Here is a 231,154-nt window from a genome sequence, read left to right on the forward strand (position 1 = left end):
GTATCTTGAATTGTCTTCACGCTTGCTCCAGCATCAGGAACAGAAGCGATGGAGGCTCACACACACTGCTAAGAAACAAGCACTGATTTCGTGGTGCTATATATATTCAGTATACGGGGGACAGAGCCATTGACATAATTATATTTCACTGTGTATTATATGCAAGATTCAAAATGTGATATTGTGACCTCTATCTTTTATGAAACACAATTTAGTTTTTTACCAGTCACAAGACATTTGAAGCGCTGTTGTTAGAGTTCATATGGAAAATGAAATGGAAAGCTGGTTTGATGTGAAGGCCACGGTGCCATAGTGTTGATAAATACTATAAGGAAGTTAAACACTTCTCAATGCATCATTTTTGTTATTGAGCATATCAGTAAACAGAGACCAAATAGTTTTAACAGTAAAACACGCAACTTGAAGAAACTGTGAAAGTTTGACTTTCTATTTCATTTATTGTTAGGAAATGGGAGAAGAAGATTGTTACAATTCCTAATTTGTTCAACTCAACAAAGGGACTAAATGTAAATGTATATCTTGACAAGAGAGCAATTCAACTGCAGTATTTTCATACCAACACCTGTCCTTGGTAGGAATGAAAAGCTAAAAAAAAAACTAGGGAATGTCCACTGTGGCAAAAAAGTTTTTGATTAGTCTTTTTATATATATTTGAGCCACTTTATTATCAGATGTGTGATTTTTAAATGTAACTTTTTTATTTTTATATTGTGTATAATCTTACTAAATGCTTTTTAATGCAATTTACAGTAGGCCGTAGCTACTAAATGAAGGCTAGCCCATAACATGTAACAAACAGTATTAAGCTCAATTTTTAAGATGTCATGCAATACACATGTAATGGTTTGTTACTGAACACTGAAAAACCTTTTTTTAATCATTTTATAAACAATGTTGCTATAAAAGAAAATCTGCCAATCAAATCAAACATCGTCCTCCTTGTTTGTTGTTGTTTCTCCGTGATTGTTTCCTTCTCGACCAACGCGAGACGTAACAATGAACTGAATCAAATATGTTCAGGTCAGCTCACAGTGATTGAAACAAAAGGTGCTGTCATTGTGTTGTAACATGTGGCAGGAAACTACTCGGCCCACCAGTCGCCCCCATTGAACACTCAATTCTATTTTTTTTTTTATAGTTTTACTGAGGTTGATGTATGATGTGTCAATAGAGCCTTTGAGCCAAAACTCAGCAAAACCTTTGAGTCGAGATCCCAGCGACCAACATGTGCTTTCAATCTGGACCCTCCCAGCACCCCACGGGCTTTCTCTTCACTTTCCCTCAACTGTTGCCATGCCGCAACAATTTCCCCCTAAATTAATCGAAGTCCTGTTGTTTGTGGTCATTTCTATGTTCAATGTTTTGTTTTGTTTTCCACGGTGTGTTTGCTGAGTGCCCGATCACTCGTGATGTCAATTTGTAGCGAATGGTGCAATAATCCTGCACGTGTCAGTCCTATTAAACTATTAGAAGTTAATGGACACTCATGTCATATGATTACACTCATTTGTTTCAACTCGTTGCTGAGTTATTAAAATGGTCCAGTTTACAAACGCACTGATATGTAATGGTAATGATAATTAATACATTCTTATTAATTGTGTAAATTCATAGCAAATCCACCATCTATTCTGAAAATAATTTCAAGAGTTATGAAGAAGATGATGTTGTTAATTCTGTCAACTTAAACCTTTCTCTGATAAAACCTGATAATTATCTAAATAAAAGGAACAAATACAGTACGTTAAATGTGGAAAAACGTTCCACACTGTTTCATTACTGATTGATGTTAGTGAGATTATTAAGTACAAGGTAATTAGTTTTATTAATCAGACTTGAAGTGCTGTTATGTTTATTGTTCCTCTCATTGCAGATCATATTTAGTGGGACTAAAAAGTGTCAGACATTGACATTGACTCTTGTATTATTGTGCAAATGGAGCATTTACAGAAAGTGTTTCTGTCTATTATTTGGACCAAATACAAATTCAGATTTACATTGATTGCATATTAATAAATCAAAACGGGTGCATGTCTTCTACTTTAAACCCCGAGACAATGTGAATTATATTTCTTTTGAGGCAGCTTCTGACACATTCTTCATATAACGTGAGATGTATATCGCTCTGTAAACTCTTTATAGACCAAGAGACGCTATTTGCACTGTGATACTCAAGCCATTTTTAAATAAAGTACCATGAAATAAAGTCATTTGTCTGTATTTTATATCTGACAAACTGTGTTTATTTGTTTAGTGAGAAAGACACCCTGGATGTGCGGTCGGCTTGTCAGGTTGTCATGGCGGTGCTGTTAGCGAACACATATCTGCTAACGCATCCTGCAGACATGGAGCAACATGAGCATCCATGTGGCGTTAGGTTTCTGCCAACCTTCGTGCCGTATTCATTTTTCTTTTAGCTTTAAGTGATCTTCCAACTCCGGAGGTAGATGACGTTAGACTTTCTTTACCGGTAACCGGTTTATTTTGGCTCTCAATCCAGTGCATTTTATTTAACCAGCCAAATATCACATTCGGATGAGAACTCCTTGAAAGGGGGAAAAAACGTCAGACACCTAAGAAAGAGCAACTGGAGGAATCACTGTCCCATGGCGGATGTAATATAAGTACCATGTGTACAGAGTAACCACTGTAATACAATTACAGTACAGACAATCCAAATGACAAACAAATATACATAGAATGTGAACATATATAAAGACAATTAATTCAGGGTGTCAAGCATCTTCCCGGTGTTGCCAAACCGCAGCTTGAGCCACACGACCTCCTCTCTGCATTATCTCTCTGAATGTAAGCTGTTTTGGGCTGTTGGTCAGGGCCACACAGTCTGTGTGCCACCGAGTCTCCCACAGGTTATGTTTATACGATATAAATATACAACAACAACAAAGGGAACAACTTTGTTTAAATGACTTGTTCTTTTTCGTCTCAAAATAACAGCCAAACATTTAGCTGGCAAGTCATTTCACAAGACAGGGAGTCATTTGGTTTAATGAGAATACCTCAAATGCAGCTCTGAAGTGGAAAATACCGAGGACTGTCATGAGGAGTTACATTCTCCTTTTGACGGTAATAAAAAGTGCCTGTGCCCCACCTCAGACAGGTGAGCTAAGTTGTACTACAGACCATGAAACCTCTCTTTCCACGGAGAGAAATAAATCACAGCAGACAGACTTCCTGCTGTGGGTTCAAAGACATAATCCAGCTCAAAAAGAGAGGCTTCACAAGGCCACAACCTCACACAAAGAGCCCTGTATTGCAAAGGAACAACCATTTTAAGGCATGATAAATAATTTCACGAGACTATCACTCCCAGGACATTTTCCACCTTCGAACTAAAACTACTGAGCTAATCTTTTCCCAGTAAAGGAACATAGAGGAAAGGCACATGCGATGGCCATTAACAACCCTGTGTGATATTCTAACACCTGAGATTTCAGAAGTATTCATTTGTGCTGGTTCATTACTCGCCCACAGCACCAGGGAGCCATGTCGCGTTATAAAGCTGTCAGCTCTAATAACGTGGAACTATGTGGAGCGGATTCATTTCATGGTACAGCTCTTACCTCTGACCTGCGTGTGGATATATACAAGGAACACGAGACATGCTTTTGGACGTGGACCAAGCAGTTTCGAGGGCAAGAGTTGCATGTTTGGCCCTTTTGGGCACATTCAGGAATGATTATGGGATTTATGTACCGTGCTTACTAAGCTGAGACCCGACTGTGATGGAGTTGGCCGACATATGTACAAAATATTTATCAGTGTGTATTTTTACTGACACGTTGCTCTGATCCAGGGCAGCAGAGCAATGTAGAGGTTTTTACAACGAGAGCGAGGCCTCAGGTCAATGTGTGAAATATTCTGAATAAAACTAGATAAAATATAACAAGGCAGTTGCGACCAATAAAACATGTCCAGTGGGATAATTAAGAGTCCGAATCAGATGTACGCCGTCCAATGGAGAACAATAAAAGCACAGCTTCGTGAAGATACGTATCAACATATGAAGCAACAGAGAAAATGTTAACACAAGTGGTCCAGGACCTCACACAGAGTCCAAGGAGAAAGCCAAGGACATATGATGAAGTGTGTGTAAGTGCACTGCCAGTACACAATTATCATACAACACAGTATAATAGGTCATAGTGTGTGCGTTCAGTCCGCTTATAAAGGACAAAAGGTGACGCATCACTTTCAGTCATTTATCTTTCATTAAAATCCAATCGATGGCGTTGAATGTATGTTCTTTAAGGTTCATCATTGTATTGAAGTTATCAGAACCGGTGTCATGAAGATGACTTTTACATGTGAAACCAACACTGAACCAAGCAGCACTGCCATACAGTGTCGTGCTGCTTGCATTGTCCAGAGCATGCTAAAGGCCCAAGCGTAGCTCCTAAAAATTGCATTCCCATCCAACTAAACTGCATTCTCAATTACGTTTCAGGGGAAACCTATTTCCTCCAAGGTGTCGCAGCTTTAGATACATGGCTGTGAATTGAAAAAAAAAAATCGTGGTTTGGCTGAAAATGAGTCAAAATGTTATCCAGAAGAAAATGTGTTTCCATCCAAACATAAGTAATGATGCAGTTTTGTTGTCTGGGAACGTACATTTTAAGAGGCCAAGAGGCGAAGCCAAGTGCACTCTATTGGTTCCTTATTGTCCCTTTTGTCTATTCCTGCAACAACGTTTGGAACTGAGTGACTTCAAACTTATCATTTTATTGTTTGCAATTGTCGCTCCAGACTAACGTTGCACCTGCACTGAGCGCAACGTTCAACGAAACACCCAAAATACAAGACAAGGGAGTGAAATAGTGACGAAATAAAAACAACGCTGCTTCGCTCAGCACACAGCAGCCTTCAAGTCAAATCAGCTGAGACAGAGACCATAAGCAGGTTGGACAACAAATTGACCGGCTGATTTGGTGACTTGGAGGTTGCGGGTAATCCGGTGTGATTTGAGGCTCTCAACCATACATCTTTGAACAACTTAATACCAGCCGGCTGAATGGAAGTTAATAGGAACCACGTTGACCGAACATGTTGCAAAACCACACACAGGGGAGTGTGTGTGTGTGTGTGTGTGTGTGTGTGTGTGTGCGTGCGTGCGTGCGTGCGTGCGTGCGTGCGTGCGTGCGTGTGTGCGTGCGTGTGTGTGTGCGTGCGTGCGTGCGTGCATGCGTGCATGTATCTGTGTGTCCATCGTTACTTGAGCTATCTGAGTGAGAACAAATTGATTTTTAGACCTTCAGAATGAGGATATTTATAGAAAGAAGAGACGTATCTTCAGAGATCTGTAGGTTCAGGTTAAATTTATGTTTTTTTTCTTAGGTTATGGGTTGGATTCAGGCATTTAATTGTAAAAGTTCATTTCAGAGCGAGGGGCTTAATGTCAATGATTGTCCTCACAAAGATAGGAGTACAAGGTTGTGTGTGTGTGTGTGTGTGTGTGTGTGTGTGTGTGTGTGTGTGTGTGTGTGTGTGTGTACGCGCGCGCGCGTGTGTGTGTGTGTGTGTGTGTGTGTGTGTGTGTGTGTGTGAGAGTGTGTGTGTTCGAAATCTGTCATTTCTTTGGTTTCTTGAAAAAAGTTACAGAATGAAAAGAAAGTCAAGGGAAGGAGATGCTAACATGATGTTTCCTGCTCATGATATGTGAACATGGACCTGAGGCTGAAAGATCAAGTTAACACACACACACACACACACACACACACACACACACACACACACACACACACACACACACACACACACACACACTGAAGAAAAACCCAAAGCCTATAGGAATATGGGTTAACTATTTGGCATAAGTGCTGACATTGTGCTTTAAAAGCAAGCACAAATGTACCTTCACAACTACAGGAAGTTGTGACAGTCAAAATGTGAGGATACAAATTCCTGGGTGATTTGCAAATTAAAAGTGCCACCCAACAAGTTCACATGGATAAACTAAAAACAGCAAAAAGAAAAGGCCTATTTCGGTGAGTAAAACATGTAATTATCAACTTTTATGAGCCTCTGGTTGACAGTATAAACAGGCCTGTGGCAATGCTTTGTTACTCTCATTGTACTTTTGCTAAACCTCCCAATCAGGATCTGCCCCACCGCAGCTTAGCAACAGGAGGAGAGAAAGAGATGTTTTCTCAACAACATAAATATATATTAGAGATTTTTTTTTTTTTTTTACAATACCTCCAAGTAGCTAGTTATACATGATTAAAAGTTTGAATGACATAAGATTTGTTTTAATCAAAAACAATATTTTCTTTTATTTGAGTAAACCAAAAGTAGCATGAATATGACCTAACACTGATTACAATAACGTAAGCGACCAAAATGTTCCAATGAACGGTCATGAACTGAAACCACACGCTTAAAGTTGCAAGATGAAAACACAGACAACTCAAGAACTGGACAACGCTCAAAGCATACCCTGCTTCAAAATCTATTTTACTTGTAATTGATTCAGAACTGCAGTAAGAGCAATACTAAGGATAAGGATATATTTATTGTCACTGTAAAAAAAAAACATACAACGAAATTACGTTGGCAACAGAAAGTTAGGACAGCAGTAACATGTAAAAACATGTATGACATGTAAACTAATTTAAAATGGCATTTTTAAAATAAAAAATAAAAATAGATAAGACATAAAACACAGGCATCAATGTTTTTAAAGTGCAAAAGTGACTGTCCGGTGTGAGCCGGGTGGGCTGGTGGGGCTGATGGAGGAAACCGCTCTTGCAATACTGAGCATTCAGTGCAGTTTCATGTCTTTCTGAAGCCTTTCCCAAACTAAAAGCACAACAGCAAAAGTAGAAGTAATGAATTAAACAAAGTTTATCTTCTTCAACGTAAACTGCCATCATTAACACATGCCCGGCTAACACCTTACTTACACTTGTAACAATTACTCCCAAAGCCGAGGAGCTCACCACTAGATTGTTTTATGGAGTAACAGGTTATGTTAGCACTGACACATCCAGTGTGTGAGAGACAGATGGTGTGGATGCTCCGGGTGTTCACACATTTCAGTGCTGGCTGTAAATACACATTGAAGTATATGAAGCACGAAGGACTGCATACCTGATTAACCTCACGCAGGAGTTGACCGCTCTGTGATTCCTTCAGCAACATGTGTTTTGGTCCCTCATATCTCTGACTGTGTGTTGACCCCTCAACATGATTGCAAGCCCTGGTTATAAATGCAAGCCCCCCCCCAAACCCCCCCCCCACCCCACCCCCACCCACCCCACACACACACACACACACACACACACAGACATTCAGCTCCAGGCCTAAACATGCACACCAACAATCTGCTTCAACAAACACAGGCTCAAAAAGACCGTCGAGGTTCGAGCTGCCTGCAGCGATCACTCTTTTTCAATAAAAGAGGAGGGAGCCGTTGTCGAGGGGAATAAGGATTAAAGAGTTTGTATTTCCAACCGTCACAGAAACCACATATCCCACAAGACACTTCTTCTCTATCAAACCGACGGCTGCTAGCGTCGACGGCTCGGGCGGGGGAGGGGTGGAATGTGGTCAGATCCATCATGGCCGAGCGTTCAATGTGTCCCGAGCCTTACAGTGGAGAAAGGGGTCATGGGTAACGCTATTGGAAACAGGTTGATGGCTGTTTCCATACAAATGTATTCCTGATGTTCGACCGAGAGACGAGGCGCTGCAAGAAAAGAGCGAGAGAAAGGGAGATGAATCTCATCATTTGTCAGGGATGAATCCCAATTGTTCCACAGCAGAGAAAAGGACGCAATAGATCTTTGTTTATTCACATTTTCTTGAAGAAAAAAAAAGGCGGAGGGGATGTCATCATTCACGGCACATTTTGGAAGACGTCACGTACAAAAGACTTGCAATGATCCCCATTTAATGAGTCATTCCACTGTGAAGCAGGACCGAGCGGACTGTGTGCTTGTTGCCTGGTTATCAGACTCCTCTGCTGGCATTTAACAGACGAGCATCATTAACTCGGTGGAGAGCAGACTTCAGCTATTTCCTTTTGTAAGGCCGGCTCTTCCTTCTGGACCACCCTGTAAAAGGTGGCGCACAATTTCTCGATGTATTTTTTTGCATCATGAATACTTTTGATTTTGACTCATAATTAAGTTTTTCTGTATTGCAGTTTTATTGTGTTTTTTTAACCAATACTTATCATCAATAAAGAGATTACTTGCATTCTTTTACAATCTCATTTCTTTTGGATTTGTGAAACAACTTTTCATTGTGATTAGAATACTAATTTTTTTCAATGTTGCTTCAATAATTGCCTTTAATTAAATTGTTTGTCATTTCATTTTGTAAAAGATTGACCTTATTTCAACATCAGAAGACTTTGTCTGCATTTGAAACATATGTTTTCACATTACATTATAACATTTTCACCTTTTCTAGGGATCAATGCCTGAGTATGAGACTGAAGTTTCAATTTTAGATTAAACCTGTTATGACATGCCATTTTTTACAACGTAACTCCATGCAAGAGCAATTAAGAGCCGGCCCTTTGAAATCCACATCTCTCTGAAGTCTGACGAGCCTCGGAGAGCCGAGTTCAGGCACATTTCTCTGAAGCACATCGTAATTCGCTCCCCGAGTCTGCGACCACATCCATTACGGCCGCTGCTTTCTCTCAACTTCCTCATTGTTTACCATTATTCTCAGTGTATTATTGTTTGTACTGGTCTACTGTGTCGTCTGTTGAATCTTTTTCACACATCTGTAACACTTTCTGGTCACGGAGGAGACGGTGTAAATTTTCTCCACGGGGCTCGAGGAAGCCCTTCATCACAGAACCAACATAACAATGTCCATGCTGCCATAGCATTTAACCTATTCAGGAGCATGGAGGAATAAAAAGTGCTTTCCTTAGTCAAACAAGTAAAACATATTGCTTACTTAAAGAAAATGTATACTGTATGAACCTAAATACACTATGTAATGCATTCAGAATTATCTGAATTGCTGTAAAGCCGGCATGTTGAACAAGGTAACGACAAGTTCCTCTGAAGCGAGCAGTTTCTACGGCTTTGGTCCAAAGTAGAACACAAACAACCTCCCAACATGTTTTTTTTCTCAGTGTGGTTATTGGAGCGAGACATCAGATTATATTGGACTGGACTGGCTGACTCTCGAGAGGTTACGTTTTTCTCATACCCTGCATGGAGTCCAGATTGTGAACTTTACTTTACATTTAAAAAGGGCAAAGTCAAATCGTCATATGTGTTTCATAAGTTTCTGTGTCATGTGGCCTCATTTTGTAGGTGTGATGTAAAATACAGTGCGTGAACAAATGAGCAGGACACAAACACCAAAGGCAGTGAGCACATGTAACTAAACTCCCATTGGAGATGGAAATGCAGGCAACTGCCATCGCGGTACAACAGTTATTTAATCATGTGGAGTCAAAGCTCAACACATGTGATTCAGCATCAAGCACAGTATTTTAGGCTTAGTTTTATATCCAGACTCTGACATTCGTGTCTGTTGCAGACACTATACAGATATGCTCATCATGGTTCAGACAAGAGGAAGGGTCACAGAGTGTATCTGCCAAGAATGTCGACGTATCTTGACCGCTTTTTCCAACGTGAAGCATAATTATCAAACGTAAATGCACAACCAGTGTGTCTCCTCTGGCGTTAATGTTCTGATGTACAATCCAAGCAGAGTAGCGGTGGCATCAAGTTCAGAGATGCAGGATGTTGCCTGTTCAAATCCCCCAAACTAACCTAACTCTGACACGTCTTCATTCCCTCATCAGCGGTTTGCTACACCCCCATACACTTACAGCAGAGCTCGTCAGAGGCCTTCAGGTGTGAAAATGATGGTGAAAGCATCACAAGAACATTTGCCTCGATGGATAAGTTGAAGTAGGTCTTCACAAAATAACAATCAATTGTTTTACTATTACAAAACACTGGGGGAAAAGCATGCACTCCATGGATGTAGGGTACATTTTACAGATTGTATCTGGGTTTACTCAACAGAGCAGTCTTTGTCAATAGTTGGAGACAATAAGTCCATATTTGGGGGAGGTGAATTGAAATCACAGCATCCACCTCAATCAAGTCAATTCATATCCCTCCAAAAATGTTAACGCTAATTCAGTTTTCTTTCTAAATCTATAGGTTTTTCTAAACTCACTGTGGCAGACACTGAAGTGCATTTGTACTGAGATGCGTTCACTGACAGCGAGAATGCTCGAGGCTTCAACAAGGCAGTCCACACACCAATGGGTGACGACGTCCACTTCTTATACAACGTCTATGATGTCATGGGCCTGTTATCTTTACTTTGCTCCTAAAGAGGATGTTCATACACAGCCATACAATGGTCTCTCGGGCTACAGGGTCCATCCATCGAGGGCTAAAACTGTCTAAATATTCTTCGGCAACAATGATGTCTTTTGGCTTTGCAGCAACAATGCAGATCCACCTCCTTACATGGCATTCAATAAAAGCTATAGCTATAAATAAGAACAGAGCTTTTCCCCGGCCATCAATCATGAGAAAATGCGTAACGACTGATGGTTTGACATCTTTATATTTCAGACAAACTGACAAAATGTGAAATACATTGACGTCGGGCACCATTGGTCAAACTTGATTCATAACATGGACATCCTTCATTTTATTTGTTGCCACAAGGACACATTTAAAAATACGCACATACATAGACTCTGACATTTATGTAAGCAAGCATAAACTCCCAAATACACAAACGCCTCGTTTTACATTGTAATTCTGGGGTGCAGAGATCTATCAATTTGCAGCTAGTAGACAAATAACTCAAAGTGCTCGCTATGGGTGGGAAAGTACAATAAAACGCTGCAGTGGAAAACTGCTGATCCGTGACTACCTCCTGTGGCGAGACAGGTCACATGACTTGACAGCCAGAGAGCGAGGCCACGTCGGTCAAAGGTTGTGGAACTACCTTGGGTGGCATAGTTTAGCTTTCCCCTGCAAAATCCTCCCTCGGGGAGCCATGGGGAGCCTTTTAATAGATGTGAACCGTCCTGGACAAACGCATGCTGATCTCAGTGCCCCGCTACGACTTCACATTTACACACTATTCCCCTGCCACACATCAGGGCACACTGGGAAAGAGCTAGATAGCGATGCTAATGATAAATGTATATATTTAGAGAGGATGGCGGCCCAGAAGGGTTTTTGTCGGCACGCGCAGTCATGGGAGACTTTCAGGGCATGTCCATGCAAATGTGAATAACATTTTTCAAACGAGGACGACTCTGCCCTCGTCTTTTGCCTCCTCTTTTGATTCTTTGGTAGTTAGTTCAGGTAAGGTTAAGATGACTATTGCTGTGGACATCATTTTTATTTACTGTTTACACGACCATCATCATGCCTCCATCGTAACTGAATGGAAACCACACTTTAAAATGTAGGTATTGGTAATTTGACTGCTGGAGGCAATCTGCTGAGAAACACTTCAATTGATAAACTAAGAAGAAATCCTTGCCATTTCTTATTTTAAACCTGTTTTCTGACCTTACACAGGCTTGGTTATGGGTTAATCATGGTTTCGGAAAAAAAAAGGCAACTTGGTTAGGTTATGGAAAGGTTCAAATATTTTTTCTAACATTGTTGTTTGGGGTAAAATAATAATAAAATGTAGGTCTCCTGACTGTTAGAGGACATTCATCTTCACGGTTACAACAACAACCACTTGGTTACTGCTCAGGAACAATTGTAGCCATCGTTGAAAGAAACCCATGCAAACTGTCGGTCGGTAACAAGAAACAAATAACTATCAATCCATCCAACAAAAATACAGTCACCCAACTTCCTCCTATACTCAAAATGGACAAGTAACATAATTCCTTTGTCTTTTTAACGCAAACACATGTTGTTTTGGGCTTTTGCTTTGGAGAATAGTCCTGAGTTATGTTGATTTAAATGGAGGACCCATCTCCCTGCCTCTAGCTGTCAAATTCTTCCAGTTCCTCAGAAGAAAAAATCTGCTGAAGGATAACGATAGTCTGGATTATTCCAACATCCACAAAATCCACTGCTCACACAAGGCTGCAAATGGAAATCTGCATGTACACAATTCATATCTTGGTATGCAAAGTGCGTCTGTATGGTTTACCTTGTCACGTATGTGTGTGTGTGTGTGTGTGTGTGTGTGTGTGTGTGTGTGTGTGTGTGTGTGTGTGTGTGTGTATATATATATATATATATATATATATATATATATATATATATATATATATATATATAAACTGACTCACCTCAGATGTATTTTTAAAATGCTTTAAACAACAGAGACTATCAACAAAGTACTTTTCAGAGAACACAGGACATGAACCACAATCAGACAATCTCTCTCTTATTGAGGAGACTGCAGGCGGGGTACTGTTGGTCTAAAGGGGATTTCAGAAGGCCACAGGAGGCCACTAAACCAGAATAAAGGATTCTGGTGCTTTCCCCAACCATTCAGCCCTTGCTCAGTCTCCACTAGATGGTCCGATAGTCACTTGTAAACAGCTGGTGGATCCATAATTCTCAGCCTGGCTGCCATCAGGGCCAGACATAGACAGCAATAGTCATAGCCCACTGCCGCCACACATAAAGCACTTTGATTAATGCAAAGGAGGACCAGATTAGGTTGGGAACAGCAAATGAAGATGTAAATCTGAATTGAATTTAGGGTCACAGCTGCCATCGTCACGTAAACAGTGTGTCCTTTGTTGGAGTTGTGGCGTTTTGAAGTCCAGAGATGCATCAGAGCCACGAGCACAGACAGAGATCTGGGAGTGTGTGAGTCAAATCATTTCTTACTCGATGTTGTCCTCAGCTGATTTTAATCATACATTTTTGCTTCCGTGAAATTATTCGAGATATATTACACTGCACATACTTTTCAGACGTCACTTTGGGATCTGGGAAGTATTCGAGACCGTTTGTACGGGGCAAAGGTAGAGTGGGTGTGCTGAGAGGATTTACAGGACGTCCCAGTTATCTACATTTCTGGATTATAATGGATTATAAGGTATTCATCAGCAGTTAAAATGAAATATTTTTAATTAACAGTCAATTTAACATCAATGTGTAAATGTATCTCATGTCAGACATGACACTTTATGGACTCACTGTAGAAAAAAAGAGCTTGGTTGAGATGACCGTCAGTCAGCTAAAAGAAGAACTTGACGCTTTCCAAAGACCTCAACTAAATGAACTATTAATAAATTAACAAAATAACTGGTTGCTTAAAGCGTTTGACTCTTATCTTGTAAATTACATTCAAAGATAGTTTTTACAGAGATTTTAAGTAAAGGTGGTACCTTATGTTAAATATAGAGGGTGAATTAATAAAATGTGTGCAAATGAATTGTTCGGCATCGCTGAGCAGCCACTGTACGTGGTTGTTTTGGCCCACAAGTCTTCCCAGGCCAATTACGTCCTCTTCAGGCAGTCAGTGAGTACAGAGAGGGGGGTGATGTGTCTGTGGATGCATGTATGTATGCATGTCTGTGTTAAGCATAAAATGACAGGGCATTTAGCCATTTGGTGGGTGTGTGTGTCTCTGTCGACAGCTCTGTCAACACAGCATGACCGTTCACACCGAATTTTATCTGTTGACTGAGGAGGGGGCCTTCACCTCGGAGCAGAAAACCCGGCGTTAAAAAGTCATTAGTCTTGATTAGCTATCTTTGGAATTATTCATTTTAAAATGAACAGAACCAAATGCTGCCATCTGGCCTGGCAACTGCTGCCGCGCACGTCAAGAGAGCCTAAAACACACAGCAAACATGCGGGCGGCCGGTATTCAAACTGCAGTATGAATGGAGGCAAAAGGCCTCTGGCTGGTTCGCAGCGCTGCAGTTTAACCGTCAAAGATTTGGGAATTGTTTTGGAATTCTAATCAGTGACAAATCAAAAGACAGGTACCAACAAAGTAAGATGTAGATTGAAACTAAAATTCACAATAAACACACAAGAAAAGACAAGTTGGTGTACTATTTGCTCAATCTTTACCCACAGCAGTCATGCCATGTCGCTCCGCCAAAGTAAGTATGCACCAGCCTTTCAAATAAATAGTTTGAGAAGCCAATTCAAACCTACAAGACAAGTTAACTGAGCGTATTATTACTAAATACAAACTGGTACATTTGTAAACATATTCCTTTGCTTTCTTTTTGTTATTACATGTTCATGCAGTATCAAGTACACTGAGAGTATAAAGAGAGTTCTGGGATAATTGCTGAATAAACGTTGGCTGTGACATGATGTGATGACTTTTCTCAGGCCGACTCTATGAGTGCAGAGCTGTTTCTGGACAGTTTGTTGCCCAAAGCGAGACATCCACTGGCGCCCCTTAAAGGGCTGATGTTTTTATTACCATATTTTAAGCCAATAATAATGACTTCAGAATTTAAAATTCAACTTCAATCAGCTTCTTGTTTGACTCATGCCATCTTTATCACATAGTCTTTACATGCACACTAGTCGCTGTTATGTCTTCTTCTTTTATCATCACTAAATCACATCATTTATAAGAATACAGATACACCCCTTTAAAGTGGGACTATGTAACTTTAGAAAAAATGAACATTCTTCCTCTTTCAAAAAAAAAAAAATTGAATTCATGAGAAATACAACTTTTGAGTATTCAGCAGTTTTGCCGTTCTTGTATGTTCTATGCTCTGACCTCACGGTTCTGTGCTCCCATGGCTCTATGCTCTGACCTAAAGGTTTTTTGTTTGGACCTTAGGGTTCTCTGATTCCAGGGTTCTATGCTCTGACCTTAAGGTTCTATGCTCTAAACCTCAGCTAGTTCCACAATGAAGACGGGCCCTAGGACCAGCCCGTCAGCAGGCAGCAAAAGTGAAGAAATATGGATATGAAAAAAGATCTGGGCTGCCTGTGATGCCACTTTTTTCACATGCTTGGAACGTACTCGTCTACACAAGGACGCCTGATGGAGGAGCCACTCAGAAAAATCCAGGACAGGAGCTGGAACGAGATGGAAAAAACAGTTTGAGCTCCACCCCAACTGCTGACTACAAATAACAGATAAATATGGCAGCGCGCAAACTCAATATTCACTTTGTGACACCCTTAAAAAGGAGAAAATGAGCCTGTGCTTTTTTAAAAAAAGAAATGCTTACAGCACCTGGCTTTTCCAGGTGGTCTCTAATCCAAGTACTGACCAGGCCCGACCCTGCTTAGCTTGTGAGAGCAGACGAGACATGACGTGTTCAGGGTGGTATGGCCGTAGGCAAAGACTGAGCTCACCAAACAGGGTTTTATGGACTGGAGTGATCATTAGTTTCAGCGATCAGGTGTAAAAAAAAAAAGCTTCGGTATCTCGTTCAAGTACCGATCAGACCCGACGTCGTTTTTCTTCACTTGATAAAATACCCTCTCAATGTTCCCTTATTAAAGACTATGTTGTGCAGCTCTTATTGGAGCATTAGCACTGAATTCCAGCTGTAAGCTCAAGGTTCTATGTTCTCTGATGTCAGGGTTCTATGCTCTGATCTGAGGGTTCTATGTTCTGACCTCAAGGTTCTATGTTCTATGTTCTCAACCTCAGGGTTCTATGATTCCAGGGTTCTATGCTCTGACCTTCAGGTTCTATGCTCTGACCTCAGGGTTCTATGTTGCTGCACAGAGCGCCAGAGCTCCTTTGGTCACCACGAACACATCAATCAAGTCTGAAGTGGACGAGATGAACAGGTCACGAGACGTGCGAAGAACATGTTATGTCTGTACATATCTGCACATACAGACAGAGATTCATTGCTTTATAGTTTTATATTGTGCCTGCATTTCAAATGGCACTCAAAAGCGTACCGGGAAGCAACAGAATGTGCAAATTCACTTTAAGTCGGATGAAATCCAAAAGCTCAAAGGATCTCAATTTCAAATCAAAATGTGTACCAATAACCCTTTTGATTTACAGTGTAATGTACAATATAACAACACGTGGGAATTCCACGAACAATCTGGGGAAGTTACATTGTGCACGGAAAACAAGTCTGAACTACCACGAGCGCCACCTTAACTTTCCTCTCCCTGATCTGAAAACAGCCGGGTTCACAAACGCAGCCTTTCTACACATCCGCCTTTGTTCCCATGCGTCCCTCTGGAGTGCTGCACCCTGCTGCTAATGCAAAACCACTTTATTCACACAAAGGCTCAAATCCACCGACAGCAGCTACATCATGTTCAAGTCCCTGTCAGCCCTTTCTGGATACTGGAGGAGAGATCTCAAGACTAAAGAGGGTCAAGCTGTTACAAATTAAATCCGAGCGCAATTTCCAAATACTTTTACGGGGAAGTGGTTCTGTTGAGAGTGTGAACACACGCACCGCAGAAATGTATATTTGTCTTCATGCGTAATGGTGCACCATGCAAGTGATTCATCACGGTGCAATCCTGTCAGTTGTATTTGTGATTCCTCCTGATTGAGCTGACTGATGTAAGGTCACCTGAGGCTCAGAGTTGAAGGGTTTAAGACCTCAATAAAAAAAAAAAAGTCCTGTTCACTGTCAGCTTCAAGAGGGACAGCAAAGGGGCTGCATGGCCTCTACCTGCCGACTCTTGGTCCCATCGGCCTCAGCTCTACTCTGTCTAGTGCTAACTAAATATATGGAGCATGCTAAAACACTAAACTAAGATGTATACATGGTCAACAGTATATCTGGGAAACATCCGGATGTTAATAATTCCATTGTGAGCATGTTGCATTAGCATTTAGCTCAAAGCACCGCTATTCAGCCTCGTAGAGCTGCTCGCATGGCGTGACACTGTTATAATAATGTCCATAAGTGTGCTTGAAATCACAAACTAATGTCGGTATATACTGCATACGGCCTACTAAAATAACATGTAGAGTATGTCATTATTAGAACTGTTCACACATAAACTATTTGCTAACATATATCCCTCGCCATGTCAGTCTAAAAGGTGATGATACGTCAGCTTTGTGTTCACAGCTTGTTTCCGCTGCGCGTCGAGAGGCCAAATTACATTAAATAAATATTTGTATTGGCCCAAAATAATAAACGCAATACATGTTTTAAACCAGGATATTGCTCCACCAATTAACTAGCTTTTCTCAGTGCAGCAAAATCAGTGTGTTTTACTAATTCTCTAAGTAGGTGGAATCCGTTATTAAATGTAATAATAATCATATCTATGTTTCTGATTAGAGTGATACAATATTTATACCTCCCACTGGCCCTTTGCACACTATAGTGTATGACGACGGTTGCTTATATTTCACGATGGAGGATCATCAGAATCTGTTTATGTTTGATGAGGAATGATACTCACGGTAATGTCCACTGAAACCAGAGGCCCTCCAAAAAGATGACATATTGGCGCTCGTGTGTGCTTTCGGATCAACAGCAGATCGCGAATGTCATAGTAAAAACAAGGCACTTAATCATCACTACAATCTATCACTTACACCTTGCCCCTGTTTGGACAAACTCGTACACCAACGGTGAAATAACAAGCTTTTTTTTTACGTAAGGCTCATGGAGTGTTTCCTTTCCTCATCAGGACCAGATGGCATCAGCCATTAGTTAAGAACTTGATCTCGGCTGCAAAATGCTGGATTTCACAGTCAAAGCCAATGCCTTATGCGCCACAGCTACCTGAAGTCGATGGCAACGCAACCCAGATGCTTTTTAACCCATGAATAATAGGGATCTATTAAAAATAGAAAAGATATTTGTGCCCTGCAGTGTTTAGTTTTTCTGTCTTAGTGAGCACCTTTTGGGATGATTCTCACAATCTGAACTGTTTATTTAGACACGCTGAATATACACATGAAAGGACAAGTGCCATTAGGTGAGGTGAAATGAGCCTAATGTGTGTTGAAGGTGTTAAAGAAAATATGAAACATGCTTAGAGGATAAAAAAAAAAAAAAGTCTTTCAGATAACATATGAAGCCAGCGGGACTTGTCTTGGTCTAAGTAGCTCCGAGTCCAGGCGTCTGCTGCCAGCTGAGCAAATAACACCACAGGAGCAAAGCAGAGGGTCACAGGACAGAAAGTGAAGATGTGGAGGAAGATAAAAGACATGTATACCCATTGTTTGCATTAGGAGAGATGTGAAAGATAGATTCATGGAAGACGACGTGGCTAGGACTCCTGCAGTGCAGTGATCTTTTACGGAAACTCTCATTCAAACCACTGAGCATTTCCACACTGTGGGACTAATAAGGGATTCATTGAATCATTATTAAATGATGAGTGAAATGAGTGAGGCACTCATGTTGAGTGTCCACATACTTTTGGCCATCATGTACTTGTGTATTAAGAAAAAAAGCAGCCTGGTATAGACTTAGTTGATGAATATCAATATTCTAAATTCAACGTTGTTGCTTTGTTTAAAAACGTCATCATTCAGCGAGACAGGTTGCGTTTACAATCTTTAAGCTCTTGCAGTCTCTCGTGGCAACATGTGCAATGTTCAACAGTTGCTCCGCAATTATTAGAAGTACTCTCGATCGATACAACAAATCCAAGTGTTCCAGCGACACCTCCCGCTCCATGGCCACCCAGCGTGTCTGCTGTCATCGTGATATAGAGCAGAGATGGATTTTGCAAAAAATTGGCCGTGAACAAAGTTTTCGGGATGATTTCTTTACTCGCGATCCCTCGTACCAGCACACTGAATTTATTTTAAGAGGATGAGGAGAGCACCAAATGCATATGCCAGAACAAACATCGTGGTAATTTGACATAAATTACCCCAATTTACGCCCTCTGTGAGGTGAGAAGAGCGTATAAACATGCCGCTCTGAATCCTGCAGAGCTGCCAGGACTCAGTGGAATCTGTATTTATTTTAGAGCTGGAATTTTTTATCATCATTTATACATACATACATATATATATATATATATATATATATATATATATATATATATATATATATATATATATATATATATATATATATATATATGCATACATACACACACATATATAATGATAAAACCAGAAAATCTTCCTGAGCAACATCTGTTCAGGCAGTGCATGTGTAACTTTTACTTCATTTACATAGTTAGTTTTTGAATTTTGTGCAGTCATCTACTGTTTTAGTTAACCCCAAAACAAGGCCAAAGCAAATGTCACGTTTACATAGCAGCACAATTGAGTTCAGCATAGAAGAGTAAAGTAGAATACAGTCGCCCGCTTCTCATCGCTTGTGCCAGACAGGGAGTCTGTTTACCTGCAGTGTTTACAGAAAACCTGGAATCCCCCTCTTGAACAATAAAAGGTGGACGTGCATGTGTGTGTGTGTGTGTGTGTGTGTGTGTGTGTGTGTGTGTGTGTGTGTGTGTGTGTGTGTGTGTGTGTTCTCAGCAGCATCTCTGATTTGTTTAGGTGTGACAGCTCTGTTTGGAGCCTGGCCTGCTGCTCTCCCTCGGCTCCCCTCCCTCTGCCGGGCCGCAGGTTTGGGTTAGAGCGAGCGGGAGGCAGCAGCCCTGACCTCCGGCACTCGATGCGGAAACAATGGCGACATGCCTCAGGGTGACAGCAGGAGACAGGAACAGGCACAAACACAGGAACTGTCCATTCTGCCACTGAGGCAGACCTGCAAAGGCCTGAGAATCTGGAGGAGGAACTCTCCCGCTCTCTCTCCCTTTCTCGTTATGCCCTAATATGACAAAAAAGTGAGACACTTGATTGTATGCTGTTATTAGCCAGAGGTCCCCAAGGGGGAGGCTCCGAGCGCCACAGAGTCGTAGAGAACGAGACGGGGATATTTTAGGACACAATGATGGTCTCTTTCAACTTAAAGGCACCTTGAACAAGAACTCTGAGGATCTTCAATGCAGCATGATGTTCATTCAGTAAAATATGTTAGTAAAGCAGATCATAAAGCAGGTTTTGTTTTACGGCGTGTCGACCTTAATTGATAGGTCGCTACATCCGCGTTGTTCAGTCTGGGAGTTGTCTTGGTTCTCATCTCACAACTCTAACCCTTTCACAGTGTGGTCACCTAAAAGAAATCTTATTCAGCGTCCAGCTGGACTTGTCTCCATCATCTTATGTCCCTTCTGGTTGCAAAAAAAAACAAGATGGCGATGGGCAAAATGTCAACCTCGAGGCTTCAAAACTGTAGTTCATTGCATGTCCACTTGTTATACACGTTCTATGATTAGGAACAGTTTAAGCACAGTGGTGCAGGTATTCAGCATCACCGGAGGCTGATGGGAATGCCGTTAGTTTGGCCCCAAACCAGAGCAGTCTAAATATTAAGGACGATGAACTTAGAAATACAGTAAAAACAATTACAAGGCTTTTTTTCAAGAGCTTTATGAAACAAAGAAAACATCAAACCAGACAGAAGGTGCTCATACAGTGTGCATGCCTGCCTTTGTGGAAGTGGGTGTACATAGAAATGACAGCCAATACTCTGGCAGTTCATAGCAGAAATAATGGATGGCAGGCTGCCGTTTATAGTTAAAGAAGGGTTTAGTCTGTGGGCCTGGAGTTTGGACCCAAACACCGAGATTGTATCCTTGAGAATATATCAGGTATTGTAAATCAACTCCATGGTTTTCTCTTGACCGGCACAGGGGAAAACATTCAACCCCAGAAAGTGAACAAGAGCAAAACCACTGATTCACTGTTTATTTGGATGTGACGTAATATTGATTATTAATGTAATGTCTAATAAGAAAATTGTAAACACTCAAATTATTATTAAATTATATTATACAGTATATAATATAATACTATTTGATATCTGTCTTTTTAAGTCCAGATAAAACCGGATTTGATTTGAAGATGATAAATGGAAAAGTTGTATGTTTGGTTAATTACCTGATCACATGATCACATGAACACACACACCTACTTTAAATGAGCTATAGCCGGACTTGGCCTAATTCATCTCCTGTGCAGCTTCATGAAGAGGGATTAAATACATACATTAATCATTGCTGATGTCACCTTGATGTTCTTTATCCCCAGGGCCACAGTTATTTGGGGGGGATGATGTTGAAAAATGAATGTGTGCTGAGCTCATTTGTCCACAGCGTACTCTCTGTACAATGGGAACAGTAATAAAATGTGTCAGTGGTTTAGGTGCTTTCATAAGAAAACAATGATTTATTAATTAGTACATGAAGCATTTGATTATTCCATTTGGTCCTGACTGCAATCAGCTGCGCTGTCTGGTTCAAAGTGTGGCTTGAAAAATTCTTTTGAGGGATTATTTTGTGCAGATTTGTATTCCTCTGAGGTCGTCATGTCACCAACAGTAAGCAGTGAGCAATCATTGCTGCATTGAAACATGACCCCGTCACAAATAACTTGGCAAAACCAAATGAGGGCTTCACATGTTTTGCAGTGAAGGTTCTGCTCGACAACATATCATGGCGACTGCCTATAATCATGGCAATGCCTATAAAAAGGATTCACCCCCCCCCCCCCTCTTGGATGTTTCATCCTTTGTTTCACTCACATGTATTTAAACCACATGTAGTTATATGTAACTATACAGGTACCGTGTCTTTGATTTAGGTTATTTGTTGCTGTTTATTCAAATACAAACAAAAAACACTAACTTTAATCGTTCAAAACAAATAGAATTTAAACATAAGTCATATTTACAATAAGGAGCTGGCAGCATGTTCAATGTGACTTGAGGTTGACTTACAAACAAACATGCAGTAACTTATTATAATTTGATTTTTTTGTGGGTGCAGTAGACATGGTTTATGTGAGATACACACATAAACAAAATAACAACCAATCACAGATACTTGTGTTTCCTTGCACTGCAGATTTAAACCCTCCCAACATATTCTGTATTTCATTGCCTGTCCTACAGTATAGCTCTCACTAAATACATACGGCAACTCATAAACTGTACTTTACACAATGGAGCTGCTGATAATGGTACGATTGAGCTATAAACCTGCCAAACGTTGATGTACACCAAAACACTGACTTCCTGACTTGGTCATTGTGCTGCACTCAAGAAGCCTCGAGGGGCAGCGCTGTACAATAACTGACCAGATTACATCACTCAGCACTCAGAGGGCACATACCACCTCACCTCACTCGCTCACCCTCCTGCTACCTCCCTCCCTCATCCAGTGATGTGGCATTGTTCAGTATTGATGAGACTGACCTTGAGGAAATCCCTTGCAGCTTTAAACTGGAGACTGTCAGTCTGGCGAGTAATGCCAAGGTAAACACAGTTAATCAGCCAATAAGAGACCTATCTGCTGTTCTCACCAACCGGCAATCAGGAATAAAACGCGGATTGGGAATGGCACTGGGAACATGGGGCTATAATGTTGGGAGCAGAGCAGTCTGCCTCCCTCCATCCTGTATTAGGCTGTCAAGACCGGGGTCTCGTTGCGTTCCTCTTTTCAGCAGGAACCCCCCACTGAGGGAGCCAAACGCTTTCAAAGAATTCAAATGTGCAGCATGGCCCAAAAAGGCTTCCCTCTATAGGTCGGGTGTGAGAACCGGACCTAAACGCTGGCTTCAATGTGTTTTTTTTAGGGAGGGAAATAATGCAACAAAGATTCATTCCAATTGGGGGTAGTGCAGACCAAATGGGTTAAATGCTGTACATGTTAAGCCAATAACTTTACTGTGTGGGTGTAAATACAACAGGTCGACTTTAGAGCCCTCAATTAACCTTTTATGGAGAAATGGAGCATAGGCCCATCCAGTGTTACTTGGGAATGCTAATTCCGGGAAGCCTGTCTTCTGCTATGTACACATTTTCTCTTTTCCTTAATCAAATTTTAAATGTCCCCTCAGTGCTGTCTAAATACCCAAACACAGAAAAATAACATGTTGTCGTGGATTCCCTGGTGAAAGAATGCTGTGCTGTTAAAACCCAAAAGAAAAAAAAAGAGATTTTGGGTTCAGTTAAAGGATGGAATATTTGGGCTCCAGGAATCAAACTAGAAGACATTTCACCCGAGAACACAATGGATGTTGTGGTGCGGATTAGCCATTGTCTATTGTCAGATTCTCCCTGCCTCACCCTGTGTTACCCCACAACACGTCCCCCTCCTCTATTACTGGAATAAACATAGGGTGAACCAGCGAATCCCTAACTCTCTTTGTTTTTCCAAACATCCCAGCAGTGAGATCTCTGTCTGGTCTTGGCCTGCGTTGTTAGGGCGGTGAGACTCGACACTCTGTCAAAATAATTGATGAAAAAGAAGATGGCGTGAAGCGTGTCCATGAACGTGGCTTCCCAAAGTGGAGGCGCTTGCACAGCACATCTTCCAGAACTCTTTTTTCCTTTCCTTTAAAAGAGAAAAATCCTTTCTTTCTCCTTTATCGTTAGCTCTGCAGACAATAACAATAAAGTAACAAAGTAACAACTACCAACTTGCGAAATAATTTGATGAGCTCAATTGTCCGATATTTCTTTGTGGAGAATCAGAAATGAGCAGCAGAGTAGTACAGTTATAAATATATTAATATACTGTACTACTGTATGTTTTTAGTTCTGGTATGTTTACTGTATAGTCTTCACATGTTGGCACTTTTATATATACACATATCAAAGTAATTCAGGAGGATTCTTGAATCTTCCCTGCAAATTAAAGTTTTCCATCGTCCAATATGTGCAGATTGAATTGGTGCATTTGTGAGTTCAACTGTAAGACAGCTGCACTTATCCAACAAGCGTCCTCTAAAAAAAAAACTGCATGTATTTTGTGTTTGCGGGGATCAGTTGGATTTCCTGTCTTTTCCTGGATTTTGTGGCTTTCAACCAAATGGAACTGTTTTCACTTACTGAAACAGGATTTCCCATCACTAATATATAAGGGCTCTCATCAGACTTAAGGTTTGCTCCATCTCCATGTGTTTTAGATTTCCTTGGAGTCATCGTGGATAACAGATAGAAAGCGGATCAGTGATTGGCGGGGGGTGAAACAAAAGCTATATGCTACAGAAGCACACCGTTTTATCATCATTGGAGGGTGCAACTGATAAACGGCTCTACATTCATAATTCTTTTGACAAATGCTTAATATAAATATACACTAATAAACAAAACTAAATGGTTGTCCCATGCTTTCACAGGTGTGTATGAAAAGCGCACAAAGAACATTAAGTGCGTGCCAGCAGTAAAAAATTATTGCTTTGTACGAGTCAACCTGCAGAGCCGTCTCTGGCATCACCCCATAGTTCAGTGATGTCTAATTGAAACATACAGTAAAAGTATGACTGTTCACTTCCCCTGCCTCATTACCTTGTCTCATAGGTTCTCTCCATCCTGCCCTCCCATCCACCTGCACATTCTAACGACGTGATCGCAGCGCTCACATACCAGACTGTGATCACATCGCATGCCTGCCCCATGTGTCCACTTTCCTCTCTTTGTTAGCCCGCAGCCTCGCACACACATGGAGGCCCGGGCGGTTTCCTGTAGGCCAACGCAGGGAGGTGTGTTTCTAATTATAACCCTGATGGAGGGTTAAGCACACTCTCTGCAGGCCACCACAGTCACCAGGATTTATGGTACCGTGGTCCAGGCACCCACCCCTGAAACTCACCAGAGACGCAAAGCTGTTCACTTTCCAGGGCTATAAATCAGAACAGTACTGTCGGTAGCTGCCAGGCTATTGCAAACTAATAGAGCTGTATCCTGCAGGAGGTGAGAAAATAAATCTGCTCCTTGCACTCTTGTTAGATAAATGGGGCACTCTAATGCCTTTAATTCCGGTTGGCTTTTTAATATTACACTCAGCAGGTGCAGAGGCAATGGTACTCAGTAGCTTTATCATAAATGATGCGTGCTGATCAGTTGTTAATTCCTGCAGTGAGCAGTTAAGGTCATTTCTTAAAAATGTGCTAAAAAAAAGGTGGAAATTAAGTGCAGATGCCTTTTTGACAAAAATGTTAAGAAATCAATACTTATTATCAAAAGATGTGAGAAAATGAGCCTTATACATTGCCTGGCCCCCCCAAAAAAAGTCGCCACCTGGATTTAACTACTACTGCAAAATGTACAAGCCTGTGGGGGCAGTGCTATGATCTGGGGTTGCTGCAGTTGCTCAGGTCTAGGTTCAGCAACGACCAGGTTCAGCAATAACCAGATTATTCCATCAATGGATTGTTTCTTCCCTGATGGCACGACCATATTCCAAGATGACAATGGCAGGATTCATTGGGCTCAAATTGTGAAAGAGTGGGGTGTGCTGGAGAAGGCTTTGCGCAGCGGTCAGACTCTACCATCATTAATACAAGATCTTGGGGAGAAATTAATGCAAAACTGGATGGAAATAAATCTTGTGACATTGCAGAAGCTTATTGAAACAATGCCACAGCGAATGTGTGCCGTAGTCAAAGCAAAAGGCGGTCCAACCAAATATTAGTGTGTGTGTGTGACCTTTTTTTTGGTGGCGACTTTTTTTTTGGCCAGGCAGTGTATTTTCGCAATGGCAGGTCAAGAATACAAGGACTGAAGTCAAAGTTAGTCCTTGTTTTATTATTTTTTTATTTGTCAATTCTTCCATTTGTGCAAACATACAGAAGATTTGAAACTGTGTTTCTCTTCTGTCTGACATAAAGTGAATGTAATAAAAAAGTAGAACAACATTTGAACAACATGAATTAGGAAACTATAAATCTATAATAGACTAAGTCTGTGTAGTACAGAAGTATAGTTTTGTATTATTGGTCAAGGTCAAATGCTAGTAAAAGGTCACAAAAACAAAAACACAATTCCCAAATAATGGGGGAAAAAAAACATGTCGATCTAAAATCTGAGCCACAGCGTTAAAGCAATCCAACTTTTGATTATCAAAACCCTTCAAGGCTGAGGAAATCCTTCACAGACAGGAAGGTTTCCCTTTTGTGTAATAAAATATTGTGCCAAAAACAATCTGGAATGTGGTAAACAATATTCAGGAACAAACTGCCTGCATGGAAGGTGTGTGATACCAGGATCCAGCATGGCTGGACAATTGATCATTGCAGTCTTGTAAACCCCAGGGAGTAATAGCCTTAGTTAAGCACTAGGGAGTGATACAAACATGATGGTATCCAGGTTGCACTGTGATAAATCCCTCTTTGTGAAAACACAAGCAGTCAGGCATACGTAAGAGTACACATCACTTCTAAAAACAACGCATGTGCCTTCCTATATATTGTTAATGACAAATGAGTCAGAGAAAAGCAGCCAAAATCTTCATAAACACAGGAAATTGTATTGAATATAAAAGCAGAATCACTCCAGCAGGGATGCAGTCGAGGTCAATGCAATATTGTTGATCACAGGAAGCTCGTCTCGGTTATTAACAATGACAAAAACAAACAGAGGTGGGTCTGTAGTTGGATGTTTTGGAGCAGGACAGCAACAAGTAAGTGGGGTTTTCCTTCTGTGGAGCAGGGCTCTCCAGGGTCCTTCAGGACATGAAAGAAGCCTTCTGGGCTGCCAGAATCCCTTTCAATGCACGGAGGTTTTGTTGAAGAAAAATCTCCAATCCAGGACCTTTGTTCTTTTGTTCATGTTCTCAAGTAATCTTTTGGGAGCCCATAGGTGGACTGAGGGTGTTTTTAATGTAGGGTGTGACAGCAAACACGCAACAACATCCAATTCAACCCATATCTGTTGGACATTCAGTAGTAGATGTCTCGATTAAAAGAACACAGTCATGCAAACAGCCAAAAATCCACCATTCAGAATATGACATGTAAAGTGTAAACCACACTGTTCCTTTGCATTTTATGTGTTGCATGTTTATGTTTTTGCATCCATGCCATCATGCAGAAGAGGGACGGAAAAACTAAGAATGCAGCGTTATCATTTAAAGTAGAGGAGAAATAGAGCAGGCAGTGGCTGGATAGTAGTCACTAGTAAATTTAATAAAATGAGCCAAAAGGCCACTGCTGCCTCTACATTGCTGACCTGGTTCTCTGACACTCTACTCAGCTGCTAAACACAATTTAATGAGCATAGAGTGCTGCAGGAATGACCCGGAAATTAGTTGGGTGTTTTCCCCACCGTGTTTATAAATTGTTTTTTGGTGAAGATACCTGGAAAAAATATGTGGTTAACACAAACCAAAAATATTTTAAGATCTTGTTCTTCGATATATTAAATACCTCTCTAAATTTAGACTCTTTTACGTGTCTTTTTTTACGTGTGTTTTACGTGAGACTACAGAAGTTTTGTTTATACTCAACGTTAGCTTCTTCAATGCTTCAACATGCACAAACGTGGTGTTTATTTGTGAAGATGGTCTTACCGAACAACATGTGTTAAGTATCATATATTATATATTTGTGCGTGCTGCATAGCTTTTCTGCACTAATCCAAACTCCAATTAAATATTCCCATTGGCTCTGTGTTGAGGGAACCAGAGCGATGCTAACTTCTGGAGTTGGCCTGCAACAATACATCATCCCTGCAGCTCGTTTTTATACATTTTTTAGGTACATTATATGGAGTCTAGTGACCCCTGGCGTTCTAAACTACAAAATACAGGGAAGCAAGTGGTGGGGAAATAAAGCTAAATGCAAACCATTAAATAGAGGAACCCCTCAAACTATATATATATATATATATATATATATATATATATATATATATATATATATATATATATATATATATATATATATATAAATATATATATATATAAATATATATTAGAATGTTGGATTGCTGTTTTTTGCCAGCATACCATCTGATGTTATTACAAATGTAGCATAAAGCTTGAAACTGCAAGGGAGCATGATAAAAGATACAAGTGGAATCACTTCATGCAAGTTTTTGATTTTCTTTTCTGTAAAAAGAAAGTTATCAATCTATATCACCTGCATTAGTCCACATTTAAAAAGGTGCAACGTAAGATAATCCAATAAAATCAAAAATACATTTAAACTGCTTCTGTATAAACTCTGCATATTGTATGAAGCCACAACACACTTTTCACACACATGTACTGTGAGTCACATACAGTACAATCCTGTTTAATTGTCTGTTTTCTACCAATATTTCAATGACATTTGGTGGAAAGTCAGGCCGTGAATAAGGGCACAAGAAATGTTTGATGGGATAGCACCACCATGCGGACATTTATATGACACATATTTTGGGTTTATAACTCCTGAAACATGAGGTCAAAAATCAAAGGGTTTTTTTTGGGTACCACTCTGTCTGTCTGTCTGTCTGTCTGTCTGTCTGTCTGTCTGTCTGTCTGTGTGTGTGTGTGTGTGTGTGTGTGTGTGTAATTTTATAAAAAATTCTGAATTAGAATATTATATACTGTATAATATAATTTTGTGTATGACATGACAAATAATGTATAGAAGTATAGATACATCATTTTAAATCTTCTGTGATGGTATTACTAAATACCCCATTCTACATGTAGAGTAGATCAGTCACTGTTCATGGTGTTTTTAAATAGTTGGGTTTTTTTTGTGTTTCTGTATCATTGTTTAAAGATGCAACACAAATAGATCTGTTTGTAAAACATTAGGACAAGCACATTTTTACCAAGACTTTGTTTTTATTAAATGTATTTCTCCTTCGCACATTAAAACCCTGATTACAGACCAAAGTACTCATACGATATTACTGCCAACACTGGTCAAAAATCAAATATTTCCAACAACAAGCTTCATTAAATAATTAATTACTCATTAGAACATATTTCAGTCAAAGTTCATACCAGGCAGGGACAGTCTCCGACTGTACACTTTTATTTTTCACTGAGAACAGATCCTTCTCATGATTACAAGTCATACTATATTTTGTACATAATAAGGATAATTCGTTTTGGACTATTACCTTCCCAATCTGTACAATTTGAACAAATTATCATTTTAAAGTTCCAAACACCTTCTCAAAAGCCTGCTGGTCCACCACACGTCCAAAATGAGTGGAGAAATACAGCGTCTGTGGACTGCTGTATCTCTTAAGTTTCATTATTGTCTCTTTCACGGAGTCGCCTGTATCCCCGATGGTCATAACATCTGACACAGGCAGGTAGATATCACAGCGCCGGCCCCAGAAGTTGAGGTGGGACACTTTGAGGGTGTTCTGGGACGGGTCCAGGTACATAAACCCCACAACCTTCCTGAAGAAGTGACTGGCAGTGTACATCATGACACCAGCAAACAGCGCAATACCCGTTGTGTAGCTGACGAGAGAGAAGGGGACGACTCCCTGGAAGTAGAAGATGCACACTAGGGGCCAGATGACCACAGTGATTGCAGTTTGGAGCAGTTTCATCCTGGACACAGCTCTGAGGAGCTTAATGTGCGGCATAGTGTAAATCATAGTGTACTTATGTGTGGAAAAGTCAGAGTACCTGCCCACGGCTGTAATTTTAAATGTAAGGGGTCCCAGGGAGTTCTGCTGGATGGGTGCGTGACCTGGGGCACGAGGCTGCACACCGCAAGTTATCCGACCTGGAAGGAGACATGATCCTCTGGGACAGGACAGGACGTTAGACGTAAACCTGCGCAGCAGCACGGAACTGATCTGTAGAAACATACAGTGGCATTAGACGCCAAATCAATTAGCACATTAATTGATTAGAGAAAGTATCTGCAAACATTTTGATAAATTGATTAATTTAATTTTGCTAAATGCAATAAATCACTGGTTTCAGCCTGACAAATATGAACATTTTATGTTCTACTGAATGACCTATGACAGTAAACTGAACACCTTTGTTGATCGAATAAAACAGCAGGAAAATATTCAGTGAAAATAAGAGTTAGTTACACGCTCTTCACTTAGTTATACTATAATAATAATAATAAAATACACGGACACACACAAATAACTCATTAACTCAAAGTGGAGCTGTCACAACACAATGTAAACATTAGTAACAGGGCTATTTGATTGCATTACATTACACAGGTGTTTCGTTACTTAATTAGCATAATGACGTTGCTGCGTCACGGTGGTTCACTTCCGGGTTCAGTCCTCAAGGAGAAACGCAGTAAGTTGAATGAAAGTATGAACAAACACGCGCATTAACTGACCGTGTTGTTCTAATTAGCTTCATGACTAGAAGTGAGGTAGACGAAACTAAATAAACAGTGAACAGATACAATCTCCTGACTGAGCTGTCATACATTAACTAAAGCACTGGTTAGCTCATGCGGCTAATAATTCAACTTTCATATTAGTTTCCTGATCTCTTGCGAAACAGTGAAAGCAATATTGGACTCTGAGAGAAAGGGGCTCACCATGACCGACGAGATGCTTAATGCAAGAAGGTAATCGTAGAAACGCGATTCTTCTTTTTAGAAATTAGAGACAAACCAAACGGAAAGTGTTGGTTATCATGACGGGAACCCTGTGACCCGGATGTACTCGACAGACGCCTTTGTGTCTCGGTTGCCCCCTCATGGATAAGTCGTAAATTTAAGTTATATGCATTTCATTCACAAACCTGTGAATGTCGCTTTAAAGGGAATTCAGCTTGCGGAAGATACGCGTAACTTGGGCTGTCATATCCGCCGTCACGTGAAAACTGTTCCTGTTTCTGGCGCGTCGTTACCGATGGACCCGCTGCAGGTTTTGTCCCGGTTCTAACGTCACTTTCTGTCCTCTGACACGCTTCAAGTCTGAAATACACAACGAGAGGACACAGCGATGCTGCAGCTCGGAGATGAGGTCGCCCTGTACTCGGTCGTCTTCGTGCTCGTCCTGCTGGGGACCCGAAGCCCGGTGTGGACCACCGTCCTCACCGCCTCGCTCTACCTCTTCCTGGCCATGTTCCGGTTCCCTCAGGTACCAGGCAGCCGGGCCCGGCAGGTGCTGCACCCGGCCAAGGGCGTGGTGGGCTCCGGCAATGTGTCGGTGGTCGCGCACCGGTGCGGTGGGCACGACGCACCGGAGAACACAATTGTTGCCATCCGGGAGGTAAGAGGAGGTTTGGGGGCTTTTTCCCCCGTGTGTGTGTGTGTGTGTGTGTGTGTGTGTGTGTGTGTGTGTGTGTGTGTGTGTGTGTGTGTGTGTGTGTGTGTGTGTGTGCGCGCGTTGTGCGTGTGTGCGCGCGTTGTGCAAGACAAGCTACCATCAGCGGTCAGAGCTGGTTGCTCTCCAACAGACAGGTTCTCATAGACAAAGAGTTAAAAATGATGTGTGGTGTGTGTGTGTCTCTGTCTAGTTTGAGACAATAGCTCCATAGATGAACAAATGGCAGGGAGTAACAGTGTAAAAATATCAGTAGGCTATCAGGGATTTGTCTTTCCATCAGGATATCATGTCCCTTCTAATCACTGGTAACCAACATTGTTAACATTATTTTTGTAACATTTAGCACTACAACGGCAAGAATGACCCACACTGACATCATTTGTATGCCATTAGTGTGAAGTATGCGACTGTGACAGATGTATATACTGTACCTGCAATACTTGGCTTACATCCCTTTTTGTATTCCTCTGTTCTTCTCTAGTCCAGTAAGAATGGGGCCACAGGCGTGGAGTTGGACCTGGAGTTCTCAGCAGACAGTGTCCCAATACTGATGCATGACGAGACTGTGGACCGGACCACCAACGGGTCAGGATCACTCAGCCAGATGAGGCTGTCCGAGTTGGGTAAACTGGACGCAGCTGCTAAACATCGACTCCGGTAAGACAGACAGAAAAAATATAGCTTAGAATTCACACAACACACATGCAGACAGATGGGCAGAAATTGAACCTTTTTATTTCATTTTTTGCAGCTAATGCTTTAGATTTAAAATCTTAACATGACTGTTTTTTGTAGGCGGCAGGTGTTGTTTGTATTAATAGATTGTATGCAATCTATTAATTCTTGTGTATACAGCCTGTGGTGGTGTGAGAAATGCAAGCTAGGTTGTACAATATGTTGGGGGATATAAGAGATCAAATGAAGGCACAATATGTATTATTGTGCATCTTTTCGCGTCTAGCTGGAGGTTTGGTGTTAAATACTGTGGGCGTCATTATATTTTAGTGCTTTGTTAATGTTTGTTTGCAACCTCCTGATGTAACCTTCAGCAGCATGTCAGAGTATTATTCACTGATTCGCTTGTTTGACATGTTCTTTCTGCAGAAGAATAGACTGGAACCGAATATATTGTTGATGTACAGCTGCCGGGGATGTTAAATTGATCATTTTACAGTCAAAACGGTGTGAATGGTTACTGGATTGCTCCAAGACAGTTTAACAATTTAACAACCATCTATTGTCATTACAGAAACAAGAAAGGCAAGTTGCTATTAATACAGTGGCACGCTGTCAGTGATACATGTGAGACAAATGCCTGCAGGCTTCTAAAAACACATAATTTATAATCTCAAAATAAGCTTCATGAATGTTGGCAGTCGGCTGCTGTACTGTAGACAACTTACCTAATGCTGCTAAGTTACATAAATACAATTTATTTGACTTGATTCCTTTGTGTCTTCACAATGTTGAGGTGTGTCACTACATGATAGATATGACAGCAAATAAGTAATTCATTAACTTCAGACATGTGAGAACAAGAGGGAGGCTTCTTTTCTTTCAGAATATGACACTGTATAACCCCAGGATATAATTTACACAAGACAAATACTATATTATTTTTACAGTTATCATTCAATGAGCATGAAGCATTAAGTCAATACATTTTTTTTGATTTGGTCTGATTCTTATTGCAATCACATAGGAGCCCTTGTAGTTGTTACATTATCTACGAACTGTTTATAAAGATGGACGACATCTGCATTCAGGACATCAGCCAAAGTAACAGAAACACATTTTCCCAGAGACGGTTTCTGTCGTTTTTAGGTCATTATTATCACGCTGATGTAAGTTCAAGCATTCATCTTTCGAATAAGTTTGGTTTTAATTACTTATTTAATGCTATACAAAGGGTTGAGATGTTATGATGTCCAACTGTTCCAACCTCAGCTGCTCTGAGGGAAGTAGCATTATGTCAGCAGGCCCAGGAATTAAATGAAAGAGAAAACTTAAACTTTCCATAACCTTCACAAGTCTGTGTAATAGACGATCTAAATTTGATCATGAATGTAGTTATAAAGATATTATGGGTAGTTGGTTCTTTCTGGGCAAATAGCTACGGTGGTGCTAAGCAGCTGGCTCACGCTTACAAGCTGTATCCATGCTCAGCTTGTGATTGGCACGCGCATGCGTGTGGGCGGGACCTCAAGACCACAGCTCCGGCCCCCGCCCCGCCAGAGGCTCATTAACAGATGCATTTTATCATAAGCAAGGTCCATGCAAGTTAAATGTATCTCTGATAAAAGTTAAGTGTAATGCTTCCTATATAAACAATACATTTGTTTAAAAAGCCCTGACACATTTGTGTCCTTGGTCACTAGGGAAAAGTTTGCTGGAGAGAAGATCCCAACTCTGGAGGAGGCGGTGGAGGAATGCATCAAACTGCAGCTCACCATCTACTTTGATGTCAAAGGTCATCCAGATGAGGTGCAGCCAACAAAACAAACAAACAAGAGTTCATTGTGTGCTCTCTGACTTACTCTGTGATTTAATTGATATTTACCTAGTCAGCATTTTATAGTGAAAAGAACCTAATGTTCTAAAGCTAGTCGTTATTCTGCTCTAGTACACAATGTTCTTAACAAACTGATCTCAAGTGAATATTGAATCAATGTGCTTCCATTACGCGGCACGATTTAGATCATGAAGGAATGCAGAGCTGCCTTTGTTGTTGTTTCAGGCAGTGAAGTACTTGATTTGAGGTCGACACTCATCGACACACACAGCTTTACACACACACACACACACACACACACACACACACACACACACACACACACACACAATGATCTGAAGGCTAAACAGTTCACTGTCCTACAATAACCGGGTGCTTCTCTTCCCCTCCCAGGCAGCTGCAGCCCTTAAAGAATTGTATAAAAAGCATCCAGTCCTCTACAACACCAGCATGGTCTGCTCCTTTGAGCCAAAAGTCATCTACAGGGTAAGAGGGGTCTTTAAACATTTTCAGTAAAATACTGAACCTGAAATGAACAACGTCATATTTGTAGTGTTTGACTGTCAAACAGTTGTGGAACAAAAAGAGGACGGTTAATAAATTAGACCGTAAACATTTTGATAACATTGGGTAAGCAGCCTGCACACATTGCTGCAAACATCACCAAATAAAATGGTTTGTTCTAATTACATCTCTCCCATGTTGCTTACATGAAGACTATTTTATATATATATTATTATATTATATTATATTATAGCAAGGCTCAAGCACTTTGACCATCATCTAAATGCCCAGATTGAGTATGAAGCCGACCAATGTGGAAAAAATCTACTTGCACCTCAGGTGCAGGTACAGTTGTTTGCCATATTTCCAAAGATATAACTGACTGAACAATATAGAAATATTTTGTCAATGGAAAATAGAAGCTGGGATTACCCGACCCACAGAAATATAACTGACATCAAATGGCAAGCGTGCTAAATGAATGTGACAATACTAATGTATTTTCTGCTAATTGAAAAACAGAGTAAAAAGCAGAATAGGCTGGCTTTTTTAAGATACTGGTACTGATTCAATAAACTAAACTATTTGCATATTCCTGTCATTAGTTGCATTGCTGTTATATTTATCTCTTTGCTAGCGTTCACCGTTACCTCATCCCTCTTGCTCTCTTCCACTCCGACCCAGATGAGGCAGAGCGACCCAGAAGTGATCACAGCACTGACCCACCGGCCGTGGAGCCTGAGTCGGTTTGGAGATGGTGCCCCGCGGTTCTCATCGCTATGGAAACACCATTGGATGACGCTAATGGACATCGTGTTGGACTGGGCGCACCATCACGTGCTGTGGAAGCTCTGTGGCGTCTCAGCCTTCCTGATGCAGAAAAACTTTGTCTCCCCGTAAGTTTCCCCAGCTGAGGCCAATCCTCTCATAGTCGAGAAGACTGACACTGAACTAGTACGTGATGTATACATACATCTATAATGCGTGTCTGTGATCTCTCTGCAGGGACTATATTCAGTACTGGGCCCAGAGGGGGGTGGAAGTGGTGGCCTGGACAGTCAACACACAAGTGGAGAAGGATTACTACCAGGAGGTTCTGCAAGTCAGCTACATCACAGACAGCCTTGTGGAAGACTGTGAACCCCATTATTGAAAAGAAACATGAACCCAGAGCATGATGTGACAACAACGTAATAATTGAAAATAGATCAAGTACATATGAAAGGACATTTCACGGTGGACTTGTCAACCATAATGTGGCATCAGGTGAGAGAACATATGCCACGCTCGTTCCCATCATGCAGGCTGTCTTTATTGTGAGTGTGTGTTTGTCTGACCAGACTGAGGGCCGTACTCTCAAGAGACATGACGTACATTTATAGACCTCTTGGCAATAAGTATCGATAACGAACCTTAATCGAACTTTCTTTCTTCACCAACTCAGGACTTTGCATTCCTGTCTGTCTTTCAAGACCTGAAGTATAGCGTCATACACCGTCTGTGCTTTTTACTCTATAACGGACATTAATCTGGTGGAAACTACCTAGAAATGATTTTATCACTTATAAAACAAACACATAAATCAGATAAAAAATAATAATGTAATATCTTTGACAGATATGCATGAAATGCAGAATATAACTGGATTGGCATAAGAATTAGCTTCTTTTTTTAAAAATGTTTAATCTAATTTGTTCTTCTTCTTTGGGTTTTAAAAAAAAGTTTCTAGTTTTTCTTTTCAGTAGACACACAAAGTACAGTCCACAGCAGGTTTTTATTGTACATTCATCATACAATACAGGGTATTGTTATACATTTGATGGTGATGACGATGTGACCTTTGTCAGAGATGCATGATTTGGTTTCATGGTAGCTGACCCAGACTTCTGGACTCTTCTGTATCTGTTGACAGTGAATCAAGGACCGTTTTCTTCTGTCAAATCCATCTCATCTTTACACAAGCTTATATTCTCCTGTTTAGCTTCGTAATGAGGTGGTAGAATTGTTCTCAAGTACTATTTAGTAACAGTGATGTGTGTAGAAATACAGTAGGACAGTGCAGAGGAACAGTAAGGGCTGAGCGGTGAAATGAGAAGATTTTACTCTCAGGCGACAGCTGGCGGTGAATATAACAAACTGAGCTTTAATGTATAAAGCAGCAGCAGCCCACATACAATGCAAAGGTGTCGTACACAAATCATGACAGATTGTCAGTACATTGTATGGAACAGGAAATATGCCTTTTTTTTCAACATACGTGTTACTGCAGGAGAAGCACAGATGTAACTAACACGGTCAATGTCTAGGTGTGTAAGTCAGGGCCTGAAGGGAATGCAGTCATTATTAATGTTAACCACAACGGTGTTTGACAAGGTAGATTTGCCATTTGAAGTGCTCTGAAATAAATGGATCAAAAAAGATAGACTACTTTAGTATTTGACCCAGCTATTAACATTATCTGCATTTCCACTTTGATATATTCTTAATTTATTCTAAACAAAATATTCATCATATGATTGAATATGTTTCTGTGGCGAAGTAGAAGCTGAAGTAGAGTGAAAAAATGTTTAACATGCTGAGGACACCAAATGGCTCTCTAGAAATCAGTTGTTTCAGCCATGAATGCTTTAAAATCTTTCTAAAAGCTCTAGAAAAGAGCAGCAGGAGTGTAACCGCTGCTGCATGTCAGCTAGATAAGAAGTGACCGTAGTTTGGCCTCTGCTGTTGGTGCTAAGCCTGTGTAGTGTGGACTGTTGATGATTAGCCTCTTCGTCTGGAGTCTCCGGTGATTGACCCAGATAGTAGAGATGAATGAGTGGGAGATGGAGTGTTGAATATCAACCTGGATAATCCTGTCTGAGCCGCTTTTTATCTCGGCTGATCGTCGGTGACAAAAGGCAGACAGTGGCCTCAGTGTGGAGTCGCTCAGACGATCTCTCCACCTGAACGACGGAGGTTACCTGTGATGACTATTAGGTCTTATGATGAATGATGACTATATAAGATCTACAGCAAAGCTGCAAGGTAATGCAGCAATAATGCATATGCATGCATATATATATATATATATATATATATATATATATATATATATATATATATATATATATATATATATATATATATATATATATATATATATATATATATATATATATATATATATATATATATATATATATATATGCGCTGCATATAAGTGCTACAGCGGATGTCCTAAAACTGGAGTTTGTTACACCAAGCATATCAGTCCTTAGAAATTAGTTAAATATTACAATTTTGTCAGGCTCTCTTTGTTATTAATACATAACTTAAATCTGCAAACTGCAGCAAAGGGACATCTTTACTACAGTTAATCTATCATGTCTATAGGTGAAAGGTAATCCTCCGTCTCGAGGGGCGTGCAGTGACGTCACTGAGGGGGGTTGCCCCACTCCGGAGCAGTCCGATCCAAAACAGACTAAACAGAAACAACGAGCGCGGAAATGAAGAGAGTCTAACTTCAAAGTAAAACACACAAATTAGGAACTTGTTATCCACTATAACGTCCAAGTGAACTATTGTTTTACATGGCTAAATAATAACTCCAGCTTTTTATAAATTGGTACTTTTGATGCAATTTTACTGTAGACAATAGTCACACTGCACATTTACCCAAAACACAAACACAATATAAAAAATACTATACTTGTTAGTTGTATCTAACCAAACAGATGGCATTAGTTTTATTTGTCTAGGTTTTGTAACACACTGTAATATTGTGAAGATAAATGGAATTGTGTACTGATGCTAAAATTAATGGAATTTGTAAAAAATAAAAATAAACTTCACAAACCATGTCCGTTCACTCAGGGTAACCTCATATTTTTTCAACTACTATCTATACAAATAAAACATACATTTTATAGTGAACAGTAAGCAATAACATGTATCACTGAAAGCCTCTCCCTGTCTTACTCCCTGTCCATGTGAAAGACAACCCCATCTTCCCCAGTTAATGTGCACTGATGCGTTTACAGGATGTCAAATAGCACATTAGTTAATCCCATGTTGTTGTTGCGTTGTATCACAACCTTTGTGAGTATTTGTAGCACGTCTATCAATACTCAATATTAAAAGTCCTCTAAAGACTGTACAAATTTAATGAACTATTCATGTTTTAAGTGGTGCGTGATCTGATGCAGCGTTTGTTGTCAAACGCACCCTTTCATCAAACTGAACCGCGATTGGGATTTTATTTTGAAAAACCCAGCCCGGAAGTCACGTTTTTTATTCTGGCCGGCTTGACGCCGGCGGAGTATTTGAGCTTTTCGTCCTCATGAAAATATCCAAAGTGTGCGTTGTCCTTGTGTTCCGTCGGAGAGCCGAGGTGTCGCCGTCAGTCCCGAGCAGAGGGCCCCGCGTGCAGAGTCCCGGTCCTCGCGCGTCAGGAGCCACAAGGTCCCGCCTCTGACGGACTGATCCCCGGCGCGTGGAGCCGCGTTCTCCTTGGATGACCTCCACGCAACCTCTCGTCGGAGCTGCGGACGTGAATCAATTACAACTCAACACCTGCTGGTTCGCAGGTGCAACGCTATCGATACACAACAGCGGGCAACACGTCAAAGCGGGTCTCTTGCCGGCTTCAGGCCGACCGTGGAGCAGCTGACCCGGGGCCGGGGGGGGGGGAGGGGGTCACCTTTGGAGCTGGGTGTGGATCAATGCACCTACCTGATAATTCACAAGTGAGACCGGTCTTTAAACCCTACAGAATATCTTGGCGTTCACATGATGTACACAATCACCAGAGGCCCCAGCAAACTTGTTACACAACGGAGGACAGGTTAGTGAATAAATCTGATGCAATGTCTCATCATCGCTTCTTTTCTCTCTTTTTCTTACTTATTAAAAGGGACGATTTGAGGCAATTGCAATGGTGTTTTCATGCAGTGTATTTAAATGTAAACTGTGCATGAGGGGGGAAAATCAATAAACTCTGGATTTCCTCTTAGGTCCCACTCAACAAATCGAGAGCAAATTCAGCGACTTGAAGCTCCAGCCGACGTCTTGGCTCTTATCCAAGTAAGTATTGGTTGCTACTTCTGTCCTGGAACAGTGGGTTTTAAAACACGTTGTTGTCGCGAGTTCATTTATGCCGGCTGTCTGAGCCACTCGGGGCGCAAAATACGCAACACGTGCTCCGTCGGTGCGATTATGTAACACATCGGCGACTCTGCAGCAGTGACCGGGACGCACACGGTCTGTGCCTTGGACCCCCCCCCCCCCCAGCTGCCCTCCTGTTGCTTTTACGCAAGGCTCTGGTCTTGCGCTTCCTTCAGGTGCTGCTCGGTCATGCCAGCATCACTCGAAGGCACGCTCACTTGCTATAACCAGTGCAACCTTACGCTACAAATGGGGAGGACACAAACACACATGTAACGCAACTCAAACTGCATCCTCGAGTTGAATCAGTGTCTCTTCGTAAAAGTGCGTCGTTAAGAACATTATGCCTTTCATGAATGTGGGCTGTTTTGCAGCGCGGTATTAGAATGCCTCTAGTTTTTCTGAGGTGTACCTAATAAACTGGTAGCTGAGTGTTTCAGCACTTCAGGTGAATTTGACAGCAGTAAAAGTGTCAACAGCGTTTTTTAATACTTCCAAGTACGACACTTTAGGTTGTGGAATCATTACGAGTAAGAGCTTGTTTTAATTCTTCATCTGTATTAATATTTAATATGTAGCTTAACAGGGGAAAACTATTCTGGAAGAAGCAAAAGCAACTAGTATTTTTGTTTTAGCAGCTAAACTCAATCTACCAGAATGCATTGCAACTCTAAGCTGTTGCATGTTGGAGTATAGATAAAGAAAGATTTGATCATTTTAACGTATATGAAACATCTTGTATGACTCGTAATGTCTGCAAATCAATTTCTCTGAACTCTTTCCTACTGAAGACTCAGCATCATCTTTGTTCCCCCATCACTGTGAGATGGGCCTCTTGTGTTTTGTTTTGGTGCATGCTGATCCGATCCCCGAGCGTTCTTTGATGATCTCCGTCCGATCTCCGCAGTTCTCCGCCCCCAAAGATCGTGTTCAATCGTCTGAACGGGAAGCGCTACCACGGTGCAGCCACACAGAAGACCGCGAGCCCAGCCGAGGGAGCCACTCCTGCACATGAAGAGAACGTCAGATTTGTGTATGAAGGTGAGATTGTGTCTGGAGGTCGACTGTTGTGAGGGCAGAAAGTGGGACACTGGGGTTGGCAGATAAACTGTTACTCCTTAACCTCAACTTCCTGACTGAGCGGTGTAAATGACTGACTTGTAGAGCTGAATCTGCATGAACCAGTTATCTGTGTTACACTTGGAGCGCAGCCACTGGCCTGCTCTGTGGGGACTTCACCTCGAGGAAAAACCTCCTGCAGATAGAGAACGTTATGGGTCTCACTTTAATTACTATAGAACCAGCATATTGTGAGAAGTGCCGGTGCACAAGATAAAGTCACATTAAGCCAAAAATGTATAAGTTGATGTCTATCAGTTAGCACCGACCCAATTCAAGTGCTGCATCTATACTTTTGGGCTGCACGTAAGAATATATTGCGTTACTGAAAGCTTGTGCAAGGTGAGCTGAAGAGCCAAGATCAATTAAACAAAACCAAAACCTTGAGGCTTATCAGGTGGAATGCCAGAAAGCCTTCACCTTTTAGCAAAAAAAACATGGACCAGTTCAGTCTTTTTTACAACTATTGATGTGGACAGAGCTCTGCAGATGTTTAGTCTCAAAGTCAATCAACCGCTGCTTTGACGCAGCGGCTGCTTTACTAATTTTTTTTGCGCTTCAGGGCCGGGTTGAGAAATGTAGACGGAAAAGAGAGAAATGTTAAAGTTGACCTGAACATCAATGTCTGAGCACGAGACCACTCACTGCACCAAAAAAACTAAATTGAAAGCCTTCAAGCAGCGTCGACAAACACAACAGTGGCATGGACAAAAAGCTCAATGCCACATTTCATTTGACAAGCATTCATTGAAGTTAATTTAGCGTATGTGTGTTTGCTTGCAGCATGGCAGGAGGTGGAGCAGAAGCTGGAGGAAGGAGAGTCAGCTGACAGCCAGGGGCCCGTTCAGTACTCTGAGAAGACCCCCAGTGCTGCGATGAAGAGTAAGCACCTGCATCTCCTCCACCCTGGTTAGCGCACTATTCCCACATGCTAAGTCTTCAAAGAACATGAATCTGATCTCTCTACCAAGATTTATGGCGTCAACAGAACTTTGAACCAATAATCCTGCCATGTTTTTATTGTTTGCATTGTTTTTAGAAAACAGAGGAATGCGTTTTGGCTGTTATCCTTCGTCAGAGGTTATCTATTTCAAGTCTGCTTCAAATTTGAACTCTTTGTCTATGAGAACCTGTCTGTTCCACATCAACCACCTCTGACTTGACACACACACACTCGCCTATATTAATTATTTTCTGACATTACCGAGAGGATTCATTAGTTAGGAATTTGAATCTGCTTTTTCAACGCATGTTTTAATGACTAGCATTCGTAACTTTGGGGTTAGCGCGAACACTCGGTGTAAATCTTGAGATGAGTTTCTGCATTACCTTCTCACTTCTCTACAAAACCCTGAACAAGGTGGCAGCCGGCTGGAGGGAGGTTGCCTGAAAGTTCCTTACTTAACTTTTGGCTAAATTGTTAGTCATTTCCAGTTAAAAATTACACTCTAAAACGTGTGTTTCCAGTTTAAAAAGGTACAAACGTAAGAAGCCAGCTAGCGCTGCTCGGGCACGTTTGTTTACATGATGTAATGGGACAGCTGCCAGCTGGACACGTTGTCTCGCTCATCATTATAGTTATGGCACACAATACTATGCTAGATAATTATTCTTCAAACAGACCAGGTGTATACATAAACATACAATCTTTTTGGACAAGATGAGATACAGTTGTAATAAGTTACTCAATAACTAAATACAGTATTGGTCGCACAGATCATTTCTTGTTTATTTCCCCTCTACGTTGGTGTTCATGTGACACAATCAATCATAAACTATGAATTATGCTTTAAATCGTTGTCCTTTCTGTTGTCTTTGTTTCTTTGTAGACTTTGTGCCCATAGACCTGGAAGAGTGGTGGGCTCAGCGCTTCCTTGCCAACATTGCCAACCTGTCCTGACTGCGGCGGGACGCATCACGTTGATGCTCCATTGCGAGGGCGAAGAGGAGGCGATTAAGTCTCTCCAGGAGCTGTGGTGCAAAGGGGGGCCTCCATAATTTAAAATCCGATGTGTTGCCCTTCGCTTCACGCTGCTGTAGAGAAAACTGAGTGCACAACAAAAAACCAACCGCAGCGACCCGACTGAACTCTGACGGCCCCGACTTGAAGTTGAGCTGCTGTGAAGTCGTCTCTCCACATGCAGGACGTATCAGATAGAAGTCGAGAAGCCTCAAGTGTGCTCCGCTGTTTTTTGGATATAAATAAATCTATTAGAGATCAAAAGAAGTCAAATGTTTTTCAAAGATCTCTTGTGATGCAATTTGTAATTAATTAAGCCATATTTTCCTGAGCTTTTCCTTGAAACCTAACTTGATAGAAACATTTAATATTGTGATGGTATCTAGCCGGATTTTTTTTTTTTTTTTGTACCATCACATACATAAGAGGATGCTTAAAATCCATTTCATACAAATGCAAGTGACTATTCTTCTTACAAGTTTGAAATTTCCAGAGTGGGTCCATCGTTCAAAACTCCATCCTTAAATTGCATAACCTGTCCTGAAGAAACATATTTTAAGTTTTAAACATAGTAAAACCTGACGTGAACTCTTAAGGAATCAGCCTCGTGTCATCTGTCTCGGAACAACTACTTCCTGCCTCAAGTTATTTTCAGAGAACTCCTCAAACCTGCCACCTCTCACGGTTTCTACTTAAATGCTTCTTGCCGTTCTAAACATTTAAATCAGGGTCTTTTCCTGCCCGCTGCCTTCGCCCCCCTGCCCGTCCTCTTGACCCGCCGGCGGATGGGCGCGGAGCCCGGCTTGGCCGTGGTGAAGGTGATGCACTGGGAGTCCAGGTAGTCCACCAGCTTGGCAGCACCCAGGCGGATCCCGGCCGCTTTCAGTCGCTCCTGCAGCTGGGACAACACGAGAGGCTGGTACTGGAGGATCTGGCTGTACAGTTTGGAGTCGGACAGGATGAAGGAGCGCACCGCCCGGAGGAGATCCTGGAGGCGGTTTGCTGTCTGGGAAGCAGAGATGCCGCCATCGCTGTCAGAGTCGGTGGAGAGGCACAGCTCTGGGTTGGACCTGCTGAGAGAGAAACAATAGAATACATACCCATACTGTAGTTATGGAAGTTTTTTATTTACCATATTTATGTGACAATACACCGTCATATTAACCTAACAAAAAAATATGAGAGAACCCTTGTCTTTTCCAGTTAATCTTATAAATGTACGCTCCAAAAAAAAAGATTGGAAAGATGAGAAACCTTTACCTCCTCACAAGAGGAGAACAGTTTTAACTTTATTCGAAATACAACAGAGGCTGCAAACTAAAATGTGTCCAAAATAAAGATTAAGCCCCCAAAAAAATCTGTAAAGCAACAAAACGCCTAAAGTGTGCCGTCGCTTAACACCCGAGATGATGCGAACAATTGAATCGACATCAGACCTTTCAGATTCTTCACTGGCAGCAGTTGAAGAGGTGTTGGAGCCCTGCGAGGCCGACAGCGGCTCCTCCTCCTCCTCTCTGTCGGGCTTGAGAGGGGAGATGTCAGCGGGCGTTCTGGGCTCTTTAAACTTCACTCTCTGAGTGCAAGAGACCGGTCTGTTGCCAGGAACGTCTGAACCGGCGGTCGGGCGCTTCGTCTGAACTGCGCTGCTCGCCGAGGGGGCCGCTTCCTCCTCCTCCTCCTCGGAGCTGACCAGCTGGTGGGTGTACTGGTGAATCTCCTTCAATTTGAGGATCATCTGGCGCTTCGGTAAAGGCCGAACACCAAACCTGCGCGGCAGAAAGTAAGAAAGAACAGGCAGATGGACAGGGGAGAGCAGAGTCAGGCTGAGTGGACGGGGACACTGTGGGAGGTAATCGGATCGGCGTGGAGCCTTTGTTGACCCGTTCTTCATCGTCAGCGTTGGGCTGAGAGTAGACCTGACCTGTTGAGCTTGTTCTTGAGCTCCGGTGTGTCCATGTCGGAGTAGTGGGGCAGGGGGGTGATGGGCACCAAGGTGCGACGCCGTGCACTATGGGATGATGCTGAGGAGACAGACAGGAAGAGCTTGGTGAAGAGTCTGGTTTCTGCACCAGAACATAACATAAGTTAACTGAACACGTCAAATATAAATGTTATTGAGGTAAATACTGACCACATAACATTCTTGTAAAAAAAACAAACTAAAATGAACTACCCTGCCTCATCTTTTATGTGGTGTGTACACACTCCCCCTCAGCCAGCCCTCCATACTCTAGTTAGGAAATATTTACAGAAGCTGAGTAAGCAAAGGATAAACATACAGGAATTATTCCATTGTGTGTCAACAAAATGGAGCAGCGTGGCATACTCATAACACCAGTTCCTGGGTCTGCAATATATTCTGGGGCTGACACCAAAACCAAAAATCTGCTAATGTAATGATGTTGGACAGCTAAAAAGATTTGTTATCCAACGCTGTCATGATGCCAAATACATAATGAGATGTACCACCATGTTTCTATTTGTTTTGCCAAAAACACTCCACAAAGAATGTTAGCTCCTAAAGCTGAATTAAATACACTTGGTGCTTTGTTTAAGGCAGTTTGTTTCTACATCTTGAGAACACAATAACAACACCACGAGTTGCTCTGGAGAGCGGACAATCCGATTGCTTTTAAACTTTCAGCATAAATGTGCATATAAATAGAGGACATGTGACTCCATTTCAACAGCCACGGTTTTAAAGCTTTATATGGAAGGCAGGTCAACATTAATATGTCTGCATGAATTGGGCTAAAAATAAATAAATAAAATACAACTCTTGTGAAGGTGGAGGTTTCATAAAACTTCAGACGTGCATTCAAGTGGATTACAGAAATGAAAAGTGTTGCAGTGAGAGTGAGACGACTTACCTGGCGTTTTGAGCTGAGCGGAAGGGTTCACCCTGTGAGAGAGAGGAGGAGGCTCCTCATCCTCTTCCTCCCAGCTGTCCCATATTTTGGAGTCCAGGAGGCTGTTGATCTCTGGAGTCGTCTGGTTGGTGGGGTCAGGTGGTGAAGGGGTAAAGGCGAGGCCCATATGAGCTGCTACACTGGTGGATGGTGGTGAGCTGTGGGCTTTGGCTGGAGGGGAGGCAGTCACACGGCTGTTCAGTAAATGGACACTGTGACTGCCTGGGGAAGACCGGTGGTCGGTAGAGGACGACGACCTGGCTGCAGCTCGTCGTCCCGGGCCCCGCTCGCCTTGCTGGCTGGATGCTCCGCTGTCCTCCAGCCTCAGACTGAAGCAGCCCGGGTCCGCCTCTAAATCTACTGCGTCGAAACCCCACGAGTCGCTGAAAGCCATCGGGGGCTCGTCCATGGCCGCGAAGCTCTGTTGGAAACTGGATTCAGCAACATCTGCCTCCCCATTTCCTGCTTCCTCCTGCTCTTCTTCCTCACCCGTGTCTTTATTTCCACCCACCCTCTCTCCTTCCCCTTTGTCATGTCTTAATCCTCTCCCCTTGAGCTCGGACTCGGTGTTGTCGTGACTGCTGGACTCAACAGAGCGACGACTTTGACGAGAGGACTCACCTTGAAGACCTCTGTCGGAGGAAGATGAGGGATGTGAGGGGCCAGACAGGGGAGAAAGATGGAAGCCACCCAACTCTGTCTTTTCCGGGCTTTCAGACGGCGCCCTATCCTTTCCTAGACTTGTCCAACTTCTATCAAAGTCGCTGTGGAATGGGGAGGTGGCCAGAAGGACGGGGGCCTTGTGCTCAGTGTGCAGAGGAGTGCTGCTGTACGGTTGGGGCTGGACGTGGAGGGGTGTATCCTGCTTAGAGGACGCCGAGCTTGAGAGCTTAGGTCGGCACGGGGGAAGTCCACACGCGCCTCGATCTTCACTCACACTACGACTACCGGGTCTTTGACAACTAAAGTTGGAGTTTAGACTGGAGCTACACGTCTCATCCAGCTCTAACTTGGGAACACTGCCCTCTGTTGGGCCAACGTGGGCAGAGACTCTGACTGGACTGTTGGAGGTTCGCACTCTGTTGGCAAAAGGTAAAGCAGGGGAAGAGAAAACAGAGTGTGAGGAAGTGTCGCCTTTAGGGAACAGCTGCGTCCTGTACATGCTGCTTTTAGTCTGAGTGGAGCTGGTCGTGAGGCTTCTAACGGGCTGAACCGGTGTGGACGGGATCAGCCAGGACACTTCTGGAGAACAGTCTGCTGGATCCTGCTCACACCAGGCACCTGGATGACTTTGAACCGGCGCCGCAGATGGATCATCAGGACTAAAATCTAAACTCTTGGATGGTTTCAACAGCAGGGCGGGTTCATTCGGCTTCGGGTCTGGCTGTGGTTTTAACTGAGTGTAGCTCTGCAGTTTCTGGACAGTGCAAGTGGGATGTGGCGAAGGACTGCGGGAACTAAGAACTACCTCCATCTCCTCGCTGGAGTCAGACAAAACGATGAGCTCGCAAACACTCCGAGGACTGGGACTTTCTCGCTTCAAAGCTTGATCCTCCGTTCCCTCGTCCCCACCGCCACCCCAGTCGCCCACCTGACCGGGAGACTGACCCGGGATAGGCAGGTTGGACGCATTTGGTGGAGAGCAGAGGGAAAGGTCGTCAACCGGGCTCGCTGAGGACCGGAGCAAAGCGGGTTCAGACGAGCGTTTCTGAGGGGATTGGTGTTGAGGGGTGTGCGTCGCAGCGGTGGCAGAAGTGGACGGTAAGGAGGAAGGGCCTGCTTCCTCGTAGACCCCCCAGGAGTCAGAGAAGAGGCGGCTGTAGCTGCGATGCAGCCCGGGGTCCGGCTCAACGTCAGAGTTTGGCTGCAGTTGTTTTACGCCGAGGCCTGATGGACTTCTTTTGTGTTCCGCCGGTTTGGTTAACACTTCATCTCCGTCTTCTTCCTCGTCCACCTTCTCCTCCTCCGTGCTGTCTTTCTCCTCCTCCCTCTTTCTCTGCGTGGCGGCAAACTCGTAGATCTCCTCGAGCTCTTCCTCGTTCACGTTCTCCTCACGGATCTCTCGGTCCCCTGACGCAAGGTCATCTGCTTGATGATCTTCCAATTCTCTCCCTTCGTCCCGTCCTCCAGCTGCATCTGGGCCCTCGTCGTCCTCATCCTCTCCGTCCCACATGGAGCGGAGCAGCTCCGCGAAGGCCTCGTTTGTTTGGTCGCTGACGTTCTCCTCCTGGTTCACGTGGTATTCCTGATCTCCCAGAGTCGCCGGGTCCTGTTGATGACGTGCGCAAAGCGATTGTAGCTCCTGCAAGTCAAACCTTACACAAAAAAAGAAAGGAGCCGTTACTTAGTAGTTTAAAAGATGTTTATGAACATTGCTAAAACATTCCTAAGTAACAATTGAGCATATCTGGTTTCTTTACAGTTATCAATACATCTTGCAACTCAACATGCACTACTACAAATCAGAAAAATGTCTTAATTGGAAGAGAAAGGTGTGTATGAAGGTCCTGGCTCGCATCCTGCCCACTAACCGAGATGCCAGCTCCAGTACATGAGCCTGTAGCGATGCTGGGATGGAGCAGCGGGCCGTGTAGAGATACTGCAGCAAGGCCAACACAGCCTGTCCCGGGACGTCATTCACCAACACTCTTTGGACTGCAGGCCCGCCCTCTTCCTGCACCCCGAAACCACTTTCATGTACCTATGAGAGGAGAAAAGATCATTATTTTGTATTCTTTTGATTTTACATGTTTGTAATACACAACCAAACAATACCACCACTAGCTGTAAATAATGGGTTCTTACTTATGGGAAAAAAAGGGCATGGATAAACCCCTGATTTTAAGATATTTATGTAATGCTTTCATCACTTTGCACCAAAACTGAATTAAAGGGCTTTTGATGCTCTTCTCATATTTTAGGGTGAGAAAAGATGGAAGCTTGTCAAAGGAGCAAAGTTATTTAAATGTAGAACTATTATTTAAAAGTCAATGATGAAAACAGACTTCTACAGAATGATGCAGTCCAGGCTATGTTGTTTGAAGGGTGTGTTTGGCAGCGCACACAGTGATAAAGTTTACCATTTCCGCCAGCAGGGGGCATCGAGCATACAGCATGAAGGAATGAGCGAAGTAGACCTCCCCACTGTCCACCTGGAGCTGCAGGTCACTGAGCTGAGGGTTGTTCACCAAGTTGCTCAGGTCTGATGCCAGTCTGGATAGCGCCACCTAGAGAGGAAACACCAGCGGGAAACACTGGGGTCAGGGCACTGCAGACTTATTAGGTAAAAAGGCACACGGGACAAGACATATACTAGACCGCATGCAACATCTCAGTGTGGAAAATCTCCTCGTCACACAAAACACATTACAAAAGGATTGAAATGAAGGTAGATAGTTGACAGAAATACAACTGATGAGATTAGAAATCAGGGTCCAGGCTGCAACTGTCAGAATGAGTGATTGTGGATGGTCTCACCGATTGGTGGCTGCCTCGTTCATTCGCCCCCGGCTGCGCAATCGTCCGCCTTGCTCGGCGGCGAGCGTCCTCTGAATGCGTGTGCGTTGGTTCTGGTAGGAAGCCGCTCACACAGAGGTCAGGCTGCTCCTCGGACTCCTCCAGGACGAAGCCGCTCAGGCGAATGTTTCTGATCTGACTGACACTCTTGTCTGTGGGAACAAAGTCAATCAGGACCCAAAATAGGTCACTCCTTAACAATATGAGCTAGCAAGTTGCTCCCGTGGGTTGCAACAGTGTGGCAGTACACTAGAATCCAAAAGTAGAAATGTAACAAATACAGGAATGTTTTATCAAAGTTTGTTGTTTTCAGTTTTGACTCCTTTTCGTAAAAAAAAAAACTACACAGAATAATCAGACCCGAAAGATTTAAAGTAATTTATGTCCAATCTTACATCCCACATAGGCAAGTAATCCTCTTTTGACAAGTGTACCTCAGAAATGCTTCAGCTCGCAGAAAGAAAGAAAAACATTCACCCCTTTTTAAATGGAACCCTGATAAATTCACTATTTTGCGAGTGTGTTACCTTTGTCAGGGCCTGAAGCAGAGCGACCACTCTGGGTGAGGGTCACGCCGTCTTCAGCCAGCTCCATCAGGTCCATGAGGAGTGCCCGGCTGGAGGAAGACATCTGGGAGGAGGGTGGCAGCATGGAGGCCCTGGTGTCTGGGCCAGGAGTGCCTTCACTCACCGGTTGGACAGAAGACTGAGGCTTGTTGGTGGTACTGGAGGAGGCAGCATCAGTCTAGAAGAGGAGGAGAGTCATATAATGAAAAAAAAAAAACACACGGTCAACATTCAGTCTGATTGAAATTCCCCATTTAGTTCAAAGAAAGTACGCAAACATACCGTTGCTGATTCCCACGGCGTGATGAACTCCCTAAGCTCGGGCGTGTAGAAATCAGACCGACCGGCGGAGGCTTCGTCCAGCAGTGCGCTCTTCTGCCAGAGGACGGCAGCACCGCTCCAGCCGGGCAGACAGCTGGGGCGGCGGGTCGGGGTGGGGGGGGACGGGGCCCGACTGCGCAGGAGGAGAGCAGAGACACGCTCCTGCAGCCTCGTCAGAGCCGCCTCGGCGTCCTGAACGAGCAGGAGCGGAGGAGGGTGAGGGACGGCGCCCTTTTTCCTCTTCCTGCGCCGCTGACCTGCACCAGGAACCGCAGAGGAGAGAGAGCAATGACGAGGCAGGCCACTGCATCTCAAAGACTGCAAAAACCCTGCGGCCAATCAAAATCAGCATAATTCTGCTTTGTGTATATTGAATACACCAAATTGTAGCGTTTTGAGTCATTTGATCATGAACAAATACGTGACGTATACAGAAACGATTTTGCTGATGAGACAGTTTGTCCAGACTCGTCATCGTCCTTCACCAATATTTGGACGTAAAAAACAAAAAGTTATTTACTCAATTAATAAAATTGTAGCATAAAAGCAGCTGCATACCTAAGTTTGTGCTACACTGTGAGCTCTAACCTTCTCTGCATATATTGGTGCTGCGATCACTGTACCTGGGTCTGGCCTCGACTTCAATACCGAAGTCATGGCGATGTGCGAGGCAGCAACGTTTGTTTGGGGTTGCGTCTCTGACTCCCTCTTCCCCCGCTGCTCCTGTTCCAGCAGCGAGGACGACAAAGCCAGCGCCACCATGGTCTCTTCGTCCAGGGGCGCGGTCTTCTTTCTGGGCTTTTTCCTCACCGGCAGGCCGGGCTTGAACGACCCTTTTCTTTTAGTGCCACCAGCCTGTGTGCTGAAGAGAAGAAAACAATTTAAAAAAAAAAGATGTATCAAACTACTTTCTAGCCTTATGTCTAAGTCCTCATATTCCGAGGTTAGGTGATTGGCAAGCAGTGAAACATGATGAGGTCCAGTCAAGTTCTCTCTCTTTCTCTCTCTCTCTGTTAATCAGTCTCACTGAAACCATGCAAGTCCAAAAACTGGACCATGTGTGGATCATCGTTAACAGCAACTACTTGAGTATCACTGAAATGCTTGTGGAGTAGGAACTGGCAGTGGGTGTGTTATTGTGGTACTTTGGTGTTGATGTACAGAGGATGACTCACAGCGTGTGAGTGTCAGTGGGGACATCTTGGGTCTCCTCGCTCTGTCTCTGCAGAGCCTGCAGCAGCACAGCCGGCGCGACACCCATGTCTGAGGAGCATCGCTTCAAGTGGGCCGAGCGACTCTTCTGGGACTTGAACTTCTTGCCACAGATGGGACAGTCAAGGACAACGGGAGGCGGAGGCGGAGCTGGAGCGCTGCCCTCACTCTCATCCAAACACCTGTAAAGAGGGATCACTCTCACGTTGTGTGTCCGCTTTGCTCGTCTAGTGTCAGTTCATTTCACTGTTGAATATCACTCCGGATAAAAGCATCAGTTAAAACGTCGACAATGGAAGCGCCCAAACCTGTTGAGATGCTGCGTTCGTCCCTCGGGTGTAATACGTGACAGATCTCGCTGGCAGATTTGACAGAAGAAGAGGCCTCTGTCCTGCAGGTCCACCGTCTGGGCCTCCGCTGCTTCCCGGTCCAGCTCCTGCTGCAGCCGCTGGGCCAGAGCCTCGTCGCTGTCCGGCTGTAGGCCTGAACCGAAAGAGTTAGGAGTATCTGGCACAGCGGGACGGCGGCACACATAGATACAGGTTACATTGTACTGAATATTAGAACATAATGATGTAGTTATACTACATTTTGACTTTAATGGTTTTGTATAATGATAAAGATCCAGTTGTGCATTATCCAGTTGTGTATTTTCTCGGCCATAAGAGCTACAATAATCTGAAATGATTACACGTTTGTATTTGAATGTTTTATCTGCTTGGTACATCCAAATACATTCTAATGCATACAAGAAGCACTGATTGGCATCATCAAAGCACTTCTAGATGAGCACCTTGGGGTTGAATGGGTGAGATTCAGCGAGCTCTACTTTTTGACACATTAACTCCCAGAAACTTGTCAGGTCAACTTCAAGTGCAGATTCATGTCCCACATCTGGAATCAAGGTGCATTGAAGGCAGACAAATATAATACAAACGGGAACAAATTAACTCTCTCCTCTCAAATCAGGGATGATGATGATGATGACGTTCGCAACAATGGTGCGTACTAACGATCTGTGCCGAAAATAGCATTGTGTGTTCTGACCTCGTCTTTGTGTCAAAGGAAGAAGAAGAGGAGGAGGAGGAGGATGGCCGTCGTCCTCGTAGTTTGCAGGCGGACCCTCGTCTCTGTGCAGCATCCTCTGCGGCCCGGCTCTCTTGAACTGCTGCATTCTTTGGAGAACTTGGTCTCTCGCCTTTGAGCCTCTCTGTGCTGCTGCTGCTGCTGCTGCTGCTGCTGCTGCTGCTGAGGACATAGCGGACGCCTCAGCAGCTGCTGTTGCTGCTGCTGAGGACACAGGGGACGCCTCAGCAGCTGCTGTTGCTGCTGCTGAGGACACAGGGGACGCCTCAGCATCTCCTGCATCGTGTTCAGACCCTCCAGAGACCAGAGGCTTGTCTAAACCAGTACGGGCAGACCCGGGGTCCCCGTGTCCCCCTCTTCTGTGGTTTCTCCTCCTTTTGTCTCCATCGCTCGGCGGTCTGGACTCATCCGGTTTCTTGCGGACTCGTTTCAGCAGCTTCGAGCAGAGATCCACAAAGTCCTGGTCCGAGTCATCCATGATGGCGCACGTAGTTTCACATCAGAAGGCCACGCCAGCACGCCACCATCTGTACCGATACAGAGATGCAAAGGAAACCGGGTTAAGTGGGAGACATTGGTGGACAAAGTGAGTCCCTTTTGACACAGTAGCGTCTTAATATGCTAATGTCAGCAACATTACGTAATCATGGCTGCTCGTTTATTGCACAAGGAACCCGCGGGAACCTGCGGTGGACTAATTCAAGGCAAGAGCACATCCACAGTTATATTTGGGACAGTTGACAAACAATTAATGTTTGTCAACTGTTAGCTCGCTGCTCGCACGTTTCTCCTCACCCAGTTTTGATGAATCCGCTCCTCGGCTTTAGTTTCCCGGCTCATCGCTGTTCATTAATCGGTCTGCCCCGACGAAGAGCGACATAACTCGCTTTTAACCCCAAGCATGCGTTGTAGACCCGTTATATTGCTGGTAAAACAAGCAAAACATGAACCGGCGGGGTTTGTTTTCATTTTAAAAGCGCTCATACTCAACCGCTTCATGCCGAACTTCCGGTCACGTGACGGTGAACGAACGAACGCGTGCCTTCTACGTCACGCGACTGGAACGCATCGATATGGATCTACGGAAGCGTTTACAATCGCCTCTAGACTTTAGAATTTTTTTCATCTTGACCTCCAGCTACACAACCAAATGTACATTTAAGCATAAATAAGTGAATCGTTTGACTTCAAGCACCTGTCACACGTAGTATATATTTACTAATTCAAATAATTCAATATAGCTGTACTTTCATAGAAAGATCTTGCAATTCTGATCCACTTAAAAAAACAAACATGTGCAAAGCAGATGCCTTGAATGGTTAGGGCTGAATCGTGTCTCTTTATCGTGTCTTGAACTCATACATTTCCAAATCACACGTTGGTGACTAAATAATTAGAATTTGTCATATTATAAGTGAATGTAATGTGTTCTCCTCAAATACAATTTAACTCAAAAGGCTCAACATAGTTATAGGTTCGGTGTTTCCATTGGTACCAGAAATTATTTGTTGAATAATACTCCTTCACTTGATCACTCTTTAATAACCTTCATCTGAAAAGTGAGCTCTTGCTGCGTCATCACTCCGACATTAAACTTGAAATCTCTCATAACTGTGATTATGCACTTTGATCGAAACATTTCAAACTCACCCGCTTTATCACTGTAAAAACTCAGGTGCAGGCTGAAGTTATAGTAAGCTCAAAATAAATAGTTTCATTAGGCATAAATGCAGAAAGGTTTTCTGACGAACACAATTTCTCAAACCCAGCATTAACGGCGACTTGAAAACAAAAAACGCTGTTGAGCTGAAACAAACAAACACAAAGTAGTACAGAAGAGCGATGCTTCGTTAGTTAGTCAACAGAGTACTGGAGTTGTTCTGCTGCACAGAGTTTATTTAACAATATGGTATAGAAGTAAGAAATGAGTCTTTTAACCGGTTTATACAGTGTTTTCATTTTTCTTCCTTATATTTATAGTATTTTGCTGAATAACTTGATTTACAAGAGGAGAAAAAGTAAATCCCCTCTATGTCAAGTTTTCTTGAGAGAGGAATGAGGGTTGATAACATTTAGTTTTCCTCAGGGTGAATCTCAGAGGCTCTTCATCCGTAGAAAGAATTTAGAGGATGAAGAGTCATCAGAGATGTGGCCGACAAACAGGTGATCATCCCACCTCAGCTTAGGCGGCTGGTGTCTCTCTCTCACACACACTCTCTTTACACTTTACAACATTTGTATGACAAAAAGTATGAGAAAATCTGTTTAATGTCAATGCAACAATGTCCGACACCGGCAAGACAGATTTTCCAAATTCCAGGTCACTGAGATGTGGGTTGCACTTCTTATCGTCCGTTTGTGAGACCAGTCGGCGCTGTAGTTATTTTAGTGACTGTGAGTGTTTGTGTCAGTGTCATCGTGTGTGCCTGTATACATGCCCGTGTATAAACAACTGCCACAGTCCATTTCCTATTTCAATACAACCGAGTGCTCTTCATACACACAAAGAGGAGGGGAGCGGTCCCTGAACGCACCGTCTTGGAGTAATGGGACAACACTAGATTACAATTGCCAGGAATGACAGCTTGAGAATAGAACAAAAACCTGGCCCAATTCCCAGAAAAAGTTTTTTTTTTTTTTTTTTTTTTTTTTTTTTTTACAGTTTCAACACAACAATGCTTTAAGTTTCTTTTTTTCCAAAGGTACAAAATAAAAAGATATGAATAATATAATGCAATTGTACATTTTCTTTAAAAAAGAAAAATAAACGAGAAAGGCATGTAACCATACCAAAACAAAACCAAAAATAAATTGAGTATTGAACACATTTGGTCTCAACCAAAAAATATATTCTTTGTGGTTTAAATTTCATTTAACAACTAACCTTTAGGAAACAATTAAATTCCCTCAAAGTGTTGACTTCTTTTTTCTTTTTTAGTTTATCCCTTCCCTCGACCAAATTTTTATTGTTTCTTTTTACAACAGTTGAAACTTTTTACATGTCAGTACAAAAAAAAAAAAAACATTCTCAATCTTAGAAAGAACAAACCAAGAATAACAGAATAAAGAGTCTGAGGGAAAACTTGGAGGAAGCGGGGAGGGAGCATGGGTCCCTGGGAGAGAGATTGTGTTCTTTAGTTCGAAGCAGAAATGCTACAATCCCTCCACAAACTTCTCCAGAGTGTCCCCTGTAGCGTCTCCCGCCATCCCCAAGTCACTGTTCAGTCCCACTCTGTTGGGTGTGTTAAGCTGTGGTAGCATGGCGCTTTGTTCTGGTGTCCCCAAGTGTCCCTGCTCCATGGACCCTGACAGCGGGCCCCCGAGTACCGGGTGAGGGGAACCCGAGTGTGGTGGGTGTGGATGCTGCGGCGAGGGCTGGTTCTGGACCTGCGGTGAGGGACTGGAATGTGGACGCTGTTGCTGGGGCTGTTGTTGCGAGGGCGGACAGGTGGGCTGGACTGGTGCGGGGGAGCGAACCTGGTTGTTGAGGGCATTGGCTAGTATGGGCTGGCCGGGTAAGTGGGCTCCACCCTGGGGCTGGCCAGCCAGCAGGTGGGTCTGGGAGCTCATTGGGCTGGCCTGGGCAGGGGAGCCCATCTGCTGCTTGAGGAGGGCCTGCTGCTGCTGCTGCTGCTGCTGCTGCTGGAGTATCCGTTGATGTATTAAGGTCTTGGTGGAGTCCATACCCATGGCGGTCTGGGCCATCTGAGCCATGGGCGGGAGCTGGCCCATAGGTCCCCCAGCTGCTCCTGTACCTGCCTGCATGGCTAGCTGCTGCTGCTGCTGCTGCTGCTGCTGCTGCTGCTGCATACAAAGCTGGGAGTATGCAGCTGCTGTACCCTGCGCCTGAGCAGGGAACTGGCCAGGATGGCCCTGAGGCACCACTCCCTGTTGCTGTTGCTGCTGCTGCTGCTGTTGTTGCTGCTGCTGCTGCTGCTGCTGCTGCCTTAAGAGCTGCCGACGGTACAGCTCCTGGATCTGGGGGTTGGTGTTGTGTGTTGTGTTTATTAGCTGCCCTTGAGCCCCTAATGCAGCCATGCCCTGTGCAGGAGGCTGCTGAGGCTGCTGTGGGGGCATCCCTGGCCTCTGCACTGCCCCTCCTGGCATGGCCATGGTCTGCATTGTTGGCATGCCGGGTTGCTGTTGCTGACCTGCTGGCTGCGGCTGGTTGGCATGGTACTTGGCTGTTCGCTGTTTGATGAAAGCAGCCATTAGCTGAGGGTTTGATTTGAGGATGTTTAGGACTTGTTGTTGCTGCTGGGGCGAGCTGGGAGACTTGAGTGTGCGAAGAAGGTCCTGCAAGGCGTTGGGTGCAATAGCACCGGTTCTCTGGGGTGTTTGTGGCCGGATACCAGGCTGCTGTGGAATCAGCATCCTCTGGACCTGCTGAGCTTGCTGCCCTGGGACCATCAAGGCTCGCTGCATTGTCAAAGCCTGCTGTGGAGTCTGGCCCGGGACAAGGCCTGGTTGTTGAGTCTGAGCCTGCAATGGCCTGGCAGCTCCGGGCCACTGCCCTGGAGGCATGCCCGGTTGCATGACCTGTGGCCCCCTTGGCCCTGGCATCATCTGCATGGTTGGCTGCATTGGTCCGGTCATGCGCTGCTGTGGTTGCTGGGGGCTCATAGGTAAGCCGTTCAAGTTGACCCGGTAGCTCTGCTGGTTCTGCTGGGCCTGTGCCATCATCTCGATGTGCCGTGCCATCTTGACTGCAGCAAGGGGAGGCTGCTGCTGTAGCTGCTGAGGTGGCTGGGGCGGCTGAGGAAGAGGGGATTGCTGTTGGTGTAGAGGGGAAGCCTGGGGGCCATGTTTGCCCTGGGACACTGGTGTTTGAGGCTGGCCGTTGTTGGGAAACGAGGGGGACATGACGCCTGCTGCATTGGGGGTCTGCGGCTGGTTGCAGAGTGGCTGTTGGGGTGGTTGAGGAGTGTTTGGCTGTGCATGGGAAGTGGGAGTGCTGGGAGCAGCTGTGGCCGGTGGGGACGGTAGTGGCATGGTTCTGCCTTGCATCGTAGCCATTCTTCTCCTCATCAGCTGGGCCTGCTGGAGCCGGTGTTGCAGCTGCTGCTGACGTAGCTTGTGCTTGATGTTCAGGCAGAACGGGACAGGACACTTGTTCTCCTGACAGTGCTTTGCATGGTAACAGCATAAAGCGATAAGTTGCTTGCATACAGGGCAGCCACCGTTCGTTTTGCGCTTGCAGCCCTTTGTGTGCTGCACCACTCGCTTCATCTTCTGGCAGGACGGCAGAGAGCAGTTGGCATTGCGACACTGACAAGCGTGGACCAGGGACTGGATGCAGCGTTGGATACTTAAGCGCCGGCTCTCCTGTGGGCTCTTGGAGGCCTCTCCACTCTGGCCGTTGCTGTCGTCGTCCAGGCCAAGGCCCCATTTCACCATCTGGTGTTCGTGACCCCTCACGTTGTAACAATTAATGCACAGATCAAAGTCCTGCAAAAAAAGGGCAGACGGGAACACAGTAATTAACACAAGCTTAACAAAGTCTCAAATAGTTATACAAATGTATGTGCGTTTAACAATATCAGTATTTTAAGTAGTATACAAGTAGTATTCCGGATTTACCCTCGTTTGTCTAGTCTGTAGTCAACACAGACAGATTTCAGTTTTTTATTTGTATATTGTGTATACAGTTTCATGTACAGGACCGGGAGTTATTCCTGAGTAAAAAACACATCACAGCATACAAACAGCAGTAGTACAAACTCACCTCGCACACAGTGCAGTGCCAGCGTGTCTCAACATGGTGCTTGCACTCGTTGCAAGTATAGACAAATCGGTCCTGTCCCTGGTTGTGCAACTCAACTAGCATGCACATGGTGCTCCACTTGCACCTCCTCAGAGAGCTGAACTCCCAGTGTTTGTCCCTGGCCAGAGTCAGGAAAGCATCACGGCCATCCATCAGGTCACAAGAGAGCATGGGGTCAGGGTCAGTGATGGGAGGCAGGGTGTTGGCCATGGAAGCAGAGTGGAGGTGGATCACAAAGAACACCTTCATCGGACAGAGAAAGACGCACAGAAATCTGAGTTAGAGAAGCACAAGCAAAACTGAAACACTATTAAAAGATTTAGACTTTAAATCACTACTTCTAGCTTGGAAATTTGTTAAGTTAAACAGTAAGGACAAAAACTATTGTCAATTATCTATTGTATAATATTTAGAAAATGCCTGTAATCATCAAACAGCTTAATTAAAAAAAAAATATATATATGAACCTCTTTGTGTTTCTCCAAGGAGCTGTAAAGCTTCTGGGACAGATCATTGGCTACATTCGGCATCCCAGGTTTCTTCTTATTGGCTCGGCTGACACTGCTCTTATTTTTACTGGTTTTCTTGTTGTTCTTTTTTTTTGCGTTTTTGCTGTCACTTGGCGTACCCTGCAGGAGATATACAATGATGAATCTTAAAGAAAACAGTTTATTACATGTTCACATATTTGATCTACATTGACAATCTCTCCAGCTGCTCACAGTATGATTTTATTCATCTTCATCATAACGTGTTCTTTAGTTACATTGTGTTTCATGAAGTCAACTTCTCATTATTATAAGAATCATAAGAAGGAGTTGTTCATAAAAACGAGTTGAGTTGTAAATTCTGGCTTTGGTAGCACCAGATCAAACCATGGCACAATGTTCGCACCTCAGGGGTTTCAGAAGCAGCTGTGTTGTTCTCCTCCTCCTTCTTCCTCTCCTCCTCCTCCTGCTCCAGCTCCTTGATGCTCTCCTCCAGCACGTTAGGCCAGAAGTCGCCTTCAAAGTACGGCAGCTCATTAGCGCTGGTCAGACGGTCCTCTGTCGCCTGTTTGCAGATGTCCTGAGACGAAGATTAAAAGAACATTGACAATTCAAGTTATTTAAGATTTATTTAATTTGTCTTAAGTAATCCAACAGGCTGAGCATTCACATATGAATTGTGTTTGCCAAAATAGCAAATGTGTTCAACTGTTCACACAGAAAGCTCCCAGTAAATGTGATCAGGAACGCAGTAAATCAAAAAGTAACCGTTAACATATGTCTCCCGTCACAAATAAATCAAAGGTCTGCATGCACACGTAAATGTGTTCTTTGTTCTAAATATCACAAGCCGCTCAATCAGACTTCAGCCTAGCGTAAGTATATAAAAAAAGATATTTCTCCTCCTTACCTTGAAGTCGTGCAGAATCCTCTCTGCATAGGCCTTGTCCAGCATCTTCCTGTACCACTCTTGCAGCCTCTTAGGCTTGGGGATCTTCTGGTCAGAAGGATGACAGTGGAAAATGTAGTCGTCTCCTTCACTGGGTGGACACGCCCAGATGTGACCCTGGGTATACCTGCGGGCATACACAGACCAATAATAAGCCTTCCATAAAATAATACGCCTTCCTTATAATTAAATCACAGCACAAAGTTTACTGTAGAGACTTCCTCGTGGTGTTTCTTTCTTTCAACTGGTGAGGCGAAAAGAAAGCATTTCAGCAAGGTTTACCCGAGTTTCTTGACATATTCTAGATAGCCGATGAGGATCTCGTGGTACACAGCTGTTCGTAGATTCCGAGGTCTGAAGAAGTGAATACTGTCAAGGTATGATATGTAGACCCGCCTGCAGAGGTAGAGGGAGGGAACATGGGACATTGCACTTATAAGAAAAAGGGCCTGTCCTTTATTGTCATGTGCTACACACACAAGAATTGACTTTACAGACCTAGTGTTAGGGAAGGAGCACTCCGAGCCGTACTCCTGCACGTGCATGCCAAAGAAGCAGACATCCACGCCGTCAATCTCCTCAAAGGCGAAAAGTGCTTTGGTTCTGTAAGGAAAGGTCTCGGGCATTTCACCTGTGTCCACAAACCTGTGGTCATGAAGAAAAACATTAAATATTACAATATGTGAACAACAAAATGTGATCTCTGGTTAGATGGTAAAACTAGAGCATGTTTTAATACTCTGTCTTGGGTTATATCGCCAGCTAAAACACATCATGGTGTACTCCTGATGCAACACAATCAATACAAAGATGCCAACTGTGCAAAGTTGTAGATATATATGATGGTTTCTGTTATGAGGCCACAAAAACATCTCAAAATCTGTATAATACACTACATAAATCTTATATAGTAACATATTCAGACATTGTTTTATTTTATTTTGACTATAAAGCCTCCTAGAAGTCCGCCCGAGAAGTTATCTTCTGTGTCGCTGCTTTTAGCGAGACACGTGGGCATAATGGGACAAAGTGAAATGACCTTGAGTCAATAAAAAGAAAGCAGCTTTGAATCAGTCAACCTGAAGTTAACAGGTTCCCGGACAAGGGCATCCTCCCTGCGAGGATGGTACGCGCAGACTTTGATCGTGTGCGAGGATCAAACAGTGAACAACCCTCTGAAGTACTCAGGGAGGGTGTGCACGCCGTCTTGTCAAACAATCAGGTTCCACAATCAGTACAAACGCTTTACAGAGGGCATTCAGCTTTACATGGCAGAGAAAATAAAAATAAGCTCAGGACAAATACTCTAACAGTGGATTAATAAATCAGGGGGCGAGACCGATATTTTGGTTGTCTACGTCATGGCATTCCTCATCTTGACTCCTCAGTTGTTCATGTATTTGACTAAAGCACGTTTAGTTGCAAAACATGGAGTCAGTAAGAACAGGATAAAGTAATTAAAATGCTTAAAACACACAAAAGCATTCATTACATACACCCAGTTCTCCTGTCTTCAAGTTAGTGATGCTCTTACCTGGCTTTCATGCCTGGTTTTACTTCCACCATTTTCTCAGAGCTCGCCACCACTCGCACAAACACCTCTCCGGCCTCCGGGTGGTTCTGTCTCTTCAAGTATTTATTCACACGGTCCTCTATGTACATTCCCAACCGTGTCGACTGCAGCCCTACAGTGTACAAACATACAGAATGAATCTATGAAAAACGACAATGCTTTTAACCAGGATAGAAGAAAAAGCAGAAGATACACATTGAATACTTAAACAACTACTGCAGTAGCCTTCATTTTAATAAAACACAAACACCACAAGAAGAGATTTATGTGGGACCGTGAGAGCTCAAATTGCTTAGCACCATATGCCATAAAGGTCAGTATTCGTCCCCAGAGCTACAAACACCAAAGAAAAATACCAGAGACCACAAGGCCAAGATTAAAAAAATAAAAAGCCTGTAACTGCAGAAAAGCCGGAGAGACACATGCAGCCCATGTGCAGGTGGGTTATATTGTTTTGTGTCTTCAGTGCTTGTAAGACAAACCTGCAATAATCTGTTAACATTTCAAACACATATGGAGAGATTGGAACTAACTTTTTGCAGAGAACTTGTTTTCCTTTCGTGTTTTTGCGCTCTTCTTTAAACAATTCTCACAGATGAATCTGGAAAAAGACAAAGTAGATTCGTTACAATAAACATTAATTAGATGGGAAAATTATTATGCAAATCTACCAAAAGTTGAAGTTGACGTCTCACCCAGATGGCCAAATGACCTCGTAGTGTAAGACGCATATCTGGTGCATCTTCCGTCCACAATCTTTACATTCAACAAACCTAAAAGAAAAGCAAGCATACATTCAGAAATTATTTTTAAATAAAAAAGTTCACAGATCATTTATATCACTGATGATAACTGCAGATGCAGCAAGCAACCAATGCCTTAAGGAAAATACATCTTATTCAACATAGTCACAATGACAGTGTGAACTATGAGAACAGCCTGCGTTCTTCTGATGGGAAAAACTCAATGGTCAGACAGTTTTGACACGAAGCAGCTGCCACTGCCAAGTTGCCCCGAGGCCTCACTGAAATCTAAATGACTGATGTGAAGGCTCCAGAGATAAAATGTGCAGATTGTTCACCAAGAGCACAAACACAAAACCAGATGTGAAAGATGTAAGATGTGATAAGGAACATGCAAGTGGGAAAAACTAACTTCTAAATAAAAAAAGAACAGAAAGAAGATGACACTAGCTCCTTCTCACTGAGGGTTTGCGCCTACTTACGGTTCAGAGTCGAGCACATCGTTCTTCTTCCGTTCAAACTGGTCTTTTGATATCATCCTGGAGAGTCAGAGACAAGAAGGGAAAAAGTTGTTTCTCATTGCTGGCAGAGTCTGTGGGGGGCAACGCTTCAGTAAGACTCTAAAAAACCCTGAAGAACCTCATGAATACCATGCAAGCAACATGTTAAAAACAATAGGGAGATACTTCTCATAGCTGGAGACACTAATTTATTAGAAACTCTAGTTTCTAATAAAACTTTTCTGAGGCAAGACTTTAACTACAAGTGGCATAGTTTCCGCTTTGAAACCGAGATGGTAGTCAGAACGGGTTGAGTGAGAGGGATGTTTCCTTTTGCTATTTGAAAATAACTTAAGAAGAAGTTTACCCTCACAATAGTTTTTTAACACACACAACCAACTGTTTTTTATAGTACAGTGGGCTATCACTAGCCAGTTTACTCACGTCTGTGGCTGTGCAGGATCATCTCCCAAAGTCACACTCTCCCCCTGGATCTCATTGAAGCACTTCTCACAGAAATGATACCTGCAACATTACACATTTAAAATTCTGCACATTCCTCACTTACTTTATATTCGGCTACTTGTGTGTTCAGTACAATTCTGCAGAAAAATAACGCTGTCTTTCATGTATTATAACAGAGCGGGAAACCCCTGAGCTCCCATTGAGAGTGTAAATGGATTGTGCTGCAAGAGCCTCATGTTGTCTGCCAGGCTTTGCTGTATCACAACTGCTGAGCTGCTCTGCATTAAAGTGGACAGTTTACGTGTGAAAAATGGGCTGCAGTGACCCTGTTTATGCACCAGGGGGTGCAAAGGATATCGGTGCAGGCGGTCATCTGCTGGATTTCAATTAAGAGGAAAAAGGCATTGATGGGCAAGTTACATTTTTTTTGTCAGTCAGTCGCACCATAGACACTAAGCAATCAACGCACAGCTAGGTTGCTCTGTGCCTGACACTCTTTGGGGTTTAAAGTCTTTAGTGCGTTTCCCTGTATGTGCAACACTGGCACCTGGCAGTTAATAAATGTTGTTGTGAGAAAAAACATTTTGTGGTCCCATGCCATGCCAGGAGGTAGAGCCATTAAAGCTGAAGCTGTCAGGACAACTCTACAGCCTGGATCCCAGTGGTCCCTCTACAGCTACAGAGGAACAGAGCCCAGGCTCCAGGCGGTGGCTGATGCAGTTAAAATTGCTGCACTTATTGCCCATGAAAACACTTAATGAACAACTGTGCATGCAAATGTATGATGCGTATAAAATAATTCTGTGAGATTACAATTCCAACAGATTTTAATTTTAGAACCAATCCAAATTTAGGTTTAATGGCAGACAAACACATTTATGCATAGACAAACACATTAATGCATAGAGAGACGCATGTACCTGTTCTGGTAGCTGTAGTATGTGCCTCCAGTAGGTATGGTGCAGAGCTGCTTGCCATAGCAACAGAGGGTTTGAGGGGAAAACTCATACTGCAAGTAACAAGAAAGAGGACAACGGTGGTGAAAAAAAACAACAACAAGCTTTATTCATTCCATAAGTCCTGTTTGAGATTAGAAAATAAAGTTTACCGTTTGGTTTAGCGACTAAATTTGCCTGGACAAAGCACGAAAACATTCACAATGCCGCAGTGAAAAGTAAAACTCATCTTTCTGAGACAAGTCGTTTCACCAAACAAAAAGAGAAGTGGTAAACATTGGAATTTTAGTAATTAGGCAGCAACGGAAAAAAATATCCTTTTTTATGGCCAGACAGACAAAAAACATATCCCTACTTCCCTTATTGCATCTTTAACTCCGCCTTCATCTCACCTTCCTCCCACAACAGTACCCCAGGCCCTGCATGACAGGGTCGATCTCTGACTCAAACACCTCGGCCAGCTTGGAGCAGTACTTGTAGACACGGGATGTCTTGCGGTTGTAGAGCCAGGCGTTGTTGAACATCACCCAGACATCCTCAACATATTGCCAGGGCTCTTGGTATTGGCCTGTGTCAAGCTTGCGCTTAATTGTGGACAGGTCTATTGGGTTCTTAACGATGTCAAAGTAGTCCTGCAGTGAGAACAACAAATAAAATGTTTCGGTTGGAGATCAATAGAACAAAAATAGTGCAGCTGAATCACGGGCATCCATCAAAACTGTACATTTAACAACCTCCCGTGGGCAACACGTTCATCATGTAACAACATTTGGTGGCAAGTGCATGTGTGTACGTACAGGGATACCCAGAAGCATGGGGTCTACTGGCTGTCTGAAGGGCAGTGACTCGGGGTCCTGCCTGTAGAGAGACTCCAGAGTCGGCATCAGAGCCTGGCGCAACTCCTCGGGCTTGAAGACTGAAAAATGAACAAAGCACGTGTTAGCAATTTAAAAAGGTTAGGGGGAAAGCAGAGTTTACTGTGCAGGGACACTGTGGAGAGAAAAAAACAAAGGCTACTGCTCCATTTTGTTTCTATGCTGTAACTTTACAAAGACTACGGACACTCTGAACAGAGTACAACTATAGACCCGTTAGTGAACGGCAACATTGAGTTCTTGCCTAGCTGCATTTTATCATCTGTACGACATCACCTGTTTCTAATTATCGAACACTCCCAACAACAGAAACAAAACGACACATCAGCAACATTAGAATTTGTTGGGTTTATTCTACCAGCAGGTGCACAGCCTGTTTGTTATTTGTGTAAAATGCCGTCAGGCTCAAAGAAGACTTGCAAGAGTCTGGACATTGTTCAGAGTCAGTGCCAAACTCGTAATAAGTCATGACCGTCTCTCAGTTGGCACAGAGGGGATGTATTAACATTACTGCCAATGATGGAAACCCTCTCCGCTTACTGAGTGGCTGGGTCAGACTCCACACAGACTTTAAACATTTGTTGGCATCAGACTCACTTTTCCTTCGTGACTGAGAGGGGGATGAAGAGGCTGTGCCATTGGCTCCGCCGTCTTCCTCTTCTTTGGGTTCTGTCTTCATTTCTGTTTTTTTCATCTCCACCTCCATTGGCTCCGGCTTTTCCTCTGGCTCCTCCTTCTTAACCATCGTTGAGGCAGAGTCTTCCTCAGTCTATAGACAGAGGATAATTACATTATTATTATTATTATTATTATTATTATTATTATTATTATTATTATTATTATTATTATTATTATTATATCAGAGTCATGTTTTAAAACTGAACACTACAAAATGTTAGCTGACTGATAGCATTTGTCTCTCATAATCAATACTTTGATGATCACCTGTCTGACCTTTTTCTCTTTTCACATAACAAAAATTGGTTAATGCTTAATTTTAGATGAAAAGGTAGTTTGCTCCTTGCATTGTTTAGGTTCAAGTCTCACATTCACTGCCACAGAAAAGTTTGGAGAAGGAAAAATACGTTTCGGAGAAAGAATGATGTTCTTTATAAAAAATGATTGAAATTAAAAAATGAAAATAAAAACATTGTAAGAACTTTTCATATCAGAACATGTTGGGTTTTTTAAAATACGTTTACAGGCACTAACACCAAATTGAAAAATATATATAAATTGATGAACAAATGTATAGATGGATCATGCAAATCTATGCAGGCTACGTAAAGATATATTTAAACTTTATTTTAAGAGGGAAGGATGAATCATTGGAGAGAGTGCATGACGGGATAGATAAATAAGTTGACGATTCAACCCACCTCCATCTTGGGCTCAGTTTTGCCGCCAGCGGCCTTGAACTCTTGTTTGTCATGGTGTGCCTCTGCTTTGACCTCCTGGACAGGCAGGTCTGCTTTGACATGCTGTGAGTGCAGGTCGGCACTGGCAGTTGAGGCTGGCGTGGGCACCCGGTTTTCCAGACTGGCCCCTGGTTGAGACAGCTGAAACAACAGGGAGGGATAGAGATTGAGATCGAGGAGACCAATTTGAGGTATTGGCAACAGCGCAGTTGCTTTTTTTGCATGCAGGGCTGAAACCACAACACAGATGAGCACCTCCATATTGGTTTCATTGCTCTCTTGTTGAAAGATGTTAACATTCCCATTGTGATGGATGCTACAAGCAGTGATGAAGATGCAGTTATCAGACAGACAGGTGGATGGGGCGGGTTGGTTCATGACAGTCAGAGGGATGGGAGTTTGCAGGGGAGGGCATGCTGAGGGTCTCTGTCTCACCGGCGTGGTAGGGGGCTGAGGTGGGGGCTGCTGCGTCTGTGCTGCTGCAGGGAGTTCCACCTGGGGTGGGGGCTGGGTGGGACGGGGCGGGGTGGCACCCTGGGCAGGGCCAGGGAGGGTGGGGGTGGAGCTGCGGCTAGAGGACTGGGGGTGCGGCATGTTAGTGACCCCCCCAGCCGTGGAGGCGGAGGAGGCAGCAGGAGGAGGCGTGGTGTGCAGGGGGGTTTGGGAGGAGGCTAGCTGAGGGCTCAGCAAGGGGGCAAGTGCATTCATGGGGAGGTTAGCGCTTTGTTGTTGTTGTTGTTGTTGTTGCTGCTGGAGAGAAGGACACACAAAAGTGGCAGGCGGACATACGTACACACACAAGATTAGCAGACAAACATACAGTCATAAGGTCAACCAGACAGACACAGAACCACCCACAATTTGAGGTTTAGTGAGCACCTTGTGATTGGCATGAGGACAATTTAAGCGCAATTAAGTGTGTAGCATGATCGGCGATGATAGTTCGAGTTTTAGTCCCCTGGAATTAGCAATACTAAAAAGGATGGCGTTACTGATAACCGAACAGCTAAACCAATCCGTTATCTGACTTCAATACAGCTCAACATCCCTCGGCATGTCTCACCTGGGTGATGGCAGCTTGTGCAGGTGGCTGGCCTATGCCAGGCCCCAGGGTGACATTCATGGACCCCGTTGCAGCGACTGTAGTTGATCCTGGAGGGAACTGGGTTTGAGCCAGAAACTGTCCCTGGCTGGCCGTCTGTCCTACCATGTTAGCACCAACATGTCCGGCTATCAGGCCCTGGGCCTGGGGCATCCTGGAGGGAGACATGCCCATCTATAAAGGCAGAAAAAGATGGTGTTAGTATGAGGACGGCGGCCGGGAAGCACCAAACCAGACGCACCAAAGATCTATCACATCACTGGCATTCCGGCCGTATAATTATAATGTACATGACATTCTTCCATCCACAATAAATGTTTGTGTGTGTAACTACTTTGCTCCCTTCAAAAGTCTTCCAGATGTCTATATTGTCTTTAGTTCTGAAGCAATTATTCGAGTAATTGTTTTTGTTATAAAAGAAAAACAGGCTATTGCTTTCTTTAGAGTGCCTTATTTCTAATTTAGGGTTTTCCAGAAAAGCCGGTAAAATAAGAACTGATTTTATTTTATTTCATATACCATTAGAAATATTTACACATTTAGTAAATTCAAATATTGCCTTGGTAATTAGTATTTGCTTTTACTGGTAAGTACATGATTGAAGAACGATTAAGGAAATATGTAGCTCATCACAGTGGTTTCAGAAAGTATTCAGACCCGTTCACACTTTGTGTCCATATTAATATTAGGGCTGCAACAACGAATCGATGAAAATCGATTATTAAAAAAGTTGGCGACGAATTTCATTATCGATTTGTTGTGTCGCGCGATTATTACGCTGCTCAATAAGTTGCGGAGATGTTTGAGTGATGAACAAAACAGTTGAGTGGAGCGGAGCGCAGCAGACAGGAGGTCTGCGTAGTCACGTTGCATGTACAATAACTTAACAGCTAGGCTAACCGTTGTCGTTAGCTCGCTAGCTAGTCTTCATTTCCTGTGTTTGAGCCGCGCTGTTGGGTTGGATAACATCTTTGTTTTAAAATACCGCGGTGGCTTCAAGAGAAGCAACGCGTAAATATCCCCTCTGAGGTGCAAAACGTAGACATGCGTTCACAGTCCGATATAATGAGGCTTCATGACATGTAGAGGAAGTGCTGCTGGGATTTGTAGTTCGATATACAGAGGTGGAAACAAAGTATTTTTACTTCGTTACTGTACTTAAGTAAATTTTTACGTATCTGTACTTCACTTAAGTAAAAATAATAGTGCATACTTTTTACTCGGTTACATTTTGCAGCTATTATCTGTACTTTTACTCCACTACATTTCTACAGTAGGAGTCGTTATTTGTTACATTTTATGAACACCATTTCGCTAAAATGTTGCCGAAATGTTGCTTCCCAGCCTCATCTGAGCCCTCTGATATGAGCCACCTTTGGCCCCATTTAAAAAACATGTTTGATTTCAAAGGCCCCAAGAATGACACGTGGAGGTTTCAATGCCTTTCCTGTCTATCTTAATGTCCCTGACTTTTTGAAAATTAAAATATATATATTTAATTTGGTTGCTTATAATTATTACTACTAGTGACTTCTGTAGAGGCATAAGTATTACCAGTAGCTATATCTGCATACTTCTACAACATCGTACAGGCTGAACATTGAGAGACAAACCATTGCATAAGTACTTTTACTTTTAATACTTAACGTAAATTTAAAAGTACTTTTTACTTTTACTTAAGTAGGATTGTTGATGTAGTACTTTTACTTTAATTTTCCTGGGTACTTGTACTTTTACTTAAGTAAAAAACTTCAGTACTTCCTCCACCACTGTCAATATCTAATTAATAACCTTTGTTTAGGTAAAGTGCAGTCCGTAAGTTATCTTCCGATAACTGATATGTAAAAACATGCTACCCCAAACTAGTGTGTGTGTGTGTGTGTGTTTGTGTGTGTGTGTGTGTGCGTGTGTGTGTGTGTGTGTGTGTGTGTGCGTGTGTGTGTGTGCGTTGTGATTAGCGTGCCCCTCTGCCTTCTTTACCGCTGGGACGGAGCTCATGTTCATTTGCTGTGGGTGGTTCATGGGTGAGGCAGCGCGGGCTCCCATCGGTGTCTGGGATATTTGGGCGTTGGGCAGAGCCATGTGGTTGAACTGGTTGATTCCTATACGAAAGAGTGGACAAAATATTAAGCAATGAACAAACAGAACTCAAGGAGTGCAGAAGCACTTAAAGTCAAAGATAGTGGTGAACGTTTATACATTCATAACTAAAAACATACATGAACTTTCATTTGAAGTTGTACCTGGGGAGATTTTTGTATGTAGTACGTATAATGAAGTACTTGCACAACTTAGGGGCAGCAGACGGCATCTTTTAACACAAGAAAAACATTTCTCTCTTCTCTGTGGTTTCTTGCCTTTCATGGCATCTTCAGTGAATGCGTTCTGCTTCCCTGACACGTTTCCTTATTTAGACTCCCTAAAATGTGGGCTAGTGTTTATCCCCTTATCATAATCATCTTTACTGTTCCTCTTCATCTTCCACATCTTTGTTTTCTTTGCATCTCAATTGGAAAATACAATGTGCAAATACCTTGTGACACCTGCATGCGGTTCATGATCTGATTTGGCATGTTGGGCAGAGGAACAGGTCCATCTACAAAGAAAAAACAAAAGAAAAACATTGAAACAAAAATGGCTTGAAAACAGCATAAACGGCTGTAATGAACAAAAGTAATCTCATCAACATTTCCACTGCATAGTTTTCTAAAGAAAGGTTAAATATTCTCAACTTTTTACAAGAATACAAAAAATAAAACATGACAAAGGGCTATAAAGGACAATTGTCTAGATTATGCCTAGGTTTTTTAATTGATTTTCCAAAGATAAAATATATTCCTTTGTCAGTTAATAAAGACAAAAATGACGAAATCAAGAAACATTTTCACAATGATGTGCATCATTTCACACAGTGGCATACACCACAGCTCTCTACCTCAGTTTTAAGGGTCGACTATATAGCACGACCTCTTCAGGTTATCGGTATCAGTATGACCCGACCATTGCTGGAAAATATGTCAACTTAACCAGCTTTGCAGCTGCGAAAGATTCTTTTTAATAACAAAAATGGAAATAAACTGCAAAAAATATAAGGGATATCAAGGACATAAACAGTTGTGGGTTTAAAAAAAAAAAAGAGAAATATTTTGAACTTTTCCTGAAATTCGTGTGGTCGTGTAAACCCTGTACTCACTCTGTGGCCTTGGGCCAAAGGCACTGGGCTGGGGAAGGCCGGGCTGCTGGGTCCCCTGGGCGGTCAAAGGTGCCTGGTTGATTATTTGCTTCTGTAGCCTTGAGCGCCTCTTCTCCTCCAGTTCCTTTTGGATTTTATAGATTTTCTCAGCCAGGAAGTGATAGTACTCATCCTGATGGGAGAAAAGGAGAAAATGGAAGAAGATGATCAAGTTTACAAAAACAAGCATACTGTGTATTTTGAGGATCTGCTAAAAAAAAGAAGAAAATAGACAGAGAAGGTGAGCAAGTTATTTCCTAGTTGACATCGTTTCAGAAAACCTACCCGGCTGTTAGCGGACTCGTACATGTCCCCCTCCACTTTTCTGGCGTAGGCCACCAAGTTCTCCATTCGTCTGTCCTTCAAAGCTGCCGGGTCAGGGGTTGGGAATATGGCTTGTACGCTGCCACAGAAGTACAGGATTTGCGTCAATGAATATCTAATTTCTAATGCTGTACTTGAAAACGTACATTTAAAAATCACGGTTAGAAAGAACAGTGCCGAGACGGTGACTAACAAATAAAGAGACTACCATGTCTCCAGCAGCGCTCTGAACTTACAGTTTGTGTACGAGGTGATTGCGCAGGTCCTGAGTGACGTGCTCATGCCAGGTTTTCCTGGTCCCTGTGGCAGAGATGGGTGCTGCGGTGGGCAGGTTGCCTATTGAGCCCACAGCTGACCCGTCTGACAGCAGCTGACTGGAGGACAAACAGGACGACAGTTAGAAGCGACAGCTTTAAAATATTGTATTTTTTCTTGTGACAACTGCACTCATAATTGCATCCTAACCTGTGCATTGAAAGTAGATACTTAAAGTTTCTTGCAATTAAAAAAAAGCATTTAGGAACAACAAGGCAATGTAATTATCGGCTGGGACTAACTTAGAGTTGAGTGTGTTGGGGAGGGAGTCTGTGTGCAGGTTCGTCTGATCTGAAGTGGTCACGGACAGTGTCGCACCGCCAAGAGCCATCTGGTTTCCTGTAATACATAAAAATAAAATTGAGCTTAGCCTAATACGCCATTTCTACAACTAAAGCATACATGGTACTAAGCAAGAAAAACATACATAGAACAGTCAGGTCAGATTTATTTACAGAGATGTTTGACCCATATTTAACCCATATTTAACCCATTTTTGACCTTTGAGGTTGGCTACGCAGTGTAGGACCACAATTAATGACTTCTTTCATTGTCCATTTATCTATCAATTATTTTCCTAAATTATTGATTGTTTGTTCACCATCACTACTGAGAGGAGAGATTTAAGAGTTAACAACTAATTATTTTTAGCAGCTCTAGTGCTATTTATTCAAGTCAATCAATACATACATGTATATATTTTTTGAAAAGATCCAATATTGTAAGGTTTCTAAAAGATTGTATCGAGAAAAAAAAAAAAATATATATATAAAAAACAAAAATATATGTTTGGTTTTACCAAGTGCATTGATGGATCTTATCTGTGGAAGCTGGGCCTGTGCGCCTGCTGTTTGTCCTGGGCCTCCCGGAGCCCCCCGGGCCAGCCCTGTGGCCTGGCTGCTGTAGGGCAGCCCAAGTGCCTCGTAGGCTCTCTGCATGGAGCTGGGGTCTATGGGAGTTGAGGTATTGATGGTGGGAGCACTGGGCTGGCCCACACCAACTGAGGACATGGGGTTCTGGAGGCCCGCACTGGGGGAGCTCAGCATGGCTGGGGAGAGAGACGGAGCAGACAGGCCAAAAACACTTAAATACAATCATATTGATTATACTGTCAGCTATTTGAAATGTTGAACATCATACTCGCTCTACTGCTGCACCAGCTAAAGAACACAAGCAAAATGCAAATGTTGAGGCCGTGTGCCAAACCCAATAAATATGAGAAGAATCTGCTTTGGTGAAACCACAGCAACAAGACTTCGCAAAGACCTCGTACCAAACACACACTTTGACCTCTGGCAAGATGAAGGCACATGGCAAAACGATACAGTGAGAACATAATGTAAGGCTAAACGATTGAAAAAGCAGCAAACTGAATAAATGCATGAATCCCTTCAGGGGACTGAGCATTAGCATATTTTTCTGGGTTCAGGCTTTGGTCGGGCGAAATAATATCTTAAGTTTGTGTAAAGACAAAAATTGAAGGAGGCAGCATAAAAAAAATACTGCATTGTGTTTGTGTTGGCAGGAGAGACACACAAGCCTCTGCATCATGTTCTTTAACATACAAGCCAAACAGGGACAGACCAACCCTGGAATGCTTTAAGTGATGAAAGATGCTGAGCAGAGTGGTGACGTAAAGAAAAAAAGAAAAAAAGAAATAAGGGTGAAAATGTATAAGTGACTAGTGCAAGTAATCTAGAAAAGAATGCAAAAGATGGTTGGGCACAAAAGAACAGACTGTGAATCTGTGACAACAGTGAAAAAAAACAAAACAGAAAAACTGTTTTCGTACGAGGCAAAGAGAGTGTCAAATTCGGTTCTGCTCAAGAGGGGAGTAGCAGTAAACAGCCCAACAGCCAATGGCTAAGCAAGACACCTCTAGCACACGCTCTGTTTCCTCCCTCTCTCCCTCCCTCCATCACGTTCCTATCCCTCTTGTGTATCGGATTACAAGCCCAGCAGGACCATACTCTTACTCGCTGAGTGCTTTGAGGAAATGTGGTGGAGCAATGAATTGCCTGAATAGTAAAATATAAAAATATTTCAACACAACACAGAGATGGAACAGCCAACCAAAACCGTCACCTTTTCAGCTGATTGACCACAACCGGTGATCAACACATCAGTGTCAAATTTTGACACTGATGTGTTGCAGGATAGTTTTAGGATAGTTTTTTTTTTACATAGTTATATTGTAATTCATTCCTAACGGAGGCGTCTGGCTAGACATCTGACGTTAACCGAGGATGTAGAGACTTGCATTTTGACTTGTTCTATATAATACAAATTTGTATTGAAATTAAATTATAACATTAACATGATGGGTTCAAATGTAATGTTGTTAAACAAAACGCGTCAATCATAGTTAGAATTACAATCTGAAACGGCCAAGAACAATACAATCCAACATCTGATTTCAGGAAAGCCGCAAGCAGGTGCCCTTCTTTCACTACAGATCAGTAGAGCTCAATATACTAGCATAATCTGAAGATAAAGACAGGGGCCTTTGTCAGACAAACACATAGCTTGCCACGTCTAGATGTCCTTCTTGTTCAGCAGTCAATGGAAGTAATTCAGCCGTGCGTTTGACGTCTGCGGTGCGTTGAGCGACTTAACAATGGTCAAGCGCCAGCGGGCGCCAGCCAGCTTCTTTTACTTACGTTGCTGGGTGCGCTTGTCGCTGGCGTTCTTCAGCGGCAGGCAGACGGGGCAGTCGTGTCGTGTGCAATTTTTCCAGTGGGAGATGATCTGTCTGGACGACGCACAGTGAGCCACTGCAAAGGAAAAGAGACAGATAGATGGAGACTTCCAGGGTTTAGTATTTTAATGCTGACAGTTTGCCAAAAAGTGCTCAACTCTCTTTTATCAATAATTAGGAATGCCACATTCATCTTGGAAATGTTATTGACACAATAGCAGTTTTCTAACAGTTTAGATAAACAAAGTGTGCCCACATGCAACCTTATCACTAGTAAGAAAAGTGTTTAAAATGGTAGGACTTTGGCAAAAAAGCATGTGTATTGAAGTACTGAGCATGCGAGAGTTGGATTAGCCTGTACTGCACGAGTTGAGTTTCTAACAGATTTTTCATATAGTTTTACTCAATTTTTTGATTCTCTGATTATTATAACAGCATACAAGAAAAGCAAAGTTTAGTGAGTAACACAGAAAAAAATAAAGACGATTGGACAAAATGTGTCGATAGTGAGACAGGTGGACAGTAAGAGCTAATGAGAAAGCTCACTGCAATGGTTCCCACTCTTAGAAGAACACTGATTTGGTCCAGTGGAAAATGAACTAAAGTGTACTCCTGATGCGTAACTGAACAAACGGAGGCGCTTCATGTTATCTATAGTTAGGCTTGCGTGCTAGCACCTTGATTTGATAAGAAATCACCAACAGGCTAAATATTGTCTAGCTAGCTGCCTAGCACGCAAAAATATGATTTAGAATTACCAATATGATTACTGCTTAGCTCTAAGAATTATGGACAAATAAACAATACAAAATGTAAAGTGTTGCATAAGAGTCAAAACTACTGGCAATGACTAAAACATAGTTGGGCTATCATACTGGTGGCTTTTGTAAGTTACATGCAGTAATGTACAAAAAGAGCTTGGATGCAGCGCGCAAGGTCCTGCAGGTGAAAATGAACCAACAGACATCAGATAAATCTAAAATCTTAGGAGGTGAAAACCGTGTGTTTGGGAACAAAATCAATCTTCAGTTATTTCAGTGGCAGAGAGAAGCAGAGATCCTAAGCAGGAGGAAATGAGCTGGCATGCAGGGAACAGAAACATAGACTCCTTCACACTTGACATCTTGGCCTCCGAGTATGTTTGGCATGAAATTTAACTGAAGCATTCAAGTCCAAGACCAGAGCAAGACATTAAAACAAATATAAACTTGAGTCGCTTGAGGGGACCTTTTGATTACAGCAATGCTGGTGCTGACGGGGGACCAACAGCAGACAGAAACAAGAAAATAGAGGCGGGAGAGAGTGAAAAACAAGCAAAAAGGGAGGTAGGAGATGAGTGTTGTGTTTTTTAATGAATGGAAATCTCCATGCCTGCATTAGGCAGATGTATGAGCCACAAGCAGTGAAGGGAAACTCTTTCATGGTGATGAAGGTAAAAATTAACCCCGTCTGTCCATCTTGAAATATTAATATTTGGTTATCAAGTTTTAATCTTAACCGCCTAATCTTGACCTCCAATAAACATAATTGTCCCATTACGAGAATCCTGATCCAAGTTGATGCAATTTTCAAGTATTATTTTCCCCACACAAGGTTTTTCATTGCTTGCTCGTTTTATCTGATGTTTTCTGAATGTGGTCGGTGTAAAACAATCCATACTTTGACTAAAAGAGTATATCAAAAGGTCAGTGGCATTTTTACCAACTATTCCCCTAAAATTACTTATTTTCTTTATACATTAAATAAAAAAAGGGGGCTGTCATTCAAAGTGTTATAGGCTCAACTTGAAGATTTTACACAAGAGCCAGATATTAAATTGTTGATAACCGTCATATAATTGGTTTACTTTGTCAAGATTGCAATGAGCATTGACAGTAAGAAAGAAAAACTGAGTTTATGTTGTGTTAAATCTTTAAATCAGGTGACCACACAACAACCAAGTCTTAAACAGTAAAAAGTTGTCTTCTAAAAAAATGTCACCCCATGAAATTATCCATTTTATTTCATTATCCGATTGCTTCAAATGATCCAACTCACCCTGGCAGGACTTGCCGGCTTGGCAGTGGGTCATGTGGTTGAGGACGTTCTTCATGGTGCGGCAGTGAGGCAGGGCGCAGGCTCTCACCTCCCCGTTGGCCTGCTCCCGTCGCTGGCACTTGTGTGCGTGAAGCAGCAGGACCAGCTGCTGCTGGATCAGCTTGCGCTTCTCTGGGTCGGCTGTGGGGCCGGCTGAAGACACCGCCACGCCGCCGCCGGCCAGAGGGAGCATCGCTGCCTGCTGCTGCACGGTTGACAAGGAAAATGACAAATGTCAAAGGTTGTAATGATTTGGGCTTGCGAGGTTGACAATATCACAACACTGCCGGCTCTGACAGTTACCATTTGACTGAAATCACATTTAGTCATCCTTGAATGTGTCAAAAATAATGCTACTGTTTTTTTTCCCTCAAATGTACGGTTAATACTTTTTTTTGTTTCAGAATTATCAGACATACTCCTCGAGTCTCAGTCTAGCCAGTGTGTATTAGATTGACTGCCGCCAGTGTTACACCGCAGTATGTAAACCAAGAGACCGTAAACAGCAGATGACAGACAGTAAAGTAAACACAAATACAGTAATAGTAACATTTTTATTTGTCTTCTTGGTTTCTGATTTTTTTTCTCAAAGGAGCACACAGACAAGTGATTGGCAGAGCAGCTATACCTGCTGTAGAGAGCAAAAAAGCAATTTAGTTTCAGTTGGACTTTAAATGCTTTGTTTTTAAGCAACCGTGTGGATGTAAAAAGAGAAAATTTATCACCCAATTATAGTCAACGAGCAATCAGGAGTCAATTAAAACCAACCAAGGCAAGCCATTTATAATGCAGCAATTTCTACTTGGGCCGCCATTAGCAAAACTGAGTAAGACTCAGGATTCTTCCTGAACTTTGTTTTACAAGTCTGAATGTCAAGACAGACCCACATTAGTCAAAACAGCACAAACCTGCCACCAAAGGTTGTGCCTTCATTTTAATGCCAATTTGTCACTACAAGACCCCCTCTGCTCATGCAGGCCCCATCATAGCTGTGCCAGAACGACTGCGCTTGGTTTGGTGAAAACCAGCCGATGCTCTGGCACCATGACAGCTCAGCGTGACGCTCGCTTTTGGCAGGATGGACCGCTCCAGCCCTCCACAACAAAACATTTACAACCACCTACTCCCTCCCTTCTCAAGCAAGTCCTTGTAGAGTTTGCAACCAGTAGAAACGCCAGAAACAACAGAGTTTAAAACATTAAAGAGCGTTAGTGGTGGGTTATCAATTGTTGTTATAAAGTTAAATAAATAACTAAAGTTTGAACCATGACTGGAGTTAGAACACAGACGCATTGGTATCCCGCTGCGCTTTCAACATTAACCTGTGAAAAAATAATGTTGTTGCCTACACTTGTTACTAGGATGGGTATTGTTTGGGTTTTTTTCCAATACCGGTGATAAACCAATACTTTTAAAACAATACTAGTGCCTAAACGGTGCCTGAACCAATACTTTGTTCTTCAAATTGAACAATATATTTAATGTTTAAAGCGGGGGCCGGCAACCTGCGGCTCTAGAGCCGCATGTGGCTCTTTAGCACTGCCCTAGTGGCTCCCTGGAGCTTTTTAAAAAATGTATGAAAATGGGAAAAGATGCGGGGGAAAAATATATTTTTTGTTTTAATATGGTTTCTATAGGAGGACAAACATTCTTAACGTTTTCCAATGCTGTAAAAATGTGTAGAAAAATTAAAAATTTCAACTATTCTGTCAACGAAGATTTGCATCATAGCCTGGGACACACGTTTCCTTCAGCTTGGCACGATGCCAGGCAGGTGGCCGTTGCAAACAAACCTACGGTTGTGTGATGGGTCATGGATCCCAAAGGGAAAAAGAGAAAGTTAGCTCAGGAGAACAGAGGATTCAACATTTCTTGGACCGAATCATTTGCTTCTATTGCCAATGCGGAAGGATTGCCTGCATGTTAGCTTTGTAATGAGAAGATGATCTGAGTGTCTGTTGAGTTCACTGCAGAGGTTCACTGCACTAGATGGAGTTTATCTCCCCCTTTGGGCTGCATTCACAAACAACCCGACTAAGTGAAGACCGGACCCAGTGCGACGCGGCACCTTTGGCTCCGTTATAGCAGCCAAGCGGTCTTCAGACCGGCCCCGTTACCGGCCTCACACCGCCCATTTACTTTTCCTCTGCAGAATTTGGAAATTCAAATATGCTTAAATTCAGCGGGAAAACAATGATACAAACACACGATTTTAAAACGTATTTGTAATAAACGATTAAACTAAAATATGCGTATAAGCAACGTATTCGTAATACATATTACGAATACGTTGCTTATACGCATATTTTAGTACGTCAATCACAGACTTATAATCAACGTAAAACGTCAAAGACAGACATAATCAGGGAGAAAATATGTTTCTAGTCAAAGTAATTGAAGATGCGTATTCTGGGGGACCGTAATTTGTCAGAGACAGGGTTGCTCCAGGATGCGCTGCAGGGAAAATAAACATTTAATCATGAACGCTCATGTATTTGTAGCCTACTTAGTCATTTTGATAGTAGGCTAATATAGACACTTACAGTATGTGTTGCCTTCATTATAAGGCTTATATAAGGCTTTTAATTATTTGCGGCTCCAGACAGATTGTTTTTTTGGTCCAATATGGCTCTTTCAACATTTTGAGTTGCCAACCCGTGGTTTAAAGTATACTATAAATACATACAAAACCTTCAAACTATAGATAGATAGATAGATAGATAGATAGATAGATAGATAGATAGATAGATAGATAGATAGATAGATAGATAGATAGATAGATAGATAGATAGATAGATAGGGAGCGTTTGCAACAGAACTCCTCAAAAACAGTTGAATTCTACAAACTTTGCTGCTTTACTGGACAACAGGTCATCATTAATATCAACTAGAGAGTTTTGTTCCAACAAGCCGAGGGCGGTGGGAAAAAGCTTCTGCACTCACGTCGTTTCCCCAGTGATCACTCTGTTAGCGCACTGCGCGTGTGCCATACCGCACAGCTCTAACTCCAATCGGTTATACTATCTGAACTGTGACTTTAATGATTCGCTGCACCACGATAGTTTAGACACTAAGTTTAAACTTCTTTAATCTATTAACTTTTTTTAACAGATAGAGGGTAAACGTACTCACATAGCACCCCCTCAACAAGAACCATCAAACATACATTAAGATGTGAGGCACCATCCAATCTGTGTTCGTGCCAAGCTATACAATCAACTTGCTGCCGCTCTCTTATCCACAAAGCTGCTGGGAGAGCAGACCAGACTCTGCCATGCCAGACCAGGCTGTATCCCCTCAGGCTGTTGACACCTCTCCAACAGACCAGATAAAAAAGACCCAGCTGAGTCGACTAGACACTGGCAGCCTTTCAACACAGCTGAGCAGGGACACACACACACACACACACACACACACACACACACACACACACACACACACACACTCACACACACAATTCAGCCCCGCGCTCACTGACACACGCCACACATCGGCAGTCAGGACAGTTGCCAACTATCATCTCAAAGCTCTGCTGCCGGGCCAGACTATTCAGCTGAGCTGCCCTCCCTCCATCCCTCCTCTCAATGCTCTCGCCCGCTGTCATTCTAACTGATTAAGTGGTTTACAATACCAGTCCCTACGTGACTGACAGGGCAAGCAGCCACCCAATAAGCTAGAGAAAGCAAGGGGAGTGTCCATGCATTTACAATAACAAAGGCGCATGGGGCAGGAGGGAGTGACAGCAGCCTCCAACCAACACAGATGCCCAGAAAGAGATTTAACCTACGATTAAAGCACAACAGAGGAAGCCCCGCACAAAGACTTGATCTAGTGGTTTTCATCTCTAGAGCGGTTGGTGACATGATAACCACTGGAGACAGGCTAAGCTTACGACACACAATCACACTAGTCCCTGCAAACGCTGACAATTGTGCTTCTACATTAGCTCGTATTCTTTCTTATGGTTAAAGCATGTGCTACGTACTCTATTTGAGAATGAATCTCAAAACACACATTCACTATATCTTTACGTGTCTCCTCAGTAGCTTGCAGCATCTGGGTATGTGTTGTGTTACATACCGCTTTCGTGTCTTGCTCTGACTGAGCCAGTAAAATAGGTAGCTTCCTACTGATTACATGTGAAACCACTACGGTGGAAAGCGTACGTATAAGCAGCCAATGACACCATCAACACACACGCACACTCAAAAACACACACACACACACACACACTTTAAAGTCCTAAGACTGAACAGGGGACAGCAAGATCTATTGACTCCTTGCCGAATGCGAGAGCAGCCAAGTGGACATTTAATTTCTTAACAGCTCAGAAAATGAGCAGACTGTGCAGATAAACTAATATAGCAACCAGCAGAGTGTACAAATACAGATGTATCCACCGGACCACACATAAAAAAAGAGGGGCATGTGAGTGGGCCAAGCCAAATAAAACAAAGCGTGAGTGGTATGGCGTTATGGCCGATCAAGAAGCGTCTCCATTCTCAGTGACCAGCCAATTATAAGCGGAGTACGAGAACTAACATTCTTCTCACGAATGCATTACAAAAATGAACCACTGGATGACAAACAAGGCCCCACTTTAATTATGGCTACTGAGGTAGGGTTGGCGATATGTGCTCAGGTGTGTGTGCCTCTACATGCTGCTGTGTCCACCTGTGGTTATACCAGCTAATGCTGCACGGTGCTGATTGCGGCACACCTGATATAGATAAAAATTTTAATTGTATATATATTTTTTAATCAAGTTAAAAAAACAAAAAAAAGTATTAAAAGATTGAATGAGAAAATAGGTATAACGTTGTGATTTTGTTTCGACCAGAAGAGAAGGCTTAGCAGGCCCTGACGATCCGTTACTGCTAAAAAAGGTACCAAGCTAGCCGTGTGTTAAAAACAATACGATGTTGTATATTTTTTGTATTAATACTTCAATAAAATAGCGCACGATCAGAGCGCACAATCAGCGCACTCACTGCTTTGCTCCCTGTCACGCTGCCGGCACGCAATAGGCCTGTTCGAGATGAGCCAGTTCTAAACAGAATTAATCTCCGGCGATCACCGCGCAATGCATGCTGGTTACTATTTTGTGTCTGACTCCCTCCCGCTCTGACGTCATCATTCATCACTTGTCAACGCCCCCTGCTACTGTCGTCTCCTCTCGTCTGGATTCCAAGCGAGGCGCAGCTCTTTCGAACGAGCTCATTGACTCCAAGGAGCCGGGGCTTTTGGACGCGGGGCTGCCCATCGCACGCACGCACACACAAAGTGATTATGGAAGACATGGCCCCAATGCAGGAGCTCTTGCCGACCGTCTTTGGCTTGTTGGAACAAAAGATGCCAGAAGTGAAATCTGGAAATACTTTGGCTACATTGCAGACTGAAGGAAAGCCCACTGGCATACAGAGACCCATCTGCAAAACCAAAGCCACACAGACCATGGGAGACACCACGTCAAACATTTTTAGACAGACACCCCAAAGTTTTCTCACCTCAAACACACATCTGTAAAGAAATGTAACTTTAGAATTGCTCATACTTATGGAAAGAAATATGTATCTTGTCAGATAAGAACAATAGGCCTACATAGCCGTGTATAATCAATGCTATAATGGCACGATGTAGTTTTCATTAATATATTGCTGTAATACAAATATTAATGCAATTTGGTAAGTGTTCAAAAAGCTGGGCAGAAACAAGCTGGTAAAAAAGGGAAGCATACAGATGTCTTATTTGTTACCGTTATAAATAAATATACCCGTATCGTATTTTTGGTATTGTATCAATTTCTGCATTGAATTTATAGGTTATTGTGATATTTATGGCATGTATTTTATCAAATCATAATTTTGGTATTGTGACAACCCTAATAGCAACATATGCATGTCCAATCCATAGATACCTTTCCCTTCAGCCATTTCATTGGACGATAATTTTGTACACCATTGTTGTTCTCAAAGCAATACTGCCAGTGGGGGAACTCCAAAATCTCCCACACTGGACTGAGGTTGCTTGATTGATTGTTGATAATTCGGCATGGGAACAGATTTGCCAAAGTACACATTCTTTGTCCATAGAAAATTCAACAGAAAAGGGGAGAAACAAAACAGTCAAGGCAAAAAAAAGTTAAAAAGGTTACCCTGTTCAGTTTGGGACCACTAGTGTTTAATGAGAATGTTGTTATATCATTTTCATCTCACGCTCACATGCAGATCCATTCCACAAGTACAGCGGCGATGCAACATACCTTCTGCCCACTGCAGAGGTTATTAATTAAACGAAAAGCCAATGTGCCAATAAAATTGAGAAGGCAAGGCCAATGTAGATGATGTTTGTTTAAAAAGAACGCTCAACTCCGTTGGCAATGTTTGACGGAGATGAGCTTTTAACTCGTTGGTTTTCTGTGTTTTTTTTAAATAAAAAATAGTTAGTCAGGAGTCTGCACCATTACAAATTAATCACAGTAATTTGTGTCCAATATTTAAAAAAAATATATATATTTTCCACCCATCCTATGAAGATTATTTTAAAAGCCAGCCAAGTGTCCCATGTGTCGACACATTTTTCGCCTGAAACTCCACAAGACCTATACCTAAAATACTGGTAATGGCAAACATGTGTGTGTGTGTGTGTGTGTGTGTGTGTGTGTGTGTCTCACCTTGTTCATGTTGCCTGCCTGCTGGGCTGCACCAAGGCTGGCAAGAGCTCCCATCTGCTGTGCTCCCTGGGTGAGTGTTTCTGCCAACGCACTCCCTGCTCCTCCTGGTCCTGGAGCAGTTCCCTGCATTGTCGGCCCCTGGTACTGCATTCCTGCCACCCCTGCTCCCCGTCCTCTCCCAGCTTCAGGTGCTAAACCACCATTCATCTGCCCAGGTTGGGATTGCCCTCCCTGTGCCAGGAGCCCAGCATGGCCCTGGCTATTGTTAATCATGGCCTGGTTGAAGCCTGTTGTGTTCAAGCCCATTGTTGCTGTATTATTGTTGTTGTTCTGTCCTGCTACTCCAGTTGGTGTTCCTGCTTTTTGGCCCTGTGGGGACAGGTGGTTGTTGGGTGAACCCTGGCCGATAGGGCTCTTTCTCACTGGTGTGCCCAGCTGAGGCCCCAAACTGCCTGGCTGCGGGCTCGCCGAGTTCAGCCCTGCACCCGAAATACTGGAGGTACCGGCTCGAAGTAGCTCTGAGAGCTGCTTGTGCTTGGCAGCAGCGTCCGGTACACCACCGGGCCCACCAGCTCCAGGTGCTGCGCCAACATTTGAAGGCAGTCCACCCAACTGGCCCAGATCTCCATTGGGGATCAACTCATCTGGAAGGTCATTCTCCAAATCATCCCAGGATAGTGATCCCAGATCTAGGAGAGAAGGATAAGTCAATGAAAGAGAAATTTGATCAAATCAGATTTTAAAGATGTTTAGCAGTTTCAAGTGTGCCACAGTGGATCAATTTGAAAATGTTGCATGTCATCATTTCAACAATGTGTGTCAGTGAGGAAGATTAACTCTCCTAAGATACACCACCGTTATGGTCAATAAAATAATCCTGAACAAGATGCATTACGTGCCAGGTATCTCTACTTTCCTCATAAACCTGGTTTATAGCATACTCATGCGACCTCCACAAACGGCGCTAGCTACGAGAATGCACAAAAGTGTTTATGCTCAACTCATTGGTAAGAAGCACGAAGTCAATGAGAGCTATTAAAAGCACGTCGTAGACCAAACAGGAACCTCCTCAACGTCATAGGCCTCATATTAAATATTCAGTCATACTTTAATGTATTTTCATAATCCCAAGTCAAATAGTTAGAAGAACATGTGTATTGGAACGAAGGTTGAAGGTTAATTAAAAACCTAATTAATAATTACATTTATTTTAATGTATTTACTTTCAGCAGTTTTTCTAGTAGTCATGTCTGAAAGGAGTTAGTTCCTTACAGACATTTGAACGTGCATGACTAACCTCTGCGACAATAAGATAAGCCAGGATGTAATTTCTGAAGCGCGTGCTGGGGACACTACAACAAGCATTACACCTAGCTTTACTCCTCCTTCAAAGTCCAACTGTTCACAAACACACCCCAAAAGTCGGACAGCAATGAGCTAACAAGCATAACTGGTGCAGCACTGTGGCCTTGTCCCTGCCGCACACGACACAGAAACAAGATGAAGCGCGATAATAGCAGCATCACGACTGACTGACAAACATAGTGCAAGAGAGAATTCAGCAGCAATCAGGGTTCCTGCTGGGTGGAGGAGGAATATCGATGTCACACCATCCAGAGGTGCAAACACAATGCCGAGCGCCTCGGGAGCTACAATTTTATTAGGAATGAAGGGACTAAACAGCGGAAAAAGATGTGCATTATGATCGCCCTCTCTCTGACTAACCAATATTGATATGTCCTTGTTTGGAGTAGTCACTTACGCTTTGGTAGCATCTCTTTTTTCATACCTTCTCGACAGTTCACCGAGGTACACAATTTATGACGGTATGGAGTACTGCAGGGATGATGTATTTGTGTCGACCAACCCGAAAGTTGACATCGCACTGTTGCCGTTGACAGAAACCAATAAGGTCTGTAGCAAACACAATCACACATCTATGACCAAACAAACCACTTGTGAACTTATGTTTATGTTAAAGATCACTTTGAAGGATTTCAACTTGTGATATTGCAGAAAAACAAAGATTTCAATTTTGGACAGCACACATTTTATTTCGGGATGCTTTGGGTTGTATTTTGGGGTGTTAGTCGAGCGCCCTGTTGTGTGTACTCCAGGGCAACTGTGATCACAACCTTTGAGGTAGGTTGGGCACAAGTGGTTTTCAAAAAGCGGTCACGGTAAAGGGTGTTGCCTGTGCTTACCTTGATGACATGTCAGAGGTATGGGAACACGCACTGTAAAAACTTTGTAAATTAGGAGCACTGGTCACCCTTCATCTAACAAGACCACCAATGATTGGATTTTGTGTTACCACTACGCTCTTGTAATACTATAAACAAACGTTTAATGTGTAAACTTGAATAAATAAAGCTCTCTTTCGTCTGAGCAGTGGCGCCAACAGAAAGTGCTTTAGCAACAAAACGCAGTGAATCCCCCGGCAAAAACCTTGAACCTGGTAAATCATCTGGCAAAAATCATTTCTGATGCATTACAAACTGTTGTGCTGTGTTTTAGCTCCCACCACGATTTTAAAATGAGAAGAGGACATTATCAGCGTGCATGAGATTGGCTTGAAGCACCACATAGCTCAGAGGCGGCAGCAACCGTAGTAAAAGCTGAGGAATGCCACTTTCTCAAACCTACATATACGAATCAAATCAAGTTCATCATTTATTAACATGAACAGGGCCTTGCAAGGTCTTAACGCTACAGGAGATAAGAGAACTGAGTGGAACTGAGTAAGAGAAACATTCAACCTCCCATCTGCCGTGTGCTGCTGCTGAATGTCTTCATTGAGATTCAGTCAGAATCCAGCCTTTAATGAGGGCACTTGGCCTACGTACTTCCCAGAGTAAACACAGTCTTCAGGATCTGTTGCGCTGGCCTGCTGTCTGTCCCTGGCATCAGGAAAGCAGGTGCTCCGTGTGGAGGAAGCTTGTTTAAGGTTTGAAGGGACCATCCATCTTTCCCTCCCTGACTTCTCACTAACCAGCAGCAGCCACATGGATGCGCTCAGAGCAACAGCAATCAGTTTAGACACATGTGCTCAGGCCCGGCGCTGCATTCATTTCTGAATGGGGACACGGACACACACCATGTGCAACTTTATCCTCAGGCTGCTTGGCTGGAGACCAAAAATGCAAAGCAATGTTTTGGTTAGGTAGCGCCACATGCAGTCAGGGGAGGGCTGACCATGAGGGGCTCGGAGGGGAGAAATGGAAAAAATGAAATGAAGAACTACTCTTCTTTCCGTTGTGTCTCACACTTTCATTTGTTTCTCATTACTCCCTGCTTTTAATAGTCTTCCTTCCCTAACCGGCCGCTCTGTCCTTTTTTTTGTTAAATCCCCCGTGGCTCCTGTCTAGGAGCTCCAGGCTATAAATACCCGCAAAAACAACCCCAGCGGTGGTCCAGACTGGGGTCGTCTGTCATTTTGCCCAAGGGCCTATGTCTGGCTTTAGAGGGACAGGTGTAGCATGGCTGTCAGGCCTTTCACTTTCTGTTCAGTATAATTCTAGGAAGAGCAAGACAGCCACTTAGAGTTGGGAGAGTAATCTATCATCTGCTTTTTCAAACAATACTTTAAGGGGCTTTAAGTAGATTTAACATCTGAAGTTTTGAAAGAGGTGTGGGGCAAAAGATCTTACAAAATACTGGACAGATTTTATTTTTTTTTAAATCATGAAATCGAGTTTCTGTCAATAGTCAACGCAACTTGCATAATAAAAGATAAATTTCAGCATTTAAAGCAAACCAGGCTTTAGCGAGTCATTCATGACTTACATTTTGTGGACCACTGGAACACTGCGTCCATAGATAAATGTGTCAGCTACGCAGCACGCAAACCACAACAGCTTTGTTTACATTCCAGCTAGCAAGCCCCACGCATGGACCTCACCGCTTTTCGGAGGCCGCGGAGCTCATTACAAACCACCGGTTGACAGTTGTGCTGGGGGTGGAGGGCCTGTCCTCCAGACAGGGAGGGGTGCAGCGAGCAGGGTGCAGCGAGCAGTGAGCAGGGTGCAGTGAGCAGGGTGCAGCGCGGCTATGTCCGACCCGATCAGTCTCAAAACGACACATACTCGTGTACCATGCTTTGAGGGTGTGAAGTTTTTGCTGCATCATCGCCATTTATGTCTATAAAATTAGTGCGCAATAATTAAATTTACTAAGGCACAAAATTGTGATAGCCTCTTAATCCGAAAGTGGATCAAACAATTGATTGTGGCAGCAAAAGACATCACTACGGTTAACACATTTATTAGGAAATAGCACCAACCAACAGGTGTAACTTAATCCCTTACTTCCAATTACGGCTGCAACAACGAATCGATAAAAATCGATTATTAAAAAAGTTGGCAACGAATTTCACGATCAAGTCATTGTGTCGCGCGATTATTACGCCACTCAATAAGTCGCGGAGATGTTTGAGTATTGAACAAGTGGAACGGAGCAGACAGAAGGTCCAGGAGCTCCTGCAGCGCGCTGTACCTTGTCGTATGTTGCGTGTACAATAACTTGCTGGCTAGGCTAACCGTTGTCGTTAGCTCGCTAGCTAGTCGTTCATTAGTATCGGCAGCAAAAACCGTGATCAGGACCACTAACAGTTATATTTGCTCCCTTTTTTCTTTTGTGCAGATCCAATCAGTGACTGATCCTTAATACGATCCGAACTGTGAGTTTGTGACCCCTTATTGAAACTGTAACTGCAAAGATGAAGTCTTTGGGTGCAACGCTACTAGGAATTGCTATGAGAGCAAAAACAGTAGTGTTGTGGGCTGGACAGTTTAGCAAGAGGCTTGAAACTCACCATAAATCTGAGGGGAGCTGCAAATTCTTGTGATAATTATGTGTAGATTCATTATTACGAGTAACTCCTTCCACATCGTCATTTGATATGAGCTTTAAGATCACACCGAGATGGTCTCTAGAAAGGTGGCACTCGCAAAACCATGGTTTTCCTATGATCAGGCACACCCGGCATGCACACCTGGCAGACGCTCCTCTCGCGCCACGTTTTTGGCCGTTTTTTCTTTCATTAAAAGTTCAAATATCCTCAAATTTTCAGCACCAGGCACGCTCGTCAATATCACAATTGAACGAGGCAGCCAATCAAATCAAGCAAGAGGCGCACTTCCAGTTTTTATGCCGCCGGTAGATGTGTTTGAAACAGACATAATTAATTTTGATGACAATACCATTTCAACTTCATTCAACAACAGCAAGAGCTCAATGTCTGCGCTGAATAATGTGACGCATCACATTTGTTGGAGTAAGAAAGTTGGTGTCTTTTAGTAAAAAATTGGAGGTCCATATAAATGGGAGTGCAAGAGATGCTTATGCAAAGCTTGATTTCAAGAAATATCAGATTTATTCAAAAAGTGTACTATTTTGAAAATCTAAAATTGAAAGCCAGCTTTTTTTTTTTTTTACTCTAACAATTTATTTTTATTTTTCCCGCTTCACTCTGACAGACAGCTGCGTGTATAATCAGCTAAAAAAGGCAATACTGGCTAATGGAAACAAATTGTATCATAACAAGGGAAAACAAGCCTTAAAACATGCACAGACACAAATTATCCATCCTGCAAACAAAGCCAGCTAAAAAACAAAACAGTGTCATAAACGCTTCACAGGGAAGGGGTAAGTGGTGACACACACACTCCATCCCCCTTGTCTGTTTTGCTGCTCCCCCTTCTTTTTCTTCGGGTTTTTCTGGTTGCCCGTAGTCAGAGGCATAAATGGCTCCATTAGCAGCTGCGTCAAGAGCTTACCGACTGCCTGCTAGGCATTAAATGTTCCATTTGCATAGTGAAAGTGAACATTTGGATGTTTTGCAAAAGGATTCTGCAATACTGCTGTGAAGATGATCTGCCATTAAGCCGGCTTTGCTTTTTCACAGTGAACCAAACAACGGCAGCATAATGCCGACTCAAGATAGCACACCTGCATCATGTGGGAGCAAAAGAGGTGTGCGGTTTAACACAACTGCGTCGGTGTATAGTACATAGTATACAACATATGCGTCAGGCAGCGACTTGCACCCGTCCAGACCGTGCCTGGTATACGCCGGTTGATCTTGTCCTCGGGTTGGGTGGTATGGCCCAAATTTCATATCACGGTATTTTGCACTATTCTGACGGTTTCACGGTATATCGCGGTATTTTTTTGCCGTCAGCTAACCACACAACTGTGTGGTCAACTAGCCATGATAGGCTGTAATAAGTGAAGGTCACGTCTTTAACATTTCAGAGTTTGATGTTGAAAGCGCAGCGGGACACTTATGTGTCAGGTTTCTAACTCCAGTCATGGTTCAAACTTTAGTTGTGTGTTTAACTTCATGACAACAATTTACAACCCACAACTAACGCTCGTGACACAAAGCGTTTGTAACACTAATAGTTGTAATGAACATTTATAAAATTACAAAGTCGAATAGCATGCTGGTTATAGCGCACACACAAACAACAGGCAGAGTACATATTACTGTATTGATATTGAGTAAACGGCCTGTGGCTCAAAAGTTAAATTAAAATCTTAAGTTATAAATCTTAACCTTTCCCTCCGTCAAACTGACGTAACATTACTGTGAATAAATAATAAAATAATAAAGATCGCTCGTTAGATCCTCATAACCTCAACGGAGATCTCGGAGCCAGCGAATCATTTAAAAAATTCTGCCGCGTTCAAGTCTCTTTCAGCCGGCAGGAGAGGGCGGTGACGTGCCCGCTGCCTGGCTCATCGCTTCCGCGAGCAGGACTTCAAACCGTCAGTAACTCTTTAAGTCGGCTGATTCTTGACAAACCGACCACAGATTTGAAACTTAAACAACTAACTTATGGCCAGAAAACATTTTAAAATTACATTTTGTGACTCAACAACAGTAGGATTCAGAAACTGTCAACTTTCAGTTTTGGTTTCTCCTCCGTATTGTTCCCCGCTTAATTGTGCCAAAATGCATTCTGGGACACACAAACAGCTGTTTGCCGCCTGGCAAATTTGCATTTCCCAGCATGCAGTTTGGCTGTGTAATTTTGCACGATGACTAAACTTAAGAACCCTGACAGGTAACTAGCTTTGCTGCGCACTTGGATTAAGTCTGCTTAACGATGAATGTCCTTACTGGTCCGGCGCACCAACTGATGTTAGGTCCGTGCACCAGTACGACACGCAATATTGATACCGGTATACCGCACAGCCTTATCTTTTCCTCTACTTGGAGGGTAAGGAGCTTGCATCAGCGTTGTTCACCCAATTTTGTTATTTTGGTTTCTAAAGTTAGCTGCGAGATGATGAAATCTTAAATATCCTTATGGTTGGGCAAACAAATAACAAAAAAAAAATCTTAAAACGTCACACCCGTTTCGCCGACCATCTCCATTGCAGGCACGTTGGAGGAACAACTCTGTCCTCACATTGTACCTCCGTACCTTTCATGTACAACAGCGAGGCAGAAGAACGGACCACGGCTCCACCTTGAACAGTCTATCTGGTCTGGGCTACTGGTGCATGGTCGTGATTGACACACAGAGTTGAACTAAGATCTCGGCAAGGCATGTATCAAATATTTACTAGCTCGGTTTTAGCACACTTGCAAGAGTATACCGAGCTGATCGTACCTATACACATCCTAACTTTGACAGGAGGAATATTAGCGAAAGACCATCAGCCATGTATAGATTGATTCAAATATAATTAGGAAAAAAAGTGGTGTAACGGACTACTGTCCATTCATGATCGGTACGGGTCCCACCTCGTTTGTCTGTCTGTCATATTCGGTAAAAAAAAAAAAGGTATCAGGACATCCGCTTTTATGCTTTTCGAGTTGATGATATGATGTTACATCGTGAAGACCACAACCGTGTTTAAACTGACGCGTAGCTGCCGTCAGCTGCACTATTAACAAATAACGGTTCTGTTGGTTTACATTATGATGCGTTCAGACTCTGTTCAGTGTAAATAGGCATTGAGCAAAGGGAAATTAAAACATTATCATGATGTGTTCACATGTAATCTTGTAAAATTTAGTTTTGCTGCGAAACTTGAACAAATCAAAATTATGTTTTCACAACTCGGTATATGGGTATAGTTTACACTGACTTCAGAGCCAAAATAATTTTTGGGGCAGATGGAGCCTTGTAGACCAGCTACTATAATCAAACAAAGGGATCTGTGTCTGCCAATATAGATCAGCAATGATCAGCAATTCATATCTGCAGCAAAACCTACATTTTCTCCCATTTTTGTTCTATGCTGATCTGTGATCTAGATCTTATCTGAACCATGAGTTTTATGATCCATTGCCCCACTAGTAGCTCTAGATCTGCATTTACATTGTTTTACGCAAGTTAAAAAGTGTAAGTGTTCCACATGGTCTGAATAGAGAGAGAGAAGGCACATGTTTGCTCTCTGCCACTGTAAGAAGTAACCTCCCCAAACACGCACAAAACAAAGTTCAGACACACTGCAAGCATATATGCTTTACTACACATCCAATTATGCCAACACTCCATAAACATGAACTAAAGCACACCCCAAAATGTGACACACAAATCACACCAGAAGCTACTGAAAAAGGAAAAAAGGTCAAATGTCAGGGACGAGGGGTGCTGCTCACAAAGCTTCAGGCATGACCATCATCAAAGACTGAAAGCACACTCTTTATCTGCAGTAATTTATGACCAATGACAGTGTGGCCCTGTGCGGTCCCATGGGGTCCGTTAGGTCCCAATAGTGACGGGCGAAAACAATAAAGAGTAGGCAGGCCGGGTTTAATGATTGTTCATTGCCGACATGTGGTGCCTCTGCCATGCGTGATGTAATTCATTGTCGTCTTGTCAGCTGCTTTTGTGGAAAGGCTGTCCCAACTTATTTTTTTTATTGCCGACCAAACTACATTAAAACTCGATGAGGAAAACGTGTCATTTGATAGACGTGATAAGTTCAAGGAAATTGTTTTCCCAACCTACAAATTCAGATCTACATCTCTACAACTTCCCTGACATATGATTACAAAACATACTGTATTTGCACAAATATAAGACTTTTTTTTCTCCAGAAACCCATGTTTGAAGAGTGAGGGTCTGACACTGGCAGAATACACTGTCTAGGCCATAAGTATTTGGACAGTGACACAATTCTTCTACTTTTGCCTATTTACATAATTGCAATGTATTTAAAATAAAATATTCAATACGTGTATAAGTGTAGACTTTCAGCTGTATTAATTATTAACTGTTCATATATTACAGCCATTTACAGACCCCCACACTTCCAGAGAAGTTCAGAAGTAATTTAACAAACTAACATAATAGTGTATATAAAGATATTTTGTAATACTTGGAACAAGCTTTGCAGTAAAAAATTTCCTTAACTCTTCCATCCATAGTCATCATCAAACACTGAGTTTCCCCCCTTGAGATGCTTTGCCAGGCCTTTACGGCAGCCTCCTTCAGTTGCTGCTTGTTTATGGGTCTTTCTGCCTTCACTTTTATCTGAAGTAAATGAAAAGCAGGCTGACTTTGGCTGGGATCACGTGACTGACTTGGCCATGGAAGAATATTCCATTTATTTGGCATTTTCACTGTATGTTTTGGGTCATTATCCATCTGTACTGAGGAGCGCTATCCAATCAGTCTTGCAGAATTTGGCTGAATCCGAGCAGATAGTATCGCCCTAAACACCTCCAAATTCATCCTGCTACTTCTATCAGCTGTGACATCATCAACGAACACTAATGGCCCAGTTCCATTGGCAGCCATACCAGTCCATGCCACAGCACCGCCTCCACCATGTTAACCACATGATGTGGTTTGCTTAGGATCAGAAACCGTTCCTTTCCTTCTCTACACTTTTCTCTTCCGCTCATTATGGTACAAGAATACCATATATACTTTTAGGAATGTACCAAACTGTTAATTTGGTCAATTCGGATAGGTTTGTTGCGTAGTTTGTTAATTACGTTTGAGCCTCTGAAAATCTGACTGTGTGTTATTCTCTAAGTCATTGCGATATTTTTGTCATAGCCATTGAAATATAGATTACAATCTACACTTCAACCACATATTGACTGCAACATTAAAAATATATGTAAAGTAATCTAAAGTGGAAATAAAACAAATTGTGTCACAGTCCAAATACTTATGCCTCTGACTGTACCTTTGGGTATTCAAAAACGCAGGCCAAGTTAGTACTGGCTTGAAACCCAATATAACGCTAAAGTTGCATTAAGCAATGTTAGCTTCTTAAAGAGCATTTCGTACTACTGGCATATTGGAATTTGATGGTTAGTGGGTTTTTTTTAAACATTAACTACATACATATGCAGCAGACGCATTGCAATGTTTTCATTTATTTAGATTTGTGTTGCCCTTTTGCATCATTAGTTTTCAACAACACTTGAGAAAACTTTTACCTGACAGATGTTTGGCCTTCTTCAACAACCACTTGGTTACTTTGTCTGTTTTTTAAAAAAAAACATTTGCTTACAGGTTTTAATGGGGCCAATTCACACTCAACCATACAATAAATTTGCAAGCAGTAAAATTTAAACACTGAGCAATGAGAGGGTAGAAGTTCAGCGCCAGTGATCTGTGACCTTAATCTATAACAACATTTTTTGATGCAGATTTAACAGATTGTTAGCAGGTTTCTTCTTCCAGACAAAGTGGTTTTTTTTCCTGATCAGATATGAAGTTATATGTGTACAGATTGGGATGTGGTGTGTGTGCAGATTGTCAAGCGATCTTAGGCAAATTTGTGATTTGGGGCTATACAAAATTAACGGAATTGAATTGTTTTCATGCATCGTTTCCATCTTTGTGTCCTCAACATACGACTACTTTTGTTAGATCAGTTCCAGTAGTGTCTAGTAAACACAGTTTAGACTACAGGACTAATTGGATGACTAATGTTGCATGTTTGTTGCCATTGAAGAAATATATTCCTAACAAACTCTTTACCACAGAAGTGTATCAGAGTGATCTGTCAAGCAGCCAAGACATAGAGCCTCACAAAGCTCCATATAGTCAGATCAGCCTGATATGCCTGTAGTGTTAAAAAGATAAAGATATTTTTGGGGTAAGTAAATTAAACTCAACCAGTAACAATTTCAGCAAATTAAATAGTGACTATACAATCACAGGTGGTCCAGTCACAACCAGATTGGCCTGTGGGTTCATAGACTTGCTGTGTGGGATTCATGGTTTTATACTTGGTCCCTGAATTGAGTTCCCGTTTCAAACAATGCCCGTCAGTCACCCTGTTTTCATCTCTACAACTGTCTTATCATCCCACTACACAAAGACCTGAACACAATAAATACAATTAAGTCTCTTCAGATAAATGTAAGTGTTATTAAAAAAAAGGATAAAATCTGCTTCACTACATTGGATTTCTTTCAAGGTGAGAAGTATGTCATGAATAGACATGGCATCTGATCTTGACATAAGATTTAATTATTTGTGATTGCAAGATATTCAAGATGTAAGATGTCACTGACGCCATAATGCCTCTATGAGTTAAATGATGACAAACGTTACAACTTCCTACATGAAGTGGTTGACTGTAGTAACACAGTCAAGCAGATATTATAAATACTATACGTTTACATCCATAAACTTAGTTGTCAGTGTTAAACACTCAGTCAAAACTAGTGTGATGCAATGCTTACGCGCTGCAAAACATGCAACTTTACATTCTTCAAACGTGCTTTTTTTTTTGCTTTTACCGTTTCAGAGAGGCGTTGCTTTAACTGCGAGGTGATTTTGTAAACTCTAGTTTGTAGTCCTGTAATATATATTGCATCACGGTTTAACGTTACATCGTGGATGTGTGATCTAGTGCAGGACTGTAATAAAGACTGCATTAGCACAAGCTTAGCTAATAAACTGGCAAGCGAGTGTCCTTGCAGCTACACGCTCACCACAAACTAAACCACAACACTGCAGTAAAACCAATCACTAACAACCGCCAACCCACGGGACAGCACCCCGAGCTGACCTGGGGACTTCAATACGTTTGAGAAGCAAGACCTCAAGGCAAAGTTACGTGTGCGTGTGTCCCCAATATTTCAGTGTTGTATCATTGTGAATACAGTGTTGAGGCCTTTACCTGGTCCATCAGACGCCAACAGGGCAGGTGAATTCAGTTTCGGCCGCTTAGAGTTGGGAGGTCCGACGTCCAGCAGGTTTTCAGCCATAGTTGTTCTCGTCAGGATGGTTCGCTTAAGTTGATGATTCTGATTACTTTATGCCAGGCAAGTTGTTTCAAATCAACTCGAACCTTCCCGGTTAAACCATTAGCAAGCTGCTAACGCGAGCTAACTGGCTACTAGCTACGGTTAGCTAATTGCCTGCTACCAGCTAAATTAACTGTTAGCTGCTGCTGCTCTGCCGAGTGTCTTTCAAAAGAGATGCAACAGCGCCCCGCTTCGCCACCGCCATTCACCCCATGATAATCCAACACCCAACACCCACATTATTATCGTTAAATACCCCGAAATAAAATATCCCCCATGTAAAAAAAATCGTGTTTCAAAGTGGATGTCTAATAAAAGCAGGTGAGCTGCTGCATTCCAGGGGAAAGGTCGTAATTTCTAGGTGTTCGAAGTACTCATTTTGCGTGACGTCAAATTTCTTCATGCAAAAATCGCGCGAAGCGCCACAAAATGCACAATTGCATAAAAATGCTGTATTTTTTTGCAAATCACCTCGAAACTCGCGACCAGGTCTCCGCTCGCCTCGCAGTAAACACTACGGCTCCTGAACGGCGTCAGGGGCTGAATCGCCGCACTCTGAAGGGGAAATCAGATATACGGAGCTTTTTTTTGCCCGACGACCACCGATCCTAGTCCCGTTTTTTCGCACAAAATGTCTCCGAGGCGATGTTAAGTTTTCGTTTTCTAGGGAAGGACGCTGTCATATCGCGGTAAGGATGCTCGATTTTCTACGTAAAAACCAGTGTTGGACCGAGATCCTAATTCCGAGCCACGACAAGATGGCGGCTGTTGATTCCTTCGATACAAAAAAGTTTTTTTTTTTCCTTTCCAGATCGTCTGTGGAGGGGGAGGGGCCGCGCATTCACGCCCTACGTGAAAACACCGCGCCTGTCAACCGCTGGGGGCGCCACAGCACCGTTTAGCCGTCAGATCAAGTCATTTTTACAAGTACAGTTATCTACAATATTACGAATAACATTAAATCAAATATCCAAAAATACTTTTGCGCATTCATTTTTTGTTATGTAGCCTATTGCATGTTTTTTTATCATTAACTCATGCAGTTTCCGGAAGTGAATATTTAGTCAAATATACTGGCACTAACGCACTACAATCGTTTGCCTTATTGACAGGTTTGGGACCTTCCGTCATAAACTTCGCCAACATGCAATGTGAATATAGCCTGACTGCCCACATCTCTGATTTTCTCGGCTGTTTGAAAATAAAACAAAATTGCAATTCATTCTGATTATCAGGCTATGGTTTATCATTCATTCGTCTCCATCTTATACTTCCCACTGCACTCAATTGTTTTCTGCTTGGAGATTTATTTCTCTCACACTGAAAAAAAAGAGCAATAAAGTTGTATCACTCCCAATTACTCAAACAGACACACATTAAACCAATTTGATAATACGTGTCTCTTTTTCATTGTTTTCTTGCAAAATCTGACACATGCACAAGTATAAAAAATAATCATATGTGACATAAAATAACTGAAATGTACAAACACTGAGTGCTTTGTGCAAATGTGTACAGATTACGATCATGTGTAGATAAATGATACATAGGTAATGTGCACAAAAACATACATAATACATCTCATTTATGAACATAACACAAATACACAAAGATTTTAAATCAAACAACCATCTAATTTTCGTCCCAGTGTAATTTAATACACACGTGAATTTATATTTTTTTAAAAGTCACCATTTAAAGGCGTGATTTGGCGATGCCGTTTTGCTTAGTTGATTTTAAGAAGTGCTAATGAAACACTGTTGTTTTTCTGTCACAAAGCAGATTTATATTTCTTTAAAAAACTAGGATAACTGAATGCCACACACTTCTCTTCAGTGTACGAGGCAGTGTTCTGCATTTTTTAACTGGAGCACTGAACCTTTTAAGACACTTCTTTCCCTCTGCCAAAACTGAAACAATTATTGTCATACACACATCATCAATACACTGTCAGAGAAGGATACAATGCAAGTAACCTTAAATGAGCAAAGCAAAGTGATTTGAAGAATCCCTCTTGCTGGCAGTACATGCTTATTGTTCAACCTAAATGTGGAAAGCATTATATTGAAATGAAACAAAAAACAATGATAGTACGGTTCAGAGTCAGACTGTATTGTGTGTCTGGCAAAAAAAGAAAACTGCTCATTCATTTCCATGCAAAAAAAAGGTCCGACACACACATCTCCCTCCCACCCCTGTATCACAGATAACAGAGTCAGCAATGTTCACTTTAATATTTTATTCATACGTGCATACAGATGTGCGCTACTGGAGAGGTGGTGTGCGCATCAACAGGTGGAGCCTAACATCTCAAATCTACAATGGCTGCTGTGCAAGCTTGGGCTTTAGCAACATGTCCTGAACGTCACCGCGGGTTAACTAGCAACAAGGGCAGAAGGGTAATCTCGCAAATTGTCTAGGAAAAAAAAAAAAAAATTCCCTTTAAAATGGATACCTGATATGGTCGTCTATTTACAGAAGTTTGCATGGTATTGTTTATTAGGTTTGGCGAACTTGAGCGTGTTGAGAATATGCATTCAATTTGTAATTTGTCCATTAGAAGAATATTTTTTAAAGGATTTGCGCCAATAAAGTAGATTTTGTTTAGAAATGTGTCTCCTGATTTTGAGTGACAGCTTCTAGAGAAACTTCTTTGGATTTGAATGCATTTATACTGATAATGTTATCATTATTTGACACATAATCACAGCTCACACACGCTGTCTAAACATATTTCTCATTCAAAAGGCACTGATTGTGTATGTTTGGAGTGCGCAATGGTGGGGGACGTGATGTAGACGGCTACATAATGATGGATGGTTCCTCCTCATCTCTGTATCTGTGTGTGGCCTTAGCTTCTAAAGGTACAATTCTTAAGCCCAAATGTTGACCTGTCTGTAAAAGAGGTGGCAATGATTTGTGTTTGCAGGATTAGATTTCCAATTTTAGAGCTTTCTTTTCTCCATTTTAAAGAATGTAACTATGTGTGTGACATTCCTCTACAGATCAGGTAACAACAGCTAAATAACAGCTTAACAGTGGCCATGTAGTTCATTGATTTCTTTTTGCATCCTACGACAGTGATCTTTTATCGTGTCCTTGACTTGGAGTAGAAATGAAATATCTTTCTCGCACACTTACACTCTCAGTACAGGGAGAAAACAAGTGCTCTCAGGAGTAAAGACAAAAGCATGAAGTGAGTAAAGAGCAAAGAGAACTAGAGAGGTGCCAGCCATTCAATGAGAACACCACCACCACACTATTCCAGACAACCGGTTGACGGACTAAAAGAACTGGAAAAGAGAAAGAAAAAGAAAAATTATGGAATTCGTCCACAAAAAAGAAAATGCAGAAAAACCTGCACAACGGGCATCATTTCCTCAAACATACAATCAGTATCTATCCTTGTTATGCAAACAGCATGATAAAAAAAAAGTTCTGAAAACCAAGATACTCAAAAAATCATACTTTTTAGGCACCACAAAACAATCAGCGAGTTTAGGTTGCACTGCACCTATAGATCACTCAATTAAAGTGGCAATTTAGGTATATTGATAAAGTAGGGGGCCCCCTCCCATATAAAGGCTGTGACTGGATGAAGTTAAAAGTCCCATCCCTTCAACAGTACATCACGCAACTAAAGGCAGACAATACTATACAATTGAATACATCTCAAGTGATGGACTGACCAATGTCTGTTTGTTTTTTTGGCGATGAAGGCAACGATTGGAGCTAAATTTGAGTGTGAGGTTTTATATACAGCACTGTTGTAACTGTGGTTGATCTGTGCTTTGACACTTTAACCAACTGCAATGTGGACCACCCTATCATTGTTTAATAACTGTCCATTACAGTCCCACTTGACACTCCGCTCAAAATCTTTTGAGTATCAAACTCTCACCCCTCTGCTGGCCACCACAAGTCTGGTGTGTTTTTCGTTTGGTTAACAAATGGCAAAAACCAACAATGTCACATCATTGTTGGTTGATCATAGTCACAAGTATTGTCTGATAGATCTTATTCCTCTGTGCCTTTTAGCTCCACTGTTGACCAAAAACTAATAGAATGAGCACTTGTGTCCATTTTATTTCATTACAACAGAAATGGGTTCTGTATATTTTGAGTCACCATTCTGCTGCTGTGAAATATTCACTAGCTCACCACATTAGCTACTAAATACAGTCCTCAACAAATGAACTACTTATTCCTGTTTGAGAACCATTTACTAAAAACTGCAGGGCCCAGGAGCACCATGCTAGCCTCTTGGTTAGGTCAACTGTCAAATGTCCATGCCCATCCCACTCCTCTTACTTTCATTACTTTCTGATGGAAAAGACATAAAATACCCCCGAACAAATACAAAACGCTATAGTGCCCACTGTTGGGATTGTGTTTCATACTTAAAAGACGCATCTTGGGTGGAGTATCACTTTAAATATTTATTAAAGTGCCTTCCTGCTTTTGCGATGATCTCATTGTTTAAAACCATCGTTTCTTCCCAATCTAAATTCCCTTTTCTGATTTGATTTTGTGCTTTTGATTGTACAGACAAGACAAGAACTCTGTTTAAATGTTCTTAAAAGCTATTTAAACATTATCATCCAAGACATTAGCAGCCATTTCAATAGCCACTTCACGGTAATAACTTTCAAAATACAAGTGGTCGAGAAAACACTGTGCAAGACCTGTGCTTAAAATGTGCATTTAGCTGCTACACAAACTAATATCTATGCAGCGTGCCTTGTAGCGTGTCTCTTTTACTGAGACTCTAGCACAAATGAATACTGTATTAAGCCCTCAAGTCAAAGCAGAATACATAAATTAACACTGCTTCATGTGATTCCCTCATTCTTCCCATAGTTCCCTGCTCAGCCCATCATGCTGCACTGGCCCTTATATAGAATCTAAAATAATTTTCCCTTAAGTAAGGTCAAGACTTTGATCAAGTTAAAACAAATAATATGGCACAATAATAATTATATTTTTTAAGAAATACTTGCATTGAAAACAAAAGCATGGAGTAAGAAACCACAGCATGTTCCTTATCCTAAAATTGTTAAAACTTTGTTCAGTAATTTATATTTGTTCATTCACTGTTCTAGTCCTGAAGGCACTTAATAACAAAAATGAATAAGAAAAAACACCAAAAACAACACCAACAGTCTTCCTTCCCTCTGAACCCTTTTCAGCCTTTTCCCTTAATACCCTGCTGTGCTCAACACAGGTCTGGCCCACCCCAGCACTTAGGCAGCATTACCATCAAAGACATCAGTCAACATTTGTAATAGCCACTGTTTGTGTCAGAGTGACAAACTCCCTCTGCATCATCCGCGCTCTTTAACTGTGCCTCAAGAAAGGGACATCCTGCCCACACCTGCAATCGGTCCCGTAGAGTCAGACAGCAGCTGGGGCAGCAGGGGGACAGAAGTCACAGGAAGAGGACAGGAGGGATCAGAGGCGAGCATAAAACTCCTCGTTGAGTTTTGATAGCTCGTTGGCCTCCCCCTCTTCTTCCTCCTCCTCCTCCTCTTGAAGTGCGAGAGGAGCAGGCTGCACCTGGGAGGGCTCTCGTGCAGCACTAGGCTCTGGGCCCCGTTCAGAGCGGGGAAAGAGGTGATGGTCTATGGCAGCGGACTGCCCAGGGAGGTTTGGAGGGTCCCTATATCCCTCCTCCCTCACCTCTGTGGACTTTGCAGGCTCAGGCCCTGCTCTTGAAGGCCTTACGGCACTTTGTGGTTGAGGAGTGAGTGTGGAAAGATGGGAGGAAGAGGGAGGAAGAGTTGCTGCCTGGACAGAACCCAAAGTCTTATGGACCGTCGATGCCATGGAGGAGAGTCCGAGGCTGGTGCCCAGCTCCATCCGATCTTGATATATACTTTCCCCACTTTTGGGGAACAGGAAGGTCCTCATTTGCCCTTTGCCCTTAACATTAACTGTACCTCTATAGTCAAACTCCAAGCCCATAGCACTGAGCACAGCGTGGCTCTCCTCACTCACCTGCACCCGGCACTCCACCCCGGTGGAGTCCATGCGGCTGGCAATGTTAACCGTGTCACCCCAGATGTCATAGAGCAGTTTAGTGGTGCCGATCACTCCCGCTGTCAGCGGCCCGTGGTTAAACCCAATACGGAGCTTGAAACCAAAGCCCAGCATGTTCTTGTTGAAGTCGTCCAGGACGCCCATCATCTCTAGGGCAAAGTTGAAAAGGGCCCTCAGGTGAGCGTGTGGAGAGTCGTCATCATTCTCAGACAACTGCCGGACGTTCAGTCCGGACGCAGCCATATAGGTGGCACCAATTGTCTTGATCTTTTCCACGCTTTTGAATTCGGGTCTGCGAAGAAGCTCGTCAAAGTCTCCAATAAGTTCGTTGAGAACGCGGTAGCACTCTTTTCCACCCTCGTAGCTCTCTTCATAGAACTCACTGAAGTTTACGATGCTGGCAAAGATCACGCCCACACTGTCATGGTTCTTGGAGTAGCTCTGGGTCACCTGAGGAGACAATGAAATGTGTTGAAACTTTAAAATGTGCTTATGTTTATGATGACAGTGATGCCACAAGGTTCATCATTTGTATCTTTCATCTTCTTCTTTTAAGAAAAGAAATACGAAGAAGAATGTCATTTTGGATTTCCTTGAAAACGTTGTGTTCTGGATTACAAAACAATCCAAACAAATATATGAATGAGATCAAAACCTTGAGCTGGTCAGCAACGTGGATGGGGATGATGTTGCCCAGTAACCACTCCGCCTGATCTCGCATTGTCTGGATCTTGAAGCGGTGTTTTTCAGCCTCTACATTGCCATGGTAATGGAGACGGTAGCTGACCTCGAACTCCCGGTTAAGGAACCAGACCAGGAGAAGAAGCAGGAAGAAGGCCAGGAAAGCCTCTGGGACCAGAAGGTCAAGAGGTCGTGGGGGAGGTTCAGGTGTGACCAATGCTGAATCACCATCACCGGATGAGGAGATGTTCAGTCTGAGAGAAAATTTGGAGACAACAGAAGAAAAGTAAGAGTGGTTCAAGATGAAGAGTGTATTGATGAACAGGAAAACGGTCCACAGGATTGAGAAAATGAAATGGAGGCAAGAGAATTACACATAGACTGCTAAGAAACTGCTTTGAATGTTTCACGTTGCATCTCCTGCACCAGCCTGTTGTGAGGTGCTGTATGAAGATGACATGACGTAATGATGACATATTTTTAACGCATCTGTGTTAAAGTTTGATAACAGGATTTTTGGAGTCACTCCCTCAAAATCCTTACGCAAGAGTGTAGTTTAATATTTGCAATTTTACCTCAATGTTCATATTCATCATAGCAGAGGTAGAAATACTGGTTTCTCCACTGGCCTCAATAAATCACATTGAACTGCATAGCAACGTCTTCATCTGAAAACAACATGGTTATCCTTCAGCTTCTCTAGGAATGTTGTCAAAAAGCATTGAAAATCATAATCTGAATTCAAACTACGCGAGGGATATAATTAGATATTTATTATATATTCCACCCAGATTTAAAACCAAAAAAGTGTATCATTTCTTTCATTTACAAAGCAAGACGAAGTACTAAGAAGTCTAGTTTCTTACTTTGGACTATATACACGCTGTAACCAAAATGGTGCCTTCTGCTAATTATTTAGCAATTAACATAAATAAACTGTACGGGTGCGAGGGGCGGGGGAGCGTCTGGAATCTACGATCCATCCAGGAGGCTCCACCCACTCCTTCAGGAGAGCTTTGAGATCAGGTGAGAGTAGAGACACACCTGATCCTGATCTCCTCGTCAGGGAGGTGAAAGGGGAACGGAGCAGAGGAGACATGTGTCTCCTCTTCATGAAGAAGAGTAAGTCGGCTAGCGGCCCGGCTGATATACTTTAGTTTGTAGTTAGCTCTGGACTGAGCTATGTTTTGTGTTTGTTTAATTAAAAAGCGTCTTGTTAAATTACCGTTCTGTTACAGTACATACAAGCATACTGAATACAAGACATGTTTGAAGGGTTATGTGTCTTTGGAAACCCCACCTCAGAAACATAATGTTCCCTGCTGGGTGACAGGCTCATTAAAGCTGAAAAAACCTGAAGGCGCTCTGACAGCAACATTGGCTCATAAGATTATTTAGTTAGCACAGCAGTGTGCTCAAGTATGATTCAAGCAGAGTTTGCATCATGTGAGCCTTAATAAGTAGCTTCCAATCAAAATGCTAAGTGATAAAAAAAAAAATGAAAGAAAAAGAGTCTTTTCCAGACCCCTCTCCTCTGTCATGTAGTCAGCTAACTTGTGGCTCTCATAAAACAGTCGAGCAGGCACGAGCTTTATGAGTAATTTCTACCACTAGTGATGTTTAGCAGCCATTACCGCTGGTGCACACAGGGGGAGACAGAGGTGAGAGAAGGACATGTGAGTAAAGAGATTGTGCATGAGATTGAGTAGAAGCCAGACAGCGCCGCAGTTTTGAAATATATGAAAAGCAAGCCGTGGCCTCTGTTGACACTTTAAATGTCACTCATCCATCATCCCCTTTGTTTCCACGGAGACACTCACCCATGAACCGGCAAGCTGTTATTACCGCAGCTGAAAGACGACAAGAGTGGTGTCAGTCAGAAGAGAGGAGCGGTCACGTGCACACACCCAATGTTTGAGAATAATTCATACATACATGAATAAAACTCATCTATCAAGGACAGACGCAGATAAGAAACGTAAAATCTACATCTCAAACACAAAGCTTTACATTTCAGTTTTCACATTGTGTTGTGAATTCCTGGTTTCACTTATATCAACTGCGTACATAGTTGTACTACTGCACGATGATCAGTGCTTACATGTGTCACTTGTGTGAAATCTTGTATGAAGTCTTTAAATTGAATGAAATGTGAGATGTCACACCTAGTGCATACAGTATAACAATGTGTGTCTGTGTGTATACAGCATCCGTTTACTTATATCATTTGCATTTAGCATTTGTACCTGTGCAAAGGGCTGTACAGCAACAGCAGCAGGGCGACCCCTGTCGCGGTGGCCAGGACTGAGCGCATCCAAAAACTTAGCTGGCAGAAGTTACAGTACTGGATGATGGCCAGGATGGTGGCACAGCACAGGAACATGGTCACCTGGAGAGAAGAGCCTTGTCGTTAAAGGGATTTAACAAAATAAGGACTATACCGTGAATGCAAAACAGAATGAATACAATAGAGTAAGTAATAATGGGGTTAACTAAATAATGAAGGGTCTCCACAGTCCTGTATATCAGGAGGTTGTTGAGGCTTACGGTAGTTATGATGGGATTTTACAGTCGAATGCTTGACATGGGCTATTGTGTTGGGAAAGGAGAGCAGTCAAAGAGAAGGCTATCAGGACAAGCTCACATATTTTGTTTCATATAGTGACCAAAGAGAGACTTGATATTGGGCAACATCAACACTCGTGTTACTAAGAACTCCTCATCACATATTTGTTTGTCAATGTGTGTATATGTCTGATCGAGATGTCAATCAGATTCCACCAGAAGCGCATAATCTACACATGATGGATTCAGCACCCAGTCGTTAAATTCTGTGACTTGAACGCATTAGGTCTTCATTTTTACAATGTGCTTTAAACCAATAGTTTGACTTTATGTTCATTTGAATTCATTCGTAACAAGTAAGTAATTTCTAATTTGCTGGTCTAGTGGAGTACCACTGTTGCTTTAGGGTTGAACAATTTTGAAAAAATATCAAATAACTTGCAATAATGTTTGATTGTTATTGGAACTGTAATTTGTAATATTAGAGGGAATTATCATTTTTACATAATAAATCTAATCTTCATTGAAAAACATTTTTGCAGGGATCTGTATCAAATTTGTCTGTAAAATAGAATGCGTAGGCCACGACATCTGTGCCACACAACAATATTTAATTCAAATGGTATTTTGACATTTTGCATTTGACAAATATTGTGTCTCGTGCAATTTGAAAACTCCATTTTGGAATGATAACATTTTGATTACTTGTTAAGTCTTATGTTGCTTTTATTTTCACTCTGGTACATACTATCTAGATGTTAAATGCAATATAAACAGAGTCAGAGTTTCAAAGGCACTGAAGTCCAGAAAACTGCATGTCTAATTAACAACCCTCAGTGAAACTGCCACTTTGATCTGCAAGCCCGAAGAGATGGGGAGAGTGGAGGGGGGTGACAGAGCAGGGTGGGAGGGAAATAGATACAGAAATGGGGTGTTGAAAATCCCTGAAACATAAGATCTCAAAACGCCACACATCTTGCAAGCAGCCGTTGGCTCAAAGCTGGAAAGAGAGGATCAAACTTATACAGATGGCCTCGAATCAAAACAGCATAAATAACGCTGTGAAGTATGGCTGCTCTCAATCTTCTCACATGCAGGACTCGGAGAAGAAGAAATGTCAACATTTCTGGTGCCAAGGTCCACAGGCGAAGCCTCCTGAAGCCTCTGAGCTGTTTTCCTTCGACAGTTCCTAAAAGGGATAATGCCAGCTAACGGCTCTGCTGGCCTCCAAGGATTTCTGGCTTCAAACCACCATGGGCAAGATTTCAAACTGCAGACTCCTCTCTGCTTATTTTGGCTTCAGTTAGTGAGGGCAAACCATTCTAATAGTTAAATCAGCTGCAGGACTAATAGTAATAGTGATAGTGATTGCAGCCTTTGGGCAGCTGTAGCTCATGGGGATAGTGGTCGTTCTGAAGCCACAAGGTAGCCGGTCTCCATAGCATGTCAAAGTGTCCTTGAGCAAGACACTGAACCCCCAGTTGCGCCCCATGGCAGCCCATTGCTCCTTCATTACTAGGGATGGGTTAAATGCAGAGAATTCATAAGGCAGTGATGGACACACATACTCTCTGAGTGCCCACTTACAGGACAGAGTTTACACATACACACACACACACACACACCAATAGGCATGTTTACCTGGAGGGGCAGGTGGACACAGGAGGTGAGGTGGGACAAGACGGAGATGGCAGGAAGGGAGACTAACACAGCCCCAATCACATGACGGGGGACCCAGCCAGAGACCACCAGGAGCAGGGAGCGGGTACAGTTCATCACATTTTCCAGATAGAAGGCCATGCTGCAGCAGAGGAGAGGAGGACAGTGAGTTAGGAGACAACCCCAAAGCATTATCAGTTCATTCTAAATGATACCAAAACAAGAATCAACAAAAACCTGACCGAACTAAATAGTCACACACAAAACAGTAAAGTAAAGAAAACATATTATCTCTCCCCGTCCTCAACTGCAGTAAACTTTTAGTAGTCCTTTATTAAGACACGTTATTAAAACAAAAATAGTAGTTTCAAGTAGCTCCATGTCCTTTCTTTTGCCAATTTATGAGCCAATACTTGTCCTTCACAAAACACCAGTCATATCTGAAAAGGGAAATTAATCGATCATGGTGTGGGACCAACCACCACACTCATTAATTTGTTTGGTTTCAGTGGAAAGTGGTGCAGTGGGATGGTCAATCAGTGGTTTTCAATCCTGAGCCACTGAGGCCTAAGAGATGCCGGGGACTTCTTCAATATGCTTACTGTCTCATTGACTCCTTTCTTTGCGAGGAAGAGAAGCGATAGTAGAAGAGCCGAGACAACAGGCGTTTATCAAACGAGACATTGTGGCCGAGAGGCCTGCATCCCAAAGCAATGTGTCTATTAAATGACGTGTAGCGCTGATTCATCAGCTATCCATTGTTTTTGTTATAATGCTGTAATTTATGATCTCTGTCAGATGAGCGTAACACTGTTCATGACAATTTATAGACTTAGAGACTAAATTCCCAATGTGGCATAATGTGTGAGACATAGATTAAGATATAAATACAAAGAGATGAATATTAGAGATCACCCACCAACGCAAAATAATTATTTCCTCCAATTTAGACATCCGCATCGTGGAAATGTCCACGGTTTACAGCCATGTTGCTTTCAAAATTATGTATTGTAGATTATTGATGTGGGGCTGTGAGTATTTTCTTTCACAATTTACTTTAATAATTAGAGAGGCTGCTTTCAGTCATCATAATGTTTTTATGTGTGCAGTGATGTCACGATAGCATGGAGACATTTAAGTAAGCAAAACTGTATGAACTTGACAGAGAAAACAGAGACTAAAATAATCAATATAGTTGCGCTTCTGTTCCTCGTGCGTGCACACGGTAAGTTGTCTGCTGTTGAGCAGAAGCAGACAGCAGCTCTGCTCTGTTCACATTTTAGATAATGTAATCAATATTTCCCTTATTCATGATGCATTCCTACACCCATCCACTCTTAATCGGAATGTGATGTCTATCGCTAAAATAATGAGACGAATTTGTATATTTAACTGTGTGAATCACGATGATTCGGTGATATGTATTCTAAACTACAGACATGAAAACATGAAATACAGCAAATTAGTGCTGAATGAATAAGAATGAGAAAGACAGGAGAAAGTTTGATCGCTCTTCTGATCATCGTAAATGATGACAATTTATGAATACAAACAGTTCTATTTATCGAGTCCTGACGTGGTTTGAGATTGCTCGAGGTTGCTTTATGGGCCCCATAATGTGGAACATCGCCGGATGATCCAGGTATTTTTTATCTGAATCCTATTTGGTAACAAAGACTTCGACATCACTGGGCCCTGATGGCAGAGCCCTGAAAACACAACAGCCTAAATTACATTTCAGACGCTTTTCCATCCAGCCTCCTCACCGTATGGAGAGCACCAGGGAGGCCAGCTCCAACAGGCCAGCCAGGGGAGCCAGGGCCAGGGCAGCAGGAGCTGGAGGGCTCACCGGGTCTGGGCTCACCAGAGGTGGAAGGAAACAGGCCAGTGTCAGGGCCAGGAAGACAAAACAGCTGAGAAGAACGTCCAGGAAGGAGCTGAAGGTGGAGCTCGCAAATGTCTGCACTTGCACAAGGTTCTTTACCTGGAGAGGGAGATGGATGGGAAACTAAGGAGATCAGAAGCTGCATTTTCTGAGAACTCATGCATGAAGCATACACCGGTGTTTCACCATCATTTCAGTGTCTACTTCAGATAAAACTGCAGTTGGAATGAATTTATGCAAGAATTACATTTTAAAACATGTGTTAAATACTGAATATGATGAGTATCCAATGCATACACAATCAAACATAATTGCTGTTTTGCAGTAGTATGTGTACAAGCTTAGAGTATATATATATATATATATATATATATATATATATATATATATATATATATATAGAGAGAGAGAGAGAGAGAGAGAGAGAGAGAGAGAGAGAGAGAGAGAGAGGTTTTTCATAATAAAGGACTACCATGATGAAAGGTGATTGTGTAAAGACAGCATTTTTTCAGTGTGTAGGGAAAAGAATTAAAATGTGAAATGCTTTTTAATTTAGTTTCTTTGTTTATTTATTTACATCTCACTAAATGCAGTTGAAAGTTTGATTTTTCTTATGTTACTTATGTGTATAAATATATTGGAATTTTAAAGTATTGCACAAATGAGTTGCCGCTTCACAGCTGAGCCACGCCCAAGTTCAAAGACTGATCATCAATGAGTACACCGTCGACGCATGAAATGAACTGAAGAGGTTGAACGCCGATGCTTTTGAGCTCTGTAGTGACACTGGTGTAACAGCAGGGGGCTGCAAGGCTGTGAGGTCAAAGCAGGCCAAGTGGAACTGGTCCTGGAAGTGTGATAATGTGTTGCACTAATGTGGCATAACCTTTACAGTCGGACACATACCAAAAGCTATCTATTAACACCTAGATGCGTTACAACACTATTGTTTGTCCAAGAAGTAGTCGACGGTTCGTGCCACGTGAGGCAATGATGAGTCTTATAATTACGGCGTGTACCTCCTCCTTGTAGCTGCTGCGATACGCCTTTTCTAAAGGCCTCTCGAGGAAGTTGAGGCTGATCTTGTTGATGGGTGGCTTGAAAAAGTAGTCCTTCATCAGACTGTGAACCACAGAGAAAACAAGACAAAATAAAAAAAAGGGAATATATTTTGCGCCTTCTTACTTTTGAATCTACTTTTACAGCTGCTATACTTTGAGTGGATGTTAACATTTTGCAGATGGGATATTTCAGCCTTTTGTGTCTTGTGACATAGTTTTTAGGGCATTTTCAACCCTGCATTTCTTAGTCCAGTTGAATCAGACTATGGTTAGTTTTCCCCCTGGGTACAATTCCTCTGGGCAAATCAGAACACACCAATCATCCTTTTCTATGGTCTCTGGATGGAGAGGTATCAAGTTATCCAATGACAATAAGTGTGGAACATTTGCTTTCTATTTTTACAAGCACCCTGAGGACTTTCTGTGTGGAGTTTACAAAGTTGTCTCAGTGTTCATTTGCCTTTTCTGACACACCCTGAAGACACGTGAAATGTGAGGGTGAATGTATCTTATCTTCTGCTATTTAGAACTGTTGTAGAATGAAACACACCTTAAAATGGTGAACATTATGGAGAGAAGTTCAAAGCATTCATATAATTCAGTTAAAATATATAAAGATGAGATCTTATTCGTGACCAAATGGATTCCTTCACTCCTTACGCCCTCTATAACTATTATCCTAGAAAATCCGTCACTGATTATACTCAGTTCATGAATTCTACCTTCAACCTCTTTGCTCACCTGTCCTCCCGGATAACATCCACAAAGTGGGCATCACTCTTTTCTCGGAAGTTCTTGGCGCGCAGCTGGATCAGTGCGGGCTGATCCATTCCTGTGCCACCAGCCATGCCGAGACTGGTGCCGGTTCCCGTGCTCGTGCTCGTCTTCTTGTCTTTCTCCTGAAGCATGTCGCAGAGGGAGTTCTGGCTGGCTCGCACTGGGTCCTCCAGCAGGGGACTCAGGAGGCCGTTGGCTGCTCTGGGACTGTGACCTGGGATGAACTGGGTCAGGATGAGAAGTTAGAGAAGAAAGAAGAAAAAGAAGAGACGGATAAGATTACGAAAATAGAGAAGAAGCAGAAGAAGCAAAGAGAAAGCATGACTGTGGGGTTCCACTGCCTTGATTCTCATTGTTCCAAGTTTGAAACACGCAATGTTCCTCTTATACATTTGCTGGTACCAGTGACAGCCTGTCACATTTCTTTTCTCTTTTTCTTTGATATATGTTGTTGGCTACGTTGAAAATCCTGATTCAAAACATGTTAATACCAATCAAAACCTTGTTTTCAGATGAATTATTCAATGCCTTTTACTCAGATTATTTAGGGATCCAAGAGAACCCTGGTGTTGTACCTTGGCACTGCTGGTCTTGTGCTCATCCTGGCAACCGTTCAGCACAGCAACATCTTCCCCCTGCTCTTGCCCCGACAACACACTGCGGGGCACAAAGGGAGGCTAGGGAGACAAAGGGACCGTGGTGGGAGAAGTTGATAAATTAAAACATATCAAACAAAAGCAGTTTGAGATATAACAACACTTACATGAGGATGGGCACTGTGGCTAAAGGACTACCTGCACTTATAGATGACATTGTTTCCTCATAAATCAGACTGATTACTTGATAAATGTGTATTAATCTGATTGTGTTGGTAAGAGTTGGGACAAAATGTGCAAACATAAGTAATGTTTTCATGTATGCAGTCATGTGGACATTTAAGCAGCAAAATGAACTGTGTAAACTTAACCGAAGAAACAGAAACTAAGATAATTAGTAATTAGTGAAGTTATGCTTCTGTCCCTTGTGTGTAAATGCACACAGTATCCCTCACTTGTCTGCTGTTGAGCAGAAGGGACAGCAGCTCTGCTGAAAGGTGAATGCTAGTTTGAGTTGTATAGCTGTGTTTTCAGCCACAAAGCCAGTGTGAAATAATGCAACAGTCATCATCATTTTCTTTTCTACAAAATAGGAGAGGTATCCATCTCGATGTTCCACCCTCAACTTTTTGTTTCTTCTCACTCACCCCGATCCTGTCTGGAGCTTGGTGAGGCAGCAGGGGCTCAGCGGCCTGCGCTCCCCTTAGGATGAGGTCCGGAGTGCGGGGCTGAGAACAGGAGGACGGGCTCGCCCCAACCAACTCCCCGCCTGACGGTCCCACTTGAGAACAGCCAGACTGCGCCTCAAGCTCCAACTTCCTTCCTGAGATCAGGTAGGTTTTTAGCCCTGAGGAGAAGCAGAAGCAAAAGATACACTTATGCTCACCATTTTCATAATTGGTTCTCTATGCGATCATGAATACAGCATTAGGCAACTATTGTTTAAGTAAAGGTATAGTGGAGTAATGTTGTCCTGAGCAGAGAATGAAGTTACTCTCCCTCTGCGTGTGTAATCCTATCATCTCTGATTTGTCTACATCCGTGCACTGGAAGCGTGAGCGGGCGGTTAGCTCACAACCTGCCGCTCTGCACTGCACTCACATGGCGGTCACAGAAGCTAAACACTGTTAGATCCGTCAACACTGTTGCTGAAACATTAAGTCAGTCTACAGGACAATTAGTGATTGTAATTTTGATTATTGATTGTTAAATTCAATTCTCAGGTGCACATTCCTAACCTGCTGGTTATAGCTTCAAAGATGCTGAAAGTAGCTTGTGTTTCTCTGTTTGACATCATTATGAAATCCTAAAATACCAGAAATCTGGTGTGAAACCTCACAGTAACACATAAACACACTTAATTTCTGAGTGACAGGCAATCTTTGTTTTTGACCTTTTGTGAAAATAGTGGCTAGTTGCAGACACACAAGCATCATAAAATCTTTGTTGCTGACTACACACACTGAAAAGAAGGTGGTAATGTAATACTGGGTGTTTTACTATGTTTGCACATCAGCTCAGAGCCCTGGTCATCTTCACACTGGTGTGGGGCCAACAAGGAAATATACAAACAGTGGATTAGAGTCATGGCCCATAGCCAGGCGCTATCAGCCTGTCCAAACACACAGTAACCTGGCTAGCTGGCCTCTCTGTTCAAACAGCTGAAAGGTGCTAACCTTATTAGCATGTTGATGACTGAAGGAGTAACCAGGCCATGAAGGAACCTGGTCCAGGAGTCTTTGTGGGCTCCCTGCCTTGACACTGGTCGTCAGAGTTTCATTTCATTGTTATGACACTGCTTTCTAAAAAAAAAAGAGGCTGAAACCAATTTTCAACACTATTTTCTTTGTAGCGATCCTACTGCAGTGCATTCCTGCATCAGTGAACTTTTAAGTGTGTGAGATTAGAGCTTCCAGAACAAATACTGTATATACTGTATTAATGCATGCCTAGTATTGTTGTCATATGTTATCAGTGCAAATGCAGCTTTATATTGCGTTCCATTTACCCTGGAGGAATGTTTAATGTAGTTTGGAAACTATATGGAGTGAATGAGCACATGTGGTAGAGTAAAATCTTTTTGAATAAAAGAAAAAAAGGAAATAATAAGACAATAACAATATGTTTGAAGCATGGTGTGAAGAAGGGCTTCGTGAACAAATTGAGAAAGATGGATTTAGTGAAACTAGTCATGACCTGACTGAATGTCATGTTGACCGGCATCATGTAGTTTATTATTCAGAAGAAAAAGGGAAAGCTATTTGATGATGTGTCAACCTGTGTAAGTGTGAGTGATGAGCATCCAACCCATATGTGAAAGCATGTGCGTCAGTCTGATGCTCAGTGGGTGTGTTCATAAGTTCAATTTGTGTACTACAGAATGTTTGCAACATTTTTTTATTAATCTAACAGACACACAGATACACAGACACAGACACACACACACACACACACACAGACACACACACACACACACACACACACACACACACACACACACACACAGGCTGTTCACTCCCCCTCATGTCTGTCTGTCTCTCCTCTGGTTGCATCTGCAGTTTTAATATCTCTTCATCTCCGTTGATCCTCCATCTCTGCCCTCTCCTCATACTTTGTTCCTCATTTTCTTCTCTCCACCTAGTCAGTGAGTCAGTGTAATAGAAATACAATATGTTAATAGAGTAACAACTTCTATAGAACAATAAAATAGTGCATTCTCTATCAGTGCAACTGCTTTCACTCCTGGTTTTCCATTTCAGTAATTACTGACAGAAGTAAAGTACATTTCTATAATTTGGTGTATGATTATTTCATGGGCTGATCTGCCATAAAATGCGAATATAAAAAGATACACCAGAGTTGGCCACTGTGAACCCGATGGGCATGACTGAGTATCACCACAGCTCTCTGTTCTGCTTCCGTGTCTGCATAAATAAAATTAGTTATGAATGTGTAACTAACAATAAAATCATCTTGGGAGTCTGGAAGCACTGTGTGTCTTGTTCTGAGGCCTGGGACAGTGTTGCCTTGGCAGACGTCCTCAGCCGGTAGGCCAACAACAGCCCTAACTTTGGGTTTGAGTCCCTTGCCAAGCGGGCAACAAAGGCCATTTATGAGATCTCAACCCACTCTCTCACTCTCTCTCTCACACACACACACACACACACACAGACACACACACACCAGTTCACTGCTGTTCTCTGCCGTTCATTAGCTCAGAGGCAAGAGTTGTGCACCCAAAGTGATCTTTAAATAAAATGTCAGTCCATTTTATTGCAGAAGAGGTAAATAAGCTAAAAGCTCAATGTTTGTCTTGTTGGCAACTTTAAAAATCAGTGACCCGTGGGCCTTTTTCACAACCGACATTTTGAATTGTCAGATTGTAGCAGGTGTTACTAATAACAATAAAGATGGCGATGTTCTGTTCAAGTGTCCCTGTGATGCTTGCCAAAGTGAGGCCTGCACAAGGTGCTTGCAGCAGGAAATGACTTGCAAGGTCTTTAGACATGACTGTTACACATAGTTCACTGATTAAAGCACTATTGAGATGTTAGTTAACAGGATTTCACAAAGATGTTTTTGTCAATTTGCTTATTAAACACTTAAGTCACAGAAGGGCCTTAAAAACCTTGATTTTGCAGGCCAAACATTTTTTTTGCCACCCAAATCAAATTGCTTAAAGATATTTACCCTTTGTTTCATTATAATGCATTTACAACATTACATCTTTCTTTCTGCAGGGCTTGCATGAATGCAGTAAAGTAAAAACTTGCAAAACAAGTTTGCAGTTAATTACGATCCCTCCTTAGCACTGTGGAAGCTGGTTTATGGCGTTTGTGCTTTCTTCTTCACCGTACATTTTGTTTGTCTGACGATTCAGAGAATACTGCAACGAACTGCTGGTTGAGCATAAACGTTTTTGGCTCGTGACAATGAGCCGGTATGAACAATACTAGGGCACTGAAACTAAAGTCGGTGAAATGTAATCCAGGTATAAAACATTTTTGTTATTTACACCTTTGATTTTCCTATTGTGACACCAAAATCTCTTCTGTGAGATAGGCCTAGTAGGCAGATAACATTATTTAGACAAAAGCAAGGGCGTAGGTTTGCATCGGGTCCATAGGGACGAGTCACGGCCAAAGTTTGGAAAAGACACAATTGTTCCCACCAATACAGAAAAATCATTTTGCACAATACATTTCAAAACATATTCATGTTTGTCGCCCAGAAGAGAGAAAAAAACACATGTCCACGTTTTCCAATGCGCCTTCGAGCCTGCGAGACAAGATGCAGTCATTTGATTGGCTGAAGTGGCAAGTCGGAAACACTACGTGAGTCTTGACTTGCAGGAAGAGATGTAGTGTAGGTTGAGATAGCGGGGTTAGGGTTAGGGTCGGCAATCCGCAGCTCCTGACGCTTTGCCAAGTGGAACATCTCTTCAAGGGAACTGTTTATTTTGTTTTATTTGTTTTACTAAATTCTATTATGCCACTGTCAAGCACCTTTCCCTGCAGCTGGCTACTCGTGATTCACTGACCTCCGCCCTCAGGAAACTATCAACGCTAAATCATTTTTCCGAATAATAATTTGAATCCCGGTCTGGGCGGGGTTCGGATACTGGTCTGTGGGGTTTGCATACTGGTCTGGCAGATCCTTCTGTGAGAAGTTTGCATGTTCTCCCCGTGGCAGTGTGGGTTCTCTCCGGGTTCTACGGCTTCCTCCCACAGTCCAAAGACATGCAGCGTAGGTTAATTGGACTCTAAATTGCCCGTTGGTGTGAATGTGAGTGTTAATGGTTGTCTGAGTCTATGTCTGCCCTGCGATGGACTGGCGACTCGTCCAGCGTGAACTCTGCCTTCGCACATTGACAGCTGGGATCAGCTCCAGCGCCCCGCGACCCTAATGAGGATAAGCGGTTTGGATAATGGATGGAATGGATGGAATAATTAAAAAAGAAAAGTCGCGGAGAAAAGTAGAGAGTTACATGCTGCGTGGACATATTAATTAGCTTCCACTGCCAACGTAGCTGCTGACCTGTCTGCTTGATAAATTAGCAAACAAAACATTTAATGTTATTAGACTCTTCCAGAACAATCACACGGCGTCTGCTGAAAAGTATGAAGCTGCAGATAAGCGATTCCTCAACTGCTGCAGCAAACTAAGTAAAGTAGATATACTATCAGGAAGTGGATCAAGTCTCCAAACTCAACTACAGCTGCTGGTTCTGTGGCAGCTCATGAGACAGTGAAGCGTCCGCTTGTGAAAACATATCCATCCTCCGTTTGCGGTGATCTAAAAGTCCGCCGTAGTGACGCTCACTGTAAACAAAGCAAAAGATCTGAGTTTTAAATTGGAAACCTCACGTCGGGATCAAACCTACTATCGTTATCGTCCTACGTTCGAGGATGAACACCCTACGACATTAAATATTAATAGGACTTTAGGCCCTGTCATAATTAACACATGACAGTATTTGTTTTCTCCTCTTTAAAAGAGCTTGATAGTTATAACAGCTAAAATAGCAATACAATGTCAATAATTCTCTTTATTCTTGTTCTGTGATTTCATAAATACAACAAACTATATTTTTTGTATGTATAATGTGACTGTATATACAACTTCATAAGCTGTTCCTACCAATGCTGAGACCAAACCTAAGCCCTTGGACAAAAGTAAATAACCTTTTACAGGAGCCCACGGACAACACTTCATGTAAGAAGACTTCATGGTCCTTAATGCATAAAAATCATTGTAAATATTACATATAAATATTTGATTTGCAGTTTGCAGGTGGATGTGATTGTCTGCTCAAGTGACAGAAGAACCTGTCAGTAAAAGGCCAGAAAATACTCTCGCTGGAGATATATGTATGTAGAGGCATACGTTGACCACAGACAGATCCTCTAATGTGCATGGGAGGCAGAATGCAGACGAGTTAGAGACAGACACAGAGGAGGTAGCGAAGCTAGAGTGGCAATCAACGAAGAGATGGCGAGGGGGAGGAAGAGCCCAGGAGTACTCTGAAGGTCCCAGAGTTTAGCGTGTCTCGTATAACACACATTCCCTGTCTACTTCCAGTTTAGATTCCTAACTTCATCAACAGGTTGCTCTAAACTCTAAAACAGGCCTTGAATTGTGAGGGCGTTTCGAGGTTTGACATAATGGACGGTAAAAAATGTTTGTTTTCCGACCATCAACTGCACAGTAGGTTAATGTGTGTGTGTGTGTGTGTGTGTGTGTCTGAGTGCCAGCGAGATGCTCGACAATAAAGTGTCACTGTATCTTGTGTGTTTACCCAAGCTCTGGGGGTCCAACAGAGCTAATCCTCTACTGCTGAGTTTGTGCAGCCAAAGTCATTGAAACACATTGGTCTCTTGGGTGTGTGCACAGCCACACATTTGTGCATTTGTGTGTTGATCCTTTCCAGGCTCTGTAAAGGCAGCACTCTGGGAAAGAAACTGACACGAGCACTTTAGGGTCTCAATGCAGCTCAATGTTTTTTATTGATTTATTCAGACCAGCTGGCTGGAGCACAGAAGGTTCAGCTGAGGACAACCACTGCTACTACAACTAGAATACACACAAACACACACACAAAGACAACGAAATGTCTATACGGTATGTAGATCTATTCATGTACTTAAAGGCAGACCGAAGGAAGCCAACACAACCCAAACTATGTGTGACAACATGAGCGAAACATGGACACTACTAACATTGTTGGGGCTCCGTCATAACATTTTGAATGAGCACGTTAAGAGCTAATTCATTTTTCAAAGGCCGGATAACAGTTGCTGGTTGGAAGCAGAACAATGAAGTGACTGTCGGTCACTTATTCTGCGGTTGGATCCATTCAAGTCTAATTTTGGGCTCAGGTCCAGTTGTTTTTTGGGGCAGATTAAAATGTTCAAGCTTGTTTGAACAGAAACATCTGTACCAAGTGTTGCACTGAAAATTCTGCAATAAACACTAACGTCCACATCAAAATAAATGTTACATTTTTGTGGAGGCGACCCCACACCCTCCAAGAGGACATAGAGCCTCACAAGACACCCTTTCCTGGAAATATGCAGCATCTGCCTGTCGGAGAGAGATATTGGATGGTGACATAACTGAGCGAACACACACAAACATGGCCTTCCCTGCGTGTATGACTCATCCAAGGTAGTGCACTGCAGTGTTGTCGGCTTTGCCCCACATCTCCTCCTTTATTAGAAATCACAGACAACGTGCAAACACACACAGACACAGACACACACACACACATACTACACAGTCACTTCCACAAGACTAAATATAAAGGATGCATACACGTGAATGAATGAATGAATGAACAGAAGCATCAATGGGGAGGAAGCGTAGCTGAGTCGTCACATTCCACATGTACACCACAAGACCATACACACCATCGACACACACACACATCCGAAAATGACTCTGCTATGAGCACACCAAACTCACGAACACAGCCACGCATACAGATTCAAGTGCATTGCACTGGTGCTGGAACATCTGGTAAATTCTTCAATCCAAAAAATGATCTTTGAACAATTTTGATAATTAACTGCCGTGAACATAAAGCATAAAAATGTTAAACATTTGCTGCGAACAGCTTCTCGGAAGCAAAGATTGGAAGCTTCTTCTCTCGATCACATCATCGTAACAGAGTCACAAGCCTTATGCTCAGCGAAATTGTGATGGTTGTTTTTAACTATTTATTGACATCATGCAGAATATGAAAACCCGATGAATTTGTAATTCATGGATTTTGGAAATTATCATTCGTTGCAGACCAACAAATCTCTCTGTTACATGGAGCTGCTCACTCGCACTGACATACTGATGAATGATTGTGGTGCTTTTTGATTGCATCCCTGTACACTGACCGTCTAACGTACTGCATGCTGACACACACACACACACACACACACACACACACACACACACACACACACACAGCTCAGCAGTCCCCATGAGAGAGTCTGGGTGAATCTTTTAAACTCAGGCTGACTTTTCCGTCCCAAACCTGACTATGTACTTCCCGACAAATAACCTTTGACCTTGTGGCGGGTTTTGAAAAAGACAAATTCAATGAAATGAACATCCCCTTCTCCTTGAGATTCATCTAACCTTTCTCTCATTTTTCACTTTCATCTTGGTGCTTGGAATAGTTAGAAAATAAACAACTCCAGCACTAAAAATAGACTTCAACTTGTTTTCCCATTTCTCTGACTCGACCTTCCCACTGTCCAACTTCTACTCAACCGTGGCTCAAACCTTCGCCTTGAACTTCGCCTCTTTTGTCGTGCCAAATCTTACATTACACCTATTTTTATATCTCGCTCCTCTCTGTCTCTCTATCTGTCTTTTCTCTGCTGTCATGTTCTCTCATTTTTCAGCCATCTTCCTTTCACTTAAACCTTCTCCCATCGGTCTTGTTTTTTTTCCTCCCCCCTCCCTTCCCTACCCTCCCGTTCTCTCCCTGGTCAGTGGCGGGTCTTGAGAACAGGCCTCGTGCAACAGCAGATGCCTCCATATTTGGACACGCTGATGGAACCGAGGGATGAGGCTCTCACACGATCCTCCTTCAAGTACGCTCCCATTCCTCCTTCCTATCCATCCATCCATCCATCCCTGCCTTCCTTCTTCTGTGCTATCATTTTAGTCCAGGGAATTCCTCACTCGCTCCCTTTTCTTTGGTCCCTCCACCTCCTTTATCTCTGTTTTAGAAATCATACTCTGTGGATTTGATAAAGCCTCTATTGGCAGCGGAGCAGATCAGACGACTTCCTCGGTTTGGGACAAACACAAGTTCTTTGTCACGTCATCCCTGCAGGTACAGTACGGCATCCAGAACTTGTTCAAACTTCGAAGACTACGCGTCTGAAACACAATGAGAAATAACACCGCTAACAGAGCTCTGACTGCTTAGTACACACCAACATCGTGCTAAAAACAACCAATTGATGAGCAAAGTTGGAAACAAGTTACCCAAACCATCGTCACCCCCTATCTCTATCTGTTGTTTTCCAAAAAGCATCCGACTATTGAATTAAATAATACACACATGCTGTTTTATTCATTGAAAATCTGCTTGTCAATGGCTTTTCCCTCAAAAGATCCTACAAGTGTGTGCGCGAGACACATGAGTTGACAGGAACATTGACGCACTCTGACAGTCACTGCGTCACATGCACGCACTCACTCTTTCTTACACACACAGACACACACACACACACACACACACACACACACACACACACACACCCACACACACAGCTGTTAAAAGGCATTTTAGTGTCTCACTTCACAGAGCCTCCCCTAGAGTTTCTCTGGGGGCGGCTGTCGCTCAGTGGCAGAGGACAGTCCTTGAGCAAGACATGACCAACCTTGGTCCCTCTGCGAAGGGGAAGCCAATGATGACCGACACGTCACTTTGTTTTATGCATGAGAAAACACATATTAACTCCCAGCATGCTGGGAGGTTTCCCGTGCATTACGGTATTAGAACACGCATGTGCAGCGGGATTTGTTATACTTATTTCTTATTTGTCTCTTCATTTAGCATAAATGAATTTCATTTGAATTCTACCATCTCATTGAGTAATACAGTCACCGCATGGGGCGATTCATTCTGCTGTGTGCCGTGGATTTGTCGACCACTCACGCACTTGCATGTACACATGCACACACACACACACATACCTCCCCTGCTGCCCTAAGCTAGACTGTGGGAAATCCTTGAGAAAGGGTCATGACCAAAAAACATGCTCCATCTTCTGCCTTCTTCTTCTCCCTCTCTCCCTCTCTCTTCTGTTCTTCTATCTAATGTCACACAACTCACTCTTTCCACAGACCACCAGGGAACAGCGCTTTACATGCTGTTTATAGCACTTGACTGATTCAGGTTTTTGAAAGCTCGCCCTTACATTTTTAGACAGACATCTCAGAAGATTTGTTCCCAACGCTACGTTTGAAAATGACACATTCACAGTGGCCGTATGGTTGTTTTGTTGGTGTCTCTTTTCAAAAACACAAAATACAACACATTAAAGGGTGTATTTCTTGTCTCACTACTTTGCATCAATTTTCAACACTTAAAATCTATTTATATGTGTCTTGGGAGATCCAATCACAAGTGCACAACTCCAGGAGTGAATGCACTCAAGAAGTATTTAGAACAAATTGAGATCCAATGGCTGATACCACATTCAGAAGTGGTGCCGCATATGGCCACATCATTACAACTCTTATCGTGTGTGTGTGTGTGTGTGTGTGTGTGTGTGTGTGTGTGTGTGTGTGTGTGCGTGTGCGTGTGTATGTGTGTGGGAGTTCAGAGGTGGTGTGCTGCCAAAGCGCACCAGAACGAAGCTCCAACACCTTTTTTGTCCTCCCAGAGACACAATATAAATTTGCATAATCAGATTGAAATTCATGGGCTGATTTTAAACATGTGAAGATCCAAACATCACCAAAAGCTTATGTAATGCAAGATAGCTAATAGTGTGGCCTACGTTCTAAGCAGTAATGTCAGTAATAGGAGAAACTAGCTTTCTACCTCTGACTCTTCCCTGTCGTCATTCTCCACCGACTGAACTTCATGTGACTTCTTTGAGACCAAAGGGCATGCTGAAAAACAGAGGAAATTATCTATTGAAGTAGGCAGGTTAAGGGAAAGAGGGCACACCTTGCAAGTAAGGCACTTTGGCTAACCGATAACTGCCCTCTTGACATTCACAACAGAGTGCAACTCCCAGTGAAGTGACACACACATCATGGGGGAAGGTATGAATCAACAGTTAAAGTGGTACGACCAAACTCCACCATAAGACGGACTCTGTGTGTTTGTCTCGCTTTCTTTGCTTATGCTTTGACATATTGTGTTTGTGACTCCACAGTGCTCTGTCAGCGCAGACTCCCAGCAGTCTCCCCACATTATCATCCTGGTATAGGAGGGGGAAAGAAAAAAAACTGCTCAGGCTTGTTTGTATTTCTTCAAACCAATCGTCTTGGGCGGCGCTAAGCACAGGATGCAGCGACGCTGTCTTTGTAACACAGATGGCGCAGCCACAGTCACGGAAGGGGAGGAGGATGCCAGCTGACATGGCCGACCAATGACAGGCCCGTACCCACAGTTTATATCCACTAAGTCAGACTGGTGATTGGCCAAATCTCAGCCTTACTTTTCCCCTATTGGCCTTTAACTCTCTTTCTTTCTCTGTTAGAAGCTCTTTAGCTATATAAACCAGTGCAAAGGAAGCTCATGGATTTTTTAACAGTCTTGAGGCCGCATTCTGTATGTATTATTCAGAACAGCCGTTTAACACAGCTCCACTCCAGCATACTTGAGTTGGCGCACACACACGCACAAACACACAAGACAGGAGAGACAACCAGCTGCTGCTGCCACACTGGAACATACAGCTGTCGCAAAAGTGGAATTTTAGTTGTCTACTTCAATCATACACATAAAAGGCAGATTAACGATCAGATAAATAGAAGATATTAATGCGGCCCCGTGTGCAAGCCTAAAATTAAGTTTACAGAGAGCCATGACCCGGCCTTGACCCACAGACACACATACACACACACACATTTGATTTTTGACCCCTGCTTGTTTGACACTCATACATTCTGTATGAGGTGTTCAGTTAGTGACAGTGACAGGCGTGTCAGATAGGCCTTGGTCCCCAGGAAGTGAATTATCAAGACCGTCCATCAGTTGATGACCAGCAGTGTGCGTGACACGACAGAGGAAACATTTTCTCAAAGTGACAGCATTGCAAAAGTTAACAAAACCCACTCCCGGTGGTCTGAGCTGCTGCTTGCCACATGACCACAATGTCCGTGGTTCACATGATTAGGCCAAAGACCTTTGTTGAATGACATTCCCCCTCTTACTCTTTCTCTCTCACTCTCTCCCCCAACATTTATTGTGTGCCTCTGTACTGTAGACTATGAATTAAAAAGGAATACCGCCCCATACTGTGCCTCTCTATCGCACACAAACAGACACGCATGCTGGATGGACTGCACAGACCTGTCAAAAAGAATCATATACAATACAAGCAGGTGACTCATCTGTTTGGATTTAGTTCATCACAGAAATTAACTTTGACATCTTCTAAAAATAGCTCAATGCATTGACTACCCGGAAAGACCAGTTCAAGATTAGGTGTATGTGTTTGCACAATACCCATCCAATCAGGCTAGGGCAGGACAGGGTTGGGCACGCTTATCAACACCGAACACACACGCACACATTTGACTTAACACATTCTTGAGAAATAGGAATGACACATCTCGTGAAATATGTGTGGTGGATGAATTTTTAAAAAAGCCGATTAGGAAACTGTGTGAGAAGGAGAATGACTGTTTGACACCACAGATCCTCTCAGGATGATACAGTGTTATTAGGGTAAGAGAGGAATATGAGGAAGAGAAGAAAGAAGACAAGCCGTCTTTTCTCTCTCTGGAACACACATTGCATTAATGATAATGGGGTTAGGAAGCACCTAATATAATATTGTAGAAGGACATTATGTGAGTTATTGTAGGTCCATTCCTGCACAATGTGTGTGTGTGTGTGTGCGTGTGTGTGTGTGTGTGTGTGTGTGTGTGTGTGTGTGTGTGTGTGCGTGTGTACAGTGTGGCAAGTCAGGCAGAGCAGCACCAATAATGGTTTTTCATCTTTAAATGTCTTTCATGTTTTCTCAGCCAAATTCTATCTTTCTTTCAGAACATGTGCGTGTTATCTTTGTCTGTTGGCTGTGTGCGTTTTCAAATGTATTTCTAAAACATAGTAAATGTAAAAACAGTAAATACAGCAAAAGAAAGGAATTAAATTGATTCATAACAAAATACTGCTGCTGTCAAGGATATTAGAGAAGAGGAATTGGACAAGCTGGCCAGATTTCAAAACTGCTTTTTAATCGTATGTTAAGTCACAAGAAGGACAGGATTAATTCATGAAAAAACATGAACTCTGGTCTTCTTCACTGTCTTCCACAGAGATAAAAGCCAAGCTTAGGGTCGAGACACAAGTTAGTGTAAAAATAGAGCTAAAACAAACAAAACGGTGGTTGTCGCCTTTCCGCTTATTTCGAATGTATAGTTCTCCGGTTACTGCATGGCATTTTTCTTTTCATTCTGTTATCGTACACTACGACAACCATACGCAGACAGAGACACACAAACGCTTGCAAGACCACCTTGTTAAGCGATCACAGTTGACCTTTGAACCGGGTAGAAGCAGCGTCGCTGAAAACCAATGAGGTAGAAGCAGCAGGGCCGAAACAACACCATGTTGGGTCACAGGCCTCAGGGCAACTGTCTCCGCTCAACTTTATACAGAGCATTGCTCTCGCATAAACGCACATATAACACAGGCACACAGGACAGGAGATATTTACTGACATACACACACACTTTGTTTGACGATGCAGCGATGTGGTTCTCGTCGAAAGGTGAAGAAGATCTGAGGAGGAGCCTCAATTACGATGATACAGAGAGAGCAACCGTAACTCTGTAACTCGTTACCGCTCACCTCTCCTTCTTACTCTGGAATACAATTTGAATCTGCAGAAAAAGGCTGAGAAACTTTGGCTGCAGAAAATAAAAATAAAATACCATTATTTTTCTCTGCGATACGCTTTAAATGTACAAGGGCTGACTTTAAAAGTACCAAAGGATCTTTTCAGGGGTTGAGAAATTTGTCAGATCATTTTTTTTAATGATTATTCATTATTCACAATCAATGTTTGGTATGTGTGCCTTAAAATTATATAAATGGTTATTGTTCAAATACAATTTTCTGTTGATCAGCTCATGAACTAGTCTCATGACTCTAGAATGGAATTTGCTTTTTGAATAGCAGAGATTTAGACTTGTCATAGTAGAAAAAGCACGGGCGTTACTAATAACATTAACAATGTCAAGAATCCCAGTAAGCAAAGAAAGTGAGCCAGCAAGCACAGGACCAGGACCCTGAAACTGAAATGGCTACATACAATTCAGCCACTACTGTGACATGTTTAAAAAAAAAGGCTATATTCTATGTCTCCTATTGCCCTGTTGATGAATAGGTGCAATACATATAAAAGACCTGCTTTAAACCAAATAAAGTGCGGCAGTGCTTGTGACAAACAGCCAACCTTCCCGAGACAGCCTGAATAAAATGTCTAAACATTTCATGACATCAATGAGCCAGGAAAACATCACCCTCAGATAAGTTACTGTTTGTCTTGACCTATTAGTTTGAACGTCCCAGTATCAACATCATTTCACCCAAACTCATGAATGTACTTCCATGAAATGTCGCACTAGATCAACCTTGGGTCAATGAACTACTAACAGTGTATTAGGGTGATCTCGTTGACGCATTTCCCTGATTCCACAGTCGAAAACAAGATGAAAAAGAGGATTTTAATTACCTCCATCTGCAGAGTAGTATTTGCCAATCAAAAAAATATATATTAACAAGCATGTTTTTCACAACAAACTTATTCACCCAGCTACAGAACAGATGGAGGTGATATAGACTTCAGATGCTTTTCTATAAGATGGTCAAAATGTTGCCTGTACCAGAAAACAGTGGCTAAAGCCAGAGTGAAGAATGACAGAGCCCCTGACCCACTGAGGCTGGTCTTCCATTTGCTCCAGCATGTTTAAGTGACATGTTTGATTTAGCTCAGACTAACCAGCCTGAGGCCAGGAACTTCCCAAAGCAACACACTGGATTGGAAGAATAAGTTTGTTTGTATACATCAGTGTGTATGTGCACAGATGCACACAAAGAAAAAGACACACGCAGGCAAGCACAAATTTCTGTGTGCAAACACACACTTCCAGACTCACACCGACTGAAGCTGACCAGGTGCAAGTGTCAACTTGTAATACCATGAGACCAGTTCCAGGTCTGAACCGTGAGTCTGCAACACCCTGAACTACACTGCGCCGTGACTAAAAACATAAACGGTCTAATGCACACACACAAACATGCATGACAACTCCACAACCTCATTTCAACAAGCTGCAACACTCAACCAGGGGAGCCTAAAAAAGGCATTAACACAGCAGACACAGGCGACCCAGGGCAGAACACTGCAGCGATAGACAGGAAAGACATCCTATGCGCAGATATGGGAGAAACTTGCTTGTCCTAATGTGCTTGAATGAAAAGCCCTTTTAAAAACCCACCGACCCACACAAACAACACACACACAGAAGATGAAGGAAGTGCAGGCGAGAGTAGATTGTGACAATAACTGGGGTGGCCAATGAATGACTGTCTATAACTGAGAATTTGACAGGCAGATGCAAACTGTTGAAATGTTTGTGTTAGAGTTTCAACACGACAGAAAGGTAACTTAAGTGTCTCCGTATTTGGTGACTTTTAAAACTTCTTTAGACATTTTTTTCAAAGAGAAAAATCCAACGATCCAAGTTTTGCTTTTGTGACTGTATGTTTTTCTTTTAGACATTTTAGAGCAATTGCGTTGTAATATTTTAATTTTATGAAACAGATTCACACGATTAAAGTGCATACAATACACACTATATGTACTAAACACTGTATTTGTGTACTTCAGAGGTTTGCACAGTTCAAACTTTATCCAGCATGAACTTCTTATCTTCATGTGAAGTACTATGAAACATAAACATATTGTTTATTCTAGTATTCTAAATCCTCACATACCTAGTATGCATACCTGCATACATAATGCAGGGGTATGACTCATCCCTTCCTTTTTCATCAAATGCATAAGGCAGATGTGTGAGATTTGACAGTTAATACAGTCTTGACTAAATCTATGTTTCATATACTGCACGTTGGTGGGACATTGAATGCCGCTGCATCAATCCATTACATATATCAACTACCAACTTGCTGCATTCATGGTCAAACAAAGCTACGTTTGCTTAGTTGTTTTTAAAGGGAAGCTTGGTGTTGGGTATTTAGGGAATAACAGGAAGAGAAAGGTTAAATGCACGCTATATGCGGCAGATCCCTCGGCCTGCCGGGGATCTATAGCAAAGCCTTGATTAGAGACCAACAGCAATAAAGCTGTGTGTTACACAACAGACCACATGTATAGGCCCGGGTGACAGGTGAGAAACTGAGGTAATGAATGTGAGAACACAGCGAGGATGAGGAAAAGCAGAGAGAGAGAGAGCTGTGGAAGGGAAGGAGAAAGAGGTGGTAACAAAGGACAGAAGAGCCAACAAAGATAATGTATCCATCGTCTTTCAGTGGAAACATACTGTGATTAAATGATGTATCGCGATATCGTGAGACACAATTATGTTGTTTAAACTGATAACAACCAATAACCAATTTGTCCCATGTATAATTTACAAAAGAGCAGATAAAACCATGTGGTTACTTAATACACTGTTAATGATTAAAAACATACCATCACTCATGCTCAGGAATTAAAAACTTGGGAAGATATAAGGTGTCAGTCAAGGAAAAGAGACACTATGATTTACACCAAAATTCCATAACATTTTGACAAAATTTAACGTATCATAAAACTGAAGGTATACTGGTTGTGAGACAAACCTCAGGAAATTTCAAGAAGATCAAACTAACACATAATGAATGACGACAAAAACTAATTTGTTCATTGATTATTAACTACTCTCCGTAACTTCCCTACACAAAGCAGTTACATGTGATTCTGTCAACAAGGAGTGGTATGCTGATTTTTCTCCATGTCCATTTCTCAACAGAAATAACTGTGTCAACCCCTCTTTCTCACTGCTAGAGAAGCAAACAGTTAAGGTTATCCCTGTCTCAGAGCAGGAAACTGTGTGCGTCTCTGTTTCAGCAGGAAACTAGATGCCCTTCTCCCCTTTTCACTCCCTCAACAAAAGCTGCATGTCAATATCTCACTCTGTCACTGTTTGCCAGTCTGGAAATAGAGAGTGATGGCACCATTTAGAGCCAAGTGTCAATACACTCTGACACAAGGCCCGACAATAGAACAGACTGTCTCTATTTTGCGAGATATCTAAGATTAGAAGACCCACGAGGAATCCCCCTTAGTTCCATTAATGCTGCTCTCCAAAGAGTATTAAGACAGACTGAGTTTGTGTGTGCATTTAAGGGTGTGTGTGTGTGGGAGGGGGGAGGACTCACTATAAGCACTAGATGTTGAACCAGTTGCAGTCGCTCACCACTATCCCATTCTCCAAGCGGTGGGCACAATATGATAAACTCCTATTTAATCCACTGAAATCCAGTACAATACCTGCCTCAGAACAGTAAAGCCGGTCAGCCCTCCTATTATCAGATGCAATCTCCAGCTCAAACATTCTGGCCCACCACAACAACCAGCTTAAAACACAGTCGAGAGGTATAAACCAAACACCGCACTGAGCGTTTGCTCAGCTAAACAAATTTTATTGCGATTAAAAACTGTATTTGATCCAAGAGAAGGGCCTGATCTGTGTAGCAAATTGTTTCCAAAATGATTATCTAAATTATCAGATGCAACAGCCTTTAAGTCCCAGTTAAGCAGATGTTAAAGTGTCTTCATCTTCTGTACTGCGAGTCAGTTACAGGAGGGATTGAATCAAATAATTATCTTTTAATCGGGCTGCTAAAGAATAGAATAGAATGTACGAGGAGCTGCAGTGGTATGTGGCTACAGACTCACCTTCCTATTAGCTCAAAGTTGCAGATTGATTGATGGATGTCATGATATTATTGGCTGAAACTGGCCAGTACCTGTAAGCACACTTTATATTTAGTTTAACACTTTATATTTAGTTTTTTCTGTGTATTTATATACACAGAAAATGTTTATGTTTGCATGTATTGTTGAATTTGACTTGGGATGTTCTCTAAAAGGGTTAAATGGACATTTTAATTTCATCTCTACTTCATTGTGGGAGCCATCTTGGCCATATATTGCCAAATGTATACTCATCCTGGCATCCTTGTACCATGAGAGCATTATTACTGATATTATGCAAGTTTTCCACACGTGTCTGTAGCAAGGATTTAAAATCCATTTGGTGTATTTGCAGATTAAAGGTTTTAATCTCAATGACACAAGCCTCTGTCATTCAAATACAGAGCTCCAAAATAAATCTGTCGAGCGCTGCTCCAAACATTCATCCAAAACCACTGATAGCAGAAGGCAGTTAAATCATTATAGAGATATGTCCTTGAGCAATACAATTGTATTTAACACTAGTTGTTTTTGTTATTTACATTATAAATAATTAAAATGGGTTTAGTAGATTCTGAAACAATTGAAAATTCATTTTTACCGCTTCTGAATGTTCTGATATGATGAACGATGTCTCGGTTCCTGGGGGTCAAATCTCTTAATCGTGTCGCCCTATCCCCTTCCTCTGTTGGTACAGCGTTTTAACACGACTAACTAGTCAGAAAGAATATGTTTGTGTTGTCTCGGTACGCAGTCGCCCCACTAAACCCTAATGACCAAGTGCTAGGGTGCAACCCTTAATGGAGTAGCTCCACCCATGGTTTGATGACAATTTGTAAAGGTGCACCATATTTTTCTACCGTTCCAATCAGAGCAGACTGTGCTTTTTTTGGGAGGTGGGCTAAGAGAGGAACGCTAAACCAGGAGCATGTTAGACAGAGGGTGATAGGTATATTCAGACAGACAGTATGAGACAATGTTTTTTACAGTAACTAAGTGTGAATCTGAGAATGAGCATGATATGTCCCTTTTAAAGTGATAACCATTCCTTTGTGGAGCCTGCTTTTGAGATCAGAGATTCACTATGTGTGATTACCTTGAATTTCTATAATAAATGTTTAACTTTTGCACACTATTGTTTAATTTATTGTAGAGAACTAATGAGGAAGTTAAAGGTGAACATCCACTTACCCTTCAGTTTCTCCACGACACTCTGTCCGGCTCTCTCTGCCACCTGCCCGTCCTCCCTCTGGTAATGGTCATCCAGGAATCTGGCAGTAGCTTCTGACAGGTGGACCTTGCCCGCCACGCCCAGCTGCTCCATCAAGTTCGCCAGATTGACATCATTTGACCATACGTCAAACTTGAAGCGCTTTATTCCCAGGATTCCACACAGGACGGTGCCCGTATGGACGCCAACACGCATGTTGACGGTCTCACGTGTCTCCTGGCAGAACTGCTCGATGGCCTGGATCATGCCCAAGCCCATCTCAACGCAGCAGTAGGCGTGGTCCGGCCTCGGCTCAGGGCAGCCAGCTACACAGTAGTAGCAATCTCCCAGAGTGCTGATCTTCTCGCAACAGGTTAGTTCACAAAGCCGGTCGAAACGTCCAAACAAATCATTGAGAAGGCCTACCAAGGCTGGTGCCGACTTATTGGCAGACATTCTCGTGAAACCCACAATATCCGCAAAGAGGATGCTGACAGGCTCCATGCGTTTCATATTGAAAGGCCGGAAGATTATATGTCCACTGTGGATGGAGGTCTTCTTGCGTTTGTGATTGTTGTATGGGAAACTCTTGGAACTTGTGGCACTTTGGGCTTGTGAAGCTCCACCGCTTCCTCCACCCCCGACTGAGACGGCTGAGGCAGAGCAGGCACCAGAGGAATAACGCTTGCCAGAGTTCTCCCCACCACCCTCATCATCACCTTGTTTCATCAGCTCATCTGCGACTCGCCGCGGCATGACAGAGTGGATCATACGCTCTTTCAAGGCCTTCTCCACCTCCAAGTCTTTGCCATGCATGATCGCCTGGCCAACTTTAAGGAAGGTGCTGCGGGAACGCACCTCGGACATGATGAACAAGTGGATGCCAATGACGTGGGCACACAAATGGAGCAAAGCTTTGGCCGGGCCGAGCCAACGGAGGGTGTCGCCTTCCCAATCGGAACCTGAATCTGCTGACCCTGTCCCCCATCCAGTAGTCTCATAACTCTTTTGAAGCAATGGTAGCCATTCTAACGCCTCAAATAATATAGAATACAGGAGCCCCAGCATCACGGAGGCATACAGGCGGACCTGGAGGACGCTGTACAACAACAACAAAACCTCCATGCACAGGGAAAAGGTGCCCACGGGGGAGATGCAAGGGGTTGGAAGTGGTGCTACGTTGTCTGGTGAAGGATACGAGGCGTTCCCACCGCCAGCCCACTCCAGCTCAGTGAAGCCGGCAGTCTGAATCTGTGGAGCCAAGGTAATGGCGAAGGTGACCGCGATCAGGAACAAGGAGGTTTGGTTGTACAGCCATGTGTAGGGCTGGGTTAAAGTGAACAAGAAAAGGAGCACTAGGAGGACTAAGAAGGAGGCTGTGGGTGCTAGGAAGGTCGCAGGGTTGCAGCGGTCACTATTAACCCCGAAGTACACCCCCCAGAGTACAGCTGCCACTGCCAGGTAGAACAGGACATAACGGAAGCGCCGCTGTGTCTGAGGGAAGCACCTCTCTTGGCACGCATCTTCCAGGATTGAAGAGTCAAACTTGGGGTCCCAGCACTGAGCAGCCGAGCGTTCGAACAGTGGCGGTCCCTTCCTGCGCACCCTTGAATTGGAGACCCCTGCCGGTCTTGAGTCTGCCGAGCTACAACTGGAGGAGATACTGTATTTGTGGAGGTTAGGGTTCATTTTACTCACAGTCCCAAAGCCTCCTGCTCCACTGCTGGCAGCCCTCAGTGGCTCACGTTGGTGCACGTGTGGCGCGCTGTTGCTAATCCGCACGGTCACGGCGCCGTCGCCGCTGGAGTCGCAGCTCACCTCCGTGCCATGCATGAGAAGCTGCCGGTGCTGTTGCAGAGTGGCCATATCGACGCACGGGAAAACAAGGGGAGCAGAGAGTGAGAGGTGTTGAATGTGAATATCTTCTGGTGGCCCTCAGGCAATTAGACGCGGTACGTGGGCACCGTGTGTGCACATGGGGGCTCGGAGGGGAGGGGGCGGGAGAGAGAGAGAGAGAGAGAGAGAGAGAGAGAGAGAGAGAGAGAGAGAGAGAGAGAGAGAGAGAGAGAGCGCAAAAGGTGTTTGTTGGAATAATCACAGTGCATGAATGGTGAGCACGGCACAGACGTCTTTGCTACGCACACGGCAGCCTGCACACTCACTGACACAAGACGCGCCGTTCCAGTTTCTTGAGCAGTTCATTATCCGACCCCCGGTTTGCGTCAGTACTCACATTACATGTATCCTTCTCCAAAGAGGCTCTGGGTCTGAGCCCAGCTTTCTCTCCAGCTGCGGTTAAAACACCGTCATCACTCTGTCTGCCTCCTGAATTGAACATCCTTCTCGGAAAGGACTGGCTCGTGATGCAACGGTTTTTTGGTATGCCTTCATCAAGTCGGTTCTGACGTTACACGACTGGAAATGTCCTCTGTGTGTGCGCGCAATACCTCGATACTGCTGACATTACAAAGTCAGACAGCGTCAGGGAAAATCCCCAGATTGTGTCTTCATTCCGAAATAACGTTGTTGCGTGGAAAGGCAGCATTCAGGTCCAGGGCTTCTTTGTGAGAGCGGATACAGATCGAGGCTGTCAATAGTTGGCGTTGTGCACAGCAAGTGGCTACAAAAAGTTACACTGTGCCTCTTATCTTCACAACATGCGCGGCTAATGGTCCGTTTACGCGTCCAAAACAAACAATATTGTCGTTATGATCCGCTAGTAGTGCTAAAAATAAAAATAAAAAAGTGTGGTCCAGCATAAAGCATTTAATGTGTGTAAGGAAAATATTTTCCAGGAAAAATAAACAGTCCTCAAAAAATATTCTCGTTTCACATTAAGTCGTGTACTTTTGCTGTAACTGTTTAGCATAACACAACAATGCCGACTTAAAACAGTTGATTACGTTGGTTTGGAAAAATAAAAAGTTGTGTGATCTGCAATTAAGGCGGCTTTACCTTCCATTACAGCCCTGCTCATGGCTCAGTGTGCTACGGATTGGCATGTCTTGCTCCCATACATTCTCCTTTCATCTTTATTCCGGTGGCCCATGAAAATAGTCCAGAGTTTGTTTATTCGGGAGCCCTGTCCAGTCCAAGATCAAGATCATAAGAGGCCTGACAGGCAGGCCTATTCCCACAGATCCAGCCCCGTCCTTTCCTGAACTCCCAGTCCGGATCTCCAACGTTTATTCCCCCTCCGTCTTCCAAAGAGGGGGTCGGGAGTATGTGTTATTCAAAGACGCATAATCCGAAAAGAGAAGCGCAGAAAAGACCATCCGCTGGCCCAAATGAGTGTAGGTTTGCCTCTGCTGGGAGTGTCTGCAACTTGTTGCGCGCAGTTGGCAAAATATTCGGCTACGAGCAACAGCCTCGGTCGGAACAGGCTGGTCTATAAATAGTGATGATCAAAACTCGTGCAATAACAACTCCAACAGCCTGTGCTTTCTCATTAACTCAATCTGCGGAATAACAGAAGCGTTTAATACAACAACCACAAAAAGGTAGTAAAGTACTTATAAATCACGCCGTACAGCGCATGCAGAACGTCAGCGATAGGGCCCCTTCTCGTTTCCAAAAGCTCCCAAACTTTTTTTTTTTTTTTTTTTTCCCAGGCCGTATTTCCTGCGTTTGGAGAGCAGACCCAGTTAGGAGTCTCTGGTTATTTGGAGCTGGGGCTGGATTTCCTCCCCTCGCATTTCCCCCCAGAGCAAAGACGTAGAAACTCCCCAGAGCAATGAAGGAAACCCCTCGGCTATCTCCTCCGTGGGATAAAGAAAAAAAACACGCCCCACAATCGGCACCATCTCCTTATCTCCACCAAGTCCTGAGGTCTGGGGAGCACTAGATTCCGCTGGCATGCATGTGTCCAACAAACACAACACTGTGCGCGCAGGCTGCGGTGCGTCCTCTTCCGTCCGCCGCTGGTTGCCTCCCTATCCACCCCCCCCCCCTCCCCCACACCCACCCGGTATACCGCTCCCTGCTGGAGTTAGCGTCGAAATAAAAACAGACTCGACAGCGGGAGTTGCGAAGGCTGCTCTCCGTCTCTTACCGGGGCGGACGTGACATCTCCAGTACCGTAGCTGCCGCCACCATCTTCGCTGTGACTGGGTCAGAAATCATCCGCCAGCTGTTGTGGCGGCGAGCGTTGGTGTGACTAGCCTGTCAAGCGAACAACGGTTTTACGGGAGAAAAAAAAAGAAAGAAAATCGGTTTTCGGTCTTACCTTACAAGCGAGATGAATACATGAATATGTTTAGTCAGGTAAATGTTTATACACAGGCAGAACATAGGAAAGCTTATCGAATACGTGCGTTGTCTTTAGTTGGTCGAAGAAGCATTAAAAAATAGTCCCGACAGTTGAACGTTAGTCAAAACGTCGTCATGTCAACGCGGACGATGGACCTACAGAAACATGGCTGCACCTCCATGCGCGCGGAAGCTTTACACTGTTCGCTAACTTAATAAGAGCAATACTGACTGGAAACCGGAGTTATTTAAATTAACATTATCTATTAAAACCCGACTAAGTTTGGTCCAACTAAGCCCTGTATCTTTACAATCCAACAGCTGCGTGCCTTTAGTTTGAAGGCAGACGGGCCTCTGGTCACCTCCCGCCCCGGTTGTCTGTCTGACTTGGCGGTCAGGAAGTCAACGTCCAGACTGGAGCTTCAGGTGGGAAAAACTGCCTAGAACATGAGATAAACATTATTTTGAATATAAAAATTCAGAGGTCCCAGTAATTATCATGTAATGCAACATTGCAGCATATGACACATACACAATGATTCACAAAGGGTGTGTTAAGTGTAGTGTCGCCTATTGACCCAGACCACACTTTTAAGCAGTGGACCTGTTCCTTTAATACAAGGCTCTAATAAACATGTGTTTGTCCTAAAGCACATGATATTCATATAATGTAGCCTTTTGAGACAAAAGAGGTTCAAACTTAAACGTGACTTGAATTACTGATAAAATAAATAATACTATATTGTTAAGGCCTGTCAGCAGTAATTCTTCTATTGATTTGTCACTTTTCTATGATCATATCTACCAAAAATGTCTCTAAGAGCCTTAGCGAGAGAAGCACATTTTGTTGTTATGTCTTGTACTGAAGCATCTTTCCCAACTTTGTTTTGAATGTTGAAACTGTGAAAACATCCATATCCATGTGTGGAATGTAGTTCAGTATGATATGATGGAAACGTATTAAGTCTAATACATTATTTATATGAATTTCCTTCCGTCTTTTTTGTTGTTGTCTCCAATAAAAAGCACTTTGTTGTATTTGTTGTACTATTTAATCTCAGATAAACACAGGCAGAGGGGAACAACCATCACAAACAGGAAACAATATGAAGCAGCAATCGTGTTTTTGTGGAAAACCTGTCCTTGTAAATGTGCTCTATTGCGAAAAAACAAAGCTGGAGTTGATGTTTTAATTTTTCACCATTCTTCTTTTTTATTTCCTATATGATTTTCTTATAATATAATTCACTTAGATAAATTGATTTGTAGTACCTTTATATATTCTGTTGGTGTCTTTCATAGTGTCTCATAGTGGAATAGGTTTTTAAGGGGGCACAAAAATACACACAAATTTTGACAATGCAAAAATTTCACAAAATGTAAAAAAAAAAAGAAGAAGAGTTATGACAGGAGCAAACCATTCATTTTGAATTCCAAATATATTAAAGGAAGACATACTATGAGAAAGGAGGGTTTTCTGGTTTACTGTTCAATGGCCTATGACACCATATGTGTTATTGTTGGCACATTGGCTATCAAATATCCAAGGTGGCACGCATGAACGGACACTATTGCAGCGTTTCTATGGACCACACTGTACTTTCAACAGGTGATAGTGTCGAGATGAGATTGTGAACAGCAATGAACACAAATATGTGTGCCCTCTGCCTTTGAAGAAGCAATACTGTTTAAACTTTGAATCCAATAAAGCAATAAGCCCCTGTGCACCCTTCCAGTGAGGGTGTGTGTTTGTGTGTGTGTTTGTGTGTGTGTGTGTGTGTGTGTGTGTGGTATGAGGGTGGCGTGTGTGCGTGCTTATGTTCGAGAGCTTACAAGAGGTGTGTTTAAAGAGTTGATAAAGCTGCACTGATAAGTCTGTGTTAACATTGTTCCTTAAACCATGGGGTCAATGCCCGTCAACTCAGCAAACACAGATAATACACAGAATATTACCTCCATATTTACACGTTCAGCCCTTATTACATATGCACAGGCGTGTTCATACTCGCTGTCATGTGACACCGACAATTAACTCCTTGCCTTGGAGCTCAGGGTCAGCAGCAGGGCAGCTGCAGATTTTCCTACAAGTATTTAAAAGAAGCACCAGTGAGAAGGCAAGCTGCCAAAGAATGATGTGACAAAGGCTTAACTCAGCTCATATTATATGCTAAGTCTTTCTACTTTTGAAAGGGCCATGTGCAGTATCACACAGTATATCTTTTGCTGTGCTCAAACACCACTTTGGTCTAGACTGAAATCTTTCAACAGCTATGCAATGGACTTCTGTGAACTTCGGTACACACGTTTGTGGTGCCCAGAGGATGAATCCTAAAAACTTTGGTGATCCTCTGACCTTTGTTCCACCACGAGGTTTACATTCTGGATTAGAGTAAGATATATATAGAGAAAGTATTTCTTCAATACTTAGTTTTACAATCAATTACCTGCAAAAGCTTCCCATCGTCCCAACATTCCCATCAGCCACGGCTGCACTTGGTGTTTAGTAAACTAACATGATAAGTGCGATAGCATGGTGATTGCTAGCACAGTCATTGTTAGCATGCTAACCATAACATTTGATTCAAAGCACCACTGTGACCGAGTACAACCTCAAATAGGCCACTGCAATATTGTGACCTCTGAGTACTCAGCCAAATATCCGACTCTAAAACTAAACTCTGAACTGAAAGAGTCAATTGGACAATAATCCATCCAGACATTAGAATATGTTAACACGGAAAGTGATGAGAGTCTTCGACTTAAAATGTTTTCAGAAGATTTTCTCAAATGTAGCTTTTCGAGAATTCATTCACAATGTAGTCTACACGTGGATTATTTTGTTCACGCAAAGTTAGTTTGAATTACCGAGATATTCTGGTCGACAATAAACATGCTATACCGGTGGTGTACAATATGGTTGTGCTGGTGTTGTGTAACTGTATTGTTGCATGCAAGCGCAGTTTTACACCATTTATTTACACCTACAATGCAATTTGTTGCTACGGTCTACAGAATCCCATGGACTGCCTGGTTCTGTACTAAAAGAATAATATTGAGTATACATTTTTAAACGTATAAGTGCGGCGTTGTAATTTTGCAACAAAGACAAAATCCTGTGCATTTAAATTAATGCTTTAAATGTTTTAAAGCTGGGTTTCTCAAATCTTTTGTGACGAGTGACCCATACAGGGAAGAACATGCGTCAATCGCTTAATCGTAACTCTCATTAAGCATTTTGCTTCCCACCATTTCTAGTGGTAAGCATAAGATGTCTGGGATGCCATTGGAACAATTTGTATTCTGAAACTAAATACTTCAGACCTGTTTCATAGGCGTAACTAGAAAACATTTAAATTATAATAATAGTAGTACCACTCATATACTTTTAAACAGAGGGTAATTTCAATCAAATTGCATTTGGATTTTGACAACATTTATAAGTAATTGATCTAACTATCTTTCAGAAAATGAACAGATCCAGACATTTAAATGTATCACTCTAAAAACGACTTTCAGTCGCGGCTTGAACCTAATAAAATAATGGGCTTTTTTATCGCTGCAAGTTACAATCATAACTGTTTCAATTGGCCCAAAGCTATCGTGGGTGGGAGAAATTGACACAATATGTTTGTTTTATTGTATCTTTGAATTGTTTAATGATATTGCACAAATGTATCATTTATAGTAGAGTATTTGGCTGACCCCCTGACTGACCTCTGGGGTCACTTGACTTGAATGAGTCATTGTCACTGGGTATCTGATTAATCGTGAACTATTCCAAAAAGAGTTTATGTTAGTAATAACAAGCTAACTCCAGGCAGCCACTGCTGTTAAATACTCACATAAACACCCACTCTTTTTGGCAAACAAGAAAAATTCACTTCTCACACCTAATTTATTATTACAGAGATTATACCAAGATGTAATAATGACTAACTAATCAGCAGATAAAATAATATGAATATCCACATGCAATGTGCTTTGAGTATGAATGATCACTGACAGAACTGTGTTATAAAAGTATGCTGTTAAATCCCTTGGAGAAAAAGTGGAGATAATCTTTATCTATATTTTAGTAAATTGTCTCCTGTTTTCTCCTGAGCCTTGCATTAAAAATACAAATGATATAAAGAAACAACGCTTCCTTTTTTTTCGCTCTGCAATCTCGTCAGTCTGACATCATTGAGGCGCCTCCTGGTGGCGGCTTTCAGTCACTGCATGGGATAATTAACCCGCTGTCACGTAGCAGCATTTGTATTGGTAATGGTTTGTTGGGCTAATACGTGCTCATCCAGCTTTTACACATTTAATCATGTTTCTCATTCATACAATGCTGTTATGTGTGAACAAATTAGTCTGCAATATTTTATTCTGAAAGTGCAGTTTCTCCAATCCAAAGTAGCGCGTTGTGAGGATGTTCATGCTTTTCATTTGGCCCAAATTTCTCCGAATCACCATTCGCTGCAATTTGCAGCCGGACAACTAAATATCAATTATGTATTCTGTCAATGGAAGTCACTTAATCTGTCATGTTTTTGTATCCATGAAAATGAAACCAAGCCTGCAGTTTTTAATTTAGTTGTTTACTCAAAAGAAATCACTCAAAAGAATGACGAACCTAAAGGAACAAGGACAAGATTACTTTTTCAAAGGAAATGCAGCTGCTTTGAGGTAAGACTAGCAACAGTTCAGAGGGCTGAGAAGGCCGCGGTGGCATTAAAAACAAGCTTACATCAACAAAAAGCTATAATTAAATGTTGTTTTATTCAGTCAAATCAGTTCCAATGCAGCACTGAGATATTTTTTAAATAAAATGTGCTTCGATAATGAATGTAATATAGTACAATAGAGAAGAGAGGACAGTACAGTATCCAGCAGTGCAGCGCAGTTCAGCGACTAAACATGGTCGAATCCCTAAAACACAACAAGAACAACCCTTCTATTTGTTTGGGTCACCGTCAAAACTAAGACAACGACGACGACGACCTACACTGGGTTTACTGTAAAAACACAGCACAGCAGTTTGAATCTCAATCTTTACACTTTGCAAAAAACACTCGTGGCAGAATCCACTGTGTGACAACAGTACATCGGAGGAGTACAATCGCTGGCGGCATCTTTCTCTGAAGCAGAAAACTCGAATAAATAATGTACAAACTTGAAAAGAGTGAGAAACCAGAAAACATCAGATTTCATGAACATGGAAGGTTACAAAGGAAATATATGTTTTGGGGTTTTCCGGTTGTATGTTTCACCTGCAGACAGCAATAGCTTCAGATGGAAAAATGTCCTGCTAAACCATAGAAACCCCCCTACCTAAATACCAGAAGTGTGTCCTCGGACCAGGTGTAACAGAGAATTGTTGTAAAGCTACCCCAGGTCTGTGTGGTGCATCTTTGCACACGTTCGACTCTCTTTCCCTCTCTCCGCAGTCTCTCCATACCCAGTCCTGAAAATTACAGCAGTGAGGATTATTTCAGGAAACCCTCTGGTTGCTGCCGCCATCTGCCGCCTCTATTCCTCCTCCTGCACCCCTCGCCTCCGGTCTCACTGCTTCCTCCAGCGATTCTTGGGTTTCTCCTGACATCCGGGACCCTCACTGGTGCCAGGGAGCGGAGGTGGTGGTGAGGGCGCCGCCTTCGCCGGCGGAGGTGCCGGCGCGGCCTTGCCGACACTGCCGAGCAGGGCCGGGAGCTCGTACGAGATGGCCCTCTCCAGCTTCTCTAGTAGACAGCCGCCGGTCCAGCTGCAGTGGGAGGAGAGCTGCTTGAAGCTGGAGATTGGGTTCACGCCAAAGAAATCCTGGTAGGCCTCCTTTTTGGGCAGGTCAAACTTGCTGACGTTGGTCTTGGCCAGAATGGATTTGAAGATGTAGTACTTGTCTGGGTCGTTGACAATGTCCTTGAACACCTCGTAGGGTTCGCTAAACCAGCCCATCTTGTCGGAGTAGGTCTGGAGGTAACGGTCGACCAGCAGGGCGTGGATGCGCACGCGGATGGCGTGCTGGCGGATGAATGCGATCTTGTTCTCCATTTGGTTCTCGATCACCTGCAGAGGAAGACAGAAACATAAAGGACAAGAGGCATACGTCACAATGTGGTCATGTAGCAGGTGTTTTATGCGATTACCCAATCCATTTCTGTGCATTGAGTCACATTGTCAGTAAAAACAAGTGAAGAAGGAGCCGTATCATGCCTGGTTGAGGTCCTCCAGCAGAGAGGTCTCCTCCTTCATGAACAGCTCTCGGCTGGTGTCTGCAGCGTAGTCCTGAGGCCAGAAGGAGCTGACGTAGACCCGGGGGGGCTCCGTGACGTTGATCAGGGGCGCCATGCTCCAGAACAGGGCCCCGTAGACCCTCATCAGGTCCTGGGTGGAAAGACTGTCGGCCTTGTTGAGGATGAGGCGAATCTGGGACTCGCGGCCCTTCATCTGCTTGAAGAGCATCTCCAGCTCCCCACCCACGTCCAGCTTGGTGGGGTCGAACACCTGGAAGATGAGATCTGCTCGATCAATGAACCACTGGCACACCTCGTTGTAGGGGTAACCTGAGGAAGAGGAGAGAAGAGGCACAATACATTCAAATGTAAAGGTGTTCGCCCTGTGAAACGCAGCACAAGTGACACAATTCATTTGAACTTTTTACATTTCACACACAAAAAGCTTTCTTTTTGAGTTTGTTTTGAGTAACAGGAACAATGTAAACCCATGTTGCTCATGGGTTTATGGACTTCTGATTAAAGGATTATCCCATGTAGTATAGAAAGAGGCCTTTTAGCCTCATAAGCTACAGAGAAAGCTTAAATTTCACACTTTTAATTGGCCTGCATCCTTTGCTTTCTGTACAAAGCGTGGTGATAAACCTGCTTGTTAAAATACATGATAAACAAACCTGATACATTGCGCGACTTCAACACTTGATCCCTGACTTGTGGGTGTCACGGTCTATGTCTGTTTGCAGGCTGCGTGTGTTGCATTGATCATGTGTGTCATGGTAATCATTGGATCGATGTTGCAGTACGTCTCCAAGTCGTGTCTCGTCTGTGGCTTTCGATGTAAAACATCAGCAATGGCCACACACCTCTCTCCTGCTGCTTGCGGTTTTCAATGATGCCGGGCGTGTCGACGAAGGTCACCCTCTCCAGCAGCTTGTGGGGCATCTCGATGCCCACCAGACGCTCCAGGAAGCTTTGACCGAACTTCTCCAGGGGAGAGAAGGACCGAGTGCTGTCAGCTGCCATGACGATGCCCTCGATGGTCCGAGACTTTTCCCCGTTCATGATGACCGTGTACTCTGAGGTGGTGGGCTCAGCACCTGGTCGGGGAGAGAAGGGGGGTGGTTTAACAGCACTGGCACTAGTGGGTTAAGCTTGTTTATGGGTTTTTTTTTATCTGATAGATGTTGTACACATAACGTAATACTTGTATGATATTTTGCTTAACTAAGTAGTACTTTTGCTCTGACTAAACTTGTATTACTGTTGAAATGTACTACCATAATGACATATTTATGTGTCATGAGTACCAACAACAGATCGGCTAATGTTTAAACATTATTCAGTTTGTAATGAACTGAATAATGTTCATTACATGTTACCTATCTTCACAGATAGGTAACATGTAGGCGTTACTAATAAAAATTTGTATTAATTCTACATTGAAAGCACAACGTTTCCTTCATATTCTATGACTACATGAGAATTTAAAGTGACAACCCTTGAAAGGAGATCAAAGTTGCGCTTTAACGTTTCATCATGTCATACAGCGAAACAATTTAAAGGTAAAAGAAGCTGCCGAACACACCCTGTGTGTCACCTGGAGACATATTTATTGGTTCCTGTTTGTGGTCCCTCGCTTTCAGTCAGTTCACCTGACAAAAATGTTGGAAATTGGAAATATTTTTTCAATTCCCCCTTTTAGTATAGTAGCCAAAAGTTCCATCTTTTCACTTTAAGTGAAATTATGTTGTATTGGAACGAACAATTGTGAATATATTTTACACTCATATAATATATAATATATACTCTGTTTTTTTCTTGTAACAACAGGACAGTAGGATCAGTGTGGACCTGTGTAGAGTTCCTGTGGGGTGCCATGAAGACCCAGCAGGTAGTTGATCATGGAGGACTTGCCGACGCTCCAGGGTCCAAGGAACAAAACCATGGGCTTAGAGGTGATCTCGCCATCTACAGTCATACACGTAAAGAAAAGGTTTGAGAGAGAAATAATAAAAAAACTTTTTTTTCTTTACAACTATATCTGATCTCAGGTTGATAAAGAATACTATTTTGCATGAATATTCTTGGTCCTCTCACATTAAAAAGTTGTGTGAATGCCCCTGATTGTGTTGTGTCATCTTACTGTTAATATGTAGACAATCACACATAAAATAACCAAATCAAATGGGCAGAGTGAAAGGAATCGGCGCTCCTCTGACGGTCCTGTACACGTCTTTCCATTCTGCTCCACAAGGGGTCCCAGCGTCACACGCCACAGTTTGAAGACTTCATCCTGCTCCTTAACATAAATAATACTCACTGCCCTCAAATGCAATGGAACAAAGTTGTAGGGAGTCTGGCCCACACAACGTTCCCTTTAATTTTCAGCAGACAGAGTCCTTATTGTGCTTCTCTGAGCGCCTGGTTTGAATAATGTCAGGTCCCGGCTTGATTTCTTCTTAATCAGGACTTTATTTGTGCAACTCCAATTTATTAACTCATAGAGGAGCTGTGAGGTGACAGGCCCATGTGGGCCTGTAAACCCTTGACAGACACTGTGACTTTCGCCCACACAAACAAACTACTGGGGTGGCTGTGACTCAGGAAGTAGAGCGGGAAATCGCAGTTTGATATCGTAGTGTCCTGAGTCAAGCTACTGAACCAAAAATTGCTCTGCGTGAGCATTAATATTTTGATTAGATCCTGATGAGCAGTCTATTCTCCATGTACTACTGCTTATTAACATGCTGTTTGATCCGGGGTAATCTCAAACAGGAAGCTGGTTCACCTGTGACTTCATGCTGCCTGAGCTCGTTGTACTTGAAGGCTCGCTCCATTGGCTGGATGGTAGTGTGGTAGATGTTCAGCAACTTCTTCATAGCAGCTAGAGAGAGAGAGAGAGAGAGAGAGAGAGAGAGAGAGAGAGAGAGAGAGAGAGAGAGAGAGAGAGAGAGATGGATGTATTCATTGGGAGGTAATGGCGAGGAGACATTTTGGACAAGATTATTATTAATGCTACCATTACTGATTACAACAGTTCCGTGGGCAGTGCATGATGAATTGCCCTCATAAAGTTTATTGAATCGAGCTGGGGCGATTAGAAGACCGGCTCGGCTGCAGCGCTTTGAAACGAACCAGTCTTCTTTGGGAGAACAGAGAGGCTTTCATGGCCAAGGACAGAGTTACACATTTGCGCTGATTAATCACCTGCCTCAAGACGTGTCTGCACGCTCACACGCATACACACATGTGCATATAGTACACACACACACACACACACACACACACACACACACACACACACACACACAGCCCCAGGACCTAGACATCATGAAGCAATTTTCAGCATAGTTTTGACAGAAAATCCCCCCAAATTGTCTCATTCCTGCTTTCATTCTCATGCAAACACATCTGTTTTTCTTCCCCATTGACAATGTTGCTGTAAACAATCTTAATTTCAATACACAACTTCAGGCATGTGTTTCCACAGAAAACGTCTGAAAGACATTTAAAACGGTGGGCAGCACAGCAGCGTTTGTCAATACGCATCCTATTTTTGATCAGCAGGATGTGGCTTCCACTGTGTGTACATGCACAATGTGTGTATGTACGAGTGTTGGGGTGTATATATTCGTGCGGGTGTGAGAGAGGTGCTTCATGCCCTTTCATTGCATTTCAATCAAATCAGACCACATGATGTCTTACTTCACTAACGTTGTTGTTCCTCACCTGAGAGCTCTGTTGAGGGGTCAGTAGTAGCCAACCGCAGCGTGTCCTCAATGTGGGTGCGGTCCCTCAGCGTCGGGCATGCTGGCTGAGGTTCTGATTGGAGGATCAGAGAGTTAAGTCGACTGTTAAGGTGACCATGCATTTACCTGTAAGTGAGAGAGGGCCTGAAACACAATTGTACTGTTTTCAAAGCTGTATCTGTGAAATAAACCGCATCCTCTCATTAGTGAAGACTCAGCTGAAAATGTTTTCAACATGAAAGCGCTCCCCAGGTAAACGGTGTCCTGAGTCGTGAGTGACAAGACCATCTGGGGAGAGTCCAGGTCCAACTGTTCTGTCATGCTGCTGTCCATCTATTCCTTTCCTCTGCTATTTTGGTTTGTTTATTTCTGTACCAGAGGTTGTTGCTAATTCCCCTTTAGCTACACACTGTGTCATATTCAGGGGGCTTTGCATGCCGGAGAGAGAAAGATAGAGACCTTTGTTGTCATTTCACAGTCCAGCTCAGCTAAATATCCTGTCACACAAGAATCATAATTTGTACAACTTTCTAACAAAGCATACTTACGACAGAGCTTCATATATGGGTTTGAACAAACACTTTTTAGGTCAATGATTAACCATTCTTGAGGATAATATTTGTTTTGACAGGTTGGGAAAAATCCCTTTGGCTGATGTTAATACTCTTTTAAATAAGTTAGTAATAGATTCATTTTGGGTTCGGATGTCCGGTAGCTCATTTCCAGAGGGGTCTGCAAGGTGAATTGAAGCGCTATCTTAAGAGACAAAGCAAGGTGAGCTGGATCAGGATAAACACAGGGTTTGCACAATGTGGCAACCCAAAACCTGTCCCTCTCGATGGGCTTTTATTGCTTCTTAAAACGTTTATAAAGGATTTGTCAACCATTGATAAAGGCAATAATTACAATTTAGAAACAATTGATGAAATGTGACTCATTCGAGTAGTTATCTTTAAACAACAAGTGTGCTGATGAATGGTATATTCCTTTAAAATCCAATTTATTTTAGTTTTTTTCACTCTGTTGTTTCTATTCTTTCTGTGAGGTATCATCCTTGTTGTTTAAATTTTTTTTTAAAGAAAGTTGCATTAGCGTTGTACTATCGTCAAAATGCGTCTTACTCGCTTCTTTAGGATTAAGATTACTTTTATTATTATTATTTTTCCATTCCCTTTTGTTGGTAAATGATCTCTGCGTCAATGATTTGTCTTACAGGATAGAATAACGAATTCACAACACAACAGTTTCAAAATGTTTTGCTTTGTCATCTAAAACTCTCAGTATAGAGAGACAAAAACCAAAGATGTGACCGTAATTGTTTCAGAAATGTATTGCAGGCTGAGTGTTGAATTCAATTACTGGATATCTAAAGTTCAAAGAGATAACACACATAAATGACACCCACACAAGGGTAATGCATGAAGTGATGAAGTGGGATCAGAGTAATAGATGGGGATCTCTTTTAAGACTCAGCCGTCATCTTATATAGCAAGTGTCAACACCCAGACATCAGATAATGGCTTGCATCCTTAATTACAGAAGCAGTGACTGGAAGGGCACAGCTCCACTGTAACAGGATCCTTGCTGCTGCTCCCTGCTGCTCTACACCATCCTGTCAACGGACAGGATGGTGGCAAGACAATGGTGTTGGTGAAAAGATGTACTTATACCTTCTGCGACAGCTTTTCTTAGGCAGAAGGAGGGTTACCCTCATGACACGCTATAAACCCAGACGGTGTTCTCTTTTTGTACCTTTGGTTTTTGCCGGTGCAGGCGCCTCTGCAGACACCTCTTCCTCCACTGTCGCCTCCTCCACATCAACAGGTGCCTCCTCCACCATCGCCTCCTCAACGACGTCTACTGATGCCTCCTCCACCGCTTCCCCTTCCACAGTCACATCCTCTGCAGATTCTGGTGCGACCCCCTCCAAAACCGGCTCGAGCTCCACTTCAGGCTCCGGCTCTGCAACCACCTCAATCTCAGGCTCCGACATCACCTCTGGTTCTGAAATGACTTCAGGTTCTGGTTCAGATTCTGCGATCGCCTCAGCCTCTGTTTCCTCAGATTCCTCAGAGTCTGTTTGAGAAAGCTCAACTGGTTCTGCTTCTGGTTCGGACTCAGCTGCTTCTGGTTCCAGTGCACTCTCTTCCTCAGCAGCTTCCTCCTCTACAGCCTCATGTAGGACAGTTTCCACATCTTCCTCCTCGGCGGCTGCCTTTGAATCCTGCTGTGTGTCTTCACCTTCCCCAACTGCTTCATCTTCAGCAGCAGCTTCATTTGTCTCTGCAACTTCTTCCTGAGGTTCTTGCACTTCTTCTTCCTTGTTGGATAATTCCTCCTCTGCTTCTTCTTCGCCTTCCTCGATTTTCTCCTCCTCCTCCTTCTCCTCCTCCTCCACAACCTCAGATACCTCCTCCTCCTCAGTCGATGCAACCTCCTCAGATACTTCCTCCTCTTCTTCAGCCTTCTCCTCAGATGTCTCTTGCTCCTCCTCTACCTCTTCCTGAGACGCAGCCTCTTCCAGCTCTTCCTCTCCATCACCTGTAATCTCCTCAATGGAAGCATCCCGCTCCACTGAAGCCGCCTCCTCCTCCTCTTCATGCTCCGAGCTCGTAGCTGAATCTTCTGTAGGCACAGCTGATGGAGGTTTGCAGGGCTGGCATAGGGCCCTCTCTGGGGCCGGAGTGTCGTTGGAGGAGCTCTGACTAGCGGGCTCCTCTGTTGTATCACATGCACAGGAGAAGAGCTCTTCCTCTGGCTGCTGGAGCTGCAGACGCACCAAGGGATCCTCATCGTGGCTGGAGGGGCCCGTCAGAAGATCTAGAAGGAGGAAATATGGGATTAGACTAGAGAACTCTGGGCGAGCGTCTTTGATCACTAAGACAAATTCATCCCTGATCGGAGTACTGTTCGCTGTTAATGTTTTAATGGAAGATGTTCAGAAACAAACAAAGCAATCAGACTGCACCAGCCGGACCTCTGCGGACCAGTCACCTTTGTCTGTTGCGTCAGTGTTTGAGCGGTGCTCAGTCACTGTGCAAGAACAGAGCAGATCATATGTTCAGCACCTCCCAGATTTAAGACTCACATTTCAGCTCCTTGAATGGTGACAGTAAAGAGAGGACTATTTGAAGCAGACGTACGGTGGACCGTTGCAGTTGACCGTTGTGTAGAGAATCTAAAAGAAGACAGCTGAGTGGACAGGGAGGCTTAATAGAATAATGTATTTATTGTTGTTGCATGCTTTTATTACTGTTTTCTGGAGCTATTTCTGAGTTCAGGTCACACTTTTTTGTTGTTGACAACATTCAGAACACAACTAAAGCACTGGTGAATGAATACTTTTGGACTTAATGTAAACTTAGTCCCCTGTTTGCGTCAAATATATTAAAATGTTTCAAAACATAATCTCTTTCAAAAAAGGGAAACATATTTCAATGCATGTCTGTTTTAAATTGTTTCAATCTGTACAAACACAACAAAACCTAAACATATACATATATATTCAAAGATTTTAGTTTCTTGCACAGAAAATAACCAATGAAAATATAACAATAATAATATACAACTAATGTATATTTCCTCAGAAGCAAATGATTTACTCTCTCACTCTGGACAATAAGATACAGAACAAGACGTTCATCACCATCCCTCAGCATCGTAAGTATATTATAATTGCCATTATAGTTACTATGGCTTCAAAACAATCACAGTTACAACTGGGATCTCCCTCTCCATTACACCACATGTGTACATGTACACATACTCTTTACAACCAAAGTGTTCACCGTGACCTCTATTTAATTATAACTGCCTGCCAGTTTTAAGACTGAGGAACGCGTCGTGGTACACTGTGTGATGAGGGGCAGCTAAATGTATGTCCAGTTCATGTTACAAGTGGGATGAAGACTAACAGCTATAGCCAGCTGTCACAGGTTTACATGTTCATAAGGCATCTGGATCAATGCCCATCATGAGCCAAGAGGCTAATGCTATGGAATAAGTTAACATGTGATGATAGTTTAGATGTGTACACTGTTAAAACTGCAATGACAGATTGTTGGCCACTTGAGGGGCCAAAAATATCAACATATTTTAAATTGAAATGGCAAACTTGTTAAAATAAAAGTCCAGCTGTTAGAGAGCAAGTTTATCATTTATTTAGAGTTATGATCCAGGTCACCTGATGAATGTGAGTCCAATACACTCTTTTGGCTCTGTTTTTGGTCTCCACCAGCTCCTGAGTGAAATATGTGTCTTTGGCTGTCAACTGTGTTCGTCTGCTGTTTGGTGCTGAGCGAGTCGTGTGCAGCCTGGCAGCAAAACATTGAGCTGAAAGTCACTGTATTGCTCTGCAAATACAATGGGAGCTGCAGATTCTTTTGATGATTCTCTGTAAGTTCATCACGTTGCCCCCTCACACTTCATTGTTTGATACTTTATTGATTTCAATTAAACTAAATCGTATTTCCATATACGTACGATGAGAATAGTTAAGAGTAATGATGTCTGGCAACCAACCAAAAAGCCCAATGTCCTGAATCTTTCAAGGCCCCTGCACGCCCACACAGGTGTTTTTAATTGCTCTGACCAGCCTCTCTAATTCTGTGCCAATAAGAATGTTAACAAGGTAAGTTGTCCCGCCCTAACAGGTGCCGCCAAACTAATAGGCAAATGAGGGATGTGCCAGTCAAGCACAGCTTGTGCACGCCCACATCGTCCTGAGCAGAGGTCTAATCAGGCAACAAGTAAACACACCTGTGCGGATGGACCATGGGCTTTGGCTTGACAGGCTGCAATCAATTGGAACAAACAAATCAGATATGAGTCAACAAGAGACAAACATGGAGTTGTTGTTTTTCAGCTGTTAATTGTCTGTAACTGAAAAGGGAGTTACCAACAGTAACAGACATTTAATTGCAACCATTCTGTCGTGTTGCATTAAAGAAAAGCACTGGTAAAATTAAAAGAATAAACAATAGCTTGTTTCCATTAAGGCCTTCCAGGTCCAGGGTGCTGGTATTGTGCAGGCTACCTCACTGGCAAAGCATCCTAAACCCCATAATTGCCATACGTTAAGTCCTATGACATTTCCAAAAGCCAGCTGTGGAAAAGTCGAAAGCAGTAGCATCATTATAAACGGTCATATTATCAGGCTGATATCATGACTTGTTTGATTATGAAGGATGCTCCACCACAATCTGAAACTATATATAAGCTCATACTACGTGCTACTGTTTACATGGCATGACAAGGTTGGCTATCAGCTGCTTCATGTTTTAAATGTGGATGTGAAAGTACTAGTGTAAAGCCTTGAAGCTGAGTCCACCAAACCAGCTGTTTCTAAGACAAGACACATTTATATTTAAGGCTATATGGAAGGCTTAATGCTCATCGAGCTATCCTCAATGATGCTAGCAGGACTCTGTGTACTCTCCTTTTCCCGTACAGTTCTCCATGACGGCTGCTCTTGCTCTATTTTGAGGCTCTGAATCACACACCAGACCATTGCATTCTCATAATGTCACTTGTCCCCTTGTTTATCTGGATGTTTTGTTAGCATGTCACCTCCTGAAGGAATTGGCAGCTTTGGTCATCAAGTTTAAATTGCCAAAGCATCAACACTGCTTGCAAACTGTGAACATGAACATGTTTGGTCCCGTTATGTTTCCTGCATTGTGATTGATGATAGTTCTGCTCCTGACTTTTACCAAAAAGTCAGGCCTCATTCCAAGTCTAAGCAAAGGCCAAGATAAGAATCTGGTCAGCATGTGTCATATGTTTAATGTAATACGAACCCGGTCAAACCCCACGAGTGAAACCAACGGATTTCCAGTGCTTGGCTGGGCCATCAATGATCACAGTGGTAGTAATGCATTATAATTGGAGTTTAAGTCTCAAAAGGTCTGCCGCTATTAAGAGACCTAGCATGTCCGGTCTCTGTTGTTCTGATTGAGACATGAGCGGTTTGGAGGCTCTCTGAAGACAGATGATAGTGCTGCAGCATCACCTGTGCTGACGCATGTGCAGCAGCAGAGGATATGTTAGGTGACATATCTTACAAAGGTCAGTCCCTTCTGCCTGATGACCATTTACTGGTTTGTTTATGTTACAACCAATATGGTAAATCCTAAATGGTTCTGTGATTTTGATTTCTGACATCAGTTGCCTGGTTCATGTCAGAAGCATCTTGATGTACGATACGAGTATAAAATATATCGGAACCAATTCATAATGTAACCCTGAGGGTTTTCTGAATTTAATTTACTGGCTTTTCTCGGCACTGCACGCTTTATGGTTACGGAAATGAAGCAGAAAGATTATTTTCTGCTATGGTAGTGGCCAGCGGAGGCTCAATTAAATAAAAACAACATAGTTAGGGAGAGTGGAGCGAGGAAGTACAAGAGACAGAATACAAGTGAACATAAAATAATCTGCTCTAAGAGACATATTTTGCTACAATTCCAATTATTAGGACAATACAGACAACAATATGTTACTGAATGATTTGGAAAGAACAAATATGCAGGATGCCAACTAAGTTTTCTGTCTTTAATCATACTATCAAACGTGTCTCTACAGATTAAGGTTGATATTTATGGTTTTGAATTAAATAGCTCAGCATACATTAATATAATGTTTTCCCCTTGACCCTTCATAGCATTCAGACGGTGGTCCTGTCAATCATGGACACTGCATGGGTTAGTTACAATAACTTTACATCAAGCTACTGTGGGCAATAGAGATGGTGATTTATTAGCATAATTGTAGATAGTTTGATTGTTTTGGAGATACAGATACCTCAAGATTAGAATTATGCTGCATTGGTAAATCTGAGGGCTTTTTAAACCTACATGCTGAAGGAATGTGGGGAGTGTAAGTAAGTGGTGTTCCTTTCAGGATTTCAATTAGTCACTAATTCCCAGTGGATTCATTGCATCAGTGTGCTCTTCATACATAGTACTTTAATCCAATGAAACAACATTGATAAATGCAACTTTAAAGTTTGATCTTTGATACTGTTGTCGTACATATATTTGCAACGCCACTGTTATAATTTAAGTTACCGAAAATCAATAAAAACACACATCAAGTTCTTAACGCAAAACGTGTGCTGTGCAATTATGTATGTGTTCATCCGAGTGTGCACATCCAAAACGCAGCACATTATGTATCTAAAGCTGCAGCTCTTTCAGGGTTTAGTGCGCTGTGCCTCTCTGGGGGTTCCTCGGCCAGCTGTTGCTGCATTGAGGCCGGGGCCCGGAGCACAGTGTCGCGGGGATAGAGTGGGACAGGTGCCTGGGTGCTGGATGGCCCATCTTTGAGACAGAAATAGCCCGACAATGAGTCAGAGGGTGAAAAGAAGGAGGGATAATTCCACTTCTATTTCCAGTAAATTGTGGCGCTCCACTCCTCCCTGTGATTGTCATGAGGCTGACCTGCAACTCTGCTGCACTGTTGCTCAGCGTCCCTGCAACAGTGAGGGGCGGCGGTGCGTTACGGTTACACAATAGCTCTTTAAAGAGCAGGAACAATAAATGCATCAGCACCCGCACTGATGGAACTCTGACTGAGACTTGATGAAGGGTTCGTTCCTTTGCTTTTACACTTGCAAACGTTCTCTTTTTTCAGACATCAGAGCTCTGAGCTGGAACACAGACAGCATGACAGCAGTGGGTTTGCACATCTGGCTGATCTTAAAATAATCAGCATCTGTCTCAGCATTCATACATCTTGATTAAAGCCAGACACTCTCTCTCTCTCTTTCTTGATAATAAACTTGTCAAGTCTCACACTTTCGGAGACATTACCATGCTCACACAAAATGCATCATGAGACGGGGGATTCCACTTCAGCTCTGTCATTGCTTCATCGTATTTTCCATTTCCTTCAACTTTTAACAGCACTTGTATCTTTAAACAGTTCATCTTTGGGGGCGACTGGACGCCGTGTCCTACATGCCTTCTGCTGTGCTCTCTCGTGCCTCTTTTAGCTGGGACATCCCCTGGACACGGAGGCTGCTGACTGGAATGACAGATTAGCAGCTCTGCAGACAGAGCAGAGTGGGAGTGATGAGGCTTTACTGGGACATTTAATGCAACACTGACTTTGGCTTTAGACATACAGTGTATTTGTAGGAATGTATGATGGCCTTGTGATTTGAAAGTGGAGCTCAGTGAGTCTTTTTGTCTTTGGTGATCGGTGCGTGTCCATTCCTGAGCGTCTTGAAGAGAAGTGATTAGTGACAGGACTACATATCTGGTGACTTTGTCAGACTGACGCCTGACTACGGCACATTGCAGAGGTCAAAATGAACTGGAGAAAGGACAGACAGGGATACTCTCTGTAGCTTCTGTCCAACGTGTAATCAAGCAGAGCAACCATTGTGGTGTCTGCAGCTCTACAGTTGGTTATATTATGTATCACTAGTGTCATCGTGATTTTCCCAGTATAAAAATGGATTAATTAATTTAATGTGGACTAATGGGAAGCCTGTCAAACAACATTGAGCGACTGTGAATAGCCAAAATCTTTGAGCACTGAGTAGCATACGTACGCGCAACTGCTGTAAGGACACAGAGTCAAACCACAATAGATCCAGTGGGAAAACTAATCATTTCTGCCAGCTTTTTGCTTTGGCTGCAGCAGAAAGTGTCTCTTTGTAGTGAGTCCAATTCACTTTGTCAGAGCCGTCACTGTGTTTCCCTCCAGGGCAGAGAGAATAAGCGGCAGCGGACAGGACAGTTTCCATCAGCTGGTGCCACCTTGGCCAAGACTTTTTCATTTGTACAACCAGAGCTCCTCGCGGCTCCAGAGTAACACACACTACATGTGTCCTGCCCAATCAGCTGAGTTACACAAGCCCGGGTAAGTATAGATGTCAGTGAACATTTTCAACACATTATCAATCCTGAAAGTAATTTCCTCATTTAGTTGAATATTTATAGCAATTTAATCCAACAACTCAAAAAGATACCGATCTTTAACTTTTCCTTCATTATTGACCTCTAAAATATGTGTACACATTCAACTCAACGGAAAACACACAGCTCTGATGTGTTCAAAGACACAGACCAAACTCCTATGCTGATATCTGGTGATAATTTCCATCTCACATACTACACCTGCTTAAATAACTCCAAAATGCATCTGACAGCACTGACATTTTTCAATATAAGATATAAATCCGCCCTCCACCTTACCTGCAGTCGACAGGACCAGTAGAGACAGCAAGCAGCACACAGACAGCAGAGACTTCATTTTGGCTGCCAGGGGCCTTCCCCTCATCTCCCCCGCCTATATATACTGCTCTGGCTGAAGGTCAGAGGGCATGCCAGTGGAGAAACTGCAGCCATATCAGCCAATGTGTGTCAGAGCAGCTGCCTGGCCCCATCAGGAATGTTTAGAGCAGAGAGAAACACGAAGAATCCGGCTGACCATGGTGCCGTCTGGTAGTTTAATCACCTCGTGTGCAAAACTCATTGATTTTAATGAGCTTATGTAAACAGCTTTTAATCCAGATGTGTATTTATTGCCTTCCACGCCAGCATTCAAAGACAAAATGTTATTTTTCTTTCAAACGTACAATTCTCACGGCTGAATATCTGTAGGAGCATTTAGCCTGAAAGGAGATTAAAACGAGGCCGGTGTATCAGAATGAAGTCGGGCTGCAGAGCAGCTTCTCTTTGCTGCTGCCGATGAGTCGCTCTGTCGCCTTCTGGTGGACAAGAAGCTCCACCTCGCGCATCGTTTAGGTAAAGCAGAGGAAGCAGAAGGGTGTAATAAAAAAAGTACAAATTTTATTTTTTTTCATCTTTACAAAGGCCTGTTTACCCAAGTTTTTATAAACAAAATATAACAGCTTCTCATCGACCTGGACTGATGGGAAAAATAACACAAAAAAAAAAAATGCAAAAATATAAAAAAAGAAAAAAAAAAATGATGCTCGTCCTCAAAAATGGTAAACCAGACAAAGACAAAATGAAAAGACAGAAAAGCAGAACACAATAAACAGCTGTTAAGTCGTGTCACAGCAAGGGTTTACAAAAAAATAAATGGCAAAAACAATTCTTCCTCATCATTGATTCAGGCAGTACAGAACAGCAAGTGCTTCATATCAAATATCTCAAATTCCACCAAAAGACAACAGTGCTGCAACACAATGTACAGAAACATTTGGGGAAAGTGTTCCGCTGACCAATCACAAACCTCCGCCTAAACTCAACCCGTGGCTTACAATGTCAACTAAACACCAAACCCTTAAACAAAGTTTCACAAAGAACATATTAGCATTTCTCACCATGTTTGACGAGAAAAATACTAGTCTACCCAAATATAAAACTGAACTTTGTGAGTGAACGTGTCATCACATCTCACACAAGATAGTTTCACTCTGAACGCATCAGTCATGTGTTCATGAGAGAAAAAAAGAAACCGGCAAAAAAAAGTCAAAAACAAAAGCCTGCTTTAGAGAAGAGAAAACAGCAATTAGTAACATGCATTCAATTGGCAACAGAACATATAAGAGATCAAAAGACAGATACAAAATCCAAAATAAAAGGAATGTTTACAGCATCAAGTCAGCGTATCAAATGGAGTATGACAGGAGGGAGGCTCCAAGCAGGGATTTCCAGTCAAAGTCCCGAGAAACATAAGCAACGCAACATGAGGTGGACAGACTTGGTGCACATTTGAAAACAAAAAGGAGATTTGGGGAGAGATCTTCAATTCAGTTCTTTTCAATCGTTTTGCACTTTTTGTGGCATCTGAAAACTTTCATTGAACTTCTAATACAGAACAGCAGGCGCCTAGTTTTCCAGCGAAAGCTGTCGATCTCTTTAACTAATTCATTTTCCAAAACGATGCTTTTTGGGTTGGAGTTCAGCAAGATGTGAACTACCGATATTGTGATTCTATTTTACATGTATGTGAGCCTCCAGCACAACAAGGCAACACAAAATCTGCTATGATTTTGTAGCCGGGCAACTCCTCCCAGCTCCCCAGCTCTCGCAGAATTTCCAAGCATGTGAAAATGACACGCGTCAATTCACGGGAAAAATATAATATTGATTCAGACACGTAATAAGAGTGTGAAGTTACATGAAGGGTTTGGGCCGCGGCTCGCTGCTGGTCAGCAGAGCGCCAGGTTGACAAAGAGACTACATTCTGTGTACAAGCAGGTTTAGTTTCACACATACTACAGGTGTCATGTACACACCCATCAACGGTGCATAGATAACTTCACCTCACAAATAATGGACACCGACTAATGGACTGAAGATGGAATTGCATAAATACCATAAAACTAGTGCATAGTTACTGAAATTAACAAACCAAGAGCAGAAGATGGACTGGAAGTCTTTGGAGGAAAACCGGAAGCCTTCGTGCCATCAGAGCATGTGAATCATGTCTGCGTTTCAGATTTAAAATCAGCCAAACAAAGTTGAATTTTTTCAAATTGATTGATAAGATTTAATACCAGTCATTAAAATGCCGTTTGTTTTCCGTAAAATTAGACATTTTTTTTGTTTTCTATAAAAACATCCTTTTTATGTTAGTGGAGAAACAATCACCACCAGTGGATAAGGAAAATTTAAAATCTTTTTTTTTTTTTAATCTCAAGGCCTCCGGTTCTCTGTAAAAACCTGACAAACCTCCAAATTTAAGTTGTTAATCTCAAAATGTTAACCTTTGACATTCAGCAACCCTGACAGAAAAAAGAGTTAACAAATACATGAAGAACATTAAAACTAAAAAGACAATTAATGTAAATTGTTCAACAGCTTATTTTATAAGGGCTTATTTAGATATCAAAAACAACCTTTTTTTCAAGTAAATCAGACATAATTTCATTCAACATCTTTCCTCAAATTTACTTAAGTTTTAATTAGTCCCTAACTTCTTAATTTAGAAATGCCTTCTGTTGTAGTTTAAGTGGAGTTTTGTGGCCACCGGCACTAGAATATCACCGAGCCGACCAGGAAACAAAGTCAAACTAAGTAATTAAGACTGGGGAAGAAATAACTGCAACTCCACGTCCCTTTTCAGATTCAAGAGCTGCTTGCTTATCGTGTCGTTACATTCAACTCTCCACTGTACTGGCTCCATCAATTTGTCGCACAAATAATACTGTCAGCGTGCCAGTGACGACAGATAACTGCGACCGTATGTAGCGCACACACAAACACACAGGAGGACGGACCGATGCAGAGAGCTTTTTACACGAGGAGACCCTCAAGTTTTCACGCGGCCGGCTCTGATGTTGAAAAACAGCCTCCAGAAACGCCACAGGGCCTCCTCTTGCGCTGACCATCCGATTTTTTTTTAATAGATTTTACAGTACAAGACTGACACAGAGCTTAACCACTGGATTTAGGAGTTTGGATAATGCCAAAGAAAGATTTTTTTTTTGAAGTAGTCAAGCTCCTGGAGGGAATCTTACAGTGAGTAGGTATTTAAGTGTTTGTGTGTGTATGTGAGTTCAGGGGGGGATGGAGTGGGGGCATCAGTTCATCGAGCAGTCCTCGCCCTCTGTGTCGGTGTCTGTGTCTGAGCAGGCGGTGTCCATGGCGACGTGGGCGGGGCTAACGATGACGGCTCGTCTCTGCTCCTCCTCGGCGCTCGCTCTCCTCTCCTGAGCGCGTTCGATGTGCTGGATGGCCTGAAAGCAGCGGAGCAAAACAAGCACTGAAGGCTGCAGCAAAGACTCAGTGGACCGAGAGACGGCGAGAACTTGAGACTATGTTTTACGCACAGCTGGCTACACAACGCAAAAACACACTCCCACCTGCACGATAGTGTCCAGGTTCTGTCTGGACGTGGACACGGTGCCGGTGTGGACAGACGGGCTCATGGTCACCACGGTGACGTGATGGTGGGGGTGCTGGGTTTGTGTCGGCGCTGGAACGATGACCGTGGGGTGGTGGGTTGGGGCCGGGGGGGTGGTCGACGCCAGCACCTGGAGGGCAGAACCAAACATTACTTCACCTGAGACAGTGTGTTCTTGCTGTTCAGCCGTGCACGACTTGAAGCCCAGAATGCTTCACTTCAGAAGCCTTCGGTTCAAGCCACACAGATGCCGACTCCATGTTAAGCGTGCCTCTGACCTGTGGACTGTGTGGTTGTCTGTCGGCGGCGTGGATCTGCTGCAGCCGTAACAGCGTCTGAGTCTGGATGAGCGCCTGCTCCTCCTCCACCTGCTGAGTGATCACCTTCAGACGCTCCGGCTGAAGCTGGGAGTTCAGAGCTCGCACCTGCAAACAAATACACAAAAACACACAGAGCACAGCGGTCAACTACAGTAAAAACCACGTCAGCAGCAATTTAAGGGAGACTCAAAACACATTTATGGCCTTTAAATTACTGCAGAAAGACAGCACCAACATCACAATAATGACTTCTGCAGAAATGAAGAGGTATGACAGCTACTGATGCTACTTTGATAAAAACCATGAATGCATGGTAACAAAAGCAGTATAATCAAAGTTTAATTTGTTAACAATTTCATTCAAAGATTTGCTTTTTTACTACTCCATTGTGCAGTATGATGTTCTATTAAGAGTCACGAAACCAAAGCAATTACAGCTCGGCTCAATTTGGACTCTGTGTAATTATCTCAGCTCTGCATCTCCACCACTGTTTACTTTTCTCTTTCACTACCGGCTAAAGTTTCTGTTTGTCTCCACCACCTGCTCACAACCTCATTGTCTTAACCTGCTGTTCAGGTAGATCCGGGATGTGAATCAGGAAATAACTGGTAATTCTGCCAACGCCACCATCTTGTTAAGGTGACTGATAATCAAGTACAGGACCCAGGTGTTGTTTAGAAGTTGAAATGGCTCGTAAAACTGAATAGTTTGTCTGTGCTTTGCTAGTTAATGTCCAATGTGACAAGACCATTTCATAGCCTGGAGATATTATGGTCAACTTCTCTTATCCATGTCTTGTAAAGTGCTTTAAAAGTTTTTGCAAACAATCACAACGCAACGCTGTAAAGAGGAAAGCAGAGGCAGAATGAGTCCTAGATTTTGCTTCAGTTAGCTGAAACCCAAACAGCATCACAGTCAACAAACGGTGAAATAGCTCAATCATATAGATTGAGAGAGTTGAACGGCTACCGTTAAAGCTTAATACTCCCGTACTCCTGCCATAGATTATTGTCTCACCTGTTCCTCCAGCTGCATACGAGCCGAGCGCTCCTTGTCCAGTTGTTGTCGCAGCTCGAGCATCTCCCTCCTCACCTCCTCAACTTTCTCCTCCTCCAGCGTGTCTGGAGAGCCGATCCCTTCATCCTTCTCCTCTGCTCTCCTCCTTTTGGGTGATGAGCCGCTGAACTCCTGGAGTGACATGGAGGCCGGGTAAGGTTAAATGTAAAACAAACTTTGAAGTAAATGCGACACGTTTAATCTTAGTAAATCAAATCAAACAAACATAGCACTCGTGTGTCTGCACAGAATCAGACGTTTCTACTCCATTTGAAAAAGACACATGCTGCTTGTGCTGAGCTGAACAAACAAACAAACCGGCTGGGCAAGAAAACAAAAAGCCAGGTGAACCAACAACCTGGCAAATAAACGAAACAGGTAAACACACATGGCTGAATACAGATTGAGAAAGTACTGCACTGTCTTTGCCAACACTTACAAGCTATACAAATACAACATTTAAGTCTGGCTGAGTTAAACCTGCATATGTTGCAATAATCACACAGATATTACATTCTGCATTACGTTGTAGTTAGATGCCAGAGCATCTAACTACCTGATGCTGTTTGATCACCAGCTGATGGAGATGCAGCATCACACCTCCTACCCACACTTGCACTGGCACGACCTATTGAAGCAGTCCACAGAAGACAAACCTTTTCCAAAGGAACGTCTGTAGCTCTATGCATCTCTATTAATTGCTTGTGAAAGAGCACCAAAGTCATTGTGGGTCAGTGAAAGAATACATTTACGAGACTACAATGACGCAAACATAATTATTACAGGTTGTGCAGCCGGTTTCATTCGCAGGTCAAGTTGTCACACCCCGAGGCTCACAGACCTAACACAGAGAAAGCATACAGGTTGAGCCATGTTGCTTGGGCTGTGCTTATTCAGAGTCCGGCACCTTGCTGCAGGTTTGTGAGAATGTGGATGTATTTACTTGAGCTTTGGAACGAAAGAAATTCACGACGGTTAGTTTTAGAACGTAACCGTCGAGAAACAATCAGTAAATAACATTTTAATCTTTTGATTCAAGGTTTTGTTATTCAACATCGGTGGCCCTCTACATTCATGCTCTCGCTCACTGAGCCGGAGAGAGCGGGCAAAATTTGAAAGCCTTGTTTACAAATAGCAGCCAACAATGTGAATACATACTAGACATTTTTAAGATGGCCTGAAAGTGGGTTTGTAAAGAGGATTGAGAGTGTAAATATGAGGTATAAAAGATGTATAAGTATAACGAGTTACCAAGAATTATTATGAAAAACAATGGCACAGGATTTTACCTGGATGAAGCGTTTGAGCTGGTTGTTCTGTGCCAGGAGCTGCGTCTTTTCCTGCTCCAAGGCAAAGATGTAGTCAGATGTCTGCTGCAAGATGGCCGCCTGACAAGGATGGACCCAAAAAGGGAATATGAGAACGCTGCATGGACCAAGAATATGACATTGTGCCATGATCTGTGCGGTCACAAAGTGTCAGTGTTTGCATGTTTTTGCACCTTGCTGAGTTTCTCTCCGTCTGTGTGGGGCAGGAGTGTTTTGAGAGACTGGAAACCTGCGTTGATGCTCTGCATGCGCCGGCGTTCATTGCTGTTGGCAATCTCACGGCGGATTCGTCTCTCCTGGTCCTGGGCCGTCTCTGGACTGAGGGGGATGTTGGCCAGGCTGGGGGAGCAAGGTCAAAGGAGAGAGGCGCTCATTATTCTGTCTAAATGGAGGTTGTGTCCAATGAGAAGGCATTAGCTTTATTTGATCCTTCTTCTATTTTGTTTGTTTTTGCTGAAAGATGAAAGTTTCTCTGTACAAACTGTCAACATCACAGAAAACGCAGCGAAAAGAAAAAAGTGACATTAAGCAAAAAATTAAATTAAACAGCTAACTTTAAATGATCAATGAGCTGATCTCTGCCTGATCTCCTTAATCCTTTAACCTGGAATCTTTACTAAGTTTTAGTCTTAACCTCACATTCCTCAGTTTAGCCGCCTGGAGATCTGTGAGTTTGGCTGAACTCGATGCCCCTCACACACACACACACACACACACACGATTGGATGTTATGGTGGCAAACCCCTCTTTGTCATGTTTGCTCAGGGGGAGAAATGTGTGAACCATTAAGTCTAAAGGTGATGATGCTGCCAAAAAGATGTTTACAAAAATGAAAGAGGTCAGACAGAGGACAGGGCGCACATGGCTCCAAATATTTATCCTCTATAAAAGATGAGGGTGTGCAGCCATACGATAAATTTTCAGAGCTAAATTTAGTCAGATCTGACTGTGTTTACAAGCAACCCTAAGTAAAAAAAACATATGGCTAAAAAAAGCCATACCTTAAAATAACTTATGTATCACTTAATTGTGTATGAACATTAATCTCTAAATTGCTTAATTATGATCCTCAGTTTAATCTTATTTTGAAAAGCTTTCTTAAATGTATATTTATCTCCTGGTTAAAGCCCATATAATGAATATAAAGCAGACTGCGAGCACCTGCATTATTTAGGGATTCATTTCGTCTATTGGGATTACAATGTTTATCCATCAAAAGTTATTTGATGTACACATGCTTTTATTTAAGTGTTAAAGTGGGCTTTAAAGAAATATGAGGATGTTTGTCCTCTTCAGTCCACCATCATATTCAACGTAGGCTACTGTCGTCTGTTGCCACACAGCAATACGATATCCGACCAGAAACGACACCTACAAACACATGCATCCGTCCCACGCAGATGAAACGCGCCGCTGTAATTAAAGTTTAGAGATGAAATCAGCTGTTGTCGGCTGCGGACCTCCAACATGGCCGCCGGAGGGCGCGTCGGGCAGTCTGCACGGCAGCAGCAGTGAAATGTGACTCCGCCAGCAGCAGCTGCTGCAGGCCCCCTGGCATCATGGAGAACAATGCTTTCCACCGTTAGCACGAAGCTAAGCAGCCACTCTCTGGTCTGCTGCTCCGGGACGAAGACACACGGCCCACCCAGTCACATGCACGACACGTTTCAGTTAAACACGTCAGGACACTCGAGTGGACGCGAGTCCGCGCGCTCACGACGCGCTTTCGGGAAGCGAGTGCGTCCCTGGTAGCCGACTAGTTAGCCATGCTAAGCTAGGTTTTTAGCACACGGCACCATGGCTGCTGCTACGCACACCGTGCAGCCGAACTCCAACAATTCACGTGGCCGCGTTCAAAACACCGACAGATAAGTTACGCTGCACACGTAATTTTGGTGAAAACGGCAAAAGCCGTGAGAATCGGTGGTTTCAAACGTGTGGTTTGGTGGAAAGCAGCGGAGCGGCGGGGAACACGTTAACTACCACGTGGTTGGCGTTCAACTGGAAGCGAGTGTATCGATTTCATGGACGCTGATTTACATATGTCCGAGCGGAATGGCTTCAAACGTGCCCTTTGGGTTCATCACATGTCACTAGGCCCCACGGTGCAACAACGTCAGCTCACCTATCCCCTGTATCCTCACCGCAGCAGCAGCCGGCCAACGAGAGGCTAACGTCTCCAACCACGCTGCTGCCGCCGCTGCTGCCAGGGCATCGCAGCGAGGCTAACGCCGAGCATGCTAACTGAAGTCGGGCTGCATCTCCCTCATACACACACATACACTCGCGCGCACACACGCTTCAGCGACACGAGGGCTGATTTGTGCAGGCGGTTTCGTACCAACAGAAAAATAGTCAGCTACACACCTGCAGAGACCTCCAATAACGTCCTTCTCCGTCTTCTTGAAATGCTGTAAGGACGGTATCTTGTCTGTCGGCATCATGAAATATTCCATGCTTTCAAAGCCACCTTCTGGAGTCCGTGTTTTCTGTTTTTTTCTTCTTCTTCCTCCACTGCTGTCCTTGTTAAAATATAGCCTCGTGATGTACGTTTGTTAAGCACCGAGCTCTCGCCGTACTCCTCACTGGCGCATATCTAAAATACCGCTCAAAAATGTGCCAATCTGAAGAATAGACTTAGAAAAATAAAAGTAAGTTCAAGCTGTGTTGCTTCCCACAGCTGATGGGGTTCCCTCCAATGTGTGTGTGTGGCTTCTTGCCTCCGCCTACTACGTGTCTGTGTGTATGTGTGTGTGTGTGTCTGCTGCCTCCGCCTACTACGTGTGTGTGTGTGTGTGTGTGTGTGTGTGCAGCTGATCTGTGCGAGGCGGGAAACAGCTGGTTGGAATCAGAGTCCGTTTTCCGGAAAGCAGAACAAACAGACCTGAAAGAGAGTCCGTGTGTAGCTGCATTGCCGCACATATTAGCCTCATGCAGAGAGTGGAGGATAAACACCAGCACTGACTGTGTAATAGCACAAGTATGAGCAGAGACAGAGGGAAGACTCACACTAACTGCCATCAATGGGTTAGATAACATCATGCCTGTTACTGTATGTAACACCTACTACTGACATGTATCTGCACAATACACTTACATTACAGATGTCCATGCCATAAGGACTTACATCACTTACTGTTTGGTTTGAAATCATACATATTTATAACACTATCTTTTATATATATTGGTATAATTTAAATTATTTATCTGAGTTTGGTAACTTATTGAAAAGCAAATACAATACATTAATTTACAAAATGTATGAAGCATCTTACCTGACAGGTTGCATAACAATTTACTATGCGGGGAAACATTTATGTAAAAGCTATTGTATACATATCCATTATTCAGTCTAACGTGGTACAGCAGGTGGCAGTAAAGCACTATAACATGTTTCCAACTATTGAATAATGCTGCATGTAATGTGTTACCATCAAAAGCGCGGTATACATGTAGATCTGTAGAAGTAAACTGTTGTGAACAGATGCATAATAACATGAGGCAACTCAACCAAGTATGTCTGCCATTCACGATTCGTCTCTTAGAGACTACTGATTTGAATCTAAGTGGCCTGGGAAATCAAAGCAGGAGAAATGAATGAACTACTTTATCTGTTCAGCATGTGGTTGTGTGCATAAAATGAGGCTTTGCTGAAAAAAGGTCAACACCTGTGGTCTTTGTCCACGTCCTTCCGTTTAACCTACTCGCTGTTGGTGAGGCCACCACATTAAAAACCACAAATGGTGTTCGGTTTTTCTCGACGTTGCCTGCTGCACATTATTGTAAAACACACAATTTACATCCTCATAACTGCACTTCAAACTAGTTTTAATTAATCAAATGTGCCTTAAATGCAGAGTGGTTAGTTCTTTAGGGTGGTACTGTACATAAACAACACACCAATAGTATTTCTTTGGTTTTTTATTTTTTTCCATGCAATAAAAGTTTAATATGCAGACAATAAAACAACATGTCTTTGTATATTTATATTGTACAATGTCAAAGATAAATATTTGGTCCTTATTCCGCAAGCTAGTTAAAAACAAACACAACCAGATTCCCTTCCCTTTTTCCCAAACATTGTAAGTATGACACAAAGTTAAATATACAACCTTCCTCCATTCACCTTAAAATAGGATATAGTATGTATTTTCTGAAATACAAACCTGTAGTAGTAGGCTATTTGCCTTAAACAAATACACTATATCCTACATTTAGATATGTTAGTGTATCTATTGAGTTCAGTTCGACGTCTGCAGCAAAGTTTAACATTACAGCCCTGCTTAAGAAATGCATTACGATATAATCAATAATTTTCTAAAGTGTTCTAAATGAATGAATTATTCTAAATGAACATGGGAAAGTTGGGTTTGATGCTGCAGATGAGACCTCCCAAAAAGCAGATACGCGACAGATTTGTAGATTTATTACATCTTTAACCCTGTCTAAAAACATTTTAAGGCAACATCATTACAAGTGTGATTTCCTTGAAACGGGCCTTTGCTTTGGCAAATAGAAACATGGAATGCTTTAAAGATGGTGATGGAGTATAGACTTGGCATGATAGACAAATAAAAAGCAATGCAAGAGTAAAAAACTCTGAAGTATGATTGTCACGCCTAATACTAGAAGCCTACAGTGCATATGTAGGATTGATTATCCTTTGTACCATGATGGGAAACACACAGGTCTGATATTGTTACTTTGTCAAAGTTCAAAGATCACTGAGCTGTTTCTCCTTATGTTGGCACTGATGGTCTGGTTCTCTTTGCAGCAGATTCCTCCACCACAAAAGTGTAGTTATACTGAAACAAAGCAAAGTGAGTGTATTCTTTGTTAGAAAAGTTACATGGTTTTAAATCAACGATCACACAGCTGAAATTGAAAGCCAGATGTGACCCTACCTCATTTTCAATGTCTTGAAGGGACTTTATACGAATGTTGTTTAATTGAGAGTTCAGTTGAAGGGTCTAAAAGAGGGAGAACAAGAAAGATATGGCAAACAAAAAGCAACGTGAACATGTTTATATTAGAAGCTTGGGGTGACAAAGCTTAAATCGAAAGACAAAGTCAGTAAAAAAATAAAAAAAACAGTTGCATTTTGGAATGAAATCCATCCCTTAAGTGTGGTTGGGAAATGTCAAACGCACCGTGCCGTTTGCCTGGACATCAAACTTTGGATGAAGGCTGAAGGGAACTCCATCTAATGCTGCAGAGAGGGAAGGCAGGCGATAGGTGAGTGAGTGGCCTGCTGTGAGGAATAGCAATACCTACGTCTCATGTGTGCGAGGAGACCCGGAGTACCTGTGATCCCCTGGGTACTGCCGTCAGCAAGTTTGTCCGAGTTGTCCTTGATGTTGAGGCTGTGGCGTCGCTGACTCATTTTACTTTGTGGCAATGGACGAGGGGGGTTGCTGCGGAAACAAGTAGGTAGGCATTCATGTCGACAGTAAAACATCGGCAAAATACAGACTGTTCTTGACTTTTAGTTACGAGACATCATTCTCTCTTATTTATTTTTTTACCTGTACATTTTTAATGAAGAGAAACATACAATAATGTCTCATTGGTATCCACTTGGCTCTATTTAAACATCTGTATTCCAGAGGAGCCTCAACATTCCCCTGAATAAACAATAACAATTACTCATTTTGTGAATTATTCTCTGGATATTAAATAAGTCGAGCACCTGGGTCGAAGGGGCAGAAGAGCGGACGGCTGCTCTAATGAGAGTCTACGGATGTCCAGGCTGACACTGCGGGGCTTTGCTTGAGGCATGGGGCTGGAGAAATGTCCCTTTCTGCACCACAACACGTAGCCATGGACGTCTCTGGAGAATTCAATTGATGAAATTCATTAAATGACACATAAAGTACTGAATGCACATCTGAAATAGGGTTATGGAATTTAAGAATTGCCTTGATAAAACAGCTGCAAGTCAAATGTGTGTGTGTGTGAAAGTTACTGACCCCACATATGTGTAGTGCTGCAACATCATTTTGCTTTTGGCAGTCACTTTGATATCCAACACAGCTGTGTCCACACTGCCCACTGGGACGACACGCACACACACCCGCTTCTTCTTCCAAACGGAGGCCTCTGCACACACACAGACAAGTAAATAAGATATCAAATGCCTGAAAAACATCAAATATCATGGTTGCATTGCATTGCTATCTTTTGCAAGGACCAAAAATGTGAGTGTGTATGGACTCACTTGCTTCGAGGTGCTCTGCTATAAAGCAGTAACCATGAGGAATAGACTCCTTGTCTGAGATGAGCTGAATGTCCGACACGACCATACCAGCTGTCAAATTCTAGAGAGAGAGAGTCCATTTATGGAAAACAGGAGGGAAACTACACAAGTAATATGGCGATCATATCTGCATATCTGTGATTGGATCTCTGTCTGTTACCTTGCTGTAACAGAGGTAGTATCCAGATTTCATCGCAAAGCTGCGTGTAAAGTTTGCCGCTGCTCCGTCTTCTGTGATGCTAATCTGCAAAGGGACAGAGACCGAGAAGAGGTACATTTAGACAGACTACATCTGACATCACTAACAAGATGAAAGATGGGCCTGTAAAGAGAGCGCCAGATGGGAGTCAAAAGTTACACTTGTCTTCCCTGTTCTCTTTAGCAAGGCATTACTCCCGTCGACTGCAGAAGATGTCATTCTGAGCAACAGGGTGTGAGAACTAGTCTCCAAATGTGGTATGACAGGGAGTTAATGAAACGGTTGAGATTAGATGGTGCGAGGATGAGCTTTGTGGTTTAATCTCATGAGAGATACGCTCACGTCGCTCGACCCAACACAATGGCAAAAGTGATCACAACACAAAGACGTTTGGCAAATGCAACAGGGTTTACTGGTTTATAGGTTTGCATGCCGACCATGCAAGATAAATGAATATAACAGCTATCGGCATGTGAAGGGGCTACTGTGCATGGAGGCATGTGCTTGCAAACATTTTGAAGCCCACGTCTAAAGTATGGCGTATGACTTATTCAACAGAGATGTTTATGACATAATATAATAATTATAAGCACGCAAAGTCTGAATAGAGACTAAATCCTCTGATTAAACTGATCGATTTAACTTTCCTTTTTCAAGCCCATCATCACAAAGTGTGCATTAACTACAGCTCCTCAATACGGTAATGGTTTCCGTCCCTGGCTTGCTCAGAGTTGCTCTGAGACGTTTCCTAAAACACTCAATTGATTTAGCCTATATTAGCAGCTCTCTGAGAGTTTTCTCAAAAATGTTTTCAGCTTATCAACAGACTCAAACTGCCATCCAACCTCATTTGACTTCACTCTAATGCTGGATGTTGTAATACTGAAACTGACAGGTTGTTAGTTACTGAAGCAAGGAAGGGAAGATATATTGTAATTCTGAAACTGTTTGTGGTCACTGCTGAGGGAAACATGGACATACCTGGTTCCTATTTATTTGGTAGGTTTTTAAATGGGTTAAAATTGCTACTCCAGTGGCAACACTATGTATATGAACAGTTGTACACAACATTAATCTCTGTATAAGTATATATACCAGTGTGAAATCTTTGGGGCAGGTGCTGGTGTTGGAGGTCCACGCCACTGCTGTGACTGGCCGGACAACTCCATGCTCCATCACAGACATCTGAGGAAGAGAGAAGGGAGTAGTACAGTCAATAAGGAAGTCACATTCAGCTGCATCTGGAAGGGAGGACAACAAAATGTGGGTTTTATTGGCAGAGGCAAACTTAAATAAAATCTTGTCAGCCCCTTATCTAATTACTCTACGGTGATAGCAGAGAGTCATCATCTGTTGGCATTGTGAACCTATTTGCTGTGTCCATGTGACAAAAATAAAGGACTCAATGAAGGTAAACAGGCTCCCATTGAGTCTAAGGATGAATGTTTTCCCTAAGCTACATTATTTAGGACAGAAAGACCTTATTCAGTACCAGAATTCATCAAAAAACTACAGCAGTGAAGTGGAAGTCCATCCTAGGAACTGCTACATTTCCCTTTATTGAGACTGTTTTTCTTTTCTTTTACCAAGCACTGCTATTTTGGTAGAAAGTGGGGGTTGATTATGTAAAGGCTTCTATCAATGTCAATGGATGTTTCATTATATATCACAATATCTTTTATCATGAAACAAGGAGTCTGCTTTTGGAGAAAAGTATCATATACTATTAGAAAGCATTTCTTTCAAATCATCTCCTTGTCTGCTATTTGTGACATTGATTGCTCACAAGGTTTTAAAAATGCAGTGATGTCAAAGGGAGCACACAATTCACTGTATGGCAACACATTTGATGGTAACTAATGCATGTTGCCTTCAGCTAGAATACCGAGGTTTGTATTGTATCAGTGACTTTTATTTTGACTTTTTGTAAAAAATATAGCGATATTTACATGAACATGGCTGTTTGAGTTGACTTGATTATCATTCTTATTAACACCCAGAAAAAAAACTCTGAAAGTATGAACAACGTGTTAAAAAGCCAGCAAACTAATCAACAACACATTTCAAGTGAAACATTTTTTTAAAATGAGGGTTAGATGTATTTATTTACTTCCCGACAGCCTGCGAACCTAACAGGCTAATTGTTATTGTGAGAAATTCAGGCCAGGTAGATGCAGGTAGCTCTGTATGGATCCACGTTGAGGTCTGACAGTTTAACTGCTTTACCAGAATACTTTGACATTCACGCTGGTTACTTCTATGTTTCCAAACAAGCTCTGGTGTATTGCAACAGTTATGAATAAGAAAACCCGGACTTGGAGTCATTTTCCAAGTACTCGTCGTTCAATTACATGACAAGACGAGTTTACTTTACCAAAGTAGCCGCTGCTCCATTGACACAACTTCGTTGCCTCTTGTTCAAAATAAGCTTCGCCGCTTTTGTTTCGCGAGTCGACCCAAAAAAACCTTAAAAACAAAACACTTACTTTGTCTCCGGGTCCACTTCTGTCTCTCCGAGGTGAAACGGGTCGGCACGCAAACACCGTTTTGGATTACAGCCGCAATTTCTTGGTCGTTTTCCTCGAAGCAGGAAGTACTGAATCCCTTCTGACTCCAACTCCCGTGAGCCCACGGGGCAAGACGTCACCGTAAACGCCGTCTCGAGCCCGGCCGCCAGGTGGCAGCATTACAACATTCAGCGAAACAGTCTGTTGTCCAATTTCACGCCATACATGCATTAAACATGTTTTTTTCTCCCCCCATTGCTAAACGTGTACCCGCACTGTTATATTTGATATTCTGTGGCTCTCGGCTGTTTGTGTTGTTCGTGTACACAAATAACAATGGAGAAAATAAACATTTAGCCTGTTTTGGCTCGTTCACAACAAACATATAGGCCACTGCAGATATAACTAGGTGTGGACAGAGGGGTGCTGAGAGAAGAATCGATTCTCATTTGCATGAAAATGAGGGTGAGCAGGGCAGACTGGAGGAGGAGAAGGGAGAGCGAGGGGAGGATAATGAAAAAGGGTAACAGGGAATGAGAGATAAAGAAGGGATGAATTGTAGGGAGCAGTGGGGGTTTCAAAGGGCAAGGAGAAGATGTGTGACAAGACTGGTGTTTAAAAAAAAACTAGGCATGCACCCATTACTGTTTTAATGGATAACATATAATTTATTTGTGAAAAAACAATGACTCAATCCTACGAGTAGCCTTCAATGTTGCATGTGTTGCCAAAGCCTGGTGTGATAAATTGTGCATCCAAAGGACTAAAAAACACATTAATGTGCAAAAACACATTGCACTGACTGACATGTTTGTTCATTAATATTTACATTGGCAATGTGAAATATGTTGAATTAATCCCACACGCACCGTTCTGCTGCTTAAATTATATCAAAATCAGATTATCTCGTGTCCCAGGGTCATGATTTCTGGAAAATGACGTTGCTGTTGAGTTTTTCAAATGCATTGTTGGTGCTTTGAGCAATATTGTTCCATTATATAAAAGAGATAGCTGACATCACTAAATGGCCAATATGTGTAAAACTAGGCAAATCACACTGAAACACTTTGTATTGATACATATAAATTAAGGAAAGAATATACATATTTGTTGGTAACTGTGCCTTTAAGTAAATGCTTTGAAAATGGTCCCCAACAAACACACTATTAATCCTACTCCTGACTTAATAGTTTTTTTTTAAAAGAAAACCCCCTTTGAAAAGATGTGTATCTTCAACAAGGATCACTGGCCATGGACCTTGGTGCCACAGAGAGGAAACAGAGAGGAAAGGGGGGAAAGCATTTAGGATTAATGGTTTGCTTTCATCTTTTCATGGGGACAATAAGAAAAACACAGAATGTCATCAGCCTTATCCTTGAAGGTGCTGTTTTAATGTAAACACACACAATACAATTCACAACAGTATAGCAACAGCAGGGTTAAATCCACCTCACACCCTCCCAAGGTGAATGATTCTGGGATATTTACATGTGCTTTGAGTCGTCAGTGAGTCCCCGAATGTGAAAACCCAACAAACAATACCCAAATACATAGTAAAATAAGTCACGCTTATCCTTTGTTGATCATTTCCATCATACAACATGGAGGCATGCACATTAGGAATACGCTCCTTTGATGGCTGCAGACGGTACATTCTCACAACAGACACTCCTCTTAATCAACTCTAATGTTGTGTGTATCTGTGTGAAAATGAGAAAAAAAGACACTCGACTGGAGCATCCAGAGGTGCTCAGGTCCCTGTTGGCATGGCAACATGCAGAGCAGACCACAGGGGGTGGTTGTAGGGGGAGGGCTGCAGCGGGTGGACTGTTCCATCTCTGTGAAAACAGAAAATCTGTGTTTATTCAGAGCATTAGCTTTATTGGCTGATTGGCCAATTAATGAGAATGAGCCAGCCGTAATCCACTGGGACTGAAACAAAAGTGAGAAGAGGCAAATTGCCAGCGAGTGTGTCTGTGTGTGTCTGTGTGCGCGTGTCTGTCTGAATGCCTGCACATCTGTGTGTCTGCTTGTTGGGGGTGCATGCCTGTGTGTGCGTGGTAGTAAATATGAGAGCGATAGACTCAGTGAGAGAGTAGGTTCAGACGCTCTGGTACTTCCCACTATGCTGGGGAAGGGGGAGGGGGGGGGTTCATTCATCTTTTCCATCAAGTCAGCCTCCTGTCTCGAGTGACAGACACACACATGCATTCTGCTCATGTGCAAACAAACACACACTGCAGCCTTAATAAAAAGCACTACATATCCTGGCTCACACACCTACACACGGGGCTTACCCACAGCTTGTGAACATGTGTAGCTACTGAGAAGGGTTTATCATAAGTTATCTTTGATACTGATGAAACTGAAAGCCCTGTCACAATAAAATGTCATTATAGACAATCTGCTACTATACAACACGATGAGGTCACCATAATATTAGGACAGTGTCTGCAGGGAGAGGGCACCTCTAGCTGTTCGGGCATCCTACACACGCGCACACACGCGCACACGCACGCACGCACACACACACACACACGCACACACACGCACACAATTATTAGTATTGGTCGCACCATCATCATCATCAACATCAACATCAACAACAACATTGTTTCCATGGTGAAGGGATGGCCTCCTCGCGGTCTCAAATCAAACTGCAGCATTCCCCGGAGCCCGCCGACATACTGATGGAGAGCTGCGTCAAGGGAACCAGAAAAAGCCAGAAAGAGGCCGGAATTGAATCACAGTTTCTTTCAAAATAAAAGTACTAACGCGCTTTAATCTGACTCGAAAGCCATTTTTAAACCATTGTTCTACTTCTGTGTCGGTCTTTTTCTTCTTCTTCAAGGGATAGTAATCTAGGTAATGTTTCAGACATTTAAACTGTGTCGATGATCAGCAGCTATTTGTTCTCCAGTGGGTGTATCATTAAGTTTTTTGTTCAAGGCTCTGGATATTAAAATCCTGTTCCCTCTGGGATAAGTCAGAGGAAGACTGCACATAACTCCTGTCGAGCTAGACGCTCATGTGACAACAGCATTGGTACTTTGTAACATGTTAACAATCCAGAGGAGCAGGCTCGTGAATGAGAGAAGGTATTAATCTGCTTACCCTGCACAATATATACAGTCTGATGGGATCGATTACAATACAGTGAAGTAGGCAACTTCTGCTATTATAGGATGCTGACCGGTGGGGGAAAAGCCCAGAAAATGCAAAAGTGATGAATCACAACACACGGGCTGACTGCGTGAGGTCCACTATCTGTCCTTAGCCTTGCATGACCCTTTTCTGGTGGGGCCATTTGTGTGTTTTGGCGTTTTGCGTCGACCCATATGGTGTAAAAAAAAACAAAAAAAAAATCTCTTGCACGTCCACAACAACGTGGCCCGTCTCCTGATGTATTACTTCTCCAAACACACGCCTTCAGTCGGGCCATCCGCGTTAAGGTGTATTAGTCTGAAATGTTAGAGCGGAAGTAGTCTTTTCTCGTGTTGTGTAATTTGACAGAGGACGGCATTGCTCCATGGTGGTGTTTTTCTGGGAGGAGTGGGACAACAGCCGTACGGGGAAAAGAAAATAGCAATAAGCAACAACTAAGGGTGCAAACCCGAATTTGCGGGACTTGGACGGCACCAGGTAGAGGAAGTTCCTCGGGAACACCTTCCCCAGACCGTCTTTTAGGTGACCGTGTCGGTTCTCACTTTTAATTACCGAGCAGGATACGGGACTCATGGATAAAAGGAGAGCAGGCGGAGACGACGACATCAAAGGGGCTCCCGGGTCATTAGATATAGCTATAGCGCCGATCGGACCAGCATTTAACACGCGGGAGCCGACCAGCCTCTCTCCGACAGGAATGAGCTCTGTAACAAGCCAGTTTTGGTAATTATCCGGAGCCTCTCGGTCGTCTTTTCGGGTGGGGGGGTTGGAGAAGAAAAGACGTCCGTGGCGCGTCAAGCTACTTATAAAAACAACAGTATCTTTTCTAAAGGCTAACATTTTGCGAGCCGTGCACCCCCACCCGCCTCATGCCAAAGAAGAACCCGTTTCTAGAGCCCGAGTTTTGTACCGTTTTCTTCGGATGAGTAAAAGCTAAGGCTGCTCCACTTCTGTCTCTTTTGCTTTGTTACTCAGACCAATGCGAGCAGGCAGCTCCAGCTGAGCCAACACTTCTCGCAGTTTTTGAGCCCTGTATGCTTTTTTTCTCCCTTTTTTCTTTTTTTTTTTACGGGAAACTTTTCAACCTCTCGTTTTTCTAAGTGCTGAAAGTTGGAGAAGGAAACCCCTTTTTGTAGTGATCCTCCTCCTCCTCCCATCTCTCTCCCCACAATAAGAGCCACACTGTAGGTATGGAGGACCAGGCCCGCATGATGTTGGGTCATATTGGACTAACTGGAATGCCTCACGAGGATGTGGGGGATCCTGACAACATAAGGAAACATCACAACATGGGTCAGCCGCAGCAGGACATTGGTGACATCCTCCAGCAGATCATGGTCATCACAGATGAGAGTCTGGATGAGGCCCAGGCCAGGTAATAACATACCCAGATAAGGCCTGATAGAAGGCAGAACATGTTTTAAGAGTTGGATTTGGGTCTGCACAGGGGGGAAGTAGTCATCGCAGTATCCCTACAAGCGTGCGTGGTCTCACGCACACACACAAACACGCATGCATCACACATTTGTAGCACACTGTAATAACAACCCCGAACTTCCAAATTGTTGAGGCCCCTCTCCAGCTGTGGATCACCACCTTTCACCCCCGCAGGTCTTATCAACAGCACGCTATACAACATTGGCTGCGTAGCACTCCCCACTGGGCCCGGGAATCAAACACTTACTCATAATAATGCAATATATTATCGCGTTAGCGACCCACAAAGTAGAAATAACAAACTCAGTTGTACATATGAAGACGTTGGGTTCAAGTGAAGTTTAACATGCAGTTTGGTTATTGTGTTTGCAATATTATTACACACACACACTGATAGGGGAACACATCCTGGTTAAGATTGTGTAAATTACAATCATAATCACCCAACTCTTGTAACTCACAATGCGGTCACAGTAGTTTGCTCAAAATTGAATCTCAAAACACAGGAAATACTGCAATACACCATATATACAAAGTAAAACCAACTAATCTATTCACATTATATGTGTAACTAAAACTGAATTCCTTCATTCATAGAATGCTACTTATTATTAATAAATTGCATTGTCTTTCTCCCTCTTGTGCTCAGTGTTTCTCGTTTTGACTTCATCTTGGGATATTTCATAGTCTTTTTTTTGTTTCACAAAGCAGAAATCCAATTGTATTTTAAGAACTGCCTTAAGTATGACATTCAGACTTTTATAACTGGTTGAGATAAATCATCCAATACCACAGTTTTTTTTTTTGGGATGCCACATGGACGTGTGACAGGATGTACAAATTCAAACAGTCAAAAACTGCTGGCACAACTGCCAGAAAACAGCACATTTCAGGTCAGATGTATGCAGGAAAATAATAAACTATCCATGCCTCAGTTATGCAATGGAAATAATGTCACAAAACCGGTGTCAGAGTATCAATATTGTAGTGTAGTGTGACGTTATATGGCAATATTGATTGCTATATTATTCCATTTGTGCCAGCCCTAATGTATGTGGACACAGATTTGTTCCATTTGAAGCTCTGAGAGTTTCTGCATGATTGTGCCGTCAATCTCTTCTCCTGTCTGTCTTCACGAAGGTGAGTAAGTCCAGGTGAATTAGACAACTATGTGCTCGGGCCTGTTTTCAGTCAAAGGCTTTAACAGGTCTGGTTGCACACTCACTCATCTGAATCCAGTCTGTTCAGCACTGACTTGCAATGTGTCTACATGATCTATTGTTGGTGGATGTCAGTGCCTGTAACCAATAGAACGGCTTATAATTTACATTCTCTGTGTCTTTCATTTTCCATAAAAGGAAACATGCTTTAAACTGCCACAGAATGAAGCCGGCTCTCTTCAGTGTCCTGTGCGAGATCAAAGAAAGGACAGGTGAGTTGTCCATTTGGTTGCTGGTCTCATGTTTTTGTTTTTACACATCAGCTGATGAGGAAAATGCTTTGAATGCGGATAAGGATAAACACTTTTACTCTTTCAGCGCATCCGTGATTGTAGTGGAAGCCCACAGTTCACAACCATTATTTTGAACTTCATCATATTTGGGCTTTTATGGAGAACCGACGATCATCTGAGACAGAAATATATCAGTTTATGGTCCAGCTAGTTCTTCCCAGCCTTCCTTCACCTACCGCTACGTGCTCTCAATATATTGTCTCACTTTCTTCCTCTCGTGCTCGGTGTGTCACACCTTCCATCTTCCGTTTGTGTTGACATTTTTTCTTAAACTCTTCTTCTGGTGGACAATTTCCTCTAAAGGTGTGGTGTACCCCCCAACCAGCGATCAGTGTCCAATTTAATATAGAAAATATACAATTCAGTTTAAGAACTTACACTTATATTATTGAATGTGTATTAAATAACTATTTTTTAAAGGATTTTTGAATTTATGCTCATTTTAAATATATATTTCTAAAATCTCAAACACGTGGAGTACTAGTACCTCCATTTGAGAACCACTGCTCTAAAAGCACAAGGTGGAGCATCTTTACCAACAGACACTTTTGACTGCGTAATAAGATGCTTATTACAATTATCTTACGCCTGATTGTTTGATCCTGACACACAATCACACACCACCAATGCTGCAGTTCACTTGAACGGTAAAGGTGCTCAAGTGTGTGTTTTATATGGTAGAAAATCATCTTAACTTGTCTTGAGAGTGGAAACTCCTGGCAGACAGGAGCCAGACAGAAGTGTGAGCTTCACAGAGACCTTGTTATTACCTCATTTCATTCACTTAGTGTGTAAACGGGAACCCTGAGGTTGGCAGCAGGAGGGATGCAGAGTTTCCAAGGCAACTGATGTAGTTTTCTCACATACTCGCTGTCATTCAGCTTTTTCACACTCTGACAGCTTCAGTTGTATGTTTATCACACCGCAGCTTTGACTTAGAGAGAGACTATCTTTGCGTTTCGTGTGAACGGGTGATCACGGGGTAATGTGCTCTGATCTGAGTGTCATGCATCGAGTTCAGTGAGTGCTTACTGCTTCCCCCTCAGCCATAAACCTTCCTCTTCATTCGTGATAAGATAATCAAAAGGATAAGGCTGGTATTACTATGTATCTTTGTTAGTGTCAACAAATCCCATGAAAACTTCAAAACTAGCAATGTTTCAGTCTCAGTACTTTCAGCCCATCTGCCCCTACGAGACACATTTAAGAAAAAGGCTCAGACGTTTCTTTTAACAGCTGAGAACTATAACTAATGCCAAAAGTTACTCAAACAGAGGTTATTATTTTTGCCTGTTTTTTCAGGAAAAAAATAAGGCCTTGTGTAGCTTAATGTAAACAAGTTAGAATAAACAAAAAAACGAAATACAAGACCAATAAATACAAGCTAAAATGAAGTCTTGTCTTTACGACAGAGTTACTTTGCAGTTCACCGCTGCGTTTCTTAGTCCCGCCTCTCGGTGGACGGGTCGCTCGTCCCCTCAGACCAGTACGCGATCCGCGAGCTGGCGTCCTTCTCTCCGCTGCTGCGCTACGCCCGCGCGCTGCCGACGCCGGCTGGAAGAGATAGGAGACAGGAGATGGGAGAACAGCCTACCACCAAGAGCCCTTTCCCTCCCCTTCACATTAGTCCTCGCGCACCGAGTCCCAGTGGTCCAGAGCTCGCCCGGGCCGAGTGGGCCTCCAGCTGGTGGCCGCGGTTCTTTGAGCCGCCACCAAATCTGTCCCTGCAGTTCCGTCCGCTCGCTCTTGTGTCTCTTTAGTTCTCTTTTCGCCAGCAGTTACATCCTGTCGCCGTGCTCCCAGCCCCCGTTAACCGCCTCCACAGGTGTGTTCAATTAAGCCGCTGGCTGCGGCCAAGTCCGAGTCCAACAGAAAGCACACACTCCACTGCAGCACAAGTACGTGCAACACCAAGCAACTGCACGTCAAAAGTCAACCCTAATAATCATCACGACGTGCAAAACAAAAAAAAACAACACAAACGCAACATATTTCATACAGCAACCCCAAACTTGAACAAAAGCAATGAGAGGCCGTATGCCGCTATTGCATCAACTCCGAATACAGCGAGCGAGGAAAGAGATCAAGGATTACAAGCCGTGTCGTCATGTGCACCATTTTACATGAAAATCCAGGGATGACTTTTGAAAATATGAAACACAGTTTGCCATATGAAAGCTGTTACACGTGTAGTTAGGAACCCAGGCTTGTGTGATTGATGGTGACCAAAATTTACCCTGAAACAATAGTCTGGTGTGAATGGCCAATACTGACTTTCCATTGGTGTCTGGTGGCTTTTTCACTCTGATTTGAAGAATCATACGATGCTCAAGTTCTTTCCTGGGCATCCAAGCAGTCTCCTCTATCTAGATTATTGTCTGTATTAGTTCAGAACATCTCTCTCTATCCCTCTCTCTCTCTCTTTGTCTCGACCGGGCTGTCTCCCTATTTCTGCTGTCAGTGTTTCGTTCCTCTCCATCCCAAGTTAGAACCATTAAAAATAACTCCTCACATGACAGCGACAAAACACTGCTGTTTTCTTAAGATATATGCTCCCTGCATCCTCCACTGGATATGTCGGCTCGCTCCTCTGTTATCCTCTATGCCTCTTTTCCCCCTCCTTCCCCATACTATTCCCAATACAACTCTATTTTTATCGACCCCTGTTTTCTGGGAATTTTAGTCGAGGATTACAGGCGCACAAAATAGGACAGAGGCAAAGAAAACAGAACAAATGACAAGAGCGAGTGAGGGACAGATTGATGGATGAGTTGTAGGGAGAGGCAGTAATGGTTGTGTTTCATGGTATGGCAGACAGTTGATAATCTCCAGACCCCGGAGTCCTGTCAGCCTTCACTACAAACAGATTCTCAGTGGGGGACAGTTTGCCACCCACGGCCCCGACTGGGCTCACAAAGCTGGATTTACTCGCTCTGTTCCACGAAGCGTCATGGGCCGCAGCTCATCTCTTTATCCTGTCTGCTGTGTGTTAGTGTTTGTACACTCAACGGAGTCAGCGGGCAATCTGGAAGGCTGGCCCAAACTCTTGACTAATTATTATGTAATTAACAGTAATGGGACCCGGCCCCATTTCAATATACTCGTCGTTGTTTTCCTCTCATGCACTCTGCCGCTGTCTTTCCTGCTTTCGACCCTTTTCTTCTACACTCAGTTGGCAGTTTATTTGGCATACCGAACTAAAACAAATGCATTGTACTTCAGGGGTCATGTAATAGATATACGTTAATATTCTGTTTTTATTCAAACTTGTTGATTAAACTAAACGGTCATTTTGTTGCGGCCGTAGTTTAGCGCTGTTGAATTTTATTGCATTTATACGGAGGGGGGTTTCCAGTATAGAAACATAGGAAAACCTAAAAAACTAAAAAAAACAACTATATTTTACTGTTACATTAAAGGAATTTTCCTTTTTGACATTGTTGTTTCTCACAGATATGTTTGGTTCAGCCCACTTTTTCACCCAAATTATATTTTCCTTTACATTTTTCACACAAGTAGTTTAGAGGAGTTGGACGGTTGATCGTATAATTTAAGGAAGAAGGGAAAACGAGGATTCAAATGATGAGAAGTGCGTCTCTGTAAACTGGCAATTATCCCTCTTTGTCCATACTTCTGAGAAACAGGTGGACATCGATACTGCCATTTAAGACTCTCACACAGGTGCGCCTGCATTCAGGCTACAAGAGCACGCAGGACTTTGAGAGCAGTGGGATTATAGTGTAATCTGGTTAATCTGGCACATTAGTATGTTGGGTGTGTTATACTCATATTTGGATGTAATATGACATACATATTTCACACATCAACAATATTACTGTACCGTAACATGGTTTTGGAAATTGCTAGTCTGTCTGAAATAATTAGAGGCCATCACGATTGTTAGTGTCTTTAGTCCTGTGTGTGTGTGCGTGTGTGCGTGTGTGTGTGTCTGTGTGTGTGTGTGTGTGGATGCTGTTTGCCAGATGCGGAGGCTGTCATTGCCCTCGTTGCGGGATTATGAATGTGATCTCTGGAACTACCTTGTAATTGCCACCTAATTTGCATAGCTGTGCAAATTAACGACCTCTCAAATGAGCCTTAATTTTTCACTGGGTCTTTAGTCGCTCCTTAAGAGCTGGCGTTAATTAACAGCTGTGTGTGCGTGTGTATGTGTGTATGTGTGTGTGTGTGTGTGTGTGTGTGTGTGTGTGTGCGCACATGCGAAAGGGTGCTTGTGTGGCTGTTTTTCTTTGGGCATGAGGATGCCAAGGAAAGCTGGCATCACTGCCATAGCAACAGCCAGTATTTCTTTATGTAAACCTCCCTCCTGGCAGTGTTTTTGTTGTGTGTGTCTGCTTCCCTTGCTTCTTCCTTCTCTCTCTCACTGCAGTCGCCCCAGACACTTGATCTCCTCACCGCCTCTAACTAACAAAGCTATGACTGAGGTTTCCCCTGTCGTCCAGTGTTACATTGTCAGCTCTTTCCGGGCTATTAAATATTGGTTCCTCTGAAGTTTTCTGAAGTTCAACTGTGCCGTTTGTGCTGTATATTTGATTTGATGTGAGAAAACTTTAAAAAAGCTAGTGTAATGTTTCCCCTCGAGGCCATTAGACGGCTGTTGCGACATGTTGTCTCGTTAGAGAGACGAGGCCAAACCAGGTGTCAGGACAGGAGATTTAAAACACTGGCTGGTTTCTTTAGCACCCAGCAGATCATTATTCATATTTATGTGGAAAAGGAGATTGTAACTTGTAGTTTAAGGACATTCTCTTGATGCACAACTCAGAGAAAAATGCAAGTTAGGAGCCAACATAATCTGAATCTAGTGGGGAATGATGTTTGTTGTGGGTGTTTTATTGTGAGATAGTGCTCTCTGCTGGCTGTGAAGGGAACCCCAACCGTGCCCGCACACAAAAACTATATTGAGTTACACAATTTGGTGTTTCGCACACATGTTCATATTGTCAATGGATGCACCAAACTGGTAACATCTTGTTTCCATGAATTTTTTCTTCAATTTATCACGGATTGGGCTTACGGCACAACGACGTCCGCGTCTCAAATCGTGATGCAGCATTAATTCAATCAAATCATTCAAAAGAGTAATATAAAAACTGCAAATGAGCTGCTGGTTATGTTTGAAGGTGACTTGCGAAACAGGCGACTGGTCATGCAGGAGTTCTGTCTTAAGTGGGAATCCAGTTGTTCTGGTCCTACATACCTGAGCCAGAAGTTACGAATGAACATTTCAGTGACGCATACGCAGGATTTACAGACCGTCTCTCTCCTCCTCCAACAGCCCTGAGCATCCGAGGCATCCAGGAAGAAGACGGCCCCGACCCTCAGATCATGCGACTGGACAACATGCTGTTAGCAGAGGGGGTCGCGGGTCCGGAGAGGGGCGGGGCCTCTGCAGCGGCGGCCGTGGTTGCCGCGGCCGCCGGAGGGTCGCCGAGCGAGGGGAACTTAGAACACAGCGAGTACAAAGAGAAGCTCGCTCAGATACGACGGATGTACCACGCCGAGCTGGAGAAATACCAACAGGTGTGTGATCTTTTGTCATCACAGCACACGTCACATGACTGAGCCACTCAGAATAGAATATTTGGCTTTTTACGGTGCCAGAGAAGCCAAGTTATAGATGTTTTTGACATAAGTGCAGCGAGTGGAAAACAAACATCTAATGTACCTGACCCCCACCCCCCCACCCTCCTCCTCCTCCTCCTCCCACACACACACACAGGCGTGCAATGAGTTCACCGACCACGTGATGAACCTGCTGAGGGAGCAGTCCCGCACACGGCCCATCTCACCCAAAGAGATCGAGCGAATGGTGGGAATCATCCACCGCAAGTTCAGCACCATCCAGATGCAGTTAAAGCAGAGCACATGTGAAGCCGTCATGATCCTGCGCTCCAGGTTCCTGGACGCCAGGTGGGTTTTCGTGCTTCCATTCGTTTATTTTCCTGCCTCCTCTTAACGTTCGTCTTCCGGTGCGTGACAGTGTGCTTACAACACCGCGGAGATGAGTTTTCGCTGGCGGTTAATTATTGCAATTGCACTCTTCTGGCAGGCGGAAACGAAGAAACTTCAGCAAGCAGGCAGCAGAGATTTTGAATACATATTTCTACTCTCATCTGGCAAACCCCTACCCCAGTGAGGAGGCCAAGGAGGACCTGGCCAGGAAGTGTTCCATCACTGTTTCTCAGGTCAGGCCATCGAAGACCCACTGGAGAAAACAAGGGAGCATGGAGAAGTTGATAGAACACATCTGTCTCGTACTTGGAGAACATTTGGTGTATTGAAGCCAACTGAATTTCGTTTGACTTTGTTTTGACCTCTGCAACTCCCTCAGGTGGCGAACTGGTTTGGAAACAAGAGGATTCGGTATAAGAGGAACGTTGCGAAACTGCAGGAGGAAGCTAACCGGTATGCTGTCAAGACAGCCGTGGACGCTGCCAGTGTTTCTTCACAGGCCAGCCAAGCCAACTCCCCGGCCACGCCAAATTCTGGTACACACTAAACATACCCCAGTAGCCAACATACATCCTTTAATCACGCGATTCCCATCACGTGATTAAAGCAAGGATAAGATAAGTGTATCGATAGCTTAATCTCAGACGTAAGAATGTCGACGATGGAATCATTTTGGGAAAAGTTAAAGAAAGTACCCTAAGATCTATGGAGCGGTGGTAGTTTGCTTACCACATTTTGCTCGGCAAACCAGGTAAAAAAAATCATATAATCAAACGTTTGCCCAAACATGACAGAACGGGAAGTCCTAATAAAAGCAACCGAGCCCTGGATGTGGAAGAGACGCATGATACTAAATGAAGAACAGGGTCTTATTTAAAGAATACAAGTTCACACCAAAAGCAAATTAATTATTCACAAAGCTTTGCGAGTTTACTCGCTTGACTATATGTGCTTTATTTGCGTCATTCGTGCCGGAAGGGGGCGTGGCTTATATCTATGGATTATCTCCATTTACCAGTTAGCATTTCCTCCATCCACCATGGTAATAAGCACTATTTCCCACCAACATCTGCACATCAGACGCACTCGTGTCTGGGTTTATCATATCCTCCGTTGGCGCTAAAAAAAAAAAGACAAATTTGCAACGCGTTTGGTGTGAACGCAGCAGTAAGCACACACATATTCCAAAAAGTGAAATATGTTCGAAACAAGATGACGTGACTGTGAGATCCCGCCCTCGCTGAGCTGTCACTCTGCAGAGTCTCTCTGCAAAGTTCTCTCCACATCCGGTGTATACTGCGGGACGACCGTTGGGTATTTTATTTGAGCCGTCACATGACCAAAGCGTGTAAAAGTGTGTGTTAAAGTGTGTGTTGACTGTGTGCCGACAGGAGGATACCCGGCCCAGTGTTACACTCCTGAGGGGAGGTTGTGAGGACTCGCCTGGAGGAACTCTCTTCCCTCCTCTGTGTCCATGTGAGTCGCTATGGTCTCCGCACTGTTGCTATAGTTACACACTCTCCAACTGAGTAGTCATGGTAACAGCCTTTTCCCCGTGTCAGCGCGTGGTACGGTGTGACACATTTTGGTAAACGACCCTGTTGATGTCGTTTACGTCGGACACACTGGATTGTTGTTATGCACCAAAGGGAACGTTCACGGTGACGCGTTGTTCTGCTTAAAGGAAAGCGACCGTCTTCTGTCCTGTGTCGCTGTCGTTTGGTGTGTTTCGGGTTATTGCCGTTGGTAACCGGACCAAAATTTGCATCGTCACATTGAATAAAACATGCATTTATCTGTTTACAGTACAACTTAGACATCAGGATCCTGAAGCATCCTGTGAATAGTTCAGATTTATGAAGCGAATGTAAATGCAGTGAAAATGGCAAAAAAAATGTGCAGTAAACTTAGGAACATAACTTCTGAACACGATTGAAATCACACGTTGATACATTAACAGCGTCAGCGGGTCGAGATGTATTTGTTCTCCGTTTACATCCGACTCTGAACGTCTGTTTCAGGGTGATGACGGCTGGTGATTCCTCTTCCCATCTCTTCCCTCCCAGAGCAGCAGGGAGCGACTACGTCACCTCCAGCTGATGCCCCACCCTGATGCCCCCCCCCCCCCCCCCCCCACCCTGCTCCTCAGACTAATACAACCCAGACTGGAGGTTGACGTCCAGCCGAGCCACGAACAGAGCATTACCAAAACTCTGCAACTGTTCTGTTTTTGCTTTGTGATGCTCATGGTTTTTTTTTTTTAACATCTCTCAAAGTTTTTTTTTTAATCCCTCCACTTTACGAATGTGTTCACCTATTTCTTTCTTTTTTAGTTTTACTATTACTCACGCCATTTTTTTTTCTTCTGTTATTTTTTTAAAAAGATAAGTAAATGACGAAAATAACTTTTTTTAATGTACTACTTTCAGTGAATCATAAACTGTATGAAGGTTTCGGGCCTGTGTGTCGCCTTGAACCAGATTCATCGTTTTATTTCAAAGAATTAAAATAAGAAAAAAAAAGACAAAAAAAGAAAGCATGAAGTCATTTTTAGATGTTGAACTACAATTTTATTATGTATTCTTTCTTTCAAGTTTTTTAAGAAAAATGTCACTAAGAAAATGCATTGATAGAGTACAACAAAAACATCATAAATGGCAGAAATGACCAAAAATGAATAAAAACATTGTCACTTATTAAAATTTTCTTTGCTTCAGACAAGAGCTGGTTTGAGTTTGTTTCCATTAATATGAATTGAAATACAATATGGCTTCAACAGGTAATGATGTTTCTTAAATGCTGTAAAGCCACCGAAACCAAAGGATACCAGATTCTGTGTTTGGCTCACGTGCACAGTGAGACCATGTGGTTTTTATTTGGCTGTGCCCTCTAGTGTTGAACAGTGCCACTGCATGTACTTGGCCTTTTTGATTATTTGAAGCTTGTTTTCCCTATCTATTAATCTTCAGTGGTGGATTCCAACTAATCTTGAGGCCTGATAAACAAACAGGCATCACTCCAAATTATGACATGACCGGTATTCAATGAAGGATGATATCATAATTACTTTATCATAAGCCTTAGTTTCCTATTATTGAACTACACTCCATTGCTGTAACAGGTTTAATGTCTTAAATGCATCTTATTATTCTATAAACATATAAGAACTAAAGGCCAGAGTTTTGTATGACAGTATTGAAACAAACTATGAGAAGAAATGTTAGTGATCATGTTTTCTTCAGTCATATCTAATGGATCTTTAGTGTGTTACTTTAGTTTTCTACATAATTCCGGATATCTGATTAGTCTCCAGCTTTATTGAGGATACTCGCACATATCCCAAATTTAGTGACACAAAAATCAGGACAGTTGTACTTTGAGTCTCGCCACTTATCACTGTTGGCTCACTGGTCAATACAATACAGATGTGTCTGACTGGAGAGAAATACTTTTCTTTGAAAGCTGAATAATACCCTGAAGATGAAAGTAATGAAATCAATGTCTCCATTTGCTGTTATTTACACGCTTAACAATTAGTGTCCAACTTGTGTCGCTTTCATCAGTATATGTCTCACAACGTCTGTCCTGCAAACATGAGTTATTTGTGAGAAATACTTAGTTAAGAATGCGACTGAAATGTTATATTACATCATGAACGATTTTCAAATCAAACAATTCATGAAAACAAAATAAGATTGCAAAAATAACCATACGGCAGTGAAACACTTCATACGTGACCAGAACTAGTATTTGAATAGGAGAATGGATAAATGGTAGGTTAGGGGTTAAAGGTTGAAAGGGGACTGTTTGAAAAGAGACAGAGAAACACAGAGAGATTCTTCACAGGGGACGAAGGGGGACTGTTCTCGGTCATCATGGATTTCTCACCAGGGGTTCTGATGCTGTTTTCTCTGTTATGCTCAGGTAATACATCTGATTTACTTCGAAGAGAATAGCAGCTGTTCTGCTAATTAGCCTGATGTCGGCAGAGATGTATATTTCTATATGTATGTTTCTTGTACCTTTAAAGGTTCACACAAACTGCTGCTCACACAGCAATGCAACTTTATACATGTTTAAACTTCAACAGCGGTGTCCTGATAGAAACAATCTCCCAATTACTCCGGATAGTCCACATATCTAACCGTCTCACTTTCATTCATAGTTTCATTTTAAGAAAAAGTCCCTTCGGAGGCTGCTGAAAGCATGTTGTGTTGTTTATCCCAGAGTACACATCTCATCTGGGCAAATCAAACAAAAAATAAATTGCACGTCTTCCATTTGTTTGTCATTAAGGCACGTTAACCTTTTAATATAGATATACAGACATTTTTACCAAAGAAAACATAATCTTGTTTAAAACAATGTCTTGGAGAGAATTACATTTAAATCTCTGTGCCTTTTTCTTTTTTTTCTTTTTCATCAATAGCACTTCTGTTCAATCTGTGTATTTGCTCAGCATGTTTGCTTTGAGGTGGTTTGTGTTTACACTGTATTTCACCCAGACTCGTCTAAAGGTTCACAAAGTTGCATTGCATGCATGCGTGTGTGTGTGTGTGTGTGTGTGTGTCACCAGCTATCTCTTTCTGTGCAGTGGCTGGTCAGGCTCCGGACGTCTCAGTGGAGCCCCGGGCTGCGACTGTGCGCCAAGGGGAGTCTGCCAGCTTCAGATGCCAGGTGTCGAGAGGTGCCCAGCCGATCCAACTGGAGTGGAAGAAAGCCAACAGCCAAGCATTACCAAGTCAGGAGTCAGAACATGTAAGCCTTGTTCACACAACACCAACATCTCTGAAGTTTCACTGCATTCTCCTTTTTTCCTTCCAGGCAATGTTAAGACGGGTCCTGATGGCTCTGTGCTGACGGTTGCCAGCGCTGGACCTGAAAACCACGGCCAGTATCGTTGCGTGGCAGCCAACTCTGTGGGCCGCGGCACCGCCGTGGCTGTGCTGAACGTCAAACGTGAGCTTCTGCCCAGTATTTAGTCGAGCCCGTACCTTCACTGCTCAGGTTCACGCTTACCTTATCTTATCTCGCATCATCCATTCCAGTAGCAACAGGGAGCTGCTTTCAGAGAGAAAGCGGGAGGTCTTTACTACCTGCTCAGGGCCAAATGGCACTCAGACACAGTTAGCGATAAAAGCTGGTGAACATGGGAGAGCGTTGAGCTTTCAATTGATACAAACCAAAAACATGAGTCAGCTGAACGTTATTGAATATTGGACTGAACATTAGTCAGGTGGGCGGACACCCGACTCCCCATAGATAATCAAATTGCTCTGTGACACAAGTTATGAATTTAACTGTGGCTCTGTGAGACTGCAGGATGAACATCACTATGGTCAAAACATTGTTTTTACATTTCAACGAACAGAAGAATATAATTGGACAAACCCTGCTGCGCGACAGGCATCAGAACAACAGTGCTTACTGGTGTTTGTGAAATTTTGCAATGCAGGAATGTCAAAGGCAGCCTCATCCTCCTGTCCTTTTTTGGACGGAGATGAAAGGAGTTGAACCATCGCTGTACGGGACGCGCCCTGGCAGGCCCAAATGGAATCACAACTGATGCTGCTGCCAGCGGCCCCAGCTGTTTGTGAACCCCGCGCAAGCTTCCCGAGTCGGAAGTGACATCACACTTTTTTGTCTAGACTGTCTTTTCCTGCTTGCTTGTTTCAGAGTTCACTGGGAAAACCAGGGACTGAACATGAGCACCATCTCTGTGTCCTGGATTTCTTGATCTAGAGATGGGCACACAGATAAATCAGTCGTTGCGATATGACAGGATTTTGAGACCCTGTAACTGAAGTAGGGCTAATGCAGCAGAGACCACCTGAGTACAACTCTTTGACAACTTGGCCTTGAAAAAAAAAAAAGCGATTCCTGCGTATGTTCGTATCAATCAATTTGAATAGGAGAACCTTCAGGTATCGGTTCGGCATCTGAATTTGAATACACCTGTTTCTGAGCTCTTTTGTTGGCCTCCTTGGGACTGACGGCTCCTCGGTCGGTTTGTGGCGTAATTCTAACCGTGGCCACAAAAGCTCTGTTCCTGAACCCCTGCAGGGCCCCGACCCACAAGTCGAGGCCAGACAGACTGCTACAGCTTTTGAAGCACTCCAAACCCATTTGGAGGTCGGGGCTGGCTTGCAACAAGCCTATTAAACAGTTTCCCTGAGTACAATAGAGCGCTCAGCTCCATCCAGCACATGCTGAGAAGCTGGCATTACTGGCAAAGTCATCACTTCATTCCTGATGGCGTCTGGCAAAGAAGTATGTGCCAGCCATATATCCTATGACATATGACAGCTGATGATATAGCCTCAACACGTCAGTTTGGAGTGAGCTGACTAAGGGGAACCAATGAGAGGCGTAGAATCCTGATCCTTTATGCTCAGTATTTGTTGCAAGGACGCCAGGAGAAAAGCCCTAGCCCTGAAACGCATGCTTCCCTCTCCATGATGTAATCGCCGGTTCTGGTGGGAAGTCACCTCCAGCTTTCACTCAGTAATGGACATTAGTGAACCAAAAATTAGTGTATAGTAATTGATATGGTCTGGAGTTAATGGTTCTCATATTAGTACTGGAGGGAGATCCCCGTGGAAAATAACAGCAAATCTCCTCTCTCGGTCTCTGTGCTTGTCCTTGCAAGAGGGGTGGTGTTGTGCTATACTCTGACACACACACACACAAACACACACACACACACACACACACACACACACACACACACACACACACACACACACACACACACACAGCTCAGTACAGCGTGAGACAAACATCAGGGCAGAGAGACAAACAAGCCAACTCGAGTAGATGCTGATCTTGTTATCACAACGGTATTACAAGCAATTCATTAAAACATTTGGCGAACAAGCAGAACAAAAAACATCAGACATGCACACTTTCATCCTTGTTCCCTGCAAGTAATGTCCGTACAGAGTTTGCTAATAAGAATAGGTTAATAAATGAAAGCTAATCACAAGAATATTAAAGCAATATTCTTTTTTTTCACAACATAACAAAAAATAACTTATACGAGTATTGATAAGGAACTAAACTGATAAGCAGTATCGATGAGAGTACTAGTATTGATAAAATCATAACGATACTCATACCTATTGCTGACCGACAAAACCAGCAGCCCTGGGAAGCCATTATGTACCCAAACAAAGCAGGAGAGGACACAATAAAACCCCCCCGACCGCTAACAGCAGTTAAGGGTAAATCAAGTCCGCACAAAGAATGTGTCTCGCACCAGTATGCAAATGTGCCCAGCAGGCCTCGCACTAAACCCCCCCAGCTGCCAACAGTGATATAGAGAATATCTATAAGGACTGCAATAACGACCAAACTTTGCACTTGTTTACCCGGTGGGCAATCTGAAAGAGCTACAACTGTTTTCCATACCAACTTAAAAAGTACTGTGGTTATTGCTGGTTTGATATGTGCCTCGTGTCTCTTTGTCAGATGCTCCTAAAGTGAGCCTGACACCTGTAGGGCCCCTGCGGGTCAGGATGGGCAACCCTCTCTCGGTGGAGTGTCGCGCTACGGGCAGGCCACGGCCTACGCTGACCTGGCAACGCCAAGGCTCCACCCTGCAGCTGGTGACCAAGGAGACAAACGATGTCAACACCATACAGGTGAAGTATGAAACACATGCACAAGGAATACTCATTCCCACAATTCAAGATCACAAATAGAACATGATGACCAACTCTTTTCTTCAGTGGCCCGCAGTGCACCCAGAGGACTCGGGAGTTTATATCTGCCAGGCTAATAACAATGAGGGGGTGGCAGAGGTCAAAGTGGAGGTCGTTGTCGTGGGGCAGCCGGGAGCACCGGTGGCTTCAGTGGGGGCGACAGAGATGACCGTGGTGGAGGGACATACAATCACAATGGCGTGCCAAGCCAGTGGTAGGACGTTTGTATGCGTGTGTGTGTGTGACGATATCTCTCAGCGCCGCGATCTCATTTTATTTCACTTTGTTCTCTCTTTGCCTTCCTCGATCCAGGTTCCCCTCCTCCGGTCATCACCTGGTCCAAGCTGCGCGCACCGTTGCCCTGGAAACACACAATGGTTGGTGGAGTTTTGACACTGACCAGCGTGGGGCGCCAAGATTCAGGCCAATACATCTGTAATGCGACCAACATACGCGGCTACAGTGAAGCGTACACGCAGATGGAGGTGGAGAGTGAGTTGACGATGCGGATCCTGAACACAGACGCGTCTCGAGGTTGTCACCGCGCATGGTGAAAGTCATGTTTTCTCCTTCATGCAGGTCCTCCATACGCCACCTGCCTGCCGGACCAGGTGAGGCTGCAGCCCGGGGACGCGCTGCAGGTTCAGTGCCTTGCCCACGGCTCTCCTCCCATTCAGTTTGAGTGGAGCCGGGGGGACAGGGGGCGTCTGCCTCCAGGAGCAGAGACCACAAAGGATGGAAGGCTGCTCATCGGCCACGTCAAACTGAGCGACAGCGGGGCGTACAAGTGTGTGGCCTCCAACCACATCGGCTCCAGTGAGGCACTGGCCAAAGTCATCATCAAAGGTGAGCTGGTGTTTGGGTCGAGGCAATTCAACGTCCGTCAGGATGACTGATCTGACTCTCTGCTCTTTATTTCCCTTTTTGCTTATTTGTTACAGCTTAATACAATGTGTTCTTGTCTGATTGACAGTCCAATGCGACGCTTACACCTACTGCAGGTTGGGATTGTTGCCTTTACCACAGTTTAACAGCTAATACTCAGAAAACATAGAACACTATATTTAATAGATCCAAGCATGTTGAGGTATGAAAGACATCGATGCTGTTTCAACTTCTGGTGCTGTTAATGTGGGGTTAAGTTTGTACTTTTATAGAAAACTGATAATGTTGCCATTGTTGCTCCTGTCTCATATCTTCCTTGCGATAGCTCTTCTCTGTAACTCAGTGTGGACTCACGTCCGACAGTATGTGTGTGGGAGTTTGTCCAGGAATGCCTCTGCACCCTGTCTGCCTCCCTTCACGTCATCTGCTGAGTCGACACCGTTGCACTTCTATTAGATCAGGCTTCTCTATGTTTCGTCCTGATCTATAACAGCTCTGATGATGCCGTTGAATTCAAAACAATAAAGACCAATTAAAACAAGTTTCATTAAGTCCAATGGAAAAGTTGTGTTTCATAAAATCGTTGTCTGAGTTGTCTGAAAATGTGTAGGTTTGCTTTAATCATGCTATAAAATATGAACGCAGACTTGGAAAGGCACAGTGTCAGTGGCTCAGATCTCACTCAGAGCACACTTTGCCGAAAACCTTGCCGCTCAGGTAAAAATATGCAATGAACCTGGTTATTAAATGTATCTCTGAAGTTATTAACATAGTGATTATAGATGTGTTTGCTGAGGAGACTAGCGTAGCCCTCAGTTGCTTCGCCATCCTCAATCTCAACATTCACTGGTCAGGAGCCCTGTAAGTCCATTTCAGCTTGATTTTTGTAAAATATTATTGTAATGACAAATACAATGCCAACTTTGAAGATACAGCGTACAATTATTTTGAGAACGCAGGGCTTTGTTTATCTTCGCTTTAGTCTTTCTCCCAGCCGACGCTGACGTCACACAGCTCCCACTGGAGCCACAAAAATGATTTATTCATGAACTACTTTGCAGAATGTTAAAGAGCATATGCACCAGAGACTTGAAGCCCAGAAAGGAACGATAATGAGGTTTTCATTGGTTCCAGTGGTCCCACCTATGCAGCTGCCTACAAGAAAATCCAAAGACACAAAATCGGTGAATAAAGAAAAGTGTGTAACTTCACAATTCAGTGCTACGTAGTTCAGTCTTTTTGAAACATGTAGGGCTTAAAATGTGTTGTACCAGTGGAACATTGTTAAATTGTTTTTGAAACATTTACAGAGAGCGCCTTGTCATTTCTGACAAAATCCAGCAGCACCGCCTCCCTACAGTCATTTTTGTACATTCCCATTTTGTATAAAAGTTGTTGTAAATGATATTTCTGCCTTTATATCGGAATAGATTATACAACTGGTGTGTAATCTGAGCATTGCTTCATAAAGTAATTTCTTTAACCACATGGTGGCAACATATAGCTTTAAGGCACACACCCTTTGCCTTCAGGCCAAGAGCAATTTGAGCCTTCACACCCTGAACAACTGGAGGGACAGATGCAGTTCACAGTCGAGCTATTGTTTCCCAAATCCCTACATTTAAAAAAAACAAAAAACACACACACACTTGGCTGCTCATTGCAGCTCTCTGAGTAAATATGGACTGTAAACTCCTCTTGAACAGGCAAAGTTCACTTTTATCAGACAGACCGCGTTGCAAAGTGACGCAATAACGTCTGCGCTGACAGAGACGATTTCAAGCAGCTTCGACTAAATGAGGTGTTAGCCTGACATTTCGGGTTTGTGGCTGCGGCCGAAAGTTGGAAAGAGAGCTACCATTTCCAAAGCTGCTGCCAGGACGGAGCCTGTATCTGCTGCTTGTGATTGTGGCCTCCCTCATGAAACGCCCAACCTCCACGCAGAAACAGGCTTTTACCCTTTCCACCATTTCTCCCCTCCATCTTTACAAGCATCTTCAAAGCTGGGGAGGAAACATCTGCCCTCTGTCACCTCACTCCACCCCCTCACTTCACAGACAGACTGGAGGGAGGTAGGATGGAGGAAACATAATAAATACACTGCGGAGGATATTAGAGGACCGAAATCTGCATGCACTTTTAATTTAGATTGATAAAGAGCTATTGAGCTGGAAAAGAGGGAAAAATGTATCAGCGACAGAGAGGAAACTCAAATTCATTAAATCGGATCACTCCACTCTCTCTGTGTATGCCTTTGTATACATAACAACTAGACGTGGACATATGGTCTCTAATGGAGTCTAATATAAACAGTGAGGTTCATAGGATCCCAGATGACATCCCGCAAAAAGGATGTGCGCACACACTCGCACAGTTTGTCACAGCTTCAGAAGCGTTGCGTTGGTTTATATTACAGTAGGAGTAAACAACAGCGGTACATGTGCTCTGGACCACACTGCTTATGTTAGAGCTCAAGAGGCGAGGAAGAGAAAAAAACAACAAGCAATCCGTCTTGTAGCTGTATGAGCGCACAAGGAGAGGAAAATACTTCCTCTCCAACATATATTCCAATTAGAATTAAAAGAAGCAGCTTATCTTGGATAAAGATCATTGTCATGCGTCTGCAGTAATAATAATGGGAAAACCGGATCATTCAGGAAGGAACCAATGAGGTGACGGCTTCCTCAGGAAGTGATAGGTGGAAAGGGAGGGGGGGGGCGCTGTCAAGTCTGTTGCTATGGTTTCCACCTGGTGAACCCGGATAAGCAGTGGCGGGGCAGCCGCTTGTTGATTTAGGACGTAGGAAGGCCAGCTGATGGGCTGATAGGGAGCACAGTTCCTGTATTGTGTTGGCTGTGGAGCCAAGTTGACTACCAGAGTGCATAATAGCAGCACACACCGCCTCCAACCGGGTCTTACATTGTGTCAATGAAACGGGCAACAGGAACCGCAACAAGTTGCCCATGGCGCTGAGCAAAGCAAATAGTTTCATATCGATCCGCTTAAATGTTGTGATGCAGAAAAAGGAAGAGTCAGCTATTTTTTAATAAATAAGCATTTTTTTTTTGTAGCACTTTTTGCCTTCATTACAACAATGTTATAAGTTGGTAGTATGTCAATGTTGTGTTTTTACCTTGTTTTGCTGCCCGCTAGCAGTGAAAATAAAAATCAATTCATGCAGGTTCAAAACTCCTAAATATTGCAGGAATACCACTCTTTAGGGCAGCTGCTCTAAAAATATATTTTTTTGGGAAGTATTTTCTTAAAATGTTGTATCTAAATGTGCTCCAAAGTTCATGTTAATAAACATGTTAGTTCAAACAAAGCAATGACCAGTAATGTTTGAATATTACGACACATCATCAGGTAGCGACTAAAGTGCTTTCACTGAAAAACATCTAAGTTTCCCTGTAAGGCAGCGACATAAAAAGGTTTTGAAACAACAAAGGGAAGTGTGTCTGGTGAAAATATGTCCCTGAATACATTCAATGTGGATTCATAAAAGCAATGATGGGTGAGGGAAAGCAGAATATTTATTTTGGTTCTTACAGCTGACAGTGGCATAATACATACAGACGTCCTTTCCTCATGTATTTGGGAGCTTGGTCCTTTAAGAAGTGGGCCTTCAGTATCAAAAGCCTGATTTAGTCACAATGAATATTGGGAACCACAAACATAAGAGTTTTCTAGTGTACTCGTTTAATTATCTCTTTGTAATTGTTTCATAAACCTGGATGTTGGTTTATGTAGACACCGCGATGAAGGCCGATAGAAAGTAAGTGCTTTAAAACCTTGGTTTGATCATTTGCGTCAAAGCTGAAGTGTGAACTGACAGCGTCTCCACTTTGCTGCGTCTGTTGTTTCTGTTCTCGGCTGTAAAGGTGTACAACATGTTCTCTCTACTTTCCTCACAGAGATGCAACCTGGCTCGACGCAGCACACACAAGAGCTACGGGGCTCTGAGTCGGGATTTAGTAGTTTTACGTGAAGCAAATATAGCAAAGAGGGCCAAAGAGGGCTATTACAGCATTTACCAAGAGTGTGTGACATCCCAGGGTTGTTATGTGGTTCCCGGATAGTCATTTAAAAAATAATCCTAGTGGCCTTCAACTACCCTGTGACAAATTCTTTGGAAATCTTTCAGAAAAATATTTTCTGAGATTCAGACTGAAGAGGGTCACTTCCTCACCTCCACAGACACCGCACCATTTCAAGCAGATGTCTGTCTCAGTTTGATGGGTTTTGTAAATTATTTATACTCTCTTAAAATCTTTTTTTTATTTTATGATATTTGTTAAACAGCCTTAATAGTAGGGTGTCTGTAGGTGGGGGAAACACATAATAACTGCCTTGTTGTCAGTCACATTCAGCGGTGGTTGACATTAAACACACAGCCAGCTCCATCTGGCTGCAAATACACTGCTGCTTGTTGCTGAGCACCAACAACATGAATCATTTTGGTACGTCCTGTGATCACAAGCCTTCTTCACTTCACTTGAAACTCAAACCACATCGCACATCATCTCAAGCACAGAGACATTCACTACCCCTTTTTTCTTCTTTTAAGCTTGCAAAGCGTCTGGTAAGACATAACGGGTCGAATGCATGTTAAGTTTCACACTCTGAGCCAGAAATGTCAGCACTTGTACTTGTTGTTAAAAATGAATGAGGTCAAAGGGAAACCACACAAGACTTGTGCGAAATGTACAATCCGTCACATGTTAAACCCAACAACATTTAGGTTTTGCTCTCCAGAATTCATTTATTCTGTAATTGTGTTGATAAAACAACAGTACACACAAACTGAAAATGAGAACTGAATGACATCTTTTCTTTCCAATTCCTATCTATTATTATATATTATCTATTATTATCACTACTACTACTACTACTACTACTACTACTACTACTACTACAACTAATTTATTATTATTATTATTATCTGTGCTTCCTCGCCTCAAGTTTCCATGGACCGTGGCTTTCTGGAACCAGTCCCCATGACATCTATTGCTTCTGTCCATCCAGGGAGAGGGATCCTCCTCTGTTGCTCTCCCTCAGGTTTCTTCCCTTTTTCCCCTGTGAAAGGGTTTTTACTATCTTTATTGGGGGAGTTTTTTCCTGATCCAATGTGAGGTCCTGGGACAGGGATATTTTGTGTACAGATTGTAAAACCCTCTGAGGCGAATCTTGTATTTGTGAATATAGGCTATACAAAATAAACTGAATTGAATTGAATTAAATTATTCTCTGCTGTAATATGCTTGTCACTACTCTACTTCCGTAAGTCGTATGCTCGAAAGATGAAAAAAGGGGCAGGAAAAGGATGTGGCAACTGATTGAAGGGCAACAGAGAACGATAATCTCTAGTCATCAGCAGTTTCAAATGTCCTCCTGGACTGGTGGAAAATAACATATTATAAAGCCAGATTTGGTAAAAAAAAAAAAAAAAGTTATTTTCCAAAGATCGTTTGTCTGTGTCTGTACCCGACTGAGTTTCTGAATGTAAACAGCAACTGCAACTGTGTGATTATGATCCATTTACTCTCCTGTTTCCATATGGAAAGATCCTGTGTGTGTGTGTGTGTGTGTGTGTGTGTGTGTGTGTGTGTGTGTGTGTGTGTGTGTGTGTGTGTGTGTGTGTGTGTGTGTGCAGCGCTGACATTTAGTTATCGGTCAGGATCATTAGGTTGTATTGCACATTTTTAACATTATACAGAAATGTTTCACCATACCACAAAAATGCAACTGAAGGCAACTTTACCATGACAAGGTCTTCAAAGTAAAACTAAATGTGTGGGACGTTGGGGTGTTGCAAGAAAATGTATTGAACAGGGAGATTGTCTGCAGTTGACGATGGCTGATTTATATTTCATTTATCGACAACCTTTTGAGAATACACTCTTTCCCACGATCCATGTCTGGTTTGCAACCCTTACTTTGAAAAAGGTTGATTTAAAATACTATTCCTATAGAGAATACCAACATATTAATCTTTTAAACCTCACTTCCTAATCTGTCAGGCTTCTTTGGAGGAAAAACATGCTGTTCTCTTCTAGATTGAAGTTCATCAGCAAATACAATGATGACATTGATTTAGCTCAGTAATATATTTTCTTAAGCTTACTTATGTTTATATTCTCATGAACACATTACAATGACGATATACCATTTCAGATAGTTTTAATATCAGTAAAATGCTCAATCTAAAAACCACATATAACAGCACGGGTGTCAAAATAATCATAATCCATTGTTACCATAATAAGACATACAGTATAAGACATTATCAAATATAACTTACAGTATAAGACATTATCAAATATAACTTACTGTATAAGACATTATCAAACATGGGATCCTTCATCAATACACTTTTTGACAATTCGGCAGATATCTTCTGACAGTCGATAGCTGTGTGTTCTGTGAGCTCAATGAAGAATAAACCTGCTGTTCACACACAGCCTGTCAATGGAAAACATAGTTGATTGGACCAAGCCGCACAAGGAATGGATTTAATGCTATTTATTTCACAGTAAAAGCTTATATTAAGGTTGAAAAGGAAGATTTCAATATCCGTTAATACAGTTGTGAAGCTTCTTTTGTGTGTGTGCTGCAAGTGGAAGAGCAAATGTTTTTTTACTGCAGTGAATAAAGAAATTCGAAAGAAAAATGAAGATTGAAGCATTGCGTTTCATTAGATTACAACATGTTTTAAAACAGTCTGTAAATTAACACATCAATCTTTATTAAATACATTTTGACAAAAATACACTCACACACACACGCACACACACACACACACACACACACACACACACACACACGCTCAGCCTACATTCTTTTTCACAAAACATGCAGATCAGCAACTTGGATGACAAGTCATTCGAAAACCCCAAAGTATATTGACAACAACTTTATTATTTTGTTAATGGACTTATCGGCCGTGCTATTAAAAACACATCAAAGTTGTATTTAATCACTGTGATTTCCATGTCTGCTCTTATACAGAGATGTTCTTGATAAGCAGTCCATTATTGACCGTGGAAATATTGTGCTGACAAGAAAATCACGATTTAATGTTTTACTACTTTTTTTTCAAAGATTTAATTTGTGGGGCGATACCAGCAAGCAACAGCTGCCTGAACAACAATCTAAAACAAACTTAGATAAATTACTATGTTGGCCGAGGGGATGCAACCTCCGCCGCACTGAACTAACTCAACAACTATCAGATTGACATTTTTGGCCTAGAGTGAAAATATATATGTAAATATTTTGTCATTGCACTACAAATATGGTATAACCAAAGAAGAGCTTTTGGTAGCACTTTAAAATAACTACACATTATTTAGCATTAGTAAAGCATGAGTAAACACTTAATTCATAATTTATAAAGCTCCAACATAAACACTCATTAGTAATTTATTAGTATTCACAAACATAGTTATAAATGTTTCATTCTTAATTAGCAACTTTGACTATTATGCATTTCATGATTGGGTCATACTTTATAAATAATGGATTCCCCATTTTGTAAATTAACTATTAGGGATTTATATGATTACTAAGATAATTTATTGTGTTAGAAAATTATACAAATGTATGATTACAACATTATTTAAATGTATTTAATTCATGAGTTTAGTTATACATATAAGGATTTAGATATGCAGGAATGGTTATAGGGACGATGTTAACATGTGCTTTATAAATGTGTTTTAATCTATGCTATACAATGTGTTTATAAATGAAAGGCCAGCAGGGCCTCAAAGCTAACAAACATCTCAGTTATCTTCTCAACAGAAAAGGGAAAGTGATACAGAACAATAATATGATGGTGATGCCCCTCAGTGGCACGAGTATTGAGTATGTTTCATAGTTTGTACTATGATTAAGAGTGTAGTTTGGAAATATGCTTGCTTGCTACTAGGCTAGCGAGCAAGCTAGCTACGATGGTGATGCATCATCAACGTGGGACACACCGGGACCTAGCATAAATTTACAAATGGGGAATCCATGGTTTATAAATATGAAAACCCAATCTTGCAACTAATTACATGCAAAACCAATAACATTCCTATCAGTCTCAGCTGTAATTTGTGTACTTTTTTTTAACACAGAGGCCGTGGGTGCGGAGCAAGAGGACGGAAGAGGACAAGCGCAAAGAGCAAAGAGCAAAGAAGGGGACCACAACGACATTAGGCTACTTGTGATGTGGCCCAAACGGAAAGTGGGATCCAAATTCCAAACTCCTGCACTTGTACACAACATACAGGTGTTTTGGAAATTTGAGTCAGGACACAGGAAGTGGGGGAACTAAGTTTCAGTTATGTCATTTTTCTCAAAGGCAAATCTGCACAACATGTGTTGTATGTCTGTGGTGTTTCAGGTAGTTGCTTACAGATAGACACACGTAAATTAGCACACTGCCATGTTGTGTACTTTCAGACATACACCACTGTGTCAGTATTGAAAGGTGGTCATGAAAGTGTATACCCCCTTCAACTTTGTCATTACTCTCTGATGGTCACGACTTGTCATTCTCCCTCTGACAGATTACATTTTTTCCCACACTGCTTTTCCTTTTGGATGACTAATGATCCCCATCGGCTGACGTCCACTTCATGCATGTGGGATTAATGTTCACTGCCAACATGAGGACACACACACACACACACACACACACACACACACACACACACACACACACACACAAACATACACACACAGGTTGGAGCTTTCCATATGGAAATGCTGAAGTGTTAAAATAGTGCTAAAAAAAACACATAAACAAGGACAGATTGATTTATGACCCCTTCCACTCCCCCACCAACACACACACACACACACACACAGACAACACACACACAACACACATACACACACCAACACAGTGTTAGCTGGATGCATCTGCTTTTATTTAGCCGTTTGCTTCCTAGAGATGCTCAGGGAACTTGAACTTGCATTCTCTCATCTTCTTCCGGCCTACATGTGCTGATGATTTATCTGTCTCTGTATGTCTGCTCCTCTGTCTCTGTATGTCTGCTCCTCTGTCTGCATGAATATGATGACAGAGAGTCAAGAGGATGCTTAAGAAAACTGAAAGAGGGAGCATCAATGAGAGACTGAAGGGTGGGAAGAGATCATATAACCATCTTTTCTCTCTCTGTGAATGAGCTGAGAAAGGCTGGGGATACACAAGTGGCTTGTTGCCACTGCGTGCAACAGCTGTAGTGTGTTGCGCAACAATCGTATATGTTTTGCTCACTGGAAACAGCAGAGCATTGTTGACCACTTGCTTCTCATCCAACATCACTGCGTGTAATAGGAACTACATCCATGTGTAGCACAAGCTTGTTTAGCATGTGCTCGACGCTGTTGTTGTATGCTGCAAGGGAACCATGACTACTATCATCTCACAGATGTAAAAAGTATGTAAATGTCTTCGACATTAAGCATGTTCCTACTCCACTCACTCTCAGTTAATATACTTTACAGCTGCTGTTTTTTGTTTATTTTATTTTTTGTCTTCTCGCGTCAGAAGTAGAGCAAAATTTAACTGACCTGTGTTTGCAGCAGCGACCTGTCAATCACAGGAAGCCAGTCCTAAACCATACTCCGCTTTATGGTCTATTTTACTGAAAAAGGGACCATCATTTACTCAATGAACAACATGCTGTATTAAAGAGGACTTAGAACTAGTGATAGAGACCATAAACTCATGTTTACAATGTTTACTGAGGGAATAAATAAAGTGAGAAGTAGTTTCCTTTTCTCATAGACTTCTATACAATCTAACTTGTTTTTTTGCCACCGGAGGAGTCGCCCCCTGTTGGCCAGTCGAGATAATACAAGTTTTAAGACGCATCCAGATTGTCTTCACCCAGCAGAAGCGGAGGATGACGGCGTTACGCAGGAAATTGAGAGCAGAAAGGCAGCAGCTCGGGTCGTCAGTCTGTGTCTATACAGGATGTGTTCAGGCGCAGTATTGAGAAATATGTCATCTGAGTTTTGGGCTGTGCAAAGAACCCAACACACAATCGTTGTAGTTACGTATGCAAGATGGAACAACACAGCCTTGAGTTTTGCTTTTCGACATGTTGACAGTGTTGTGTGTATGTATGTGGTCATCCAGGCATTCTGATACAAGATTTGGGATTTAAAACAAGTCAGCTAACAATGAGTTTTCAACCGTCACTTGTTAAAGTCAATTTGAGCCAATAAAGTTGGAAACTAGAAATGACAATCTGTCTTTGTCTCATTGTTTGGAAGTTCACGCGGTAAACCTGTGACAGTTATCACTGTAAATCGCATTGGTGGTCAGATGAAGCAACAGTGACAGAGGGGGTGGGCTGCAACAGTTAAAGCACTTTTTTTAATTTCCATGTAGTTAGACTCACCAAGCACTCGCCAAACCAAAGTAACCAAACACTCTTACTTAAGTATCTTCACATATTTTGTATTATTCCATTAGTTGAGTCATCAAGTAGAAATATATTTGAATGTGTGGATTGTTTTAACTTGAGAGTTTTATAAACCCTGTTTTCTCTCAACCACATTATTGTTTTGTGGAGAATTTCACTTTAATAGAGGTCATCCTGCATCTGTCTCAAGTCTGTTTTCTTGCTGTCTGGGGGGTTGAGAAAACTCAGAAAGCTTCACTGGAATTTGGTGAAGGGTTGAACATTTCGGGTGGGGGAAGAGGAAAAGTAGGAGGAGATTTAGAGTAGGAGTTGGGGGCGAATGGAACAGATATATGATTACTTACTGGCAAAACTCAAGTACAGCAGCTGCTTGGATTGAGTGTTAGTCATCGGCCTCAGTTCCCCCCTCCTCTCTTTCTATGTCTCTCATGAGAGTGTTGTGAATAGCTCCTGAAATAGAGCTCACTGGAGCGAAAAGGGAAACGTGAAAGACACCGTAGACAGAAGGGGGGTTTGTGCAAGCAATTTGATAGGGTGCCAGTGTGAGAAATGTGTTCACAAGGAAAGATATGGAGTGAAAGAAAAGAGCAAGAAAGAGTGACGTAAAAGAGACAAGGCCACACAGATACGTGAAAGGGAGGGAGGGAGACAGAGAGAGAGAGAGAGAGAGAGAGAGAGAGAGAGAGAGAGAGAGAGAGAGAGAGAGAGAGGGTGAAAGAGAAAGAGAGAGAGAGGGGTGGGGCTTCAGGCGCAGAGCGAGGAGTGCTCAGACTGAGAGTCTGAATCTGAAAGGAAAGCTGGTGAAGGTTCATCGTCGTTTCCCCTGCCATATAATTATCTTCCACAGGAAGGATTTATCTTTTGTTTTACCCTCAACTGGATTTAATGGACCTTGGACTACAGAAAAGTCTGAAAAATACTCAAATCTTTCTGAAACGTTGCCACGGGATCTTTTTATTACAGAACATCAACCAGATCTACAGGATTTACAACCCATTCAGAGTTCTGATCAAGTCATCATCAGCTGTGCGGAGATCGGTTTGCCTTTGACATGGGGTGTTGGAAGGAGCTACTTCTTCTGGGTAAGTCCATCAATGAAAGCACGTGTGTGTGTGTGTGTGTGTGTGTGTGTGTGTGTGTGTGTGTGTGTGTGTGTGTGTGTGTGTTTGTTTGTTTGGGAGGTGGTGGGAGGGTGGAGGAGGTAGAGAGAGAGAGAGAGAGCGAGAGAGAGAGAGAGAGAGAGAGAGAGAGAGAGAGAGAGAGAGAGAGAGAGAGAGAATTAGAAGAAATCCAAAATACGGGGAAGTTTAAAAATGTTGTAATTCAGTTGGTGTACTTCTACTTTTTGTTTCAGCCACACACACATTCACATGACTAAGGCCAGCTACAGACACATGCATAAATAAATCCCTGATCTTTATTTGTACATAGAATAGGACTGCAGGACTGACCGGGTCAGTTGGAGCAGCACCTCAGGCGCACTCATGACTCATAATAGGACGAATATAATTATTGCATTGCAAACCACAGGTCTTAGGATGGGGATATTTCTGGTTTTACATCTCTGTCAGAAGAACATCGTCACATAACACACCAGAACACTTCTTTATTCTATATCTTTGTCCAGATATCAAACAATATACTATATGTTCAGCATGTCATCGTACATCATATCTAAAAACATAATAGGAAGCACTGACCTACTACTAGACTACAGTTACATATCCTATAAGAATAATGCATGAAATGGTCTATGAATACTAGTATGTAAAACTAAATACATGAGAAGAGTATGTCTCTATACAAATGTATATACTGTTTAATTATTCATCTATTTTATTCAATGATCACATCACACTTTCTTTTCTTTACTCGAGGCACATGGGGTTTTCTGGCCCAGAGTTAGATGATTTTGATTATTACCAATCTCATTAAGCTTGTTTCCTGCAGAAGCAGGCAGGTAATATTTCCGTAGGAAGTTGGTGGAGACCAAAAAACGAGCTAAGAGTGAAAATTGAATATTATCAAGTTGCCTTCATATGAAAAGTGATATTCTCCAAGTCTGCCGGATGTCAGCAAACATGTTAGCCGGACCACTTTTTAAGGCAATAAAGAACAAACAATGGATGCAGGTTTATAGTATTTCATCATAAACATATACATTTTGGATTTTAAGAGTTTTAAATTGGTAACGACTTATAGGAGGCCCATATTGAAAATTCAAGTGTGCAATGTTAATCTAGTTCACATTTGATTGACATTGCTCCCTTGAACTTTTAATCTGGAAGACGCAATAGCAAGAAGCTATTCCATGATTTATGACCCCAAACGGAGCCAATGATGTTTATAGATTATGATCAAAACCTAAAGTCATATGCTGGTAGAATGTCGGACAGAATCTTGAGCCTGTCCATATTTTTTAATTGATAATCAATACAATCATTATTGTAATTTTGTATGTTTAATGAGCACTACGGTGTTGAGGCAAGACTTTCTTTTAAAGTTTTTCTGGACTATCTTTTTATCTTTTTATCTTTTTATCTACTATCTTTTTAGTGATCAGCAGATAGGTCCCATCATTTTAAAATAGGTGTAGAATTGTTCACATGTGACTTAACCGCATTTATTATTCAGCTTAACTTTGAATAACTTTTGGGCTATCCGAATTTGAAGCTGCTTTTGAAACTAAAAGGGTTGGTTATGTTCATAACTTCCCGTTTCTATCAGGCCAAAGGTAATGCAACAGGAAGAGAGAATAAAAATGGGACATAAAGCTCATAAACACACAAAATTATCTCATTCACTACTATGCTTCCTGGTAAATTAAAATGAGCTGCGAGCTGAGCATAAAGTCACTCTTTGTCTATTTTCAGGCTCTGTTGCTGTCCACAATTGTGTAGTCATAAAGTTAGAATCAGTCTTACTGTTTCACACACTCACTGTCTCTGTCAAACCTCTGCTTGGTTTTCCTACAGCGGTGTTACTGCTGGAGCTCCAGCTCCATCAGCGAACAACAGAGGGCTCATTGTGAAGCAGGGAGGGAAAAACAGGAGGGATTTTTTTTTTTGCTGATGATGATGTGGGGATAAGGGGGGGGGGGGCTTCTATTTTAACTGTGATAAGTCAGAAAATGTGACTTACGTGTGTCTGTTGTGTCTGTTGTCTGCAAATTAAGAAGAACGATAAAGTGCCTTCTTTTTTTACATTTTTTTTTTATCAGTAAACATTGTAAACATGACTTTATGGTCTAAGTTGCTAGTTTTAAGTCTTCTCCAATACACCATGATGTTCATTTTGGTTGCATTTAAAACAAAATAGGTGGTAAAGCACGGCATGCTTTTGAATTTCGTTTCTTAAAGTGGCAACCACAAAAGTTCAGAGCAAAACTTATACCGCAGTTGATCTCTTCAAGTTGACTATGCCCTAGTTAAAATAGCTAACTACAGACAAGTATCAAGAACGGAAGGGAATCAAAATTCACTGTTTTATTCTGTTGAACAACATTACTACTACTAAAATTAACAAAATTCCTTGAAAACCATACGCGTATACTGTTTAGCTGTAAAATTTGACATCTTGTTAAAATGATATGTTGAAAATATCTGAGACAAAACCAAGCTGTGCCCACCGGCCTAAGCAAACTTTCTCTTGTTGACGCTCGACAGTAGCGCTGACTAAAACACATCCCTGAAAGGGAAACGGGAAATGCAGTAACATCATCTTGATCCATGTTGGACCAGCACTTATTAATTTGAGGGTTTGATCGTAACTCAGGAGCAGTGATTGGTAACTGCGTTAGAGACTACTCATGCTCTTATTCATGTTTTTTTAATGGGGCAGAATATTGCAAATGCAATTGGGAGCACCATAAGACTTTTGACTTTTTCACGGATTATCTATCTTGTGCATTGCTTTCATGATATAGCGATAGTTTGAGCAAATACAACATTTAAAAAAAATCAAATTTATCAGCTGCAGCTTTTCTCTAACTTATAGCAAACTGAGAGGGCCGATCCTAAACAGAGCAAAAACACAGAAAGTGCCACTCAGTTCAGTTCAGGGCCAGTCCTGGAGGAGCAGTTCATGGTCCCAAAGATGAAACCAGACAACAGCTGGCATTTTCAAACTCTCTCAGTGAACTCTCATTTCCTCTTCTTTAGTAAACTATGTCACTCTCAGTTGAATTGCTTTACTTAATGTTTCCATCCAACTTTATTAGGAAGTAACTTAGCATACTTTTACACCAAGGCTACATTTATTTATCTAATATGATCAGAAGGACAATACTAACTTGCTGATGGTGAGCAGGTTGAACAGTTACAATATTCATGGTAATCCAACCAGTTTGAGACATTTCACAAGATAATTGATCGTATCGTATATCGTATAAGTCTTTAGGATTCATCCAATAGGGACCAGAAATGTTTGGACAAAATTTCAATCATACAAAAGCAACAGAGACATTTCAGTCTGGACCAGAGTGTCGGATCAATTGACCCATCCAAAGACTGATCTCTAGAGCAATGCTCGAGCCCCTGTTGGTACCTTTTCACATGTATCACAAGTATCAGTGTAAATCATATAATAGCTCAGCAGCGAAACTGCATGCAATTCAAGTTGTGTTATGTGTTGCAAGTTGATCAGCACTTTCCAGGGCAGGGGAAAAAACAATTCTTTGATGTTTCCCTTTAAGGTCTGACTGGCAAAATAAAGATACAATACTGGCACAAAGCACACGTGTGGTTGTTCTGCTTTATTGGGTCTTCCTTGTTATTGCAAGAGTTTGCATTAACTGTGAATTTAAACTAAATGACCTTCCTTCTATTTCCCCACAGGCCTGTTGTGTATGCTGGGGGAAAGTCTCTCTGAATGTGGCAATGGCTTCAACGAAGGCAGTAACTGTATTGGTAATAATCTGCCGTGACTTCTAACTTCAACCATCCATCTCAACTGTCTTGTTCCTGTCCACCAATTGTTCTATTGTGACTTCCAGCTCCCAGAAATAAGTAGTGTTCCTTATGCAAGACCTCTTACTGAAGTTAGAAAATAAGCCTTTTTTTGGTGAAGTTCCACTGTGTTTTTCCATTTTAGGCATTTAAGCACCGTTCATATCCAGAGGGATTGCAATGAAAGCAATATAGGAGATGTTTAAATTCTTAGATCACCACAATTAGCCACAAACAAGCTAATTGTGGGGATCTAAGAATTTAAACATGAAGCTAAAAGGAAAAAGGGCTAATGGTAACGACTGCTTACGATCAAAATGACAAGTTCACCATCTACTGAAAATAAAGTCTTATTTATGGTTTGACCTTTGGATGTATCAATATAATTGTACTCTCTTTGTTTTTTTTTGTATTTGTATCTAAATACAGATGTGAATGAGTGCGAGGAAGAACAAGGACTTTGTGGCAAAAACACACAGTGCTTCAACACGAATGGCAGCTTCTACTGCCAGTGCCTGTCGGGCTTCATAGAAAATCGAGGACGCGTTAACTTCACGCTCGATGGACATTGCCTAGGTGAGCGTGTCTGAGTGTGTGTGATCAGTGTCGCTTGTGTTAAATCGGTCTGATCCATCTCCACTTGTTCTTCTGTCAGATATCAACGAGTGCACGGATCTCGTCAACATCTGCGGTTATGCTGCTAATTGTTCCAACCAGATTGGGAGCTTCCAGTGCAGCTGCCACTCTGGGTACACCAGCAACACCAGTAGCCCTATAAACTGCAAAGGTGAATAATACTCATTATGTCAACACGTGTGACTTAGTATAAGCAACCTTCAAGTGTAACTATGACGCTCCAAGACACAACATTTTCATTTAGCTGACGCTTTTATCCAAAGCGACTTACAACAAGTGCATTTAACCATGAGTACAAACTCAGATCAAAACCAGTAAAAACCACACATTTTGACAGCCCCGTAAACATTACTAAGTCATAAACAGATAGTTCATGTGATGTGGCTGAATCCAAATTAAAACAGCAGCGTCTCTGTCAAAACGTCAACACTGTGAAAGTGTTAAGTTCATGATAACCAAAGATTCTCAGCTACGTTCTGCTGTTTGATTATAATCAACATACCTACTGTCTCATAAGGTCCTGTGCTCTTCAGGGTTTACTGTCTTTACCACAATGTGACAAGCAGCACGCCAGCATTGCCAAGAATCGGCAAATGTCAAAACATATACTGAGTGTACTGACGCCTTGATTATAAAAGAGTTAACATTGTATAACAGCAACCCGATGAAGCCAAATGACTCGGTAATCTCTGCTGTGTATCTACGTTTTGCCATCAGCTAACATTAGCCGCCACAACCTGCTGGTCATAACAGACCCAGTAGGAGTAAGTAACAAAACCCCAAGTAGAGTGTTGTTGCACTTAACTGGAAATAATCTCCACTTTTCTTCTGCAAGAGGAGAAAGATGTGTTATTCTTTTTTCTTTTCTTTTTTCAAAGTTTTCAGAGATTGTAGTGATAATGTCATCTTTTGCTAAATCCTGGCGCTTTTCAGTACAGAACAGAAAACGACTCCTCTGACAACACCGGTGCTAATTTAACAAGGATATGCACCTTTCTCACATTCAAATAAAACTCTGGACAATAAAGGAAGAATCAGGCCGTTCATCGCTTCCCTCCAGCTACGGAACATTTCCAAAATTAGAAACTGTGTCATTTCATGGATCTTGAAAAGGTCATACATGCTTCTTTTTTTATTTCACTGTTGTAGCGCCGCGTACTCTGATCTTAACCACTAAGCCATCCTCTGCCTCCTGCTAATACAAATTGCAGCTCTTAACAACCTCGAATGCTGGTTGCCGACAAAGTGCAGAACTGTCTAAGCTCCAATGAATGACTCACATGACCGTTCCCGAAGTAATATGCAGAAAAGTGTGTTCCATGTGCAATACCTCCTACATTCAGAAGTGTTTCAGACTGGTCTCTCTGAAATCATTGCCCTTGAGGAAAGTCAGTGGTTATGTCTCCGTTTGCTCTTCTTACACAGACATTGATGAATGCAAAGAAGCTGACAATAACAAAGAAGACCTCTGTGGAGTAAAAGGGACTTGTAAAAACAGTGATGGGAGTTACTGGTGTGTGTGTCCAAAAGGATACACCAATTACGGCATCAAAAGGACAGCATGCTCAGGTGAGTGAATGCACCATATCCCTCTACACCACCAACTTCCATTTTCTCATATGAAGCTTCTAATTGTTCACCTCCTCCTTGAATAAACTCCCCGACACAGATGTCATTGTAGTCGCTCTGGGTACTTTCTGAGTTGACTCATCTGATTCCAGATAACCGGAGGCGTATGTCTCATGGGATAATGAGGATGAGTTTCTGTTCAGGGCTGCTGCCTTGCTGCCTAGATTGTGTCACACTCCTCTTCTTTCAATGTGCACTGGAGGGACGTGTCAAACTCAACCGGTGAGATGATAATCTGATGTTTCTTTCCGTTCCATCTAGAGCTCGACTGTGACAGCTTTAACGGGAACGGCGGGCCCGCACCGGTAAGATGCATGTTTAGATACAAAATGATTTAGCACACTGCAACGATGCATTAGGTTCTTATGAAGGGTTTATTTCCATCACACATAAGTTCATAAGTTCACAGTGCAGGGTCAGTAATTATCAAGCACTCTGGGTTTTCTTAAGAACATTTCAACCAATTTCCTTAATTTACGAGACTTCCCTGCAGCCGTGGAGGGTCTTGTATATACACGCTTTAATAAGGAAATCTGAATTGTTGTATTATTCCCTCTCCTTGTTTCTCAGTCGCTCGGAGGCCTGGCAGACATTTTGTTCATGATGAGAAACAGCTGTCTGGCTCTGTCTGGCCCAAGCACCGCTGGTGAAGGGAACACTGATGGAAATGTGCTCCTGGAGGTCAGAACAGCAGATACAGGAACACAATCGCAAAAATTCTAACACATATAAACCCATACGGTGTATTTAAAGCTCCCTCTCGTGCCCTGCAACCTGGCCAGAAACTTTTCACAGCGACCGAGGCCATCTTGTCTCCCGGGCACCTGGATAGCAGTGAAGATGTGAGCGGATTGCTCGGTACGGTGGAGAACGCTATTATGCTCATTGGCCCACAGCTGACAGACGGCCGCACCAAGACAGTGACCACTGAGACAGGTAACAGTGACCATGAGCTCAGTTGTGGTTTGCATTTTGTATTTTACTGTAAAAATCTCACGCATGAGTTCAATACATGATGGTGGGAAAGTTGATGTTTTATTATGAATAATCTGCTCAAATAGACGTGGAGATTGCAGTGCAAAGGGGAAAGACTCCCCCCATGGGACCAATCCATCTGACCAATGACAATGCTACGCTCGACACTGACTGGACAACAGCAGCTGGGATGGGACCATACCCTGGTAAACGTCTCCTCCCTTTGGCAACGAGGCCAAAACTCTATGGTTCATTCAGTGATTATTCTCATATTTCTTCTTGTCTTTGATAGGTTTTGCACTAGCTGCTTTGTTAAGCTACAAGAACCTTGAGATATCCGTTAACCGGTCCTTTGACAAGCTCAAAGGACATGAAAAGGATGGAGTGAATCCGTCCTTTCAGATCTCCTCTAGAGTTGTGTCTGTTGTGGTCTCCAACCCGTCCACTCAGAACCTGAGCCGCCACGTCAACATCACCCTCCGACATCTCAAGGTAGTCCAACCGCTCACACCGTTTTCTGTGTGCAATAAGAAGAAAGACATAAACACATTGACTTTTGCTTTTGGTATCGTTCGATTCAAAGGACGAAGAGGAGTCGGCTGAGCTGAGCTACATCTGTGCGTACTGGACTGAGAGTGGGGCCTGGTCCACAGATGGTTGTTATCAACTGGGCTCCAATGCCACACACACTGTGTGCACATGTAAACATCTGAGCAGCTTCGCTGTGCTCATGGCACTCTACGACATGGAGGTAAGAAGAACACACGCGCACATGCACACGCACACACCATAAAAACCCTTTGTCAGATTATGAAAAAAACAATATCTAGTAAAAAAAAGTGGCAGGACATGTAAGTGTTACTGGACTAAAAAGGTAAATAACAACTAAGCTCTCTCTCCCAGGATGGACAGAAGTACATAGCATATTTATATATTTTCCACAATGTATTTGTTATTACCTATTTATTTGTACAACAACTTTACAGTTTCATACAGAGTTGGACCACAGCAGGCAGCTGTATTAGTGAAGAAGCTCTGATGAATCACCTGAACAGGAGCAAATGGAAAAGTTAGCAATTAGCTGGTCGACTATTTAGCAGCTAAATAATCAGATGTTTCCCTCAGCAGTTCATCAACCAAATAGTAGACTTACATTTGTCAGGTGGCCAGAAACACGACTCCAAATGAATGATCGCGTATCAGTTCTAATTGTAAATAGGCAGTTGATCGCTCACAAGTGTGTAATATCAACTTTATCAAGTGATAATATGTCAATGTTGTGTTTGCAGCTTGTTTATTTCCCCTCCAAGTGGCCAAAAGATTAATTAAAGCTGATGGACAATACACTTTTACTTCGCTCTTCTCTCTTCCTCATTCCCCTACGTGTGAGAGTAACACACACGCACAATGTTGTAAATGATAACATCCAGAACTAAAGCTTCTTCTCTTCTAGCACACCTTTGGGCTCCAGGTGGTGACCAAGATAGGACTGACCATCTCCCTGCTGTGCCTCATATTGTGCATCCTGACCTTCAAGTTCTGTCGCTCCATACAAGGAACCCGCACCACCATCCACCTGCACCTGTGCATCTGCCTCTTCATCGCTGACCTCATCTTTTTGGCTGGCATCTCACGAACTAAACCTGTGGTATGTTTGGTCAAGCAAATAGTGACTGCAGCTACACATACACTTGCTCATCACAATCAGCATTGTAATTTGATTTAAATGTTTACACTGGGTTGAACTGTTCCACTCATGTTCCTGTTTACATTCAACACAGTCATTGTGAAGAGGCCGACCTCAGATTTACTTTAAACATAAGTTTCTGCATATTCAAGGATGTCTTCAAGCCACTTTACAGTTGAATACCTCTGTGGTTATCTTGAGGTGGCTCGGGGGAATTTTTCTCAGAGGTTTTTTCACAAACAATACTTTTCTTGAGGAGGCTTGCGGTGGACGGAAACATCCCACAATGGCCAAATATGAAGTTGATTTTCACTTTATGTTCAAGTAGAGTACTTCTAAATGACATAGAAGTGGCACTTCACAATTTTTGTATTTATGTACAATTTTTAGGGATCTTATGCTTTCTATTTTATGCAACATTATATTCATAATATTTCAGGAGAATGTATTCTATTTCTTACTCAAACACAATTATTTAGACAGCAATAATATTTACAGTAACTACTCTTACGATATAACATATACAACACAATAAATGTGGGCTAGATTTCTATTGACCATCAACAGTATATTAAACAATACAATTTAGCACCCCAACCCACTCCAATATGAAATTGTTACAAGTTTTGAGTCCTTTATTTTTGATACTTAAGTTGATATTTACTGATACTAACTTTTCAAAGAATTTTAATGCAGGACTTTTTACTTCCAAAACAGTGCAAATTTATAGTCTTGATTGAATTAATCTGATCATCAATAATAGCTTCGACCCTTCTTATTCAAAGTATTATCTTGTTCGGATTAGTGCTGTGAGTCATTTCCGTCCTCTGCTCCTTCCTCTCTGATGTCTTTCTTCCTGCGCTCACATTATTACAGGGCGGCTGCAGGTTCGTTGCAGCGATGCTCCACTACTTCTTCTTGGGAGTGTTTACCTGGATGCTGTTAGAAGGGGTGCAGCTGTACCGCATGGTGGTCCTGGTGTTCAATGCCAGCATTCGGCCCCTCTACTTATTCCTCACTGGTTATGGGACACCCCTCCTTATCGTCGTTATATCTGCCATCATCCATCCAAAAGGCTACGGCACCGATCGGCAGTACGTGTGTGTTCTGAATTAAAGTGTGATCGAAATTACATCAGTGCATTACCTGCCGTTATCTATCGCGGTGACCTCAGAAAACTCTGTCATGCACATGTCTTTCCTTCTTCTTGTTCTCTAGCTGCTGGCTGTCTCAAGACGGCCTCATCTGGAGTTTCTACGGTCCCGTGTGCTTCGTCATCATCCTCAATGTCTTCTTTTTCATCGTCACCGTCTGGAAGCTGGCCCAGAAGTTCACCAGCCTCAACCCAGACCTCTCCAAACTGCATAAAATTAGGTCAGTGTGTGTGCGTGTGTGTATGTCTTTGTTTGCGTGTAACAGTGTCTCTTTGTGTGTGTCTGCTCTTGTGCTCTCTGTGTTAATGTATGACGTAATGGGACCTCACCTAAACCACTGCGCACGTCAATACGTATGTAGGCCGAAGGGAGCTGCTTCTGGACCTGAAAAATGCATGGATGGAAAGAATGTGGGAGCTTTGGAGGGGGAGTGAGGGGGGGGAGGTGCAGCTAATGTTTTTTTAGTACGAACTCTGCTCTCCCCTCCTCGCCGAATCTATGCATGCTCATTTTTTACTCCACTGTCAACAACATTGCACAAGCATATACAGCTACAGAACCCATCTTAGCTTTGATGAAGATTCATGTGTTTCCATGATGGCTCAACTTTTACATGCTATTAATCTCTTCCGCATCTTAATGTGGATTATAATGCTATTTATTAATGGGAACAAGAGAGACACATTACCAAATGCTGCCAAGCATACAGAGTTGACTGCAAGGATTTTTCCTGCTTCAAACTAATCTTTTGTATTCATCTCTTCCGTTCCACTGTTTAGGGATTTTCCAGATGCTGCAGTGGTAACAGAGTCATCCAGGTGTTTGGGCTCATGCTAATCTTTCCCTTTCATTCTCTATCTGTTGCCTTTTCTTTGAACCCACCCTCCCCCATCCTCCTTTTTTTCCCCTCTGCAGAGCTTTCACAGTGACAGCCATCGCCCAGATGTGCATACTGGGTCTGATGTGGGTGTTTGGGGCCTTCCTGTTTGAAGAGGGCACCATCGTGGAAGCATACATCTTCACTATCCTCAACAGCCTGCAGGGAGCGCTAGTCTTCCTCATGCACTGCCTACTGTCTAAACAGGTAGGACACAGCAGCCTGTGTGTGTGTGTGTGTGTGTGTGTGTGTGTGTGTGTGTGTGTGTGTGTGTGTGTGTGTGTGTGTTGGTCTGTCTGCATGCAGGTAAGATATCAATATGAAACTACAAGAGAAAGTTAATCGACAAAAACAATGTTAGGGTTTTCAGCGGTGGGGTTGTTCTGATGTTCTGCTGCCGCCTGCAGGTGAGAGAGGAGTATGCCCATTTCCTCTCCTGTGTCTGCACACCACAGAAGAAGAGGAACTCCGACTTCAGCACGACCAATCCCTCCAGCAGTCAGTCACACGTAAGTGCAATGGGACCTCACTCACCAACACACACACACACACATACTCAACTTCTGTACTTTTGTATTTTCTTTGTAGACTTCTTAACACTCCATCTCCACAACATCCAAGTGGAAATGTTGTACTTCTGATTTGTATCTCTCTCTCTCTCTCTCTCTCTCTCTCTCTCTCTCTCTCTCTCTCTCTCTCTCTCTCTCTCTCTCTCTCTCTCTCTCTCTCTCTCTCTCTCTCTCTCTCTCTCTCTCTCTCTCTCTCTCTCTCTCTCTCTCTATATATATATATATATTGTTAAGCGTTAGCATTTGCTCCACTATGACAAACTACAACATGAAAAAGATGTTTACATGTTGATACATCAATGTATATATCAATACTACTATAATATACTCAATGTACATTTTGTTGGTATTACTTATGTTTACATATGTATCCTTTTGAATGCCAGACAATTAGTGGTTATGAAGTATTTTAACATTGCGGTATTGCCACTTTTACTTTAATAAAAACATACTTGTTCCATTGAGGCAAACGTTACGGTACGCTGTCTAACATTGTTCCTGATCTTTGTTTGTGTTCATTCAGGGTTCTCGGAGTGGGCAGCACACCGGAGAATCCAAAATATGAAGCGCTCCATCACTTATTAGAACCCGGAGACGGACTGTCATCATTTTTACTGATGCGGGCTAACTTTGCCCTGATTTTGAAGGTTTGGAACACATGAATTAAAATGTCTTTATTTTGTTTCATGATGTCAATTTCAGTTTTCTTGTACCAATCAGGGCCCTCAAGAGGTCACAAGTTAAATCTGAGGCGTTAGAAACGCGCCAGAGAGCCTAGCTCCTAGTTTTGTTTATTTTCCTCGCTGATGATGCTCTAGTGCTGTAAATGGTGGATCAAGTTGTATTGATGACGACTGAATTAGTTATTCAGTGGGATTATCATCACAGCAGGCAAGAAGTAGAAGTGTTTATTCAGGAACTATTTAAATGAAAGTGAAAGGTATTTCAGTATCTTATCGGTTCATCAAAAACATATCATAATCCTAATATAAGCTGTATTGTCTTTCAAAGGTTTAAGAGTAAACATACACACTGACAGAATATTTAATTTTAAGAGTAGTGTGCAGACTATAACGTCTACATAGGCTACAAGAAAATATGAGTGATGTTTTTAAGCTTAAAGCATGAGCAAATAGTTCATGCTCTGTTTTATATACATGTTTTATGTGAAAGAAATGAGGGTGGGTTTTTGTTTCTTGAAACTTCACAGAAAATAAAATTCCATGAACTGTATTTAAATGAGGAATATGTCCCATTGAGTGCCTCTGAAGTTCCTTTCATGGTCCTGCTCATCACACTTGATTTCAAACAAAATAAGTGGTCTTTTTTCATCACTTGTGGCTATTTTTTAGATAATATTTTCTTGCAATTGATTTGCAATTGAGTTGTGCCTTTGGTCACTAGTGTTTGTGAAGATACATTTTTGTCTTTTCACAAGAAAACAAATCCAGCCCCAAATAGCTGCTTGGGAAATTTACAAAAACAGACCCACCCTTCTGATAAGCCTGCAGCTTCCTGCAATCAAACCGTGTTTATGTAATGAAATTCCATTTTGTATTAATGTTTTCTTATTACAGCTGTAATATTGTTAGTGACTGTAAATCATTGCGTCCCTGAAATGAGAACTTCAACTGTTTTGATGAGGTCTAATGGGAGTTGTACAGGCCTCGGTTTGTTTATGTTATTGCACTTTTCCATTGTAAAATATGATAATCCTGCACATCTTTCCCTCATATGGTGCAAATATCAATTTGAGAACAAGCCTCACTCGCAGAACCTGAACAGTTAACTTGTTGTAAAAAAGCTATGAGTTGTATATTTCTATATTTTCTATAATGAGAGCCTTTTGCAATACAGAATCAGTCCTTTTTATGGGATTGGTTTTGTCCTGCACCTTTTGACGGTATTTAAATTGCTTCTCTCTTTCTCATCCAGCCTGATTCAGACCACATACGTGTTGCTTTAACAACTAAACTGTTCTCAGGTTCTTGCGTGTGGCTGCACTCTTTTTGTGACCAGCGATACCTTTTATCTGTGCATTGCGAAATGTATTTCTATGAGAAAAAGCTACGTACATTATGCAGCATTTTGTGAATGTAAGAATCTTATTTTTTAGATCTTCTATAAGTGTTCTAGTTTAAAGGTGTATGAACTTATTTTTCTACTTTGTTTTGTTGTATGTCGTTCGGTACTCTTTTAAGAATATGCACCACAATCTTTAATAAAGCTTTTATTTCATCTGAACAATCTGTAGAGTGGTTTATTAGCATTAGCCCACAACTCACACACAGACAGACTGAGAGACAGACAGATATATTTCAATGTAGTAGACTGATGAAAATTAGTCAGAATGACTCACACTAAGTTTACCTTCAAAATAAAACATTTTCCACTAGCTTCCTCAGTTGTGAAACTGCAATAAAAACCGGCAGAGACTCGCCCACTTACTGTTGCATCACATACAGTACACCAAGTAATTAATGACCAAGCATCATTCATAAAACTCTGACATGATAATTGTGAAACTTTACAACTCTTAATATAACTGTGGTGGGCGGTGACAGCCCATAATAACTCACTCAGGCTACAAAAAAATACAGGTAACTGAGTCAGTAATGTAGAGCAACCTCTCTGTAAAGTTTGCTAACACTACTCTTCATACTAGATCAAGTTAGACACAGCAGCAAAAGCCCTAATTTAATAAAGTGCCGTATCTTCTCTCAAGGATGAAGATGTTTATTCTCATCGTAAAAAGATACAACGAAATTGAGTTGGCAACTCAGCAGCAACAAGGTAAAAAGACTTTCGTGGTTTCAAACAAGAGTCAATTCATATATAAAGGAGATTAATCAATCAACAGATTGTGCTTTACTTATCGTATGTTATCCTCCGTGAAACTAGTTCAAGGGAACATATTGTATCTGTAATTGTAATACAGAGGCTATACTTTAGGATAAGCGGTTCAGATAATGGATGGATGGGTGGAGGCTATACTTTACACACATCTCGCCTATAGCTCATGAAATAAGATGAACAAAAGAACCGCTCAAAAATTCAGCTTAATGTCATTATTGAATATTCCACACCGTGATGCACTTTACTGACAGTAAAACAAATGAATTTGTATTACTTGTATTCCTCCACTGTTGCATTTTACTTCAGTAAATACATTCAGCCAGCGGCCATTTAACATATGTGTCATTCGAGAGCTACTCGTGAAACGAACACTATATATTTCCAATGAAATCCGACAATCATGACGTAATAAATCAGACTCTACGTGTTGCTCTCCTCCCGCGGGGATGAATGACGCCGCGGGGAGCGATGCTGCGGTGACGCAGCAGTTTATGAGTCGTATCCTGCGCTGCTTTTGGATCAGTCGCTGCTGCTCCTCGCGTATATCACAGCTCACTTCTGACAGCTCGACTTACAAGTTACTAATACTTTGGACTTGTGTGAGCGGCGCTTTGTGGCTGTTGACTTGATTTCGTGGCGGAGCAGGATTGAAACTCTCACACAGGTAAGACTTTCTCTCACCAAGCCGCAATTATATGTACTTTGCCTGTTTTTTTTTTTCCTGCACAAAGTCACAGTTTGTGCGCACACAGATAGGACTATGCATCTGATGGGAGGCGTCACCGCGTGCCTCAGACTGTCTCTCCCCTGGCTCTGCAGCCTGTTGGCGGGGCTGGGGATCCTCATGGCCTGGAGGGGATCCTGGAGGTTCCTGCATGTCGCTGTAAGCACCATCAAAAGAGACTTAACGTAAGGATTTCACTTTTTTTTTTTTTGTTTTTTTTGTTGGTCAAACTGCATATTTCTATCTTATTTCTATTCCAAACAGTATTTCATTGCCCCCTGTTCAACTCTTCTCTACCTACAAGGTGTCTGGTTGTTATCCTGCGGGTGAGGTTTTCCATGAGCCGCAATCTGCGAAATAGAAGCACTATACCTGCCCTGTTTGCCCAGGTGGTGACACTGCACCCGCACAAACCTGCTCTGATCTACGAGGCCACAGGAGAGGTGAGGACTCTCATTGACAATTACAAATAAATGCAGTTTGACTGGGACGGATGGACCCACTACATTTTCATCTCCATTTTTATATTCCAGGTTTGGAGTTTCAGGGAGCTGCAGGAGCGGTGCCACGCGGTGGCTCACTGGGCGCTGGCACAGGGGTGGGCTGAGGGAGACGTGGTGGCCTTGTACATGGAGAGCCAGCCCTTGGTGGTGGCTCTATGGTTGGGTCTGGCTATGACCGGCGTAGAGGCAGCATTCATAAACCACAACCTTCGCCAGCGTTCACTTCTGCACTGTGTCGGCGTATCTGGTGCTCGGGCGATGGTTTTCGGGGCAGAGATGAGAGATGGTAGGAATATGTGGATCCAGAAAGGCAGCTGAGGGTATCACCTGATAGATATGCTGAAACAAGATGGGTGAGTTTACAGGCACATCTGTAACACATGGCTTTTGTCTCCCAGCGGTGTCAGAGGTGAGTGACTCTCTGCAGCCCCACATGGCTTTGTTCAGCAGTGGTGGGCCGGACGGTGAAGAGAAGCTCTGCAGCCTCCAGGCCCAGAGCCTGGACGTCCTGCTGGACCGCTCGCCCAAACACGCCCCGCGATACACACTCAGGAAGCACTTCAACGGTGAGGCCCTTTCGTGCGTGGTGTTGCCGGTGTGACTGTGTCGCCATATCAAATGCTCGTGTCACATGATATCAGTTCTAATTGCAACACCATCTTTTCCTTCGCAAGTCTTTGCCTGCCACTGAACCGCTCGCTGCCAGATTTCAGTCTGTCTGGTCATATTTCATACACTCGATGGAGCGTGCGCATGAACACACACGGCTGATAACAAATCAACAACTCATTTCAAAGAAACACTGAATATCCTCCAACATCCAAGTGCATCTTGAAACTTACTTCCCTTTTTATTTGGTATAATACATTCACATTTCTATTTCAACTTCACGTTTGACGTGATGTATTAGGTGACATATCTGTGCATTCACTTTCCTCCTGTTGACTTGCTTATTATCTGTATTGTTTTTGGCTTTGCTATCTCATGACATTCCTACGTTAATACTCTTCAAGTCTTTGCTCGCGCAAGCTGTCAGATCAATATGGAAGAGAGACAGAAACATGTTAAGGAATGAAGGGGAGAGTCTGGGTGCATTCCACACACGTGAAACTCTGGCAAATAAACAAAAGGCAAAGTATGGAGGTGTAAAAAAATCCAGCTCCAAGTTCAAACCCTCTGTCCTTTGCTGCATGTCGTCTCTTCTGTCTCTCGCCCCTTGCTGTCTGTCTATCTGATGAAAGCCAAAAGACCACAAGATAATCTCAAGCTCACTTAAAGTAACAATTTCCTTTTCTTTCCCTGTCCTCTGCTCTCTCTCTCTCTCTCTCTCTCTCTCTCTCTCTCTCTCTCTCTCTCTCTCTCTCTCTCTCTCTCTCTCTCCCGGCGTGCAGACAGACTTTTCTACATCTACACTTCTGGTACAACAGGCATGCCGAAGGCAGCAGTGGTGGTGCACAGTCGGTGAGTTTATCTGTGATCTCAAAATAAATAGACGGCACTACAATTTAAAACAATCGTGAAATCATTTTTAACAGGACAGGTTGTAGTAAATGCTGCATCACAACTGTAATCTAGTTGCAGCTCTGATGATTTCGCCACACACACACACACATCTGATTACATGTATCTCATTTGTCATCGTCTTGTGCGTACAGCTCATTGCAGTTACAAGTGTTTGAATTAACGTCTTCAGGGCCATAAGGATTTCTGGTCAGTGGCTGTTTGATGAGGTCTGACGATGGATGTCAGTCACTTTATTCCATCTTTCTTGTCAGGTATTATCGCATCGCTGCCTTTGGTTTCCACTCCTTTGGTTTGTGTCGTAATGACATCATCTACAACTGTCTGCCCTTGTATCATTCTGCAGGTAGGCATCACTCGAGCCATGCTCTGTTTTTCCTGTCACGTCCTTCTTTCTTAAATGCTTGATTTAAACACGTTGTCAGAGAGGTTGGAGACTATTCCTCTCTGAATGAATCGTACCAGTAGGTTCTCGGGTGCTTGTCTGTCCTTATGCCGCCAGTGTTCAGTATCGGTGAATTGCAATAAACGTGTCTTATTAAGGTGTATTCTGCTTCCACATCTTGCTGGTATACTAAACAATATCTGACCAGAATGTGTTACGCTTCTTGGAAAAAATAATAAGAACAAACTGCCCATTACCACTGCACCTTTCTGCATGTATAAAGTATATGTTTATTCATGGGAAAATCTGAATGCTACCAGGTACCATCATGGGCGTCGGCCAGTGTTTGCTCTTTGGTTTGACTGTTGTAGTCAGAAGGAAGTTCTCGGCCAGTCGCTTCTGGGATGACTGTGTCAAACACAACTGCACTGTGAGTTCACACCGCCACCGAACTCAGTTAACTACGAGTCGCCAGCTGCAGGCCAGTTGTTGACCGACTGATCTCATTTGTGTTAAGGTAATCCAATACATCGGTGAGATCTGTCGTTACTTGTTGGCCCGGCCGGTCAGTTCATCCGAGGCCCATCACCGGGTGCGTGTTGCCATTGGCAATGGCCTCCGTGCTTCTGTGTGGGAGGAGTTTGTCCAGAGATTCAGAATCCAGCGAGTCGGGGAATTTTATGGCGCCACAGAGTGCAACTGCAGCCTGCTCAACATAGATGGAAAGGTGTGTGATGTGATGTCTGAGATGTCTTGAAGGCAGAGCGTTTTCTAAACTGCATCGCGTCTCACGTACATTTCCTACATGTCCAGGTGGGGGCGTGTGGCTTCAGCAGTCGCATCCTGCCCAACTTTTACCCAATCAGACTGGTCAGGGTGAAGGAGGGGAAGAGAGAGCTGCTCAGGGATTCACAAGGCCTCTGTATACCCTGCCTGCCTGGTGAGGGCACACACATGCACACACACACACACACACACGCACATGCACGGTCACAATTAATATCATAAAAATGTCTGTCTTTGCAGGTGAGTCGGGCATGTTGGTAGGACGCATCAACCACACTGATCCCCTCAGGAGATTTGACGGCTACGCTGATGAGCATGCCAACAATCAGAAAATAGCGCACAATGTCTTCAAGGTGGGAGACTCTGCGTATGTCTCAGGTATATGCCTCACTGGGTTTCTCCATATCAGGGGTTCTTAGTTATCTTTAATAGAGGACGGTGAAATACTAAGTTAGGGTTAATAAAAGATAGTGAACTACTAGGTGAAATAAAATGTGGTCCGCTACAGTCTGGAGCACAGTCAGAATAATAATGATCGACTGTCTGGGTTCATACAGGTTTCCTCCCACAGTCTGAAGACACACACTATAAGACAGCTGGACTGGAGACTTTAAATATACATGTGTATGTTTGTGATTCACTGTCTGTGTTGGAGGATTGGCGAACCTGTCCACCATGTTTCCCACCTTGCCACATTAACACAGAGACGTAAACAGTGAATCATACTCATCAGATCAAAGTCAAAACTGTATTGCTGAGTCATCATCACTTCAGACTCTTCTTCCGCCTTCTACTCTGGTATCCCCTCCAGGGATGATGACACCGATTGTTATTATTTATCTCTCTGTCTTCCTCTGTCTCCAAGGTGACATGCTGGTGATGGATGAATACGGCTACATTTATTTCAAAGACCGTAGCGGCGACACATTTCGTTGGCGAGGGGAAAACGTTTCCACCACGGAGGTGGAGGGAGTCCTGAGCCGCCTGCTGGGACACGCAGTCGTAGCCGTCTATGGAGCTTCTGTCCCAGGTAGAGAGGAGACGAGACGGTCAGGACGGGTCACCGCGTGAATGAAGGGCAAAAGATGACGTACTGGATGTGTGGTTAGAGCCCATAGTCTGCTGTTCATTTCCTCACCTGTCTGTCTGCGTGCAGGTGTGGAGGGGAAGGCCGGTATGGCAGCAATTGCTCACGCGGGAGGCCAGTTTGACCTCGATGCGTTCTTGGTCGCCGTACAGAAAGCTCTGCCTTCCTACGCTCGCCCCGTCTTCCTGCGACTTATGCCATCTGTTGACACTACAGGTGAGACGTCGATGCAAGGACAGACAAACACACACACACACACACACACACACACTTGTTCACAAAGTCACAGGTGAACTAAAGTTTCCAGTTTTCTCCTCAGGTACCTTTAAAATCCAGAAGACACGGCTGCAGAGGGAAGGATACAAGCCGCAAGATTTGGGGGAAGAGATTTATTTTCTGAACAGTCGCGCTGGGCGTTATGAGGCTGTTACTGATGAACTATATAATGCCATCATGGAGGGGAGTGTGTCTGTGTGAGAAAGGAGGAGGACGAGAGGAAACAGACTTTTGGATGTGGGGGTATTCAAAAGGAGAAAGAGAGAGAAGGAAAACACAGGCATGTATTGTATGTTTGTTTTTTCTTTTATTAAATCAACTCATCTATTCTTTTAACCAGATGTAATGCAAATTTGATTGTGTTGCATTGAAACAGAAGGCAATATTAAGAGTTTTCCATAACACAAAGAAAACAGGATAACTAGAGCTGAAACTCAGCTTTAAATTTAAAGTAAAACTCACGTTATTAGCCTCTGTTGTCGGAATATAATACAATTTTAGAGGCTTTAAATACTGATCACACAACAAATATCTATATTGTCCTCACACTCCCTGAAAACACAATCTAATCTAATACATTTTTAAATGTTAAACAGGATTTACAGTGCACATGAACTGAATGCCAATAATGTTTAACTTGTCCCGCGTCTTAGCTTAGTGTGTTAGCATGCTACGTTCACTGATATTACTAATCACAAAGTACAGCTACGGGTGATGGGAACATTACATTCATTAGTTTTGCTGGTATTTAGAGAAATACAAAGTAGTCACATGATCCTGCAAAATCCAAATATGACCAAATAAATTATTGAAAGGAACATCTGTACCAAGTTTCATTGCAATAAAATCCAATAGTACTAAACTACAAATGTCAACTTCATGGTGGCGCAAGTCAGGGTATCATCAAAGTCATTAAGATTGATCCTCTGGGGACCATGAATGTCTAACAATTCATGGCAATCCATGTAATAATGTTAAGATCTGTCAGGCTGGACCAAAGTACCGCACCAACAATGCTATCTCTAGAGACATGATATGACTAAAAACTAAGAGCATCACCTGTGTGAATGTCAAAGACGGCTTTATAATTCATTCAGGCTGCAGGCTCGTGTTACTCATCATAGCGATGACGAACCATATGATCAACATGATGCGTTTGGATGTGTTTGTGATCATTAGATTCATTGTTGATCAGCTCTGTTCAGTGAAACATGGTAGGTCGCACTGAATTTGGGCTTGCTCTGGGAGTTGACAGCAGGTTTGTTGTCTGTTGTCTTTTCCTTTCCAGCGGGTATCGTTTCAATGAGCCTTTGAGGTGCATCTCTGAGGTTTGGTTTTCTTCTCCTCTCTCGGAGAAGAAATCGGCAAGTTGTTGTCTCCAGTCGGACGTCCGCGCTCTGACGTCTTCCTGTTGCTTTTGTTCAATGCAGCGTTAATGTCTCCCTCAGTGCAAGAGTCACTTGTCATCGCCTGACTCTCCTCAGTGATAGCAGTGTCCTTCACATCTGACCCCAAACTCTGTGCCAACACTGTAAAGCCTCCACACAACGATATACTCTTAAAGTATGGGAACAGCTTTTCAGTAAAACGATGTCTGAACTTGAAAAGATGTGTGTCAATATCGACATTCGTGAATTCCAGTGTCCCTTCGTCCCAGTCCGGCCTCACACGGACCCTGGGGAAGCGTTGTGAGATTAGGGCCTGAGCAGGCGCTGTCAGAGCGAGGTACTCGCCTTCTCGCAGGCTAAGACACCAAAGTCCAGCCTCTGGACAGGCCTCAAACACGGACCTTTTGAAAACTGACTGAGTAGCCACACCGACTGTCCAATTGTTGGTGTCAGCAATCTCCATAAATAGAAAGATTAGACAAACAGGGTGAATGGCTAGCTCAAATAAATGTTTGTCAAGGTATGAGTCCAACCGATACTTGATTCTTGGGGCCGGAAACATCAAATTATGGGAGTAAACAAAATCCATCTATGGGATATGTGTTTACACAAACACATTATTTTGACAAAATATACCGCTGTTCTTTTTGCCACGATCGCCCAAATATAATTTGTATCAGACTATCGTTACTACAAATATATTTACTAAATCTAAATAGAAATTTATTAAACGTAAATCAACTAGTATATAAAACAAACCGCCTATAAATCAGATGTACTGAAATTATTTTTAAGCTATTATTAGCTATATTTATAACGTATTGTTTGTCTCATTATGTGGATGCCTCAATATCCCAACAGTGCACTCCTGAGTCAAAGCCCTCAAAACAGGTTCCAGCGGTGATCTGGACGCTGTTTAACTCAGGAGACACCTGCAGAGACTGACCAGCTGTCCTGGGGTCCAGGGTCACTGGAGCTAGAAGACAGGGAGGCGTCGGAGGGTGCTGAAGGAGCGAGGGAACAGGAAGTGAAGGCATGCAGAGCCAGAGACTGACTGTGAGGGGCGATGTGTCTCATCTTCTCCCACTCGGCATACCGGAGGTTACCAAGGTGTTTGGCAACATCTATTAGAGGTCTGCACCTGTTCAGTGGCTCTCTGTGGCCTGTCCATGCACTGCAATAAAGACACAGTTGCACAGTTTAATTTGCATGCGTGTGCTTGAATGAAAAATACCCAGACATGTGACTTACCTATCCACCGTGTCCTGGTGGTTCTGTAAAAAAAAAAAAAGTAGTAGTATTTTAATTGCAAACACCATTTATTGAGCGATAATGTAACATTTGATCAATTATTACCTCCAAATATTCAACCCCGTCTCCTCCTGCATCCAGCTCCTCTTCAACCGATTGCATCCTCTCCTCCAGAGATGAGATCAGCTGATTCATTCGGTCTATCTGTTCTTCTGCATCGCTCCTCTTCTCCTCCTGCTCCTCCCTGAGCGCCAGCAGCCTGGCCGCTTCCTCCTCTCTCAAAAACCGGTGAAGACTTTCAAACTCCTTTTTCATGTGCTCCTCTGTGAATGTGGCCGCAGCCTATGAAGAACAGAAAAAGCAACGGACATGAGTGAACCAATTATACAGTAAGCGATGCATCTGAACTTTTTTTTTTTTACTGTATTTTTTGTTGTAGTTGCAGTTCAACCTGGTTATGTTTGTGTGCATCTGCACAGGTCTGTGTGACCTTCTCATAGAGAGTCATCTTCTTCATCAGTCCTTTTAGTGATGTCCTGAGCTCCTCCTAGTGGCCAAGAAGACAATTACTTTGAAAAAGCACTCTATTAATAGGCCTGTTTCAACCATATTATAGCCAAATGCAAGTCAGCACATTATGCCATACCGAAGCCATACCGATAGATTATTTGAGTAAAGAACACAGCTACAGTTATTTCAGAGAAAGAGAAAGCAAAATGTAGGACAGGTGTTTACTGACAGAATAAGCTCATAACTTTAAAAGCTACAACATTATTATCATGCTGCGTGCATATCATTACATCAATCACTTTCATCAAGTGATATGATTTATGATGAACGAACACTGACATGGCCCATTCTGTATCATGAGTACTTTAACTGACACAAACGCAATATGAAGGTCAATAAATTCAAGTACTTAATGAATAATTGTACGCTTTATGTCCCTGCTGGTTTTCCGTCATATCTTTTTATCGTTACGACCATTAAACACCTATTAAATTGACTTGTCTGCTGTATTCAAAATACATTAAATCTGAAACTAAAACTGTAGACTCCCTGATTGTGTGATGACTAACAAAAGGTAACGGGCAACATTGTCCTGAGAAGAGTCCTAATCAGGCCACTTAAGTGAAAACACCTGCGTGGGTAGACTGACGTTCTAAGGATTTACATGCAAAATACATTTCATTAATCAAACCAATTAATCAAACCAAAGGGTGACTTACAATGTGTTCTACTTCAACCAGCCAAAAACAGGATGCTTATACTTGTAATGCATCTGGAATATTTATAAGGAATATATAACACTGACTTCACACCAAATTAACATAATCCACCAGCTCTTCAGGTTATTCTCAGCGTTTTGGTGAGTTTGTGTGTGTCAAAGTGCATGTCCAATGAGATCTAAACCTGCATTGGAGACGCGATGATAGTAACAGTAATTACCAGCTTAGTTTTCAACTCTGTGCCTCTTTAAACCTCACTCTAAATTCTGCCTGTGCAAACTAATCTTGGATTAACGGGAGCCATCTGTTTGGGCAGGAAAATAAATATTTACAGGAGATGGAAAAAAATTGCCTGGCTGCCTCCATGTTGAAGCATCCACTTGCTGTGGTCGCAGAAAGTATGGAGACAGCCATGAGGGGGTTCACTTAGCCTCTGCAAAAAAAAACAGGGTTCCAATCTGGGAAGAGCTCTGCTGTTATTTGACATCTTTGCTTTTTTGCTTGGCTTCGTGGCAGCAGGGATGGCTCAAACCAGCATTCAAGCACTCTTGTTGGCAATCATGTGCCCTGCTGAAGTGTCCTTGAGGACGGCGGTGAATCCCTGCCAGCTGCGCTGCGTCCAACCCTTCAGCATGATGCTTATTGCTTTCAGTGGAGGAATAAGGAGGCTGATTTCAGGCCTTTTTACTTAAGCGGCTGCAGCAAAAAAAACAACAACCCCAAGATGATTATCAAAAACATGTTCCTTTCCACAGAAACATTCATATTCGTCCAGGCTCTTTTTCAAAAACATGTGGGATGTCTGGATCCGAAAACGTGTCCTTCTACAAGGCATTCAGATTCGGCTCCCCCTTCCTTATATCACATGCAGGCGCATTACAATGTACCACGCATACAGTATACTGTAACTTTGTGAAACAAAACCATGTTTTTTTTTCACGCAATCCAGTCTTCTCTCAGGGGCTCAAACACATCAGATGCAGCTGCAGAGCCCGCTACCTGATCCCTACCTTGCAGTCTACTGCGGCCTCAGTCAGGAGGTAAACCCGGTGTCCTGCGTGGCTCACAACTGCGCATAGTTCACACAAAGGCTCCAGGTCATCCAAGCAGAACATGGACAGGCTCGCTCCATGTTCTCCACACTGCTCTCGCGCCGTTGAGGCGACAACGTCTCGCTCTGCCCGGGGAAGGGAGACGCGGGGGAAGGATTGGGAGCTCATGAGGGACGCCGCTGGTGGTCTCCAGACTGGAGCAGCGAGTTTGCATGAAACAGATGAAAAGTGGGAACCTGGGGGGACATAAAAAGGGGGAGGAGTTTGTTTGTGTGTTTCCATTTTAGTGTTTTATGTGCAGTTGCCATGCTCTAACTATATGCAACATAAGAGGCACTGAAGTTACTTAAAGTAGATCTGCTTACACACTCCTTCTCACACTTGAAGCGAAGCCAACGTGCCCACACCAGATTTAGCTATAGATCACTCTATGATGTCAGTTGGACTTTCATGACCCTGTGATTTATGGTACATTCTCCATCCCGAGGCCAGATTTATTCCTGTGCCTGTGCTTGTTACTTTAACTACTTCATCTATTTCCCCCAAGAGAGGTATAGCACTTCTTTCACTAAATGACTTTTCATGCAAAAAACAAGGTGTATGTTATTTACTTGTCCATTTCTATAACGTTTAGATCTATTTTTTTATTTGAACTTTCACACGGAGTATTAAATTATTGTGTATTTTTGGAGGTGTACAGTAGCACTTCATGTACTGTATACCAGACCTGAGCTATGTTACATGGATCCACTTTCCCTGGCCTTAAACATCCAGAGGACATGTAGACCAGATTAGCTCTGACAGGCAAATCATATTTCATTGAATCATAGGCTCTAAAGTGAAATGAACGAAATCTAATATGTTCATTATTTTGTAACATTTTCAGTCGTGATATCTTGGTAGAAGTATTTCAGGCGTCAGGGGCGCACTCGATTTTTAAAAGCTGGCCTTTCAGCTGACTTCCTCCCAGGAAACAATGTTATGATTTATTTGTGGTGATGATTTTGTACAAAAAAATACTTTAAAATTGAGTTATACTATAACAAGTTGCCTGAATATAATCAATTCAATCAACCCCCAAAAGTCTGACGACTTTGTCGGAATTTTGTTTTAAATCATGCCCTATAAATAAAGAGGAATCTCCAAACAGATTTAATGTTTCATCACTTAAATACTTAATTTACAAACAAAATCTAAGTAAATAAGAAATTTAGAAAAAAATACCATTGTTTTTTTCCCCTCTGTGTTGGACCGTTCAAGAGTTAATAAAAGAGATGAGATCATGGCTTCAAAGCTTTCTGCCACCGTCTCATGCAGTGTCTATGGGTGCTACTTTACACGCATGATTGTGTGCACCTACGAACCAGACACTATTTCTGCGACCGATTTGGTCACACATCTGAGCAGCAGCCCCCCATTTCACGCAATCTCGGTCTCACATCCTGGCAGAGACAAGATGAGACGCATCCCCTACGCCAGCTGTCTCTACATGTTTGTTTGCACGTACTTTCTGTAATGGTTTTGCAGACCTCTGTTGACTGTCCTCCTCCTCGGCGCGGATAATCCTGACAACAGTTTTACGTGTCTCTCCTCTGACATGAAGAGTTTTAGAGACAATGGCATCGGGGAAGTTAAAAAGTTTCTCTGTGTTGCAGCACACAATTTTCCCTCACGGCTCTGTCAACAGTTTGCTCAATTGCAACAGCTGATTGTGGGTTGTGCCACATCGGTCACATCATGCTCAGAAAATGGATTGAATGTTGAATGTTGAGAGGATGAAGTCTCCTCTTTCACCAGCTCTCCTTTATTTCTGAACCAGAGTCGCTCTGAAATACATTCCTCGTCCTGATTCCATTGTTTAACATTGCTGCACATAAACTAGGCGATGAGGGCCTCAAGTTTTGACTGTCAACATAAATCCATAATATTGAGTCCACTACGATGAAATGACGTGCAAGTTAAGGAAGAGGTGGAGGAAGAGGAGGGTGAGGACAAACAATCACAACAGATAAGGATATAAACGGACAGTACGCGACAAGAGCAACAGGACGAATGAAAGAAGATGGGAGGGAAGCTCACCTGTCACCTGAACCACACAGAACACAGGTACATCTCAGGTAAGTTTGTAGAAGAGATCAGTTTTATGATGAGGGGAGTTCTGTGTGTTTTAACGACCACTCACATCTTCATCTGATGATTTGAATATCTGAATGTCAAACGAACCTTTAAAAGACTCTCAATTACAGACAGATGTTGAGAATTTGAATGACTTTGGAACTTTACATTATTACATTTACTTATTTCTTCCAAACAAAATAAGTCAGAGGCTTTTTCCTCTCTCTCTCTTTGTGGCCTGTACACTTTTACCTCACTTTATATGTCCCTTGTCATTCATGCTCAATGGCAGAGAATGCTGCTTTACCAAACACAGTGCATACAGACACACACACACAACGCAAACTAATACTTGATACCTCCCGCTTAGTCTTCCAAACCTACTTTGTGTGTGACCTGTCACATACAGAAGGAAAACAAATGTGGTGGAGAACACAAATATCTCCTACATTGATTAAATTTGGTGGCGATCTGGTGGCTGTGTGGAAGCATCATATCTCCCCTCATTATTCTGGATTTTCCTTTAATATTTCAGCAAAAATTGGAATTAAAATGTTCAAATCTAGTCTTTCCTTCCATGTACCTAAAGAGCACACTGCTGACACCATCTATCGACGACACCTCGGCTCAAACCTACTGGCCCCGATGAGAAACAAACACATGGAGCCCACCGCACATCGGCCGCTGATTCAGCATCCTGTGAGAAAATGAAAAATACTTTCTATTCATCTCAATCCTTTTTAGAGATGAACAGTAGCTTTTTATACCTGTGCTCCAGGATGTTGTTGCACGTGCTGGGATTGTGTTGGAGGGTACTTTGCCTCAATACGTCATGGACGGGTCACCAGCAGCTTCACAGTCGAGAGTCGTGATTCCAAACAGGTACAGACAGAAATCCATCTGCTCCCTGACCTACATCCACCTCTGCAGCCTGATCTGCACAATGTGTGTGTGTGTGTGTGTGTGTGTGTGTGTGTGTGGTGTGTGTGACTGGATCTGCCTTTGAACGCTGCAGGTTGTTGAAGCTGGTTGGGGGTGTAGGACCGAGCTGGTGCTTTCTGGGTGTCATATTTGCACCTCAATACAAGAGCATCGTGAGTTAGTGGATGACATGTGCCGACACTTCAAATGTATGCTTTTATTTAGACTAGTAAAGTACTAGATATCCTGTCTGAAGGCAGTCGCTGGTTCTACTTTATTCACACCTGAACGTCTCATCCTCTGCACTTATGTGCGTATGCACGCTTCAGGTAAATCAGGCGGTGAACTGCCGTGTTGGGATTGCACCACAGGATTTTTCCCGTCTTCATGCAGCACCCGTAGAGCGCCCCAGTGTGTCCGGCCCCCGGATCCCGACACAAACAGACCCGGTGGTACAACATACTACGAGCTGCAACACAACATCAGAGCTCTGGTACGGTTCTCTATTACTGATGAGCGAGACAAAGTTTCCTCACGCTTCAATGCCTTCTTTTTAAATCTCTCTTTTTCCTTCTGTTCCCCTTATTATGTCCGCTCTGTTAGTACTCTGGTGTGAGGATTCACCGGAGTCCAAGTCCTTCCTTTAAAGAAGACACAGATGCGGTGTCTTCTTTAAAGAAGCTCGGAGGAAAAGTTCAAACAGAGGTTCATCCAGTGGGCGATGAGGAAGAGGTGAGACATCACCAGACAAGATGATACATCTTCCTTCCTGTTTGCTTTTAATGTTCAACCAAAATATTTTGTATTTTCACCTGTTTGTGTTGTATGATGTCATTAGTGTATAAGGGCCCATTTTAGCTGACTAATCAATTTTGGTTTCAGTTTGGTCTCTTTAGTTGATCAGTGTATTTCAAGAAATGTATAAGCACATCTAACACAATATAATCAATAATTCAACAATATTGTATGAGGGTTAGTGCACACTAGGAATTCCTTTGGTCAAGGACAGCGTATCATTGTTTCAAACCTTCTTTTTATCACGTGAGCTATATTGCCTTTCTAATATCGCCCATCTTTCTGGTTCTTCTTCTGACACTTTTTGCCCTTCAGGTGTTGGTAAGCATAGTGATGGAAGAAGTCATGTTCTACCTCGAGGAGCGAGGAGTATTTCCCAGGATTATCAGACATCACAGCTGGAGAAGAACAGCCTGGATCAAAGTGAGTGAAAAGGACAAAAGATATAAGTCCAACACATCAAGAATTAAGCCTATACATATAAACACATATAACACGTATGAATATTTGACATGGCTGTCAGTTGCTGTCTGAGGTCTACAGGACAGCAAAGCATCAGGTGAAAGCTGGCATGGAGGGAGGAGTTGTCTCTCTATCGTTGTGATGTGGACCAACAGATCTCTGCAGGACGGCGGCAGGCCAGTCTGCAACAGGACGACGTCGCTCACACGATCACAGGCGTGCGTTTGTGTCTGTGAAGTCAGAGGACGTAAAATGGGACTGCTTTTCAGCATCTTGATCCTTTTTTTACTGCTTCTCACCATAGAGGACATGTGTGAGCCGATGTTACGGTCTCTCCGACACGCCATCATCCCGAGGCTCAACCGTACTCTGCAGGAAGTGGCCGCACCTGCCTTTGATGGATTTGCCTCTACCTGGCAATACTGCCTTGAGACATGCGATAGCATCTTAGATCTGGGATCAGAAAGCAAAGCATTGAGGGATATCAAAAAAGAGGTGCGCTGGGCAAAATTGTCATACGCCCTTCTAACCCCTTCGTAATGTTTTTAAGATGCTCGTTTTGATGTTTCTCTGCATTGAAAGATCCTAAACCAGCTGCCTGGACTTCAGGACCCATGCACAGACCTTTAAATCAAATGTGAGATGAGAAAGAAAGAAAAAGTCAAATTTGTGCTTTTTTTTTAAACCATTAAAATACCAGATACTTCAGCTGTTCAGGCCTCATAAATTCTACAAAGACAATAAGGTGAAACAATCTAACTGCCGGTAACATGTGTTAGTTCACACAGTGAGGTCGTAATCTGATTAGACGTGACAAATAGCTTTCCTTCATTTCGTCTGAATCACTGTTCTGGACTCAACGGTGGCATCTGGAAAGTTTTTTTTTTGTCTCGCACAAAGTAACAAGAGACAGAGGATCTTTGATAAAATCTTCCCTCAGGTGACAGGAGGTATGTTATTTGTAGTTTCTTTAGACCACTCCTTCATTCACAGGCAGCTATACAATTGTGTAACATGTTGGAATGTGAGAGGAAGATGAAAAGTGAGGCCTGAGGCATGCGATTTGTTTGTGGAAGCTTGTGACATGTTTCTTTCTAAAATATTAACAATTTGTAGTACGATCAAAGTATGAAATAAATGTGGATTGTTAAATCTGTGTGGAATATATGATCTATTGAGCTTGTACATAGAGCTACACCCCCAAAGTGAACTAAATAAAATAGAGAGCTCATTCACAAATGGTGCTGAATAATTCGAGTTAATGTTTTCTAAAAATGTTTTTTTTTTTGTATTTTTTTAATCGTAGCTGCTGACGCCTCTGAGTGGCCTTGGACCAGACGATGCCAGGATGTGGCGGTGCCTCGACAGCTTGGAGTTGAGCCCAGAGGGGCGAGCGTGGCTCCAGGAGACATGGGGAGTCCACAGAGAAACCTGGAGGCCTTTGGCCCTCAAAGCTCAGAACGCTCTCTACAAAGTAACCCAACCCACGTTGGTGAGCATAGTGTTCTTTAAATAAACGTACCATGCTGTCTTTCTCATCACTGCACTCTTCTTTCTCTTCCAGGTGGTTGATACGTGTGCTGTGATGTTCTGGAGGTTGCTCTCTCGATATCCATGTTCCTCTTTTGACTCTTCCCAGCTCACGGCGGTGCTGTGTCGAATCAAAACGAGGGTGGTCCGGGTGTGCAGCAGGGTGGGCTCGGGACAAACACTTCTTTTCATTCATGTCATTCAGTCCGAACAAGTCCCAGTCTGTCTATGTCTCACAATGCAAACAAATACAGCACCTGGAAACAGAACTGTTGGCTCTTCGATCTCAATTAACTCTAGAGGCGGTCCTGCAGATAACACTGCCAGCTTTCACATGCGGAGTGGGTGAGCGGGTACGTTTCTTTGTATCTGTATGTTTATCTTCTTCATTTTGGTCCTCAATAAGCCCTCTTCATCTACCCTGACATCATCTTCCAGTCCATCCGGAGAGACAACCTGACATCTCACATCCAATCAGGTGTGTGTGTGATGATAAAGAACTGTTTTAGTTACTGGTTGGATCAAAGGAATCAAGAGCGCATGACAAGATTAAGCGCTAAATATTCATGCTGTTTGAAAATTCATAACTCTTCAGAGCTTTAGCTGCGGGCCATTTGTTTGCTATTCAAGAATTTACTTTCAAGATTTTTTTTCCCCATTTCCTGCAGTGATGAGGTGCTCTCTCCCGCAGCGGTTCACGCCTCTCCCTGTCAGTCACAGTGAACCCTGTAGCTCCAGCTCCAGTTTCTCTGAGCCAGTGCACCACAGGCTGCCGGCTCCCGCTGACTGCAGCAGACCTTCTGCCAAACCTCTGAAGGCTCCACCTCAGGATCTGAAACACTCACACCAAGCAGCACCGTGTCCGACCAGGATGACACTTTGGCCAATGCAGAAACCTCTGAAAGTCTCCCGACCTCTTTGCTTGATGCAGGAGATTACATTATTCTTACTGAGTCATGAGAGAGTCTGTGCAACAGCACCTAGTGAAGTTTTCATTTTGGAAAAAATCTGCAAAATCTGCAATTTATTTTCACAAAATAGTGAAATTGGTTTAGCTTAATTAACAAGCGTTTGAAGCCTAAAATGTAGAAATGTATTCGAATACAAAAAAAAAAATACTTAAACAAAAGCCAACAACCTTACTGTACCTCTGCTACTGTGTGTCCATTTTTGGTTATTACCATTGTAATGATTAATTAATTAATTTAACAATTTGTCAATGAAAAGAAAATTAATTTGCTACCATTATAATTTTTAATTAGGATGTGTATTAAGCAAACATTTAAAACAAATAGCGACCCAAACTTCTTAAATGTCACATCATAGAGTAATGGGCATCTCTGGATTGGGGCACACTGAAGAGTAGTGAAGTGTATTGCATGCACTTGTTCTGGCTTGACTGAGTTGTCACAATACGCTCATAATGTTGTTAGGATTACTTTTGGCTCATGCGGAATAAGACAAGTTGTCTGTACAAAATCATATGCAAAACTTTGATTCATATATGTATTTCAAACGAGTGTATTGCTGTATTGCAAAACAGTGATTCCCAACCTCGGAATTAAGTTTAGTTTTCTACATTCATTTTTTTTTCTTTATGCAAT

General features: G+C 42.6%; 14 protein-coding genes and 1 long non-coding RNA gene across 29 annotated transcripts in view; 8 read left to right on the plus strand and 7 right to left on the minus strand.

Annotated features, from left to right (window-relative positions):
• Positions 1–2,207, plus strand: part of cxcl12b (chemokine (C-X-C motif) ligand 12b (stromal cell-derived factor 1)) — an 11,834-nt gene extending 9,627 nt beyond the window's left edge. The window contains exon 4 of the mRNA XM_068592379.1: positions 1–2,207. This exon is cut by the window's left edge and continues 753 nt beyond it. The gene's annotated coding sequence lies outside the window, so the exon portion shown is untranslated.
• A 26,350-nt stretch (positions 2,208–28,557) lies between these two features.
• Positions 28,558–30,356, minus strand: tmem186 (transmembrane protein 186). Its single transcript, XM_068592633.1, has 2 exons — positions 30,256–30,356; positions 28,558–29,536 (listed from the first exon to the last, which is right to left on the minus strand). The coding sequence occupies exons 1-2, from the start codon at positions 30,256–30,258 to the stop codon at positions 28,871–28,873; spliced, it is 669 nt and encodes a 222-aa protein (XP_068448734.1). The 5' UTR covers positions 30,259–30,356; the 3' UTR covers positions 28,558–28,870.
• Positions 29,970–37,003, plus strand: gde1 (glycerophosphodiester phosphodiesterase 1). Its single transcript, XM_068592632.1, has 7 exons — positions 29,970–30,005; positions 30,636–30,934; positions 31,473–31,648; positions 33,370–33,475; positions 33,897–33,989; positions 34,692–34,903; positions 35,013–37,003. Exons 2-7 carry the CDS (start codon positions 30,665–30,667, stop codon positions 35,158–35,160), a joined length of 1,005 nt encoding a protein of 334 aa, XP_068448733.1. The 5' UTR covers positions 29,970–30,005; positions 30,636–30,664; the 3' UTR covers positions 35,161–37,003.
• A 1,297-nt stretch (positions 37,004–38,300) lies between these two features.
• On the plus strand, positions 38,301–42,733 carry mcrip2 (MAPK regulated corepressor interacting protein 2). 2 transcript variants are annotated; one of them, XM_068592284.1, is made up of 5 exons: positions 38,301–38,829; positions 38,999–39,068; positions 40,057–40,190; positions 41,052–41,177; positions 42,098–42,733. In XM_068592284.1, the coding sequence occupies exons 1-5, from the start codon at positions 38,775–38,777 to the stop codon at positions 42,166–42,168; spliced, it is 456 nt and encodes a 151-aa protein (XP_068448385.1). In that variant the 5' UTR covers positions 38,301–38,774; the 3' UTR covers positions 42,169–42,733. The 2 variants fall into 2 exon arrangements, with proteins under 2 accessions (XP_068448385.1, XP_068448386.1); XM_068592285.1 differs by having other exon boundaries at positions 41,052–41,150.
• slx4 (SLX4 structure-specific endonuclease subunit homolog (S. cerevisiae)) lies at positions 42,042–52,837 on the minus strand. 4 transcript variants are annotated; one of them, XM_068592274.1, is made up of 15 exons: positions 52,634–52,837; positions 52,062–52,365; positions 51,800–52,019; positions 51,061–51,259; positions 50,716–50,934; positions 50,164–50,402; positions 49,502–49,797; positions 49,181–49,397; positions 48,615–48,805; positions 48,218–48,364; positions 47,669–47,838; positions 45,099–47,452; positions 44,150–44,249; positions 43,665–43,994; positions 42,042–43,301 (listed from the first exon to the last, which is right to left on the minus strand). In XM_068592274.1, the coding sequence occupies exons 2-15, from the start codon at positions 52,314–52,316 to the stop codon at positions 42,953–42,955; spliced, it is 5,286 nt and encodes a 1,761-aa protein (XP_068448375.1). In that variant the 5' UTR covers positions 52,317–52,365; positions 52,634–52,837; the 3' UTR covers positions 42,042–42,952. The 4 variants fall into 4 exon arrangements, with proteins under 4 accessions (XP_068448375.1, XP_068448374.1, XP_068448373.1 ...); XM_068592273.1 differs by having other exon boundaries at positions 51,061–51,235; positions 51,800–52,365; XM_068592272.1 differs by having other exon boundaries at positions 42,042–43,298; positions 51,800–52,365.
• Positions 52,838–52,963: 126 nt separating this feature from the next.
• Positions 52,964–94,995, minus strand: crebbpa (CREB binding protein a). 3 transcript variants are annotated; one of them, XM_068592269.1, is made up of 30 exons: positions 94,104–94,995; positions 81,990–82,678; positions 75,278–75,521; positions 73,203–73,316; positions 71,342–71,590; positions 70,785–70,881; positions 70,464–70,601; positions 70,189–70,306; positions 69,865–70,036; positions 69,205–69,267; positions 68,652–68,773; positions 66,633–66,845; positions 66,005–66,316; positions 65,531–65,710; positions 64,749–64,920; positions 64,074–64,192; positions 63,669–63,908; positions 63,241–63,329; positions 62,300–62,380; positions 61,838–61,894; positions 61,308–61,385; positions 61,146–61,213; positions 60,574–60,724; positions 59,538–59,684; positions 59,322–59,435; positions 59,001–59,166; positions 58,497–58,670; positions 58,070–58,231; positions 57,564–57,845; positions 52,964–57,286 (listed from the first exon to the last, which is right to left on the minus strand). In XM_068592269.1, the coding sequence occupies exons 1-30, from the start codon at positions 94,189–94,191 to the stop codon at positions 54,992–54,994; spliced, it is 7,194 nt and encodes a 2,397-aa protein (XP_068448370.1). In that variant the 5' UTR covers positions 94,192–94,995; the 3' UTR covers positions 52,964–54,991. The 3 variants fall into 3 exon arrangements, with proteins under 3 accessions (XP_068448370.1, XP_068448369.1, XP_068448371.1); XM_068592268.1 differs by having other exon boundaries at positions 66,005–66,319; XM_068592270.1 differs by lacking the exon at positions 66,005–66,316 and having other exon boundaries at positions 52,965–57,286.
• LOC137795054 (uncharacterized) lies at positions 94,832–95,500 on the plus strand. The gene is made up of 3 exons (XR_011078375.1): positions 94,832–94,919; positions 95,042–95,157; positions 95,343–95,500. It is a non-coding gene; the product is annotated as an uncharacterized lncRNA (long non-coding RNA).
• Positions 95,501–98,795: 3,295 nt separating this feature from the next.
• adcy9 (adenylate cyclase 9) lies at positions 98,796–132,779 on the minus strand. 8 transcript variants are annotated; one of them, XM_068592280.1, is made up of 13 exons: positions 132,665–132,779; positions 132,439–132,548; positions 128,369–130,235; positions 110,141–110,340; positions 109,473–109,574; positions 108,862–109,121; positions 108,079–108,181; positions 106,941–107,158; positions 105,157–105,316; positions 103,197–103,339; positions 102,771–102,800; positions 100,925–101,204; positions 98,796–100,719 (listed from the first exon to the last, which is right to left on the minus strand). In XM_068592280.1, exons 3-13 carry the CDS (start codon positions 130,218–130,220, stop codon positions 99,682–99,684), a joined length of 4,386 nt encoding a protein of 1,461 aa, XP_068448381.1. In that variant the 5' UTR covers positions 130,221–130,235; positions 132,439–132,548; positions 132,665–132,779; the 3' UTR covers positions 98,796–99,681. The 8 variants fall into 8 exon arrangements, with proteins under 8 accessions (XP_068448381.1, XP_068448382.1, XP_068448379.1 ...); XM_068592281.1 differs by having other exon boundaries at positions 132,618–132,779; XM_068592278.1 differs by having other exon boundaries at positions 132,613–132,779.
• Positions 132,780–137,380: 4,601 nt separating this feature from the next.
• On the minus strand, positions 137,381–151,887 carry LOC137795263 (sarcalumenin-like). The gene is made up of 8 exons (XM_068592634.1): positions 151,803–151,887; positions 144,352–145,419; positions 142,580–142,672; positions 141,639–141,734; positions 140,702–140,818; positions 139,714–139,947; positions 138,831–139,180; positions 137,381–138,683 (listed from the first exon to the last, which is right to left on the minus strand). The coding sequence occupies exons 1-8, from the start codon at positions 151,885–151,887 to the stop codon at positions 138,183–138,185; spliced, it is 2,544 nt and encodes an 847-aa protein (XP_068448735.1). The 3' UTR covers positions 137,381–138,182.
• A 490-nt stretch (positions 151,888–152,377) lies between these two features.
• Positions 152,378–160,848, minus strand: LOC137795264 (transcription factor AP-4-like). Its single transcript, XM_068592635.1, has 7 exons — positions 160,499–160,848; positions 158,305–158,470; positions 158,093–158,191; positions 156,765–156,935; positions 155,706–155,852; positions 155,387–155,557; positions 152,378–155,260 (listed from the first exon to the last, which is right to left on the minus strand). The coding sequence occupies exons 1-7, from the start codon at positions 160,585–160,587 to the stop codon at positions 155,105–155,107; spliced, it is 999 nt and encodes a 332-aa protein (XP_068448736.1). The 5' UTR covers positions 160,588–160,848; the 3' UTR covers positions 152,378–155,104.
• Positions 160,849–162,070: 1,222 nt separating this feature from the next.
• mvb12a (multivesicular body subunit 12A) lies at positions 162,071–167,177 on the minus strand. The gene is made up of 10 exons (XM_068592533.1): positions 167,073–167,177; positions 165,682–165,771; positions 164,548–164,631; positions 164,349–164,448; positions 164,101–164,230; positions 163,821–163,961; positions 163,436–163,545; positions 163,282–163,340; positions 163,036–163,101; positions 162,071–162,936 (listed from the first exon to the last, which is right to left on the minus strand). The coding sequence occupies exons 2-10, from the start codon at positions 165,769–165,771 to the stop codon at positions 162,871–162,873; spliced, it is 846 nt and encodes a 281-aa protein (XP_068448634.1). The 5' UTR covers positions 167,073–167,177; the 3' UTR covers positions 162,071–162,870.
• Positions 167,178–171,335: 4,158 nt separating this feature from the next.
• LOC137795211 (pre-B-cell leukemia transcription factor 1-like) lies at positions 171,336–181,871 on the plus strand. Its single transcript, XM_068592560.1, has 8 exons — positions 171,336–171,633; positions 173,054–173,127; positions 178,508–178,752; positions 178,952–179,142; positions 179,282–179,417; positions 179,564–179,720; positions 180,576–180,660; positions 181,206–181,871. The coding sequence occupies exons 1-7, from the start codon at positions 171,449–171,451 to the stop codon at positions 180,617–180,619; spliced, it is 1,032 nt and encodes a 343-aa protein (XP_068448661.1). The 5' UTR covers positions 171,336–171,448; the 3' UTR covers positions 180,620–180,660; positions 181,206–181,871.
• Positions 181,872–181,950: 79 nt separating this feature from the next.
• On the plus strand, positions 181,951–188,248 carry LOC137795033 (basement membrane-specific heparan sulfate proteoglycan core protein-like). Its single transcript, XM_068592245.1, has 8 exons — positions 181,951–181,963; positions 183,761–183,925; positions 184,009–184,143; positions 186,655–186,827; positions 186,915–187,101; positions 187,200–187,379; positions 187,467–187,733; positions 187,829–188,248. Exons 1-8 carry the CDS (start codon positions 181,951–181,953, stop codon positions 187,831–187,833), a joined length of 1,125 nt encoding a protein of 374 aa, XP_068448346.1. The 3' UTR covers positions 187,834–188,248.
• Positions 188,249–198,961: 10,713 nt separating this feature from the next.
• LOC137795225 (adhesion G protein-coupled receptor E5) lies at positions 198,962–212,890 on the plus strand. Of its 2 annotated transcripts, XM_068592577.1 has the most exons (17): positions 198,962–199,278; positions 203,032–203,103; positions 203,572–203,718; positions 203,798–203,929; positions 205,204–205,347; positions 205,669–205,712; positions 205,978–206,088; positions 206,190–206,343; positions 206,469–206,588; positions 206,675–206,874; positions 206,966–207,133; positions 207,836–208,030; positions 208,946–209,163; positions 209,288–209,443; positions 210,139–210,307; positions 210,508–210,609; positions 211,193–212,890. In XM_068592577.1, exons 1-17 carry the CDS (start codon positions 199,248–199,250, stop codon positions 211,232–211,234), a joined length of 2,205 nt encoding a protein of 734 aa, XP_068448678.1. In that variant the 5' UTR covers positions 198,962–199,247; the 3' UTR covers positions 211,235–212,890. The 2 variants fall into 2 exon arrangements, with proteins under 2 accessions (XP_068448678.1, XP_068448679.1); XM_068592578.1 differs by lacking the exons at positions 210,508–210,609; positions 211,193–212,890 and having other exon boundaries at positions 210,003–210,168.
• Positions 212,891–214,285: 1,395 nt separating this feature from the next.
• On the plus strand, positions 214,286–219,617 carry LOC137795115 (long-chain fatty acid transport protein 1-like). Its single transcript, XM_068592412.1, has 14 exons — positions 214,286–214,311; positions 214,345–214,434; positions 214,554–214,692; positions 214,783–215,038; positions 215,151–215,318; positions 216,144–216,213; positions 216,528–216,619; positions 216,979–217,088; positions 217,176–217,385; positions 217,472–217,598; positions 217,685–217,822; positions 218,310–218,474; positions 218,601–218,747; positions 218,851–219,617. Exons 1-14 carry the CDS (start codon positions 214,286–214,288, stop codon positions 219,006–219,008), a joined length of 1,896 nt encoding a protein of 631 aa, XP_068448513.1. The 3' UTR covers positions 219,009–219,617.
• Positions 219,618–231,154: the final 11,537 nt, after the last annotated feature.

Source organism: Clinocottus analis, unplaced genomic scaffold (genome assembly GCF_023055335.1).
Source record: "Clinocottus analis isolate CAN_PGR_092001 unplaced genomic scaffold, fCliAna1.0.p SCAF_27, whole genome shotgun sequence".
Taxonomy (NCBI): domain Eukaryota; kingdom Metazoa; phylum Chordata; class Actinopteri; order Perciformes; family Cottidae; genus Clinocottus; species Clinocottus analis.

Bases quoted from the DNA above. Each gene is read 5' to 3' on its own strand.
- gde1 (XM_068592632.1), top strand. From the start codon at position 30,665: ATGCTGCAGCTCGGAGATGAGGTCGCCCTGTACTCGGTCGTCTTCGTG. The intron at 33,476-33,896 runs GTGCAGCCAACA...TTCCCCTCCCAG, and splicing joins TCAAAGGTCATCCAGATGAG to GCAGCTGCAGCCCTTAAAGA. The intron at 34,904-35,012 runs GTAAGTTTCCCC...ATCTCTCTGCAG, and splicing joins CAGAAAAACTTTGTCTCCCC to GGACTATATTCAGTACTGGG.
- mcrip2 (XM_068592284.1), top strand. From the start codon at position 38,775: ATGATGTACACAATCACCAGAGGCCCCAGCAAACTTGTTACACAACGG. The intron at 38,830-38,998 runs GTTAGTGAATAA...ATTTCCTCTTAG, and splicing joins TGTTACACAACGGAGGACAG to GTCCCACTCAACAAATCGAG. The intron at 39,069-40,056 runs GTAAGTATTGGT...CGATCTCCGCAG, and splicing joins ACGTCTTGGCTCTTATCCAA to TTCTCCGCCCCCAAAGATCG.
- slx4 (XM_068592271.1), bottom strand. From the start codon at position 52,316: ATGGATGACTCGGACCAGGACTTTGTGGATCTCTGCTCGAAGCTGCTG. The intron at 48,365-48,614 runs GTGAGACCATCC...TTTCCTCTCTAG, and splicing joins AACGAGGCAGCCACCAATCG to GTGGCGCTATCCAGACTGGC. The intron at 47,839-48,217 runs GTAAACTTTATC...CTCCTCTCATAG, and splicing joins GCCCCCTGCTGGCGGAAATG to GTACATGAAAGTGGTTTCGG.
- crebbpa (XM_068592268.1), bottom strand. From the start codon at position 94,191: ATGGCTGAAAACCTGCTGGACGTCGGACCTCCCAACTCTAAGCGGCCG. The intron at 70,307-70,463 runs GTAAGTTCAGAG...CTTCTGTGGCAG, and splicing joins AATCACCTCGTACACAAACT to CGTACAAGCCATATTCCCAA. The intron at 65,711-66,004 runs GTGAGACAGAGA...CTGTTGTTTCAG, and splicing joins CTCAGCCCCCTACCACGCCG to CTGTCTCAACCAGGGGCCAG.
- adcy9 (XM_068592275.1), bottom strand. From the start codon at position 130,253: ATGGCCACTCTGCAACAGCACCGGCAGCTTCTCATGCATGGCACGGAG. The intron at 109,575-110,140 runs GTGAGTGAGAAG...TTGTCTCCCTAG, and splicing joins AAGCTCCAGACAGGATCGGG to CCTCCCTTTGTGCCCCGCAG. The intron at 101,205-102,770 runs GTGAGTGTCTCC...ATTTTCTCTCAG, and splicing joins AACAGCTTGCCGGTTCATGG to ACTGAACATCTCCTCATCCG.
- LOC137795263 (XM_068592634.1), bottom strand. From the start codon at position 151,887: ATGAGGGGAAGGCCCCTGGCAGCCAAAATGAAGTCTCTGCTGTCTGTG. The intron at 141,735-142,579 runs GTGAGGAACAAC...CTCTCTCTCTAG, and splicing joins CCCCTCAACAGAGCTCTCAG to CTGCTATGAAGAAGTTGCTG. The intron at 138,684-138,830 runs GCATGATACGGC...CTTCCTCTGCAG, and splicing joins TGCTGGAGGACCTCAACCAG to GTGATCGAGAACCAAATGGA.
- LOC137795264 (XM_068592635.1), bottom strand. From the start codon at position 160,587: ATGGAATATTTCATGATGCCGACAGACAAGATACCGTCCTTACAGCAT. The intron at 156,936-158,092 runs GTAAAATCCTGT...ATGTCACTCCAG, and splicing joins AGCTCAAACGCTTCATCCAG to GAGTTCAGCGGCTCATCACC. The intron at 155,853-156,764 runs GTGAGACAATAA...ATTTGTTTGCAG, and splicing joins GTATGCAGCTGGAGGAACAG to GTGCGAGCTCTGAACTCCCA.
- mvb12a (XM_068592533.1), bottom strand. From the start codon at position 165,771: ATGTCTGTGATGGAGCATGGAGTTGTCCGGCCAGTCACAGCAGTGGCG. The intron at 164,231-164,348 runs GTGAGTCCATAC...GTGTGTGTGCAG, and splicing joins AGCAGAGCACCTCGAAGCAA to AGGCCTCCGTTTGGAAGAAG. The intron at 163,102-163,281 runs GTGCGTTTGACA...TCCCTCTTTTAG, and splicing joins ATGTCCAGGCAAACGGCACG to ACCCTTCAACTGAACTCTCA.
- LOC137795211 (XM_068592560.1), top strand. From the start codon at position 171,449: ATGGAGGACCAGGCCCGCATGATGTTGGGTCATATTGGACTAACTGGA. The intron at 178,753-178,951 runs GTGTGTGATCTT...ACACACACACAG, and splicing joins AGCTGGAGAAATACCAACAG to GCGTGCAATGAGTTCACCGA. The intron at 179,143-179,281 runs GTGGGTTTTCGT...CTCTTCTGGCAG, and splicing joins TCCAGGTTCCTGGACGCCAG to GCGGAAACGAAGAAACTTCA.
- LOC137795033 (XM_068592245.1), top strand. The intron at 183,926-184,008 runs GTCAGGAGTCAG...TTTTCCTTCCAG, and splicing joins CAACAGCCAAGCATTACCAA to GCAATGTTAAGACGGGTCCT. The intron at 184,144-186,654 runs GTGAGCTTCTGC...TCTCTTTGTCAG, and splicing joins GGCTGTGCTGAACGTCAAAC to ATGCTCCTAAAGTGAGCCTG.
- LOC137795225 (XM_068592577.1), top strand. From the start codon at position 199,248: ATGGGGTGTTGGAAGGAGCTACTTCTTCTGG. The intron at 206,589-206,674 runs GTAAACGTCTCC...TGTCTTTGATAG, and splicing joins TGGGATGGGACCATACCCTG to GTTTTGCACTAGCTGCTTTG. The intron at 209,444-210,138 runs GTCAGTGTGTGT...TCCCCTCTGCAG, and splicing joins TCCAAACTGCATAAAATTAG to AGCTTTCACAGTGACAGCCA.
- LOC137795115 (XM_068592412.1), top strand. From the start codon at position 214,286: ATGCATCTGATGGGAGGCGTCACCGC. The intron at 214,312-214,344 runs GTGCCTCAGACT...CTGGCTCTGCAG, and splicing joins CTGATGGGAGGCGTCACCGC to CCTGTTGGCGGGGCTGGGGA. The intron at 214,435-214,553 runs GTAAGGATTTCA...TCTACCTACAAG, and splicing joins ACCATCAAAAGAGACTTAAC to GTGTCTGGTTGTTATCCTGC.